At 52.0% G+C, this 285244-nt stretch overlaps 1 protein-coding gene across 1 annotated transcript; it reads left to right on the forward strand.

Annotated features, from left to right (window-relative positions):
* The first annotated feature begins 4094 nt into the window (after window positions 1-4094).
* On the forward strand, window positions 4095-166145 carry LOC129538678 (uncharacterized). The gene is made up of 7 exons (XM_088829443.1): window positions 4095-4185; window positions 5189-5197; window positions 5676-6185; window positions 109227-109479; window positions 139906-140005; window positions 140702-140769; window positions 160042-166145. The coding sequence occupies exons 1-5, from the start codon at window positions 4095-4097 to the stop codon at window positions 139967-139969; spliced, it is 927 nt and encodes a 308-aa protein (XP_088685569.1). The 3' UTR covers window positions 139970-140005; window positions 140702-140769; window positions 160042-166145.
* Window positions 166146-285244: the final 119099 nt, after the last annotated feature.

The following is a 285244-nucleotide window of genomic DNA, read 5'->3' on the forward strand; positions in this document are numbered from 1 at the left end:
TGGCCACCTGATGTGAAGAGCCGACTAATTTGAAAAAACCTTGATGCTGGGAAAGATTGAGGGCAAGAGGAGAAGGGGACGACAGAGGATGAGATGGCTAGATGGCATCACCGACTCAATGGATATGAGTTTGGGTAAACTCCGGGAGTTGGTGATGGCCAGGGATGTCTGGCGTGCTGCGGTTCATGTGGTTGCAAAGAGTTGAACTCGACTGAGCGACTGAACTGGACTGAGCGACTTTCACTTTCAGTCTGCTAACTGGTCAGGCAGTGACTCAGAAATGCTGGTTTGAGTGATACATGTCCTCTGCGGTTTCTGTCTCCAGAGTCAGTCAAAAGGAGACCAGGGCGCTGTTTTGCAGGTGTGGGTGTGAGTCTAGGATTTCCCTCCCTCCCTCCCTCATCCTGGAAGGATGGGTGGGTTTCTGGAACTGTCACGGGTTAAGGGACTGATGGATGCCCTCTGCAGAAGTAGAGGGGACCTGGGCTGCGGATTTGGTTCTGAGACAGAGATCCAGGGCAGGATTTCCCAAGCTCCGTGACCTTGGGGCTGGAGCAATCTGTGTCCTGGGGGCTGTCTTGGGTGTTGGAGTGTGTTTAGACAAATCCTGGCTTCTCACCACTAAATGCCGGTACCAACTCCACCCTCCACTGTGACAATCAAAACTGTCTCTCGACATTGCCTGGTGTCCCCAGTGGGAGGGAACGGGGGTCACCTCTGGAAAGGAACCACTGGTATGGATATTTTTAAATCGGGGTTAGGCCAGCCGTCGCCCCGCCTCTGATCCCTCAGGCTTCTCCATCTGTCCACTTACTGACTACCTGTTCAATGGGAGCTGTGATGACTGGGGACCAGACCATTTGCTGTGGGAGCCAGGAGGCAGGTAAAACTCACACTCGGTCTCATAGCATCTCTCCTCCACCAGCAAAGGGAGCGGCAGATGATCGTTTCCTGAAGCAGGCCACACCTGGGTGGGTGGGGGCCTGGGCGCTGGAGAGACGGGGCGTTCCTGCCTGGCCTCTCAAAGTCCTCTTTCTCTGCGAATGGCCAGCTGAGAGCCGAGTCCACTCTGCAGGCGAGGACGTGCCGGCCGCATAAACGCCCGTCCTTCCTCCAAGGGGAGCGATCCCTCCTCTGTCCTTCTGCAACTCGCGATTTGTTTCCTCCTCCTCCTCCGTGAGTCCCCATGCCCGGCCATTGCCCGCCCCTCCCGCCCACCCCCGGGCTGGGTACACCTGACTTATTTATTTATTTATGGCTCAGTGTTTGAGCCGAGGGTTAGTTCGGGTCTGTTGAGCTAGCTGCTTTTCCTGCCTGGGAGCCCGGTAATGAGTAACCATAGCGTGCTACAGGCAGCTGTCTGGGACAAACCCAGAGCTCCTCAGGAGCCGCATAAGGCCGCGTTTGTTCTGCCCCTTCTCAATAGCTCCTTGTGCAGAAGGCAGGGTGATGGGCAGGCGGGCGGGAGCCAGAGAGAGTGGCAGAAAGAGACAGGCACTGAATTCATGGCGCTTTGGACAGTTCCTCTCCTCTCATCGCCTCCCCCTGCCCCCCACCTGCACCCACTGCCGTGGACTTCAGACCCTCGGGCTCTTCTCCCTGACCCCGTGGACCTGGGGACAGGCTCCCCCAAACCTTGTGGGGTGCTTTTGGGTGGGCTGTGGATGACATGGAGCCCAAGGACTGCTGTTTCACATGGGCGGGGGGTTCAGGTGTGCCCTGGGTCTCCCTGACTGTGCAGATGAACACAGTACCTCTTGTCTCTATTTCGCTTCATGATCCAATAAATCTCCAGCTATCTCTTCCTGACCTTGTATGCCTGGCTGCGCTACAAAGCTGTTTGGAGAATGCTTTCATAAAGCAACCCCAAGTCTGTCATGGGGTTAGTCATCGGCTCCCCCACCAACGTGGGGCTCGTTAGGGCTACAGCTGATTTGCCTCATTAAATAGAGAGACAGGCCCAGAAATGGATTGCCCACTTGGCCTTTGGAAAATCTCCCAAGTGATAGGCACATCCGTTCATTCTGTACACGGGTATTAAACACCTACATCAAACCAGCTGCTTAGCTGGCGACCACAGACGTGAACAGGGTGTGATCTTCTGCCTTGAGTGTACAATATAGAAGGAAAGAGGAAAGAGCCCCTGTCCTGAGATTATGGTTGTATGAGTTAGAACGGGCCAGATGCCCCAAGAGAGGTGGTGGTTCTTTAGTTGCTAAGTCGTGTCCGACTCCTTGGCGACCCCATGGGCTGTAGCCCACCAGGCTCCTCTGTCCATGGGATTCTCCAGGCAAGGACACTGGAGTGGGTAGCCATGCCCTCCTCCAGGGGATCTTTGCAACCCAGGGATTGAACCCACGTCTCCTGCATTGGCAGGCGGATTCTTTACCACTGAGCCACCAGGGAAGCCCCTCCTAAGAGAGGAACAAGCAAAATATCTCAGAGGGTGGAGAAGGGAAAGCTCAGAATCTTTGGGGAACACGAGGAAAGGCTGGGCTTCAGGAAGTAAGGGTGGAGGGTGGTCCCTCCTCCGGGCAAAGGAAGAGTTTTAACAGAGAAATCGAGATGGGCCAGCACGGGGCGCATGTGGGGATCAGGGAGGGGCTGGGTTGCGTAAGTCGTGGGCAGATGAATCAAGAGCCGAGGTATGTTTTAGATGAATCAGGCTACGCTGTGTCCGATGCATTTGAAGGCGACTATGTTAGCCGTGTTGAAACCAGTTAGAAGAAGATGCCAGTGGTCCAACAGAGGAAAATGAGAAGCGGTAGGACAGGTGAGACAGGTAGGACATGTAGAGCTTAGCAGCCAGTGGAGAGAGCAGAGGGGAGTGGCCTCGGGGTGACAGAACTGGGGAGATGGACCGAGTCAGAAGGTCCAGGGACAGCTGAGGAGCAGGAGTGTGGTTTGGATGCTCCGAGTTGGAGAGTCTGTAACCGAAAGTGGGGGCCAGCTGCTCGCTGCTCAAAGCCATTTAAGAGGCCAGGTTGGTAGAAAGGAAAGTTTGCTTTATTTTGGATGCTGGCTGCTGGGTTGGGCAGGCGGAAGCCTGTCCAAAGGCTGGTCCTCCCCACTGATGATCAGAGGACAGGAGCTTTTATAGGCTGGAGGTGGGGGGCAGTGTGGGGCGGTGTGGGGGGTACAGGCAGAAACAGCACAGTGAACTCAGACAGTCATCTTGAAATTGACCATCCGTGGTCTGACAAGCTCCCTGACCAGGGATTGAACTCTCAACCCCTGCAGTAGAAGGCAAAGTCTTAACCACTGGCCTACCAGGGAAGTCCCTGCACTGGTTTTCAAAGTCCTCTTGCTAAATAAGGAGGGATTGGAAAAATTTTCCCCACGTTTGATATGGAGTGAACAGGTCCAGAAAGGTTGAGTCCCTTCTCCAAGATCATACAGCGGAGTCGGTACCGGAGTGGGCTAGGCATTCAGACTTCAGCCTGGAGCAGTCAACATGACTGTCTTAATCAGAGACGTGTCCTTCTGGGTGACTGAGGCAAACCCCAACATAACTCAGGAGTTTAGACAGTGAAGACACGAACTTCTTCACCTAGAAAGATGTCTAGTGGTAAGACAGGCTCTGGGACCAGTGGGCTCAGTGGAGGATCGTGATGTCACTGGGGACCCCTGTTCTTTCATTTCAGCTCTTCCAGCACCAGCGATGCCTTCATCCTGAGGCTAGTCACTGGCTTGGCTGCAAATGACTGCTACTGGCAGTCAAGGCTGCGTGCTTCCCTCTGCACAAAGGAAAAGAGAAAAAAAAAAAACTCATCCAAGAGTGGAATATGTCTATACCCTAGGTGGTTCAGTGGGAAAGAATCCACTGCCAATGCAGGAGACGTGGGTTCTGTCCCTGGGTTGGGAAGATCCCCTGGAGAAGGAAATGACAACCCACTCCAGTATTCTTGCCCGGAGAATCCCATGGACAGAGGAGCCTGGTGGGCTACAGTCCATGGGGTCGCAGAGAGTCAGACACAGCATGTACCTCCTCCTTCCTGGGGGGTGTGTAGGAGGAGTGGGTGAGGCCGAGACGTTTTCCCAGCACAGTTTAATCAATCTCCCACTCATCTAACTTTCTCCCTGGAGTAGAAGACATGACCGAAGGGAGAAGGGAGGGCATCTCAGGTGAAGATCTGGACCAGAGCTTTGAGATGGTTTGCAACCCAAACTTCTTGCGAAATCAGGGTAGGGCTTCCTGCTAATCCTCAGAATAGCCCAGGGCCAGTCCCAAGCTCTGATTTCCCCACACACACTTGCTGGGATTCCTTTGAGCAATGCCGAATTTGACTTTGTGAGTTCTTCGAAAAAGAGAAAGGCATGTTCTTAGATGGGTCCCAAGCCTTCTGTCACCTTGGGCTGTCGCACCTGGGTGGCTGGGGCTTTCTGAGGCCACTGCATTCTCGGGGGAACATGTGGGTTCCGGGTCAAGCAGCTTCTTGTCCTCATGGGAGATGAGCCAGCAGCTGCATCTTGCCTGGAGTGATGCTGTCTCGCCCCTGTGCTGACGTCCTCAAGCAGAAGAGCGTAGCTATGCTGCTTTCCTTCCTGGTCATCTCCCTCGCATGTGCCTTTTTCCTACATCTCAGCCTTTGCCTTAGTCACTTCTACATCATCCTCTATTTTTTATTTCCTTTTTTCTTAAAAAAAAAAAAAATCTTTTGGCTGTGCCCCCATGGCATGTGGGATTTCGTTTCCCAGACCAGGGATCGAACCCATGGCCCCTGCATTGGAAGAACAGAGTCTTAACCACTGGACCACCAGGGAAGTGTCTTTTTGTTTAGCTGTTTCCTAACCATTTATTCCAGAATCAGGTCAGACACACGCCCTCTGGACCCCGTGGCTGTGGCCCCCAGACTGGCTAGGTGCTTGTGGTCCATGGGTGTATGCTTAGTCACTCAGTCGTGTCCGACTCTCTGTGGCCCCATGGACTGTAGCCCACCAGGCTCCTTTATCCATGGGATTTTCCAGGCAGGAATACTGGAGTGGGTTGCCATTTCCTGCTCAAGGGGATCTTCCCGACCTAGGGATCCAACCCGAGTCTCCTGCACCTCCTGCATTGGCAGGAGGATTCTTTACCACAGTGCCACCTGGGAAGCCCTACCCATGGTCCATGCCATCTCTTTAACATCCCTGCAGTTATCAGGATAGCTCTGGCCTCCGCTGCCTGACTCTTGCTTTCCTCCCCCAGTGTACGCAAGTATTGAGTGAAGGAGAGGCGACTGCAGAAATCGAAGCCTGAATGACAACGGGCAGTGGCAGCTCCAGAATTTTAATCTAGGAGGGCCTCAGGGTGGCAAGTGGTTTATCACTTAAGGTTAGGGATGGGGAGATAAGTCCACCCTGTAGGGTCACCTCCCTCTGCAGCCCTAAGAAAGGGAAAGCCTCTCAGTCGTGTCCGACTCTCTGCGACCCCATGAATCACAGCACGGCAGGCCTCCCCGTCCATCGCCAACCCCCGGAGTTCACTCAAACTCACGTCCACTGAGTCGGTGATGCCATCCAGCCATCTCACCCTCTGTCGTCCCCGTCTCCTCTCGCCCTCAATCTTTCCCAGCATCTGGGGCTGTTAGACCGGACTCCATCTCCCGGGAAGCAGTTCGGCCCCGCCCGCCCCCTTCGCGCGCCCCGCCCCGGCCAGGCCGCTATATAAGGGCCGGTGGCCGGGCCGCGGGTAGAGCGCGCGGCGGCGCGGGCGCGGGGCTGCGGCTCCGGGCGCCTCGACTCGGCAGCGGGCGGCGGTGTCTCGGCGCTTCCTGCCCGCGTCGCTCGTGCCGGCCTGGCGCCCGCCCCAGCCGCCCGGGCCCCGCGCACCTGTAGACCCGAGACCCAGAGTGCCTCTGCCCCTGCTCTTCCGGGCTGGGCAGAGCGGCTCCAGGCAGGGGTTCCTGGGCTCGCGCTGGGGATACGCAGCGGAGAAAGGCGAGCCGCTGCGTCCGGACTGGGTGCTCTCCGGGCGCAGGGCGGCGGGCTGCGATCGTCGCGGTCGGCGGGGCGCGATCTCCGCGGGTCCCGGCGCCGCGGCGGGGACGGCCGGCGCTTCGGCCTTGGACGGAAACGGGAACGGGGCCTCCGGACTCTGTACTGTGGATTACTTGCTGCGTCTCGGCCGGGCTTGATGACCCACGACCTCGTCTCCATCCGTGGATTGGTGCGTGCTACCCAACAGTCGGGTCGCTTCCCTGGAGGTGAGTCTCCCCGCGATTCGGGGAGGAGGGGATATAATATGACCCCCTGCGCCGCTTTATGAAGGTCTTGCGCTTCTGGGTTGAGATTTTTGTTCTTCTTGTAATTGACATCTTCTCGGAGGCCGTTTTAGCCTTCGTCTGCCTCCAGGCGGAGCGGATTCCCGGTGGTCATCGCCCTTCCAACGCCGCCTGGCCGCCGGCCGCCCCGCCGGACAGGGTCCCTGTCGGGGGTGAGGTCCGCGTCCTCGGGGTCCCCGCCCGACCCCCTGGCACTCACTCCCTTCTCAGCACGTCGCGCTCGGAGCCGTTACCTCGGTGAGCTCGCGACGTCTGCTCGCCGGCGACCCAGAGTGCGATGGAGGGGCAGCGCTTGGCTCCCCTCTCCCCGTGGTGGGTGGGGAATGTCTCCGGTCCCCACTCCTGGTCGCCGATGAGCGGCTTTACTGCAAGGACCGCGCCACCCATCAGGGGGTTCACTGAATGGGTGCGAGGTGTCAGGAATTCCCTCCAATGCTCCAACCGCTCCCCCCCATCAGCCAGATTGTTAGTGGAAGAGGTTTCCTCGCCAGCCTCAGGAGGGGGGCTTCCTCTTGAGTCCTGAACTGAAAGCAAACTGCTGCTGCATCCACACCTCCTCTTTCTCCTCCTCCTTTTGTGCCGGCGCCTCGGAGCAGCGCCCTGCCTTGTCACCAAGTAGGCTCCCAGTACTTGTTTGTTGAGTGAATGGCTGAGCCAGGCTGCCTTGATGTACGGATTAACCCAGGGCCTCCTTTCACTTTTCCTTTGGCACTTGGCCTCAACTCCCATGACTTGCCCTCTGAAGATAGTTTCCTGGGGATGCTTTCCCAGGAGGGAAATTTCCTCCCCTCCCTCCCCCAGCCCTGTCTGCACTCTGTTTGTGATGGCCCATTTCCTGTCCAGCGGTGCCCCCTGCATAGAACGCGTCTGGAAGCTGTCACGGGTCTCCCTTGGGCGCCAGGGCCTCCCGTGAGCACGTGCTTGGGAAGGTGGGAGAACCAGGCACCGCTGGCAGAAAAAAGATGGTGTGTTGGTTCTGCTCCTCTCCCAGGAGCCAGTGTTCTGGCCACACCCGGGTCCCTGGCACTGCCTGCCTGGTGCAGGGTGTACCCTGTGGTCCTGCCCACCCTTTCTGGGAGAGGAGCTGTTGAAATTGTCCCACTGAGGGCCTGGAAGCCCACCTCTGCATCCCCATCTGATTTTTAAAAGTAATCTGTTGTCCCTTCTGTGTCTTTTATAGAAAACTACACACACACAAAATTGCAAAATACAGGAAACACCCAGTCCCCACAGTAATGCTGGCAATTTGACATATTTCCTCACTGCTGAAACCCCTGCAATGTATACAACGTTGGTTCCTGCTCTATCCCCCACCTCGCTTTTTTTTTTAAAACATTTCCCCACATAATGACTGTATTCGCTGCAGACACTGAATCATAGTTTGCGTGACAATTCTCCCATTGTTGGACACGGAGGTATTTCCAAATTTTTACCCTTTGAAGTCATGCATTGGTGAGTGTCTTTTGTACATAAGGATTTGTCCACATTTTGAATTATTTCCTTTGGAAAATTCTCAGAAGTCACCCTTTGCTCTAAATCAGTCATGCCTAAAATAAAAGGAGTGCCCTTCTTGGTGGACCTTTACCAGGTGGACTTGGAGGAAGACTGCGGCGCTTTGGGAGCCAGGATACAGTAGGAGGCCAGACAGTGCTCACTGAGTGAACGCACTGTTTCGTTGCCTTTTGTTTTTCCTGAAGCAAAGAATTGATCAATATTGGCCGTGAGAGTGCAATGGCACCCCACTCCAGTACTCTTGCCTAGAAAATCCCACGGATGGAGGAGCTTGGTAGGCTGCAGTCTGTGGGGTCGCTAAGGGTCGGACACGACTGAGCGACTTCACTTTCACTTTTCACTTTCACACATTGGAGAAGGAAATGGCAGCCCACTCCAGTGTTCTTGCCTGGAGAATCCCAGGGATGGGGGAGCCTGGTGGGCTTCCGTCTACGGGGTCACACAGAGTCGGACACGACTGAAGAGACTTAGCAGCAGCAGGCCGTGAGAGTAACTTAAAATTTGCCTTCAGGGCTGGGATTGAAATTATTTTAGCAATGCCGGAGATTAAGATTTACGAGGAAATCTGGATTTAAAATGCTGTCCTTTTTCTAATTATTACTAACTGTTTAAAAAACTCGTTTATTTATCTCTGGCTGTGCTGGGTCTTCGTTGCTGGGCAGGCTTTTCTCTGGTTGCTGTGAGTGGGGCTGCCCTCTAGTTATGGTGCCCGGGGTTCTCACGGCGGTGGCTTCTCTTGCTGTGGAGCACAGGCTGTGCACGTGTGGGCTCTGTAGTTCAGGCTCAATAGTTGTGGCGCGTGGACTTAGTTTCTCCAAGGCGCGTAGGATCCTCCTGGGATCAGGGATCGAACCCGTGTCCCCTGCCTTGGCAGGCGGATTCTTCATCATTGAGCCGCCAGGGAAGCCCTGTTATCAACTTTTGATTTTGATAGAAGTCTAGATTTTGGGGAAAGTTGCAAAAATAATACACGGAGTTCCCTTATACCCTTCACCCAGCTTCCTTGTGTGTTAACATCTTATAGATCCACAGTGAGATGATCAGCGCGGGGATTAATAGTAATAGAATACCATCTTTAGGCCTCATTCACATTTTCCCAGTTGTCCCACTGATGTCTTTTTTTCTGGTCCATGATCCATTTCAGGATTCTGAATGGCAGAAAGTGCTGTCATGTAAAAACGTGAACACTGAGAGTGATTCAGCAGACTGTCTTCTTTAAAAACCACTTACTTGAGGCATGATTGACATACAAAAAGCCATACATGTTTCATGTCTGCAACTTGGTGAGTTTGGTCATAAAAAAACACTGTGAAACTGACACCACACTCCATGCCATAAACATCCCCATCACCTCCAAAATTTTCTTCCACTATCTTAGTTACTATTTTATCATTTTTTGACAGCAAAAGCAGTTAACAGAAGAGCTACCCTCTTAGCAAATTTTCAAATGTCCAGTGCCCACATACTCAATCACTCAGTCGTGTCTGACTCTATGCGACCCCATGGACTGTAGCCCACCAGGCTCCTCCGTCCGTGGGATTTTTCAGGCAGGGATACTGGAGTGGGTTGCCATTTCCTCCTCCAGGGGATCTTCCTGGCCCAGGGGTTGAACCTGCATTGCAGGTGGATTCTTTACCACTGAGCCATCAGGGAGGCCCTCAAGTATCCAGTACAGGATCATTGACCACAGGTGCTGTGCTTCACGGGCTAAAGCTTGTGCCTCTCAGCAGACCGTCTTTATTCTGGAGGTTTAAAATTGAGAAGTCTGTTCCATCTTCTCCCGCAGGTTATCTCCCCACCTCCTCCCTACTTATGGCCGGCAGGGCAGATGAGCCCCTTCAGGGTGTAGAGGGGAGAGGGCCCTTGATCACGAGCGGGCAGAGCATCTCCATATACCCTCTCCTTCCTCTGCGGACCTTCCCTGGGAGTGAGTGGTTTCAGTAGAAGTTGGGTTACAGCCTGATCTGTCCTGACCTGCCTTGGGGGGTGGGGAGGAGGTGGAGGATGTCATCTGGGTTGCGTGAGAGCCCACCGCCAAGCCCAGAACCCCACATCGTCCGGGGAGTCCGGCGTGCACCGCCTAGGGGGTGACTCACACTGCCTGAGCAGCAGGTGTGTCTGCCGTTAAGTGTGCAAACCAACCCAGTGAGGCAGAGTCTCCCGGTGATCCGAGCAGGTCTAAAGGAACGGGCTTCCGCTCCTTCCTCGGGGTGGATTGAGGGTTTCGTTCAGCCGTCTTGGGCCGGGGAGGGGTCCCGCTCTTCTTTCGGGGTGAGCAGAGCCAGCCTGGAGGGGTGTTTGGAAGCGACCGCTGTGAATGGAAGCTGGCCCAGCGTCTTTGCATAAGAGAGCCCTTGTGTGGAGTTGAGGAGCCCCATGAAAGAGTTCCTTCTCCCTGCATCAGAGACCGCCGCAGCCCAGGGCTTCCCCCGACAATGCACACGCAAACCCGAGCTGTTCTCTGCAGCCGTGGCTGGTTGCCTGCATGTAGAGTTGAGGTGATGTTTGCTTGTGATGAGGAAGTTTTGAGGTTACTTAACTCTCAACCAGACACGTTTCTGTCGTCCAGATGGAGTTTCTCGGTTACTGTCAGGGTCGCCTAGACTTGATTTTTCTTATGCTCCCAGCCTTCCTATTATAGCTTGTAAATGGAAAGATGGTCGGTCATCCCCTCTCCACCCCCCGACCCCGCCCGCCCCAGTGCCCTGGCACAGACGTTTTCTCTCACCAGCCAGCTCCAGTGAGGATCATAACAGGAAGTCTCGGTGGGAGAGGGCTTCGGGATGCTGGAGCTAAACAGTCCTGGAATAGCCCTCCGTCTACACCGGCCTTCTTCCTCTGCTCCGTGACTCCGCGAGGGCCCTCCCTGCCAGCTCTTCCCAGACCAGCTGCTCCCAGGGATCGTCCCCCTGGCCTGCACCCAGTGGTTTGCATAAAAAATGAATTGCTTGGTGAATTTAATTAAAAAAAGAAAAAAGACTATTCTTAGCAACCATCCCACCCTCCCCCACCTTTACAGGTTCTGTTTTGCTATGTGGGGGGCGGGGACTGCGCTCAGAGAGGTGCGTTTTTAACAAGCTCCCTGGCCCTAGATGGACACTGGAAGGAACACGGAGTTGGTTGACTTCTTGGCCAGCTGCAGCCAAAACTGAGCCTTTTCCCTCTCAAGGGCACCCAGCCGCAAGGCTTCTCTGTCTTTCTCCTCTTTCAGGAAGTCTCCCCGACTTACCTCCACCTGGTGTGGCGCCCACATGTACTTAAGTGGTTTTGCTGGCACAGGTTGTGACCTGGCAGTCTTGAAATCGGGTGCCCTTCGTACGTGGTTAAGGCAGAAGGGGCTCCATTTGGGTGAAGGATAAAGAACTGCAGTTCTGGGCTTCAGGAGTAAGATCTTCAGCCTCTCCTCTGCGGTTCGTGAGATTCCCCAGGAGCCGGGAAGATGACCCTGAAAAGGCAGCCCTGTGGGATGTTTGTTTGTGAGCCTCGGTGGGCTCTGCTGCTGCTCTTCCTGAGCGCCATCCTAGGTGGTGTCGGCCCTCGACACGGAACTGGTTGGGGTCCCCACGTCTAGTCAGCCCCCACGCCATCACAGGACAGTTGCACTCGGGTCCTGTGACAGGAGGGGGTGGTCCTGGGTGAATTTCTTCTTCTTTGAACTATGCCATTGGCGAAAGACGGTCTGTTGCAAACCCCCGGCCTCCCTTACTCTACAGACTCAGTTTGGGCCTGGGAAAACATCTATACACAACCAATCTTGGGTGATCACGTGCTGTGCGAAGGGCCTGGAGGAAGTCTGTAAGCTCCAGGAATGCTGAAGTGGCAAGTTCCTGTCAAAGAACCCTTTTTGTGACGTGAATCATCACCTCCTCCCGTATTTGGTGTGTTCGTACAGGTTTCTGCACAGAAGGCCTGAAACCAGGTGCCTTCTGGAGTTGGTTAAAACAGACGCGGCCGTGTTCGGGCGAATGACTAAGGGACTGCAGTTCTGGGTCTCCTCAGGTCCGGGAGGAAAGTGCCTCGATAGGGTCTGATTTTAATGGTTCAGACCCACTATATGTGCTCATATATATATCAATGTGCTCAGTTGTGTCCAGTTCGTTGCCAACCTTTGGACTCTAGCCTGCCAGGCTCCTCTGTACATGGGGTTTTACAGGAATACTGGAGTGAGGGACCATTTCCTCTTCCAGGGGATCTTCCTGACCCAGGGATGGAACCCGCATCTCCTGCCTCTCCTGCGTTGTAGGAGGATTCTTTGCTTGAGGAGCCTTTGGGGGCTTATAGGGTCTGATTTTAATGGTTTTCAGACCTACTGGCTTCGCCTAAAACACAGGCTGTTACTTGCACTGGAGTTTTTCAAGTGCTTTTGTGTCACTGCCCTGTGGGGTGCCATCCTCAGCTTGGTGACGTGTCACCCCCCTTTTCCAGAAGAAGATATTAAAGCACAAACGAGGTAGATGCCCACCCGGGAGAACCAGCCCCTAACTCCAGTGACGAGGGAGTATTCTGGAAGTGGTCGGGGGAGATGGAGAGAGGATTCATGACTTGAGGGAACTTTGGGGTGAATCCTCCCTGTCCACGTGTCCCACATGATCAAATTTTATATATGAAGTTTATCATATGTAGGTTTTTTTGAAAAAAGCAATGACTTTTTCATGGATCTCATTTCTGTATAGTCATGTAACCTAGAAGAGCCCTTTTGAGGCTGGCGGTCAGCTGTCAGGTTTATGTGGCGACTCCAGTGGAGCGGGGTCAGTACCTGGGTCCAGCTGAACCCCTCTGGTCTGGAGGTTTCTCCCTGGGGCTGTGAGCGGGCCCTGAAAGCTCTGTCTGATCCTGTTTGTCATCAGACGTCCCAAATCACGTGTGTCCGGCCTCAATGTAGGGTTGGGGTGGGGTCACTGGTGCTGAGAGGCGTCACTGGCCCCCGGGGCCCCCGTGTGTCTGCCCCCCGGGTTTGGGCCCCTTTGTCTCTCCTGACCTCTGCACTTTACCCTGTGTGCTGGGTGGAAAGCGACCTTGTGTCTCTGGAGCCACCATGAACGTGATTCTTTTTCATTTTTCTTTTTTTCATTGCGATTTAAGAATAATTTTTTTTTTTACATTAAGCAGCAAGAAACAAAGCTGTTATTACTGTGGCTGGGGTGACAGAGCAGGGTTGTCCCAAGCCCGGGAGGAGGCTTTCTTTTCTTTGAGGGGAGGTGCCTTCCTGTGTGTGTGCTTAGTCAGTCGTGTCCGACTCTGTGTGACCCCATGGACTGCAGCCCACCAGGCTCCTCTGTCCATGGGATTCTCCAGGCAAGAATACCGGAGTGCATCGCTATTCCCTCCTCCAGGGGATCTTCCCGACCCAGGGATCCAACCCAGGTCTCCTGCATTGCAAGTGAATTCTTTATCTATCGTCTGAGCCCCCAGGGAAGCCCCTTTGTGTGACCCCCGCCCGTGACCCTTGCCTATGACCTTGCGTCAGACGTCTGCCCACGGTCAGTCAGAGGGAGTTTCTCTGAGTTGAAGGGAGCCCGTGGCCACTGGCAAGCCAGTTGGGAAACGTAGAGGTTTGGGCATTTTAATTGAATTTCCTAAGTGGGCCCCAGGAGTGCGGTTAACCAGGGAGCTGAGCCGGCCCCGGCTTCGCGTTCCGCCCCGGCCACTGGGCTTTTCCGCCTTTCCTGGAACCGCTTTACTCATCACTTCCCGCTGCTCTCTTTCATCCTGGCCCCCACCCCGACCCCCTGCCCTGTATGTGAACCTGAATCCTTTCCTCTTTTCCAGATGTTTGTCTCTGCCCCGTCGCCCTGGGCATCTGTCTGTCGGGTGCTGACTTGGGGACGCTGCTGGTGTGGCTGGACTCACTGGCCAAACTGCCCATTGGATGTCACCTGTTCCCTCTCCCCTCCACAGCCCCCTGTAAGGATGCGAAAAGTTCGCGCCACCGGCCAGCGCTGGCTCCCAGGGCTGGGATGTTTGTTGGGAAGAGAGAGAAGCCAGCCTCAGGCAGATGGGAGCAGGTGGTCTGCAGCCCGTTTCCCTTGGTCCTGACAGCCCTGGATGCGGACACTCCGTCTCTGACATCTGGGCCTTGGAGAGTTGAAGGAGCATCCTTACGGCCCTAGAGTTTTACGGGATGAAGCCCTGGTTCTGAGACGGGTTATGGCACGTGCCCAGCGCTGGGGCCCCACCCCGCCCCACCGCCAGCGCCTGCGTGGTTTGCACACGCAGCTGAGCGTCTCTGCGTTCAGCCCCTCATCTGGGCTTGTAGCCCAGTCACGAAGCCCTGTCCGACTCTGCGACCGCGTGGGCTGCAGCACGCCAGGCTTCCCTGTCCCACTGTCTCCAGAGCTTGTTCCCGTTCACGTCCACTGAGTCGATGATGCCATCCAACCACCTCATCCTCTGTCGCCCCTTCTCCTCTTGCTGTCCATCCTTCAATCTTGCCCAGCACCAGGGTCGTTTGCAACGAGTCAGCTCTTTGCATCAGGTGGACAAAGTGTTGGAGCTTCAGCTTCAGCATCAGTCCTTCCAGTGAGTATCCAGGGTTGATCTCCTTTAGGATGGACTGTTTTGACCTCCTTGCTGTCCAAGGGACTCTCAAGAGTCTTCTATAACATCGCAGTTCAAAAGCTTCAGTTCTTCAGAGTTCAGCCTTCTTTATGGTCCAACTAGAAAGGAGCAGGTGTCTTTTAATTTCCTCATCTATAAAAGCAGGGTATTTTTATGTGGGTTGATTTTGGTTGCCAGTTGGAGAGAAACCAGCTCTAACTGGCTGAAACCATGGAGTTTGAGGGTGTCCACCTAACTGAGAAGTCTGGGTGTTGTGCTTTTGGGGATCTTCTTGGCTTTGTGTTTTACTCCAGTTCTTTCCATTTGTCATGGAAGTGGGAAGAACAGAAGCCTGGGCAGGCCCCCTGCCTCTACGGACCCAGAGGAAGAAGGAAGATGCCTTTGTCTCAGCATCCCCGAGGGACAGCCCTGGAAGTGTGCTCAGCCCTGGACCCGCCCCCGTGGCCGGGAAGGGGAGCACACCGATTGCATCCTGTGCTCATCTGCCCCACACCTGTGTCTGTGGGTGGAGGCCCTTCCCTCCCCAGAGCCATGGAGACTCTGCAAGGTGGGAGGGTGCAGAGAGATAGCCCCGGATGTTTACTGTGGACGGCTGGGCTCCTGGATGACGCAGCAGAGCAGTTTGTGGCCGGGGCAAGGAATTGGTCCTCTTCACCTTGGGATATGTAGGAGCTGGGAGAGTGCAGGGCTGACTGATCGTGGAGACTGATACAGGAATGAACCTCTGCAGTTCTCTCCTCTGAATTGCTGAACCCGAGAGTCTGTTTTTTCATGGGACATCATCTCACTCCATCGGGGAGCCAGGAAGTCCAGCCTTACCGTGTCCACCTCTTGTTCCTGGAACAGCAGCCCGGTGCATGGAATGGCACCTCTCCCTGAGATTTCTTCAGAGCGGAGACAAACTTCTTTCCTAGCTCTGAGCATCTCTTGAGCAGTGGTGGCAGAGAGGTCTCTTGATATGAGAAGCTCCGCGATGGGAGCCGCAGACTTCTTGCTGGGCTCTTGTGTTTGGCAGCTCAGGGAGGAGATGGAGCTCCCCGTTTTAACCAAATGAGGGGCTCACCCTGGGGCAGCTGCCCAAGTGAGTCAACTTAGATGGTTCCACTTAGATGGTCTCTGGTCCGACGTGTGTCGCAACTTCTGGGGACTGCTTGCAAGAGACATAGCTGTGCGTTCCAGGCTGTTGGGCTCAAGGGGTGTGTGTGTGTGTGTGTGTGTGTGCGCGCGCGCACGTGTGTGTGTGTGCACGTGTGTGTGTGCGCGTGTGCGCGTGCACGTGCACATGTGTGTGTACACGCGTGTGTGCACGCGTGTGTGCGCAGTGTGCACGTGTGTGCGCGCGCACGCGTGTGTGCACATGTGTGCGTGTGCGTGCACACGCGTGTGCGTGTTGTGTGTGCGCGCACGTGTGTGTGTGTACACGTGTATGTGTGTGCACACGTGTGCACACTTGTGTGCGCTCATGCACTCAGTCGTGTCTGACTCTTTGCATCCCCCTGGACTCTAACCCACCAGGCTTTTCTGTCCATGGGGTTATCCCAGGCAAGAATACTGGAGTGGACTGCCATTTCCTTCTCTGGGGATCTTGCCAACCCAAGGATCGAACCCATGTCTCTTGTGCCTCCTGCATTGGCTGGCAGATTCTTTACTGCGGAGCCACCAGGGAAGCCCAAGGTGGGGGACCCCATTTTCCTTATACAGGTAGCCATTGTTTGAGGAGCTGTGACTCATGCTCACCGGTTGTAGAGCTCTTAAAGGAAACCCTGCCGCCCTGACAGGTGCTGTCCTCATTCTCTGTGGGTAGAAAAGCTCATTGTCATGGTGATAGATGGTTTCTTCTCAGCTGGGACATGGGCGGGCCTTTTTAGGGAGCGTGGAGAAGTGCAGGGCGGGGGTTGTGGAGAAGGCGATCCATGTCCCAGGAAGCTGCTAGCCACCGCATGCAGTGTTGCCCCATTATATAGATGAGGAAACTGAAGCTTCCAGGACTTGTTACTTGTCTGAAGTCACCTTGCTGGCCAGCGGCAGAGCCAGAAGCGGTCTGCTTCCAGGCTGGCACGTGACTGTCCAGCCTGTAGTTGTAAGCGTGGCTTCCTGCCTCTTCTGGGAAATGCTTTGTCGTCGTTCAGCCACTGAGTTGTGTCTGACTCTTTGAGGCCCCATGGACTGCAGCACTCCAGGCTCCCCTGTCCTTCACTATCTCCCGGAGTTTGCTCAAGTCTAAAACAATGCTTCCTTCTTCTCCTGTTGGAGGTGAGGCCAGAATCCTTTCAGGAGCAGAAAAATAGACTTTGCTCTGCTCTGCAGAGACGACAGTGAACTCAGCGTGAAGAAGGTTAACACCAGCAGTTCATTGAGAGGTGCATCTACTGGACTTTCCCTGATGAAGAATTCTCAGGAGCTGCTCCCCACATTCTAGCTCGTTTCCCCAGTTCTAATCCAGCTGCTTTGCTGTCCTCACACTCCTCCCTACAGATGTAACCTCAGGTTTGGAGAGCTGCAAGTCACTGCACACCCCAATGGCCAGCATGGATCAGGATTCAGATGCAGGTCTGAATTTTCAGACCGACACGTTTTCCCACAGGATGGTCCTGACTCTGTTTGCTTAAGAGGTGCGCCTCTCCAGACCAGGCATGAGCACCATGCCCCTCGTTGCTGAAATCCCGTGGAGGATGCTGAGCCCAGCGCTTACCGACTTGGGCTGCCGTCATGTCTTCCATCTCCCACAGTCGTGAGCATGTAGAATGGGGATGGTGGGGCGGGCCTGGCGTCCTCGATGAAGACGGCTTGGAAGGGTAGGTGCACGTGTTTGAGTGGGACAGGAAAGTGGACTGGAGCATCGTCAAGGCATTCGATGGAAATGTTGTGTTGAGGACGCTGACTTTTATTGGCTGGGCAGAGCTGTGTGCGCTTTACTCCATGAGCGCAAAGCTTCGATGAGTTTTCAGAGCAGACCCACGGCTGGTCATGCCCTTCTGATGTTATACTTGGAAACGGAGGTGAGCTCCCCGATGTGGTGGGCTTCCTGGGTGGCTTTAGTGGTAAAGAATCTGCCTACCAATATAGGAGATGTAAGAGACTCGGATTCAATCCTTGGGTCGGGAAGATCCGCTGGAAAAGGTCATGGCAACCCACTCCAGTCTTCTTGCCTGGAGAATCCTATGGACAGAGGAGCCTGGCGGGCTGCAGTCCTTGGAGTCGCAAGAGTCACACGACTGAATGCCCACGCAATGCTGTGCCATTGTCCCCGTCAAATGTGATGAGGGCCAGGTGGACACTGCCTTGTCTAAGCCGCGTTCCGTCAGCCGCCGTGTACTCTGTCCTTCGCGCAAAGAACCTTTTAACTGATGCGGTTGGGAGGGTTCAGGAATCCAGTATTCTTGTCCAGTAATTGCCAGATTAGACTTGAGTAAACTCACCCACAGGCTGCTGACTCTCTGCTTTTGCAGTGTTGCCTTTTTCATCCAATCCTTCCCTTCCCTGAACTTCTGCAGCACTGACAACCTGTAACATATATTGTTGTTGCTGAGTCGTGTCGACTCTTTCATGACCCCGTGGACTGTAGCCCACCAGACTCCTCTGTTCATGGGATGTTTCAGACAGGAATATTGGAGGTTGCCATTTCCTTCTCCAGGGGATCCTCCCAACCCGGGGATCGAACCTGAGTCTCCTGCGTTGGCAGGCGGGTTCTTTACCGCTGAGCCACCGGGGAAGCCCCACAACACTGTGTCCTGCCTGCTGAGTGTTTGTTGCTTCACGTGTGTGGATCTTTTTTCTTCAGTGACATCACAAGTGTGTGCTGTCTGACCTCAGAGCACCTGGCCTGGTGCCGGCTCCAGTGCAGACCGTGTGAGCTCAGTGACCTGACTGGCCCGAGGCTCACGCAGCTCTGCCAGCTCACTGCTCTGCGTCTGTGGGTGTGGGTCATGGACCCCGTCTAGGGGACCCCGACACCGTGTCTGTGGGTCCATGGGCCCCGTCTAGGGGACCCCGACACCGTGTCTGTGGGTCCATGGACCATCTAGGGGACCCCAACACCATGTCTGTGGGTCCATGGTCCGTCTAGGGGACCCCGACACCGTGTCTGTGGGTCCATGGACCGTCTAGGGGACCCTGACACCGTGTCTGTGGGTCCATGAGCCCCGTCTAGGGGACCCCGACACCGTGTCTGTGGGTCCATGGACCGTCTAGGGGACCCCGACACCGTGTCTGTGGGTCCATGGACCGTCTAGGGGACCCCGACACCGTGTCTGTGGGTCCATGGACTGTCTAGGGGACCCCGACACCGTGTCTGTGGGTCCATGGACAGTCTAGGGGACCCTGACACCGTGTCTGTCGGTCCATGGACAGTCTAGGGGACCCCGACACCGTGTCTGTGGGTCCATGGACCGTCTAGGGGACCCCGACACCGTGTCTGTGTCTGTGGGTCCATGGACCGTCTAGGGGACCCCGACACCATGTCTGTGGGTCCATGGACCGTCTAGGGGACCCCGACACCGTGTCTGTGGGTCCATGGACCGTCTAGGGGACCCCGACACCGTGTCTGTGGGTCCATGGTCCGTCTAGGGGACCCCGACACCGTGTCTGTGGGTCCATGGACCGTCTAGGGGACCCTGACACCGTGTCTGTGGGTCCATGAGCCCCGTCTAGGGGACCCCGACACCGTGTCTGTGGGTCCATGGACCGTCTAGGGGACCCCGACACCGTGTCTGTGGGTCCATGGACCGTCTAGGGGGCCCCGACACCGTGTCTGTGGGTCCATGGACAGTCTAGGGGACCCCGACACCGTGTCTGTGGGTCCATGGACAGTCTAGGGGACCCCGACACCGTGTCTGTGGGTCCATGGACCGTCTAGGGGACCCCGACACCGTGTCTGTGTCTGTGGGTCCATGGACCATCTAGGGGACCCCGACACCGTGTCTGTGGGTCCATGGACAGTCTAGGGGACCCCGACATCGTGTCTGTGGGTCCATGGACCATCTAGGGGACCCCGACACCGTGTCTGTGGGTGTGGGTCCATGGGCCCTGTCTAGGGGACCCCGACACCGTGTCTGTGGGTCCATGGACCATCTAGGGGACCCCGACACCGTGTCTGTGGGTACATGGACCATCTAGGGGACCCCGACACCGTGTCTGTGGGTCCATGGACCGTCTAGGGGACCCCGACACCGTGTCTGTGGGTCCATGGACCGTCTAGGGGACCCCAGCACGCTATGTTGGAGAAACCGCTGCAGGCATCCGGCTCTCAGAAGGTGTGTCTGGTCTTCGCTTGGTGTGGCCCTGAGCACTTCACTCCCGCTTTGAGCCACACGACAGTTGCTCGGCTGAGAGCCCTGGGTTTTGCCCATCTCTGTCTCTTAATTTGCCTATAGTTTGGGGACAGCTTGTGTCACATCTGGGTCCTCAGTTTCCTGCCTTCAAACCTTAGACGCAGACCAAGTGACTCCTTGATTAATTTCAGCCCAGAGGATGTTTCCGTCTGTTTCCCTCGCTGTTGTGGGCGGATGGCCCGAGCAAGGCAGGCAAGAAGAGACCCCCGGTCCTTGCCAGCGGTCACAGCACCCCAGCTCGTGTGCAGCTTCGCTTGTTGGAGAAGCCCTCGGTTCAGCTTAAACGAAATCAGAACATACAACAGGCGTGTGGGGCCGTCTTCTGAAACATCCTTGGTGATAGTTTGAGATGTCCTCGGACGTCTGTCAGGGTGACCTTGTACCAAAATCAACACCTCGAAGCGTAAACGGGGGCGTTCCCTGGTGGTGCAGGGGTTTAAGTTCTGTGCTTCCACTGCAGGGGGCGAGGGTTCAGGCCCTGGTTGGGGAACTAAGATCCTGCATGTGGCACGGCCAAAAAATAAAAATAAAAAAAGAACAGTAAAATATTCTTTTCAAAAAAGCAAGCGACCCGCCTCACCCTGTGGATGGAGAGATTTTTGTTTCTCTGAGGGCCTTCGGGCACCCTTGCCGCCCACTTTCCGGAGTAAATGTTTGAACTCAGTCTGCCTTCCAAGGACTGATGATGGAACACTCGCCCTTCACGTAGGAAAAAACAAGACGCGCTTCTTTTCTGCCGGCTGGTGGGCTCACATCCTGGCTGTGGGAGGCTCCCAGACAGGCAGCCGGCAAAGCAAACAGGTTCGAGCAGAAGTCTGCTCGTGGGGCCCATGCTCTGCTGGGCTGTGCCCGGTTCTCAGGCTGAGATGTCTTCCTACAACCTGGATTGTTCTGGAGACTGAGACGTCCTCCCCACGCCCCCTCCCCTTCCCGCCCTGACCTCCCTCCCTTCCTCTTAAGAAAAAAAAAAAATCCTTCCCTCTTTCAGCATCCGTGTCTTTAAGAATTCTCTCCATTGTCGCCCGGGACAGAGACCCTTCTGTGAGAGTCTGTTGAAGGCCTGTCCTCAGTGACACCCCGCCCCCCGTATTAAAAGACCATTGGAACAAGTTCCCCATTCTCCTCTGGAGAGGGTCCCCCTGTCCCGGGCCAAGCCACTCTTAAGGGAGCGTTTATCCTGGGACACTCGGTTTACAAAAGCCCGCTGGAGTGTCAGATAAGCTCACTCAGACCCGTGAGGGGAGGAGGACAAAACTCCCTTTATTTCCAGCCCCCGCGGGGAGACAGCAGAGACCTCGTGCTGGAGATGGGGGGCGCTTCTGAGGAGCCTGGGAGGGGGCTTGGGCAGGGCTGGTGCTGGAGGGTTAAGGATTGGCATCTTATTTTAATTTTGGGGGGAATCTCGGCGTGGGGGGCTCTAACTCCGCTGAAATCACCTCGCGTCTCCTCTCTAAATCGTGGAGATGCTCTTTGGCAAGTCTGTCTTGATCTGCCAGGGAGAAATTGGTGGTTTCTTTCGCTTACCTACTTGGATTAAAAAGAAAAACATCTCACCCACGCGGGGGGCCAGGCCCCATCTGCGTGTGTTTGTTTAGAAGGTGCCCGATACCAGGGACTCTGGGTAGCAGACGTCTGGGGTTCATTTAGCCACCTGGCTGTGTGCCTGCGTGCGTGTGCATGCTCGCCCCAGCTAGGAGTGTGTTGGGTGTGGGTGTGGGTGTTTGCACTCGGTCGGTGTGAATCCCGTCTGGGGGTATGTCGGGGGGTAGGCACCCCCTGCTTCTGCAGGGGGCTGTAGCTGCAACTGTCTGGTGCATGCCTGCTCGGTGGCTAAGTCGTGTCCGACTCTTTGCGACCCCGTGGACTGAAGCCCTCCAGGCCCCTCTGTCCTGGGAACTCTCCAGGCCAGAATCCTGGAGCGGGTTGTCATTTGCTTCTCCAGGGGATCTTCCCGATTGAACTTGGGTCTCCTGCATGGCCAGGCAGATTCTTTAGCACGGAACCACCAGGGAAGCCCTACCCTCTGGGGTAGCCTTTTTGCAGTACGTGGTTCTGAGGTTTGCACTCGGTCCTGTAACCGAGACGTTTCCTCGGCGGGCTTCCGCACTGGAGTGTCCTTTGTGGACCCGCACGTGTGTGGGTATCTCAGCCCTCACCGCGTCCTCCAGACCCGCACGCTCGGCTCAGAGAAGGAAAGCTCCTCCTCCAGTGGTGCCCAGAGGGGCCTGCAGGCGCTTCGGCCCCGCTGTGTCTGCTCCAAGCTGAAGGCCGGGTGGAGGGTGCAGGGCGGGAGGAGGGCAGCTGTGGGGTGGGCAGGGGCCGAGGTCCCCGCGGAGCGGAGGCCGCCCCCGGCCCTTGCCTCCCTGCACGGGCCGTGCTTGTGGTCTCGTCTGCTCCCTCCCCGGTGGGGCTGGGACCTGCCCCAGGTGCCGGGGAGTGAAACTGAGTGTCACCGTCTGCCCTGTGTCCCTGGCACCATGTGCCCTGGGGCGGGGGTCTCAGCACCCATGGGCACCAGTTCCAGGGGTCAAGAGGCAGACAGGCCAGAGCAGGTGCCCTCGGTCGGAGTTGGGAGGGAGGCACCCGGGTGCGGTGGCAAACAAGCGGACTGGGGAGTCTCGCGGGAGCTGTGGCCGAGGAAGAGCCTTGCAGAGGGGAACCCCGACCCAGCTCTCGGCCCCGAATCTGGGACCCCTCCTCCTCTTGGGGCAGAGCGAAGGGCCCTGGGGATGGACTTGTGTGCATGAGTCGGGAGCGCCAGGCGGGCTCCTGAAGCCCCCAGGGGCCCGTGCTCCACCCTGCAGCCCACCCTTCCTCCCATCTGGGAGTGGACGGCCCGGAGGAGGAGGGCAGGGCTCTGGGGGTGGCAGGAAGGCCCCCCAGCTGAGCCTGAGGGCGCCCAGCGGCAGGAGGCACCTGGGTCTCTGTGCAGAGCCCACTGGCCTGTCCACCCTGCTGAGGGTGGTCAGAGCCAGTGAGGCTCATCAAGGTGCCCATCTCCTGAGTGGTCGATTTCTCCCGATGGGCGGTTGGTGAACTGGCCCACCGAGCGTGGGGTCAGGGCTCCAGGCAGTTGGCTGCAGAGGTATGGGGGGTCTGCTGTCTCCTTTTGCTTTCTTTTGCCCCCGATGAAGGCTAGGGGCTTCCCAGGTAGCTCAGCGGTAAAGAATCTGCCTGCAACTCAAGAGGATGCAGGAGAGAACTGGTTCCATCCCTGGGCTGGGAAGATGCCCTGGAGGAGGGTATGGCAACCCACTCCAGTATTCTTGCCTGGAGAGTCCCATGGACAGAGGAGCCTGGCGGCTACAGTCCACGGGACTGCGGAGAGTCAGACGTGACTGAAGTGACTGAGCACGCATGCACAAAGGCTGGCGGCTCAAGGGACGGTTTTGTAGACTCTGGAGCAGTCCGTGTGTGCGTCTGTGTGTGGGCAGGGTGACGCGTGTCTTACCCGTATCCTCGGGCAAACCCCACCTTCAAACAGCCAAGTCCTCCTGGCTGATGGTCCCCTGTCGTCGGACCCCAGCAGCCCCTCTGATGGCACCTGACCGACCCCATCCCCTGGACCAGCGGGGAGGAAAGTCAGTCTGCACTGGTTAATCCTTCCTGCCCCTTTGATCATCAGCTCTGCCTTCCCATGGATGAAAGGTGTGTTCTGGGAAGCCCACTGAGCAGTCTTCCGCTTCTCTGCCCGCCGCCTTCCCTTCGATTCCAGGCCTGAATGGGAGGAAGGGAGGAAAGGCCTGGTTCACAGATGCTGCCGTGTCTGTCTGGACTGAATCCTCACCTGGTACTGCGCGGAGGGGCGGCCCTGCTACACAAGCCTGTCTCTCTCTCTGCCCGACATAAGCCTCCTGTTCCGTGGCTGGGGGAGGGCGGCCCTTAGCACAAGGGAGACTTCAGACAGGACGGGGCGAGCCAGGCGGGCGAGCGGGGTTGTGGCGGGAGGTGGGCAGCGTTGTCATTTATTAGGTCTGCCGAGACAATGTGGGGCTTGTCTCCAGGGTACGGAGATGCCTGCAGAGGGCGGCCAGGATGGGAGCCAGCAGAAGGAAAACAAGCACAGGTCTTCTGAAAGTGTGGGGACCCCAGGGCAGGGAAGAAAGGACCTTTGTTTGGGGAGGTCAGGGCCCGCGAGGGCGGGGGCGCAGGGAGAGGGCATGTCAGGGGGACTCAGGTGCGGAGAGGAGCGAGGCCTTGGTCTCCGGAGCCTGATGGGGCTCGAGGAGAAGGGGACCCTCGCTCGGTGCAGGCGTCTGGGTGGCTTGTCCCGATGCCCTGCCTTCGGGGGTGGATTTGGGGGGACCACTTCCTTATCAGCCCTGCCCCCTGAGAAGAGTCCTGGGCTTCGGGCGGGAGGGTGGAGGGAGGGCTTTGCCTTGATGTGGGGGTGCCCGGGGCGCTGCAGTTTCATCTGCTGCTCAGGCTGGCTGGAGAAGCCCCCAGGAGATGGGTGAGGCCCTGCGGGATGTTGTGGGGGGTCCTCTGACCTCACAGTGCAGACGGAGACCTCGGTCTCTGCAGGCAGTGGGGAGACCCCCAAGCCACCTGCCCTGAGCACCTCCCTGCTCCCCACGACTTCATCTCTCCACTGACACCTCTGCTGCCCCCGTGGACGTGTGTCCCCAAACCTGGTGGCTCGCCTCGGCTCCTAACCAGCGGTCATTTGCTTTTTAACCCAGCCGGGCCTATGGGTGGTTTCCCACCGCCCTCTCTCTTTGGCAGAAGGGATGGCCCCATGGTCCGGGGAGAATGAATTTGCCTGTTTCCTGTGATGAGCATGTTGGGGGGCCCCCACAGGGCGTGGCTGGCCCAGGAGAAAGGAGGCCCCTGTCCCTCTTGTGGGGGTGCTGGTTCCCTGGCCGCAGCCTGGACCACCCGTGAGAAGCCCGTGCGGGGTGAACCTGGACTGCCGGCCGCCGGCCTGTGGGAGCGAGGTGGGGATCCCGTGGCTGGTTTTGGATTCGGCTCTGGGCCGCCCAGGGGCCTGCTGCAGCTCCCGCCATGCTGCCGGGAGAGAGACGCATGGTCTGAGATGGGAATCCTGCGCGGTCGAGTCTGACCTCGGCTACCGCTGAGTTAATGATAAGCATTCACGGTACAGACACATGCACGCAGGCGTGTGTACACACACACACACGCAGGCATGTTTGACACACTGATACATGAAGGCGTGTTTGGACACACGTAGGCATGTTCACACACATGTAACACATGCAGGTGTGTTTGGACACACATGTAGGCACGCTCACACACATACATGTAGGCATGTTGGACGCACATGTGTGTAGGTATGTTCAGACACACACACACGTAGGTATGTATACACACATGTAGGTGTGTTCTCACAAACGTATGCATGTTTGGACACATGTATGTAGGCATGTTCAGACATACACAAATACACGTAGGCATGTTCACACACATGTAGGCGTGTTCACACACACATGTGCATGTTTGGACACACATGTATGCAGCCATGTTCAGACACATACACACATGTATGCAGGCGTGTTTGGACACACACAGATAACACGTGTGCATTCATGCCTGCGGTGACTGTCCCTGTCTTACAGATGAGGACCCTGAGGCCCAGAGAGGACACGTGACTTATGACACTCACGAAGCTGGGAAGGGGTGCAGCTGAGACAGGAGCCGGGAGGGACCAGTCTCTCCCCGAAGGGAACGACCGTGAGCTGTTGGGGGTCAGGGCCTCCTTCCTGGTGCGTCAGGAGCCCAGGGCCGAGAGGTGCTGCCCAGCCTGGCTTTGTGTCTGTGCTGAGGGGTCAGGGGTTTCTGGGGAGGAAGGGAGGCTCTTGGAGGCCAGGTTCTGCCAGGCGGGTCCTTCCATGGCTCGTCCACGACCTGGCTTCGCTCCCTCTGACTTGCGGGTTCCCCTAATGCTCACTGAGCCCCTGCTGTGTGCCCAGCCCCGCGGCCTTCTTCACACGAGCTCTCTCGTTCCCCCTGCCACGAGCCTCTGAAGGGACCGCTGATGGACTTGAGTGTCCGCCCAGCATCGCAGCTGGGAGGAGGCGCAGCTGGGATTGAGCCCGACCTCCGGGCGGGAAGGACGGCCCTTCCTCTGCCCTCCTGCTTCGGGGTGTTCCTGCCAGCCACAGCTCCTCTGAGCATCCCCCTCCAGACCACCCCAACCCTCTACCCTTGGGCTCTTCAGCACTGACTTCTTAGATCCTGGTTATGAGGTTTTGTCCTCAGCTACGCTGAGTTACTTTTAAGTGTCTCAAAAGGTGGTAAACAAGAAAACAGCCTTTTTTTCTATTGCTTTTGTTTCCCTGGAAGCACCCACCTTAGTGCCAGGCGCACTGCATAGATCTCTTTGTTGTTTTTGTTTAGTCGTTAAGTTGTGTCTGACTCTTTGGGACCACATGGACTGTAGCCCGCCAGGCTCCTCTGTCCATAGGTTTTCCCAGGCAAGAATACTGGACTTGGTTGCCATTCCCGTCTCCAGGAGATCTGCCCGACCCAGGGAGTGAACCCCTGTCTCTCATGCCTCCTGCATTGGCTACTACCAGGGAGTACTTGTTAAATTAAAAGAGAAAATGCCAGAAGTGGCATTGGAGAGTCTATGAGCTATGCCTTCTGGCGACGTTACACATAGGAGTGAATATTATTAGCATCATTTTACAAGTGAGAAAACCAGGGCTTGGAGAAGTTGGGGAGTGTGCCCGGGACCAAAGAGCTGGGAATGGACTCAGCCATTTGGACCTTGAAGCCCAGAGTCCACCCAGCTGACCATCAGCTGGGACTGTGTCCCTGAGGTTAGGGGACAAGGGACATCCTTGGTAAGGTTCACTCATGCCAGGTGACAGCTTGGAGACTGATGGTCAGTTCTTTTCCCTCTGGCCTGTCTGCCTCTGTGAAGTGAAGTGTTAGTCGCTCAGCCATGCCTGACCCTTTGCGACCCCATGGACTGCAGCCCACCGGGCTTCTCTGTCCATGGGATTTTCTAGTTAAGGATACTGGAGTGGGTTGCCATTTTCTTCTCCAGGGGATCTTCCCGACCCAGGGATAGAACTGGGTTTCCTGTAGGCAGATTCTTTACCTGACTGAGCTACGAGGGAAGCCTGCCTCACCACCAGCTTTTTATTTGTAAGCTAGCTTTATGGAGATTTGCTTTACATATCTAAAAACCCATCTGTTAAACGTACAACCCAGTGACTTTGAGTTATACGATCATCGCCACAACCCAGGTTTAGAACATTTCCATCAGCCTCCAAAGGTTTCCTCAATGCCTGTTTCCTGCCTTGGCAGGCGAGTTGTTTACCACTAGCGGCATCTGGGGAGCCCTGCTTCTTCTCGAACCCCCCAGTCAAAGTGCTGAATCAGAATTCTACTCCACGGGCCCTGGGTATGCGACAGAGGAGTGGATGTTAGGGCAGAAGCCAGAGAGAACGGGTGTTCGTGTGGTTTGTACGTGTCTCTGATTTTGCACGTCCTGAGGCTTAGAAACGCCATTGCCCACTTCTCCTCTATCCCCCCACAGGGCAAACAGATGGGGAAACAGTGGAAACAGTGGCAGGCTTTATTATTTGGGTTCCAGAATCACTGCAGACGGTGACTGCAGCCTTGAAATTAAAAGACACTTACTCCTTGGAAGGAAAGTTATGACCAACCTAGATAGCATATTAAAAAGCAGAGATATTACTTTGCCAACAAAGGTCCGTCTAGTCAAAGCTATGGTTTTTCCAGTGGTCATGTATGGATGTGAGAGTTGGACTATAAAGAAAGCTGAGCACCAAAGAATTGATACTTTTGAACTGTGGTGTTGGAGAAGACTCTTGAGAGTCCCTTGGACTGCAAGGAGATCCAACCAGTCCATTCTAAAGGAGATCAGTCCTGGGTGTTCATTGGAAGGACTGCTGCTGAAGCTGAAGCTCCAATATTTGGCCACCTGATGTGAAGAACTGACTCATTGGAAAAGACCCTGGTGCTGGGAAAGATTGAGGGCAGGAGGAGAGGGGACGACAGAGGATGAGATGGTTGGATGGCATCACCGACTTGATGGACATGAGTTTGAGCCAGCTCCGGCAGATGGTGATGGACAGGGAGGCCTGGCGTGCTGCAGTCCATGGGGTCACAAAGAGTCGGACACGACTGAGCGACTGAACAACAGCCTCTGTTTTAAGACCCACACCCCTTACTGAGATGAGCGCTTGCCAGTGAGCTTTGATAACATTGCAGAGGTTTCTGCTTTCCCTTCTGAGTGCTCTCCCTATAAAAACGAGTGTTGTTTGGCCATAGAAAGAATGGAGTACTTACTGGGAGAGGCTCCACCGATGGATGAGCCCTGAGAGCGTCTCAGTGGCGGCTGGAAGCAGAAGGATGACACACTGTGTGATTCCACTCCCGTGCAGCACCCAGGATGGGCAGGTGGGCGGAGGCAGAGGGGAGATTAATGGTTGCCTGGGCGTGGGGAGGCAGGGGCCGGGTAGTGACTGCTTAGCGGGTGGGGTTTCCTTTTGGATGAAAGCAGTCTGGAAACCGAGGAGGCGTGATGCGATGCTCAGAGTGTGTTCGGTGCCTCTGAATGGGACACTTGGAAATGCTTCAGGTGGTGCAGTTTTCTGTTAGGTGAACATTCAAATAGGGAGGGGAAGGGAGCAAATGGACTGGAGTGGGGTTTGTCTCGGGGGAGGGGTCGGCTCCGAGCTTCACCTCCTTGGCTTCCTGTGCCCTCCGAGTCCGCCAGTGTCCCCTTGCATCTGGCATTCGTTCGTCCCCTGTCCCTGGGGTTGGATGGGGACCTTGGACAAGTGGACCTCACTTGCGAAGAGCCTCCTGGAGACAGGGCGCTGCGGGGAGCAGCATGGAGCCCACGGTTCTGACACGGGGGTCGCCTCCTGCCCCGCCATCCACCCTCCGCCGAGCAGGCAGCGTTCCTGGGCAGGACGGGTCTTCCTTCCGTCCCCTTCCAAGGTGCCCCTTCCCAGGAGGCTTCGTCTACCTTGCATGAGCCCCAGGCACTTTCCCTTTGTGACTGTCCTCTTAAAAAACAAACCAGATTTTACAACCCTGATGCTGGGAATGACTGAAGGCAGGAGAAGAGGGCAGCAGAGGATGCGATGGCTGGACGGCATCACCGACTCGATGGACATGAGCTTGAGTGAACTCCGGGAGTTGGTGATGGACAGGGGGGCCTGGCGTGCTGCAGTCCACGGGGTTGCAGAGTCGGACATGACCGAGGGACTGAACTGCAGCCATAGATGCTGGTATAAATACAAATGTATTACATATTAGAACATCTTCTCCAGCCTAAAAGTGTATGTTCCTTTTTCTTCTGTGTTTAAGAGCAATGACAGCACTTTGAGGGGCCTGTAAGAATACCGCAGGCCCTGGCCCTGGTTACCACAGGTGAGCCCCTCCCTCTGAGATGAAGGTCCCAGAGAGGGGCTCCGGGTCCCCCAGAAGCTCAGCACTGAGACTTCCTCCTTCCACTCTCGATGTGGATGCCGATGTGGGTGGTAGCTGGCAAAAGGGCACACTCCCCTCTGCTCTGATCTCCCGGCCTGTGGAGCCTTATTTCAGAAATCTGATGGGTGAAATTGGATGGAGTTCTCTGCCCAAAGCAATGCTTCTTGATAGATCCCTGGTGCCCAGCATTTTGATTCATGCGTGGTGGGGACACAGGGCTGAGAGGGGCTTGCTGCCTCCCAGGAGTGACTGTCAGTATGGACTGGCTTAGGCTGTGGATGTAGCAAAGATCTCCAGGCAGCGTATACCCTGAGGACCACTGCTGTAGACCAGGCAGGAATTCACAGGAATTCACAGCCTCTCCTGGCTACAGTAAGGAGGCATTCACAAAGGCGAGATGCATCGTTTGGGGCTTACGTGGGTTTCAACAGATTCATCCTTCTTGATGGAAAGGTAGATGTTGAAAAATTGAAGGATAATTGCTTTACAAAATATTGTTATTTTCTGTCAAACCTCAACATGAATCAGCCATCAGTTCAGTTCAGTCGCTCAGTCGTGTCCGACTCTCCACAACCCCATGAATCACAGCACGCCAGGCCTCCCTGTCCATCACCAACTCCCGGAGTTCACTCAAACTCATGTCCACAGAGTCGGTGATGCCATCCAGCCATCTCATTCTCCGTCGTCCCCTTCTCCTCCCGCCCCCAACCTTTCCCAGCATCAGAGTCTTTTCCAGTGAGTCAACTCGTCGCATGAGGTGGCCAAAGTATTGCAGTTTCAGCTTTAGCATCAGTCCCTCCAATGAACATCCAGGATTGATCTCCTCTAGAATGGACTGGTTGGATCTCCTTGCAGTATAAGGGACTCTCAGGAGTCTTCTCCAACACCACAGTTCAAAAGCACCGATTCTTCGGCGCTCAGCCTTCTTCCCAGTCCTGGTATATATATATCCTCTCCCTTTCAAATTGTTTTTGACATGAAATATTTATTGTTGTTATTTAGTCTCCAAGTCTTGTCCGACTCTTTTTGCAACCCCTTACCGCAAGGAGATCCAAGCAGTCCATTCTAAGGGAGATCAATCCTGGGTGTTCATTGGAAGGACTGATGCTAAAGCTGAAACTGCAATACTTTGGCCACCTCATGCGACGAGTTGACTCACTGGAAAAGACTCTGATGCTGGGAAAGGTTGGGGGCGGGAGGAGAAGGGGACAACCGAGAATGAGATGGCTGGATGGTATCACCGACTCTGTGGACATGGGTTTGAGTGAACTCAGGGAGTTGGTGATGGATAGGGAGGCCTGGCGTGCTGTGATTCATGGGGTCGCGGAGAGTTGGACACGACTGAGCGACTGAACTGAAGGCTGTAGCATGCTGAGCTTCTATGTCCTCTACTATCTCCTGGAGTTTGCCCAAACTCATGTCCATTGAGTGGGTGATGCCATCTAACCATCTCATCCTCTGCCACCCCTTTCTGCTTTGGCCTTCAATCTTCCCCAACATCAGGGTCTTTTGCGATGAAATATTTATTAGTGGATGACAAAGGGGAACAAGTCTAGAAAAATGGAGCCAGAGTATTAAAATTTAATCGACGTTTTTGATTCTAATGTGAAATAAGTACAAAAAAGTGGGTGGCTGCCCCCGCAGTGCCCTTTTGCAGGGCAGTCCTGGCCTGTTGGTCTGGCCATCAGCGGTGTCTGGGGAGTCGGGCTGGGTGGGAAGGCGGCCACCTGAGAAGCCACTGTGGTCCCCGTTGGGGCTGGAGCACTGCTGGGGTGTCTTCTGGGCTCTGTGGAGGGTCCTCGTGTCTCTCTTGTGTTTTCCGAGTCTCTCTGGGGCCCGACATTGCTGGCTAGTGGATGAGGGAGGGCTGGGGTGGGGGTGGCGACAGGCAGGTCTGTCTTGCCCTGTGTGTCTCTGGGGGCCTGCCTTACTGTTAAAGAGCAATGATGCAGCGGAAGATGTAATAACACAGCAGGAGCTACGAGGGTTGCTGAGCTGAGGGGAGGCACGGGGCAGATAAAGGGGCTGCAGACTCCTGAGCGGCGACTTCTCCCCCAGTGTGGGTGGCGTTGGGCGAAGCTCCTGGGGACCCACCCTGAGCTCTGTCTGCAGCCATCACCCAGGTTTGCTGAGGGCAGGACTCCTGAGAACAGGCTCATGTTTGCCTTTGGGGCGGTGCTGTGGGTAAGTGCAAACTGCCCGGGCTGAGTTAGACTTCCCCGAGCTGGGCCACCAGCCAGCCCAGACTCCAGGTCTCCGAAAGTCGCTTTGCACGTTTGGAACTCGCTTTGTTCATCTGCAGGGTGGGTCGTCGGAGCTGCTGTACAGGGTGTGGCTTTGTGATGGGCGGCCTGCAGGCGGGCGTCCGTGGGGAGGACGCGTTCTGCACAGTGAGTGACGTGCTGTGCGTCACATCGCTCAGGTGTCAGCGGTGTCACCTTTTTTCAAACCCTCATAGCACACAGAGAAGCTTCACCCAAATGCAGACCTAGTGGCCCGGGTTTGCAGCTCTCCTTCCCCCAAGGCTTCCCTGGTGGCTAGTGGTAAAGAACCCATCTGCCAAGGCAGGAGACCTAAGAGACCCAGGTTCAATCCCTGGGTCGGGAAGATCCCCTGGAGGAGGAAATGGCTACCCACTCCAGTATTCTTGCCTGGAGGATCCCATGGACAGAGGAGCCTGGTGGGCTACCGTCTGTGGGGTCGCAGGAGTCAGACACGACTGAGCTACTAACATTTCACTTTCTCATGCCCCGACTCCTACTTCCTGACTGCCCCGGGGGTTTGGAGGTGTGAGGCCGAAGAAGGTTAGCGTCCGGTAGCTCAGACGGTTTTGGGGTCTGAAGAGGGTCTTTTTTTTACTTCTCTCTTTCCACCCTTGGAGCCTGCCCCAGGCCAGTGCTGGGCCAGCCAGACTTGTGGGCTGTGGTGCCCTCTGGTGTTCAGGTAACATTATTGCAGGGGCTTTTTCAAATTCACCAATTTCAAGATGAGGCTAAAAAACCCCACAAAATCCAGCCTACCTTTCCACCCCATTTGGACAGTGCTTTAAAAAAAGTCACTTGCCTTTGCAAAATGCTAAACATATTTAAACCTGGCTTTGTCACCAAAAGGATTTAAGGCAGCTTATTTAAAATTTTGTTTTTATAAATTAAAAAAAGGTAGGTATAATAAAGGTAGAAAAAAAGATGAAGCCAGGATGAAATATATTTTAAGGTAAAATGTGTAGTCCCAACAGGGATATGGTCTAGAGCTTTCTAGATCAGTTCCATTAGATCCTGTTATCTATATACTGTCACCAGGAGAGATTCCCTGGGGAATCTGGAACCCCCGGGGCTTCCCCGAGTGGCTCAGATGGTAAAGAAACTGCCTGTGGTGCAGGAGACCTGGGTTCTATCCCTGCCTCGGGAAGATCCCCTGGAGAAGGGAATGGCAACCCACTCCAGTTTTCTTGCCTGGAGAATCCCGTGGACAGGGGAGACCAGCAGGCTACAGTCCAGGGGGCCTAATGGAGCCAGACACGGTTAAGCATGTCCGCACGCAATTGACATACATACTGACATTGTCTTAAGGGCTGGAGGGCTGAGGGGTGGGGCGGACATACCCCCTCCAGGGGGAGAAGCAACAAGAGAAATGGCAGACGTTTATTAAGCGCTGATTTCAGTGACTTTCACCTGTTAATCTGTGTCGCCATCACAGTCAATCTCGCGGGCTTGGTCGTGAGCCCGTCTCCAGGGTTAGACCAGGAAGGCGCAGCTCAGCGCTAACCTGGGTGCCTGAGGTCACACATACAGTGAGCGATGGAGCTGGTTGGCGCGAGGGTGCGAGTCAAGTCCAGGCAGGTGGGTTCTGGAGCTCTCGAGGTCTCTGCTCCACGGTGGTGACTGTTAGCGTGGTTGTAAGAGTCCTGCTAACCTTGACTCTGCAGAGTGAATCTAAGTCCACTCCAGCTGTGTGTGTGTGTGTGTGTGTGTGTGTGTGTGTGTGCCACTATACAAGTAGCTCAGGGCTTCCCTGGTGGCTCAGACGGTAAAGAATCTGCCTGCAATGCAGGAGACCCGTGTTCTATCCCTGGGTCGGGAAGGTCCCCTGGAGAAGGGAATGGTAACCCACTCCAGTACCCTTGCCGGGGAAATCCCACAGACAGAAGAGCCTGGTACCTACCGCCCACGGGGTCACAAAGAGTCAGACACGGCGAGCAGCTGACACGCACACACAGCTGTCTACCAGCTTCTTCCAAGGAAGAAGTAAATCAGTCTTTGGTTATTTCTGCAGCTGGATCTCCAAAATTACACCAGTGGGTGAGGACACCCCTCCTCTCTGCCCTTGTGCAAATCTTGGCCAAGACAAAAGCCCTGAATGGCTTTCAACAAACGCTGGTCCTGGGAATCTTAGGCAGAGGAAGCTCTGAGCTGCAGGTGGTCCTTGGCAGGCAGCTGTCCTAGACATCGCTGGGGTCGGTCGCCACCTAGTGGTTCCTCTCTGTATCAGCTCCGAAAAGAGCCTCTCATTCCAGCATCCCGGACTGAAAGGCATATCTGACTGAGGACCCCCCGGCCGAGCCCCCAGGGCTCTGATCGGATGAGCTGGTGGTCTTCCGTGGGCCCAGTCTGGGAAGGGCCAGTGGGACTTGTGGAAGAGAACCCGTGCTTTGGGTTAGGATCAGTTGCACACCTGGGTGCTGTGTGACTGTGTCAGGTTGCTTAAACGTCCCCCATCGCTAGTTGCCCATGTGAAGGGAGGCTGGTGCTCCGGGTGGGTTGGGAGTTAGAAGTAATCAAGCCCCGGCACCCAAGGGCTTCCCTTGTGGCTCAGCTGGTAAAGAATCTGCCTGCAGTGCGGGAGACTGGGGTTCGATCCCTGGGATGGGAAGATCTGCTGGAGAAGGGAAAGGCTACCCGCTCCAGTATTCTGGCCTGGAGAATCCCATGGACTATACAGTCCATGGGGTCACAAAGAGTCAGACACGACTAAGCGACCTTCACTTTGCTCTCACCTTAAGCCCTGGCATGCAGGACTCCCTCTCATGAGGGATCGTGGACTGAAACTGTGCACAGCTTCCTGACGTCATCCTGTTGTATTGTTCCCAGGGGTGGGTGATGGTCTGGACCAGTTATCCACCTGCTGTATCAAGTACACTTTCCAAAACAAGCTCTTTATTTTGGGATCGTTCTGGATTTACCAAGCAGTTGCAGAGTTTCAGTACAGAGGGTTCCTGCCCAGCCTTTGCCTGAGTTCTCCCACTGTTAACTCTCCGTAGCCCTGTTGTCAAAACTCAGAGGTTACCATGGTTGCAATGCTGTGTATTGAACCACACGCTTTATTTGCGTGTCACTAGGCTTTTCACTAATGACTGCTTCCTGTTGGGGATCCAATCGGAAGCCCACATTCCATTTAGTCTTGTCTGGTCTTGACGATCTTGGAGAGTACTGGTTATGTGTTTTGAAGAATGCCCTTCACTTTGGCTTTGTCTGATGTTTTCTCATAATCACCTGGGGTTTGGGGAAGAATACCACAGGGGTGAAGCCGTCTTGTGGTGTCCTAATAGGGGCATGTGATATCAGCATGACGTTGACCTTGATTGCTTGGATAACGTGGTGGCTGCTGGGTCTCTCCACTGTAAATTTCTGCTCTTCCCGTCCGTCCCTCTGTTCCTTGGAAGAGTCACCAGGTACAGCCCATGCTTAGCAGGAGGGGATCAAGCTCATTTCCGAGTTTGCTGTTACAGTTCAGTTGATAAGTTGTGTCCGATTCTTTGCGACCCCATGGACGGCAGCACGCCAGGCTGTCTCCCAGAGTTTGCTCAAGTTCACGTCCATTGAGCCGGTGATGCCGTCCCACCACCTCATCCTCTGCCACCCGCTTCTCCTGTCCTCAATCTTTCCCAGCTTCAAGGTCTTTTCCAGTGAGTCGGCTCTTCATATCAGGTGGCCACTTTTCCAGGGGGGAGGTCCCTACATGCAATGTTTGGAATTCTTCTATAAGGAACTTGTGTTTCTTCTCTCCCATGAATTTATCTGTTCAGCCCCTTGTTTATATCAGCGTGGGCTCATGGGTCCCTGTGAAAACCCATTTTCCTTGTCCTGATCATGGAACCGTTCCTTTCCAAGCTTGGAGGGATTGTCTGGGTGTGGCTTGGGGTCTGAGTGCCTAGTCCTCGATCATTTCTTTTAGCTTTAGGTTTTTTAAATGTTTTTTCTTCTTTATTGTAGTGAGAGTCACACAATAGGAACACACTGTTGTAGCCATGTTTAACTGTACACTTAGTTCCACCAAGTACGTTCCCATCGTGGTGGGACCCTCACCATCACCTGTCTCCCAGATTTTTCATCTTCCTAAACTGCAGCTGGGTCCCCTTTAAACACTCAGTCCCCACTGCCCTGCCCTCTGCCACCCCCGGCACCCTCCAGGTGCCTTCTGACTCATGAACCTGACTGCTCAGTTCTAGGTGTTTTTTTTTAAGCCCACGGTAACATGCAGGTCCAATTACTCGCTTGGATTAGGACTTGGGGGCTCTGTTGGTGGCAGGCCCTGGCGATGCCCCTTTGCGGTGGCTGGGGACTTCGGCTGCCTCTTCGGGACAAGCAGTGGGCTCAGCGGCCTCCCGGCCGTCCTGCCTGGAAACCCTGGCCCTGCTCTTACTGCGGTGCCTTTGGGAGGGTCAGGGCTCCCGTCCTGTCCGAATCCTGCACAAGGGCAGAGGTGGGTATGGGAGAGCGTGTCTGTCTCTGCGGCCACCGAAGCTCCTGCTGTTACTCAACCCTGAGGGAGACTCCCACCCCAGCTTCCTATGGGACACGGAGTTAACTTGTTTGACCTTCACGGGAAGTCATTTTTTTTATTTGTTTCAACTTTTTGAGGAGCTGCTTCCTGGGACCCTTTACGGACCACTTGCACAGAGGTGTAACCCTTCCCTGCACACACACACACCCTTTGTGTTTTTCTGTGGCTAAGACTTCCCTGTGCTGTGCTCGGTCCCTGAGTCCTGTCTGACTATTTGCGACCCCATGGACTGTAGCCCACCAGGCTTCTCTGTCTGTGGATTCTCCAGGCAAGAAGCCTGGAAGTCGGTTGCCATGTCCTCCTCCAGGGGATCTTTCCAGCCCAGGGATCGAACTCACATCTCCCGAGTCTCCTGCTTGGCTGGCGGGTGGATTCCTTACCCTGAACCACGAGGGGAGCCCATGCCAGTCTTGACCAACAGGGTGTTCTGGGTGCCTGCGTTCCCGGAATGTGGCACAGCCAGCCTGGACATTGCATGCTCACCTTCTGTTTGTTTTAAAATAAGAACAATTCTGGCCTGCCATGTAATAAAATGTGTTTGGGGCAGGATGTCCTCACTGAGTGACCTTGGGCAAAATATATGAGTCATTGGTGGAACGGGAAGAATCACACCTGTGTCTTCAGGAGGAATTAATGAAAGCTCGGGATTATAGCGCTGCAGGCTAAAACAGCTTATGTTACCTTATCACAGCCTCACCGATAAAGGCAATTAGAATAGAGAGGACATCGGATTAACCTCCAGGAACCATTTAATTCCCCTCCAGAGGGCTGTGCTCGGCCTGGGGAGGCAGAGATGAATAAGAACGGACTCCTCTGTCTCAGGCCAGCTCAGAAAGTTCAATGGATTCTTGGGTCCGACCGGTGCGGGTTGAGATTTGGCTCTGTTAGGAAAGCGGAGGGCAGAGAGCTGGGCGGGAGGGACCGTCCAGCCTTGCAGACCAGGGTGAACGTGCTGTTCTGAGAAGTCCGCATCCAGGGAGCTCTCAGGGTTCAGGGGTTTGTGCGATCAGAGGCCCCCCCCCACCCCCAGGACTCAGCGATCATACTCACTGATACAGGACTGATTCCATTGGAGGGAGAAAAAGCAAAATCAGGAAGGGGAAAAGGCACGGGGGGCGGTGGGGTCTGGAGGAAGCTGGGCACACGCTTCCAGGAGTCCTTTTCTCTGGGGGGAAGGGTCACCAGAACATGCTGCCCCCTCCACAGCAGCCAGGAGCCACACGTGGCCTGGGGGCAGGTCCTCTGCGGCTCGTGTGAACCCACTTAGAGGCGCTCTCAGTGGAGCGTGTGGGACGTCCCTGGGGGCTCAGATGGTAAAGAATCCACCTGCAATGCAGGCGACCTGGGTTTGATCCCTGGGTTGGGAAGATGCCCTGGAGAAGGGCATGGCAACCCACTCCAGTATCCTTGCCTGGGAAACCCCATGGACAGAGGAGCCTGGCGGGCTGCAGTCCATGGGGTTGTGAAGAGTCGGACACGACTGAGCGACTGTTGCTTCCACTTTGCAAGTGGAACATGCACACTGGAGTCAGAGGCTTAGTGTGGAGAAAGCCACAGAACAGTTGGCGAATAACTTCCTTCTTTTCTTCTTGGCCACCCTGGGGCTCCGCTGCCATGCGGGGCTCTGTCTGTCTGTGGGGACAGGGCTGCTCCCATCGTGGGAGCTTCCCCTGTGGCCGAGCTCGGGCTCCAGTAGCTGTGCTGCATGGGCTTCCTTGCTGCTCAGCTTGTGGGATCTTCCTGGGATTGAACTCACGTCCCCTGCATTGGCAGGCAGATTCTTAACCACTGAGTGACCAGGGAAGTCCACTCATGAATAATATTTTTAAAATATTGATTTTTATGTTGGAACAATGATATTTGAGATATGTTGGATTAAATAAACATGATTAAAATGAATTTCAGCTATTTCTTTTTAGTTCTTCAATGTGATTTGAATGTGCTCAGTCGTGTCCGACTCTTTGGGACCCCATGGACTGTACCCCGTCAGGTTCCTCTGTCCATGGCATGTCTCAGGCAAGAATACTGGAGTGAGTTGCCATTTCTTTCTCCAGGGGATCTTCCCTACCCATGTCTCCTGAAGCTCCTGCATTGCAGGCAGAGTCTTTACTGCTGAGCCACCGGGGAAGCCCCACCAGAATATTTAAGATCACGTAGGAGCTGATGCTTTCCTTCTCTTGGTCAGCACTGTCTTGTGCTGGGCACTGTTCTAAGCCTTTTCACCCCCTCCCCACCCCCTCTAAGGGACGTCCCATCCTTATCCCATGATACAGACAAGAAGACGGAAGCCTGGAGACATGATGTAAGGTCACCCGGCTGTGGTGACAGGATGCATAGAACTGGATTTGTGCCCGGGGTGTCGGTGTCCAGTTCCAACACCCACCCTCCTGCCCAGTGCACTCTGTTGTCATTTAAGATGTTGGTGCCCTCAAAGCAATCACCACACAGCCTCTGAAATGAGAAAAGATACTACCATTGTAGGGTCTGAATAGTGCCGTGATCCAGATATATACAGGAGGCGTAGAGAATGGGTTCTGAACTTTGAAGGAATCTCGGCAGGCTTCCAAGAGGAGGTGACATTTGAATGGGGCTCTGAAGGTGGTGGGTAGAGAACAGGGTGGGCATTCCAAGTGGTGGGCTCCAATATGCACAGGCACAGCGGGGAGAGGAAAAGCAGATGCTTTGGGATGCCTGAGAAGACCTTTAGGGGAGAAGCCTTCAGGGAGTTCAGGGGGAGACACGCAAACACATGCCCGACAGGAGCCTGAGGATCCTGGGCTTTGTGGCTGGGCTGAACTTCGTACTGGCGGAAAAAGACATTCCCAGGATTTTAAGTAGAGAAATAGCAGCATTGGTGGGAGACGGTTTGAGGGTGCTCAGCGTTCTGGGAGGAGGCTGGGCTGAGGGCAGTGGGGAGACCGGTCAGGGGCCCGAGGGCGAGATCACAAGCAGGAGAGGAGGGTGTGCACTGAGGGGGGTGCCAGGTGTGGGTCCACAGAGACTGCTGGCACGGCGGAGGGTGGATTCAAGATGGACCCTGGGTGTCTCATCCATGGTGCCATCCAGAAACTGGCAGAAAAAAGGGAGGGGGTGGGCTTGTGGGTGGTGGGGAGAGCACTTTTACACTTGTTAGTTTGTTTTGGGGTATAGTGGATTAACAATGCTGTGACAGTTTCAGGTGGACAGCGAAGGGACTCAGCCACACACATGCACATATCCATTCTCCCCCAAATTTCCCCTCCCATCCAGGCTACCACATAACATGGAGCAGTGTTCCCTGTGCTGTACAGGAGGTGCTTGTTGGTTATCCATTTAAAATCTGGCAGTGTGTACACGTTGACCCCAAACTCCCTAACCATCCCTCCCCCATCGAATCCTTTCCCTACGCTCAGCAACCGTAAGTTTGCTCTCAGTCTGGGAGTCTGTTTGCGTTTTGGAAATAAGTTTATTTGTATCATTTCTTTTTAGATTCTGCACATTTGGGATGTCATGCGCTATTTCTCCTTGTCTGTCTGACTTTCTGTCTGAGTTCCTTCGCTCAGTGTGGCAGCCTCTAGGTCCATCCGAGTTGCTGCACACGGCATTATTCCATTCTTTTTAGCAGCTGAGTAATATTCACTGTATACATGTACCACCTCTTTATCCATCCCTCTGTCATTGAACATTTTCACTGGGGAGGAGTACTTTTAGACAAGATGAGTTTCTGGGAGGGCCCTCTGGGTGAGGTGATTCTGTTAAGTGCTGGAAATAGTCGTCTAGTGCTCAGGCCACAGAGATGGTCAGCGCAGGGCTGACCATGGCTCTCAGTGATTAGGGAGCCCAGGGACGTAGCATCCTACTAAGCACACTGCGTATATTATCTCATTTAACCTTCTGAGTCACTGTGGTGTATAATCCTAATGATGTAGAAGAGTGTCGAAGAACTGATGCTTTTGAACTGTGGTGTTGGAGAAGGCTTTTGAGAGTCCCTTGAACTGCAAGGAGATCCAACCAGTCCATCCTAAAGGAGATCAACCCTGAATATTCCCTGGAAGGACTGATGCTGAAGGTGAAACTCCAGTATTTTGGTCATCTGATGCGAGCAGCTGACTCATTGGAAAAGTCCCTGATGTTGGGAAAGGTTGAAGGCAAGAGGGGAAAGGGGTGACAGAGGATGAGACGGTTGGATGGTACCATCGGCTCAATGGACATGAGTTTGAGCAAGCTCCGAGAGATAGTGAAGGACAGGGGGGCCTGGTGTGCTGCAGGCCACGGGGTCGCAGAGTGTCTGACACTACTGAGATCAAAGGAGGCAGTGAGCCCAGGGAGGGTCACTCAGGCTGGCGGTCACGTGGCTCTTAACCAGGGGTCAGGCTGAGACCTCAGGCTCCCTTGTCTCGGGGTGTACCCTCATTCCTCTGCCCGCGCTCACCAGGACATTTTGGAAACAGGACACAGAAGTTCCAGCAACGAGGAACAGAGAGAGGGTGGCTGGAGGGCAGGGGGGAAGCCGGGAGACTGTAGCTCCAGGTTTCCAGGAGGAGGAGCGTCAGAGCTACGGAGGACTCTGTCCTTAGCACTGGAGGTGTCATAGGGTGACGTTTTTACTCGCTAGGTCGTGTCTGACTCTTTGCGACCCCATGGACTGTAGCCCACCAGGCTCCTCTGTCCTTGGAATTTCCCAATCAAGAATACTGGAGTCGGTTGCCATTTCCTCCTCCAGGGGATCCTCCCAACCCAGGGAACGAACCCAAGTCTCCTGCATTGGCAGGCGGGTTCCTTACCACTGAGCCACCCGGCAAGCCCCCTGTCATTGGGTGACCTTGAGCCAAAGCAGTTTTGAGGATGCTGGGCATGGATGGCAGTTGCAGAGGCTGGAGCAGTGGCCTGGAGGAGCGGATGCAGCGATTCAGGAAACCCAGCTGCAGGGGAGGCGGGGGAGCAGAGTTGGATCTACCCCAGAGGTAACAAAGCGCCAGCCCCTCACCTACATGGACCCTCCACGCCCTGTACCGGACTGTGTATTTAAACCCTCACGTGTATTTATAACCTCATTGTTTTTCTTAAAGAAGCTGCCCCTCCCTTCAGAAAAATGTCCAAGCTTCAGATCCAACAAAACCTGGATCCATCCTTAGGAGGGGGAGCTGAGTTGAAAGATGGAATTGAGGAGGCAGTCAGCCCAGGAGCCAGCTCCAGGCTCTGAAATCCAGGCCTGGCTTTGCCACTTGCCAGCTGCAGACCTGGGCAAGTTGTTTAACCTCTGGGCACTTCCCTTTCCTTTTCTGTAAAACTGAAATCATAAAAGTGCCCATCCTCTAAGGTGGTTGAAAAGATTCAGGGAGATGCTGTGTACTAAGTGATTTGCTCAATGCCTTTGCTCTGGTTTCCTGTTATATAATATTCTTATTAATATGTATATTCCTGCTGGTGTTCTAAGAAGTTTTTTTTTTTTTTGTTCTGTTTTCCTATGGAATTCTCCAGGCAAGAGTACTGGAGTGGGTAGCTATTCCCTTCTCCAGGGGGTTTTCCTGACCCAGGGACTGAACCCCGGTCTCCTGCATTGGCAGGTGGATTCTTTACCACTGCTCCACCAGGGAGGCTCATATAATACTCTTATTAACATGTATATTCCCGCTGGTGTTCTCAGGAATTGTTTTCTCCCGGGTCAGGTTCCTTCCGTGGTCTACGATGGAGACCACGTGTTCTTCACTTAGTGACCCCATAATCCCAACATTTGTCTCTTTTTATTATTGCCAGTTCTAATTTTTATTGTGGGCAACAATAAAAAGGCAAAAAACAAAAACAAAGCCTCTAAAATCTACTGACTGGAGAGCTTGGTGATGGACCAGGAGTGAGAGGTTCATGAAGGGGCCACAGGTGGGTTTCGCTCTCAGTAAAAGAGTTTTCAGCTAGATGTCTCAGTTGAAGTCATAAAAGGACCCAGCAATCCCATTACTTTGGCTTCCCTGGTGGCTCAGATGGTAGAGAAACTGCCTACAGTGCGGGAGACTGGGGTTCAATCCCTGGGTCGGAAGATCCTCTGGCAAAGAGAATGGCTACCCACTCCAGTATTCTTGCCTGGAGAATCCCCTGGACAGAGGAGCCTGGTGGGCTACAGCCCATGGGGTCGCAAAGGGCCAGACACGACTGAGCGACTAACACTTCAATCCTACTATTGGGCATATACTCTGAAAAAACCATAATTCAAGAAGTGCCCACCCATGGTCACTGCAGCACTGTTTACAATAGCCAGGGCGTGGAAACAACCTAGATGTCCATCGACAGATAAAGGGATAAAGAAGACATCACACACACACACACACACACACACAATGGAACAGCACCAGCAACTACACACACACACACACACCACACCACACACACACACACACCACACCACACACACACACCACACCACACACACACACACACACAATGGAACAGCACCAGCAACTACACACACACACACCACACCACACCACACACACACACACCACACCACACCACACACACACACACACACACAATGGAACAGCACCAGCAACTACACACACACACACACACACCACACCACACCACACACACACACACACACAAAATGGAACAGCACCAGCAACTACACACACACACACACACACACAATGGAACAGCACCAGCAACTACACACACACACCCCACTCCACACACACACACACCACACCACACCACACCACACACACACACACACACAATGGAATAGCACCAGCAACTACACAGATACACACACACACCACACCACACATACACACACACACACACAATGGAACAGCACCAGCAACTACACACACACACACACCCACACCCACACCCACAATGGAACAGCACCAGCAACTACACACACATACACACACCACACCACACACACACACACTACACCACACACACACACACACACACACACAATGGAACAGCACCAGCAACTACATACACACACACACACACACACACACACACCACACACCACACCACAGACACACACACACACACAAATGGAACAGCACCAGTAACTACACACACACACACACAATGGAACAGCACCAGCAACTACACACACACACACACACACACCACACCACACACACACACACCACACCACACACACACACACACAATGGAACAGCACCAGCAACTACACACACACCACACCACACACACACACACACACAATGGAACAGCACCAGCAACTACACACACACACACACACACCACACCACACACACCACACCACACACAATGGAACAGCACCAGCAACTACACACACACACACACACACACACACAATGGAACAGCACCAGCAACTACACACACACACACACACCACACCACACACACACACACACACACAATGGAACAGCACCAGCAACTACACACACACACACACCATACCACACACACACACACCCCACACCACACACACCACACCACACACAATGGAACAGCACCAGCAACTACACACACACACACACACCACACCACACACACACACACACACACACACAATGGAACAGCACCAGCAACTACACACACACACACACCATACCACACACACACACACCCCACACCACACACACCACACCACACACACCACACCACACACAATGGAACAGCACCAGCAACTACACACACACACACACACACAAATGGAACAGCACCAGCAACTACACACACACACACAATGGAACAGCACCAGCAACTACAAGGAACGAAATCTGGTCATCCCAACATTTGTTTCTTCGGATGGGATCCTGTCCCGGGAGGCTCCTGGAGTTGAGGGCTGTTTTAGAAGTAGTTCTAGGTCTTTAGACCATGCAGGGCTGAGGGCCGTGCCCGAAGCCTGGGATCACTGGTGCCAGAGGCCCCACTCCAGGCCTGAGGCTGAATTCCTGATGCAAAACCCCCGGATGGACGGTGTGCCCGGCAGTCCTGCTGCCCATCAGACCTGCCCTTCCCTCGGGCCCCTTCCCTCGGGCCCCTTTCCCCCGGCTCCTCTCCTTTTGGAGAGCAGACCTTTGTCACGTGGAGAAGGTGGTCTGGTCCCCGAAGGCAAGAGCAGCTCCGAGCATCCCTGGGCGGCCGGCTCCAGGCCGGACCCGGGCTGTCCTCGCCGGGACAGCTGGTGTCCGTCTGCGGGCTCCTGCCTCGGGCCCGGGAGCGACAGCCTGGCGGGCTCAGGCCGGGCGCTAGACCCTCCCGGGACCGCGGGAGGCGCGGAGCCCGGGACCGCTCCCCGCGGCGCGGCGCGGCGCGGCTGTGCCCCGAGCGGCCGCGCGATGGCGCTGTGGCTCCGCCGGCGGCCGCGGCCTCCCGCCGCCCTGCCCGGGAAGCGGCGCCCGGCGGCCGGCGGCCGGCGGCCCGCGGCCCGGGGCGGGGCAGCGCCGCTCCCTCCGCGGCGGCCCGCTTCCCGGGCGCACAAAGCCGCCCCACGGGCCGCCCCCGGCGGAGGGGGCTGCGTCTTGGGCATTGTTTCCCCCTGCGTGGCCGGCCTCACAGAGCACCCTTGCTGCTCCTGACTTGATTCTTCTTAAAACATTTCTTTTTCTCAGCTGTTTATTTGCCTGCGCCGTGTTTGTGCGGCCTCACCAATAGCTGTTCACCAGGTCGGTTACCCCCGAGCCCGGGGGGCATCCTGGAGCCGTGCAGTTCCATTCCATCTTTACTCCGATTTGCTTTTGGGAATTGAAGGGAGAAATGGCAGGGCTGATCTCTTTCCTCTTTTCAAGCTTCTAACCTCGCTCCAAAAAAATCTCTCTTGGGGCTTGTTCTAAGGGAGAAAGGTGTTTGAACACCGAGTTCAAGCGAGCTGGCGGCAGTGGAATGTGGGAGAAGAAAAAGAAAAAAGGAGGCTTTTCAAAGATGAACTTTTTTATCCGACTCCAAACCTGCCGCGGTGCGCTTTTATAAAATGCTGAGAAGCACAAAGAAGGAAATAAAAAGCAGTCATGATTTTCCACTTAGAAATGACTTGTATATTTTTGATATTTGGTTTCAAGATTTACTGTTGTTCACTGCACAGGTCTGCCCCCCCGCCTCAGCCCCACTCCCCACATAGGATCTGTTTATTCACTCGAGTGGATGTAGCTGAGCTTTTTAATTTAATACACAGTATATGTATTTGCTTAGCCAGCCGGCTTCTGAACCAGTCGCACTGAAGAGGGTCCACTTCTGAACTTCTGCATGCAGAAGGCTGTCAGCTAGGCTTCTGTGGCACACTCTCGTGGAGGCCGTGATTCAGACATTTGGAGGAGGGTGAGGGGCTTGGACTTTCCAGGAGGGCAGGATTGTGTAGACGTGGCTCCTTGCAAAGACCTGGGTGGCCTGGTTTCCGTTCTCACAGGGAGCACCCCTTTTCAGATCAGTAGTTCTGGGGAGGCACACAGAGTGGGGTATTGAAGCCTCTGAGCGCTGAGCTCCCTCCTGGCACCTCCGGGCCTCTGAACGTAGGTGGGAGGCTTCCCAGGCTGCCTGGGGGCTGGGGGCTGAGAGGCGGGGTTCAGGGGTCACAGAATCAGGCCCCTGTCCCCTTGGAGGACCCTGGGATGAATGTGGAGGGAGAGGTGGTGGTCAGGCTGCTCCTCCCAGGCCCGCTCCCCTCCCCTCCGGGGCGGATGCAGGGGGGCAGCCAGAGCTGAGGTCTTCTGGCAGCTCCAGGGAGGCCAGGTCCCGGCGCAGGACTCAGCAAGCAGGCGCCCACCTGGAGTGGCAGGGGGCAGGGGCAGAAAGAGGAAGGGGCGCTGCCCTCCCTTCTCCATGAGGGCAGCGGGATACCTCCCCAAGAGAAGGCAAGCGGTCTTTTCTTTTTCTTTTCTTTAAAAAGTTTCCCTGCAGCTGCAGTCTCCTGCCATGCTCCTTGGCGGCCTCCTAGAGGCACGAGGGGTCCCGTGGTTTCTCAGGACTCTGGAAAGAAGCCACAGCGGGACAGGGACAAAGGGAGCAGAGGCCTGATGGGCCAGGGAAAGTGGCCCTGGGGCAGGGCATTGGGGACGGCCCTCCGCGGGCACGTTGAGCAGCCCCCAGGCCGGTCTGTGTTCCTGAGCGCATCGCAGCGGCTTCGGTTTGCTCAGCCCTGGATGGAGTGAACACCCAGCCGTCCATCGGAGGGTGGAGGCAAAGCAAGTTGAGGGAGCCGATGGTCGTGTCATCAAAGCTGGTGGTTATTCCTCGCTCCCCATGAGCCAGACACGGTGCTGAGTGCTCTGTGGAGGTGGTCACCGCTCATCTGTTGCAGACCCCAGAGCTGGTGCTGTCGTGGTCCCCGTGCTGCGGAGTGAGGCCGGGAGAGGCTGTGGTCCCTGCCCGAGGTCATCGGATGTCAGGCACTGCAGCCGGAGCCGGGACCCGGAGCTCGGCTCTGACCCGCTTCACTGGATGGTCGGCACCCACCCGGCCCCCGGAGCACCCTTTCCCCCTCACACCCCCACCCCGTGAGCCGGTCAGATGGCAGCTCCTCCTGCCCCTTGCCTCGAGCTTTGCGATCTCTTCCTCTAGAAGTCATGGGATCCATTCCCCGCTTTAGAGAGTGCACAGTAAACAACCCTGCTGTTTCGAATACAGGGACAGCGTGGTCTGTAACTGTCGTGCTCAACGTGGTCATTAGATATGAACGATGAAGGTCTCGTCATGGCTCCTTTCCGCTCACGGAGAACATGCCTCCAAGGATGTGTGTGTCGCGTGCACGCACGTGTCATGCGCGTGTGTTGCGTGCATGTGTCATGTATATGTGTGCAGTGCATGTCGTGTGCACATGTATGTCACGTGCGTGCGTGTAGTGTGCATGCGTGTGCCATGTCCAGTGTGTCACGTCCACACGTGTCACGTCCACACGTGTGTGTCATGTGTGCACTTGGATGCGTGTGAGAATCTCACCCCTGGAGGTGGAAGGAACACCGGTGTTAGAAGCTGTGGCCCAGGGCAGGGCGAGAGGTCCGCGTGACTTCTGGGGCTCCCCAGGCCAGGGAACTCCTCCCCATCTCCTTGCTCTGTGACTCTGAAGATTCCTTTAAAGAAGATCAAGTCCTTTCATCAGACACTCGGGGCGAGGCCGACAAGGCCATGCCTGGCGTGACCCTTGGGTGTGGACGAGCTTCGGTTAGAGCCGGATCAGTCAGCAAGGGCTCAGCGTCCTCTTCAGGCCATTTCCGCTGTGAGGCTGAGGGTGGTGGTGAAGGCTTGCTGTCTGATGGATGGACTCAGCAGAAGCTTCACTGAGAGCAGGATCAGTCAGCAAGGGCTCAGCCGTCCTCTTCAGACCATTTCCCCTGTGAGGCTGAGGGTGCCATCTGATGGGTGACGGGGGGAAGGTGGACTCCATGGACGAGGGGACCCGGCTCTGCCTTTTGTCTGCAGCTCCCAGAGGCCTCACAGGTTGCTGAGGTGCGTTGTCAAGGGTTCATCCTGCTGACAGGCAGGGCACTGTGTTCCAAACAGAGCTATTTGCATCAGGCCTGTGCTGAGAACCCCGGAAACAGAGAAAGACTGCCCTCGGGGAGCTTGTAGTCAAACGCTCAGGGCAGGACTGTAATGTGAATACTAGAAAGCTCGGTTTACTGACCACATTCCGTGCCCAGATGGAGGTGTTTTGCAGAGGTTGTCTTGATACCTTCCTAGTTCCGGAAGGTAGGTATTACTTACGTTTTATGAATGAAGAAGCATGTTTAGGGAAAGGAAGCAACTTGCCTTCGGTCACACAGCTTGCTGGGGGCAGAGTGGAGAATCTGACCCTCATTGTCTGCCTAGCTACCTGCCGAGTGAGGTTGGCTGGGGGCCTGGGGTGTCCCGCACACACATAGGGCTCCGAGGAGCTAGATGACTGCCTTGCTCTCTCCTCTGGAGAACCTGCTCCAGGTCAGGCTCCCCAGTGGCTGACCTGGCTCCCTGTGGCTGCCTGGGTGGATGGGCCGGGGGCAGGGGTGGTGGATCGCCCTCGGGGCAGAGAGGACAGAAGTGCCTATGCTCAGCTTCCGAGATCCAATCTCCTGTCTGGTGGTTGTCCAAGAAGCAGCTGGACCACTGCACACTGCGGTTGGACCCCTCTGGGGTTCCTGCCTCCCCACGAGGGTCTCCAGGAAACATCTCCAGCAAAGACATCGTAGACACAACCTGCTGACTGCGTGGTGACAGCCATGGGCACACACCCGAAGGCCTCTGTCTCTGGACACAGCGGGTGCGGAGCACTCGCTGTCCTGGGTTTGAATGTCCACTGCCCTCCTCCCACCCCCGTGTCTCGGTTCCAGAGGTGGTTTCCTGTGGGCAGTAGGTGGTTCTCCCACTTGAGATGCAGTTGAAGAAGCTGTTCTCCTTGGATTGATGGAGGAGAAGCAGGCTGACCTGCTGGGCTTACAGCCTAAACATTAGATGAGTAAAGTGAGGCCAGACCCCCCCACCGCTTCCTGAAAGCCTTCAAGACACTTTCTGGGACTTCCCTGATGGCCTGTGGTTAAGACTCCGAGCTCCCAATGCAGGGGGGCCTGGGTTCAATCCGCGATAAGGGAACTAGTCCCCACACACCGCAGCTGATACCAGGTGCAGCCAAAAAAAGGTATAAGAAAATACTCTCTGAAAATTCTTAGTGAGAGAGAGCAGAAAGCAAAGCAGTTGTTTGCTTGGACCAAATGGACAGTGGAGAAATTTGCTTAAGTCAACTGCAGGATGGACACCCTCTGCACAGACTGTCCTAGGGTGGAGGTGTGTCTTCCTCTGGTAAACACCTGTGCCTGGAAGGAGTCTTGATATGTGCTTTTTTTTTTTAATGAAATCGTCTTATCTTGGTCGATCTTCATGGGAGAAATGTATTCGTGTGTTGCTCTATTCTACAAATATTTGTCCAGCTTGTGCTGTTGGCCTGGCTCTGTATGACCTGCTGAGGAGACAAAGGTCCATTTAGATGAGTGCCCTTCAGGACGGCGCTCAGGTGATGGAGAGACAAGGCTTGGGAACAAGTGATGACAGTGATCACGTGGTCAACGGCTGGAGAAAATCTGGACTTCTAGGAAAACGATGCTTGGGGTAGAGGGAAGACCTCCCCAGGGACAGTGTCTCCTGACGGTGAAGAGGTGCTCAGAGGATGCCTCAGGGAGGAGATGGGACTGGAAGGGCGTCTCAGGCAGAGGGAACAGCATGTACGGAAGCACAGAGGCTTGATGGAGTTTCTCTAAGGAAAGGTAATGTTGTTGTTCAGTTGCTAACTCGTGTCCGACTGTTTGTGACCCTGTAGACTGTAGCCCGCCAGGCTCCTCCGTCCATGAAATTCTCCAGGCAAGAATACTGGAGTGGGTTGCTGTTGCCTTCTCCAAGGAAGGAATGGTAATACTGGGAGGCAAAGGTCTTGAGGAAGAGAATGTGAGATGGTTCATGTCAAATGCATAGCTCTAGGGACATTGCTGGTGGTTCAGTGGTTAAGACTCTAGTCTTCCAATGCAGGGGACACAGGTTTGATCCCTGGTCAGGGAACTAAGATCCCACATGCCGCCCAGTGTGGCCAAAACACACAAAATGTTTTTTTAATTATTAACAAAGTATACATAGCTCCATGCCAGGAAATAGTCTTCGAAGAAGCATTGCTGCTGCTGCTGCTGCTGCTGCTAAGTCACTTCAGTCGTGTCCGACTCTGTGTGACCCCATAGACGGAAGCCCACCAGGCTCCCCCGTCCCTGGGATTCTCCAGGCAAGAACACTGGAGTGGGTTGCCATTTCCTTCTCCAATGTGTGAAAGTGGAAAGTGAAAAGTGAAAGTGAAGTCGCGCAGTCGTGTCCGACCCTTAGCGACCCCACGGACTGCAGCCCACCAGGCTCCTCCATCCATGGGATTTTCTAGGCAAGAGTACTGGAGTGGCTTGCCATTGCCTTCTCCGTCGAAGAAGCATTAGCTCTTGTTATCTTTCTAATCAGATAACTAAGGTCACTCCCCTTTGCCTCTTTGTCAGAGTTTTCTCTGCTTTCCCTTGTATCCTTACTGTGTTTCTTCATAATGGGATGAGAAACTTTAGGATGGATAAGTTGCCAAAAGAAAACGTGACATAACTATTTCTCTTTCTGGAACATTCAATATTATTTTCAACGTATCCTTATCATATGTTGCTTTGAACTGGTCTGATATGTTTCAGGAGTGATTAGAATTTACCATGGGTTGAATCGATGGCTGGAATTTGAGTTTTGGAGATGTGGAATTATGATGAATAACCAGCGTGACTGATGGTAGAAGTGAGTGTGTTTTTCAAATTGCTTTTTCACACTTTCTCTGTTTTTATGTACTCTGTGTGTGTGTGTGTGTGCGCACGCTCAGTTGCTCAGTTATGTCCGAGTCTTTGGACATAACTATAGCAACCCATGGACTATAGCCCAACAGGCTCCTCTGTCCATGGAATTTTCCAGGCAAGAATACTGGAGTGTGCCGTTTCCTACTCCAGGGGATATTCCTGACCCAGGGATTGAAACCGCACCTCTTGTGTCTCCTGCACTGGTGGATTCTTTAGCACTTTGCCACCCGGGAAGCCCTATGTACCCTGAGTTTAGGCTGAAAACCCCTCGGAGGGTATTCAGCTATGTATCTTGGCGTTGCGGGGAGGCTTTATTGGTAGGGTGCTGAGGGTGGGGGAAAGCCGAGAGTGAAGGGGGAGACTGAGGAGAGGGTACACACCCACAACGCAGAAGACATCCTCTTCCGTGAAATGCTTTTCGAGTTTTAATGTCCAAGCTCTTCTGGGAGATTATAGACACAGGCGTGAACTGATACGTCTAGGAGGTCTAGGGGTTTGGTCTTGGCAGCCCAGAAGTTTCTTAGAAGTCACCTTCATTGACCCCATCCCACCATGAGATGACACGCTGCAGACTATCGATACTCAGTTTGGGGTTCCCACTGACTCTCATCCCAAACCCAGGCACAACCTACTAAAGATGTTTGTCTCAGGCTTCTCCTCCCTGTTAAACTGTGGGTCCAGCACAAGTCATTCCAGCCAGAGAACATTGTCCATTTCTTCCAGTTGGCTTCTGTGCGCTCAGCACAAATGTTCTCACCATTTGGGGTAACTGCTGGGCTGCTACCTGCAACATTATCGCAGGCTGTGTTCTTGTATCATGGTCTGCAGAGAGCTCCAGTGGGAAGCTTTTTCATCGGGAGAGGACTTCTGATTCTTTTGTCAGATGTGCTTGGGAGTGGGGAGAAGGGACAGCCCAGGGAGCTGATGTCCTGGATAATCATCAAAATGAGGAAAGAAATGTGCAGAGAGTTACAGAAAGCCTCACATCAGTGGCCGGGTTCTTGTCTTTTTTCTGTGAAATTTCCGCAGTTGGGGTGGTTATATTTTAAAGTTACAAGAAATTGGGACTTCCCTGGTGGCCCGGTGCTAAGGACTCCACGCTTCCAGTGCAGGGGGCACGGATTCGATCCTTAGTTGGGGAACTAAGATTCCCACGTGGCATGTGGCACGGCCAAAGGATAAAAAAATAACTAATTAAAAAGATAAAGGGCAAGGAATAATCTACCCCGGGCTCTCTCCTGTCCACCCGTCCACCCAACTCCTGGTTCACCGCAGCTGATGGGTCGCATTGTAGGAGTATCTCCTCTGTCCTTCATGCCCACCTCCATGAGATTATCTGAACGCGTTTCAGGACCTCTGAGTGGGTAAAGGGTCTCTGAGTGGACTGTGTAACAAGCAGCCAGTTCCCGAGTCTCAGAGGGAGGAGAGACGAAGGGAGATGGTTTCACGCTGTCTGAGACAGACTGCAGTGGGGAGCAGTTTTGGAGACCAGACGTTCTTTCTCCGTTTTCCAAATTCTTAGATTAATGAAGAACAAAGGGACTTCCCTGGCGGTCCAGGGGTTAAGATTCTGCCTCCCAGGGCGCGGGGTTCAGGTTCTATCCCTGGTCAGGAGCTAAGATCCCACATACCCACGGCCAAAAAACCACAGCATAAAGCAGAAGCAATGTTGTGACAAATTCAATAGACTTTAAAAAATGGTCCACATCCAAAAAAAAAAAAAAAGAACAAAGGGAGAGAACTTGCTGAAATTCCTACTCTGCTCTCGTTGGGGTGGTTGTGAGAGTTGATTAAAGTGACGATGTTTATTTTTTGGGTTGTTTCTGGCATCAAACGTGTGACGATTAATAGATTTTCGGCTTCCAGAAGCAGCAAACGGAATTATCTTTAACTGCGCTGTGCTTATGTACAAATGAGTGTTGCTTTTTCTGGTGTGTGTGTGTGTGTGTGTACCTGGGCCCATGCTTCCTGGCTGGCATATGTATTTATGCACAAATATGGGCAGGACTATAAATAAAAGCCACAAATGAATGCCTTAGAGGGACGCATGAGGGCCGCCCTTTCTGCTTGCTGCCGTCAGCGAGGCAGGCGCCTCTGCTTAGCCAGCGGAGTCGGGAAAAGCAGCTGCGAGAGGGACTGGCGGAGGCTGCTGGGGCTCTGTGGGCTGCTGTTGGCCCAATGGGTGCATTTTCCTGATGCTGACTTTAAAGATGAACCCTGATTTTGAGGCTCTAAGGCCATGGAGTATGGCCTCAAAGATAGACTCTGGTAATCCTCCACTCTTGTCTGTGTCTAAGACCACGTGAAGACTTCCGGGAAGGTAGCCTGGGAGGGACCCCTTGTGAGCAGAAACAGTAAGGAACGGAGGGGTCTAGGCCTTGGGGATCCAGTGGTTACAACTCTGTGCTTCCAACGCAGGGGGCACGGGTTCGGCCCCTGATCTGGCAGCTAACATCACACATGCTGTGGGGTGCCGCTTGGAGAATTCCATGGACAGAGGAGCCCGGCGGGCTGCAGTCCACGGGGTTAGCAAGAAGTCAGACACAACTGAGCGACCAACACTTTCACTTTTCCTTTTTCACGGGCACGTATATGTAACTGACTCACTTTGCTATACACCTGAAACTAACACAACATTGTAAATCGACTAGACTACAATAAAAGTTAATTCAAAGCAAAAAGAGTAAATCAACTCTACTCCAATAAAGTTTTTCTTAATTTAGCATAGAAAAAATTAAAAAAAAGCAAATCTTAAATGCACAGCTCAGTGAGTATTTCTGTATACCTCCATGTAGCCACCATTCGAGTCAAGAAATAGAATATTTCCAGCCTTCTGGAAGGTGCCGTCTTGTCACCTCTCAGCCAGTAATGCGCCCCCCCCCCCACCTCAGCCATTCTATGGTTAATCGTACTGTTAAGGTGGCAAAAGGCACGGTTTACATACAGTCTCCCAGCTGAATGTCCCACAGACAAACCCATCCAACAAAGAAAGAAAGGAATATTTTCCTGTGGAGATGTGGCTAGGTTTGGTTGGAGTTAAAAATGAAGCTCGGTGGATCCTAAAACCTTTTTGTGGCTGAAATATTTAGACACTGTATTTTAAGAAAACTTTTTACTCATTTGTAGACTTTTATCTGGCCAGGTTTCCATCCTGAGGGTTTTCCTTTCTACTTATCTGACAAACCATAAATTTTCTTTCCTTTACGGGCAAAACCAACCCTCGAGCACATTTATGGCCCAAGTTTTAAGAGCCGGCGGCCCTTTCTAGCTTGTATCTCTGGTTAAACATGTCTTCTTTTTCTTGGAGCGGTTTTGCAGAAAGGAGCTGAAGATAATGAATTCCTCTAGAGAGAGCTGCTGCCCGCCCAGTGTGAGGGAGGGTGGGGGAAAGCCCCCTCCGCCAGCGGTGGCCGGCCGGTCACGCTCTGGGAGTCTTCCTCCTGGTTCCGCCAGGGTCTGTCTTTATCTAACCTCAGTTGCTTTTTCCTTCTTGGCTTTTGACTCATTCTCCTCTGCTTCCTTGGAAGAATGTCAGATTTTTGGACTTCGGACAATTCATGTGTAGCAATCCACGTTGATTTTTGTGAGTCTGTTTCTAGAACTGAAACCTGCTTTCCAACGAGCTGCCCAGCAACTGGTTAATTAGTTGACTTTAGCTTCCCCTGGAGGACAAGGTCGCAAAGTGTCGGGGGGGTTGGTGGGCAGACTTTATGCCCTTCGTGTTGGCTCCAGTCTTGTGTTGGGGGCATTAGCAATGGGGGCTTGGGCCCTGTGACTTGGAAAAGAAATCTACTGAAGGAATTTCCTTCCTGCTTCTTGTCCTGTTGGGGAGAAGGTGGGTGAACACTCTGGTTACCCCTTGAGCACAGAGCTGTTGTTCCCATTATGAGGAGCTGACTTGTTGGAGAAGACCCTGATGCTGGGAACGATTGAGGGCAGGAGGAGAAGGGGATGGGTGGATGGTGTCATCAATTCAGTGGGCGTGAGTGAACAAACTGGGAGACAGTGAAGGACAGGGAAGCCCGGCGCGCTATGATCCATGGGGTCGCAAAGAGTCAGACACGACTGAGCGACTGAACAATAGAGTAGATCTCATTTGGAGCATAGAATTGTTGTCGTTGAAGTATAGCTGATTTACAATCGTGTTGCTTTCAGGCACACAGTAAAATGATTCCATTACATACCCACACACACGCACACACTCTTTGTTTTCAGTTCTTTTCCATTATAGTTTATTACAAAATATTGCATATAGTTCCATGTGCTATGCAGTAAACCTTTTTGCTTATCTATTTTATATGCGTGGTTTTGTGCATCTGTTAATCCCATAATCCCAGTTTAATTCTTTCCCAACCCCTGAGCATAGAGCTTTTAATGCTGGTGATTGTGGACCCAGAATCCTCCTAATTTCGCGTGTCTTGCACACCTACTGTGTTCTGGCCCAGACAGCAGGTGTACTGCCAGGGCATTTCCCGGTGCGGTTTCAGTGTTTCTGGTTTCCAGCACTGCTTGCACAGGGAGCTTTGAGGTGTGGTCTGATCCTTCCCTCTTTTGGAAAGCCACTTCTTGTCGATTTCCAGAAATGTGATTAGGAGTGTTTTCCTGGGTGTAATGGCCACACACGGTGACGCGGTTTAGGCACCAGATGCTGGCAAGGCTGATGGGACGTGGGATCACTTCCTGGTCCCTTCGGTTAGGATCATCTGCAGGCTTTGGATGGGACATGGGAGATGTATTTTTGGAGAGATATAAGGCTCTAAATCACTTTGGTGACAAAGTCTAGTCAAAGCTATGGTTTTTCCAATAGTCATGTACAGATGTGAGAGTTGGACCATAAGGAAAACTGAGCGCTAAAGAATTGGTGCTTTCGAACTGTAGTGTTTGGAGAAGACTCTTGAAAGTCCCTTGGACTGCAAGGAGATCCAGTCAGTCAACCCTAAAGGAAATCAACCCTGAATATTCGTTGGAAAGACTGTTGCTGAAGCTGAAGCTCCAATACCTTGGCCACCTGATGTGAAGAGCCAACTCGTTGGAAAAGACCCTGATGCTGGGAAAGATTGAAGGCAGGAGGAGAAGGGGAGGGTAGAGGATGAGATGGTTGGATGGCATCGTGGACTCAGGGGCCATGAATGTGAGTAACTCCAGGAGATGGTGAAGGACAGAGGGGCGTGGCACACTGCAGCCTGTGGGGTCGCACAGAGTCAGACATGACCTAGTGACTGAACAGCAGTCGTGTCCGACTCTGGCTCCAAAACACCGTTTCCAGAAATCGAGTATACCACGGCGGGTGAGTGAGCTGGGTGCTGGCCCCAGCTTTCCTGTTACTCATGCGGAGACTCGGGTCGGGGGGCGGGTCTTCATCACCTCTTTGCTCAGTTTTCTTTTCTGTCACATGTGGAGTATGAGCCCACCCTCCTTATTTCACAGAGGTCTTTACGAAGAAAGACGGTGCAAGGCCCAGAATCTTGTAAAAGGTACTTCCCAGGGGTTTGAGTGAGGCTCCTGGCCCCTCTGAGTCCTGTGGTCTCTGTAACAGAGTGTGTGCCCCGCTCCTTACACCCATTCATCCGTCTCGTTGCCCTTGTTCAGTTGCTGAGTCACGTCCGACTCTCCACAACCCCATGGACCGCCGCTCACCAGGCTCCCCTCTCCTCCACTGCCTCCCTTGCGCCTGTTCCTAGGTCTCCAGGACACGCCTTGGGACCCGATTCAAGAGAGTGTTTAATACACGATCCTGAAGACTTTTACAAGCCTTTCTGGGTAACATGTACTTCATTGTACTTTTCAGAAATGAAAAAAAAAAAAAAATGAAGGAAACGTCATTTAGCAGACTCATAGTCACCAGGGCTGACAGATGTCATTCAGAATTTTATTATTTAAAACCACAATGATTTTCCAAATAACCTAAAAATATATAATCCAACCTCAAAATAGTGTCCTGTAACAGAGGCCTGGGAACCCTGAAGGAAATGAAGTCAGCGTCTTGGCACCCCTTATGTGCTGGTTCAGTGACTGTGAGAACTTCTACTTTCTCTGAGAAATGCAGGCACCTGGAACTCTATCAGGTTGCTGAGTGTGTCTGCCCAGGTCTCAGCGAGTGGGTGCTGGCTTGGGTGTCTTCCTCTGGTACCTAAGCCAGGGTGACACCTCTTTTATTCACCATAAGGAACTTTGTCCCCATTCTTTATAAAATTTTGCTGTTCAGCCGCTCCATCCTGTCTGACTCTGCAACCCCATGGACTGCAGCACGCCAGGCGCTCCCGGAGTTTGCTGAAACTTGTGTCCGTTTAGTTTGCTCAAACCCACGTCCATTGAGATGCCATCTGACTGGCTCATCCTCTGTCGCCCCCTTCTCCGTTTGCCCTCGATCTTTCCCAGCATCAGGGTCTTTTCCAGTAACTCTGTTTAATTTATTTTTGACCGTGTGGGGTCTTCATTGCTGCGGGCTCTTCTCTGGCTGCAGTGAACAGGGCTCCTCCCCAACTGCGGTGCATGGGCGTCTCATTGCGATGGCATCTCTTGTTGCAGAGTCCGGGCTGTAGGGCCCGTGGGCTTCAGTAGCTGTGGCTCCCTGGCTCTGGAGCGCAGGCTCAGGGGTTGTGGGGCGCATGGGCTTAGCTGCTCCAAGGCGTAAGGGATCTTCTCGGACCAGTGTCTCCTGCAGCGGCAGGTGGACTCTTCACTGCTAAGCCACCGGGGTCGCCCATCTTCGCCCCATTCTTGGGGAGCATGGCTGGGGATAGAACGGCCTTCATGCCTTTTGAAAAATCAAGCACCTTCCAGTCTGTCAGCTGTTTGGCTGTATTCAGAAGATCCCATCCTGAATCTGGGCAGGTGGGTGGGAGAGACAGTTGTCAAAGGAAACTGGAATGTCTTGAGCACCTACCATCACCCAGGCAGTGTGCTCCCCTCAACCCTCATGTTGTTTACTTATTCTTACTCATTATTTAAGTATATATTCAACAGTATTGATTTAAACTTTTTAAAAAAACTTTCATTGATGTGCAGTTGATTTACAATTTTTTTTTTCCCTCACTGCACCACACGGCTTGTAGGATCTTAGTTCCCCAACCAGGGATCGGATCCATACCCCCTTGGAAGCATGGAATCTTAACCACAGGACTGCCAGGGAAATCTCGATAGCGTTGATATTTATACCAATTATGTGAATGCATAATTAATCATAAGTTATCCATTTGTTGGGCTTCCCTGGGGTCTTAGACAGTAAAGAATCTGCCTGCGAAGGCAGGAGACACAGGTTCAATCCCTGGGTTGGGAAGATCCCCTAGAGAAGAAAATGACTACCCACTCCAGTATTCTTGCCTGGGAAATCCCATGGGCAGAAGAGCCTGGTGGGCTACAGTCCACAGAGTCACAAAGAGTCGGACACGACTTATAGACTAAAACAATAACTGCCACCACCCATGGGTTAAACCACCTTGTGAGAATTATGGTCCAGTTTTACAGATGAGGAAGTGGAGGCCTGGACATGTTCAGAAACCCACCCTGATGTTACAGGTAGGAGATGGCAGAACCCATGTTTGAGTCTAGGTGGAACGATTCGGATTTTGGTGATGGTGCGAATCTCTTTGCTGTCTCTATATCCTGAACCAGGAGCCCTGGGACCACGGGTGGGACCGACAAGGCCGTCTTTCTAGGACTAGAGGAGTCGCAGAACTGGCGTGCCTTGACATGCGGGGCGGGGTGGTGTGTGTGGCAGTTTCCCCTTGTCTGTGCCCCAGCCTTTCCAAGAAGCCGTCCCCAGGTGTCAGCTCCCGCACCACGTCCGTCCTGCTGGAGGCTCTCTCTCCGGGTCGGTCTCCAGGAAGCATCTCCGGGCGGCTTCCGAGCTGGGGGAGAGGCTGGCCGCTGGGCCAGCCTCTGACTGGCTGTTGTTTGGTTTTCTCTGACTGGATCTTTGTTTCCGTGAAGCTCTCAGCTGCCCAGGCTCTTGCGCCCGGCTTGATCAGGGCCACATGCGGCGCTAGCCTGGTTAAGTCAACACCGTTGGAATATTACCTGTCTGTTAACCTGTCAGGATTGCTTTACGGTCCCCTTTTATCTCCCCCCCGCCACGGAATTTCCCCTGGAGTTTTCTGCCTGCCTTCCTGCATCCTGCAAAGCTGCCCCCACCCCCCGAGTCGTCAAATATTGTCAGAGTTCCGCCACTTGCTGCCGCCTTATTTGCGCAGCGCAGATAAACCGGTGTTGAGTCTGTGCTGTGGATCAAGGATGCTGGGCTCCCGGCCCCGAGAGTCGTGGCAACGCCTGCTGGGTGGGGGGCGGTCTGCGGTGTCTTGGGGCTGCCTGAGCCGGGGGGCGCTGCCCGAGCCTGCAGTGGGCTGGGGAGGGGGCTCCCCGGCTGCAGCTCAGCCGGCCAGCGCTCTGGCTCGGCGGCCTGGCTGCCTTCCCTGCCTCTTCCTTCCCTCCCTGCCCGCTCCACCCTCTCTCTAAACACCGACTTCATAAACTGGAGGGTCTTAGGGGAACGTCCAGTTCTAAACCTCGGAGAGCCTCGGGCCTGGCTCCGTGCTTTTGGTCTCACGCTTGATGAAATGAGTTCAGCAGTTCTTTAGGGATTCACCCTTTTTGCCCCCCATAATGATGACAGAAGGCTTATAACATCAAACGCACCCTTGTGTTCATTTTAAAGTGTATAGGTCAGTGGCCTTAAGGATGTTCACGAAGTCGTGCGGCCTTCACCACTGTCCGTCCCAGAAGCTGCCTTCACCACCATCCATTCCAGAAGCTTCCAGAAGGACCGTGGAAAGAAGCCACGCACCCGTTAGCAGTTACGCCCCCTCCCTCCCTGCCTCCTTCGTGGACCCTGGCAACCTTGAATCTACTTTCTTTCTCTCTGGATTTGCCAGGTCTGGATACTGTGTGTAAATAGTCACACGTTACGTGGCCCTTTGCATCTGGCTTCTCGTACTTAGCATGATGGACACAAGATTCCAGAATTCACTCTTGTTCTTGCTAAGGGTGAGGACCTCTGCAGACAACAGGGCAGCTGCTGGGGGCGTCTGGGGTAGGCTCAACCTGGTCCTCGAGTCTTAACCTGAGCCTCCGATCTCCCCGTCAGTGGCTTGCTGCTACGGAGGCTTCCCGCTGCCTCCTAGGGGAGGTCGTTTCGATGTTCATGGACACCATCGGGCCTCCCTACCTGCCAGGCTGGGCAGGGGCTGTGGGAGCTTCAGGGTCTGGAGCTGCTGGGATCTGGGGTGACTGTGTGGGGAGGAGGCCCTCCTGGGCAGCCCTCCACCCACCGTGATCCTGCCAAGTGCTGCGGCCCTTCCATCCTCTGGGTCGGAAATGGGACAAGTCCTGGAGCCGATTCCTCGTCAGCCACCCGGGCTCCGCACACTGTGCAGCAGAGCCCTCACTTTGGATCAGAGAGTCCGTGTACTGTAAGGGCTGTGGGCTTCGAGTCAGCTTGCCCTTTAAATCTTCTCTCTGCCCTCACCTCGCTGCAAGCTCTTGGTTTTTCTTCCCGCAGAACAGGGATGACAGGGGTCCTTACTTGGGGACTGTAAGAGGATTGGATGTGCTGGTAACTGTAAATCACTGTGTTGGGTCTGGCATTTAGCATGTGGACAGTAATGGGTCATTGTTAATAAGATCTAGGATTAAAAAAAAAAATCAGTGCATTCTCCCTTCCACATCAACTTGGCGCCCTTCTAGAAAGTGCGCAGGGCTTTTACTGTATCATTTAATTAGATGCGTTTGCTGGCTTTCAGTTTGAAAAGCTCCAAACTCAGATCATGGTTTGTTCTGTGACGAGGAGAAAACCTCACTTCTCTCTTAGTCAGACACCAGACAGAGTGACCCCCGTTCCTGCTTTTTGTTTGTTTGTTTCGCTGTCATTTTGGGGGTTTCTGACCTTCTGAGGCTGTTCTTCGCTCATTCCTGTTTCCATTCCAGTAGGCTGACCCTGGGGGCGTTGGGGACACAGTGCTCATTAATCTCGAGTGACACGTGTGGGGTCTGGAGAGCATGAAAGAGTTAATATGCATCCTGAGGGCCCAGGCCTCTTGGCTTAGAGGGGACGTGGCTTCGTTTTATTTGCAGCAGGTTTAGGGGAATTCGGCGAAGTTTCCTGAACACCTACTATGTGAGTGTGCGAAGTAGGCTGTGAGGGGCTGGTGGGCCTCTGATGCTGGGTTCCGTTTAGGGCTGGGTGGGTGGTACGAGGGGTGCGAAGACCATTGCAGAGGGCAACCACAAGGGCCTGCTCTGCAGCATTCAGTGTCCTGGGAAAAGACGGAATGGAAGAGAGTACGGCAAAAAGCGTGTCTCTGTGCATAACTGAGTCACGCGGCCGTGCGGCGCGGGTTGTGTTTGTCACTCAGTCGTGTCCTTCTCTTTGTGACCCCAAGGACTGTAGCCCACCAGGCTCCTCTGTCCATGGACTACTCCAGGCAAGAGTACCGGAGTGGATATCCATTCCTTTCTCCGGGGGATCTTCCCAACCCAGGGACTGAACCCAGGCCTCTCGCATCACAGGTGGATTCTTTACTCTCTGAGGCACCAGAATGGGTACAGCATCGTAAGTCAACTCTTCTCCAATACACAAATAAATGAACAGAGAAAGAAGGAGAATGTACCTATAGACAGGTACAGCTGAGGCATTTTGCTGTAGAGCAGAGATGAACACAGCATTATAAATCAACTATCCCTGAGTAAAATGTGCTTTTAAACAAGGGAGGTGTGGGCAACTCCCCACACAGAGCCGGGTTCCCTACCTTGGCAGGTGTTCCATAAGCGTCTCAGGGGAGCTGGGCAGACACAGGTCACACCTTCCATGTACAGGCTCCTTGGACGGTGGTGTCCATTGCTTTGCTTGGCCCTTGGAACTCAACTCACTTTTGTTTCTTGTATGATGGAGCTTTTACTTTGAAATAAAAAAAAAGACCCCACTTCAGTGGAGCAAAACAGATGCTTGTTTCCTTCTGTTTCTCCCCTCTAATAGTGTGTGTGTATTCTTTCTTTAGGGATGATGAACCTGTAGATATTTTTCTAAAGTCAGGTTTGAAAGTGAAAGTGGGCTTCCCTGGTGGCTCAGACCTTGAGGAATCCACCTACTGATGCTGGAGACCCGACTTTGATCACTGGGTTGGGAAGACCCCCTGGAGGAGGGAACGGCAGCCTGTTGCAGTATTCTTACCAGGTCCTGGTTGACATACAGGAAAACCCACCCTTTTTTTGTGTTGAGTGGATTTTTATCTTCAATGTAAGGCCCCCTTCCTGAACTCTCCCCAAGATTTTAGACTCTATCTGCCTGCAGACTTGAGTGCCCGGGGAGGTACACCTCATATACTTACCCCTTGAGGTGACATCATATCAGACATAATTAGAACATGGTCCTGGGCGGGGGATGGATAAAACAAGGGAAGGAATTTTTTTTTTTCTTTTAAGGGAACCGAGTAATAGTTGCTAAGTCTTTGCCCAAATGTCTTAAGGAGGATGCTAAGGAGAGGTGGTCTGTCTGTCGGCAGGAAGGGCTCAGGCAGCCTTGTCCTGGCTCTCTGAGGCTGGCCGGGTTGGGAGTGGGTACCCGGAAGACCCGAAGCCACGTGCAGTCGGGATCCAGACGGGGAGGGTGGGCCTGTGGAGCATTGCGGGTGAGCTGGGTGACCTTGTCTTTTGCCTGCAAGAGACTGAAACTCCTTTCCTTCTCCAGCCCTGAAAGGCGTCCCCGGGGCCCTGGGCTCTGGGCAGAACTCTGCCTCTGCTCCCCTCTTGTGCCTGAGCCCCCACTCGTTGTGATGCGGTGGGTGTGAGCGAGTGGTCCCGGCGCCTTCCAGTTTGCTGGCTCGGGGATGCCGTTCCAGGGGATTTTGTGTCATGTTGCTTGGAAACGAGTGGAAATAGGCCAGTTGCGAACTGCGCGGGGCTCCCGGGCTTCCTGGGGCCAGTGGATGGGAACGAGGCTTCCTGGTTCCCTGGCTGTGCCTCTGTTCCCACCAAGGAGGGACGGAGCAGAGTTTTCTGCTCTCAGATAAGCTGCCTTCAAGGAACGAAAGGAGAGAGGAGGAGGCAGGAACCCCCTCTGTCTTCTCCGGCCCAGGCTTGATTCCCCCTGGGGGGCAGGCAGGCCTGCCCTTCACGCCCTTGGGAGGATGCAGCCTCCTTTCTGCATGCACCTTGGTGAGGATGGTGGTATAGCTGGGCTGACGCGTACCTTGGTGGCAGCTGCTGGTTGGGGGAACCAACAGGCTGGTCAGACAGAAGGGAGGGAGCTTCGGGAGGCCCCAGGGAGCAACTTTTTCTCCTCCCAGCAGCTTGCGGGCTCAGAGCCACATCCTGGCTGAGCCATAGAGCCTCTAGCTTCTCTGGGGCCAAGGCTGAGTCACCATGAATCCCCCACAGCGCTGGCAGCAGCTGCTTAAAGAGACCCCGGACTGAAATCAAAGGCGGGGTTCTCCCCCTTTATGGATCACAGCCTTGTTATGAAGCGGGAGGAGTCCACCCACTCCGATGGTGGAGGACAGAGGAGCCTGGTGGGCTGCAGTTTGTGGGGTTGCAGAGAGTCGGACATGACTGGGCCACCAGAGGAGGCTCTCCCTGGAATCGGGCTTGATCAGGGTGTGCAAAGAGTCAGAGTCTATGGGAAGAGCCCAGGCCTGTCTGCCGGGGAAGAGAGGAGGCCGGCCTCTGCCTGTGGGTTTGCTAAGGGAGGGAGTCCTCAGGGAGAACCCTGTGGGCGTAAGCCCGATCCCTTTATCCTCCTGATAAAACAGGTTATTACTTAGAGCCATCATTCAATGAAGTCCCTAAAAATGCAGTTTCACACTTAAGCGTCCGAGGAGATGGACCCATTGTACAGATGAGGAAGGGATGCTTTGGGGCTTCCCAGGTGGCTCAGTGGTAAAGCATCCGCCTGCCAGTGCAGGAGACACAGGCAGTGCGGGTTTGATCCCTGGGTCCGGACGATCCTCTGGAGTAGGGCATGGCAACCCACTCCAGTATCCTTGCCTGGAGAATCCCATGGACAGAGGAGCCTGGAGGACTCCAGTCCATGGGGTCGCAAAGAGTCGGACATGACTGAGGGACCGAGCACAGAACATAAACTTAGAAGGATGAACTGAACCCAAGTCAAGAGTCGATTAACAGCTGTCCCTTCACCTTTCATCTCTACCCTTGCAGGCCAAGTTCATGTGTTAGTGAGGCTGGTCTCAACCCCCCCAGGGGCTCTTTTCCACTTGCAGCAGCAGATTCATTCCTCTGTCTGTTTGGTGAATGTTGGTCTCGTCCAGTGGGGAGGTGGGTGGTTTCTATCCACATTCTGTCTCCAAAACCTGGCACAGAACAGGCTCTTTAATTGTTAAATGTGTGAATGGACAGATAATCCCAGGACTCCTGTGTCTGCCTTTCAGCCATCTGGTCGACCCCAGCCTCCTGCCCCTGTTGGGTGCATGTGGAATAAGGACCTCTGAACATGGGTGGCCGGGTCCAACTCCCTCCCGGAGACTGGCAGAGAGCTCAGCTGTGCCCTGCACAGCCCCCAGCCAGCCCACGCCATCTGTCTGCTGCAGCCTGAAGCCGTGGGTGGCGGGTGCAGTGACGCTGTGGTTCCCCTTCCCCTTGCCTACCTCTTGCTGCCCATCTCTAGGTGGGCACAGTAGGGAGCACTGGCAGAGGAACCCAGGGGCTAAACCAGCCCTATTCTGGGAGCCTGGAGCGGGTAGGGACAAACTAGTCCCAAACCAAGTTCAAAGGGACTGAAGTGCTCCGAGTTCTTACAGGCATTTGCTTACAGTGCAAGTAAAGATGTCTGCAGCATCCACCCGGCCTCTTTGTTGTTCAGTTGCTAAGTCTTGACCCCACGGACTGCAGCACGCCACGCTTCCCTGTCCTTCACTCTCTCCCGGGGTTTGCCCAGACTCACATCCACTGAGTTGGTGATGCCATCCAACCATCTCATCTTCTGCTGCCCCCTTCTCCTCCTGCCTTCAGTCTTTCCCAGCATCAGGGGCTTTTCCGATAAATCAGCTCTTCACCTCAGGTGGCCAAAGTATTAGAGCTTCAGCATGAGTCCTTCCAGTGAATATTCAGGGTTGATTTCCTTTAGGATGGACTGGTTTGAAGTCCACCCAGCCTTGGCTGGAATCAGAACCCCTGAGAAAAGAGAGTCACATCGTTTGTTTATCCTGTGACATGGCCCAGGGAGGTGTCTGGATCCAGGCTCCCCGAGTTTGCGTCCTGGCTAACGCGTGGGTGACCCAGCCTCTAGAGGGTCTTACAGGAAGTTCTCTGTTTTCCCTGGCTCCCTTTGCCCTCAGAGGTGGAGTTTGTCACCACTGTAAGAGGTGTGCCCTTCTGCACAGTGCTGTAACACTGTGGTTATTCCTACATGTCAGGCTTCATTTGCTGCAAGTTTTATTTGAGCCCAGCAGCCTGTTTTATTTGGGCTTCCCTGGTGGCTCAGATGTTAAAGAACCTGACTGCCAATGCAGGAGACCCGGGTTCAATGCCTGAGTTGGGAATATCCCCTGGAGAAGAGAATATCCCCTGGCAACTCACTCCAGTATTCTTGTCTGGGAAATCCATGGGGTTGCAAAGAATCAGATACAGCTGAGTGACTTACACACGCACACACACAACCTGTTTTGCTCACAGGACGGTCTGTCCGTAGTTCCTCTCTGTTGAAGTGTGTGCTTACCGAATACACATAAGTATTCATAACGAAAACAGATGTGACACTGAGGGAATATGGCTGAAAGCTCGGGCTTTGGTCAAGCTTCATGGACATGTGGTCACTTTTACAGATTCCACTTCACAATCTAACACATGCTGACACCCTCACATGATTCGAATCCTAAGATCTGGTCTTATATAGTGGCTCAAGTTGTAATTTAAGCTTGATAGGTCAAATTACCTACATGTCAGAGATGTCTAGGGTTTCCCTAGTGGCTCAGAGGATAAAGAATCTGCTTGCAATGCAGGAGACCTGGGTTTGATTCCTGGGGCAGGAAGATTCCATGGAGAAGGAAATGGCAACCCATTCCAGTATTCTTGCCTGGAAAACTGCATGGACAGAGGAACCTGGCAGGCTACAGGGGATCGCAAAGAGTTGGATTGAGAGACTAATACTTTCACTTTCAGAGATCTCTGATTTGGTTTACAAAGACTCTATTAGCAGAAATGGGCTGCTTCACCCTGGAAGATGCAGGGTGGAACAATGGTGCTTTGCTTTTTAATATTTCCTTAATTAAAAAAGAATTTTTGGCGGCACCTTGTAGAATGTGAGATCTAAGTTCCTTGACCTGGGATTGAACCTGCGCCCCCTGAATTGGAAGGCAGAGTCTTAACCACTGGACCACCAGGGAAGTCCCAGTGCTTTGCTTTCTAAGGCTTTGTTTTCTGTGCAGTAACTCCTTCTTGAATGACTACAGTACTTCATTAATAAACAGGAGAAAGTGGCTCCTCAGTTTTAAGGCCTGGTTTTGTCTGTTTTCCTCCCTTGGACTCGTATTCTCTATGCTGTCCCCTGGCTGAAGTCTTCTCCTCCATCACGGCCAGGGGACCACTTGGGAGGGAGGGGACAGGAATGTCCTCTGGGCAGACCCTGTATCCTGTAACCAGTTAGACTTTTCTCTTCCCTGGGCAGAACTTCCTGGGGTTTCTGGGTGGAATTCAGAGGTGGAGTAGGTTCTCCGAGCCACTGGAGCAAACCACAGAGTCCCCAGGGAGATAAAAAGTCCAGGATTCTGGGCATTGTTCTCCTGGGAATGGACCTGGCACCCGTGGCCTCAGAGACTTGATCACTCCTGACCTGAAGGCGTGGCCTTCACCAGAATGACAATATTGCAAATATCAGGGTGAAGGAAACTTCTCACAGGGCAGCTCTTTCTCCTCCCAGAATATTCTCAACTTCCTGTTGTTTTTTAATCAGTTGCCTTTAGAGAAGAGACTCTTACTTTAAAGCAGCATTTCCCCGCTAAGAGGTGGTGCTGTGTATTAATTCAAGCTGAGTTTGGCATGGAAGAGTGTTCTGACCAGTAGCTTGTTTTTCCTTTTGCTTTGCTTTTCTCTTTGCAACCCAGGATGGCACTTAAGAATTCCCCAGCATGGGGTAGGTCTCATTTCTCTAAATCTAGCCTGCCTCCCTTTTCTTCCCCCAACTCCAGTCATCTCAAATATAGAGCATTTTCCTGCACACAGGGACAGAGTATTTAGGATTGAAGAATGGAGTCTCCAAATAAAATATAGGCGTCTTTTGGAAGAGTGACCATGCCGTGGTTGTCATGCTGGGCAGGTTCCTGGTTCAAGCTCACTCTGAGCCATTTCTAGACAGGCAAGCAGTTTTGTAGTCTCTCCCCCTCCCCCTGTTCCTTTCAGCACCAGAATTAAAAAAAAAAAAAAAAAAAAAGAGGCATGTAACTTTGCTGACTATCGAATCCTTTTGTCCTTCCTGGCATGCGCGTTACTGCCCAAGCCTGCTTGGAGCTTGCCCTTCCGGGAGGCTCAGGAAACACTCCAGAGAGTCGCGAAGGAAATTGAACTCGGTGGCAGGAGTTGCCGCTGGACCCTGAAAGTCATTCCACGATTGAAACGCTGAAGCCTGAAGCTCTCGCTGTGTGTCAGGCCCGAAGAGTAGGGCCAGCGGGAATGGGAGAAAATGAAGGTCTGATTTGGGGGTGCCTCTTGAAGAGGATCGGAGAAGGCAATGGCAAGCCACTCCAGTACTATTGCCTAGAAAATCCCATGGATGGAGGAGCCTTGTGGGCTGCAGTCCGTGGGGTCGCTAAGGGTCGGACACGACTGAGCGACTTCACTTTCACTTTTCATTTTCACATATTGGAGAAGGAAATGGCAGCCCACTCCAGTGTTCTTGCTGGGAGAATCCCAGGGACGGGGGAGCCTGGTGGGCTTCCGTCTATGGGGTCACACAGAATCGGACACGACTGAAGTGACTTAGCAGCAGCAGCAGCTTGAAGAGGATCAGTCTGGTTTTGAGATTGGGGGTGGTTGTCTTGGAAGTCCAGTAACTCTTCTCTGTCGTCTCTCTAGAGTAGCAGTCCCCATTTTTTGGCACCAGGCACCTGTTTCGTGGAAGACAGTTTTTCCATGGGCTGCGCGGGGGGGTGGTTTGAGGATTCAAGTGCATTGCATTTATTGTGCACTTTATGTCTTATTAGGTTATTATACATCATAATAGTATGATTAATACATTATATTTGTTATTATTACATCACTCCACCTCAGATCATTAGGCATTAGATCCCAGAGGTGGGGGACCCCTGCTCTAGAGTATGGAGGGGTTGGTTTACCCAGTCTTTTCTGGTCCCAAGTGACTCTAGGGTAACATTATTCATCTGTTGGGGGAGGCCAGTGGGCTCAGGCTCTCAGGAGAGAATGGTCCAACGAGTGAAGACGCTTAACCTGCTCACGGTGCGCTTCCAGAGTGTCTCCTGACGCTGTCTCAGATAGGTGCACACAGCAATGACGTCTGTCCATCTGACACTTAAGGAAATGCCCTTTGAATGGAGCGTCTCACCCGTGGACCCCACCCAGGGCTAGGGAGCTGTTTTGAAATTGCTGTCGGAGACTTCTGTTGATAAAGAAATATTGTATGTTCACGATGTAGGGTTGAGTGAAAAGATTTGTTTAAAAACTATGCCAGTGTACTCCAAGGTGGTACCCCAGACTGGGTCCTGGAACCAAAAAAAAAAGACGTGGGCCCGAAAGCTAGGGTGATCCAGATAAAATCTGTGTTTAACAGAAAGGCACTGATGTTAATTTCTTAATTTGACAAATAGCCATAGTTATGTAAAATGTTCATACCATTTTATCCTTCATGGGTCAAGAACAGACAGGAACTCTCTATGACCTCTGCAGATTTTCTGTTTATCTAAAAATATTCCAAAATAAAAAAGTTTTTTTTTTTTAAAGCATATGAAAACACTTAAAATTTTTGGAAGGATTTTTAGCGAAAGATTAACAGATTACCTCTGAGTGCTGTGATTATAAGTGATCTTAGTTTTCCAGTCTACAATGAGAGTTATTTTGGGTTAAAAAAAATCGATAAAGTTCACTCCCTCTGGTGAAGGAGATCAGCATACAAATACAATTTGTTGTTATCATTGTTCTTATCCCACGGCCTATCTCCCTCACCTCTTTTTTATTTGATTGAGTTTTATTTTTGGCTGTGCTGGGTCTTTGCTGCCGTCTGGCTGTTCTCTAGTTGCAGCGGGCGCGGCTTCCTCTGGGGTTGTGGTGTGGGGGCTTCTCTGGCGGCAGAGCGGGGGCTTCCATGGCTTGGTGCCCTGGCGTAGTTGCTCTGTACAAGTGGGATCTTCCTGGACCAGGGATCGAACCCGTGTCTCCTGTATTGGCAGGCGGATCCTTTATCCCGAGCCATTGGGGAAGCTCTCTCTGTTAGATTTCTAGATATTTTCGGGTTTAAGTTCTCCCTTCTGGGTGCAGCCAGGCAGGGAAGATCACCTATGATGACAAAGCATAGGATGAGGTCTCTTTGGAATCAGAGAAACTTGTGTTTGAATTTGTCTGTTACCAGCTGTGTGGTCTTGGTGAATTACTTGCTTTGTCTGTGGATCATTTTTTAAAACATCTGTACAATGGGTTTAATGACCCAGATCTCACAAGTCCAGTTTTAAGAGCTAATTGAAATAATACCGTGTGACTCGCAGTGGATGCCTTGGTGGTCTCGGCCCCTAAGAGAATCTTCTGTTTGATGTTTCTTCCCCCGAACACACCTTTTCTGAAAACCTGCACATTAAGCATTACCACTTCTGCGATAGAGGAGGGTGTGAATTGTATTTATTTGTTAGTTCACTTAATAAGAATTTATGGGCTGTTACTCAAACATCGGGTGTTTGAGAATCATGATTTTGCTGTTCCCGTTTCATTCCCACCATCCTGCGCTCTGTGCCTGGATAATCTTTGCGGCTTGCGTTTGTATATGTTGTGTCTAAATTAGGCTGGTTGGAAAAAATCCTTCGTAGGTGTGATTTTTTTTTTTTCCTCTCCCTCTCAGCCCAGATTCCCTCATAAAGGTGCATTGACTTCCAATGTCCTTGTCCCACCTTACCTCTAAGTGCTAATCTCTGCCGGTCCCTGGGGAGGGAGGCGTGGCCATCGTCCCTGGTGGTGACTGATTAAAGGTGCTTCTGTAAACTCGCCTGTCCAGGCAGAGTGACCCCAGGATTCTCAACTCAGAGTTGGAGCCTGCGGCTCTCCTGCAAAGAATCGAGTGGTCTGCCCTTCTGGAAACCAGACCACTTACAGTCTGAGCCCAGCTGGGCCACCGCTGACCTCTCTGGAAAGGTCGCTAGAGCCTGTCCGAGCTCCCCCTCCTTCATAATAGCGTAGGGGCCGCCGGATTTCCTGGGTCTGATGTTCTCTGATTCCGGAACATTTGGCAAGAAAAGACACCATCCTCACTCACCCTCCGGAACACAAAACAAAAAACGCCAACATCAGAGGCTCAGAGGCTTTGAACATACCATTCAAGAAGATGTTTATTTAATATTGGCTAAAAATGTACTACTTTACCTTTGAAAAAAAAATTAAATGACTTGGAGGACTTCAAAGCCTTTCCTCTCCCCTCTGCTTTCCAGGAGGAGAAATATTTTTTAAAGTTGTTTGAATCTTAAAGAGGAGGGCCCCAGAAGCCCTTGGGATGGAGATCCATGAGTCAGTCAATTATTTTTCAGAAGGTGGTTTTATGCACAGCTTGAAACGGAGACCCTTCCCCTGTCCCATGTCGTTCCGCACTTCCTTTCCTATTCTTAATTTCTCACTTCAACCCTGTACACGTGCTGAGAAACTTAATCCGTTTGTTTCTGACTCATTTATCATTTACACTTAACTCATCAAAATGCTTTTTAGGGAGAGTATTTCGAGTCCAGGAGGTGCTGAATCTGAGGACCAGGAAATTGTGTCTTGTGCAGAGAAACTGACCGCAGGCCCAGGCTGCTCTGACTTTGCTCTTGAGCCAGACCCCAGAGTGAATCTCTGTGTCCAGTGACTTTGAACCCAACCTGAGGGCCTCTCGTGCTTTGCCTTCTTCTTGGCTCTCTCCAGCCTCCTAACTCTGCACACCATGGGTTTGTGTGAATAGCTTTGAAAACTCACCACATCAGTGTTCTTTTCATATGAAGCTGTTGGAGATGCATTTCATCCCCCTCCCAAATTTTATTATGGAAAGCTACAAATATGTGTAAAAATTGAAAGAATTATACACCGAGCACCCACAGATACCCACTGCATCGATTCCATTATTGACTTGCTGCTGCTGCTGCTAAGTCACTTCAGTCGTGTCCGACTCTGTGTGACCCCATAGACGGCAGCCCACCAGGCTCCCCCGTCCCTGGGATTCTCCAGGCAAGAACACTGGAGTGGGTTGCCGTTTCCCTCTCCAATGTGTGAAAGTGAAAAGTGAAAGTGAAGTCGCTCAGTCTAGATTTGCATTATTATAGATCCAGCTTAATTTCCAGGTGTCTCCTGTCTCATTTTGTTTGGTGCTTTCAAAGGAAGTGACATGCACGCGTACACTCTCCTCCAAATACTGCAGTGTGCATCGTTGCTATTGTTCAGTCGCTAAGTTGTGTCTGACTCCCACTGTCTGCAGCACTCCAGGCTTCCCTGTCCTTCACTGTCTCCCGGAGCTCGCTCAGACTCATGTCCATTGAGTCAATGATGCCATCCAACCATCTCACCCTCTATCACCCCATTCTCCTTCTGCCCTCAATCTTTCCCAGCATCAGGGTCTTTTCCAGTGATTTGGCTCTTCACATCAGGTGGCCAAATTATTGGAGTTTCAGTTTCAGCATCAGTCCATCCAGTGAATATTTAGGACTAACTTCCTTTAGGATGGACTGGTTGGATCTCCTTGCAGTCCAAGGGACTCTTAAGAATCTTCTCCAGCACCACACTTCAAAAGCATCAGTTCTTTGGCTCTCAGCCTTCTTTATGGTCCAACTCTCACAGAGTTGCCTTTTCCCTCTTGCAAGTTTTTTAATCCATTTATTCAAAAACAGTGTCTAAGGATCTGTTGTTCCACAGTTCTTAGTGGGAGGCTGAGGGCAGTTTGGGAGTAGAAAAGACGTGGTTCCTGCCTTGGGGTGCTCTGTCTGTTCAGGAAAGATGAATAAAAGCAGCTAGACTTGCAGGCAGAAGGAGGTTGGTGCTGGGAGAGATTTGAGGGAAGGAAGTGCACACTGTCACTTGTCACTTGCATGACCCGGCCTTGACCCAAAGCCTCCATGTGTTCATCTGTGCAGTGGGGTTGTGACGGGTCCACCTTGCAAGGCGGTTGTGCGGACTTGAACGCCTGCCCAGAAGGTCCTGAGCCTCATGCCTGTGCAGAGTGCTCACTCGAGAAGGGAGAGCCTGTAGAATCATTGTGTTTGCAGGTCTGTTCAGTCTGGGACTCCAAAGCCATTAAACTCCACTGGGTAAGTTGGGTCTCTCCCAGCAAAGGTATACATTCCTTAAAAGCTGGGATCATCTTGCCCAGTTTTTCTGGGCCCCACCCTGAGGGTACTGCAGACCCAATGGATGCTCCTTAATAGTGGAAATTCAGGTGTAAGGGCTTAAAAAAAAAAAAAATTGAAAAGGAAACATAAACCCCACCATGGGTGTGGCGTTGGCTCTGCCCGAAGACCTGGATAATCTCAGACAGGCTCTTCAAACCAGCGTTTTAAAATCTCAGCGGATGCTTGGTAAGGATTTGAGGATCCTCTTGGACTGTGCTTCCTGCCCAGCCCCAGTCAACTGGGACTCCCCCTCTGAGTCTGGCCTCTTCTTGGTAATGGCGATTGTAATCAGCGCGAAATGCCTGCAGGGGACGAGCCTGGGGAGGGATGGAGCCCCCGACCCGCTTCTAAGAATGTGCGGAGGGAGATGGTGCGTGGGCACAGTCGGTCCCCGGGCACAGTCGGTCCCCGGCGTTCAGTTCACCGTGGCGTAGCCTCCTAGGGCTCTGGACCTCAGACCACGCTCTGCTGCTGCTTCACCCGCCTCCACGCCAGTCCTGCTGCCTCCTGCCTCCACCGCGCCTAAATTCTAACAGCTGGGCCCCGTGTCAGAGGCAGAGAAGTGTCTGGACTCCGCTCCCGGCCTCCCGCTCCATCGCTGCCTTTTGCTCCAAGATTGAGTAAGAGACCTTGGCGCGGAGCTGGGCAAGACAACTCAATTGTTTGAACTTGCAGAGAGGGGGGAGGTGGGTTCTCGTCTGCCAGTGACTCACGGACCCAGCCCCCCTCCCACCCACCCCCCGCCCCACCCTGCCCTCCGAAGGTTCAAAAACCCCAATACATAACCAGCAACAAAACCACAAGAAAGTGGCCCCCTGGTCTGCACACACGTGTGCCTGGAGTTCAGAGAGCCCTGCAGAGCGCTTGTCTGGAGCGAGGCCCTCCTGCTCACTCTGCTGGGGCCCTGTTGTGTGGCCCCCGCGTCCCGTGTGAGGGGCTTGCTGCTTGGAGGCAGGGTGTGACTCCGCGGGCGAGGGGACTGGGCCACCCCGCTGTAGCCGGGTCGGGGGAACCGGGTCCCCTCCCACCGGCCGTGCCCCCTGCCCACCCGGCCCCCCTGTCCATCCTCTGGGGGTCCCTTCTCGGCGGAGCTTTGAGAACAGCTTCTCCTCTGTTCGGTGGCCTCTGCGGGCGGGAGCTGGAGCCGGGGCAGATCGTGTAACCCGTCCAGGCTTCATTCCTATGCAAGACAGGTAGGCTGCAGGCTGTAACAGGCCGCCAGCCAGGCTCCACCGGGCCTCGGCACCAGTGGAAATTTTAAAAAAAAAGTGAGCAGGAGGAGTGAGCAAGAGAGAGGGATTATTTTGTTTCAACGTGTTTGAAAGCGGGATCTGTGGCCAGTTGGTTTTTTTTTTCCTCCCCCCCCCACCCCCTTATTTACACAGTCTGTTCAGAGACACACCAGGGCGTGTTTGCGTTGGGTGTTTGTTTCGGAGGCTGGCCAAGGATTTCAGCTCTGCGTGTTGGCACTGCCACCTCGGCGGCACCAGGAGGCCCGGTTGGTCACAAGACCTCACGGGGCCTCCTCGCTCTGCGCTTACCCTCTGTTCACCTCCCCCGGCCCCCTTCGCGGGTGCCCGGCAACCTCGGGGCGACAGAAAGCGGGGGTGCCCCCTGGGTGGACTTCATCTTCACAAGGAGGGCTTTCGGAGGAGGCCTGGGTGGGGGTGCCGTGGGCAGGAGAGATGGAGAGAAAGGCCGGGGTACAGACACGGGGATCAGTGCTTTTCTAGAAGGGTCTGGATTCCCTGAGGGCCTCTGATGAAACTTGCAAGGAGTGGCCTAGCTCCAGTTCTGGGGAGGTAAGCGGTGGCCGGAGCCCCCTGGAAATCTGTGTAAGGGATGTTCTCCTGGGGATGATGAGCTGGAATCAGACTTGTCTGGGGAGGTAGGAGCGAGCGCAGAGCCTGCCAGCGCTGCAGTCCAGGCCCTCGCCACGCCAAGTGGGATGCCGCGTCAGCATCCTCTGGGAGCTGGAAGTGCAGACTCAGGCCCCACCCAGACCTGCTGGATGGGAACCTGCATTTGAACCAGATTTCCAGGGGGTTCAGGGGTACCTGAAAGCGGAGCTCTGGGCCCACAGTTCCCCGGGGGAGTTCCCTGGCAGCTTTCTCATGTCTCAGGATGCCCGTCTCTCTGTCTTTCCTGGACACAGGGGTCCTTTGGAGAATGTCGCAGAATGTACATCCCACTCTCAGGGTCCCCTGGCTTTGAAGATGCATAGATTTGCTGGGGGAAGTCTCAGAAGTTTTGCAGGAAATGAAAGTGTTGGTCGCTCAGTCGTGTCTGACTCGTTGCGGTCCCATGGACTGTAGCCTGTCAGGCACCTCTGTCCGTGGAACTCTCCAGGCCAGAATACTGGAGTGGGTAGCCATTCCTTTCTCCAGGGGATCTTCCCGACTGAGAGATCAAACCCGCATCTCCTGCATTGCAGGCAGATTTTTTACCTTTTGAGCCACCAGGGAAGCCCTGCTGCTAAGTCACTTCAGTCGTGTCCGACTCTGTGTGACCCCACAGACGGCAGCCCACCAGGCTCCCCCATCCCTGGGATTCTCCAGGCAAGAACACTGGAGTGGGTTGCCATTTCCTTCTCCAATGCATGAAAGTGAAAAGTGAATGTGAAGTCGCTCAGTTGTATCTGACTCTTAGTGACCCCAACTCTTAGCGACCCCACCAGGCTCCTCCATCCATGGGATTTTCCAAGCAAGAGTACTGGAGTGGGGTGCCACTCAGGCTAAACACTTGGGTTTTGCTTGGGGCTCAGAGGCTTACTAGGGGTGTGACGTTTGCTGCTATATAGCTGCTCTGTGCCTTGGTTTTGCCTTCTCTAAAATGGGAAGAGTGATAGTAATTGCCAGAGAGATTTGTGGTGAAGTTTGTATCATTTAATACTGACTTACATGAGAACAGTGCCTGGAATGCAGAAACCCCTTACGAAATATTGGCTAGCTAATAATTTTGAGTCTTATTTCCTTGGGGTCACTGTTTCCCCAGTCTTCTAGATGAATAATCCCAAACCCAGAGGTGCATCAAAATCACCGAAGTAGCTCTTTTAAAAACACAGTTTCCAGAGCCCCACACTGGACCTACTCAGTCAGTCTCCAGCAGAAAAACCTGGGAATTTGCATTTTGAAAGTTCCAAGGCAGCAAGCCTTTTCTTTGGTGGCCGGGCAGCAACCGCTCTAGAACTGGTTTTCTGTAGCTGAGTAAGGCCAGCCCCAGTAACCCGTGCTGGTTTAAACCTGCCCCTTCTGCGGGGTGCATGCAGTTTGCTCCGGGACCTGCAACTAGTGGAAGGATCTTTCCTCTGCCCCTCAGCTTCCTCACCTATAAAATGAGAGAGCCAGGCTGTGTGGTCCTTGGATCAGCCACGGCAGCATCACTTGGGACTTGCTGGAAATGCAGACTCTCAGACCCCACCCCAGACCTGCTGAATCAGAATCTGCATTTTAACAAGATCCCTGGGAGATCCTTGTTAAAACAACAAAAGCAGCACCTCTCCAGAAAAAGTTGAAAAAATCAAATTTGCAGGAGTCAAATGCCTTCTTTCTTTCAGTCTTTCTTTTTTTTTTTCAAATTGAAATCTTTTTATTTTTGCTATTAAATCTAACGGCAGTTCATAATTTAAAAGATTTCTGTTTCTGTTTGTTTTAATGAATTACCAGTAAATGAGCTTTTAATAACTGTAGCATGAGCCACTCATATTTTTTTTTATTAATGAGAATATAATAAAAATGGAAGAAGAAAATAATTGGGGGAACTTATGATGCTGGGAGGGATTGGGGGTAGGAGGAGACGGGGATGACAGAGAATGAGATGGCTGGATGGCATCACCGACTCGATGGACATGAGTTTGAGTGAACTCTGGGAGTTGGTGATGGACAGGGAGGCCTGGAGTGCTGTGATTCATGGGGTCGCAAAGAGTCGGACACGACTAAGCGACTGAACTGAACTGTTTTCAAATGAATACATTCTACACCATTTTGCAGTCACATGGGATTCAGAAACCATCTTTGAACCATCTCCCTCTCCTCCCAAAATGGTGCTCTAAATAAATGTCCCCTCATGTTGAAAGGAGAGCTGAGTGAAGCGGAAGGTGTTGTGTTGGTGAACACTGAGTTAGTGGCCCTCTGTTATCCATCCATCCTGGGAAGAAGTGGGCTTCAGGAGCCTTGGGAATTACGGTCGGATTCATGGGACCATTGCGTGATGTTGAAGCTTATGAGTTCCTGGGAAGGTTTGCAGGGATCAGTACCCTTTGGACAGGCTTTTCTGGAGTCTGTTAAGATCAGATTGATTGCTCTGCATCCATTTTGTAAATGTGTATCTAGGTGCCAGCTCTGTGCTAAGTTCAGGGACCAGTAAGCTGGGCATCACTTTTGGAGGCAGTGATTTGGTGCTGCCGCTGTTCATATCCAGGTTTCTCGTCACTAAGGAGAGGGTGCCTGCCTGTGCACAGAGCTTTGCATGGACAGGAGGAGCACTGTGGCAAGCTGATGGCCTTGCAAAGGTGTATCGGTTACCAACAGCTGCACAACAAACCACCTCTAAACGTAGTGGCTTAAAACAGCCACTATTTTATTGTTCATGATTCTGGAACCTGGGCTTGGCTTGGCTGGGTGGTTCTTCTGTTGGTCTGGATGATAGTTGCTTGGGGACTTCCATTCAGCTGGAAGCTGGCCTCAGCGGGGTCCCAGGACACTGGGTCTCCTGCTTTTTTTTTTTTCCCCTGATCATTTCAAGGCTTCATTTTCTCCACATGGTCTCTCTACATCATCCCTCTGATAGGGTAGTTCAGTTCAGGTGCTCAGTGGTGTCCGAATCTTTGTGACCTCGTGGACTGCAGAATGCCAGGCTTCCCTGTTCTTCACTATCCCCCAGAATTTGCTCAAACTCATGTCCATCGAGTCGGTGATGCTATCCAGCCATCTCATCCTCTGTCGTCCCCTTCTCCTCCTGCCCTCACTCTTTCACAGCATCAGGGTCTTTTCCAATGAGTCAATTCTTCACATCAGGTGGCCAAAGTATTGGAGCTTTAGCTTCAGCATCAGTCCTTCCAGTGGATATTCTGATAGGTTCACATGACTGCTTACACAGCTGCCCGATCTCCATCAGACTGAAGATTGGAACTAGTGCAGCATTACTCCTGCTCCATTCTGTTGGTTAACGCAAGTCACTGGGCCGGCCTGCATGCGGATGTGGACTAAATAAGGGTGTGGAATCAGAAGGTGAGTTTCAGCGGGGGTCAGCAACCTGACGTTAGCACGAGAGGCTGGGGCTGCTGGCCCCTAGTGCTGGACGATGGGCGGGGTCTCGTCCTGCATGTGGGGAAGACAAGATTGCCTCTGAATGACACCCCGACTCCCCCTCAGCTTTTCCCGTCTTTTCTGTATTTCCAGCTTTGTGACTGAGCTCCTCTTCCTCAGTGTTTTTAGAAGCAGTTCTGCCATCATTTTCTGGTTATCAGAGTAAAGGATGAAGTGAAGTCCAGCCCTCCCCTTGGTTCACGTCCTGACATGGTTTCCTCTCCAGCTGAGCACTAAGAAACGTACTCAGGAAGAACTGGCAGGGTTTGATATCTATTTCTGCTGCTGTTACTTCCTGGAGGAGGTTCCTGGCGGCACTTAGCTGTGCCGGCTTTATTGAGAGGACTTCTAACTGACCCCTCACCCCCTCCCATGCCTGTCCAGACGTTGCTTCTGAAATGACCGCTTTAATCATTCCTTCAGACAACGTGTGGTGGACTCCTCGGTCCTGTAAGATCGGTCAGAGTCCCTGGCTATCAGTGGAGTCCACCCTCAGTCCCGTGTAGGGTGACCCCTTTCTGCTCTGAACTAGAGTCTGTGATCCGTCTGGAAAGGTCTTCTCGCTGACCTCAGCGCCGAGGCTGGTTCTCACGTCTGCTCACTGAACTGCCTTCTTTCCTCCTCTCTCCTGACTGGAATCGGTCCCATCTTCTGAAGCCCCGTTGAAGTCCTCTTCCTTCATGAAGCCTTGTCCGAACACCTCAGTCGCAAAGAGTCCCCCGTGGCATGCGGATCCTGGAGCATGTGTCACCACCTGGCGTGTGGGATCTTAGCTCCCTGACCTGAAGCGGCACTCCCTGCATTGGAAGCGCAGAGTCCCAGCCACTGGACCACCAGGGGAGTTCATTCATCGAATTTACTAGTCACTGGGGGCTACTCATGGCCCGCTTTATTCTATTAATTCTCTCTTTTTTGGGACATTGCAGCTGTTGAAGCAGTGCGTCTGTCATTCAGTTCAGTTGCTCAGTCGTGTCCGACTCTTTGTGACCCCAGGGATTGCAGCACGCCGGGCCTCCCTGTCCATCACCAACTCCTGAAGCTTGCTCAAACTCTTCATGTCCATAGAGTCGGTGATGCCATCCAACCATCTCATCTTCTGTTGTCCCCTTCTCCTCCTGCCTTCAATCTGTCTTTACCAAGATAATAATAGTAGTAATAATAAAGCATGTCCTCTGTTCTCTCCACGCTGAAGTTACTCTAAGATGCTGCCCAAAGGGTGCTCAGGAGTTCCGCAAGGATGCCGTCCACGTAGCATTTAGAACATCTCTGAAATTGAAGGATGGGGAGTTAGGAAGAGGGAGTCTGGAGGCAGCGCTGACTCAGTTCAGCTCCTGGCTCTACTGCTGCTAAAAATAAATAAATAAATAAAATCTCAGCTGAGATTCTGCTGGCGTTTAAGCAGGGGAAGTCGTACGCGATGCAGATACTCAGCAGGGATGACGTCTGCCTCCCCATGCATTGTGACAAACCCGACGTCCCCACATTATGGTTTCCCAATCCCTGACTTAAGAACCTCTGAGACTGTCTGCATGGCGTCCTTGGGCAGTCTGTTTATCCTCCTAAGACTCTCCAGTCAAACCTCGGAGGGCTGCGGTGAGAGGTACGTTAGTTCATGGCGTGTAGCATCCGGTACGGAGCTAATATTTATTGAGCACTCAGGTTGTTAATTTACTGACCAGCCATCATGGTTGCTGGATGACACGTGGCCACCCTGGGACAGGCTCTTCCTCTTGTCTCTCTGGTTGCTCTTTGCCTAGGAGACTTCAGCAGCCTCCTTGCCCTTCTCTTTTCTTGTCTGGGGGTCACACCTGCCCTCCCCTGCCCATGGGGTGTGGCAGGATTACATATCCTTGGTAAGCACTCCTGTCTGTCCGGAGCGGCCGTTGGCTTCTTTGCTCACTGCTCATATGAGACTTTGCAAATTTGCCTTGGGAACTAAAGGACATTGGACAGGTGTTTATTGAGTGTCCACTATGTGCCTGGCCTAACGAGGAACCAGAGGGTGGGTGGTGAAGCCAGGAAAAAGCAAGTGCCGATTTATTTCTACACATGTTTGTTTCTAGGTCATTCCCACCTGTTCACTCTTAGAATTGCTGAATGTATGTGTGTGTGTGTGTCTGTGTGTGCAAGCCGTGTTTTCTGAGGGCAGAGACAGGGAGAGGGTGGTTGTTGTTTAGTCGCCAAGTCATGTCTGACTCTTTGCGACCCCATAGACTGTAGCCCACCAGGCTACATGGGATTCTCAATCCATGGGATTCTTCAGGCAGGAGTACTGGAGTGGGTTGCCATTTCCTTCTCTGGGGGATCTTCCTGACCCAGGGATAGAACCTGGGTCTTATGCACTGGCAGGTGGATTCTTCACCACTGACCCAAGGGAAATGGTAGTTGTGCTTAACAGTTGGAGAACAAGTAGAACAAGAATGGCCATGTGGCCCACTTGCCTCACTGCAGTGGCAGCCAGCCTGGTTTGGTCTGGGGATGAAACCTCCTGGAGATGGGCTGAGTGGGAACTGGGTCTGATTTGCTGAGGCGGGGCTGTCCTCTCCTGGATGCCTTCATGCGTGGATGCATTGCTTTTCAAGCTGTGCTTCATCTTATCCGGTGTGGTTGATGCGAAAGAATTCTCCCAAGTGAAATGAGGGCTGGGGGTGGAGGTAGTGACCGCCAGTAATTACACGACACGTCCTTGCCAGATGTCGAGGAAAGAGCAGAAAGCACTGTTCGCCTTCAGCTGTGAGGCACCAGTCCGAGGTGTTCATGACGTTTAGGGCTTTAAGTTTAATACAGACTCAATCAGGGTGACAGAGAGGGTCACGTGTAAGGAGGAAGTCCCTCCATGCGATGGGAAGGAATTTACTTTTTGTCTCTGCTCCCCAGACCTCACGGTCGGTCCGTTCTTTTCATTCAGGTCAGAGAAGGTCTCTTCTTGGGAGTGACAGTCCTGAGTCCATCTGAGTTGGAGAGGGTCCGCCCGTGGGCCACGGGCCCGGTCTGATCCGTAGGTGCGTTTTGTTGGCTGACAGTGTTCAGTGTCTTTTTGTTTAATTTATTTTTTATTGAAGTATGGTTGACTTACAGTGTTTCATGTGTATAGAAATGTGGCTCAGTTATACCTGTGCATCTGTATATCTGTTCTATTTCATTTTCTTTTCCATTATAGGCTATGACACGTTACTGAATAGAGTTCCCTGTGCTATACAGTAGTACTTGTGGTTTATCTATTTTATATATAGTGATGTGCATCTGTTAATTCCAAACTCTTTTATTTATCCCTCCATCTAACTTTCGTCTCTGCGTTTCCCAGGTGGTACTGGCGGTAAAGAATCCGCCTGCCATTGCAGGAGACGCAAGAGATGGTGGCTCTATCCCTGGGTCGGGAAGATCCCCTGGAGTAGGAAGTGGCAACCCACTCCAGTATTTTTGCCTGGAAAATCCCATGGACAGAAGATCCTGGTGGGCTACAGTCCATGGGGTCACCACGAGTCTGACAGGACTGAGCACAGGCCTGAGCTAAACTGCCTTTCCCCTCTGGCAACCATAGGCTTGTTTTCTACATCTGTGAGTCTTCTTCTTTACAGATTTATATCGGATTTTAGATTCCACCTATAAGTGATGTCATACAGTACTTGTCTTTCTCTGTCTGACTTCCTGTACTTTTGTGATCACCTCTAGGTCCCTCCGCGTTGCTGCAAGTAGCATTCTTTCATTTTTTATGGGTTTCTTAAAGTTAGTTGCCAGTATTATTAGTTGCAATGTCTCATTTAGAAATCCCAGCTTCTCCGGATAAGTCAGGAAATCTGGCAGCAGTGGGCGTTTCTGTCCCAGATGGCAAAAATCAACGAGCTGAGTAATCAGGTCCGCTTGAGCCCGGATAGCGGCTCAGTGTGTTTGACTCTCACGCGTCCTGACCTGGTTCCTGTCATGCCTGGCCCTCTTGGCCTGATTTAAATACCGCTGGCCCCATGGAGTCTCACGCCCAGGATCCCAGTCCACACACCCGCCTTCTCTCGGATGCTGGCAGAGTGGTGACACTGTGAAGGTGTGGGGGCTGGGCTGCCAGTGTCCTGGGATCCGTGGCGAGGGAGGGATGTGTGATTCTCTGCTTCTGGGTCCAAAGGCCGAGAGTTCGTCTTCTTTATCTGTCCATCGATGGACATTTAGGTCACTCCCATGTCTTGGCTGCTGTAAGTGGTGCTTAGCAACCCTTTTGGAAAAGCCCCAGATTAGAAAGCACCCAGATGCCTGTCCACAGTAGGATGAGTAAGTAGCCTGTGGTCAGGGCATCCACTGGAGTACTATACAGCACTCAAAATGAGTGAGCTGCCATTCCACACTGCAATGTAGATGAGTCTCCCCAGCGTTAACGTTCAGTGAGAGGTGAGCAGAGGTGATGCATCGGCCAGAGAAAGACTCTTCACTGTATACTATACACAAAGTTCAAAAACGGGCAGAGCTGCTCTGTGCTCTTAGAAGTCAGGACAGCGGTTGCCCTGGATCGATGGTGATGACCAGAAAGGCTCTGGGGAGAAGCAATGATCTGTATCCTGGGGTGAAGTACTGGTTACACGGATGTGTTTACTTCGTGAAAATTTAGTGAGCTGTGTGCTCTCATGACGTGCATTTTTCTGTTGTATATTTTATCGCCATATGAAGTTAAAATTCATAAAGACAAAAAACACAATACCCCAAACTAAGAGATACAGTGTTATAATTTCCAAGTGCCCACGCCAGGATTTTTCCCAGAATCCTGTATCTCTCAGAGTTCTTGTTTGCAAGCAACAGAAACCACCCCTGGCTAATTTAAGCTGAGAAGAGATTTATTAAAAAGCAGATTGCATTAGCTCAGCATCTCCATGAGGGTGTGGGAGCCAGATTTGGAGGCTCTCAGCCAGGAACGTGTCCCATTTGCTGCCGAACTGGTCCAATGACAACAGTACTTCTAACTGCTGAGCACATCCATCATGGCGACATCCCTGATGCTGGACGCGGGAGGCTGCCCGGAGCCGCTGACCGTCCCTCCTGCCACTGCTGTCACGCCTCTCTGGAGTGGGTTTCTTAGGATGCAGGCTGTTTTGCGTCACTGCCTCAGGCTCAAGGTCAGGCATGGGTGGAACTGATGAGGGCTGCTTGTGTGCTCAGTTATGTAACCCTACGGACTGTAGCCCTCCGGACTCCTCTGTCCACGGGACTTCCCAGGCAAGAATACTGGAGTGGACTGCCGTTTCCTTCTCCACTTCCTGACAGAGGGATCGAACCTGCATCTCCTGTGCCTCCAGCACTGCAGGCAGATTCTTTACAGTCCGAGCCACCTGGGACGCACAGATGACTGTTAAATGAGTGGAATGATAAATGGGTTAATGAGCCACACCCTGGAGAGTCTGGAGATAATAAAGCATGGGGCACTGCAGACAGTCAGTAAATTATAATAACAATAGCTATTGTTGTTTACAGATGAAGAAGACATGCTCTGATCTCAGCCACAAGGTGAAAGTCGTTCAGTTGTGTCCGACACTGTGTGACCCCATGGACTATACAGTCCATGGAATTCTCCAGGCCAGAATACTGGAGTGGGTAGCCTATCCCTTCTCCAGGGGATCTTCCTGACCCACGAATTGAACTAGGGTCTCCTGCATTGCAGGCGGATTCTTTACCAACTGAGCTGTCAGGGAAGCCACAAGGTACTTGGATACTAGATGGGATAGACGGTCCTGATAGACTGGGAGAGCCCTCCCCGACTCTGAGGGTCTCCCTCTCCTGCCTTGATTCTCATCTGAAGATTCATTATACAGTGAGGAAGCCCAGGTCTTAAACACTGTGGTCCTAGCACAGCAGCTCAAATATGTGTTGCAGGATGAATGCATCCGCTGAGCCACACTGGACGGGCCAGACCTCTGATCCCTGCAAAGCACGCCTTTGCAGGAGAGGCCTCTGCAAGCCTCAGCTGACCAGGGGAGCAGGAGACGGCCACTTCTGTCTTTCAGCCTCAGTAAACGCCTTCGCTCGAAGCTGATTTGCACATCCATCATTTAAGATCCCACAGATGGCAACTTCCCAATACCCCTTTGGCTCTCTAGTAACTGTCCTGATTCTTGCGCTTTGGGCAGAGCTGAGAGAGACGCCTGGCCGGCCCGCCATCTGCAGAACCAGCTCTGCCGGCTGGAAGGGTTATCCTGGCAGCTCGCTGATGGGCCTGTGGAGCTCAGGGCCGCAGTATAAACAGGATGGAAGGAAGGCAGGGTGCTTGGGGAAGTACCGCGTGTGGCCATTCTTCCTCTCTCAGTCCCCTCCCTCGGTCATCTCCTGTCCCCTGCCTCACGCCACACCCTGGGCAGCCCGATGGGAGAGGAGCCCCCCGTTTGCCGGGAGAAAACAAATTCCAGGACAGGAAGACGCACCCTGGAAGACAAGGCTTTCCCAGCAGTCATGTCCACCTGAGCCCAGCGGGGAAAGCGCTGGGACTGCAAGAGGTTAAAACTTGCCCCTGTGTTTACTTTTGTTGGCTGCCACGCTGCATAATAACCTGTCAGCACGTCAGGTGCGGATTTATTTGTGTATTAAAAATTGCCTCGAGCGGACGGGCGCAGACGCTCTACAGCACGCTGGAAAATATGCCTCCAGTGCAAAAACAGTCTCTCCAAATATTTCACTCTTTTAATAAGTGCATTTAATTAAAGTCATATAACTTTTTTTATTATATTAAAAAAAAAAGCTCCCTTTGCTTGCTGAAGCTGAACGTAAACTCCAGGGCACAAAGAGAAGGTGTACTTCCCCGGTCCCAATGCTGGAAAACAGAAAAATCAGCACGTGGTGCGTTCTCGTGCGCCTTTTCCATGCTGCTTTGAGGAGGGCGTGACGATGACTTGGGAGCAGAGTTGGGTGACCGTGTGTTCCCGGGGGAGGGACCCAGTCAGCCCTGGGGCAGTTTCCGATCATGTTCTGTTGTGTGTTTAATGTTACCGGTTAAATGTATGACCGTGGCCCTGCACTCACAGCCCCTGTACATCTGAAAAGAGGTGGCTGTGGAATCGCCCTTTAGAGAGAGACATTTCCCGTTTATTTTGAAGATAAGACGCAGTGACCTCTTAAGACCTTACCCTCCGACAGTAGAACCCAGGATGCTATGGGGAGGAGGACAGGGTGGGGTGGGGTGGGGAGGACCGGATCTCAGGGAGACACCCGTGTCCTTTCTATTCTCTGCACTTTCCCCATGCCCATCAGAGCTTCGTCTCCAAATGGGCTGAGACGGAGCTTGGCTCCCAGATGGGGACCGTGGCTTGATGTCAAGCGGCTTTGCATGTGCTGCTGGGTGGGGGAGTGCTCTGGAGGGTGGCGGCCCTGGAGCTGCCCTGTGGGGACCCACCAAGGGCGAGGGGGAGGAAGGGCAGTGTTGTGGGGGGGCGGCAGCAGGGAGGGGCTGGGGGCTGATCTTGGGCTGGGAACCACAGCACCCTGACTTGGCGGCCTGAAGCCCATGAGTTGTGCGGCTCAAGGGAGCGGTGTGGACCTGCCGGAGCCGCTGGAGAGGGGGTGTGGAAAGCCCCAGAAGGGTTCTGTGCGCCTTGGGGCAGATCGGGAAGTGGCCTCAGGGACCGCGATGCTGGCACTGCGGGAAGCAGCTCTGGACGCCCCGGCCGCTTGCATGTCAACAGGGGTGGGTTTACACCTAGTCTCCTGGTGGGTCTCTGAGCAGGAGAGGAGTCTGGGAGTACCTTCTCCTCTGAGCCAGGCCGAGACTCTGCAGCTCCTGAAACCCAGGGTGCCCATTCCAGAAAGTGCAAAACCAACCACCTTGGTCTTGCGCGCTCTAGTTCTCCCCGCTCCGTGGATGCCCACGACCTTCTTTTCATGGTTACAGAATCAAAAATCTCAGAGTTGGTTGCTCAGGGCCACCTAGGAAGAGCCAAGTGACCGAAGACCAGGCAGGTTTGGTTTTTTTGTCCCTAGTGATTCTTTTCTTAGCATCTTCCAGTGATATGGGAGCATCGCTATTTATGCTTATTTTCTCTGTTCATGGAAGGAAACACATCTGAGCTTCAATTCTTAGCCTTCTTTTTGAAGGTGAAACTAAACCGCACCTGGGTTTGCTTTTATGACATTCCCACACTCTCATAACTGTTTGCTTTCTTTCTTTCTCTTTTTTATCCACACCGTGTGGCCTGTGGGATCTTCATTCCCTCGCCAGGGATCGAACCCATGCTCCCTGCATTGGGAGTGTAGAGTCTTAACCACTGGACCACCAAGGAAGTCCCTCTCCCTTAGCATTTTTTTTATAAAGTTTTAATCAAAAAGATCAACAACCACTGTTGTTGTTTTGAGAAGTTGATCATTCTACAGTTTCCCAGAAGAAAATACATTTTGTTTTAGGAATTTTTACTCTAGACCTAAACCAGAGATAGACTCTAAGTATTGTTCTTTGCCTTGAAGAAAACAGTGTTAAATCGAGGAGTCAGTTAAATGCTACACTGGTGTATGAGGTATAAATATATGTATTTTTGTTTTTATACAAAGTAAACAAACCTCCCTAAAACATGATAATTCTAAGCCAACTAATCATTGGCCTTGTGTGAAAAATTCTTCCAGACCATTTGCCTGCTATGTACTAGACGCTGTCTAGAGCGTTACTGTGAAACCCAGGAGGGAAAAGACCTGAAATAATTTTTAAAACATTTGTCTACCAATTCACCTGTTGCTGAATCTGTAAGAACGTTAAATAGAATATGCCCAGTGTAGTCATAGAAAATTGGAAATAGGGGGAAAGCCCAAAGAAGAAAATAAAATCACGGATATTTACCATAATCTTTTACAATCCGTTTTCCCCCTATTTAGCAAAATTGTCAAGTATTCTTCCATAGTGGAGTTTCTTAGTCGCAGACTCTTTCATAGTCTTAGATTGTTTAGCGCTTTTTCACTTTGGCCACGATTATGGTATTGACTGCGATAGCAATGAAAACTGAGAAGTTCTTAGAAGTTATTTATTCAGAAATAATAATAAACCCACGGCATTTTAACCTTTAGTGTTTTTTATGAAATATAGTTGTGTTTTCCAAAACAAAAAGAAGAGTGGCATTTCCCCCCTGTTTTTGTTAAGCTCTCCTTTGTCTGGCTTCATTGAAAGTGTCTGGATTCTCAGATCTGCTTCTGCGTTCAGTCTACAGAGGGATGTATGTTTCTGTAAAGTGTATGAAGAAGATCCAGCTTCATCTGAATATTCTCCTTTCATATTTCACCAAAACTTGACAAGCAGTAGTTTTTAAAATGTTGTTGCTAAGTGCCCATCAGCAGAGGGATGGATGAAGAAGATGTGGTATATGTATCGCGTGCTTGCTCAGTCGCTCAGTCAGGTTCGACTCTTCGTGACCCCGTAGACTGTAGCCCGCCTCTGTCCATGGGATTCTCCAGGCAAGAATACTGGAGTGGGTTGCCATTTCCTTCTCCAGGGGATTTTCCCAACCCAGGGATTGAATCTGAGTCTCCTGCTTGGCAGACAGGTTATCACTGAGTCACCCCGGAAGCCCACAGTGGATATTACTCAGCCATAAATAAGAATGAAATCATTGCATTTGCAGCAACATGGATGGATCCAGAGATGATCATACTAAGTGAAGTAAGTCAGAAAGAGAAAGACAAACATATCATTTATATGTGAAATCTAGAAGAAAGTGGTACAAGGGAACTTACTTACAAAACAGAAACAGACTCATGAAATGTTTGGTAACCAAAGGGGAAAGGTGGGGGAGGGTTAAACTAGGAGTTGGAGGTGAACATATGCACACGACTGTATACAAAACAGATAAACAAGGGCCTACTGTATAGCCTGGGGAACTCTGCTCAACATTCTGTAGTAACCTCCATGGGAGAAGAATCTGAAACAGAATAGGCACGTATGTGTGCGTACCTGAATCACTTTGCTATCTACCTGAAACTAACACAATATTGTCAATCACAAAGAGAAATTGAAGAAGAAGTTGGTTGTGGTATAAGTTTGAAACCGTTTTCGTGAACTTTCAGATTCTGTTACGTTAGGATCGTTCTGTTCTTTTCTCTGTCTCTTGAGGTAGAGCTCCTTTCCCAACATGGTCCTTGGGCCAGGGACGCAATGTGGAGATGGACTGCTTTCAGTGGAAAGCTTATTAGAAGAAAGAGCCACCGTCCTGACTAGTTTTGTGAGCATTCCAACTGAATGCAGACGAAGTGCAAATAATATTTTTGGCTTTCTCTGGAAGGTCAAAGGTTTTTAAAGCTTTAAAATTCTCCTTTACTCCAAGTTTTACTCCTATTAATGCCCCCCCCCCATACACACACATCAAAACTCTGAAGACTTCTATTTATTCATTATCCTGCCTTTAAAAAAAAGCTCTGTGATGTTAGTAGCAGATCTAAAGCCTAGAAAGAGTGCATTTATGCCTTCCAGAGAGACTGGAGCTTTCTGCCTGGCCAGTTACCTGGGTCCTGTTGCTGTCATCTGGGCTGAGCTGGAAATACAGCTACCTATTGACCAAAGGGGCTTCTCTGCTGGCTCAGATGGTAAAGAATCCGCCTGCAATGCAGGAGATGTGGATTTGATCCCTGAGTGGGGAAGATCCCCAAGAGAAGGAAATGGCAACCCACTCCAGTATTCTTGCCTGGAAAATCCCATGGACAGAGGAGTCTGCGGGCTATGGTCCATGGGGTTGCAAAGAGTCGGACATGACTTAGTGACTAAACAGCAACAAATTGACCGAAGAGTTTAATTCTTTACATGGAGGGTTCTTGGGTTCAGAGTTCCTAAAGAGCAGGTCCAGGTGGATTTTCCCTTTGTAACAACAGTGTCATGATGTCCTCAGATGTGTGGGAACATTACAAACAACCATCCACTCCAAGCCCCTGGCTGCCCAGGGGAGCTTCAGTCTGCTGATCAGAGTGACCTCGGGGTGTTGAGTCACCATCTCTTCCTTAAATAATCACTCACTGTGCATCTCAACTCCTGTTTCTTAAAGGAAGTGCTAGAAATGGGAGATGCAAAAAAACTGGTTATTTGCTAAAAATTTAGGGGCATTTTAGACAATGTACTTTAGCCACCAGGAGCCCAGGAATTTCCCTTCAGAGAAAATTCCCATTTTTTCCAAAGACAAATCTTGATGTACTTGAAGCTACTGTTATGTGTGCAAAAGACCTTGGGAACCCAAAGGGAAGGTGTAATAATACATTTTTATTTGTAAAAATGCTGTATTAGAATTAGAAGATAGAATGTTCTAGACTCTCTACTTTTGAAGATAAGGATTATGACTCTATTCATCCAGCCAAATATTTTTGAGAATGTCCTATGTGCTAAATATTCTCCTTATTGGACTTTTAGCAGTAAATAAGCAGAGCCTGCCCCTGCCCTTAAGGAGCGTATATTCAGATGGTAGAGCCAGATGATATTCAAGTACACAAATAAATATATAACGTTGAGGAGCAAAAAGGGATGTGAAAAAAATGGAAGCAGATCCAGAGGCTACAGAGGTACGTGTGAAGGTTGGGTAAGGACTATTTTTGATGGAGTTCTTATGGAAACACTCCAGGAGGTGACGTTTGGGCAGAGTAGATGTCTAATAAAAGTGAATTAGGAAATTCCCTGGTGGTCCATTTGTTAGGACTCTGCTTCCACTGCAGGGGTGCGGGTTTGATCTCTGGTTGGGGAACTGAGATCCTACAAACCAGGCGACATGGCCAAAAAAAAAAAAAAAACGTGAATTAATGAGTTTCCAACTGGAGTCCAGAGTGCTGTAGTTTATGCTCGTGTTAGTTGCTCAGTCACGCCTGATTATTTGCAACCTCATGGACTGCAGCCCGTCAGGCTCTCCTGTCCCTGGAATTCTCCAGGCAGGAATACTGGAATGGGTTGCCATTTCCCTCTCCAGGGGGTCTTCCTGATCTAAGGATTGAACCTGCGTCTCCCGCATTGGCAGGTGGATTCTTTACCTTCTGAGCCACCAGGGAAGCAGTTTATGCTAAAGGAGCCATACTCACGGGCAGTGTTGTTAATGAGAGTGGGATGGAATGTGCGTGTGTTTGTTTCCCTAGGGCTGCTGGAACTGGCCAAGTTGCCACCAAGTGGCCAAAAAAAGCAGGAATTTATTCTCCCACAGCTCTGGAGACCAGAAATCCAAACTCAAGCTGTCAGCACGGCTTCTTCTGAAGGCTCTTGAGAAGCGTCCTTCTTTGCCTCTTCCAGCCTCTGGTGGTTGTGAGCTTTCCTTGGCTTGTGGCAGCATCGAGTCTCTGCCTCCGTCTTCATGTGGCCATCTCCTCTGTGTGTCTGTCTTCTCTTCTGTCTCTTGTAAGGAAACCTGTCATTGGATTTGGTACCTACCAGGGTAATCAGGAGGATGTCATCCTGAGATCCTTATTGGCAACGACCCTTTTGTCAAATAAGGACATATTCAAAGATTCTGAGGGTTGGGTTGTGGACGTATCTTTGGGGGGCCACCATTCAACCCAGTGGGTTCCTAGGTGGCGCTAGTGGTAAAGAACCAAGCACCAATGCAGGATACATGAGATGCGGTTTCGGTCAGGAAGATCCCCTGGAGGAGGACATGGCAATCCACTCCAGTATTCTTGCCTGGAGAATCCCATGGACATAGGAGCCTGGCAGGCTACAGTCCATGGGGTCACAAAGAGTCGGACACAACTGAATCGACTTAGCATGCTGGTGTTCAACCCAGTAAAGTGCGATCTGGGAAAATCACTTCAACAGCAGGTTTTATTTTTATTTATTTATTATGTATTTTATCTTATCTCAGTTTTTGGTTGCACCAACACGGCATGTGGGATCTTAGTTCCTCTGCCAGGGATTGAGCCCACACCTCCGTGAATTGAAAGAGCAGTGTCTTAACCACTGGACCACCAGGGAAGCCCCTGACAGCAGGTTTTCAATCAAAATGGAATGTGGGCCCTGAGCGGAGTTCAGGTGCTCTTTGCCTGCGTCCCTGTGGTTATGAGGCGCCTGCATTTCAGTGGAGATGGGGGAAGCAGCTGTGGGCATCGTGCCGATGCGTGATGCAGGAGTGGCAGGGGTGTCTGGTGCTGAGTTGCTGTACATCAGAGCCACTGTGTGGCCTGGAGCTGTGTACTCAGCTAAGCAATTTCTAGTTAGACCACGCTCCCTGGGCGGGACATCACAGCAGTAAGGCTGCTGGTCTTCGTGGGGGCGCCTCATAGGATATATAGCAGGTTTTCCAGGATTGAGAAATTGAGAATACATAATTTGGCCCAGAGGAGCAGAGTTGAGAAGGGGTTCATGAGGCCAAGAGGTGGGCAGTCGCATTCTATTTGGACGCTTCCCAGGCAAAAGCCCTGGAGAAGGAAATGGCAACCCACTCCAGTGTTCTTCCCTGGAGAATCCCAGGGATGGGGGAGCTTGGTGGGCTGCCGTCTATGGGGTCGCACAGAGTCGGACACGACTGAAGTGACTTAGCAGCAGCAGCAGCAGGCAAAAGCTCAGCAATAGTCATGGTGGCAGGAGACTGGGTAAGCTGCAAAAGTCAGCAGCTTAGGAAGCTGGGACCACAGCCCATGAGGCGCATTGACTCCGTTGAGCAATCTTCTGGGAACATCCTTGGTGGGGCTGCAGGTGCGTCTGGGGCGGCGTGGCATGGAACCCTCCTCCAGAGGGCGGGCACTCCGCTGCTAAGACTTTCCTGCCTAGTCTTTTCTCAGTCGGGTCTTTAGCCAGAAGAAGGCAGGGAGGAGCAAGTCCGTGTGCCCGGAGCCTGCCCAAGTTGGGGATGGTGTTTGCTCAACTCAGTGCAACACCAGCTGTTGCTCCAGGTGCTAAGTTAGACACGCGGTAATTAGCGGGGCTAATTTATTCAATCATGTTTGTACTGTTTCTCTTCTCCCAGTTCTTCTTGCCCCGCTCCTTCAGGTTTTCCTGGACCCACGCCCAGGAGTGTTTGTTGGAAGGTGGTGTTGGGGGAGGATGGAGGTTCGTTGATGCCAGAGATGAGAGCAAGCTGCGGCTTGGTGGTAGTGGTGCGGGAGGCTGGTCTTGTCCATATTCCAGTCAGAGTTTCTCAACGTCAGTGCTGTTGACTTTGGGGGGCCATTTTTGTGGGCACCATCCTATGCATTGTAGGATGGTTGGCGGTGTCTGTTGACCTCTACCCACTAGGTCCCAGTAACATTCTCTAACCCCTGTTCTGAAAACCAAAAATGTCCTCAAGTGTTACCAACTGCCACACCTGCTAGAGTCAGCGGCTCAGTGGTGAGGAGTCCGCCTGCCGAGCAGGAGACACAGTAAAATCCCTGAGTCGGGAAGATCTCTTGGAGAAGGAAATGGCGACCCATTCCAGTATTCGTGGCTGAGGAATCCCATGACAGCCGAGCCTAGTGGACTCCTGTCCATGGGGTTGCAAGGAGTCAGGTGTGACTTAGCAACTGAGCATGAGCACAAGCAGGGTCAAATGGCTTCCTCTTGAGAGCTCCTGGTCTGGCGCACTGATCCCTGCTGCTCTTCGACTTTCTGGAGGAAAATTATCCTTCCAAGGCCATGCTGTAGGTTGGGATGATGAATGCCCTTTCTTAACTGTGTCCCTTCGCTGTCTCTTTGAACGTGCCCTGACAGGGAGGCCTGGCGTGCCGCGGTTCATGGGGTCACAAAGAGTCGGACACGACTGAGCGACTGAACTGAACCGAACTAAACTGACCAACTGACGCCCTCGACAGGAGGACGGCAGAAGGGGCTGCCTTGGAGGCCCAAACCTATCTCCCCAAACACAAGTTCCTCTATGGAAAGATGTACAGTCCTTGTGTTATCCAGGGCAGGGGAGAAAGCAAGCTGTGATGTAAAGAGTGACAACAGGTGGTAGGATGAGTGTCACCAGGAAGCTAAGCAGAACCAGAAAAGCCACTTCTGTGTTGGAGGGGAAAGGCAAGCCTCACCAGCTGCTTGCATGGAATCAATCCAGCATGGCGGCTGGGCCAGGGAGGGGCGCACCCTTGTTGTTTCCGTGTTGGCAGACCCCCTGGGGCCAGCTCTAAAGAGAGGGCTGTGGGTTATGTCAGACTATCTCCTATCCAAGACTCTGAATCATGTTGGGGTGCCCTTACAGATGCCAGCTTTGTTCTTTTAGGAGCAGAAGACACCCTGACTGCTTCTGGCAAGGGAATGGAGACGGATACACTGCTTATTTTTTTGAGGCCATTTGTTTGCGGCTGCACTGGATCTTCTTTGCTGTACACAGGCTTTCTTAAGCTGCAGCGAGCGGGGGCTACTCTGCAGTTGCCGTGGGAGAACTGCGCGGTGCTGTGGTTCCTCTTGTTGTGGTTCCCGGGCTGTAGAGCCTGGGCTTAGTGTCTGTGGCAGACAGACTTAGTGACTCCACAGCCTGTGGGATCTTCCCAGACCAGGGATCAAACCTGTGTCCTCTGCCTTGGCAGGTGGACTCTTAACCACTAGACCACCAGGGAAGTCCTGCACACTCTCTAAGAGGATCCAGATAATCTGAGATAGATCTGCAAAGGAGAGGAGAGGGTAAGAGTGGAAGAAGAGACCAGCAACCCAGAATCGTTAACCTGGAGCAGCACTGTCCCATAGAAGTAAAATCCAAGCCGCAGATGCCATTTTTTTGGAGTATGTTCCAATAAAACTTTATTTACAAAAACAGCCAGCAGACTTGCTGGTCAGTAGAAGACTCTGGGCAGTGATTCAGATCCCCTGACTTCCAGACCAATGACCTTTCCCCTTTGCCACACTGATTTTATTTCCAGGCACTGGCAAGTTTCTAAGTACATAGTAGAAGGGGTTTTTATTATTATTATTTTTTAAAGTCCATTTGGGAAAATAAAAAACTTTAAAAACTGCTCCACAGCCCACATGTAATTTTAAACTTTCTAGTAATTACATTTTTTAAAAAAGAGGAAGCAGATACAATCAGTTTTTACAATATATTTTATATAACTCAATGTAGCCCCAATCTTATTTCAACATGCAATTGATATTAAAAAATCTATTAGTGAGATAGTGAAAACTGAAAGTGTTAGTTGCTCAGTCCTGTCCGACTCTTTGTGATCCCACGGACTGCAGCCCGCCAGGTTCCTTTGTCTATGGGATTCTCCAGGCAAGAGTACTGGAGTGGGTAGGCATTCCCTTCTCCAGGAGATCTTCCCGACCCAGGGATTGAACTTGGGTGTCCCTGCATTGCAGGCAGATTTTTTACCATCTGAGCCACCAGGGAAGCCTCATTAGTGAGATTGCCTACTTTTTTTTTTATGTGAAATCTAGGAAATCTGGCGTTTATTTTACCCTCACAGCACACTTCAATTCGCTTGTCACATTTCCAGTGCTTCTGTGCTGGACAGTGTTGCCCTAGAGAGGAAGTTTAAGTGATTAAATTTGGGGGGAGGGAACTATTCATGGTAGACAGAAATAAAAAAAATGAGCTTAAGGACTTAGGTGGACAGATTTCATCGGCAAATGCCCTTGACTGGCTGTCAGCGCAGCGCTTCCATCTCCCCAGACAGGGCCCGTTTGCAGGAATCCATTGGCTGCTGGGCTCCCCTCCCCTGACCCCTTTGTCGTCCACTCCATTCGCTTTTGTTTCAACCGAATGAGCACACAAAAAAGCGCCCTGCATTCCACTGGGCAGTCTTATTCAAGCGTGGCATGGCTGCGTTTTCTCAATTAATCAGGAGCCTGCCCCCCCACCCCCCGCCCCTTTCTCCTCCAGGATTTTCTCGGCATCTTAATCAGGGTCCTAGCTGGACTCCAGCTTCCAGGAGAATTTCGAGGGCCCAACAGACACTTGCCCAGGTAAATAAAAACCAGCTTGGGCCCCTCTTCCCTCCTCCTTGAGTAAGAGGTATCAGAAGACTTTTCCTTAGAAGAGGCTAAGGGAGAGAGAAGCAGTCCTGCCGGTGAACAATGGAGGGCTGAAAGCAGAACAGGAGAAAGACAGGCTGTGTCCTTTGGGTCAGACGGGGCAGGGAAAGGGAGTCCAAGAGGGAGCGGATGTATGTATGCATGTGGCTGATCCACTTGGTGATACAGTGGAAACAACATTGTAAAGCAGCTGTACTCCAAAAAACAGACACCAAAAAATCAAAGCAAAATTTTTTTAAAAGGTAAGGGATTCCCAGGTGGCGCTAGTGGTAAAGATCACACCTGCCGGTGCAGGAGACATAAGAGACGCAGGTTCAATCCCCGGGTCGGGAAGATCCCCTGGAGGAGGGAATGGCAACCCACTCCAGTATTCTTGCCTGGAGAATCCCATGGACAGAGGAGCCTGAAGGGCTACAGTCCATGGGGTTGCAAAAGAGTCAGACACGACTTAGGCACTGAGCACACCCACGGCACGCATGCAACCTCCTACGAGGCACAGGACAGCCTCCCTCCATAAAGAGTTATCCAGCCTAGCAGATCAGGAGCACCTGATTGAGCACAGGTTGAGAAGCCCTGTGTTGGAGCATGATTCCTTTGAATTTTAGAGACTTTTCGCCTAAAAAGAACCTTCTTTTGACCTACAGAAGGCCCCGGGAGGGGCTGGCTACACCTGTGCATATATATGACTGAATTACTGCCGTGTTGATCCAGTCACACCTGCTAGGGCTTTGTGGGCAGCTAGTTGAGAATAAGACCTGGATCCAGGCGGTGTCTGGGCGGGGGACGAGCCAGGTTGGGATGAGAGCTGAGCGGCCACACAAACTAAATGTCACAACTTTTCTAGTTTTCTAAGAGAGAGAGGGTGCTTCCCTGGTCAAGGTCCCAGTTCTTTCTCTCCAAAGCCTTCTGCTCTATGAGCAAAACCCTAGTCAAGTCCAGCTGGGGATCCATTAGCTGCATCTCTGAAGGTGGAACGATGGACCGGCCTTTCCTGATATTGTAAGTAGGAGGCTTTGCATAGATTAGGCAAAGGTGAACCCCCATCTTTCCCATTGCTCTTAGAAGGGCCAGAGGCAGCCAGAAACATTTGCATGGCAGTCTCTGTAGGGAAAGAGAACAAGGGAAAAAAAAAGAAAAGAATGATCAACCTGCTGGTCTGGCAAAGCCGTGGTGTGAATTGACCTTCAAGTCTCATGTTGGCCGGACTCTTTTTGCCTGACCACCTGGTCTCAATTCTATCTTCCTGTCCACCATCAGTGGAACTATGAGAGTCTCACAGCTCACTTGGGCCTAGAGTCTTCAAAAATATGCATTTCGTTTCCAGCCAATTCTGTCAAGTGGCCCCAGGTGTCTGTCTGTCTACCAGGGTGGATATATCCTAAGTCCAGGTGTGGAAACACAAGGATTCTGTCCCCAGGGACCGTTCTTTCTGAGCATCTGGGGGAGTCTGGGGCCTAAAGACCTTGACTTTGCTCCGGCCCCACCCAGAGAAAGCCCCTCACAGAGGAGCCGTCTGGGTTCCTGGGCCTCTCAGGAGCCTGCGCAGGTTTCTGATGGAGTTATGGGTGATCTGGAGTCCATCAGGCCTGACAGTTCCTGCGCCGTGTTTCTCCTTGCAGAGCTGTGGCGAAGATTAAAAGGCGTTTGGGGCCTGAAGGGAAGAGAGAACACAGAATTCTGGGATGCCGAGGGGAGCAGAATCCTCTCCTGTTGTTGGAAAGAGAAAGGTGACTTTGCAGGATGTGTGCTCGGCTGTTCCTATCCCGGGGTCATCTGAGAGGGCCCTCGAGGTCTTTTCTTTAGTGCTGATATTGCACTGTTATATATGCATGCATTGCTGCTGCTCAGTCGCTCAGTAATGTCCGATGCTTTGTGGCCCCACGGACAGCAGCACGCCAGGTTTCCCTGTCCTTCACCATCTCCCAGAGTTTTCTCAGATTCATGTCCTTTGAGTCAGTGGTGCCATCCAACCATCTCATCCTCTTCCACTCCCTTCTCCTTTTTTTGCCCTCAGTCTTTCCCAGCATCAGGGTCTTTTCCAACAAGTCTGCTCTTTGCATCAGGTGGCCAAAGTATTGGAGCTTCAGCATCAGTCCTTTCCCATGAATATTCGGGTTAATTCTTGGAGGATTGACTGGTGTGTGCATGTGTGTGTCTGTATGTACATATATATTTCATTGTCATTATATATGTTATATGTTACGATATATAATATGTATTGTATGTCTGTATGCTCCTTCACATCAGGCGTTTCTGACTCTTTGCGACCCCATAGACCATAACCCGCCAGGCTCCTCTGCCCATGGGATTCTCCAGGCAAGAATACTGGAGTGGGTTGCCATTTCCTCCAGGGGATATTCCTGACCCAGGGTTTGAATCTGTGTGTTCTGCATTGCAGGTGGATTCTTTATTACTAAGCCATTGGGGAAGCCCCGTAATATATATTATATTACGTATGTTTTTTGTGTACTTCCAAACAACTTTGGTCAGTGTATTTAAGCAGAAATAATTCTAGACCTGGGCTAAGAAGCTCTGTCACTAGCTGGTTGTGTGACCTGGACAAGTCACCTAACCTCCCTGAGCCTCGGTCCTCATTCACCAAGTAGAATCACACTGACCAAGCAGAGCGGCAAGAATCTAAGGAACTAAGGTTAAAGAAGGAGCTTTGTGAAGTATGGCAGTCGGGTGTCTCATTATTTGCACGGAGGGTTTTTCTTCAGCTCTCCCCCAGAGGACATGTTCTCATAGCTCAAGGTAGGAATCTTCACCAGCAGGTATGTAATTTCTAAGACCTTCCTTCACTTCTTAACCTCTGGTCTCCAGGATTCAGAGCCATTGCTTCTTGGAAAAGACCAGTGGGTGGGAGCACGAGAGGGTAGGGATTTGGAGTAATTGTAGGGCTTGTATAATTACTGATTCTGGTCCCCATTAGTCCTAGAGCCGTGTTCAGGGACCATAAATCATTCCTGTGACGCTTCGGCAGACTGACTCCCATCCCCCGCACCGTGGCCAACTCTGTCTGCTACATTTCGATTTTCCACCAAAGGCTGGATTATTCACTTTAATAAGCTTCTTTCCCCAATAAAAGCCAGGTGGAGCCTCGGGGAGCCCACATCTGCCAGGCCAGTGCCTGGAGCCTGAGGCCACTTTGTCTCCTTCTTCTGATTCCTTGAGCCATTGTGTTTGGCCAGTGGCATGTTGCCACCTTGACCTTGACTGTCCCTTGGAAAAGGAGAGGGTGCAAAGGCAGGCCGGAGAGACAGCCGACCAGGAGAGGAAGAGACTAGAGGGAGAGGGTAGCCTGGCAGCCCATTAAAGAGAAATAAATTCTGCAGAGGGGAAGTGAGCGATCCCTCCCCGAGCCCCTGTAAATCATCGTGTTTTATGGGCGGGATACTGAGGGAAGTGGGAGATGGGCTGGCCCTGATAACTGGGGTCATTTCTCCTACTTACGTCTGTCTGAATCTTCGGATCTTCTGTCAGGGAGCAGCCTCCAGCTGGAAACCGCTGGGGCTCCTTGCTTTAATTTATTGGCGTCGTTATTACTCTCAAATCAGAACCGCGGTTACTTAAGGAGAGCATTTTAAGAGTTTTATTAGAAAGGCATGGCTGGTTTGTTTCTACTGTCTGTTCTCCCCAGAACGCCTGAGCTGCTGTGTGGCGATGGCGGATACAAGGATGGGATATTTGTTGTTGTTGTTCAGCTGCCAAGTTGCATCGAACTCTTTGTGATCCCATGGACTATAGCATGACAGGCTTCCTTGTCCTTCACTGTCTCTTGGGGTTTGCCCAAGTTCATGTCCACTAAATCAGTGGTGCCATCCAACCATCTCAGCCTCTGTCGTCCCCTTCTCCCACCTTCAATCTTTCCCAGCATCCTGGTCTTTTCTGATGAGTTGGCTCCTCGCATTAGGTGGCCCAAGTATGGGATAGTTGTAGGTGGTTTGAAATGCCTCACTTTTAGAAGTTGTATTTTATACCAGAAGGCTTCTTTCAGACCCAAACGTTCGTTATAAACTCTGGATCCCAGACCTTGCTTCTCTTTGCCTTGTTAACTGATCTTTCAACCAGAAAGCGGAGAAGGCAATGGCAAGCCACTCCAGTACTCTTGCCTAGAAAATCCCATGGATGGAGGAGCCTGGTGGGCTGCAGTCCATGGGGTCGCTAAGGATCGGACACGACTGAGCGACTTCACTTTCACTTTTCACTTTCACACATTGGAGAAGGAAATGGCAACCCACTCCAGTGTTCTTGCCTGGAGAATCCCAGGGACGGGGGACCCTGGTGGGCTGCCGTCTGTGGGGTCGCAAAGAGTCAGACACGACTGAGCGACTAATGCTTTTACTTTTCACATCACTGCCTCCTGGTAGCTGTGTAATTCTGGGTAAGTGACCGCCCCTCTCTGGGCCTTCTTCTATGCTTGTTTAAGGTGAGCTGGTTGAAGTACGTTCAGTTCAGTTCAGTCGCTCAGTTGCTTCTGACTCTTTGCGACCCCATGGACTGCAGCGCGCCAGGTCTCCCTGTCCATCACCAACTCCCAGAGTTTACTCAAACTCATGGAGTACATTAGTAGTTTAAAAAGTTGTAGTCACTTATCCCTTGGTGTAAATAAAATCTTACATGAAGATCAAATGTACGGAATGGGGGAATGCAGCAGCTGAAGGAAAGCCTGGAAGGGTATGCCTCGGTTTCCCGCTGTTTCAGAAGGCCTCCACGGGCATCCCTCTGGAAACATGAGTCCTCCCTGGTGGGAGCAGATGCGAACCTTGATGCCCCTGGGTGGTCAGTCACCTAGGGCTTATCCCAGCAGCCAGTGCCTAAAAGAAGGAAAAGTATGTCTATACGTCTTCAAACGGCATACGTGCTCCTAACGTGCAAGCAGCTGCCTCATGGGAAGCGTTTCTTCTGGGCCCAGAAGTGTACGACCTGGTGTCTGTCTTCAAGGGGAGGGCAGACGGCAGAACGCGAGGTGGAGTGTGCGAGTGCAGGCCCAGCACCCCGGCCACTTTGGTGGAAGAATGTCCCAGGCAGAGTGTCTGGGGAAGCTGGAGAAAGTTGTCACTCAGGAGGCCTCGAAGGGTCTTTCTCGGCATAGCTGGGGTGAGGGAGGGAAGGTGGTCCTTTCCAGTAGAGGCGTGCAGTGAGCCCCGGGGGGCCAGAGGCAGATCTGGGCAGGACTTCCCAGGACTGGGTGGGGCTGGGGGCTAGAGGAAGGGATGGTGGTGGTGGTTTAGGTGCTAAGTTGTGTCCAACCCCGTGGACTGTAGCCCCTAGGCCCCTCTGTCCATGGGACTCTCCAGGCAAGAATACTGGAGTGGGTTGCCGTTCTCCAGGGGATCTTCCCGATCCAGGAATCAAGCCCGAACCTCTTGCATTGCAGGCAGATTCTTTACTAACTGAACTACAGGGGAAGCCCAAGGGGTGGTGGGTAGGGTCAAAACGAGGGCAGACCCGGGGGTCTGCAGAACTAGGAAGGCTTGTGAGCTGGGGCTTGACTTGACCTTACTCCCCCGCCCCCTGGCCTCTGGTCAGGGAGGGAGAGATGGCAGGTGACCAAGGAGGGGAACGTACACGGTAGGTTCACCAGCAAGGACGGCACAGGGCCTCGGCGGTGGTGGCGGGAAGCGTGTGATGATGCGGGCGACACTGGCGGGGTGGTGGGGGGGGGTGAAGTTGACAACGTGAGTCCCGAGTGCTCCTGGGGTGAGGAGTGGGATGCAGCCAAGGTGCTGTTACAAATAGAAGCCCAAGCCTGAGCTAATAGGCGACTCCTCCCTACTTCCCTGATCCTTTACTTTGCATTTATTGGGAGTCTCCCGCATCCTAAGACCTGGGCGTATGCGTAAGCCAAGAGGCATCACAACAGGAGGAGTTACCTTGAGTTTCTGGAATTGCTTGGGTGTTGCTCCTGGGAGGATGTCTACTTGCCTCCTGCGGGGGTGGGGGGGATTTGAAATGAGGGAGAGAGGCCAGAGGTGCTGCTGTATTTGCTTAAACATTGATTGGCTTCCTTCTCTGCATTGGATAATATCAGACCCTAGGGATAAATGTACGCATGGCTTCTAGTTCCCTTTGGAGCTGAGCGGATGCCTGATGGTGGGAAATAAGCACATGAACCCAGAAAGCAGAGGGGTGGAGCAGATGGTAGAGCCGGGCCTGGGGATTGTCAGCTTCCCTGTGGTGGGGGGAGACTGGGGGTATGCAGCCATACCCAGGAAAGAGGCAGCCCTGGGTGGGCCCAAGTGGGAGCTGCAGGGCAGAGGCGGGTGAGGTGGGGACCCCGAGAACTATGCTGAGTAGAGGCAGATGAGTTGGACTATGAAGAAGGCTGAGCACCGAAGAATTGATACTTTCGAGTTGTGGTGCTGGAGAAGACTCTTGAGAGTCCCTTGGACTGCACGGAGATCCAACCAGTCCATCCTAAAGGAGATCAGTCCTGGGTGTTCATTGGAAGGACTGATGTTGAAGCTGAAGCTCCAGTACTTTGGCCACCTGATGCGAAGAGCTGACTCACTGGAAAAGACTCTGATGCTGGGAAGGATTGAGGGCAGGAGGCGAAGGGGACAGCAGAGGATGAGGTGGTTGGATGGCATCAGCGACTCTTTGGACCTGAGTCTGAGCAAGCTCTGAGAGATAGCGGAGGGCAGAAGAGCCTGCCGTGCTGTAGTTCATGAGGTCACAGAGAGTGGAACATGGCTTAGTGACTGAACAATAGCAACGGAGAGGCAGGTGAGCTGGGGGCGGAGAGGAAGCGAGAGTGCGCGGGGGGTGACGGTCAGGGCTCGTGGTGCGGATGTTGTTCTTCAGTCAGGAAGTCCCGTCTGACTCTCTGTGACCCCGTGGACTGTAGCCCGCCAGGCTCCTCTGTCCATGGGATTCTCCAGGCAAGAATGCTGGAGTGGGTTGCCACTTCCTTCTCCAGGGAATCTTCCGAACTCAGGAATTGAACCCACATCTCTTACGTCTCCTGCATTGGTTGGTGGGTTCTCTACCAGCTGACTCCAGGGATGACTGTTGTTTTGAATTTTGGGAACTCCGGTCTAAACCGTCCCAGCCTGATCTGATCAGAGGCCATCAGCAGTGCTTCATATAGAATCAACACAAGCCAGTGGTGCTTCCGGGGTTCTTAAACTCAGCTGCATCTCGGCTGCTCCCACCCGGCCTCCCCTGACCTGCCCACTCAAACGCTCACACAGGAAAGGAGACGCCAGGTGAGCGCGGTGCTGACGAGGTGCTGTCTGTTTGGTTAGAGGACCTCGGCCGCTGAGACAGGCCCTCCGTGATCCTGATCCTCCCTGCAGGAAAGCGCCTTGGTCTCCTTGCCTTTGCTGGGAGCAGGGTGAGGCAGAGAGGCGGAATTCTGCAGGTGTGGCTGCCGGCCGCGGGTTTTGTGTGTTTTGCCGCCCAGTTCATGGCTAATGACAGGGGAGCGGCAGGTACGAACACGATTCTGCCCTGGGGCTCACACATGTGTGATTGGGCAGGAGACAATGGCAAATGTTCCTGGAATTCCCAAACCGGATGCAAAATTGCTACCAGGATGCAGAGAAAGAGGAGGGAGCTAAGTGTTTTACATAACGAGATGCTCGCCTCCTGCCCGCTCAGCCTCTCGGAGCCCCGGGGCGGGTGGCTCGGGGCCTCCTTCTCCAGAAGCCCCAGGAGAGATCAGGGAACCCGCGTGCATGTCTACTGGGCAGAGCGTGGCTCCAGCAGAGGCTTTCTCTCGCCCTGGTCGGTTTGACATTTGGGATCTGTGGCTTTCCACCGGGCGTGGCAGGACCAGAGGCAGCCAAGGGATGTTCTTCTACCCAGCTGCGCCTTGGTGCCCGGGATGGAAAAGAAATTGGGCAGCGAGCCTAGAAGGAATGTTGAGCAGCCACCCCGCTCTCTTCCCTGCCCGCCTTCCATCTGGGGAGGGGGCAGCGGCAGAAACACCAGGGCTGTTTTTGCATCCAGCCTGGAAGGAGGAGGCCGGCCGTGGGAAGGGCTGGGGCTGAGAGAAAGGCAGAAACAGGGGAGATTTGGGAGACCCGAGTGGCTGGAGATAGAGGCCTCTCATGGGGAGAGGGGGCTTGTGAGTGGGCAGAACTCTGCTTCTTGGGAGCCCGGGGTGGAACCTCAGGGACCAGTGACCGGTTCACCCAGCAGAGCTGAAACTAAGGAGCTAAAGTTCGGTCTCTGCAAGTTGCCCGTCCATGCCTCTTCTTTCTGTGGCCCACTGTAGGAGGTGGCGCTTAACAGGCTGTAAAACGCACATCCTCTCGCCTCTGAGCTGGGCTCTTCTTGGAGTCCCTTCACGCTCTGTTTGACTTGGGAGAATGCTTGAGGAGGAGTTAGTGCAGGAAGGAGACGGGGGTCCCTCCCAGTGGGGGCTGGGATGCGTGGTTCTCCTGAGCTGGTCACATGAAGCTGGGGCAGGACAGGTGACTGCCTTGCATTGCCTCCTCCTCGGTGTACAGTGTTGTCCGAGGGCGCCGAACACGCGTGTCCTCCTGTCTGTCTGCAGCCCCATCTCTTGGGTTCAGATCCTTGCTGGGTGACTTTGGTGTGTCCGGTTTCTTCATAACCCTCCGTCTCCCCATCTACAAACACGGGGATAGCAGGGTTTCCCTGGTGGTTCAGTCGCTAAAGAATCCTCCAGCAATGCAGGAGACCCCGGCTTGATTCCTGGGTCGGGAAGATCCCCTGGAGAAGGGATCAGCTACACACTCCAGTATTCTTGGGCTTCCCTTGTGGCTCAGCTGGTAAAGAATCCACCTGCGGTGTGGAGACCTGGGTTCGACCCAGGGTTGGGAAGACCCCCTGGAGAAGGGAAAGGCTACCCACTCAAGTATTCTGGCCTGGAGAATTCCACGGACTGTATAGTCTGTGGGGTCGCAAAGAGTCGGACATGACTGAGCGACTTTGGCTTTGACTTTGACTGGCCTCGTGTGTTATAATGAGAAGAAGAAGTTTTCTACGTTGAGTTCGTCCATGTAATAAGTGCGCCATAAATGTTAGCCTTACTGTTCTTCTATTTCTTTTCAAAAGAAATAACTCACAGAGGGTTTCCCTTTAAATATTTGATTTTAGACCAGGGGTTGTTAGCAAACTGCAGCCTTGGCCAAGACAATCATTTTCACAACAAAAGTTTTTTTTTTTAAAGTAACATTTTCGGATGAGTGAAAATGATATGAAATTTAAATTTCAGTGTTCATAAATAGAATTCTTTTGCAACTTAGCCATGCCCCTTTGCTGCATATCACCTAAGGCTGACTTCACACTGCCAAGAGACAGTTAGGTCCCTGTGACAAAAACCATACGGCCCACAGAGCTGAGAATATTTACTCTCTGGCCCTTTACAGACAATTTGCCAGTCCCTGTTCTAGATGACTAATTCTGAACTAGGGAGGGCGAGTGTAGGCACCCAGGTCCAAAATTACAGGCTTAAAATGCTGATTGATTGGAATAAAGCCTGCTCACAGTCAGAAAGGACGATAAAGCAGTGCTGTTCTAAAATAAGAGAACAGGAAACAGGGTCTGAGTTTTGCAAATCCTCCACGTGATGTCCATGCCATTTTTTTTCAGAAACAAATACTGAGTTTCAAGTCCCCAGGCTCCAAGTGTTTGCAGAGTTGGTGTGCGCTGAAGTCCCTTCAGGAGAGAATCCCCTGGGTTGGTGAATGGGTCGGTACCAGCTGGGGCGGGTTGGGCACGGGAGGCCCAGCAGCTGTCAGGAGGCCCAGCACTGCTCCATCCCCCGTCCCTCCTCCTTTTTCCAAGCGGACCCCACTTGTGAAAACAGAGCCTTGCTTGGGGAGCTCATTTCATTTCACCTGTCATGTGTATTTGTCTGTTTATATTCTGCCTGGTTCCACCTTGTTATAGAAAGGATTTACGGCGACCAGGACCCTTGAATGTGCAGAATCACAAACCCTAGAAAAAGCAAAACTTAGAGGCTGTGGTGAGCAGAGTAAGCTGAGTGAAGTGTCATTGGTAATTTAAAAGAGTCAACAGAGCAGACGTAGAAACACACTTAGGGTTACCAGAGATGAAAGGGGAGGGAGGGATAAATTAGGGATATAGGATTAGCAGATACACAGCGATGGCACTAGTGTTAAAGAACCCGCCTGCCGATGCAGGAGACACAAGAGACTTGGGTTTGATCCCTGGGTTGCGGAAAACCCCCTGGAGCAGGGTATGGCAACCCACTCCAGTGTTGTTGCCTGGAGAATCCCATGGACAGAGGAACCTGGTGGGCTACAGTCCTTGGGGGTTGCAAAGAGTCAGACAGGACTGAAGTGACTTTGAACGCACGCACTGCTATATATAAAATAAACAGCCAGGATTTACTGTATAGCACAGGGCAACTGTATTCAGTATCTTGTAATAACTATCATGGAAGAGAAATGGAAAATATATTTGGATAACTGAACCAGTTTGCTGTATACCGGAAACTAACACCATATTGCAGATCAACTATACTTAAGTAAAAATAAGGCCCAGTGAAGTAAATCTTTATGTGCTGACCGGGAAGCTTCTTCAAAACATTCTGTTAAGTGACGAGATGCCAAGCAGTATGATAACTTCAATAATTGATCAGACTGGGTATTAGGAATAAATGTGGGGGAAACTCATAAAAATTTAAAAAATAAAAGAGACGATGGTAGAACTGAGCTTAGAATTTTTCAACCAAGGGAGCTTTCTCCCTAGCCTTGTCCGCTCTGCAGGGCCCTCCACCCAAGCTCCCAGCCCCGCTGGTCATAGGCTGTATTGTGTGGTCTGAGGGCCGGGGGTTGGGGGGCTGGGGGCTGGGAGTGAAGGCGGCCAGGGAGCAGCAGCCTCGGCTCCAGGGTCAGCCCCCTGGGATGGGCTTGGAGATGAGCCTGAGGAAAGGACGGAAGCTGCGGACCCACGGGTGGCCTGGCTGGGAGCGTGGGTTATGAATCACCCCAGCCTTTGCTCCTGGCTCTGGGGGAGCGACTCACACGTTCCCAAGGGAGCCGGTTTCTGGGAGACGTGACGTCGTCCCTGGGAGAGGAGTTTCAACCACATTGGCCTCACAGGGACTGGTTCCCATGGGTAACACCCAGCTCCTCGGCCTGAAAAATCCCTGGCTAAGGAGATGGGGCTATGAAGCTTCGTGTGTGTGTGTGTGTGTGTGTGTGTGTGTTTGCATTTTAAAAGACATGCCTCATCCATTGTGGGACCTCATCATTAGCTACTGACGATCCGAGTTCAATCCCTGGCTTGGGAAGATTCCCCTGAAGGAGGGCATGACAGCCCACTCCAGAATCCCATGGACAGAGGCGCCTGGGGTCCATGGGGTTGCAAAGAGTCAGACACGACTGAGTGAACAGCCCTTGTGTCCGTGGAGGCTGGTGAGGGCCCCCATCTCCAGGATCACAAGGAGGACTCGGCTCTGACGGAGAGCCTGCCTGTCTGTAGCCGTCCCAACATTTTTCTCAAAGACTTTCCCTCCACAAAATCCTGCTCCAAACCCATGATTTGGAAGAAGCATTCCCGATTTGACCGTGGTGTCTCCTCATTTGCCCACATGCTTGAATTGTGGTCAGAGGGAGCTGGCAAACTTTAATTGATTTCAGAAAGGGCCGACCAGCCCTAGACAGCTGCTTATTTCTCCCAGCAACAGCCTTGGAGCCCTGGCACCTTCTAGATAAGTCAGTCCATCAGGCCTTCTGCATGGATGCTTCATGAGAGAAGAAGCAGACGTCACAGCAGCTTCTCTTTCCACCACCTTCTGTCTCTCTCTCTTCTGAAACAACATTTCTTTATTTGGCTGACCAAGGTCTTAGTTGCAGCATGTGGGATCTAGTTTCCTGACCAGGAACCAAACCCTGATCCTCAGCATTAGGAGCACGGAGTCTTAGCCATTGGACCACCAGGGAAGTCCCACTCACTGCCTTTTCTCTTACAAACCTGACTCCCAGACAATTAGATAGGAAATAACCCTTCTCTTCACGCTGTTACCGGTCATTGCTGAATTAACTCTGTTTTATACTTACATAAAATCTTTATTTCTGCTCACCTGTGATACCCTCCTGTTGAAAAGCCCGGAGCTTTCCCCAACCTTCCAGGGTAACAAGAACTGGAAACCTTTCAGATAGTGCATCTCTTGAGGATATGTACATACTAAGTTGCTTCAGTTGTGTCCAACTCCTTGTGACACCATGGACTGCAGCCCACCAGGCTCCTCTGTCCCTGGGATTTTCCAGGCAAGAATACTGGAGTGGGTGACCGTTCCCTTCTCCAGGGGATCTTCCCGACCCAGGGGTTGAATCCACATCTCTTATATCCCCTGCTTGACAAGCTGGTTCTTTACCACTTGTGCTGCCTGGAAAGGGAGCCAAGTAGAGGGGGACTTCGGTGCCTGCCTCCTTACCAATTAAATGAAGGGACGGGGACAGTGCTGGGGTCCGCATGAGGGTCAGCTGTGTGGCGTATGAACTGGGGACGGGATTTGGCTAGGGAAGCCAACTCATCCGTGAGGCTTGCTGGCTCACTGGTTTGCAGGACTCACTGGCACACACTGCGTACTTAAACCAAAGCAAAGCTTCCAGGAAGCAATAACTTGACCTTACAACTTCATGTTTAGAAACTCGTTGAGTCCAGCTGCCTCCTGTGCATGTGCTGGAAGCCCACGTGGGCGCCTGTGGTGGTTCATGCTGGCCTGCGCGCGTGGGTGTATTAGTCACTCAGTCGTGTCTGACTCTTTGCGATCTCGTGGACTGTAGCCCACCAGGCTCCTCTGACCATGGAATTCTCTAGCAAGAATACTGGCGTGGGGAGCCATTCCCTTCTGCGGATCTTCCCCACCCAGGGATCGAACCTGGGTCTCCCGCACCGCAGGCGGATTCTTTACTGTCTGAGCCGCCAGGGGAGCCCCCCGCTCCAGCCGAGTTGGTGGGAACTCCCCCTCCCCCGTCTCCTCTTATTCTTGGTGAGCAGGTGTGCCTTGGGGGCCTGCAGTTCCTCAGAAGCCCGAGAGGGTGTTTGTGGCTGGGCTGCTGAGCTCACACCTAGGGGCAGGTGGTGAGTTGTCTGTCTCACCCCCTGGAGGGCAGAGGGGCAGAGAAGGGGGCACCCGGTGGGCACAGCTGTCACGGGAACGACCAGCGCCCACACGCCGGGGTTATCCGTGGCTCGTGGGCCGTTCTCTGAAGCCCGTCTTTATTCCCCGTTGTCTCGGACTTCGCCTTCTGTCTCCTTTCTGCCACGCTCCTGAAAATGAGAGCGTGGTGGAGCCAGCCTCCCCATGGGGGCAGTTTGCAGTACGTCTCGAGTGTGGCAAGCACAGGGCTGGGTTTCCTTTCAGGTCGCGGCTCAGCTGTTTTCTAATTTATCCTGTCTTGGGTACCAGTCCCTGGCCAGGTCTCTCATTTTCCAAGCTTGCTGCTTTCCGAACCACTGTCAGGGATTAAGGCTTTAATACAGGTGGGTTTCTTCCCCCTCCTGTCTCTGTCACCTGGACATTACCATGGCGATAATCCTCCCCTGAAACAAAAATAAAAGGCAGAACCGGTTGGACAGAAAGTGCGGCCACAAACTTCCATTGAGACTGAGCTGTCCAGAGCCTGGGAGCTGCCAGGAGCTCCTTCAGGACAGGTCCCGAGGATCAGGAGGCAGAGGCTGGCCGGCGCCGGGGAAGGGTCAGCCGGCCATCAGACTGTGCTGGAGGGAAGAGCTTCAGCTCGGTTCCTTCGTGGGTTTAGTGGGGTTATGGGGTTACGTTCTTTCTGCAACCGGCAGTCCTGTCTGGCCTCCCCGCTGCCCCAGGGAGAAGCAGAGCCTCCCATCCTCAATGTGTCAGTGGAGATTAGCTGGGGTTTGAATCACAAGGGGTGGGGGAGGCTGGGATTGTGATCCACTCTGCAAAGCCTTGTGGGCTTTGCCACGGTGGAGGTTTGGGGCTTCTTGAGAAGCCCGGGGGTTTAGGAAGGCAGGTTTCACTACGTCAGCACTGAGAAACCGGTTTGGAGTTCGGGAAGCAAGGACCCACAATAGCTAGATGGGTCGAGGCTGATTTAATTTTCTGCAGAAAAAAGCGTGTTTGCTCAGCCTCCCAAAGGGCACTTGGGGTTAGGGTTAGGCTTGGGGGCTGTAGGCTGGGCTCTGGGAGTTGCTTTCCCCTTCTCACTCTGAACATCCTCTGTGGAATGCTCTGAAGGTTTGGCAGATTCTAAGGGAACATGCTGTAGCTCTTGGGGCCTTCTGTGCAGTGGCTCAAAGCAGTGACCTGGGACTGGTACCAAGAAGCTTTTCACTGTCTGGTTTCTCTGGAGATTCTGAAAGAAGGAGGAGGGGTGGAAGGGATCTGGGTAGGGTGGTTTTGCACGCAGCCTCCCTGGGGCGCGGAGGTTGTCTGATAACCTGGCTGACCTTTTAGTCTTCTCCTGCCCTGAAGTATGAGCCACATGCATTGTTGGGTGACATGCAGAGATGGATGAGCCAGCAGCCAGTCATTCACCCCACAGATATTCAGTGGGCGCCTACTAAATGCCACAGGCTAGTTGTGAGCACAGTGGGAAAGAATCTTTGCTCTCCATCACTGGAGGGAAAGCAGATTATACGCAGAGATACAAATAGACCCGGGAGTGATAAATTCGAGGAGAAAAAAGAGAGCCAGCAAGGGATGGCGTGATCGGGTGGCCAGGAGAGGTTTTCTTTGGAGGTAACGTCTGAAGAGAGATCAGGCAGATAGCACTAGTGGTAAAGAATCCACCTCTCAGTGCAGGAGACGGGGAGACGCGGGTTCGATCCCCAGGTCAGGAAGATCCCCTGGAGGAGGAAATGGCAACCCACTCCAGTATTCTTGCCTGGAGAATCCCATGGACAGAGGAGCCTGGCGGGCTACAGTCCATGGGTCACAGAGTCAGACAGGACTGAAGCGACTTAGCAGCAGCAGCAGCAGGTATCTGGGGGAAGAATGTTCTAGGCTAGTGTTCAGCAGACAGTGGCTCTTGGGCCAAAGCTGGCTGCCTCTTATTTTGTGAATAGAGTTTTATTGGGACTCAGCCCCCCCCCCCCATTCATTATGTGTGGTCTACGGTGGCTTCCAACCTCATTGAGTGGTTGTGACCGAGACCCCCAGCCCTCCAAGACTGCATACTGTCTGGTCTTCAACAGAGAAAGTTTGGGAGCTCCTGGCAACCCACTCCATTGTTCTTGCCTGGAGAATCCCAGGACGGCGGAGCCTGGGGGGCTGCTGTCTATGGGGTCGCACAGAGTCGGACACGACTGAAGCGACTTAGCAGCAGCAGCAGTCTAGGCAGGAGCAGAGGACCTGTGCTACTCTTTTTATTATTATTAATTTGTATTGGCGTATGGTTGCTTTACAACGTTGTGTTCAGTTTCTGCTGTGCAGCAAAGTGAATCTGCCATGGATGCATAAGATCCCCTCTTTTTTTTCATTTCCTTCCCATTTAGGTGGGGGCTTCCCTGGTGGCTCAGACAGTAAAGAATCTGCTTGTAATCCAGGAGACCCAGAAAGATCCCCTGCAGAAGGGAACGGCTACCCACTGCAGTATTCTTGCCTGGAGAATTCCACGGACAGAGGAGCCTGGTGGGCTACAGTTCATGGGGTCACAAGAGTCAGACACAGCTCAGTAACTAGAGAGAAGGCACCCACGTCCCATTTAGGTCATCACAGAGCGTGGAGTAGAACTCCCTATGCTACGCAGTAGGTTTTCATTGGTTACCTATTTTATATATGGTATCAGGAGTGTATATATGTCAAACCCAACCTCCCAATTCATGCTTTTCACCCTTGGTGTTCATATCACAGTGTCTCTATTTCTGCTTTGCAAAGAAGATCGTCTGTACCATTTTTCTAGATTCCACAAGTATGTCACACAGCGCTCCTAATCAGTCCATTCTTCTGGTGATGAACACCTGCGTTGTCCCCAACTTTAGTTGCTCAGAGGTAAAGAACCCGCCTGCAAGGCAGGAGACGCGGGTTTGATCCCTAGGTCAGGAAGATCCCCTGGAGGAGGAAATGACAACCCACTCCAGTATTCTTGCCTGGAGAATCCCATGGACAGAGGAGCCTGGTGGGCTACAGTCCATGGGGTCACAAAGAGTCGGACACAACTGAGGAACTAAATAACAACAACATCTGCCACAAAAGACAGCTCTTCAGTTAGCATCTTTCTCGTGTCACTGGGCTTACCCGTGTGAGACTCCAGGAAAGAAGTTATTTTTTGTATTAGGATAAGCAGGGGAGCGTAAAACTGCCGACAGGCAACTTTAATCAGATTATAGAACCTGCTTCATCCCATCCTGCTGTAAGCCTGCCACCAGGGCCGTTGACTCATTTGGGCTTTGTTCGGAGTCTGTAATTGGGCTTCCCTGGTGGCTCCCACAGTTAAGAAACTGCCTGCAATGCAGGAGACCCAGGTTCAATCCCTGGGTTGGGAAGGTCCCCTGGAGAAGGGAATGGCTGAGCACTCCAGTACTCTTCCCTGGGAAATCCCATGGACAGAGGAGCCTGGTGGCTATGGTCCATGCGGTCACAGAGATCGGATGGGACAGCACTCACGCACACTCCTACTTTGGTTTATTGTCTCAGAAGCTGGGGCTCGAGTGCTTTGAGAATGCTCTGTCCTTGGTTCTCTCACCTCCTTTCTGGCGGTGGTCCACAGTAGCCCCTTTTGTAATTTGGACTTTGTTTGAGATGCCCGGTGCTGGGCTTGTGAGATGGAGAAGTTTTTCTGGCAGAGCTGACACCAAGTCTTTGACATGAAGACGCCTTTTTTTTTTTTTTGGTCTGGTGTCTATTTAATTGACAGGTTCAACTCTGCATGAACCAGGAAGTTTGGCCACTTAGCTTCCTTGTGATCTCAGGAGAAGGAGGCAAGGAATGAGCATGCTTGATAGGAGAGAGAGGGGGAAGGAAGAGACCTCTTGGAAAGCCAGTAGTGATGCCGAGGGGACGTGACCACGGCACGTGGTGGGCGCTGGGCTGGAGGTGGTGATGGAGCAAGCTTTCCTCCTGCCCGCTGGGTGGCTGCCAGCGCAGGTTTTCATTATTTCACTTACATAGCACAGCAGCTGCTGAGTTTTGAACATTGAAAGCAGCCCATTAATAAGCCTTTGCTTCATACTCTGGGTGTGAGGGCAGTGACATTTTCTTTAACCTGCAAATTGCCCTGCCCAGTGCCGTGTGGGAGCAAGTTAGTGCTGAAAGGAGTCCCTTTCTGTGGCAGAGGGACTCTGCCCTGGGGGGCATCACGGGAGCTCAGCTGCTCCGTTGGAAGAAAGACCTGGGAGATATCGTGAAGTCCTTCTGGGTCCTCAGAACAGTTTTGAATGCCTCAGCCCGCAGTTCCCAATGACTGCCCCAATCTCCTCCTGGCTGTGGCTTCTGGGCGGTCTTGACAAGCGGGTGTCTGTGGAGTCTGGAGATTTGATAAGCGGGGAGTGACCCCCACCCCCTGGGAAAGCCTGGTAATGGACATGGTTTCTAAGCACTCTTGCCTGTGACTTTCAGAAATGGGTAGAACTTTCGTCCGTCTGTCAGCATGGATGAGGCCCCTGCTGTATTGGAGTCTTTAGGAATGATGCTATTTGGGTCCACAGCCTGCTTGCCCTCAGGCCTTAGACTGTGGTTCTGTTGCTGAAGCAGACGTGGCCCAGAAGGACTGCTGCTCTGTTACCAGTTTTCCCAACCTGGAGCCATTTTAGTCCAACCATTACTATTTAATTGTATTATTATTTTTTTAACTGACCATGTAAAAGCAATGGTTCTCTTTTTTATGTCTTAAATTATGGAAGTATGATAACACATTTATAGGAGACTTGGAAAATGCAGAACAAAGTTACACATAGTTCTACCATGTATTAAAATTATTTTTAAGTAGGTAAATTGAGATTTTTTTACTTGGCGTTTTGGTATCGTATTCTCAAGAATTAATTGAATATACAGAAAAGTAGAAGCATATTCAGTTCAGTTCAGTTCAGTCGCTCAGTCGTGTCCGACTCTTTGCAACCCCATGAATTACGGCACGCCAGGCCTCCCTGTCCATCACCAACTCCCGGAGTTCACTCAAACTCTGTCCATTGAGTCGGTGATGCCATCTAGCCATCTCATTCTCTGTCGTCCCCTTCTCCTCCTGCCCCCAATCCCTCCCAGCATCAGAGTCTTTTCCAGTGAGTCAACTCTTCGCATGAGGTGGCCAAAGTATTGGAGTTTCAGCTTTAGCATCAGTCCTTCCAATGTAAGACAAAAATTTAAACAATTTATACAATTTTCACACCAGTAGGATACAAATTCAATTCAAGTTCCCATAGGTTGTAAACCAGAAGACACTGGAACATATCCAGGGACATAAAACAAGGTTAAAAGCAGTGGTTCACTTAAAAAAAAAAAAATTATGTAAGTATAGTTGATTTACAATATCATGTAAGTTTTAGGTATACAGCACAGCAGTTCAGCTGTATATATGTGTGTGTGTTCAGGTTCTTTCCCCTTATAGGTTATTGCATAATATTGAGTATGGCTCCTTGTTCTATACATAGTAGTGTGCATTTAAGGAGGGCATGGCAGCCCACTGCAGTGTTCTCACCTGGAGAACCCCCATGGACAGAGGAGCCTGACGGCTGCAGTCCACGGGGTCACAAGATGGACACGACGGATCTCAAGCATAGCACTGCACACTGTGTGTATGTTGATCCCAAGCTCCTGATTTATCCCTCTTCCCACTGCCCTTTCCCCTTTGACAATCACTTATAAAATCATTTATAACTTAAAAAAAATAAATAAAAGCAGTGGCTCTCAGTGGAGGAGGGAGTTGTTCCCTGGGGACACTGAGCCCTGTCTGGAGGCATTTCTGTCTGTCCTACTTGCTGGGGGAGGGGCGGGGGCAGACGCTTTTGGCATTGAGCAAGCGGATGAGGCCAAAGGTGCTGCTCAGCATCCTGGGAGGCACGGAACAGGCCCCACCGCAAAGAGCGATCCCACCCGAAATGCCAGGAGGGCTGAGGTTGAGAAAATCTGGCTTAAGCAAACATTATTTTTAAATGAAAGTGAGTGAACCAGGATCCCTTCCCATATATCCAAAGTAAATATAAAAATAATGAGCACGTTGAAATTGAAACCATGTTTATAGATTCCAGGTAGATGCTCTTGTCTGCCAAGCCTCTGGTTCGGAGGTTATCTTTCTCTTTATCACGAAGGGAATGTCACAGACATCTGAAGCAGCCCGGGACGGAGCTCGTCTCCTCGCAGGTAACTGGTACGGTTCAAGGAGATGCAGGGACCTTCCCTGTGCTCCCAGGGTTAACAATGCCCTTTGCAGGAGATGCAGGTTCGATCCCAGGTCAGGGTGCTGAGATCCTACATGCCACAAGGCAACTAAGCTGGGGAGCCGTAACTAGAGAGTCCACGTGCTGCAAGGAAAGATCCCATGCGGCTGTAACTCAGACCTGACCCAGCCGAATGAGTAAATAAATATTTTTTAAAAACAGGAGGGAAAAAAGAGAGAAGGTAGAGGACTTCCCTGGTGGTCCAGTGATTAAGACTCTGAGCTTGCCACCGAGGAAACCAGAATTGAAAGAGACACGTGTACCCCAGTGTTCATCGCAGCACTGTTTACAATAGCCAGGACATGAAAGCAACCTAGATGTCCGTTAGCAAACGAATGGATAGGAAATCTGTGCTACATATACACAATGGAGTATTACTCAGCAATTAAAAAGAATGCATTTGAATCAGGTCTAATGAGGTGGATGAAACTGGAGCCTATTATACAGAGTGAAGTAAGTCAGGAAAAAAACCACCAATACAGTATATTAATGCATATGTATGGAATTTAGAAAGATGGTAACAATGACCCTATATGTGAGACAGCAAAAGAGACACAGATGTAAAGAACAGACTTTTGGACTCTGTGGGAGAAGGCGAGGGTGGGATGATTTGAGAGAATAGCACTGAAACATGTATATTATCATATGTGAAACAGATTGCCAGTCCAGGTTCGATTCGTGATACAGGATGCTCAGGGCTGGTGCACCGGGATGACCCAGAGGGATGGGATGGGGAGGAAGGTGGGAGCGGGGTTCAGGATGGGGACACACGTACACCCATGGCTGATTCATGTCAGTGTATGGCAAAAACCACCACAGTATTGTAAAGTAATTAGCCTCCAATTAAAATAAATAAATTAATTTAAAAAACCCAACTCTGTGCTTGCAGTACTGGGGACTCAGACCCCACATACCCCACAGGGTGGCAAAGGATAATCATACATATATTTTTAATTGCCAGAACTAGACACAAGAAGGCAAAGAGAGTGTCCCCTCCTGCTGTGAGCTCATGTTCTTTTGTGATGTCTGCCCATCACCTCAAACAGACCCGGTACCCCCTTGTTGCCCCGCATCTCAAGCTTAGGGGAGCAGTCTCACGCCCTGTGCATCAATAGAAGCGGCTGAGAGCTACTGTCTGTGAGGATGGGTTTCCTGTAACTCGGGCCTGCAGATGCTGGGAGCTGGTTGTTAGACCCCGATGGAAAGCTTTTTCTCTTTTTCCACAGGTAGTTATACTAATAGCAGCCTCCTTTAGGCTCAGGCCCTTTTCATCTTCAAAGCCCTTTGTACATGTGAGCTAACCTCCCTGCTCCCCAGTAGAGTCAGGAATCCTGAGTCTCACTGGATGGTGCCACCGGGACCAGAGAGATGAAGTGAGTCATGGCATTCCGAGTTAGGTGAGGTTTGGGTTGGGATTCAAGTTGATGGCTGCCGGACTCCTGGACATGGCCTTGCCTGCACCACACCTTTCTCTTGGCCGGCCCCGCCTGGATGTTTGAGCCAAACCTCAAATTCAGGCGGGTCTGGAGAGAGAGAGAGAGGAGAGTGACATTTCTTTTCCCTTCTCCCTGAGGGTTGCTCTTCCAGGGGCTCTCAATGCTTTTCTTAAGAAAAAAAAAAAAGAAAAAGAAAAATTCAGGAATTCCCCTATGGCACGTAATCCCACCAAAACCAGGGAGTCACTTTAAGAAAATATTTTCCTTGCGGACCGTGTCTCCCAGGATATCGGTAGGTGGGGGCCTGGAGCTGAAGCACCCTTTCACAGGCCCTGTTTGAAGGCGTCTGTGGTTGGCAGGACCCACGTGTAAGGGCCGCGGGCCTCTGGCCGCGAGCCGTGACCGCACCAGCGAGGACCACCGGGGTGCAAGCAGGCTGTGGGTGCCTGTGGCCGCCATGGCATTTCCTCTGTGTTCATCCCAGACACTTCTGGACCTGGCCGGGAGGGGAGCCGGGGAGGGGTCAGGGCAAAGGACCAGCAGGACGGGCTTGGGCGCAGAAGCACCAGGGTGACAGCAGCCATCTCATACCATTTCCCCAGGGTTAAAAAAAATAAAAGAGCAAAATCTTCAGGATTCCAGAGACATGGAAGCCTGCCAGTGGGTCCCTGTGGGTCTCTGGGTCCCTTCATTTCGGGGGAGATGCTCCAGTGAGCCCCACATGGGGTCCTGTGACGCTGGCCCTCAAACACCTCCCGCCGCAGGCTCCAATAAATCAAGGCAGAAAGTGTCCTTCAGGTCGGAGCTGGAGGAAGGGGGTGAGAGTGTGTTTGTGTTTATGTTGGTAACGCCACCAGGTGTGGGTTGGACCAACGTTTCGTGGCGTGGAGATCCGCGTGTGTACCTGGCGTAGGGCAGGGGACATTCTGGGTTGCTGTCAGTCTTGTCTGTGGCAGAGCAGACGTGCCCAGCTCCGCCCTGTGTTCATCTGAAGCCTTTGCCTTTTGTCTCGGTCCACTCTGGCTGCTCTAACAAAAGTTTATCACAGACCAGGGGCTTCGATGACAAACATCTCCTTCTGGAGGCTGAGAAGTCCAAGAGCAGAGGGCCAGCATGGTCCGGATCTTGGTTTACAGACAGATGTCTTCTCGTGGTGGACTTAGGGGAAGAGAAAGAGGGGCAAAGGGGGAGAGTGAGGGTGAGGGAGAAGCAAATTCCTGTCCCGAAGGTAGGAAGGCCTTTATTTTACCCTGGGTCTATGGACCAGTTTCTGGTGAGTAATTCTTGTCTCTTTTTATAAGGGCCCCAGTCCCGTTACGGCGCTTCCCAGGTGGCACAGTGGTGAAGAACCCACCTGCCAGTGTAGGCGATGCAAGAGGCACAGGCTCCATCCCTGGGTCAGGAAGATTCCCTGGAGGAGGAAATGGCAGCCCACTCCAGTGTCCTTGCCTGGAAACTTCCATGGATAGGGGAGCCTGGTGGGCTACAGTCCATGGGGTCTCAAAGAGTTGGACATGACTTAGCGCGTGCACACACACAGGCGCACACACACGCACGCACACACACATGCACACACTCCCATCATTAGGGCTCCACCCTCATGAAATAACTACCTCCCAAAGGACCCCACCTCCAAACGCCATCAGCTTGGGGACTGGAGTTTCCACATGTGAGTTTGTGGGGAGGATGCGGTGTTCAGTCCCTAGCACCTATCTCTGATATCAGAGCTGCAGAGCCGCAGGTGTGGATGGGGGAAAGGAGCAGGGCCAGGACCCAAGAGCAGCGTGAACTTGGGTCCCTTGCCGCTTGCCGGGTGTGAAGGGGACCGTGAGAGCAGGCCGGGGGTGGGAAGAGCTGGTGGGGGGAGAGGATGATCCTGGCACGGGGCTCAGCGCTGCCGGAGCTCCCGAGTGGGACACTGGAAACCCGGGAGCAGTTGATCCCCATCCGCTGCCTGGCCGCGGCCACAGCCAGCCCACAAAGGTCGTATCCGGTTGTTGGAACCGTCAGCAGAGGCCTGCTTGTCACCTCGCCCTTTGTTGCTGAAGGATCCAGTTTTCCCGAAAACAGAAGTGTGGCCCCGTGCGGCACGGTGCCCTCCTCGCATTTCAGTCACTTCTGCGGGCTTCCTGTTACCATGGTTTCTCCCCAAGCCAGGTGAATGCTCCTGGGGAGAGAATGGGATGGAGACAGGAGAGAGGGCTCCCACCAGGATGCAGATACCTGTCTCGAGGCCGTCTCCTGGCCTCCACCTCGTCCTTCTCCGTTGGCCGCCGGCTCTTCCTGCCTCCCCCTGCCCCAGGTCTGTGCTCATTCTCCCACGTCCCACGTAACCCCTTCCTTCCCCACATCACAAGTGTAGGGGAGCGTGCTCAGAAGCACAGCCTGTCAGGTTCGTTCACGTGTCATCCTTAGCTCGACCCATTCGGGTCTTTCTCTTGGTCTTAAGGCTAGGTGTGTTTCTTTTGCTTAGTTTTCTTTTTGGCTCTCCTGGGTCTTTGTTGCTGCGAGCTGCTTCCTCTAGTTGTGAGTGGGGCTCTCTTTGTTGCTCTAGGACGCAGGCCCAGTAGTTGTGGCCCACGGGACCAGCTGTCCTGGCCCCGAGATTGAGCCCGTGTCCCCCGCATTGGCGGGTGAACTCTTAGCCGCTGGGCCACCGAGGAATCCCCCGGCTCCTTCTCGACGTTGAAGCTGCAGCCTTCCCCCATCTGTTCCTCCCTAGGCTTTCCTCTCGCCCTAGATTAGTGTCCGCTCCAGAGCTGAGAGCCCAGAGGATCCTTACCGCAGCTGAGAAAATGGACATAAACGACCGCTCCCTCTTTTCTCTCTGATTCTCTCTCTGACCCGCTCTGCGAGCACGGATAAAGCCCTTTCTCAGCCTAATGCTTTTCTCAGGCGTGGCCACGTCATTGCTTCATTGCTTGCACAGAGAGGCTCAGGATTGCTATGAATTCTGTGTCTGGCTTTAACCGCGCACCCATCCTTCCCTCTTGGAATCCCGGCTCCAGCTTTCGTCCGTCTTCTGTGTGGGCACCTCCAAACCACTTCAGATCTGGTTTTCTCTTCGTAGTTTGGACCCCCTGTGTCTGCTCCTGACCGCTGCACGCTGACCACCCACAGACGCCCTCTCACCCTGCCTTCTGTTTGTGGATGAACTTCAGCTCTTGGTCTCTATAAACTCCAACCCACTGCCGTGGTTTTTGACACACCCTTCATGTTAACAAAAGTGACTCCCAAACTTGCATCCTTGACCCTGAGGTTTCTTCACGTGTCAGCTGTTTGTGTCCTTTTTAGTGCCCGCCTCCTCAAGTTCATTACCTGTGAAGGCCAGTGGCCTGTTGGCCCTAAATGTTGCTCTGCAGTGGGTATCCTCATTTCTCATCAGGGTAAAATCACTTGTAAATTTTGGGGTGAAGTTTTAGGGTAAAATCATTATCTCTTTGCCTTTTGGCATTCATTAGCTGCTTACTGTGACTGAATGTTTACCTGAAATGCAGGCTTTTCAAAACCAACTTCTTGGGTGTACACCGCACTCAGCAGTCTTTAAGGGAATGCGTTATGATTGACATGGACACTTGTAAGGGATGCCATCCCCTCCTCCTTGTTTAATGGAGAAGTCCTCATGTTGTGTTTAAAGTTTCCTCGTGATTAGATGCAGGTTATGTTTTCCAGGCTAGAATCCTGGCTTGGTGCCGCGATGTCTTTCTCATTGCGTCGTATCCGGAGGTACCCAGCGTCCGCCTGGTCCCGACTGGTGACGCAAATGTTGCTGGCTCATGTAAGGTATTGTCTGAGTTCTCCCGTGTATGACTACTGTGTTCTTTCTCCCTCGCAACAGGTGAACAGTCTGCTAGGGAGACTTTCAGGTCATGCAAAGATCCTCAATGAAATTCCTACTAGAATTAGCATCTGGTGGTGATTCTTGCCTGAACCTGCCTTTCCCATGATGGTTGCCAGTGACCTTGCCCCTCTAGTGCTTGCTCACATTTATCATTTGGTTCCTGGTGTTCTACTGCTGATTCATGGGGTCGCGGAGAGTCGGACACGACTGAGCGACTGAACTGAACTGAACTGAACTGAACTGTTCTACTGCTGGTGAGAGACCTCCCTCCTCTCCATTTATATGCCTGTCCATTCACTGCAAATAGATGGGGAAACAGTGGAAACAGTGTCAGACTTTATTTTTCTGGGCTCCAAAATCACTGCAGATGGTGATTGCAACCCTGAAATTAAAAGACGCTTACTCCTTGGAAGGAAAGTTATGACCAACCTAGATAGCATATTAAAGACCAGAGACATTACTTTGCCAACAAAGGTCCGTCTAGTCAAGGCTATGGTTTTTCCCGTGGTCATGTATGGATGTGAAAGTTGGACTATAAAGAAAGCTGAGCACCGAAGAACTGATGCTTTTGAACTGTGGTGTTGGAGAAGACTCTTGAGAATCCCTTGGACTGCAAGGAGATCCAACCAGTCCATCCTAAAGGAGATCAGTCCTGGGTGTTCATTGGAAGGACTGATGCTGAATCTGAAACTCCAATACTTTGGTTACCTGATGCGAAGAGCTGACTCATTTGAAAAGACCCTGATGCTGGGAAAGATTGAGGGCAGGAGGAGAAGGGGGATGACAGAGGATGAGATGGTTAGATGGCATCACCGACTCAATGATGGGTTTGGATGGACTCCAGGAGTTGGTGATGGACAGGGAGGCCTGGCGGTCTGTGGTCCATGGGGTCGCAAAGAGTCGGACACGACTGAGAGACTGAACTGAACTGAACTGAATTCACTGAACTTATCAATTCCTGAATTCCTTATTCAGTGGTTTACTACTTCCTTTAGTTATTTTTGGTACCAAAATGTCCATGATTTGCCAGTGGGAGCTCCTTCAAACTGGCTCCTCTGTCCTTACATTAACGCACACTTACTGGATGTTAGGTCCCTCGAGAATATGTTAATACTGTGATCTGCATATAACAGTAACTTAGATGAGCGAGGAGAGAGAGATGCCTTATCTCTTTGGATGTTTGCTTGGGTCCTTTCGTGTTGCTGTCACGTAAGCAGCAGCTTCCTGATTGGGCTTCCCTGATAATTCAGCTGGTAAAGAATCCGCCTGTGATACAGGAGACCCTGGTTTGATTCCTGGGTCTGGAAGATCCGCTGGAGAAGGGATAGATTTCTCACTCTAGTATTCTTGGGCTTCCCTGGTGGCTCACATGATAAAGAATCCGCCTATAATGCGGGAGACCTGGGTTTGATCCCTGGGTTGGGAAGATCCCCTGGAGAAGGGAAAGGCTACCCACTCCAGTATTCTGGCCTGGAAAATTGCATGGACTATACAGTCCGTGGGATCACAAAGAGTCAGACATGACTGAGCGACTTTCACTTTCACTATAAATGTCTAACACATTTGCTCAAGTCGTTTCGTGGTTAAGAACTTTGGCGTGTCACAGCACTGAAAGTTCTGCTGGTTCGCACTGGGGAATCTATAAGTGACACTTGCTGCCGCTGCTGCGTCGCTTCAGTCGTGTCCAGCTCTCTGCGACCCCATAGATGGCAGCCCACCAGGCTCCCCCGTCCCTGCTGGTATTAAGTCCTCCCTTATTTTTGAGTGTCTTTTAGCCAAGCCATGTTACTCACATGTATGTAGAAGGGCTTCGTGGATCAACATCCATTGTTGACATTCACACGAGAAAGATTAAATAAAAACTGCTTAGTGGAGGTGATTTTTTTTTTTACCAGGAATTAAGAATTCAGATGCCTACAGGGTCCAGGAAGTTGACTCAAATGATTATGGCTTGTGCTTTGGCATGGTGTGGATTGCAGTGCACTGGGGAGCCCGTGCCTTAAAGAGACAGCTTTTCAACCCTGACTACCTTTTCCTGTGTAGGAATATAGGTGTGAGGAAGACAGATCTCACTTTTCAAGATCATCCAGAAATCTAGATGTTTATGCAAAACCTAAAAAAACTCCCATCATTACCTCTTATCACCTAATTTTTTTTTAAAGGTTAAAGCACACATCAGTCTAAATAAAGCATCCTTCAGGTCTCTAAGGTCCTCCCGGGTGGCTCAGCAGTAAAGAATAGCCGGCTATGCATGAGACACAGGAGGTGCAGGTTTGATCCCTGGGTCTGGAAGATGTCCTGGAGGAGGAAATGGAAACCCACTCCAGTATTCTTGCCTGGAGAATCTGAGGGACCGAGGAGCCTGGTGGGCTGCAGTCCATGGGGTCAGAAAGAGTCGGACATGGCTGGAGTGACTGAGCATGTACACAGAGTCTGTAAGCTGAGCCAACAAGCTCCATGCCTTCGGCCCCTGATTTCCTTGAAGTTGGCAGCAGAGAATTGATAATAAAGCCTTCATGAGTCTTCCTGAGGATATAATTTGATGGTCCTGTGATTTCTTTTCCAGAGAAAAGTTCTTTAAGGTTCATCTTCCGTTCAGGTCAGCCACTCAGTCATGTCCGACTCTCCGTGACCCCAAGGACTGACGCATACCAGGCCCCCCTGCCCATTACCAACTCCCAGAGCTTGCTCAAACTCATGTCCATCGAGTCAGTGATGCCATCCAACCATCTCATCCTCTGTCGTCCCCTTCTCCTCCCGCCTTCAATCTTTCCCAGCATCAGGGTCTTTTCAAATGAGTCAGTTCTTTGCATCATGTGGCCAAAGTATTGGGACTTCGGCTTCAGCATCAGTCCTTCCAATGAATATTCCGGACTAATTTCCTTTAGGATGGACTGGTTGGATCTCCTTGCAGTCTAAGGGACTCTCAAGAGTCTTCTCCAACACCACAGTTCAAAAGCATCAATTCCTTAGTGCTCAGCTTTCTTTATAGTCCAATTGTCACATCCATACATGACTACTGGAAAAACCATAGCTTTGACTTGATGGACCTTTGTTGGCAAAAAAAAAAAAAAAAGGTTCATCTTAGAGTCCCAGTTAAAAAAGAAAACAAGATATATAAAATCCATTGCTGGAAAACCTGAATGAATTTCTTTTAGTGTATTGGTAATGACCTCTCCCTGAAGATTCAATTCCCAGTGGCTTCCTGAATCCAGTTTTCAGGCACATGTAATTCTGGTACTTTGTGTTTCGAGGTCAGTTACTGGCCTTTACTCTGGAACAAAGAGGGGTTGTAACAACCATTGCCCACCCTGTTAATACACGCTGCAGCCTATCGTCCCCACCTTGCCAAGCCATTTCCAGAGGGGAGCATCTTTAGTAAAATATTTCTACTGAATTGTTACCAAGAAAACCTGTGCCTTATGAATTTTTGTGTTTTATTACTCTGCTAAAACAAAGACACTCCAAAAAGACCTGTGGTCTTCCACTTCACTCAAATGCTGTGCCTCAGGCCCCATCTCCCTTTCTCTCTCTTTTCTTCTAAAGAGAAAGCATAAGAAGTGACAAGTTAGAACACACGGCCTTTTTCAGGTGTGTATGGTATTTTGTGTCCTTGGTCTTACTCTGGTTAGGTTAGCTGGATTTCTGATTTGAAAAACCTTCAGGTGCCGTCCCCCACCCCTTTTTAATTGGAGTGTAATTGCTTTACAATGTTGTGTTAGTCTCTGCTGCACAATCCGGTGAATCAGCCGTAAGGATACATATATCCCCTCTGTCTTGGGTCTCCATACCCCATCCGCCATCCAGGTCATCACAGAGCACTGAGCTGAGCTCCCCCTGCTCGGAGCAGGTTCCCGCTAGCTAGCTATTTCACACACCGTAGTGCATGTATACTCTGGCCACCTGATGCGACGAGCTGACCCATTCGAAAAGACCCTGATGTGGGAAAGACCGGGGGCAGGAGGAGAAGGGGATGGCGGAGTATGAGATGGTTGGATGGCATCCCTGACTCAACGGACATGAGTTTGGGTAAACTCTGGGAGTTGGTGATGGACAGGGGGGCCTGGCGTGCTGCAGTCCATGGGGTCACAAAGAGCTGGACACGACTGAACGGCTGACCTGGCCTGAACTGAGTGTACGTATGTCGATCCTGGTCTCCCAATTCGTCTCACCCTCCCCGTCCTCCCACCACCCCTACCTGTTCTCATGTTCATTCTCCACATCTGTGTCTCTGTTCCCGCCCTGGGGATAGATTCATCTGTACTGTTTTTCTAGATTCCCCATGTATGTGTTAATAGACGATATTTGTTTTTCTCTTTCCGGCTTAACGTCAGTCTGTATCAATCTGGTAGAACCTATTGGTTCCTGGTTGGAACTGACAGACCTGTCAGGTTACGCTTGACCCTTTGCATCTTCTTTGAACACTCCCCTGTCTTCTGTTCTTTCTGGATAGATGGTACTAGGAAAGAAGATCTCATGAAAGGCGTTATTTTTCAGTTTTTTCTCATCTGAAGACTTTCTTCTAACAGGCTTGTGTCCTGGCCCCAGGGAGGGATTCAGTTCTGAATGACTCTGAGTGGGCTTCCCTGGTGGCTCAGACAGTAGAGTCCAGATACAACGCAGGAGACCTGGGTTCAGTGCTTGGGTTGGGCAGATCCCCTGGAGAAGGGAATGGCAACCCACTGCAGTACTCTTGCCTGGAAAAATCCCATGGACAGAGGAGCCTGGAAGGCTACAGTCCATGGGGTCGCAGAGACTCGGACACCACAGATCGACTAACACTTTCCCTTTCACTGAATAGGGGTGCAAATCTCTGCATTCCAACCCTCACCCTAAAATTTCCTAGTTTTCTAAAGTTGGTGTCTCCTCCCTGCTCTGCATAGCGTCCCTACCTTTCAGCTATCCTGGTGTCTCGTTGAAAAGGGCAAACAAGTCTCTTTCAGCCCTGGTATTTTTTTTTGCAGACTCAGCTTCACCGGCACAAACCTGAAACACAGCCGCTCACTCCCTGTGTTTACTTTTATTCCCAGCCACATCTGGAGGCCAAAATTCATAAATTTATCGCCAAGCCTGACAACAGTTTACTGAGTTCGTATGTTAAGGGAAGAGGGAAAGGAAAAAAAAAAACACACACAGTGATCTCCTGACTTGTCTGGTGTAAAACGGATGGAGACCCGATGGGCGGACCGTAAACCCCAGCCGTGTTTATTAGCATCTGCGGCCTGCCTGCAGACGGCGGAGGCGTGAGTCGGCCCTGTTTGTCTTGGAGGTTGAGTCCAGAGCGCGCCACCGTGTGCCCTCCATATATACATACGGCCGGGCGTCATGTTAGCCCTGGCGGAGGCCAAGGCGAAGGAACAAGGGCTGTTCAGAGGAGGGACCACAGATCCGATAGGGCGATGGCGGGAAGGGGCCCTGGCCATGTTTACAGTAGGGGCAGGACGGTGGGTGGGCCGATTCTCGTGACGTACTTGAGGCTTTAAAAAACGGTCATAAATCTGATGTCTGTCAAACAGGGCTGGCATTTTCTTTTCCTTTCACAACCAGGTTCTGTATGACCCCCCCAAAAAAATTTTTTTTTTTTTTTTGTAACAAAAATCCTCTAAACTCCCGTGAAGAATGTCTTTTTCTCCCACTACGCGGGTAGAATGTTTCCAAGAGCACACTGGAGTGTTTCAAGGGGAGGTTGGAGTCTCCCCACCCCACCCCACCCCCTCTCCCTGTCTTTCTCAATCCCTGGGGAAGGGTGTTGCCATTATTATTTTTTTTTTTTGCAGTTTTGCTGAAATGTTGGAGTGGGTACAGCTGCACTGACGTGCAACCCTGTTGGACAGCTTGGCTCTGACCGGAGACCTGCCCGGCTCGCTCTGGGTTGGCCAGGAGCCCCCTACCTGAGCCAGAAGCATCTTTAGGTTTCTGCTCTTGGGGCGTAAGGAGAGCAGGGACCCAGGGAGCTGTTCTGGAGGCCCCAGGATGCCAGGGCCGGGGGGATGGAGGGGAAGGATGTGCTGTTGGTGGCCACAGCCACAGACCCTCTGACTCGAAAGAAACATTCTGGGGATGTCCTTTTAGCAGGCGGTTTGGCTCTGGGGTACCTCACGTCTGAGGTGAGAGCCCGCCAGAGAAAAGGGCACTTTTTGTGGTCAGAGCCCAGGGGCTTGGATGAAACTCTTGGCTGGAGGGCATCTGTGCCTGGGGAGGGCGTGGCCCCCCAAGGAGGAGAAAGCCTCCCCGCTGCCGGCAAGGAGCTTGGGGCTGCCAGCGAGGAGCTCGGGGCTGCCAGGTCGGGGAACATTGAACAACTGTTGGAGAGCTCAGCCTGCCCGCTGAGCCCAGGTGTGCCCCAGCCAGCTGTGTCGCCTTCCGAAGAAAAGCCCGAGGGTCCTAGTATCCCCCGCTGCCTGCCCGGCCAGAGCTTTCTGTCTTCCTGGGAAGCGCCTCTCTCAGGATCGCCGTGCGTTCCTGGGGCACTTGACTGTCTGCTGTTATTTTACGGGGTGTGGGGGCTCTTCCTCCCCTCCACCACCCCCCCCAACCTCCCGCACCCCCGGGTCACCGTGTTCCTTGTCAGCGCTGGGCAGCGTCCCAGCCAAGCTGCCAACGGTCAGAGCTGAAGCGCTCGCTGCTTTTCAAGGCATATTTCCTGGCTCCTGGCCCCGCTTGACTGCTTGGTTATTTGGGCAGGGTTGTTCGAGGGTGTGAAACCAGTCGGGCCAGAGAGGAAAGTTAGCGCTCAGTCCTGTGGGCTGGGGCTTCCCCACGGAGGAGGGCTGTTATAGGGGGCACAGACCTGGCCCCAGCAGGGACCCCTGGAAGAAACCCAGCCACGGACGTGCCAGTACTTTTCCACTGCTGGGCGGGGCGGAGGAGGGGAGAACTTTGAGCCTCGGTGACCGAGCAGCAGAGGGACTTCCCATTCTTGCCTTGGATAGGTTAGCCCCACAGGCGGCAAGCCATCAGGAAGCCTGTATTTATTTATCTGTTAGTTTTAAGCACGTTTCGCTCCTGTGAAAAGTTGAGTGGTCATGCCAGAGACCCTCGTCAGTGCCTTCCCAGAACCCAGCAAGCCAGAGAAGGGCAGGCTCATCCTGCCACCTCGATCCTTCCCAGCACATTGTGAACTCAGCTCAGGGCATGTGCTGCAAGGAAGCACTGCTTTTTCAAGGGCTCTCTGACTTTCTGCCCTCACCTTGAGGTCATTCGTGTCTGTGGTTCGGTGAAAACGAGGCTTCCCCTGGCTTCTGTCCTCAGGGGCGTTGTGTGCTCGCAAGCCTAGTTTTTCTTTATTTTCACCGTTTCAGCATGGCCACTCTCCCCAGCGCGGTCTTGGAGCTGGGGTCCACCCTGGTCACCCTAGAAAGCAGGCAGAGGTAACCGCGGCCTGCCTTCGCTCACGGGGCAAACTTAAGTCCTCCCCTCCAGGTGAACAGCTGAAGATCGTTTCCTGCAAGGCGCCTTCATGTCACTGTCAGCTGCATCCCACTCCCGGAGCATCCTTCTCTTTTCTTCCTAGAAGCTTTATGATTTATCCGTTTATCCAGTGTTTGTGTTTACTTGTGTTCATGCTCTGTGAACCTGCCTGGAATCCAAGCCAGTGGGACAAGCAGAGGCTGGATTGATGTATCACTGATGAAACCCCAGCTTCCAGCAGGTCATCTGACGCCCTTTATGGACCATAAAGAAGGCTGAGTGCCAAAGAACTGATGCTTTTGAACTGTAGTGTGGGAGAAGACTCTTGAGAGTCCCTTGGACTACAAGGAGATCCAACGAGCCCATCCTAAAGGAGATCAGTCCTGAATATTCCTTGGAAGGACTGATGCTGAAGCTGAAACTCCAGTACTTTGGCCATCTGATGCGAAGAACTGACTCATTGGAAAAGACCTTGATGATGGGAAAGATCAAGGGCAGGAGGAGAAGGGGACGACAGAGGATGAGAAGGTTGCAGTCCGTGGGGTTGCAAAGAGTCGGACACAACTGAGTGACTGAACAGCCACAACGCTATGCCCACGCGGTGTCTGAGTTAACACCCCCGGGATGGGAGCTGAGGATGGGTACACGTGACAGCAGACAGGGCTGCCGCCCGGGCTGCTGCTCTCTGGCTTCCCGCATCTCTCTTGGCTCTTGTTTATACTTAGCTCCCTGCAGAGAAGAGGGGAAAAAGGGATTTTCTTTTAGCATTCAAACCTGATTGTTGATCTCTCAGACTTGCAGTTGTGATCAGAGATGCGGAATTATGGTGTATTTATTTTAGATGGGAAAAAAATACCAGCAAGATCATGAGTTTCTTTGCCATTTTTAGCAGAGATGAATCATCGCAGGGGCATTTTTCTTAACCAAAAAGATGGAATTGCAACGTCCTAGCTTCTTAGAAGGTTTCTAAGAGTGTGGGTTCTGACATGACGTTAGCATAAGGTACATCTCCAGTTCCTTATACTCGTGGCAGTGGGGGAGGTGGTCCTGGTCACCGGCAAAGCTGCTTATCTTGTGACTGTGTCAAGTTGGCACTTTCTGCAGAGGGGCTCAAAGGGGTGGAGGGTTTCATCACCCACCACAGCATGCCTTTAGATTGAGAGCCTGTGTCTGGTCATGAATTCTCAGATGCCCACAAGTTGGGAATTTTGGAGACTTCTCCAGGCATCTTTGAATAGCCAGAGCCTTCTGGTTGAAAGTCCCAGTTGATGTGAATGTCTGTGCGAGAGACTCGCAGCATTTTCTCCAGGAAGGAGAGTGAATCCTACAGGCTCTGAGGTCTAGCTGATAACACCTGTGCTGGGACTCCCACGTTCTAAGCCTGACTTTGCCTCCGCCCAGGTCTTCCTTTTTATTCCGAGGCTGAGCCTCCATATTTCACAGCTGGAGACTGGCTGAGGGTAGATAACCAGAGAAGAGAAAACAGTGAGCAGACACCTAATTTTATGCAATTTGCAAAGATGCAATCATGGCAAACATATAAAAATTTATATAAACACAGATGGTGTGGAGGGTTTTGTTTGTTTTTGGGATATTTTTTGTCATCTGTGCCTGTCTATCAGTTCAGTTCAGTTCAGTTCAGTCGCTCAGTCGTGTCCGACTCTCCGCGACCCCATGAATCACCGCACACCAGGCCTCCCTGTCCATCACCAACTCCCGGAGTTCACTCAGACTCATGTCTATAGGTGAACACAAATTCTTCTGCAAGTAAGTCTGTATTTCCTGTCCTGTAAGGAGATTCAGGAATACAAAATACAGTTGACAAGCTAGCAAACTAACTTAAGAGGAGGCATCAGTTTGTGTATTAAAAAGCAGAGACATCACTTTGCTGACAAAGGTCCATCTGGTCAAAGTTATGGTCTTTCCAGGAGTCATGTATGGATCTGAGAGCTGGACCATCAAGAAGGCTGAGCGCTGGGGAAGTGATGCTTTTGAACTGTGGTGTCGGAGAAGACTCTTCAGAGTCATGTACTGCAAGATCCAACCAGTCCATCCTAAAGGAGATCAACCCTGAATATTCATTGGAAGGTCTGATGATAAAGCTGAAACTCCAATACTTTGGCCACCTGATGCAAAGAGCTGACTCATTGGGAAAGACCCTGATGCTGGGGAAGACCGAAGGCAGGAGAACGGGACAACGGAGGATGAGATGGTTGGATGGCATCACTGACTCAATGGACATGAATTTGAGCAAACTCTGGGACCGAGTGAAGGACAGGGAAGCCTGGTGTGTGGCAGTCCATGGGGTGGCAAAGAGTCGAACACAACTTAGTGACCAAACAACAACAGCATCTGCAGCAACCTTATATCCAAGTGAGATCCTCTGTAAAATAGGCTCTAGTTTCATCCACTTCATTAGAACTGACTCAAATGCTTTCCTTTTTATGGCTGAGTAATTGTGTATATGTACTAGTTTCTTTAACCTTCTGTTGGTGAACATTTAGGCTGCTTCCATGTCCTGCTGCTGATGCTGAGTCTCTTCAGTCGTGTCCGACTCTGTGTGATCCCATAGACGGAAGCCCACCAGGCTCCCCAGTCCCTGAGATTCTCCAGGCAAGAACTCTGGAGTGGGTTGCCATTGCCTTCTCCAATGCATGAAAGTGAAAGTGAAGTCTCTCAGTCGTGTCCAACTCTTAGCAACCCCATGGACTGCAGCCCACCAGGCTCCTCTGCCCATGGGATTTTCCAGGCAAGAGGACTGGAGTGGGTTGCCATTGCCTTCTCCAGCTTCCATGCCCTAGGTGTTGTAAATAGTACTGCGATGGACATTGGGGTACACGTGTCTTTTTAAATTCTGATTCCCTTGGGTATATGCCCAGTAGCGAGATTCCCAGATTCCTATTTTTTTCTCGACAGTCCCTTGACCTTATGGTGCAAAATTTTGCCCATTATTCATTGGAAATAACATGGAATGTGATGGTGGCAGAATTGTTCGGCCCCAGATCTTCCTGCATAGAAGGCAGTAGAATAATCTTCGTCCCCATCCTCAGTGGAGGAGGTTTGGGGAAGCGGGATTTCTTAAGGTGGAACCGGAAGGTTTTACATTAATCCCACAGCCTGAAAAGATGAGTGGGGATGGACCTTGCCTTCAAGGGGCATCCACCCTCCTAGGGACAAGCTAATAGTACAGACATAACTGGGAATTTGCAAGAGTGTGAGAGAGCTGTGGAGTCTCTGAACATGCAGGTGGGAGGAGTGGAGTGTATACCAAGTGTTTCTGGAAACCACTGGTGCTGTAGTTTGTACTGACGCCTATGCCTACGTAAATAGAAACTCCACCCACTTCTCCTGAAATGTCTAAGGCAATCGGCGCACCTAATCTCTGCCCCAGTTCTGGGCTTGACCCTTGAGCTCCGTAAGTTGATAAAACTTTGCTTGTTCATGTTCCGGTGTAAGGCATGGCTTGACAGCATGTGTGTGTGTGTGTATGTGTGTGTGTGTGTGTGTCCGGTGTAAGGCATGGCTTGACAGCCTCTGTGTGTGTGTGTGTGCGCACGCGTGCGCACGCCTGTGCCTTGTGTGCACAGTGCAGTTGGGCTGTGTCTTTCTGTATCAGACTCCAAGGCCCCCGGGCAGTCAGTGCGTGCATGTTTGTGTGTTAAGTCGCTTCAGTCGTGCCCGACTCTTTGAGACCCTATAGGCTGTTGCCCACCAGGCTCCTCTGTCCATTGGATTCTCCAGGCAAGGATACTGGAGTGGACTGCCATTGCCTTCTACAGGGATCTTCCCAGCCCAGGGATCGACCCTGCGTCTCTTACGATGTCTCTTGCATTGGCAGGCGGGTTCTTTACCACTAGTGCCACCTGGGAAGCCCCCCAGGTGGTCAGACGTGTGTCTGCTCTGTGCTCCGTTACACACGTGCCCTTGTGTGTGAATCTCTGCCCTCTTAGAGGACTGTTTAGCCCTGTGTCTGGGGGTTTCTGAGTCTTACGGCAGGAGGGCTGGTCTTCTCTCATTTTGTGCTCCATCCCCCCAGCCTTCCTCCTGGGTCATCACATCCATCCACAGCTGGTGGGTGTGGGGCCCAGGTCCCAAGTCCCTGGTCTCCTTGGAAGCCTAGAGAGTGAGATGGAGGTTCATCATCATCTTACCTCTGACCTCCAGGTTTAAGAAACTGTCTAAAATCACACCCCAAACGCAGCCCGGGAGCCGGTCGTGTCAGACCACGCACGGGGCCAGGCTGGGTCCCCACACCACTGGGTCCCGAGAGGGGCCTGTCGCCCTGGGATCTGGAAAGCCAAGTTAATCAACTATCTGATCTGTCCAGCCTCGAGTCTGAGCTTGCAGTTTTGCCATCAGCCAAGCCTGGCAAAGGAGGTGTCATATTATGGGGCTTCAGGAATTCCGTTTGATATTTTAAAATATCTGCACATTCTTCTCCTGGTCTTGGTTAAATAACCTCTCTTCTGTTAGGATTTTGTGATAAACCCGAAGAAACCCGCCCCCGTTGCCCACACATGCCTTCCACAAGGAAAATAATCATCTCTCCTGCTCACAACTTGCCTTTCTTCTGAAATGGCCCATCTCCAGCCCGCCCGCCCCAGCCCCCAGCTGAGTTCTCCCGTGTCCCTAGATATCCCAGGGAGACAGGAAGAGGATTCAGATTGTCCTGATTTTGCTGATGGAAATAATACAGTGGCAGAAACGCAGGGTCGGGGCTGGGCTGCCCCGGGCTCCCACGAGGGCCTCTGGCTTGCTCTTCTGGTTCTGGGCTCAGCCAAGCACCTCCCAGCGGCCTCATTCGAACGTTGCCTCTGCCACGCATTCTCGCCTTCTCTCCTCGGTGATTAATCGATCACCTTTTGCCTGCCTGCTTTGCAGGTGGCTATGAGCTACGCTCCCTTCACTGATGCTCAGAAACGTGTTAAAGACCTCTTGTGCCCCAGATGGTACAGCTAAGAAGTGGCAAAGTTGTAATTCACACCTGGAGAGGCCGAATGTCTTCGTTTCCACTGAGCCAGGTAAACTCTCTGGCAAATGGCACTGCAGCTGTGCTCTGCTCTCCTGCCGGGTGACCCACTTGCCCCAGGGAGGTGGAGCCGTGCTCTGGCCTTGCACACACGGGGCGTGTCATGTATGTAACCTTTGTTGTTGTTGATCTTCCGTCACTAGATCGTGTCTGCCTCTTTGTGACCCCATGACTGCACCAGGCTTCCCTGGTGGCTCAGCTGGCAAAGCGTCTGCCTGCAATGTGGGAGACCTGGGCTTGATCCCGGGGTCGGGAAGATCCCCTGGAGAAGTAAATGGCAGCCCACTCCAGTACTCTTGCCTGGGAAATCCCCGTGGACAGAGGAGCCTGGCGGGCTACAGTCCTTGGGGTCACAGAGAGTCGGACGCGATTGAATTTTTTTGAACTTTCTTTGGACTGTAGAGCTCCAGGCTTCCCTGTCCTTCAGTATCTCTCAGAGTTTGCTCAAACTCAAGTCCGTTGAGTTAGCGATGCTGTCTGACCATCTCATCCTCTGTTGCTTCTTCCTCCTTTTGCCTTCAATCTTTCCCAGCCTCAGGGTCTTTGCCAAAGCCGACTTTTCCAGAGTCAGCTCTTTGCGTCAGGTGGCAAAGTATTAGAACTTCAGCTTCAGCATCAGTCCTTCCAATGAATATTCAGGACTGATTTCCTTTAGGATTGGCTCATTTGATCTCCTTGTCATCCAAGGGATTCTCATATGTTACATGTTACATGTGTTATATGTAACAAATAATACATATATTATAATCTATAATATACACATAGAATATGTAACATATCCGTGTATAATGAGGGATTCCCTCATAGCTCACTTGGCAAAGAATCTGCCTGCAGTGCAGGAGACCAGGGTTCGATTCCTGGGTTGGGAAGATCCCCTGGAGAAGGAAGCAGCAACCCTTTCCAGTACTCTTGCCTAGAAAATCCCATGGACAGAAGAGCCTGGTAGGCTACAGTCCATAGAATCGCAAAAGTCGGACACGACTTAGCAACTGAAACCACGTAATATGTATCACAAAATCTGAGCGTCATTGTTTGCAGTGTCTTATTCTCCCTAGGCTTCTGCTCTGGGAGCGGGGCCCTGTCTCTCCCGTTTGGCATTGTTACCACCTAGTCTAAAAGTACAAGCCCATAGTAGGTGCTTTGTCCGCATCAGCCCGCCCTCGCAGTGTGCAGTGACTTTCGGTAAGGTCTGTGCCCACCTGTGCGTTGTGTTTTCTTGTTACAGGGTTGCAGGGAGGCTTCATGCGAGTTTCTCTTTTTTTTTGTTGTTAAGAAAGCCTCTCCTCTGCAGGAGTGTGTGCTGGCTGCTGTTGGTGTCCAGTGTCCACCAGGTTGGCATGGTCCTGAGGAAGCGCTGGGGGGTGGGGGTGCACCCTGGCTGTCGTCTGCCTGCCCGGGACCCACTGGGGCCCTGGGGAGGGCCCTGCAGTGCTCAGTCCAGCCGTCGAGCGAGAACTCTCTCCCTGACGGGGACGGGCTTCTGTGTGTCACATGGGAGGACGAGCTCCTTCGGTTCCCAGAACGAGCCACGTCCCCAGGGCCTGGCTGGGCCTTGGAAGGACCTCGGGCCTCTCCGAGAAGCAGGGCGCTGGGTGACCCGGCCTCCCGACTCCGGCCAGCCAGGACAGGTCCAGCTCTGCTTGTGCTTAACAAGGGGGCCCTGGATCCACGTTTGTTCGCGAGGAGGGAAGGCAATGAAATGATCACGTGTAGTGACGTTCACTGTGCCCCGGACACTTTCGGAAGTGCTTTACCAACGTTAATTCATTTGCCCTTCCAACAGCCTTGGAGGGCGGTGCTGTTAATATTATTGTACTGACTGCTGACCAATGAGGAAAGTTGCGTGTGACGGAGGTGAGATTCAAACTCGCACAGTCCCAGCTACTGCTGGGAGCTGCTGCTTTAAGAAAGAATTTGGAGACTCATGAAGGGTCTTCCCTGCGGCCCCCTGACGCTCAAGTTTACTGAAAAAGCAACAACGGAAGCTGAAGCTGACGGCTGGGCACTGGGGAGGGGAAGACAGAAAGAAAGCGGAATCTGTCCTTTGGCCACTCCCATCCTGACCAGACCAGACACCAACCCTGGGAGGTGGGGGCTTCTTTGTCCCCCAACCACATAGTTCTTAACTTGGGATTTGTCCGTCAGTACCTGAAAAGTGCACCGGGGAACCAACTCTTTCCCCATTTTTTTTTTTTTTATTAAAACAAACAGCACCGTGAAATGTCAACCTGTCGGTCGTTTGGAAAGTTTGCGGCATGGAAAGGCAATTGCCCAGATGACTTTTTAAAAGTATGAGAATGTGCCTGGTTGAATGTTTTTTAATTAACGCCTCAAGTTAACGTTAATAACTATTCATAGCTCGGCGAGCTGGGTTTGGGGTGGTTGAAGGAAAATTTGGTATCTCTGGCAGAGGTGCAGTGTTGACCTGGCTGGCAAGGGGGCTGTCAGCCGCTTTCGCAAACCTCACGGACCTCGGGGCCCATGTGGGTCCATTTATAGTCAGGGTGTGGGCTTACGGGGCATCACTGGACTTTTCTTGTGAGCCTAAGTGTTGCTGCTGCCGCCCAGGTGGTCTCCGGGACTCAGGTCTCCCCAGATATGCCCACCACCAATCTGGTGAGCAATCCTCTCAGAGGGGATTCTTTAAACATAAAAAAGTGTTGCTTGGGGTCACACCATTTAAACTTACCTCCCTGCTTTTCTGTGATCTCATTTTTCCTTAAAATATCTTTGGAAAAATGTTTTTGAGTTGAGCATTTTGTTTTCCATTCAGACATGGTGAAACTGACACACGGGGGCAAGGCTGGGCGGGCAGGCGGGGGACCCGGGCCTCGCACACCTTTGCGGGTCAGTGCTTAGCAGGCTGGGTGTGCGTGGGGCCACGGCAGCTTCTTAATTCCTGCCTGAGGACGGTGCAGCTCCGTGTCACTGGTGGGTACACGCCGTGTTCGGAAGGTGCCCCTCCAGGCAAAGATGTGATTTTAAAAGAGAAAGCTGGAAATGCTTCCGGTTACTTTTTTTAAAATATATTTTAAATTGGAAGATAGTTGCTTTACAATATTGTGCTGGTTTCTGCTGTATGACCCAGTGAGCCAGCTGTGAGTACACGCCTGTCCCCTGCCTCCTGAGTCTCCCTCCCGCCCCCTCCCACCCCACCCCTCAGGGTCGTCACGGCACCGGGTTGAGCGCCCTGTGCCGTGCAGCAGCTTTCCACCAGCTCTCTGCTTTGCATGTGGTAATGTGTGTATCCCAGAGCTCCTCTCTTTCAGCATACTTTTTCCTTCCACTGCTGTGTCTACAAGTCCATTCTCTATGTCTGCGTCTGTAATCCTGCCCTGCAAGTAGATTCATCAGTACCATTTTTCTAGGTTCTGTATATACGCGTTAATATATGATATTTTCCTTTTTCTGACGTACTTCACTCTGTATAACAGGCTCTATGTTCATCTACCTCGCTTCAGCTGACCCAGGTTTCCTCCTTTTTAATGGCTGAGTAACATTCCACGGCGTGTATGTGCTGCAACTTCTTTATTCATTCATCCACCGATGAGCGTCTAGGTTGCTTCCGTGTCCTGGCTACTGAAAATAGTGCTGCAGTGAACATTGGGGCACATGTGTCTTTTTGAATTACGGTTTTCTCAGGGTATATGTGGGCTTCTCAGGTGCACTAGTGGTAAAGAACCCGCCTGCCAAGGTGGGAGACATAAGAGATGCGGGTTCGATCCCTGGGTTGGGAAGATCCCCTGGAGAAGGGAGTGGCAACAAACACTCCAGTATTCTTGCCTGGAAAATTCCATGGATGGAGGAACCTGGTGGGCTAGAGTCCATGGGGTCGCAGAGAGTCGGACACAACTGAGGGACTCACACACACACACAGGGATACGGGCAGAAGTCCTGTGGCTCAAGTGTGAGTCATTGCTGACACCTGGAAGGTCAGGTGAGACTTGGACTCAATAGAAGGTTTGGGGAGAGGCAGCTCAGGGGAGGTGTTGCGGGTGGGACAGCAAAGATTAGCTAAGATGCCTGCAGATAAGCTAAGTCCTGTGGCAAGGCTGGAGAGAGAAGAGGACCCCCAGGCAGATGGCCTCTGATTCTAGGTCTCCACGATAAAAAGAAGGCAGTGGAAACCACTGCCAGTGGCTGGGCGGAGTCTGAGCTCACTGGCATTTTAGGATGATAAACTGGAGAGTTTTGTAGAGTGGACTGGAAAAAGTCTGAAGTCAAGGCGTTCAGGTAGGGGGTTATCGCAACCGTGGAAGGCAGAGTAACAGGTTGCATTCTGCTTCTCCCCTGGAGCCAGAGGAGCTTGGTACAAATGTTGACTCAACTACTCATAGCCACCTGACCTTGGGCAAATGTTAAATCTTTCTGTACGTCAATTACCTTATCTTTCTTAGAGGAATACTAATATTCCTTCATTCAACCAAAAGGTATGATACCCATATCGTACGTATCATTCAGTGTGTGCTGTTCATACAACGGAGAACAAAACAGACAGGCTCTCTGCACCCCAGGATCTAGTAGCGGAGGCACCACTGAAATGAAATAAACACAGTCGCTTCCGATGGAGTCAGGTGTGCCGCGCAGGACGCCGCTGAGTTGTGCCACTTGGGTGGCCGTGGAATAAGGCCGTCATGGGGAATGTGCTCTTGGAGAACATGCTGTCCGAGCAGCAGAGACTTCGGAAGTTAAGGGAGGTGGTTCCACTAAGGAAACAGGCACAGGTGCAAAGACCCCGAGGCACCAAAGAGCTTGGAGCTTCTCAGCCCAGAAATAGAGCCGGGGATGGTGAACGTGGTGAGAAGGGTTACCAGAGGAGGGAATACCACATGTGAAGGGCAGGGACACAGTTGACCATAGACAACATTATTATTATGGGAACATTTTGGACCGAGGTTGTCATGGCCACGGGGAGGTAACAAAAGACAGACTGTGAACAACCTTAGCAGGAGAACCGACTGGAGACGGAGCGAGTAACTCAGCGTTGGGGCAGGCGGCTCAGACGGTAAAGCCTCCGCCTGAAATGCCGGAGACCTGGGTTCGATCCCCGGGTCAGGAAGATCCCCTGGAGAAGGAAATGGCAATCCACTCCAGTACTCTTGCCTGGAAAACTCCATGGATGGAGGAGCCTGGTAGGCTACAGGCCATGGGGTCGCAAAGAGTCGGACACGACTGAGCGACTTCACTGGTTCAGGGCAGGGCTGCGCATCTGGGTGATGGGGAGAGTTAAGCTGAACTCACTGAAGTGAGCAGCTCCCCAGGGGAGCCTGGCTGAGGGGGATGGAAGAAGTCCCATTCATCCTCGAGAATTTAAGATGGTTTGCCAGTCGGTGACCAGCCTGCCCTGTAGGCAGCTGGCACACCGGGCTTAGGGGAAAAGATTAGGCGCAGGGTTTCAGGGAATCTTTAAGGAGGAAGGGAAAGGGTGGCAAGTCAACTGGCTGGACCTGGGTGCTGACCAGAGTCCACGAGGATCCCAGGCCTCAGGCCCACATCCGCTCCCTCTTGTCCAGGCGTGTGGAGGGAAGCAGGACTCTGGCTTCCAGATCGGCCCCTGCAAGCTGCATCGTGGAGCTGGGGCTCTGTTTGCAGCCTGGGGTTGGGTAGCAGGCTCCGGGCAGTGGTAGGTCCTGAACTGAAACGCGGATGCTGTCAGAGAACCCTCTGTCTGTGACAGCGCAGGTATTCGGAAAATGCCACAGAGCAGGTCTACTGCGCCCTGGGGCTGCAGCCTGTCAGCGAGGCGAGGACTCCTGGTCAGGTACACAGGCCAGGCCAGCGCTGACCATGTCCTTCAGGGAAGTCTCAGGCTGCCTCTCAGATCACCCCAAGGCCCTGGGTGTCCAGGCCTGTCTGACTTCTGGACTCACCCTGGCCGTGCGGGTCCCAAGGGTGCCCTTGTTGAATTGCACCTCGAGCCTCAAACTTTGGATCAGGCTGGCAGCCGCCGACCCCCAATTTCCAATCCATTTTTTATTTCACAGGCCATTCTGCAAATTCCGTCTTGACTTTTTTTTGTTTTTAATGGCATGGATAGTTTCATTTCTGGTTTAAGATGATGACTATCCCTTGCATGTTTATTAGTTTCTAAACATGGCATTTTGCTTCTCTACCAAACAAAGCCTGTTCCTTTTCGACCCACAAACATGAGAACACAAATGACCCATCAACTTACTTACCTCAAGATGACAGCTGGTAACCTTTGCTTTCTTTTTCCAGATTTTTTTTCTTAACCTATGCAATTCTGTATTTTTTTTTTTTTTACAATAGTAGTAACAGCTAGCACTTATTTATTACTACTTACTATAGGCCAGGAAATAGGCTAGGCGGTTGAACACATGGTTTAATTTAGTACCAATGAGCAGCCTGTGAAATGGAGACCAGCACAGTCCTATTTTACGTCCTCAAGTAGAAATAACGTAACGATGGTGCCTAAGAGGCTTACTGGGGCAGCAGGCAGAGAAAGAAGGACTTTCCACCCCCGCAACCCCCGCCCTGCAGCAAGAAAATTAAAAGAAATGAATGAAAGTGAACGTGTGAGTCACTCACTCGTGTCCGACTCTTTTGCGGCCCCGTGGACTGTTCCCGCCAGGCTCCTCTGTCCATGGGATCTCCCAGGCAGGAACACTGGAGCGGGTTGCCATTTCCTCCTCCAGGGGGTCTTCCCAACCCAGGGATCAAACCCGGGTCTCCTGCATTGCAGGTGGATTCTTTACCATCTGAGTCACCAGGGAAGACTAGCAAGAAAATTAAATAAGTAAGGAAACTTTAATCCTAACCTGGAGACAAATCCCAGTAAAGATCTAGGTTAATTTTTCCTGTGGCTCTAACCGTCAAATTCGTGGTATGAATTTGCCAGATCAGATGGTATAACTGTCTTCTCTGGGCCCAGGTGGGGCGGATGCTTGGTACTTACACCCAAGGGGGCTGAGGGTGAGTGGTTGAACCTCAGAGGTGCTGCTCTGCCCTGCTAGGCGGTGTCACTTCCACACGAGGAAGGAAGAAGGTGGCTGCTGGGGCATCTGCCTGATCAGAATCGAGCCCAGTGTACCTGGGATGGAAGCAACCAAGTCGGGGCGAGTCCCTGAGCAGCAGCTGGGGGAGAGTCTTCGGGCTGGGGTGGGGGTCGGGGCGGGGATTCAAGAGAGGGTCTCAGGGAAGCCTGGCAAGTTGGCTGCCTGAAGCCAAACATAGCTGGACTTCTTAGTGTACCAAAAAGTTCCATCTCCTTTGTTGTTTTTGTTCTAAGTCTGTTCGAGAGTAGGGTTCTGATGCTTGCAACAGAGTCAAAACTAGCAAACTGACCCCTCAGTCAGAGAACTTGTTTAAATCTAGGGAAAAAAAAGACTGGCATGTTGGGCAATTGGAAGGAAATAAGTAAATTCAGGGCTGAATTAAGATTCTTGTGATCTTAGGTACTTTTATCTTTGGGGGTTCCTTCCTACCTGTAAAAGTCAATCAAATAATAATGATATTTTATGCCTTCATAAAAGGGTGACTATAACCCAGGCTGGAGTCATTGTTTTGTAGGCATTAATATTATTGTCAAAGCTCCTTCTGATTTTAAAAAGAAATTGCAACCCCCCCAAAAGTGTCATGAGACCTGGACTTGTGCCCAATGGGTGTGTTGGCCTTTGGTAGGTTCCTGGGAACTTCAACCCCCCTTTTTTAAAAACCCAGTGCCAAGACCTTAATCGGGACCCATCAGAATCACTGGGGATGGGACCCAGGTTTCAGTGTGATTTTCCAGCTGCCCGGGGTCGGGGAATGGTGATTCAGTGAGCAGCTGTGTCTGGGGACCCTCAGTCCCCTCCTCATCTCACCGTAGGATTTCAAGAAGACCCCCGCCCCTAGGTTCCCCTTCCCCCCTTCCCCACTGCCTGCTCCTGGCTGGATTGAGATGTCACGGGGGCAGGGTAAGTTTAGATCCACTTGTGTGCTGTTTCTCATCTCCCCTGGCAGGCCAGTTGGATTCATTTCCACTCACCCAGGTTTGAGCTTGATGGGTTTATCAGATGCTTTCCGCGTAACAAGCTGAACATGGGTTGGGCATCGGGGTGACTTTGAATAATTGCAGGGACAGGAACCCATTCTGGACACTGGGGTTGGAGCTGGAGAGGATCTTGCTGTTGTGTGCTGTGCTCAGTGGCTCAGTCGTGTCCGACTCTTTGCGACCCCATGGATGGTAGCCCACCAGGCTCCTCTGTCCATGGGATCCTCCAGGCAAGAGTACTGGAGTGGGTTGCCATTTCCTCCTCCAGGGGGTCTTCCCGACCCAGGGATCGAACCCTCATCTCCTGTAGCTCCTGCATTGGAGGGGAATTCATTACCAGTGAGTCACCTTGGAAGCCCCATCTTGCTGTTTTGCTTGCTTCTTTTCAATGAGTTTTCTGGCATGTGTGAGTTGCAACCCCACTGACCGTAGCCCACCAAGCTCCTCTGTCCATGAGGTTTTCAGGCAGGAATACTGGAGTGGGCTACCGTTTGCAGGGTTACCATTTCCTTCTTCAAGGGATCTTCTGAACCCAAGGATCAAACTCACTTCTCTTGTGTCTCCTGCACTGGCAGGGAGGTTCTTTTCCACTTGCGCCTCCTGGGAAGTTGGTCCTGAGATGAGTTCCTGGGTGTAGAGAGGAAGCCTACCCAACAAGCGTGTGTCGCCAGGGTTAGGGGAGGGGTGCTGGGACACTTAGCGACCCTGATCCGGTGGCTGCAGAGAACTGGCTCAGCCCTTGAACTCGGAAACTCTAGAAACGGGTGAATGATCCAAGCCCCACCATGATGTGTGTGCATCCAGCAAGGAACAAAACGCCACCCAAACAACGCTTTCTCTTGTGAGCAAAGGCTACAGGTTTTCTGTTTCAGACCTGACGGTGCTGTTTCCCCCCGTTTCTTTCTTCGCTCTGTTTTCATCTGCCAGCCTAAGGACCTCCAGTGATTTCTTTGAGCCTAATGATGGGGAAGCTGAGAATGGAGCTATTATTTTTAAACACCTTTTGAAATACTACTCTTCCTGGTTTCTGAAGTAAGTTGAACAGAAGTCGAATTTAAAGATTAAATATCTATCTTTTTTTTTTTTTTTTGCAGCAACAGCAACTACGCTGATAACTGTGCCCATTTGCTCAGGATTTCTGTGGATGGTGCGGAATAGCCTTGCTCTCTAGAAACCCACAAAGGAGTAAAATTGGTAAAAGCATAGCTAATATTTACTGAGTGCACATTAGGGGTTGGGCACAGGGCTAGGTGTCCCTTCTGTGCTATCTCATGCAATGAATCCAAACACGCCATAAGATGGGAACATGTGAAAACTCAGAAATAGCATCATAGGAATCGTTGAGCAAAAGGCTCCCCAACTCAGGACTGTGGCCACAGATGAGTTTTGTAGGCAAGGTCAACTGTGGATTTAAAACCCGGTGCTCTGGGACAGCCTGGAGGGGTGGGATGGGGTGGTTCAAGGTCTGAGGGAGGTTCAAGAGGGAGGGGGCGTATGTGTGCCTGTGGCTGGGTCGTGTTGACGTAGGGCAGAAACCAACACAGGATCGTAAAGCAACGATCCTCCGATTAAGCATAAATTTAAATGAAAAAACAAATGTCGTCTAATTTGAAAACAGTTACTATCATGTCATACCCATTGTGTCGTAGTTTATTCTCGGTCTGGTTTACCATGCTGATAACCTATATTTCTTTGAAGGTTTTCTTCAGTTTGTCACATACACGGTGGATTGAAAATGGATTTCTCCCTCTGTTCTGATTTCACACAGTTTTACTCTTTATTGAGGCCCGAGATACCCCTGTGTCCCTGGGAGACTGAAATTGTGTCTGAAGCTTGAAGTTGAGTGTTGTGGTCCTCTTCCTTGCTGTAAATCTCCCCTTCATTTTCCAGGTGAAATCAGAGGCTTGTGGCTGACCTGAATAGATGCTTCGAACCAAGAAAGCAGGACAAGATGAAAGGTGAGCTGTACCCCAAAATCAAGGTATGGCCACAACCCCGAAGCGCCTCTGGCTTTGGGGGTTCTTCTCCTTCCATGTTATACCTGGTCATCTGGGTATCCCTACATGCCTGGGTACCAGCCCTGAGTGGTGACTGGCAGGCAGGAGCCATCAGAGAAGGTCCCGAGACACAGGCTGATAAATTCTAACAGTCGTCACGATTAATTCAGGCCAGGCTCTGCTCTCACAGTCTACTCTCACGGACCCCCTCTCACTTCTTACAAGCCAAACCGATCAGTCATGCTGTACCCAGCCTGCAGGGAGGAAACTGAGAGCCTGTCGTTTTGCCCAGGCTGCACGGTTACTTAGCAGGGGAGCCAGAATTCAAAGCCAGAGCCAGCACCGGTGCGCTGTGGTCTCTTTCTGTTCCGAGTGACAGTGGATTGTCCCAGTTGCCCGCCTCCCAGGCGGCGCTCGTGGTAAACAACCTGACTGCCAGTGCAGGAGACGTAAGAGACGTGCATTCGATCCCTGGGTCGGGAAGATCCCCTGGAGGAGACCCTGGCAGCCCGCTCCAGGATTCTTGCCTGGAGAATCCCAAGGACAGAGGAGCCTGGCGGACTGTAGTCCATAGGGTCGCAAAGAGTTGGACGCAAGTGAAGTGACTCAGCACGCACGCGCGCTCCAAGACTGAACTGTCACCACCCCCGCCTCTGTGCTCCCCCCACTGTCTCCCCACATGCCCGCCTGTGTGCCTCGCCTTCTCCAAACCCCCCGCCCAGAGGACCCCGTGGCCGTGGTGCTCCCCACCGCTGGCACACCGTCTTGCTTCCAGGCCTTCACCGGGCCGCCCTGCCTCCCCTGCTGGGGCCTGGAGGGCCGGTGAGGGTGCGGCAGGGCGTGTTTGCCGGCACTGGGGGGTCTCGTGTGTCCCACCCCCTTTGTCGCTGCTCATGGTAGGGTCTGCTCAGACGGGGTGCTCAGACCATGGTGTGGATTACCTGGCGGGAGGATGGGCCTAGGAGGGAGAGTCCGTGGCTTACACTGTGCTTTAGCTGCTGTCTGGGCTCGGGTGACTGGCAGGCTGTGTGTGGGCGGTGGGGGCGGGCAGGGTTAATGAGTGACTCCAGGGGATTTCCAGGTGAACTGTGGGCACAGCCTTTGAGAACAGAGCTCTCCGCCTGAGCCAGCCCTCTCCCTTCCCTTCCCTGGGTGACCGCCCCCCGCCGCCCCGCCGGCCTGAATGCAGTTCACTGTATGAGAGGCACAGCCTCTCTGCCCTGTTCTGATGGCAGTGATGCCCTCATTCACTAATTCACTCACTCGTCCGTGCATTAATTCACTAATTCACTCACTCATTCACCGAACAGACCCTTGTTGGGTGTCTGCTGTGTGGTAGGGCAGTTGTAGGCAGAGAACACCACCCTGCTCTCACGAAGCTTGCCTTCCAGTGCGGGGCAGGGGAGGGTCTGTAAGAAGCAGCAGGTGTAATAAATAAGTAGATTGTCTAGTACAGAAGAAGGTGATAGGGACCGTTAAAGAAGAAATAGGGGCCATTCGAGTGTGCTGCTAGGCGGGGAGGGGAGGGCAGGGAGAGGACTCGAATAGGGCGGACGCCTCACTGGAAGCTGACGTCCGAGCACACACCTGGGGGAGCTGAGGCGGGAAGAGCCGTCTGCGGGCAGCAGCTCCGTCAAGGCCAAAGCAGGGGTCGGCCTGGGGTCTGTGGACAGGACTGCCGCTGGGGGCGGGGCTGAGTGCCTGGGGCTGGGGCCAGGCCAGGGGAGCCTGGGGGCGGGCGGGTGGGCATTCCCCCTGAGGGCGCTGGGAGCCACGGCAGGAGCCAGAGAGGAGGCAGGCCGGGAGTCCCCTACCAGGGGCTCAGTCTCAACAGCTGTGCCCGCCTCACTCAGCAGAGGCCCTTGCGTTGGGGTTGGGACTTCACACGGGGGTCAGACCTCCCCATCCCTGCAGAGGGCTGCCCCGGGGATCACTCCGGCCGGCCGCAGACTGGGCAGCAGAGACTAGAAGTGGCAGAGGAGAAGAAAAGGAGACGGAAGCAATCACAGGACTGGGGCTGTCAGTACGCACACTCCTGATAGTGTGGATGAGATAGGTGACTAACGAGAACCTCCCATGGAGCTCGGGGACCTGTGGTCGGTGTTCCCTGGGGACCTGAATGGAAAGGAAACCCAGAAACACGAGCATAGGACGTCTCTGGGGGCACAGCAGGTGTGCGTCCGTCTGCCAGTGCGGGTGAAGAGGCTTCCATCACTGGTCCGGGAACATTCCCCATGGCGCAGAGCAGCTGGGCCCATGGGCCGCAACTACTGAGCCCACATGGCGCAGCTGCTGTTACTCTTTACTTTTGGCTGACCTGGGTCTTCACTGCTGCACGGGCTTTGCTGTAGCTGCCGTGAGCCGGGGCTCCTCTCTAGCTGCCACATGGGGCCCTCTCATCCTGGTGGCTTCTCTTGCTGCAGAGCTTGGGTCTAGGGCTCCCGGACTTCAGTCCTGGAGGACTTCAGTCCTGGAGGGCTTAGTTGCTCCACGGCATGTGGAATCTTCCCAGAACAGGGATTGAACCCATGTCCCTCTTCCTGGGCAGGCAGATTCTTAACTGCTGGACCACCAGGGAAGTCCCTGGAGACACTTTCTCGCCCATCACCTTGGACTCCTTTACTTCCAGACCCAGTGTCCCTGGGAGATGTAGGCAGATGGCCCAGTGGCCGGGTCTGTGGAGCAGTAGTCACAAACAGTAATATTAGAATATCGCCCACTCACATGGATTTAGCAGACTTCCTCTCAGTGAGCCGTCTGCTCACCGCCTCTGAGCCCCGGAGGCTCCTGCGTGAAGTCATCAGGAGGAAGACCTGTTTTTACAGATGAAAAATCTGACACCCCGGGGGGCGGACAGGCTCTTTGCCTGGGTCCATCCATCATGTGTGTGTGTGGCAGGTAGCGGAGAGGTGCGGATGCTAGAATGATGATTCCTGCCGTAACTGTGATTGAGAGGGAAGCCAGGCGCTTGCAAAGAACCAAGCAAGTCCCAGTTCTGAGCGGCCCTGGGGATGACCTCACTCGGGGCGGGGGGGACAGGAGCCATCCAGAGGACGCGGCGACGGAACTTCCCCTTGGGGCCCCAGTCTGAGTCACCGTGGCTCTGGCCCCTGCCTTGGGCCACATTCCCCAGGCCTCCCACTTCACCCCGGGACATTGCAGTCACCGGCCAGGCCTCATGACTCACGCGGTCCCCTGAGCCAGCCGCCAGAGGTGGAGTCTGTCCCTTCCCCTCTGGCCTCAGTCCGCTCTGGGCCAGGGATGCAGCTGTGATGTGCGGGACGTGTGTGTGGCGGGGAAAGCACCTCGCCCTCTTCAGGGGTCAAGCCAAAGCTGCAGCGGCAACCAGTGGATCTCAAGATGCAGTTTGGAAAGTCTGGAGTGCTCCGTGGAGCGCAGACAGCTTGCAGCCCGAGCTCTCGGAGCCCTCGGGGGTGATTCAGCTAACCATACCTGAGAGGTGAGGGGTAAACAAAACTCCCCAACAGGGAGCCCCACTTTGGGGGGCCCCCATCTAGACAAACGAGTTCACCTAGAAGGCCAGCAGTGGGCAGGGTGTCGGGTTTCCCCCCACACACCCAGAGCTGTCTCCTGTCCTTGCCCCTCCTCTGTGCTGCTCATCTTCTCAGGATGGAAATCGCGTCATCTTTCCTCAATCTGTCAGTCTCACACCTGCGGATAGCCCCTGGCCGGGAGACAGCCAGTCGCTCTCCAGTTTGATGTCATCTCTGTTTACCGTCTGTTTTAGAAACCAGGTAGTGGGAGGGACTTTTTGAGAATGAAAAAAAAAAAAAATGTAAATCCCCAAACTATTTCAGTGAGGTTTTTCTTTTCTATTTTTTTTAAACTGTTGTGTTTTATTTTCATATTTTTCCTTTTCCCTCTTTGTCTTTTTAATTACAAAAAAAAAAATTATTTTGTAGGAGAGACCATGCATGAGTGGGGGCAGAAAGATGACCCAGAGATGTATGAGTTTCTTTTCCCCGGGTGAGTGTTATCGGAGGTCTTTCTGGGCGATTCTTCCTAACAGGTTTACTGCAGACCCAGCACAGGAGCCTGCCTCCAGACCGTGGGCTCGGTGGCCAGCGCTGCCCCCACTATGACATAGGGAGTCGGGAGCGTGTCATCACCCACAGGACTCCGTTTCCCTGTTACTCCCCAGAGGGAAGCTGACGTCGCCTCACAGTTTTGCCCTTTGGTTCAGCAGTTCTGGAATTTTCCACTTCTAGTCTGTCTCCAAAGAGGGTCGGGAAGGTCAGAGAGGGCTGTTAAAGGTCAAAGGTGATGCCAGCTCCCCCGTCCTCGGGCCTGGATGCACACCTGTCGGGCCCTCCCTCCGGACTCCTGGTGGGTCTCCGTGGCGACTCGCTGAGCTGTCCTGGGTGTGGGGCGGGGAGCGGGAGGGCTGGAGGCTGGGTACCAGGGACGCTGTCTGCCCTAAACCGTGAGGGTCGGCCGCAGGGGGCCCCGCAGACCCATGCACAGAGACGGCGTGCGTGTTCCTCAGCCGAGGTGGGAGAGCTGGTGCGAAGCTCCGCTGACTCACTCTGCCGGAGACGACAGAGGGGAAGTGAATCACCTCGGCCCTGAGCGAGCACTCCTAAGGCCAGGCCGCCAGCACCTGTCTGGGGCGCGGTTAGCTACTCACGCTGCCAGTCAGGGTGCCATGGGAACCCGCTGTGGGTCGCCTGACTGCTCAGGGCTCCCTGCTTCAGGCTCCTTGCCCGCCTGACCCCGTGTGCTGAAGAGGCTGTGGACTTCTTAGTCCTCAAGCTTCTCCTGAGGGGCCCCTCAGGGTTCAGAGTCCACAGAGGCGGGGTGAGGGGAAACCATGGTTGGGAGATCGGCCTGAATCTGGATCCCCGCGGCTGCCACCTCCGGGGATCTGGTTGCGGGCTTGGTCAGGCCTGCCGGGCATGGCTTCGGGCACTGTGGGCGCCCCACGGAGGGAGACCTCTGCCGCCTCCCAGGGCGCCCCCTGACCCGGGGCTGTGACATCGGGCCCTGCTGCCCTGTGACCCCAGAAGAGGGGTACTGTTCTTGCTGCATTCTGCTCCGGGGCAGCTGACCCCGGAGGAGGCTGCTGGGCACAGCTTAGGGAAACAGAGGGTGCTTCTGGGGAATGTGGGAGTGCCCGAGCGTGTGAGTCCAGTGAGGCAGCGAGGCGTTCAGGTCAGCTCCACTCTCTCCTCTCCTCTGTGCCCAGAAAAGTACACGGTGCACAGCTTCTCCTCCCAGGCTCCCAAGAGTGTGCGTCATGCTCTTAGGGGCAGCACTGCCCGGGCACAAGCCATGCCTGCCTCCCCCCACCGCTCCCAAAGGCAATGCCCTTCCCCTTCCTCCCTCAAGCAGGTGGACAGAGGTTGATGGAATGGGAAGAGGTGGGAACTTCAGTGAGTTGGGCTCCCGGCGTCCAAAAAGGCAGCAGTGCCCAGGCATCCCCTTGCTATCTAGTGCCACTTGTGTAAAGCCCTGGGCTTCCCAGGTGGTGGTGCGGTAAAGAACCCGTCTGCCAGTGCAGTCCACACGGGTTCCATCCCTGGGTCAGGAAGATCCCCTGGAGGAGGAAATGGCAACCCATTCCAGTATTCTTGCCTGGAGAACCCCATGGACAGAGGAGCCTGGCAGGCTGCAGTCCATGGGGTCGCAGAGAGTCGGACACGACTGAGCGACTATAGGGTCACAGAGAGTCGGACGCGACTGAGCGACTAAACAGCCCCAAAGTCCTGGTGGGCAGCATTGGGAGGCTGGGGCCACCGTCGCCCTGGGCTGTTGACCGAACCCCGGGGCTTGTACTCCCTGGGTGGCCCTGAGCGAGTCATGGAGTGGCTCCAGCAGAGTTTCCCCGTCTGGGAAGTGGGGATCGTTACACCTGTCCTGCCTCCTTGACAGGCCAGCTGAGATCACCAAGCACGGGACAGGCTCCAGGGGTGGGTGGTGGGTGGGGTGAGGGCCACCCAGCGTGGGGTTGAGACACTGAGGTGCTTACAGTGATTAGTGGTGAGGCAGGGCCTGAGGCCGGAGCTCCCCTAGGAGGATGACTTTGCAGGCACTCACCTGTGACTTAAGAGCTCCTGGGGCCTCCCACGGCTGATCATCCGTCACTGCCTGGTGGACGCGCTTTGTCTGGGCTCCAGCCACAACAGCCAGCCTGCCCTTGGCTGCTGCAGAAGGCTCCCCTGCCTTCTCTGCCTTTCATGGTGGGCAGGGCAGGAGCGAAAAGGGATCCAGGGCCTTATTGCTTAGGTTTTCCCCGAGGGACCTTCCGACTACACGTTTAGAAAGTCTAGTGGCCCTGAATCCCCTTCTCAGGCCACATAGTCGTTGGGATGCTGATTTTTGGTGCCATATGAGCTGTCCTGGTTTATCAGCAAAGAAGAGAGAGGCACATAGGATTATCAGACTTTGTTCAGTGTCCCAGCGGGTGCTTGGCAAATAGCTGTTGAGTACACAGGTCATCTAATTCTTAGTTTATGTTGCTTTGTAGTGTTTCATGCCTTCACTGAAAGGAGGGCTGTTGAGATTGAAGAGGGCACTCCTGATAGGGCAGTAAGCATCTATTTAGTGCCTTTGCACTACCCAGTTCAGTTCAGTTGCACAGTCGTGTCTGACTCTTTGCAACCCCATGGACCGCAGCACGCCAGGCCTCCCTGTCCATCATCAACTCCCAGAATTCACTCAAACTCATGTCCATTGAGTCGGTGATGCCATCCAACCATCTCATCCTCTGTCGTCCCCTTCTCCTCCCACCTTCAATCTTTCCCAGCATCAGGGTCTTTTCCAATGAGTCAGTTCTTCTCATGAGGTGGCCAAAGTATTGGAGTTTCAGCTTTAGCATCAGTCCTTCCAATGAACACCCGGGATTGATCTCCTTTAGAATGGACTGGTTGGATCTCCTTGCGGTACAAGGGACTCTCAAGAGTCTTCTCCAGCACCACAGTTCAAAAGCATCAATTCTTCGGCGATCAGCTTTCTTCACAGTCCAACTCTCACATCCACACATGACCACTGGAAAAACCATAGCCTTGACTAGATGGACCTTTTTTGACAAAGGAATGTCTCTGCTTTTTAATATGCTATCTAGGTTGGTCATAACTTTCTTTCCAAGGAGCAAGCGTCTTTTAATTTCTTGGCTTCAGTCACCATCTGCAGTGATTTTGGAGCCCCCCAAAATAAAATCTCTCACTGTTTCCCTTGTTTCCACATCTATTTGCCATGAAGTGACGGGACCAGATGCCATGATCTTAGTTTTCTGAATGTTGAGTTTTAAGCCAACTTTTTCACTCTCCTCTTTCACTTTCCTCTAGAGGCTCTTTAGTTCTTCGCTTTATGCCATAAGGGTGTTGTCATCTGCATATCTGAGGTTATTGATGTTTCTCCTGGAAATCTTGATTCTAGCTTGTGCTTCATCCAGCCCAGTGTTTCTCATGATGTACTCTGCACATAAGTTAAATAAGCAGGGTGACAATGTACAGCCTTGATGTACTCCTTTCCTGATCTGGAACCAGTCTGTTGTCCCATGTCCAGTTCTGACTGTTGCTTCCTGACCTGCACGCAGATTCTCTGACTCTGTCTGACCTCTCTCTGCTAAACTGTCTCCAGTTTCTCCATCTTCATTCCTCGAAAGAGATCAAACTATCCTTAACCCTCACACCACCCTACAATCCTGGTAGCAGAACTTTATTTATATCTGTACTAGTTTCCTGGGTCTGCTGTAACAAATTACCGTCAACTTGGTGTGTGTTTGTTCGTTTGTTTTAAATACACACATTTATTCTCTTGCAGTTCTGGAGGCCAGAAGTCTGAAATGAGTCTTAGGGGCTAAAATCTCAGGTTGTTGCCATCAAAGCTGGCTCCTTGAGGAGGCTCCGGGGGCGGGGGGTGGGATGGAGGGTGGGGGGCAGGAGTGGTCCAAGCCTCGCGCAGCTTTTGGAGGCTGTCGGTACACCTGGAGCGGCAGCCACGTCACCCTACCCTTACCTCTGTGGTCCTGTCGTGTCTTCCTGTCTGGAGTTAAATGCTCCTCTGCTCCTCCCTCGTGAGGACACCTGTGATTGCGTTTAGCGCTCACCCGGATAGACCAAGGCCATCTCCCCTTTTTAACATCCTTAGCTTAATCCTGTTTGCAGAGGCTCCTTTGCCACATAAGGTAGCATTTATAGCTTCCAGAGATTACCATATGTCTGTCTTTTGGGGGAGGTGGGCATAAGGTGTGTCATTATTGACATGTTACCATGTCCCTGGGGCTTCCCTGGTGACTCAGATGGTAAAGAATCCACCTGTAGGGCAGGAGACTCAGATTCAGTCCCCGGTTCTGGGAAGATCCCCTGGAGGAGGAAATGGCTACCCACTCCAGTATTCTTGCCTGGAGAATCCCATGGAAACAGGAGCTTGGCGGGCTACATTCCATGGGGTCACAGAGACTCGGACACGACTGAGAGACACAACAACTGCATCCAGGACTGTTATCTTTTTTTAATAAGATTTTTATATGTGGGTCATTTTTAAAGTCTTTATTGAATCTGTCACAGTACCACCACCATTGTTGCTTGATGTTCTGGTTTTCTGGCCACCAGGCGTGTAGAATCGTAGTTCCCCCACCAGGGATCGAACCCGCACCCCCTGCATTGGGAAAGCCAAGGCTTAATTAACCACTGGACCCCCCAGGGCAGTCCCTGCATGACCGTTTTCTTATAATAAATCCCTGTAAGTGGAAGTAAAGGTTGAAAGGGCAAAACTTACCATCGGATGAAATGTTTGGAGCAAAGCATTCAGAGTTAAATGGGTTGAACTGGTGTCTTTTGACTGCTGTCCCTTTAAGAGCCCTTCTGGAGGCGGATCAGATGGGGAAGGGGGCCACTGAGTCGGGGGCTGGGTGGTGCGGCTGTGGATTGAAAGCCCCCGGTACAGGAATCATTTAAAGTTAGCCTCTAGGAAGCTCAGGGCTAATGAGATAATTCCCATTAGGAGAGGAAGGAAGTGAAGGTGGCCTGACATCCCTTCTGTCTCTAATTTATGTGATTCACTGAGACCTCCCCGTCTCCTACCCAGACCGCCCCCCTCCGTCCGGCTCCACTGTCCACCCTTGTTCTGCCAGCCGGGGCTGTGGTTTCTGGCAAGTCCCACAGTGCCAAGGAACCTGGGACGGATGCCTTCCACCCAGACGAGGCGTTCAGGCTCTTTTCTGGGTAGTTAAGCCAGAGGATCTGGGCTTTGCCCGTTTCTTCTCTTTTCCCAGAGCCTCACCCAGCTCCCCTCCACCTCCACCCCTGCCCAGCTGACGGGAATGAGGACTGGTGTCTCTGGGAGCGAAGAGAAGAGAAAAGCTTCCAACAGAACACAGGCCGGCTCCAGGGGCGCTTGGAGGCCAGGCTGCCAAGATCCTGTTTGCTCCCCTCCCCCCGTGCCCCTGTACTTTTAGAGGGAAGAGAGAGAGAAAAAAAAAAAGGGAGAGAGAGAACACGAAAGAGATCCTTCCTGCTTTGCTCCGCTGCCTGCACTCGCGGTCAAAGCTCTCTCTGCAAACATGAAAATCCAGTTTGCGTCTGTAATTAGAAAAGTGTGAAGTAACCGAAGAAGGTTCGGGTTCTTTCAGGTTCCATCAAAACCTGGAAACACATCTGGGTTTTAGGAGAGGGAGACCCCGGCTCATCGCAGGCCTGGTGCCCTCAGACTTGGAGCTGGGGGGACATGCCGCCCCCACCCCCGGCCCAGGAAGGGTCTCTGGTGCGTGGAGGAGGGAGGTGGGCCCTTCCTTGCCCCTGGTTTCAGCCCTTCGTCCTCTCGTCCTCCCCAAGGGAGGCCATGAGGTGGACTGTTCCGAGGCAGGGCCAAGGGCCAGAGCAGGGCTGGCCCTGGGGACAGCCAGCGGCCCTGCTGCACCGTGTGGGTGGCCTGTCCTGTGAGCCTGCGGCCTGACCTCCCGGCCCCTCCTCGAGCCCAGCTGCAGGCTTGGGTGGCAGCCTCGGCCTGCCGTGGCTGTGGGGTGCAGAGACCCCGCTTCCTTATCCCCTCAGCACCCGCATCACACGCCGTGCAGGCTGGGCTGGGGCTGGGGCACACCAGGAAGGGTCTGAGGACAGCCGTGCCACTTGGGTTGGCTCTGCAGGCTGTGGCGTCTCTAACGGGAATGCGACAGAGGCAGACAAACCAGGGGTTTGAGGAAGACAGCACACGTGCGAAAAGCCTGAGAAATGCAGAGGAAAGACGTACAAGCTAAAGGCAGAGGGCGTCTGTACCTTCATCCATCCATGCGTGCGTGCCCAGTCGTGTCCGACTCTCTGTGAGCCCATGGACTGTAGCCCGCCAGGCTCCTCTGTCCATGGGATTTTCCAGGGAGGAATCTTGTAGTGGATTGCCATTTCTTTCTCCAGGGGATCTTCCCGACCCAGGGATTAATCACAGGTCTCCTGTGTCTCCTGCTTTGCAGGAGGATTCTTTACCATTGAGCCATCAAGTGTCTGTACATTTCACGATTAAACAATGGCAACGCTGGGGTCCCCGGTGGCCTCAGCTGGGCTGGGATCAAATGTGCAGCCCCTGGACTGTCCGTGGCCGTGTTCGCGGCGGGGCTCCCCTGGAAACAGCTCTTATCACCCGCTCGTGACCCCTGGCTCGCTTGCCAACTCCCTGCACGTGGAGTCCTCGGGCTTTTAGGGGCAGATGAGGGAACATGGAAAGAGGTAAGGGTTCCTCTCGATGCCAGAAATGACTTTGTTGACTTAAAAAAGGAGAAAAGCAGTGATGGACAATCAAGCTGGCGTTTCAGACGCCTCTCACGTCTGGTCCACACCAGGGGTGTAACCAAGGTACCTGCTTCTTCTTCCAGCCTTGAAAACGTGCTCCCTGGATTCTTTTTTTAAAAATATTTATTTCGCTGCACTGAGTCTCCGTTGCGCCTGCAGAATCTGTAGTTGCCGCGTGTGGGATCTAGTTCCCCAACCAGGGATCGAACCCGGGCCCCCTGCGTTGGGACTGCAGTCTTAGCCACTGGAGCACCAGGGACGTCCCCTAGATTCCTTCACAGAGACAATCCTACAGGGAAATATGGTAAAAAGACAAGCACTACCTTTTGAGCCTCAGTCCTCAGGCCCCTACCGGAGAGGCGGTATGAGCGTAACTCCTGCTTTGCAGGTGGGTTACAGAGCATGGCGGTGACGTGCCTGGGACTCTGAAAGTGAACCTCGATCTGACTCCACATCATTAAGCAAAGCATCTCCAGGGCCATGTGCTTCCTGGACTTCTCCCTGTTGGTGGGATCGAGGCTTTCCCAGGTGGCACTAGTGGTAAAGAACCCGCCTGCCGCCCGGGAGATGTAAGAGATGCAGCGTTCAATCCCCGGGTCGGGAGGCCCCCCTGGAGGAGGGCATGGCACCCCACTCCAGTGTTCTTGCCTGGAGAACCCCGTGGACAGGGTAGCCTAGCGGGCTGCAGTCCACGGAGGGTCGCGAAACAGACACGACTGAATTGACTTAGTGCGCAGGCCTGCCGCTGAGCTGCAAGCGGCTCACTTGGTTCCCTCCTCGGTCCATTCGTGTGCCTTGTCAGGGCTGCACACTGAGCCGGGTGCTGTGCACGGAAAGAAGAACAGCCTGGCCGCACGGTGCAGCTGCCAGGCCCACGTGGAGCCGAGGAAGAGTGGGGAGGCACCCAGGCCACCACACCTTAAGCGCGCGTGCTCTTCCTCTCCAGGCCAACGGGCGGTCCAGAACCAGACTGGCTCAGAGGTCCCTCTGGGTCCTCACGCAGGTGGATTCTGGGCGCTTGAACATCAGGGTAGACAGTAGAGTCCGACCGGGACTTTAGGGGCCAAGTGTGGGTAACTGTCTGTCTAGGAACCGTCAGTCTCTCCCTCTCAAGGAAAGAGTGTAGTGAACACCCTGCTCTCTGGAACACCCCCTCCCTGGTATGATTCATGGAGAGGGTCACCTCCCAAGTAGGTGTTTCTCTGCCCCCAGGCCCCCATCTTGCAGCAGGGCCAGGACACTCCGGGGCCCACTCCCCTCGTCTCCGTTGTTAAATGGGCCACCTGGAAAAGTGAGAGAGCAGAAGGCCCTTGTGATTGGCCGTTAGGCGGCCCCCGAGGGACATACTGGGTGACAGATAAGCAGAGGACAGAGGAGGCTGGGACTGGGGTCCCAGTTATCGTAAAGTCCATCTTTGGGAACAATCCCCTGCGGATAAACAAGAGATCCGGGCCGGCCGGTTCGGAAGGGTCTTTGATCCACCTAGAAGTTAATGCTTTTCCGTGGAGAACCACAGAGCGCCCCACCCAGGGCCACGGAGATAACAGGCGGGCGCAATCACCCACCAGCGGCCTCTTGATAATGCCCGGTTTTATTGAGGTCTGGTTTTCACCCAATGGGAACACATCCGGGGAGCATCAAAGGGACGCCGCGTCACCTTGTGCAAAGAATCCCTCAGGGGTGTGCGTGTGGGGAAGGGTGTGTGCGTGGCTGTGTGTGTACAAGGCTGCCCGTTGGCAGTTGGCTTCCTAGAGATCAGAGGCCACCAGCTCCGCAGGGGCCTTGACAGGTCACGGACGCCATTCCCTTGTTGTTCTGGCCGGTCCGGCTCCTAAGACGTCTCTGCCAGTGTTGACTTAGCAGCTCACGTGGAAGAGCCGCCCCATGTTGTTGGTCCTGGACTCCGTTACAGGGGCTGTCTGAGGAGAATTTTAAGGGAGAGGTGCGGTGGATGTTCACAGAGGACAAAGCTTACTCGTTTGGGAGTCGCAGACTTGCTTCTCTGTTGTCTCTCAGAGGTGCAAGAATCAAACCCCAGTGATGCTGGGCTCACCTGGAAGAGTGAAGGAAATGGGGCATGGGGATGGTGGAAGAACTCATGGGATATAGAAGGTCATGTATTTGCAAGGGTGGATTGATGAACACAGTGGTTGAGTGTGGTCCTGTGGGAAAGGGCGTCTCCCCGCCCACCCCCGGGCAGTGCCTCTTGGCCCTCAGATTTCACCTGGGCAGGCAGGCTGCTGGGCCTCATGAGTGGACCCCTGGAGACAGAGGCAGAGAAATACTACCTTGCAAGCAGAACATCTGGAATCTTCCTAAAGCTTATTTCTCAATGAGTTTGCAAGAGTCGGGACATTAGCACATGAGGTTTACAGGCTGGAGGGAACCCAGAGGTTCTAGTTAAGTTCAGTTCAGTTGCTCTAGTTAAGAGTGAGATGCATTCCGACTCTGTGGGGAAGGGCAGGATGTAGAAAGGGAACATGGAAGCCTTGGAAATGGCCAGGGGGAGCCCCAAAGCCCTAGATTCTTTGCCCGGAAACCTGTTCAATGTCTCTGGGGACAGACCAGGCCCCTGAGCTCCTTTCCTCTTTGATAGCCCTGGTGCAGGGTGACTGGATTTCTCTGCTTTGTTCCAAGCAGGTGCATGAAGCGGACTGGTAGACTCCCAGGGAAGGGAAGGGCGGGAGCTGGGAGGCTCCATCCCCCTGAGCCTTCGCCTCTTAAAGGCCCACGGGGAGTTCGCCTCTCCTGTAGGGCAGCAGTCCTGACTCGTTTTGGCACGAGGGGCCGGTTTCCTGGAAGACAGTCTCTCCACGGACCCAGGTTGGGTGGGTGGATGGTTTGGGGATGATCCGGGCGTATTGCATTTATTGTGCGCTTTATTTCTGTTTTTGTTGCATCAGCTCCACCTCAGCCCATCAGGCATTTGATCTTGCAGGTTGGGGCCCTGCTAAGGGAGCCGGACGCACACCTGTTGCCCATCTTCCCATCCGGGTGGCTGGGCAGGGCGAATGCGGGTGGGGCCTGCTCATCCGGTGGCTGCGAGCCCCTCTCCTGTCCCTCCTCTTCTGTCCTCTCCTCTTTCTCTTCCCTCCTCACCCCCTTCCCAGCCTCTTTTTATTTTTTCCTTCCTCTTCCTCCTCCCCCCTGCTTCCCCCAGTGACATCCTGGACGTCACGATCTGGGCCAAAGGAAATAAGGAAACGCTTGGCTCAGCCTTTCGGCCAGGCAGGCTGGGGATGAAATAATGAAGGAAAAAGATGATCCCAGCAGGAGAGAGAACTTACACGTGACCGCATCCTTCTTTGCAAGAAGTCAGAGCATCAACCTGTTCAGCTCTGTCTCTTGCTCAGCGGCTGTCTTCCCCTTTGACCCTCTCCTCCCTTTCCTTTCCGACCTGAGCAGGGACTGCCAGCCCTTATTATCAGGACAGCTTTTGAGACGTGAAGTCTCTCCTTGCTCAGAGTGCATCCCTGTGGGAGGATTCTGGTTTCGGTGCCTGGGGAGTTTACCAATTGGATGCAGAATGGAGGCTCCCCGTTCCTAAACTGGCCCCACTGCAGGATCACCGTTTTTATGGAGACGATGCTTCTTGTCCAGTGAGTTCATGTTTATAGCGTTGGGTGGGAGCCGGCTCATTTTGTGCTGGCTTCATGAGTGGAGGAGGCTGAGGCTTTGTGTGATTATTCCTGGGAGACACCTTCCTGCAAGGCGTCCACCCTGTTCTGATGGGAAACAAGGTGACACAGCCACCAGGAATTCCACGCCAGCCAGTCAGCCGTCTGGCAGCTGGATGTGTGTTCCCAGGTCTGCCCTGGTGGCCTGGTGGCGGTTTCTGCCTCGGGGCGTCTTGCGTCCTGGCTGTTGTTGGGACTCAGGTGTATTGCTACATTCTTCTTCTCTCCTCTGGGCTCACTGGCCCTTTGCAATGTGCAGCGGTTCTCAGCACCCACCACCCATCGGAATCAGCGGCGCGGCTCTAACTTGCTGCCTCGTCCGGCCCTAAGTGATTCCGGCTTCCCCAGGCTGGGCCGAGCCCCAGGCATGGAAGTTTTGAAAACCTTGGTGCAGCTGAAGTCAAGAAAGGGCCGCACCTCAGGGGCAGTGACTGTCTGTTGGAGGGATTCTGCTAATGCCAGACACACGCCAGTGTCCGAGACGCTTTCAGTGGTCACACTGAGCGGGGCTGCTCCCGGCTTCTCGAGGTTGGAGGCCAGGGGTGTAGTCGAGCATCCTCCAGTGCCTCGGACTTCATCCCAGTGCCAGCCCCCCAACCCCAACCAAGAGCAGCCAGCAACCCTCTTCTCTCGGTCTGTGGGGAAGCAGATGCTGCACGCCCTGACTGACAAGCGCAGGTTCCTGTATGGAGCACGAAGATCATCACGAACGTCGTGGCTTGAAACCACACTCAGTTCTTCTCTTTCTTCGGCCCCTTTCACTGGGTCGAAGTCAAGGTGTCTGCAGGGCCGTTTTCCTTCGGGAAGCTCTCGGGAAGGGTTCCTTTCCCGGCCTTTCTAGCCTCTGGAGACCACCTGCTTCCCTTGCATCCTGCTTCCTGCCTTGAAACACTCCCTCCAGCCTCCTGCTTCTGTCATCACACCTCCTGCTCCTTCTTCTGTGTCACCCCCCCACTCCACTTCCCTACTAGGACACTTGTGAGCATACGTGTCCCCTCTCCCCAGTCATCCAAGACATGTGTCCCCTCTCCCCCAGTCATCCAAGACATGTGTCCCCTCTCCCCCAGTCATCCAAGACAATCTCTGCCTCTCAGGATCCTTGACTTGCTCACACCTGCGCAGTCTCTTTTGCTGTAGAAGGTAACAACATTCACAGGTTACAGGGGCGTTAAGGTGTGTCTTTGGGGGCTGATAGTCAGCATGTCAGGCTTCCCAGGTGGCACGGTGGTAAAGAACCTGTAGGCTGTCAATGCAGGAGAAGCAAGAGGCGTGGGTTGGATCCCTGGGTCTTGAAGATCCCCCGGAGGAGGGCACGGCAACCCACCCCAGCGTTCCTGCCTGGAGAATCCCAAGGACAGAGGAGCCTGGGGGGCTACGGTCCATGGGGTGGCAGAGAGTCAGACACGACTTGGGCTTGCATGCACATGCAAACAGCCTCTAACAGGGGCCCTCTTGCCACTACTGTTCTTCCTTTCCTGGTCCCCAGTTTTTCTCCAGGGCTTGTTCCACCTGTGGACTCTTGACATGCGTTCTACTTCTTTCCTGGGTGTTTTCAAAGAGGCAGGGTCTGAAGGGCAAGGCGTCATGTTGGAGTCCTGTCTAACCAGCTCCTAGTGGTCATAGCAACAGGCAGGGAAACATTGAGTGGGGAAAGATGGGGCGGGGGGGCCCGGGGAGGAGGGGACCTGGTCCTGGAGTTAGCAGCTACCTTAACCTGGAGAGTGATGCTGCGGGAGAGGCAGGGAAGCTGACACAGCGTCTCAACCACCATCAGCTTCCTAACCCCCCCACCCTGCCCCTGAGTCTGGGTTTCTAAGTGATCTTTCAGATCTCCAGGTGCCCGCTAATCTGCTGGCCCAGTGCCTTTCTCTGGGCTAACAGAGGTGTGTCTTTGGCCAAATACAAACGCTCGACCCAGAAGGGTTTGGTGTGGGGCAAGGGTGTGTCCGGCCCTGCTGAGGCTGGTCCTAACCTTATTCTCCTCCCCTGGGTGGAGGCTCTCATTTCCACCCTCCCCCCTCTGCCACCCCTGGCCCCCTTGGCTGGGTCTGTGGGGCTGGGATGAGCCGGGCGGTGAGGGGAGCGGTGGTGTGTTTGGCTTTTTGTTTTGCTTTGCGCATGCCTCCCGACGTTCCCCTCTGTGTTTAATGTCCCAGTGCCAAGTGCATGCGGTTGCCGGGAGACGAGAAGGAAGTCCCCGAGTGATTCACAGGCAGCAGCCAATTCATTTGCTCGCCGTGTGCGTCTCCCTGGGGAAAGGCCTTCTTTCTCCCTGGTCCTCTCCGGTTCAGCTCAGACGGCTGCTGGCGTCTGAGGAGGGGGAACATGGAAACCAGAAAGTTTAGCAGGACTTTGGGGCTGTTGGGGGCGTTTCGGGGTCCCAGGGAGAGTGTCTGGAGGAGAGACTTCTGGTCTCCCTCTTGGCCGTCTGGAGCCCCAGGGTGCCTCTGTGGAGGCTGCTGCGCTGGCTTTTGGGGAGCTGACTCCTGCCTGCAGACTCTCCTTCCGCACTACTCCTGCAGGCAAACGTCTTGAAGCATCTTCTCCCTCCCCAAGGCGCTTATGGTGACGTCCTGCTGTCTCTGACCGTCAGTGCCCTTCTCTCTGGCGTCATCGCAGCCCACACATCCCCACCCGGGGTTTAGCCCAAGCCCCCGGGAAGGAGAGCTCCCTCGCGCCAGGCTGAGCCGCAGCCTCGCAGGCCCGTGGGGGGTGGAGGGGCCTGTTGGCCCCCCTGCAGCCAGCGTCCTCCGTGCACGTCCCTCTGATGCTGAGGTCCTCCCGGCCTCAGGCTCGGTCAGTGCTGCCTCTGCTGTGGCCCACAGGAGTGGAGCGTTCTTGTCGGGTTTCTGTCTGCCTTCTCAGCACCTCAGCCCTTGTGATGCTTGTGAATGAGCAGATTTGCAGGTGATTTCTCATGGGCTGGTGGTGATGGAGCCAGAGACGGGGGGAGCCCAGATTTACCTGCATTCGTGCTGTGTGTGTGCTTAGTTGATCAGTCATGTCCGACTCTGTGCGACTCCACGGACTGCAGCCCGCCAGGCTCTTCTGTCCATGGGGACTCTCCAGGCAAGAACACTGGAGTGGGTTGCCATGCCCTCCTCCGGGGTATCTTCCCGACCCAGGGATTGAACCCGCATCTCCTGCGTTGGCAGATGGACTCTTTACTGCTGAGCCACCTAGGAAGCCCAACACTGCTTCTAAAAGCAGTATTTTAGTTAAGGGGGGGAAAAGGCCTATTTATACTGTTCAAGTTTCCCTGGTGGCTCAGATGGTAAAAAAATCCACCTGCCAATGCAGATCTGGGTTTGGTCCTGGAAAGATCCCTTCCCAACCCAGGGATCTAACCCAGGTCTCCAGTATTACAGGCAGATTCGTTACCAGCTGAGCCACCAGGGAAGCTCATGAATACTGGAGTGGGTAGCCTATCCCTTCTCCACAGGAACTTCCTGACCTAGGAATAGGAAAGGGGTCTCCTGCATTGTAGGTGGATTCTTTACCAGCTGAGCCACCAGGGAGGGTCTCAGCAATTTTAAGATGAGGAAGTGCCCTGAGGGCATTCCGTGGGACTCGGTGTATTTGTGGCTCAGAAACGGGGAGTTAGGTGGGTTAGTGGGAAGCCAGGAAAGCGTAAGTCCAAGTCCATCTTCACGTATTTATAGTCAGCAATGCAGAAGGGAAATATGTTAAATCGTATTTTTCCACTTCCTCCCCTATCTACTCTGGATCATCTCCTAATTAGTTGTTAAGGGTCTCCTGAGAAGCAGGCGACAGAGGATGAGATGGTTGGATGGCATGATGGACTCCACGGACGTGAGTTTGAGAAAACTCTGAGAGAGAGAGAAGGACAGGGAAGCCTGGCATGCTGCAGTCCATGGGGCTACAAAGAGTTGGACACGACTGAGCGACTGAACAGCAACCTGTGAAAGCAGAGGGGTGTTGCAGCTGAAGTGAACATCAGGCTTAAGGGCCGGATGCCTGTCATCCTGTACGGAGAAGCGTGGGCCTCTGTGCCTCAGTTTTTTCATCTGTAAACTGGGTGATCGGATCCTTCCATGCTCCTGACCCCATAGCTTGCAGGCTGAAAAAACAGAACTGTCCACTTCTGAGCTGTATTTGGTTTTTAAAATCAGCTATGGTGTGGTGGTAAGACTTGTGTGAGGGTTCCCAGCAATGATTCAGTGTACAGAATTCCTTGAATAGTATGTGTTAGTCCCTTAGTCATGTCCGACTCTTTGCGACTCCATGGACTGTAGCCTGCCAGGCTCCACTGTCCATGGAATTCTCCAGGCAAGAATACTGGAGTGGGTTGCCATTTCCTTCTCCAGGGGAGCTTCCCAACCCAGGGATCTGACCCGGATCTTCTGCATTGGCAGGTGGATTTTTTACCATCTGAGCCGCCAAGGAAACTTGAACAGTATACATAGGCCTTTTCCCTGCCTTAACTAAAATACTGCTTGAAGGAATCTTGGGCCTTCCAGGTGGCTCAGCAGTAAAGAGTCTGCCTGCCAGTGCAGGAGATGTGATCTCTTTCCCTGGGTTGGGCAGATTCCCCTGGAGAAGGAAATGCAACCCATTCCATTATTCTTGCCTGGGAAATGCCACAGACAGAGAAGCCTGGCGGGCTACAGTCCTTGGGGGTCACAAAGAGCCGGACACAACTGAGCAACTAAAGAACAACAGCAATGTTCTATTCAGTAGCTCGAACATTCTGGATTAAAGGCAGTAAGGTGATGTTCGTTGTTGAAAGCCATCCATTGAAAGGACAGAAGGCCGAGTCTCACTGTGTTGCTGTTTTTTTTTGTCCACAGGCCTGGGAGGCAGGACAGGTGGAGAACCATTCCTCTCACCCACAGTCCTCACCAGGAACCTCAGTGTAACCATGAGGACCCCAAGGAACTAAGATGGGACCTTCTCTTAAGAGGCAAGTGCTCTGGATTGGAATGAGAAGTCTTATTTTGGAGAATGGACTTCCCTGGTGGCTCAGTTGGCAAAGAATCTGCCTGCAACACAGGAGACCTAGGTTCGATCCCTGGGTCAGGAAGATCCCCTGGAGAAGGAAATGGCTGCCCACTGCAGAATTCTTGTCCCATGGACAGAGGAGCTCGGCAGGTTACAGGTCCATGGAGTTGCAAAGCGTTTGATGCAACTGAGTGACTAACACACACACACATTCTGGAGGCTAGAGGAACTTCTGGATTTAAGAAGATGTTTGAGGAGAAAGTAAAGAACCTCGACCTGAGGAACCCTGGAACAGGAGGCCGCCTCCAGCTGAAGGGGATGCTGTGATCCTGCACCTTAGAATCCTTCTGCTGGTGCCTGGTCTTCAGACCGCCCCCGCCAGTCCTTGGAAACCAGAGGATGTTCTCCTGCATTCTCTCCTGCTCTCCACCTCCCACGTCTGCTGAGGCTTTGGACTCAGCTGTTCTGTTTTACCCCATCACTTCTCAGCTGGATATAGAGCGAATACTTCACTACACATAAGTCAACTGATCTTACATTTTGCTCCTTCTGAAAGGGTCGGTGTTTGCACATTGGAGTACAAGCAGCCTCAGAAGAGCATCCCTCCTTGTGTGTGTGGGGTCTGGTCCTGCAGGCTCCAGTGTGATGCAGGTCTGTGCAGAAATCCTTCAGGCTCTGAAGACGCTCGGCCATCGGCGGGGCCCTCGCAGGGAGCTGGATCCTGAAGGCTGGCGTTGCCCACGCTCAGCTCTCTTGGTTCGGGTTGCACGCAGTTGCACGTCTGCAGGAGCAGAACACGGACACGTCTTCTGTTGACACAGATGTGTGATTGGCTCCCAGTGGGGCCGTCAGAGTCCACGTCAGAACACTGTGCTTCATTCCAGACTCTCCAGCGGCCACAGTTGATGGTGTTTCTGGAGGACCCCCTCCTTCCAGTGTGTCCTGACCGTAGATGGGGCCCCACAAAACCCAAGTCCTGTTGATGAAGTGAACCTTTTCTGTTGAGAACAAAACAGCTCATGATGAAACAAAAATAATACAGCCACTGGAAACAATGGAAAATACACTGTGGGATGTGTGTGTGTGCCACACGTTTGTATAGAATAAGAGCCAAGAAGAAAATTTCTGCATCTTAGCTAGAGAGACTAAGAGCTAAAAACCTTTGGGATGGTGTTGTCTGGAGAGTGAAGGAGTTGGCTGGAAGACTTCCTGAAATTCCTTTGACCTCTAGGGTCCCTTAAAATATCAGGGGCCTGTAAATTGGGCCGAAGGGTGTGCTTTCTGTCTGAAGTCTCCTGGATAACCTTCGAGGTCAACGCAGATGCTGTTGACTCGGAACTCCCCTCCCCCAATTCCCTTCCCTTTCCAGACACTGGCTTTCTCTGGGATAAGGCAGCGGAACCTGGTAGCGGTAGTGGGGGAGAGAGGAGGAGGAGGTTGCGCCAGCCCCAGGTTGGGGTGCTCATGACAAGTGAGAACACCTGAAGGCAAATTACAGGTTCTTTCCAGGTGAGTTAAAGCCAGGCTTTCAGGATTGCATGCCATCCTGAAGTTGTTGCTTCTTGTCAGAGGATCAAGGCTTTATCTCTTCTGCTGAAAGACAGGCTTAAGCATCTCGTCTAACCGTGCTCATCTTGTGTGGTGGCCCCGGCGGGGGGTGGGTGGGGGGCGGTGGAGGTCATCACCTACTAGGGTGGAGATGAGCACACAAGCATCTAGAAGCGGCTCTGTCATCGCACACCTGTTGAGATAAAGACCCCGCCTCTGGCACGTGGGTCTTCCCCCTGTCCTGAATCTCTGTGCCTTCACTGCCGTTGAAGGAACACTGGCCAGCTCCTGGGGTGTCATTTTTCTTTCTTTAAAAAGAGGACTCATTTCAGATGTTTCCCTCATTTTTATATCCCACACGCGGTCCCTGGTTCCAGAAGAAGTCCCACTGTGGTGAAAAAGCAGCAGTTTCCTCTTTTTCTTGTCTTCTCATCCATGTCAAATCCCAGATCCCCAGAGCCTGGAGTGGTCTAGAGCATCGCTCTTATCTGGACCTACCCCTGACTAGTGCAGGAATCCCGTTTCCAGCATCGGATGAGGGAAGGGCAGGCCGTGGGGGAGGCAGCCTTTCTGGCAGCTTGAGAGGGACCTGGGAGAGAAGGTTGGATGATGTTCAGCCTTGGGGGGTGGGAGCAGAATTCTAAGGAGTACTTCATGGGTGGCCAAGTGTCCACGTGTGTCAGTTTCCTCATCCGATAGCAAGCCAAAGGCATCGCGTTTCTGGGTCCAGCTGTGTGTCTTACACTGGTTACCAAGCACAGATTGGGGAGACATGGAGACCCGAGTTTCCATCCCAGGACGTCCCGCGTCTTAGCTCCTTCCGTGTAGAATGAGGGAGTCACGTCACACATTCCCCAAAACCCCTTCTAGCCGTGCCGTCCGCAGTGTCACCACGTGGAAGGAAAGAGTTCATGACTTAAAAGGTTTGCTTTTTTTTTTTTCTCTCTCTGGCTCAAGTCCTAGCCTTAATTTCTTTTTCCCTGAAGTTTTTAAAAAGTATCCAGTTTGTCTACCTGTTGATTTGTTTTTGGTTGTGTCTCATGGCATGTGGGAATCTTTGTTCCCCGACCAGGGATTGAACTCTCACCTCTTGCAATGGAAGCTTAGAGTTTTAAACACTGGACCTCCAGGGCAGTCCCCGGGTTAATTTCAGCTTGCTCCAAGATCATGTATAAGTCACTCAAGCCCTTTTCTCCAGGCCTCAGTTTTCCCATCAATAAAATGGGAGAGGTAGGGGGTGGTCTTAATGGTCCTCCAGGTTATCCTCCTGTGTGTCCAGTTCTAAGCCTTGTCTGACGCATCCCATGGCTGACGGGTAGCTCTTGCTTTGCCTTCGGCCACACCGGCCAGACAGGGCTGTCTTAGGAAGTCCATTACCAACGACTCCTTCAAAGCTGTTTGCACTTGTTGTCAGCTGCACCTAGCAAGAGTTTGTCGAAGGAGAAGGCAAATAGACAAACAGACTGACGACAGGCCGGGGGAGGGGACCGCTGTTTGCCCGGGGTGGCTGGGAGGCAGGAAAAGAAACCTGCCTGCCGTCTTGACCAATAAATAAAAACTGGGAGCTGTGCGTGGCTAAAACTGTAGGGGATTTATTAGTTTGCTCAGTGAGAGGCAAATATTAAGTCTTCAGTTGGCCCGTCCTGGGACTTGCCTTTTGGCGTTTGTATGCCGTCCGGCACCGATCACCGTGTACTCCAGGTTATCGGGTTCTGTCGAAGGGTTTTTTAAAAAAGATTTTTTCCGTCTCCTTCTTTCCTTCCTCCTTGCCTGCACCCCCCCCCCACCCCCAGCGCCCACCTTCTCCGATAACTTAGCCCCGGGCTTTGGCGAGGCAGGGAAAACAGGGTGGAAGCCTTGTCGTCCTGGGTGTGAAGCGCCTGTGTTCAGGGCTCCAGCTGCCCCGGGGGTTAACCGTGACCGTGGTGCGGGGGCTGCGAACTCACCAGGTGGTCCTCGGGGGGGTCTCCTCCCTCTTCCGCCCTGAGCGCTTCAAAAGTTAGGTCCCAGGCTGTTGGGCAAAGCTCGTGCCTCTCATTAGAATCAGCATCACCACCACCACTGGAAAAAAGGCGCAGACCTCCTGGTTTCCACGTTTCTTCACAGTGAACACGTGATTTCGGCCTGAAATGCCCAACAGTGAACCGGGCTTGTCACCCTCCATGTGAGACCGGCTGGGACCTGGGGCGCCGCTGAACCTAGACAGCATCTCCTCCAGCAACAAAATTTAAAGAGACTGTGCGGACTCGACAGGACTGTGATGCGCAGTTGGGGCGAGTCTGGACAATAACAGGCGGAAGACTCAGCCCGACTGCCACTTTTGAGGCGCCTGGAGCAAACGCAGGGTCCTGCATGTGCCCCCTGCACGCAGCACCACCCAGGTTTGCCCACCCAGGCCCCCCGCCTGACCCCCGGACCTGCCTCCTGCCCTCACCCCATGGAAGGCCAGCTCCCTCCACTTGGGGAGCAAGCAAGGGGGCCTGTTACTTGTTTTCATTGCCCACTACTGTAGCAGGAGCCCGAATAAAGCTTGCCTGATTTTCTTGTCTGGTCTGTCATCAATTGCTGTTGATCGGGTAAGGCCAAGAACCCGTGGAGATATCCAGTCCCCAGGGGAGGACAGACACCCAGTGTCTCCTGTTTCCAAGAATGAGCCTCAGCGGAACCAAACTAGATGGCCTGTTCTTTCCCCTCTGCTGGAAACATCTTCAGTCTGAAGCGCTGCAGCTCCAGGTACCCAGGTAGAGATCCAGGTGCTCAGGCAGAGATCCAGGTGCCCAGGTAGAGATCCAGGCACTCAGGTAGAGATCCAGGTACCCAGGTATAGATCCAAGTGCTCAGGCAGAGTTCCAGGTGCCCAGGTAGAGATCCATGCACTCAGGTAGAGATCCAGGTACCCAGATCGAGATTCAGGTACTCAGGTAGAGATCCAGATATCCAGATCGAGATCCAGGCACTCAGGTAGAGATCCAGATGCCCAGGTAGAGATCCAGGCACTCAGGTAGAGATCCAGGTGCCCAGGTAGAGATCCAGGCACTCAGGTAGAGATCCAGGTGCCCAGGCAGAGATCCAGGCACTCAGGTAGAGATCCAGGTGCCCAGGTATAGATCCAAGTGCTCAGGCAGAGTTCCAGGTGCCCAGGTAGAGATCCATGCACTCAGGTAGAGATCCAGGTACCCAGATCGAGATCCAGGCACTCAGGTAGAGATCCAGGTGCCCAGGCAGAGATCCAGGCACTCAGGTAGAGATCCAGGTGCCCAGGCAGGGATCCAGGTACCCAGGTAGAGATGCAGGCACTCGGGTCTCCTCGATGGTGGTCCCTGATACCCACCCACTGTGGGGTACAGCATACCAATGCACGTTGCTCCATGTCAGACCTCCAAGACCCTTTTACAGGCCACCCTGCTAACCATCCGTGAAGAAGACTTCGTCCCAGGCCACCCGGATATAGCGGTTCCCCACCACTACTCATGCAGTCAAGAGCTGGGAAATGTTCTGGAATTGCTTAATTAGGAAAGTTCCTTTCACACTCCAGTGGTGATTTCTGATTGAACTCAGCATGAGTTTTAATCCTCTGGCAGTTCTTCCTGGATGAGTCTATGTTGGGCAGCCAGGCTCCTGAAATCCTGTTCATCCTTAAAGGTCGTTTCAAATGCCACCTGCTCTAGGAAGCCTTCCTGGGTTTATTGTTCCCTGTCAATCAGTTGTGACCTCCCACTGTGTCACATTCTCTTACAGCATCTGGCATTGGCTGTTGCTGCTGCTGCTGAGTCGCTCCAGTCGTGTCCAACTCTGTGTGACCCCATAGACGGAAGCCCACAAGGCTCCCCCGTCCCTGGGACTCTCCAGGCAAGAACACTGGAGTGGGGCGCCATTGCCTTCTCCAATGTGTGAAAGCTAAAAGTGAAAGTGAAGTCGCTCAGTCGTGTCCGACCCTTAGCGACCCCACGGACTGCAGCCTACCAGGCTCCTCCATCCATGGGATTTTCTAGGCAAGAGTACTGGAGTGGGGTGCCATTGCCTTCTCCGCTGGCATTGGCTTGAGACCCCAAAAGGAATGAGTTTGAAAGTGTAAGAGGTGACCCATTTTCTGCTTTTATGAGAGAAACAGAGTATCGGGAGAAAAAAAGTTTAAAACAAGTTCAGAATAAGCACAGGAAATGCTATAAAAAAACTGCAATGGTAAGGAAAGGAGGATCAGCGTTTTGGAGTCCCCAGCCAAAGCCAAGGTCATTGGAGACCTGCGGTGCAGAAGGCTCGAGTTGTAGCCTCGTGGCTTTTACCTGGTGGATACACAAGGAAGATGTGGAGTTGATTTTTCCTGCTTGTGATCTGTTGCTGCGTGTACCACTCAACTTGCCTGGTGGTTTTTTGTTTGTTTGACTGCCTATTAATCAATAAAGTGTTTGCTGAACAGCAGAAAAAACGTGCTTGTTCCTTGACTGGTTGGTTTTTCTGCAGAATCTTTTCTTGAAATAGAATATGCCTGCTTTTTGCCAGTTATCTGAGAGCTAGGGTCATTTTTAGGGGCTTCCCAGGTGGCGCTATTGTTAAAGAACCCGCCTGCCAATGCAGGAGACATAAGAGACACAGGTTTGATCCCTGGGTCGGGAAGATCCCCTGGAGGAGGGCATGGCAACCCACTCCAATGTTCTTGCCTGGAGAACTCCATGGACAGAGGAGCCTGGTGGGCTACAGCCCATAGCGTCACAGAGAGTCAGACACAACTAAAGCGACTTAGCATGCATGCAGAGAGATTTTTAAGATGGGAAAGAAAAATTTTAAAGTTTTAAGTTTTAAAATGTAAAAAATTTTTAAGTTTAGATCAGAATTTCTAAAGAATTTCACTGTGTCTAATGGGGAGAGAAATAGAAGAAAAGCACAAGACATATGGGATGTCCTTTGCCTTTAGGATCTTACAGTCTGGTTGGACAAGAACCACACATATAAAACCATCAACCACATTCGCCAAATAAACTCACGGTTAGTACTCCTGGAGAATCTGGGTGGGTGATGCTGCCTGTCTGCTCTCCACCCCATCGTGAATGTTTCCAGCAAGTTGCAAACAGAGAAGTTGGGCAATGGTGACCAGATTCCCTGCTAAAGGGGATAGACTTCCTAGGTCCAAGGGCTTAACGCTGGAGGACAGAAAGCAAAGGAAGAGACATCACTCTAGAGCAAGCAGACCCAAGGAGAGAAGAGACTGCTCCCATTTGCCATCTGATTAACCAGCCTTTCTGTGGGGAGGGGAGCAGAAAGATAGGCAGAAGTTTCGTTTTTGGGAAAGAGACAAACTCAGAGACCACCCCTCTTCTTCACAGAGATGAGTAAAGTTAGAATTTGGACAAAGTGGGTGTCATCTGTGGGCTCCGGTCACCAGGACCAATATCAAACGTTCAAGAGATGATAAGACACTTGGCCGAGCAGAACCAGGCAGTTCAGAAAGTAATGCACGCAGACATGGAGAACAAAACAGGTGGACCCAGGGAGGGAAGGGGGAGCGTGGGGTGAATCGAGAGAGCAGCGCTGACATGAACACTGCCGTGTGTAACATCGGCAGCCAGTGGGAAGCTGCTGTGTAGCCCAGGGAGCTCACCTGGGTGACGACCGTGCCGGGTGGGTGGGAAGGAGGGGAGAACGCATACATGTGGCTGGTGCACTGCTCACTGCGCGTCAGAGACTAACACAACAGAGGGAAGCAATCACACTCCAGCAAAAAGAAAAGAATACAGCCCGGTGTCTCACAGGGCCACAGGGTTTGAAAGCTCCTGGCAACGCTTCTCACGTGACTCTCTCAGCAACTTCGTGAGATGGTATTAAGACCTTGTTGTCATGGGTGATGAGAGTTAGGTGAGGACGATTGAATGACTTGCCCTAAAGCACGTCCCGTAAGGTCCCTGCCCTAAGGACAGGGTCACCGTTTCTCTGTGCAGACTGTATCAGTCACGGCAGGCTGCTGTGACAAAACAACCCCAAATCTCCGTTGCTTTGTCTAAGGCATCGTCCCCATTCCTTCCTCAGGAGGATGTGCGTTGGCGGTTGTGGAAGCAGGATGCTCTTTTCCATGCACATGTTCAGAAACTCAGCTTCCTGCCTTAGGGCACCACCTGAGCTCTAGCAGTGACACTTCCGGGGAGTATCTTAGCCTCATCTTTAAGCAGCTTCATAAGGTTTAGATGAGTTATTACAGGTGTGGCACTTAGAATGACGCCAGGGACACAGCGTTCAATAAACATGGGCTTTTAGCTCTATCCTGGGACCTGTCTGCCATGACTCTGGGCTCATGAGATCTCTGTGTCTGTGTGGGAAAAGACTTCAGATGCATACTCCGCCGCAACGTCTGTGTTTCCCCAACGTGAACAAGGCATCGCTGAATCTCCCCAGCTCTGGCGAGCTCTTGGCTACTTGGTTTGTTTTAAGGGGCTGGAACTGAGTTCCAGCCAAGAACATAGATGATAATCCCTGGGTACTGGCCCTTGGAACAGTGATTCCACTTCCTGGGCACACTCAACACCACGTTGGCTTCGTGTGGCCCGAATACCGGTCAAGCTTTTTCTCCCCAAGGACAAGTTCTCTCCTGAACCTGCTGAGTGCCTCTACAGACCAAGGAAGCTCTGCAGAATGCTCAGTCAGATGGACACATCGGGTTCACGGAGACTTTCTGTTGCCTCCTCCCCCCAGGGAGAGGAAAGGTCTGATCTCACAATCCAGGCAGCCTTCTCTCCATTTTCACACCTAGATTTCAAATCACACCCTTCTCCTCCACTGCCTCCCAACAAGCTCCCCTCTCAGCTCTCCCCCCGGCTGGGCGTGGGTTCTTGTAGCTACGAGAGACCTCCGTTGCCCAAGATTTCTGGCACCAGCTCGTGTGTTCCATCTTCAGCTCCGCTGGCACCCCCGGAGAATGGAAAGGCTGGTCTGTTTACAGGACGCGGGGCCAGGGCAGCATTAAAAACTAAGGAGCAAATAAAATGTTGTAAACACATTTCCTTTCCAGTAAGGAGTGTTCCTTGCCGGGTCCTTCAACAGGAACCATTTTTCTCATGTGTTTGGATTAACGCTCATGCTGAGCAATTACCCTGTCCAGGGAGGGGCTCCCTGTTTCCGTTGGCTATTTATTTTGATTTTGGGCACCTCTCCCCACTCTGAGCATCACACACCTAATAGTAAAGAGACTGGGCTCCGTCTTGAGGCCCAGGGAGCAGCCCCTCCCCAGCCTCCCTCTGCCGTCTCTTCCATCACCCTTTGGGCTCTAGACAAGGCAAAGGCATGGGCGGGGGATAGTCTTGCCCTGGGATGGAAGCCATTCTCCGTGGAGAAGGAGGGAAGGAGGTGAGCAGCGGAGAGAAATGGCTCCACGTAAAAGCTGGAACATGTGCAAAGGGCTGTGTGCGGGTGACTGTCTCTCTGTGAAAGCTCTTCAGCAAGAGCCAACCCCTCCGTGTGAGTTTTCTGTGGGAGCCGAAAGCCATTGATCTCAGGTTTCCTGACTCCAGCAGGTAGCTTATTGTAAAGCAGTTCATCCAGAGGGGAAAAAAACACCTTGTTTCAGCATTTTGAGTTTTTTTTTTTCAGTGCTCTGAACCAGACTTGTAAGAAAGGATATAGAGAAGACTCCTTCCCCCGCCCACCCTGCCAGCTCTGAAATAGATTTCACTGGTGGGGGTGCGGGGGGAAGAACCAAACAACTTCCAACAATGATTAATCTTGTTTACAAATGCATTGTGTTATGAAGGGCCCTTGTTTGCCGATTTTTTTAAAAAGAATTTTTGTTTAGTTTTGGCTGTGCTGGGTCTTTGTGGCCGCACGGGCTTTTCTGCAGTTGCAGTGGGTGGAGGCTACTCTTGAGTTGCAGCGGTGCTCGGGCTTCTCCTCGAGGTGGCTTCTCTTGTTGGAGGCCCCTACTAGGCGTGTCGGCTGCAGGAGCTGCACCTCCCAGACTAGGGCACAGGCTCCATCGTTATGGCGCACGGGCTCAGCTCCTCCGCGGCACGTGGGATCTTTCCGCACCAGGGATCGAACCCGTGTCTACCCCCAAGCCACAGGGAAGCCCCCGATTCACAGATTGTCACCTCCCCTCCCCTTCACCCTTCCCCTCTGCCCCCACCCGTTTCCTTCTGTGTGGGGATGGGGGAGGGGAGACCCACCCCGTGGTGGTCAGGGTGGGTAATCCTCATTTTCAGTTTAAGTTCACTTCACTTCCTAAATTCCTTGCCTTTGCCGGGTTGCCTCCGTGAACTGATGTTCTTGGAGGTGCTGAATTCAGAGGGGCCGTGAAGCAGAGTGGTCAAAGCGGGCTCTGTGCCAGGTGGGGATGAGCCTTGGGTAGACTTTTCCAGAATCGAGCAGGAGGAATGTCTGAATATCCACCCCCAAGCTGGTGCCCAGGTCCCCTCGAGAGCAATGGGAGATTCTCACTTTAAAAAAAGAGAGAAGATTAGTATTCAGCAATCTGACCCGGTGAGAGATTGGGTTCCTTTTTTGTGGACTTTGGTCTGTGGACCTCCGCGGTTCTGGTGGGTCAATTAACCATCCAGCCTCCCTCGGCAAGTTGATGGCGAGCAGTGATGGATCGGGCCTCTGGTCTCCACCTGAAACAGGGTTCCCTAGAGACTACCTACAGGAAGAGGAGGCCCGAGAAGGTGTCTAGGGAACGGGAGGAGGGCTCCAGTGCAGGCAAAGTGCTGCAGAAGCAAAATCCATTCGTGGTAGCGCCGTGCCTGCCGTCAGGGGTGGGTGCGCGCGCTCCGGGGTCAAGAATGCTTTGAATAAGAGGTGCTGGGGGTGGACCAGCCCTCCACGGGCCCGCTGGGCTCTCCAGGGAGGGGAAGACTTCATCCGGGCTGCAGCCCATCCTCAGTTCCGCTCTATTTAGAACATTTTTCTCTTTTTTTTACGGTGGAAAGCAGATTGCAGAGGAGGAAAGCACCCAGCCAGGCAGGGAGGAGTCTGGTTCTGCGCTGGCTTCCAGAATTGGGGGTGGAGGGAGGGAGAGATCAAGGCCGAGACTCAGGGCAGGAGGCACCAGCCACAGCCCGCCCCTGCACCCCCATCTCCTCCTCATCGGCACCCCTCCCCTCCAGCCCGGCAGGTAACCCTTTTCTGGGCAGAGCTTACTGAGACAAGGTCGCAGAGGGAGACCATTTTCACTCTTACAAGGTGAGATATGCACGTGGCCTTTTATTTTATTTTTTTCCCACAATATTTGAATTTATATTATGTCATAGATTGTCCCATGCATTCTAGCCAAAAACCAATCCAAAGGTAGAGAGAAAATCCTTCATGTTGTGCCTTTTATAAGCATAAGCATTAGCTTCCAAGAAGTCCCCCAAAAGATTATTGGTCAGAGTGTCTAAACTATACTTTGAGCAACATCCTAGAATTTTCTGATTGAATTTATTATTTTTTAATTAATTTATTTTAATTGGAGGCTAATTACAATATTGTAGTGGTTTTGCCATACATTGACATGAATCAGCCATGGGTATGCATGTGTTCCCCATCCTGACCCTCCCCATCCCTCAGAGTCATCCCGGTGCACTAGCCCTGAGCACCCTGTCTCATGCTTCGAAACTGGGCACTCGACATTTTAAATCCTGGAGCCCCTTTGACAGAAAGCCCCACTGTGGCAAAGACCTGCTTGGGTGAGGGATGCTGCCTAGTGGACTCCGTCCCCCGCCCCCTGCCGTGGAGCCCAGCAACGCAGGTGGCTCTGCCCACTGGGCTCCAGTTGGCGTCTCCAGCATCCCTTCTCTGCTGGGTTCTTCTGCAGGATGGGCCAGAGTAACTAACCTTCTGGGCCAAGGCAGCTGTGAGATGAATGGCAGCTGTTCCTGGAGAACTTTGAAGCAGCAGTGCTCTGTTCCTGATTGTGCATGCGTGTGTGTGTGTGTGTGTGTGTGTGTGTGTTAGTCGCTTCAGTCCTGTCTGACTCTTTGCGATCCTATGGACCGTAGCCCACCAGGCTCCTCTGTCCATGAGATTCTCCAGACAAGAAGACTGGAGTGGGTTAACGTGCCCATCTCCAGGGGATCTTCCCAACCCGGGGGTTGAACCCACAGTCCAAGTCTCTTAAATCTCCTGCATTGGCAGGTGGATTCTTCACTATGAGCACCACCTGAGAAGCCTTCTGTAAGGATTATCCAGCCCCAAATGTCCGTAGTGTAGAGATTGAGGAGCTTTTTTTTTTTAACCTCCGCTCCCAGATTGAAGGGCTTCCCTGGTAGCTAGCTGGTAAAGAAACCGCTGGCAATGTAGAAGACCTTGGTTTGATTCCTGGGTCAGAAAGATCCCCTGGAGAAGGGAAAGGCTACCCACTCCAGGATTCTGGCCTGGAGAATTCAGTCCATGGGGACTATACAGTCCATGCAGTCACAAAGAGTTGGACGCGACTTAGCGACTTTCTGCCAGGTTGAAACAAATGTGAACCCTCACCTCCCGGCTCCGCATCACTTTATTTATCAAAGGGGAAAAAGAAATCTGTTATTTTTTCCAAGTGCATTTCCCCCTGTATCTTATCAAGAACCACCAAGTTCAGCACACCCTTGATTAGTCACTTCCATTAACAGTGTTTATTTTGGGGTTTGTGTTTATTTTTGAACGTGGTTGCCCTCATCCGCCTCTCTTCCTTATGGTCTAGTGGTGCCGGCCAGCTTTCCAGCACAATCTCGTCTGCCTGGGTCCCCCATCCCTGAACCCACTGGGCCAGCTCCTGAGCGGGGAGTGCAGCCTCTCCGCCTGCCCTCCCTGCTCTGGGAGCCTGGGGCTTCCACTCCTGGAGTTTCTCTTAAAGCCGCAATCGGGCAGTCATCCTCATCCCTCTGATTTCTCGGATACGCTTGAAACTCCTTTTCATTAGCAACTCCGCGGACCAGCCGACCCGTGACAGCACCAAGCCTTTATTCCCCTTCCCGGCCGTCCGCATTCCGTGAAACCAGGGACGCTCAGTGGTTTCCTCCCCTGAGTCAGAGCAGAGAGATTTCTGGCCTGTGGGTCTCTGCTGGGTCTCCGCGCACCTCCCCTCCGCACTGCCGGCGGGGCTCTGGGTTCTATTTAAGTGTTTGTGAGTCATGGAGAGCTGATCCCTGCCCCTCCCAAATGGCAGAGAGATTTCGGGGTTTTTGACTGAGAACCCAGGGCTCCAGGGAGTCTCTGAACAGCTTTGGGGGGCGGGGGGCTTCCTCTGTGACTGAGCAGCCCCCCCATCCCTTGTGCTCCTCCCCAATTCCAGCAACCACCACGCGCCCCAGGAGGTGACCGACAGAGCCCCCTTCAGCCCAAGAAGTCCCTCCCCAATTTGGGAGGATCTCATTGCTAGTGCTGGACCTAAGCGCTGACCCAAAGTTTGCAGAGAAACTAAGGCACAAGGATGCTTCCCGGCAGACAAGCTGCTCAGAAGGCTCAGGTACCGTCCCCCTCCCCCATACTCCTTCCTGGGACGTTTATTTGAATCCCACCAGGGAGGTGGCTACTTTGGGGTATTTATTTGTTTAAACATGGGTGGTTCCTCCAGAGGCGGGTGTCGGGTTTCAAGGTTGGAGAAAGGGTTGCAAACAGAGAGTGGGTGGTCTGGAGGAGAAGCAGGCCAGGGTGGGGGTCCCAGCCTTTCTAGGTTTGTAGGTGGAACTGCTGAGCAGCTGCGGCTGCTTTCCAGCCCCAGTGATCTCCATCTGTAATACCTGGGGAGGGGCGTGTGTTCTGATTCGGACAGCCTTCCTGTAGATTGTTGAAAAGAGTATTTGGAAATCATGACGATTTAGGGGCAGTCCCTCCTGTTAATTTATCCTGAGTGCTTTGATGACTTATCTGAGTGCCTGGGGAGGAGCGGGAGGCTGCAGGCTGAACTGGTTCTAACTACAGAACCACCTCGGGGATTCTGAAAGATTCAAAAGAAGCAGGGCACTCGTGGAACGGCAGGTGTTATGTTGTGTTTTGTGCTCAGTCTCTCAGTTGTGTCCAACTCTTTGTGACCCCATGGACTGCAGCCCACCAGGCTGCTCTGTCCATGGGATTCTCCAGGCAAGAATGCTGGAGTGAGTCGCCATGCCCTCCTCCAGGGGATCTTCCCGACCCAGGGAACGAACCCGCATCTCTTGTGCCTCCTGCATTGCAGGCAGATTCTTTACCCAATGAACCATCAAGGGGAATGGCAGAGCCTCTTGCCTAAAATCTCTTGAGTTGTTGAACGGAATGACCAGCCCTGCCTTGTGTCCCAGGGCCAGCCTCCCTTCCGGATTAAACTGGCAGAAAGATATCTTTGATGAGTTTGGGGGGTTCCTATCAACCCTGAATGACAGAGTTTGGAGTTTAGTATTCGGCAGGAAACAGTCAAAGGAAACAAAACCGAGATGGAAGGAAACCCAGAGGTGCATGAGATCACAGCTCCCTGGTCCATGGCTCTCCAAAACCTGGAAGTGACACAAGATAGCATCTTATCTCCAAGCCTCTTCTACAGCTTCTCCGCTAGGAACTGCAAAGTGCAGAGGAAGCCCACTACCACTCTGCACAAATGCACTGCTGAAAAGAGGCGGGGTTTTGCCAGGAGGGAAAGCACCAGGTGAGGTTTTGGAGACACAGGTATGCCCAGTGAATAACACGGTTATAAACAAGAGATCCAGCAGAGATAACAGAGAGTGACGGGCTTCTGCTGTCCTAACAAGGGGAAGAGGAGTCGGAATTCACAGGGCCACGTGGAATTATGGCTTCCCTGGTGGCTCAGACGGAAAAGAATCTGCTTGCGATGCTGGAGACCCAGGTTCAATTCCTGGATCGGGGAGATCTCCTGGAGAAGGGAATGGCAACCCACTCTAGTGTTCTTGCCTGGAGAATCCCATGGACAGAGAAGCCTGGCGGGCTACGGTCCGTGGGCTTAGGTCAAACACCAGAAATTATCCCTAATACTGCAAGTGATGGCACCTAAAGAGGCTGAAACATCCCTTTTTTTTTTTTTTAACATTTGGAGGGAGAGGAATGCTATTTACCAAGTCTTTCTGAACAGAGAAAAAGACTGTCCCTATAAGAGTCGGACACGACTGAGTGACTTCACTTTCACTTTTCACTTTCATGCATTGGAGAAGGAAATGGCAACCCACTCCAGTGTTCTTGCCTGGAGAATCCCAGGGACGGCGGAGCCTGGTGGGCTTCCGTCTATGGGGTCGCAGAGAGTCGGACACGACTGAAGCGACTTAGCAGCAGCAGCAGCAGCAGCAGAGCCTCATTAAGGAAACCTTGTTCAGAATTAGTGATGTAATGTGCATTCTGAAATAGTTAAGGCTGAAGGGTCCTGAGGTCTGCATTTTACCTTATTGTTGTTTAGTCGCTTCAGTTATGTCCGACTCTTTGCAACCCCATGGACTGTAGCCCACCAGGCTCCTATGTCTATGGGATTCTCCCAGGCAAGAATACTGGAGCAGGCTGCCATTTCCTCCTCCAGGGGATCTTCCTGACCCGAGGATTGAACACAGGTCTCCTGTATTGGCAAGCAGGTTCTTTACCACTGAACCACCGGGGAAGCCCATTTTACCTTGACATGTGTGTAAAAGATAAGGTGGGTTGATGGATGGATAAACGCATAGATATGTGATGAAACACAGTGGAATCCTGACAATCACAGGGTCTAGGTGGGTATGCGGAAGACTTTCAAGTAAAATATTGGGGGAAAGTACCCAACCCTGGGCCACCCATGGTGATTCAGACTCAGTGAGTTGCCGATGCGGTCTAGGAATGTTTTGAGCTTTGCGAGGGATTCTGACAATGAGCCAGGTTTGTTGGGGCCCCCGTGGAAGGGATTGGTTTTCCTCAAACTTGGATGCACACCAGAAGCCCCTAGAGATTCTGTCAAAATGCTGAGTCTGACCTAGCAAGTCTGGGGGTGGGGGCCTAAGCATCTACATTTCTCATGGTCTCCCAGGTGAGACTGATTCTGGCCGTGTATGGACCACACCTGGGCAGGAAAGATGAGCAGACTCACCCAGGATCTTTGCTTCTGAATAGTCTGGTGGGGTTCAGTGTGGGCTTCACTCTGGAGTTGTCTGGGGAGCTTTAACATAAACTGATGCCTGGGTGTGGAGTCTCACGCCCAGAGATTCTGGCTTAATTGGTCTGGGCTGCAGCAGGGGCAGTGAGATTTAAAGGCTCCTTAGATGATTCTAATGTGCAACCGCTGGTTTCATGTCACGAAGGGAATCCATGGAATATTAAATTTCAGGAAATGAACCTTTGCACAGAAGGACGCTGTGATGACACCCATGTGTGCAGAGGCTTTTCCAACCGTGAAAGACTTCGAACCCACCCATCCTCTTTCCATCATAATGAGAATGACTGACAGCCAGCGGTGAGCGTCAGGTGACTTTTGCTGTTCGTGTCATCATCACAGTACCAATGAGGCAGGCATTAATATCCTATTTTATTTTCTTAATTAATTTTTTGAAAGATTTTTTTAATGTAGACTATTTTCAAAATCTTTATTGACTTCGCCACAGCATTGCTTCTGTTTCTTTTTTTTAAATATTTTGGTTTTTTTGACCCCAAGGCATGTGGAATCTTAGCTCCCCAACCAGGGATCGAACCTGCACTCCCCTCATTGGAAAGCAAAGTCTTAACTACTGGAGCCCTAGGGAAGTCCCGGGATCCTGTTTTACAGATGGGGATATTGAGTTTGGTTGAGTTCAGTGACTAGCCCACGGTAGCCCAGCTAATCCAGTAAGTCTTGGGCAGACATATGAACCAGGTCTGCCTGACTTCAAAGGTCATGCTCCTCAACAGTCCTGTCGCTCTGTGGTCTTCGTGATCTGTGCCAAGAAGCTGGTAAGCTGTATCCCATTGGGTGGGCCACATCTGGCCAGCTGCCTGTCTTTATAAATAAAGTTTTATTGGAAGACAGCCCTGCCCCTTCATCTGTGGATTGTCTGCATCGGCTTTTATGCTGTAATGGCGGAGTTCAGCGTTTGCAACAGAGATCCTGAGGCCTACAAAGCCGAAACTGTTTACTCTGCCACCCTTGACAAAGCAGAGTTGAATGACCTTCAATGGATTGATAAGGCAGCTAGCGCAGAGCTGGGGCACGGTCCTGGCTGTGGTCTGAGCAGAAGGACTAGCCCGTGGAGGACGGACTTGAGCTCTCGGTCCCTGTAGCTCCGTTTATCTGCTGATTTTTTAAAACGTCTTTATTTATTTTGGACCGAGCTGGGTCTTTGTTGCTGTGCTCTCTCTGGCTGTGGTGAGGGGGGTTCTTCTCTTCATGACGGGGCACGGGCGTCTTGTGGCAGTGACTTCTCTGTTTTCGAAGCATGGGCTCTAGGGCGCTTGGACTTCAGTAGCTACCGTGTGTCGACTCAGTCGCTGCGACTCGTGGGCTCTCAAGCACAGGCTCTAAGGGTTGTGGTGCCTGGGCTTAGTTATTCTGCAAAATGTGGGATCCTCCTGGGTCAGGGATCGAACCCGTGTCTCCTTCATTGACAGGCGGATTCTTTACCACTGAGCCACCGGGGCAGCCCCCATTACTGACTTTTCACTTCCACGTTCTAACCTGCATTTTACTGCAAGGGTTACAACTTGCTTCCTTGGGGCAGATTTTATTTTGATGCCAAAATTTCTGATCTGCTTTCTTCAGAGCAGGAGGTCTTTCTCCCAAAGCTAGGGCTGTCATGGGGCTCTCTGCAGGCAGAGTGGGGTGAGGGAGGCCGGCTGGCAGCTACCTTCCCCTGTGACACCCTGGGAGGCTTGTGTGGAAAAGCCTGGAGCCCCCTTGCTCCTGAGGGCCAGCGGAGGCTTCAGTCCCATCCTGCCAGCCATCCATCCACCCAGAAGCCCTTTCAAGCAGCGAGGAAGGAAGAGAAAGGAAATGCCAATCAATCCATCAAAACCCCTCCCTCCGGTGGCTTCCAGGCCTGAGCATCCTTGACCCCGGGGGCCCAGGGCCAGGCAAGCAGGGGAAGTGCATTTGGTAATGATTCTAGACTTCCTGTTTGGTTCCTGTCGGGGGCTGAGATATGCATGCTCCTAGCCTATATGTAATCATAAGCATTCTTTCTTTTCTCCCAGGTTTGTTTTTCTCTTTACTATTTTTCTTCCTCTGGTGCTCGTTTGCATTTTTTTCATTGTTCATTGGTGTAAGGAGGGCCTCCTTTGGGAAAATTGGTGGAAAAGGAGAGGTGAGGGGCAGGAAGAGGGCAGGATACCCTGCCTGGATTCCTGGGGCGTTGGCCCTGGTACCGTATACACTGTGTCTGCCCTGGGACAGACACAGTGGGAAAGCTGTACAGAATCTGTTTGGGTATGCAACCGTTTGGTGGTGGTGGTTTAGTTGCTAAGTCATGTCCAACTCTTGCGACCCCATGGATTGTAGCCCGCCAGGCTACTCTGTCCATGGGATTCTCCACTCAAGAATACTAGAGTGGTAGCTAATTCCTTCTCCAGGGGATCTTCCCAACCCAGGGACGGAACCCGGGTCTGCATTGCAGGCAGACACTTTACCAGCTGGGCCACGTGGTAGGCCCCACACAAGCATTTATTAAGTGCACATTGTTGTGCTTGGAATTGGGGCTTCCTCGTTGGCTCAGCCGGTGAAGAACCTGCCTGCCAAGGCAGGAGACACAGGAGACACGGGTTCAATCCCTGGAACAGGAAGAGCCCTTGGAAAAAGAAGTGGTAACCCACTCTAGTATTCCTGCCTCGGAAATCGCAAGGACAGAGGAGCCTGGCGGACTATAGTCCATGAAGTCACATGACTGAGCAACTAAGCCCAGTACGGCTTGCGTGGGGTACTTAGACACACAGAGGAGTCGCCTCTTATCCTGTAAGAGTTCAGAGACGAGGAGAGGGAGGAAAGGGGGAGTTCAGAGTCGTGTGACAGTCACGGTGGCAGAAGGAGGCGGGACTGGGGCTTCCCTGGTGTCCGGTGGGTAAGACTTCAGCTCCAGGGCAGGAGATGCAGGCTTGATCCCCGGTCTGGGAGCTGATATCCCTGTGCCTCGAGGCCAAAAAACATAAAACAGAAACAATACTGTGGCAAATTCAATAACGACTTTAAAAATGGTCCACATCAAGAAAATCTTGAAAAAGAAGTAGGGTGGAGATGGAGCTGTATGGGGGAGCGGTTGTGGATCCTTTAGCTCAACTGTCTCTTCCAAGCAAGACTGAGCCTTAGTCTCAGAGATGGGGGCTCGATGTGCCTCTCACCAAATACCAGTCAGAACTAATAGACCCCAGCGGCACTGCAGGCACCAGCGCTGGATGTTACAGGGCAAGCAGACCATTTGCTGCTCCCCTGTGTACCAGCCTTAGTCCAGAGGCTGGGGGGCTGGAATCCTGGGGACACCGGGGCTCTGGGGACCTCAGAGGTGATCACCCTTCTTTCCATTAAATCAGGACTTTGATCCCTCCGTCAGGGGGAAAAGCGAGTTCTCCCTTTCTAGCGCCTCCTGACGTCCTCCCTGCTGGTGGTCCTGGCCCTGGCCATGGCCTCACCTTGAAGGGGACAGGATGTGTTTCCAGCTGGCCCCTTCTGCTCCGGATCTTGGCCAGACGTGGATGCAGCTCAGGAGCCCGGTTGTGGCCACAGGGCTTCGGGGGCCCCTGAGCACACCAGGTGGATGGAGAGGAGGCAGGGGCTTGGGAGTCCTTGGTGCCACCCGCGGGCCCTGCCCCTGGAGCGCTGGGCCTGGCGCTGCTTCCCGTGGCCCCGGGGGTGGCCGGCAGCCAGGACTGCAGCGTGGCCTGCCCTGCGGGAACCCCCGTCCCTTCTGCAAACCCCTCACAGGGCCGAGCTGCCAGCACTAGTCTGCCGGGCCTCTAGGTTGTCAAGGTGGGCGTGGGCAGGGAGGGGATCGGGACCCCTTTGTCCTCTGCCCCCACCCGCCATGTCCCTTCATTCCCCCCCTTCCCCATTGTTCCAAGAGCTAAGTGGCCAAAAAAAAAAAAAAAAATCGCGGGCAATATGACCTGATATGGGCACTTTCGATTTGTGTGTGAACTCCCCACCTGGAGTCTTTTTGGAGTTGCTAAAACCTGGGCAGTCTCTGAACTCTCTGAACTGAGGGGAGGGCAGAAAAATAAACAGAGCGCGCGTGTGATGAAGCACTAGCGCCAGCTAGGATCGCCCACCCGACTGGAGAGGGCTCCCAGGAGCCTTCTGAACACCCATCTCCCCAGGATCCTGACAGCACTTCTCCAGACAAAGGGCTGGTGGCTGTCAATGCACGGGGAGCCCCGGTACAGGTGTGCTCAGCTTCCCCTAGCAAGAGGGCAGCAGTGCTGTCTGCAAAAGAATCTTCCAGAAGGTGCTGAGGGGTTCGCCCAGAAATAGAAGCCTCTCAGCAAGCAAGCGGACTGCTCATCGCTTTCTAATCCATCTATTTAGGCTCTCTAAATTTTCCATCTACGGAGTCCTCTTCCCCGCCCAACCCTGTAGAGAGAGGAAGAGAAGTCGCTCAGTCATGTCCAACTCTTTGTGACCCCATGGACTGTAGCCTACCAGGCTTATCAGTCCATGGGATTTTCCAGGCAAGACTACTGGAGTGGGTTGCCATTTCCTTCTCCAGGGGATCTTCCTGACCCAGGGATCGAACCTGGGTCTCCTGCCTTGTAGGCAGACGCTTTATCCCTTGAGCCACCAGGGAAGCCCTGGTGAGAGAGGAACCCCGCCTTTCATCATTTTACCGGGTGAGCGTTCCTTTTGAAATATGATAATTGCCTCCCGATGTGTCTCCCTGGACAATGTATATGCATATCTGTACGTATACGTTGGTGTATGCACACATACATACTTCTGTGTTCATATATACAGTGCATAAAGAATTTTAAACTGAGCAAAGACCCAACATGCAAATAATACCAGGGCCCCCAAGACACACACCTTATGCCTGGAGGGGTGAACAGTCCTCCAGTTTGCTGAGGGCTGTCTTGACTTTAAAATGGAAAATTCTGTGCCCCCAGAGGCCCCTGATGTTGCTGCTCAGTCGCTCAGTCATGTCCGACTCTTTGCAATGCCATGGACTGTAGCCTGCCAGGCTCCTCTGTCCATGGGATTCTCCAGGCAAGAATACTGGAGTGGGTGAACATTCCCTTCTCCAGGGGATCTTCCCGACCCAGGGATCGAACTCACGGATTCTTTTCCGCTAAGCCACTTGGGAAGCCCCCCCTCACAGACCCCCCTGAGACTGGGGCAAATTGGGAAGGCTGGTTTAACGGAGCCAGGCATTTGGAGTCCATTATTGCAAATCCTCATGAAGACACCGTCAATTAGATGTTGTTTCTGCAGAGAAGGAAAGGGAGCTGGAGATGCTGAGGGAGTTGCCAAGTTCACGCCCCAAGTCTCTGGCTGAGATCAACGCTGCGCCGTGCGTTTTATGTAGGAGCACCGAGGATGGTGCGGATACAAACATGTGGATGGGAGTGATGGGCAGGTCTCCTTCCTGAGGGAAGGAGAGGCCGGGGACGACTGTGCTCTGAGAGGGGGTCTCCTGCCTGTCACTTTGGCAGCTTGAGAGTTTCTGGCCTGAGTGCCTGATGAGGACCGAGCACTGACCTGGAGCAGGTCACCCTTCAAGATGGAAGGGTACCACCTCCCTGCTCCTGAAACCCCTCCGCCTGGGCCAGTGTTGTTAGTCGTTTCCCTGCAGCGGAGTCCACCCGGGGAGCATCAGAGAAAGGAGGCCAGAGAGGATAAGGATTTGCTGACTCTATCCCCATCTCCCCGTCTCCCCACCTCCCCACCTCCCCACCTCCCCGTCTCCCTGTCTCCCCGTCTCCCCACCTCCCCGTCACCCCGTCACCCCGTCTCCCCGTCTCCCCAATTCCCCGTCACCCCGTCACCCGCCCCGTCTCCCGTCTCCCCGTCTCCCACCACCCCGTCTCCCCCGTCCCCCACCTCCCCGTCTCCCCGTCTCCCGTCACCCCTCCGTCTCCCCACCTCCCCGTCACCCCCGTCTCCCCGTCACCCCGTCTCCCCGTCTCCCCACCTCCCCGTCACCCCACCTCCCCGTCTCCCCGTCACCCCGTCTCCCCGTCTCCCCGTCACCCCGTCTCCCCACCACCCCGTCACCCCGTCTCCCCGTCTCCCCGTCTCCCCACCTCCCCGTCACACCGTCTCCCCGTCTCCCCGTCTCCCCACCTCCCCGTCACCCCGTCTCCCCGTCTCCCCGTCTCCCCACCTCCCCGTCTCCCCGTCACCCCGTCTCCCCGTCACCCGTCTCCCCACCTCCCGTCTCCCCGTCTCCCCACCTCCCCGTCTCCCCGTCACCCCGTCTCCCCGTCTCCCCACCTCCCCGTCTCCCCGTCACCCCGTCTCCCCACCTCCCCGTCTCCCCGTCTCCCCACCTCCCCGTCTCCCCGTCACCCCGTCTCCCCACCTCCCCGTCACCCCGTCTCCCCACCTCCCCGTCTCCCCACCTCCCCGTCACCCCGTCTCCCCGTCTCCCCGTCACCCCGTCACCCCGTCTCCCCGTCTCCCCGTCACCCCGTCACCCCGTCTCCCCGTCTCCCCGTCACCCCGTCTCCCCGTCTCCCCGTCACCCCGTCACCCCGTCTCCCCGTCTCCCCGTCACCCCGTCTCCCCACCTCCCCGTCACCCCGTCTCCCCGTCTCCCCGTCTCCCCGTCACCCCGTCTCCCCGTCACCCCGTCACCCCGTCTCCCCGTCACCCCGTCTCCCCGTCTCCCCGTCTCCCCGTCACCCCGTCTCCCCGTCTCCCCGTCACCCCGTCACCCCGTCTCCCCGTCACCCCGTCTCCCCGTCTCCCCGTCTCCCCGTCACCCCGTCTCCCCGTCACCCCGTCACCCCGTCTCCCCGTCACCCCGTCTCCCCGTCTCCCCGTCTCCCCGTCACCCCGTCTCCCCGTCTCCCCGTCACCCCGTCTCCCCGTCTCCCCGTCTCCCCGTCACCCCGTCTCCGCATCTCCCCGTCTCCCCGTCTCCCCGTCACCCCGTCTCCCCGTCACCCCGTCTCCCCACTTCCCCGTCACCCCCGTCTCCCCACTTCCCCGTCACCCCGTCTCCCCGTCTCCCCGTCTCCCCGTCACCCCGTCTCCCCGTCTCCCCGTCACCCCGTCTCCCCACCACCCCGTCACCCCGTCTCCCCGTCTCCCCACCACCCCGTCACCCCGTCTCCCCGTCTCCCCACCACCCCGTCTCCCCGTCTCCCCGTCTCCCCGTCACCCCGTCACCCCGTCTCCCCGTCTCCCCGTCACCCCGTCTCCCCGTCTCCCCGTCTCCCCGTCTCCCCGCCACCCCGTCTCCCCGTCTCCCCGTCTCCCCGCCACCCCGTCACCCCGTCTCCCCGTCTCCCCACCACCCCGTCACCCCGTCTCCCCGTCTCCCCACCACCCCGTCTCCCCGTCTCCCCGTCTCCCCGTCACCCCGTCACCCCGTCTCCCCGTCTCCCCGTCACCCCGTCTCCCCGTCTCCCCGTCTCCCCGTCTCCCCGCCACCCCGTCTCCCCGTCTCCCCGTCTCCCCGTCACCCCGTCTCCCCGTCTCCCCGTCACCCCGTCTCCCCACCACCCCGTCACCCCGTCTCCCCGTCTCCCCACCACCCCGTCACCCCGTCTCCCCGTCTCCCCACCACCCCGTCTCCCCGTCTCCCCGTCTCCCCGTCTCCCCGTCTCCCCGTCACCCCGTCTCCCCGTCTCCCCGTCACCCCGTCTCCCCGTCACCCCGTCACCCCGTCACCCCGTCTCCCCGTCTCCCCGTCTCCCCGTCACCCCGTCTCCCCGTCTCCCCGTCTCCCCGTCTCCCCGTCACCCCCGTCTCCCCGTCTTCCCCGTCACCCCGTCACCCCGTCACCCCGTCTCCCCGTCTCCCCGTCTCCCCGTCACCCCGTCTCCCCACCACCCCGTCTCCCCACCTCCCCGTCACCCCGTCTCCCCACCACCCCGTCTCCCCACCTCCCCGTCTCCCCGTCTCCCCACCACCCCGTCTCCCCACCACCCCGTCTCCCCACCTCCCCGTCTCCCCGTCTCCCCGTCACCCCGTCTCCCCACCACCCCGTCTCCCCACCACCCCGTCTCCCCGTCTCCCCACCACCCCGTCACCCTGTCTCCCCGTCTCCCCGTCTCCCCGTCACCCCGTCTCCCCGTCTCCCCACCTCCCCGTCTCCCCGTCACCCGCTCCCGTCTCCCCGTCTCCCCGTCCCTCCCCACCACCCCTCACCCCCGTTCTCCCCGTCACCCCGTCTCCCCAGCTCCCCGTCTCCCCTCACCCGTCTCCCCACCACCCCGTCTCCCCACCTCCCCGTCTCCCTGTCTCCCCGTCTCCCATCTCCCCAGCCCAGCCTTCCTCTTCTCTCCCCCAGAGGTGTCCAGGCAGCCTCTGCTTCCTGTGAGCCCCCCCAGGAGACCAGCGGGGAGCTAATCGCTGCTCTCCAGGCCCTGCGGCTCTGCCCGACGAGGCTCCCCTCCTGTCAGGACCACGATCCTCCGCGGGGACCTGGCGGTGGCCCGGCCCGATCCCCTCTCCCTGGTCCCCGCGGGCCCGTCCGGGACACCCCCGCCCGCCCGTCGCCCCGGTGCCTCCGCGGAGGTTTCAGGTTGGAGAACCGGGGTCGGCGGGCTTTCCACGGACTGCTGATCGCCGGCCTGGAGCTGATAGGGACCCCGGCCACCTCCTTCCGCCACCCACGGGGCCCTGAGAGCCGGGGGCAACTCTTGGGAGTTTCCTGATTTCCAGAGAAATCAGACTGAGGCCCGGGGCGTGGACTTCCTGGAGATCGTGGTCCAGGAGATAAGCGGTGGCTGCAGAGAAAAGGAAAGGCCGCGGCAGTCAGCCTGGGGATAATTTCCGGGGGCTGGGGCATCGCATTCAGAGGCGAAGCGTAGACCCGGCCCGCGCAGCCGGGTAGGGCTCCCCAGCACCCGCTGCCCCAGCCCTGTCTCTCCCGGCATCTCCTTCCCATTGAAATAATCACAGGGTAGGGCCGGCGGGCTGCGTTGCCATGGCAACCGCTCTAATTTCTTTTAATCCCAGTGTTCCTTCCTAAAGGGACCTCCCCCAGCCCCCACTCCCCCCCACACACCGCAACGTGTTTTAATTGTAATAACTCCTGGGTTTTCGGGAGGTAATGACCGTGTGTGGGGGAGCCAGCCTTGGCGGGGCTCCATGCACAGCGCTGCCCGCCCGGCGGCGCCAGGCGGCCCTCCGCCTCCCAGCAGGGGGCCTGAAGGAGCCCAGGGCAGGCTTGGGCAGGGTCTGCCAAGGGGGTCTGTGACCTCGGCGCTAATGAACGTGAGCCAGGGAGCCTTGGCCCTGCCGGGTTGTGTCCTGAGGACGTTCTCCGGCAAGGCCTCCCCTCACCCCACACCTGCACACTCTGATCACACCCGGAAGGGAATCCACGGACCATGTCTCCATCCTGGGCCCAGCCGGCCACGCTGATTCTGGGATGTGACTCTGAATGTGTGTTCAAAACCATTGTGGCCTCATTATGGGGCGGTCCAAGTCTTGGGGAAACCAGAACTCTCATGTCTCCAGCTGCCTCGCAGGGGGAAGGCCCACGCTGTCCACACTTTGAATAGCAGGAGTCCAGGACACCCCTGTCCAACAGAACTGAAGAGATGGAAATGCCCTGTATTTACACTGCCCGAGATATTAATGAACCATTATCCACAGGAGGCCATGGAGCAGTTGAAAGGCGGCTATGTGACTGAGGAAGGGAATTTTAAATTTTATCTAAAGTTCCTTGGATTCAATTTAAACCACCCGGTGGAGGCTGGGGGACATGAGATGAGATCAGAGTCTGCAGAGTGTTCTGCTGGTCATTGAGAGCCCAGACCCCGGGGCAGCCTCCCGGTCCTCCCGCAGCCAGAGTCTTCCCATCCGAAGCCAGGTGCATGGTCCAGATCTATGCGTTTACCTTCAGGATGGGACACAGCAGCCCAGGAAACTCTCCTGAGCCTGATTTCTGCAGGCTTCCCTGTTCTCTGGAATGACTGCTCATCCCGTGTGGGGACTGTCACCTTTGTCTTCTCCAGGCTGTGTTCCTTGCTCAAGATGGACTGCTGGATGGAAAATGAGCAGAATATCTGACGGGAGGGCTTGGAAATAAGAATCTGAGTTCTGCCCAAAGCCTAAGACATCTATCTGCACACGCCCAGCTTCTCTGGGAAGCCAGTTATGTATCGGCACAACGCTGAGGTGCCTGGGGCCACTGTGTACTCTCAGATGCTGTCCTACGACTGGTCCCTCCATTCTAATCACAGGGAAGACAGTTTAGGAGGTTACACAACACTGCTGTAGCAGTCCTTAGACAACTTGCCTTCTTCCAAAACCCTCCTGGGCCAAGCTTTCCCGTTCGCACGCTGAAATATTAGATGTTCAGCTGGGAGTCCAACAGCAAAGTATTTCTGAAATTGTGCGTGTGTGTGTCTTTCTTTTTTTTTTTTTCTTCTAATTTAATGTGCCAGACAAGCCTCCCGGTAATTAAAACCAGAAACAAGGACCAGACTTAGACAGAGATTTGAAGGCTGTAAAATTCTAGGACAGGTTTATGTAAAGCAATTAAAAAGGGAGTTAAAAATTGTTAAAAAATTAAACACTAATTACTTTTTTTTCTCCTCTCATTTCTGCTGAGCTGTTTTGGCCATGGAGCTCGAAGAAAGATATAAAAAGGAGAAAGTTTTGCCTCGTTGCTGTAAATCATGTTCCGCAAATGCGCCTCTGCAGTTTGCAGCCGAACCCATCTGCTGTCAATTAACCTAAATCATGCCTTTTCAATTAAACTGGCTTAGGGAAGTCTGGTAGCAAAACGGGTGTGTGTGTGTGTGTGTGTGTGTGTGTGTGGCCAGTGTGGTGGTTGTGGAGGATGGGAGAAAGGTGATGTCTGATTTCAGACTGCGAGGTGGAAATATCTTTTAAAAGGTGTGATCCTGTTTTAGTGTTTTCCATATAAAATGAGGTATTATTTGCAGTGCTGTGGGGGGTGTCGTGAGCGGGGGAGGTGGAAGGGAGGGCGTGAGCCTTGAGCATTGGAAATAAATCAATTCTTACAAGCCCCAGAGCCAAGGCCAGGCAGACTAGAGGTGAGCAGGGTGCTTAGACAGCTCGGGGCTAGAGAACTCGGGGGGCACGGCGTCTGAGGCAGGAGCAGGAAAACCGTGGGCCCTTGGGGTGCCCAGAGGGAGGCTTCCTCGGAGGGTGTGCATGCATGCTCACTTGCTCAGTCATGTCCGACTATTTGCGACCCCATGGACTGCAGCCCACCAGGCTCCTCTGTCCATGGGATTCTCCAGGCAAGAATACTGGAGTGGGTTGCCATTTCCTCCTCCAGGGGATCTTCCCGACCCAGGGATCAAACCTGAATCTCCTGTGTGGGCAGGCAGATTCTTTACCACTCAGCCACCTGGGAAGCTTGTCGTTGGCGTGACAGTCAAACACTGGACGGGGTGGTCACAGCAGCGCAGTCTGGCAGAAGCCTGTGAAGAAAGAGGAAGGGGAAGAAGCTCTTGTCTTTCAGAACAAAGTGGACTTCCACCACCTGAGAAGGTCTGGGCATGGTCCTGGCGGTGGGTGAAGGAGGGTCAAGTCTCCAAGGACCTTAGGAAGGAATCTGTGTCTGAGTTTCTGTTCCTTTTAGGGTCCCCCAGGCCCGGTGGCTCTGTCTTGAGTCCTGAGGGGAAGGTTGAGTAGGGCTGTGGCTCCTGAAGTCGAGGCCCCTGTGCGTGGGGCTCCCCGTGGGCTGATGAGCCCACCCTTAATCTCCTAACTGGTTGTTCTTCAGTCACTGAGTCGGGTCCAACTCCCTGCGACCCCAGGGACTGCAGCTCGCCAGGCATCCCCGTCCTTCACCGTCTCCCGTGTTTGCTCAGACTCGTATTTATTGGGTCAGTGATGCCGTCCAAACTTCTCATCCTGTCACCCTCTCCTCCGCCCCTCACCCTTTCCCAGCATCGGGATGATACCCAAACCTCCCAGCTCCCGGCCCCTCCCCACATTTGTATCAGGTGGGGCTGTACCCAGGAGACTACATGACATTCAGGGTGATAGTCTAGGGACACTCACTTCTGGCATCACGTGGACTCCTCTCTCTTGAAGGAGAAAAACACATTCGCCTTGACTCAACTGGGATGAGGAATCTCCATGCTTTCTTCCTGCCCTGTTCCCAGTGGGAGGGGTGGAGGTGAAGTGTGTGGTCTGCTGATGAGTGTTTATTTTCAGTCACCCAGCCCTCCCCTCCTGCTCCACTCAGCTCCCTCTCCGGGACTGCCCTGAGCAGTCAGCAACCTGCCGGAAAGCCTGCTTCTTGGCTGAGGCTTAGACAGGGGATGTGATGAAGGAAGGTCTGATGACAGGAGCCGGGTCTCTGCGATTTGGGTTGACACTGATATTAACAACAATAATAACAGCTACAATTTATTGAACACTTAAAACGTGAAAGATTTCCCCTCGTCCTCACGGTGAAGCTCCAAGGGTGGACCCTCCGTGGTTCTATCCTGCAAATGAAGAAATTAAGCCACAGAGAAGTTAAGACACTTAGCTGAAGTTGCACAGCTTGTAAGTGCAGAGCCAGGGTTTGAACTTGGGATGCGTGCTCTTGACCCTGCACCACCCTGCCTCTCAGAGGGAGGTGGCCTCAGGGGGTTTCCCTGCTGTCTGCTTCTGTGCTCCTGGGTTGGGGCTTAGGGGAGGGTATCTGGAAGCCACCAGACAGATCAGTGCATTGATGGCCTCAGGTGTGAAGGATGGAGTTTGACTTTGGGTTATGGCTCAAGTGGTAAAGGATCTGCCTGCAATGTAGGAGACTCAGGAGACGCGGGTTGGATCCCTGGCTGGGGAAGATCCCCTGGAGGAGGAAATGGCAACCCACTCCAGTATTCTTGCTGGATAATCCCCATGGACAGAGGAGCCTGGCGGGCTACAGTCCATGGGGTCACAAAGAGTTGGACACGACTGAAATGACTTAGCATATGTCTGCGAAAGGAGTCAAGGCCGAACTCCCCAGAAGGGTGACATTTCACACTCGCAGAGTGCCCGGCGTGGAGAAGACGCTCCCTAAACCCTGGGCTCTTGGCCTTCCTTCCTGGTGGCCTGAATCCATGAGGCTTGACCTGGTTTCTTCCCGGCTCTTGGCCTGTGATTTCCGGCAGGACACAGTTTCAGGACTCTTTCCAAGTGATTCACTGTAAACAAGCCCCGGGTGGGACGCTGTCCGCAGCGCAGGCCAGCACCCCTTGCAGGCTGGACCGGAGTGCCCATCCCGGGGACTCTGGCCACGCTGAGCCTCCCTCCCTCCGGGAAAGGCCACCTCCGGTCCGGTCCCCGAGGGGCCCTGCCCTTTGTGGCAGCCGGAAGGAAAGGTCGAGGCTGACTTCACTCCTGTTCTCCCGTAGCTCCTCGGGGCTGCCTGGCGCCCCCGCGGCCGGGGCTGAGCCAGGAAGGGCGGCTGGCCGGGTTCCAGAGCAGGGCGGCAGGCCGGACCAGGCGGGCTGGCCTCGCTCTGAGCCCCTGTAATCCCGGGGCTGAGGGCAGTGATCCGTGACCAGGGCTTCCAGGGGCCTCCCGAGCCAGGCACCGGCATTCCCACCCACCTCTGAGGGTGGTGGAGAGGTTGCCGCCTGACTTCGCGGGCTGGCAGGACGTGGGAGAGGGAACCCGGGGCCAGGGGTTCCAGGTGGATGACCCCGGGTCCCCTGGGAGGGCCCTCTGGGTTCCGAGCCAACGGTGGGGAAGAGAGCCTGGAGAACAGGATGCTGCCTCCGTCCTGGGCTCCCCCTGCCCACCCCACCCTACACGAGCTTCCCCAGCTTGGCCAAAATGACGGCCTCGTTGAGCCGACTCTGGGACCCCTGTGTCCCGTCCTTCTCCTCCCCCCTGACCTCAGGGCATTTGAAAAGCTTTCCCATCCGAAAGAGGGCCGATGACTTAGATGAGGTACTGTTCTTCCTTGAGAGAAGGGGTGTCAGAGTCAGATGAACCAGGCTCCGACCTCCGCACGCTGTCACTTGAGCTGGTTAAGCGCAAGCAGATTGCTTAGCCTCTGAGCCTCAGTTTCCCCTGGCACACGTAACAGGCAAGGAATAGATTGCTTTAAAATGTCTTTCCTCCTGCCCACAAGCAGTTCTGTGCTTTGCACCCACCCAGCCACCCCCACGTGGTTATCCCAGACCCTCCGGGGTCAGATCCCATCCCATGGGAGCCACGGGAGCCCCGAAACCAGGCTGCGTCCTCTCTTCCTGCGGGAGGAGCAAGGTGGGGCCTGCAGTTAGTCTCAGAACGGGGCAGGCTTCCAGCTTGGAGCTGCTGGTCACTCGTTCCTGGCAGCTGGCTGGGGGGTGGCTCTCGTCCCTGTGCTCAGACACAGCTGAGCTTCTCGTGATTGTAGAGAGAAGCCCGTTGTCTGGAGTAACACGGCCACCCCTGAGGTTCCTGCCGTATGCCATCACTGGAGAAGGCAGCCAAGTCAAATCAGAATCCTCCTCTCCAGGGGTCTGGTGGCTTACCTGTGCACCCTCATCTCCCACCACCACGGGTTCTGAGTAGCCCACTTCTGAAGGTTTATCCTTCGGGCCACCCCACTGCCTTCATGAGGAAGCCGCTCATCAAAACAGCCCCTGCTGCCCAGCTTCCAGGTTCTAGAGAAATCTTGCCAACAACCAGGGAAAAGGGACAGACCACCTATTGACTTGGCGGCGGGGTCCTTGGAGACCCTGGTAGTATTCCCAGGAGATTGTGTATGTGGAAGAGAGTTTCTGCTGGTTGGGCTGGCCCAAAATGACCCAGCAGAGCTCTGATTTGAAACAGAATCTGATCCAGGTTTTATGGTTCTCTACTGTAGTCCGTCTAGTCAAGGCAATGGTTTTTCCCGTGGTCATGTATGGATGTGAGATTTGGACTGTGAAGAAAGCTGATCGCCGAAGAATCGATGTTTTTGAACTGTGGTGTTGGAGAAGACTCTTGAGAGTCCCCTATACTGCAAGGAGATCCAACCAGTCCATTCTAAAGGAGATCAATCCTGGATGTTCATTGGAGGGACTGATGCTAAAGCTGAAACTGCAATACTTTGGCCACCTCATGCGACGAGTTGACTCACTGGAAAAGACTGTGATGCTGGGAAAGGTTGGGGGCGGGAGGAGAAGGGGACGACGGAGAATGAGATGGCTGGATGGCATCACCGACTCTGTGGACATGAGTTTGAGTGTACTCCGGGAGTTGGTGATGGACAGGGAGGCCTGGTGTGCTGTGTAATTCATGGGGTCGCGGAGAGTCGGACACGACTGAGCGACTGAACTGAACTGAACTGAACTGTAGCATATGGATAAGGCAGTGGCACCCCACTCTAGTACTCTTGCCTGGAAAATCCCATGGATGGAGGAGCCTGGTAGGCTGCAGTCCATGGGGTCGCAAAGAGTCGGATATGACTAAGCGACTTCACTTTTACTTTTCACTTTCATGCATTGGAGAAGGAAATGGCAACCCACTCCAGTATTCTTGCCTGGAGAATCCCAGGGACAGCGGAGCCTGGTGGGCTGCCATCTACGGGGTCGCACAGACTGAATCGACTTAGCAGCAGCAGCAGCAGCAGCACTGTAGCATAAGGGTCTTCCCTGGTGGCTCAGATGGTAAAGAATCCACCTACCAATGAAGAAAACGTGGATTCGATCCCTGGGTCAGGAGGCTCCCCTGGAGAAAGAAATGGCAACCCACTCCAGGATTCTTGTCTGGAAAATCCCATGGCCAGGGGAACCTAGTGGGCTACTGTCCATGGGGTCACAAAGATTCGGACATGACTTAGTAACTAAACAGCAACAACTCCAGCATCACCTCCTCCAGGGAGCCTTTCCTGAATTACATATGTTTAAACAAATTTTCCCCTGGGTCTCAACTGTATCCTAGGTGAGTAACCCAGGCCTTGGCTCTCCAGAGGAGCTCAACAAATACCCCTGTGTGTGTGCACGCATGCACATACTAAGTTGTTTCCAACATGTTCAACTCTTTTGTGATGCCATAGACTGTAGCCCACAAGGCTCCTCTGTCCATGGGATTCTCCAGAGTACTGGAGTGGGTTGCCATACCCTCCACTCAAGAATACTGGAGAGGCTTCCCATGCCCTCCTCCAGGAAATCTTCCCAACCCAGGGATTGAAGCTGCATTTCTTACATCTCCTGCATTGGTAGGTGGGTTCTTTACCACTAGCGCCACCTGGGAAACCCAACAAATGCCTGTAGAGTGATAAATGGGAGAGGTCAGGGGGCGAGGTCACCGTGATGGACAGGACAGGGGTTTCAGAGATGAACCAGGTACCGAGGTTGTCCCCAAGAAGCTCACCTCCTTCCTAGTGGGCAGAGCCGCGTGCTGGGCTGCCTGGGTGTCGGTATCTGGGAAACTTCTTACCTGTGCGGGAAGCCTCACAGGTGGGCAGAGCACGCAGCAGTCTTGCTCTAAGAGACACTGCCAAGAGCAGCTGATGTAGCAGCAGAAACCACGTGGCAGGCCAGATGCCCAGTTTCGAAAGCGTGGAGAGAATGGGTTTAGTCTACCCGGAAGGCAGCTGCACTCACAGGCCCAGCAGGACAGGAGCGTGGTGGGTGGGAGTGGGACAGGCGGACAGGCCGTGTGGGGAGACCACCCCTTCCAGGAAGGCCGGCCTCCTCCTCCCAAGGGCCAAAAAGAGATGCCTAGTTTCAGCTACCGGGTCTTAGACGCACAAACACTGTTTTGGAATCAAAAGCTGGGGTAATTTGAGGCCCCTGGCCAGTAGGCCTGAGTCTCCAGGTTTTGTTTCTGCTTCTGTGTTTTCTGTATCCTGTCCTGGACAATTGGCTCTCTCTCTTAGGCTCAGAGCACGGGCGGTAGCCATTGACCGTAGCCCCCAAAACACGACACTTGGGTCGAGGGGCCCGGCCTCGCTGGGTGGCTTTGGGGGAGTGGCTTCAGTGATCTGAACCTCACCTGTCGACTGCAGTGGAAGCATTCTGCCTCGCAGCTTCCCGCGCTGGCACGGCAGCTATATCAGAGGATAGACGTTCACAAGTATCTTCCAAAGAAAACACTCTGAAGAGGGCCAGGCACTCCTGCTGTTTGTTCTGAGCGGCGGTTGGCCAGGCTCATGGGAGCTCAGCCCTGACACCACCCTGCCCCCACCTCCCCCGCCATCACCTCTACCTGGGGTCTCTGGAACCTTCTCTAAATCAAGAAGTTGGTTTTGCCGGTTTGTCTTGGCTCCTGGTGGAGACAAAAGCCTCGTGAGAGGCAGAGTCTCCTGGCAGCCTGACCAATGCCTCGGACATCTGGCCTGGATGCTGCCTCCAGGAAGTTGGGGCTCTTGGGACCGGTGACATGGCATGTGATTTCTCTGCAAAAAAATGGGTGTATGTGGAGTTTGGCAAGCTTTCTGTGCCTTCAACCCTCCCGGCTCCCGCCCTGGAAAAAGCCTGGTCCATGTGCCCAGGCGCAAAGTGGTCCCTTTGACCGGGGCCAGGTTACTGCTGAACGAGTTGACTTAGCTCATTTCCCAGACTGTTCTGCACTTGCCCCCATTATCCTGAAATATCACTTAATCCAACTGCACTCTCTCCCCAGGGCCCTCTGACTTAGCCCAAATCCTTAATTTTGCAGTACTTTAACTCCTTAATTTAGACTATTTGATAAAGAAATATCATTTTATACATTCGACTTGATGGTGCCCTATAAGCCAAGATATTGAAGAAGTGGATGAGTGAATGAATGTTTAAATGAGTAATGACAACTGGCTTACGCTTCGTCGGGGACTGCGGGGCACGAGCCCGGACATGAAGTGCAGCGCAGCAATGGGCTTATTATGAGGCGAGACTCGCACATCCGCTGCCGGGGTCAGCTCTCAGCAGTCCCCAGGCTTTCTTGCTTTTGGAGACTCCACCCTGCATCTTATCAAGAGAATTAAAATGCACCCACACATTACATTACATACAATTTTATGGGAATAAAAAGAATGAGGAGAGCTTTTTGATTGTTTTAACTTAGAGATTTCAGAGAATATGATTCATTCTTGTGATTTAAACTTTATTGTATTCATTAATAACTATTTGAGAATTGAGTTAACTCACCATTGGCCAGTTAACAACGTGATTTTGTAGACACTTAACTATAAACATTTGGAAAAGATAAGTTTTGTAGTTTTTTATATTCTGAAGCCAGTGTTTCTTTTTTTTCTTGCTTCTTTCTTTCAGATGTTTTCATGGCCCCATGAAAAGCCTGTAGGCTTTAGTCACTGTGCCTGTCCTTGTTAAGTCGCTAAGTCGTGTCCAACCCTGCGACCCCACGAACTGCAGCACGCCAGGCTCCCTTGTCCTCCACGATCCCCCGGAATTTGCTCAGATTCACGTCCAGCGCATCTGTGATGCTCTCTAACCATCTCATCCTCTGCCGCCTGCTTTTCCTTTGGCCTCAATCTTTGCCAGCATCAGGGTCTTTTCCAATGAGTTGGCTCTTCACATCAGGTAGCCAAAGTGTTGGAGCTTCAGCATCAGTCCTTCCAATGAATATTCAGGGTTGATTTCCTTTAGGATTGACTGGTTTGTTCTCCTTGCAGTCCAAGGAACTCTCAAGAGTTTTCTTCACAGTACCACAATTTGAAAGCATCAATTCTTCTGTGCTCAGCCTTCTTTATTGCTTTAAAAAAGGGAAGTCTTGTCGGAGTCAGAGCTTAAGTTTGATTCCTGGCTAAGTGTCACTCTCTGTGTGATCGATCCAAGCTTCACTAGCTCCGTCTGTTAATGGGGTTAATTTACTCTCAATGTTTCATATGATGGTTTTGACAAGATGAACTAAGATAATAAATGGAAGCACATAACCCAGTGCCTGACTCCTACAAAGGAAGCTGCGTAATTAAATACGAGCGTTAAAACAAATCAACAAAAGATACATCATTCTAGAGTTTAAAAAACAAACAAAAAAACCCTAGGGCTTCCCTTGCCATCCAGGGGTTAGGACTCCATGCTTCCATTGCAGGGGGCTTGGGTTCAATCCCTGGTCAGGGAACCTAGACCCCACATACTGTGCATAGCTCAGCTTCCCACCCCCAAATTAATTTGGATAAACTTCTCCTATTCTCCAGTAAGATCTTGAAAATGGATTTTTTTTTTAAAGTAATTATCAGGGATTTCATTCATTAAGAATTCAGAATAGTTGCATCATGTTTTAGATTTACTTTTAAACTTTCGGTCTAGTTGAGGAAATGAGTTTTTCAAGCCCTTGGAAACAGCTGCTTGGAAACAATTAGTGTGTTAATTAGGGAGGGTTCTTATCAGATTCCTTAGAACCTCTTCTTGGCTCTTCCTTTTCTGGACCATGGGCTCTAGCTGGAAATAATACCAGCATTCCTGTCTCAGTTGACTTCCCGTAACGGAAGGTTTTCTCATTCAGACCAGCCTTCCTCCCTGAGTCTGATCTTGGGAGGTGGCCCTTGATGGGCAGGGTTGTGGGAGAACCCCCCGGAACCCTCCTCCAAGCGTGTGATGAGCGCTGTTGTGACATGAGTTACACATGAATGTCTGCAGGTGGTTTGCTCAGCACAGAGCTGGCAGCCACAGTTCTCGTCTGTTTAATTGGACGGGCAGAGGTGCGCTGAGGGATGGGATGCTGCAGGCTGGAAAGTATGCAGGCATTTTGGAGGCTGTACTCACAGTCACTTAGTCCACGTTAGCTGGACTGGTTTCTGTTTCAAGGCCACGTGCCTTGGTTGTCTCTTGGTATCCAAGGTGGACACGATATTCCTGACAATGTAGGAAGCCCGGGGATTCAGGACACCTAACTTCCAGCTTGAATTCTCTTTATAATAAGTTCACTACGACTGTGAATTAGCTAGGGTTTATAGCGTATTGAAGTCAATAAGAATGACATATGGGGGGAAATTAGATACTTTCCAAGAGCAAGCTCTAAATAAATGAGGTTTCATCTGACTTCACTGTTTGGTTAAAAGAGTAAACGTGAGCTGGGTAATGGTCTTGTTCAGCTGATTCCCAGATGGTTCAACAACCACACCCCAAGTACCTATTGGGTCGTTTCAAACTGTAGTCGTGCTTGGTCTCCATCCTCGTCTAAATTTCTATCAGTGACCTGACCAAAGGCCAGGAAAGTCCTGCAATAACACTAGGAGTGAAGCCGATATGGTGGACGCCCTGATACTCTCCAAAGACCCAAATCCTCAGCCAAACCCAACAAGATGGAAGACTTTCAACTGTTGCTGTTCAATTTCATGTGGTTTCAAAATTCAGAAGCACAAGCACCAGATTAGAGAGCCCTCCGTTGGCAGCCGTTCACTTGAAAGAGATCTGGGGGTTTCAGTCGACCACAAGCCTAATTTGATCCAACAGTGTGTCTGTTGCTAAAAATGTTAAAAATCCTGGTAGCCTGCCTTCAAGGACATGTGGTGTCCAGACCCACGAAGGTGAGGCTACAGGGTCTCTTGGCTGAGCAGGCCATGCCCAGAGGAGTGTGTTTAATCCTGAGCATCACATTCAAGGAGAAACAGAGTGATTACTGGGCACATGCAATGGGGGCAGAGTTGAAGACATTGACCTGGAATATGGTAGAGACCACTCTTGCTGTTCTTTAGTTGCTCAGTCGTGTCCAACTCTTTGCGACCCCAGGGACTGTAGCCCACCAGGCTCCTAGGTCCATGGGGTTTCCCAGGCAAGAATACTGGAGAGGGTTGCCATGCCCTCCTTCGGGGGATCTTCCTGACCCAGGGATCGAATCTGTGTCTCTTCCAGCTCCTGCACTGGCAGGTGTGTTCTTTATCATTAGGCCAACCTGGGAAACCCTTCACTTCCTTAGGTATCACTTTTCTCGCCTGCCATATGGGGCTGACCGTCTCTGCTGTGTCATCCAAAGAGCAGAGGATGTTAAGTGGGACTATGGTAAACTCTCCTGTGGGTCACGAAGTCTCTAGTTACTTTAGCTACAAAGGGACCTCCTAACTGCTTCACTTGGACTTGAGCTGTTTCAGGAGGCAAGAGGCCCCTGGGAACCAGAAGTGATAAGCAGGAGGCCATGGACGCAGGGAAAATGGTTCTTACAAGAGCACAGACAGACTCAGACAGGCTCCAGGGTCCTGTCCAGCCTGAGTGCTCTGCTTGGGGCGTGTTTTCCAGGCACCAGCTATCAGAGGGGCTGCAGCCACCAGGCAGGTTCCAGCCTGCTTCAACAATGCCCCGCTGCCCTGGGGTTCTTGGCCTTTCCCAGGCTTCACCTGAAAGCAGGGCCCTGCTGCCTGCACCCCCGGACCAGCAGGGCGGGCGGGCGGGCGGGGGATGTGGGGCAAGAAGCAGGCGCAGGCGCCTGGGTGTCTCACGTAATAACTCAGGGCTGCCTACAGCCCGGAGAGGTGTTTCACGCGCCTCAAAGGCAGATAATGGAGCATTCTTCCAAAATGAGAGAATGCGCCTGTTCTCGACTCCTGCCCCCCACCTTTCCCAATGAAATAATTAAACTGGGATTTCTAGAGGGCCCTAGCGGATTCTGCGGGGAGCCGGGGAGGGGGGCTGAGTGGTGAGGGGAGGAGAGCGGCCGGCCTGGGAAGGGGTTCGGCTGTGAGACGGGGCGAGCAGGCCCATGGAGAAGGGCGTCGGGGTCTCCGAGGGCACCGGGGAGGGGCCGCTGATTTCTCAGCAGCCCCGATGACATATGACTTCGCACGTCTCCGGGTCTCCAGGGCTGCAGCCGGCTGTGTACATTCAACATGTGTTTGGCATTATCGGTGTTTTTGTAATAATAACTGTGGTCTTGAAAGGGACCAGAATTAATTAAAACACAGCGCTCTGCCGCACTCCACATCATTATTACCATAGGAATGCTTGCCTGCAAAGGACCTCCCTTGGGAGGGTCATCTCACCCATCCCCCCCAACTCCCACTGGGTCTGTACCCATCTCCCCCACAACCCTGGTTGGCCCTCCCAGCCAGACTTAAGAGATGGCCGGCAAGTGGATCGGGGGCGGGACCTGCAATTCCTTCCTGGTACTTGAATTACGATAAGTAGGACAGTGCAATTGGAGAAGGAAATGGCAACCCACTCCAGTGTTCTTGCCTGGAGAATCCCAGGGACGGGGGAGCCTGGTGGGCTTCCGTCTATGGGGTCACACAGAGTTGGATACGACTGAAGTGACTTAGCAGTAGCAGTAGTAGGACAGTGCAAGCATTCGGGGGTTGTGCTTACAGAGTCACATGACCCCGAGGAAGCCCTCTTTGGCTGTGCCCATCCTTCAGCTGGAAGCTCTCATCTCAAGGCACCTGCCTAAAAGCACCTCTCGGTTCAGAGAGGCACGGTTCGGCTCCAGGTTAGGGCAGCTTCCTCCATGTCCCCTTGGGGTGTTGGCGTGTGGGGCTGGACTATTCTCTGCGATGGGGGCCACCCTGCGTGTTGTCAGATGTTTAGCAGCATTTCTGGCCTCCACTGGCTGGCTGCTGGGAGCATGACAAATGTGTCCCGACACCATCACGTGTCACCCAGGAAGGAGGCAGAAGCGCTTCCAGCTTTACTGGCTCTAATTTCGGGACCCCGATGGGGAACGTGGTGAGGTGACCTCTTCCAGACTGACACTGCGAATTCCTTAACAGGATCTTGTCTGAGGCTCATTCTGCAACCACTGAAAGAAGGAACCAGCTGGGGCATCAGACAGTTCAGAAGATCTGGGGTGGGGTCCAGGGATTTGCCTTCCTAAGGTTCCCAGGTAAATCTGAAGCTGCTGCTCTGGGAATGAGCCCTGGAGAACCCCGCTTGGAGGCCAGCGTCCTCACTCGCCACACTATGAGCATCTGGGATCAGATTACCCTGTGTGTGTGTGTGTTGGGGGGATCCTTTGCTGCAATGCTAGCACCTGGACATACCTCTCCTATGCACTGCAGCATGGTGGGCAGCATCCCCGGCTTCTAGCAGCCATGAAATTAAAAGACGCTTACTCCTTGGATGGAAAGCTGTGATAAACCTCAACAGCGTATTATAAAACAGAGACATCACTTTGCTGATGAACGTCTGTATTAGTCAAAGCTATGGTTTTTCTAGTAGCTACATATGGATGTGAGAGTTGGACCATCAAAAAGGCTGAGCACTGAAGAATTGATGCTTTCCAACTGTGGTGCTGGAGAAGACTCTTGAGAGTCCCTTGGACAGCAAGGAGATCAAACCAGTCCATCCTAAAAGAATCAACCCTGACTATTCATTGCTGAAGTTGAAGCTCACTTTGGCCACATGATACCAAGAGCCCACTCATTGGAAAAAACCCTGATGCTGGGAAAGATTGGCAAAAGTAGAAGGGGACAGCAGAAGATGAGATGGTTAGATAGCATTGCTGACTCAATGGACAAGGATTTGAGCAAACTCTGGCAGATAGTGGAGGACAGAAGAGCCTGCGTGCTGCGGTCCGTGGGGTTGCAAAGAGTTGGACATGACATAGCAGCTAAATAACAACGGCGGGCTCCTACCCACTAGAGGCCAGTCCTGCTCCCCCAAAACTGTAAATCCCAAAATACCCCAGACAGGGCCAGAGGCAAAACTGCCTCTAGCTGAGAACCACTGGTTTGAGGGAAGGCTGTCTGGAGCCCCAGATGTCCAGGTTGGGGGGCCCTTCCACGTCTCGGGAAATCCCACCCCGCCCCACCATCCCCACCCGGCTCCAGGGAAGCCACCCTCATTCAGGGAGGAGTGATGTACCAGTGTGTCACCCTGACATCTGAGGAGGGGAGTGAGTGACTTGCCATGAATAACATCCTGAGGTTTCGGAGTGATTCACTTCTGAAAACAAATTCGAGAGGATACTCGCAGGGCGACACAGCTCCCACTCTCTTGCCTCCCTGTAGGGTTTTCTGAGTGGCCGGAACTGGCCTTTCTCCGCCCCCCGCCCCAGCCCAGCTCATTTTGGGCACAGCCCAGACTGGGGAGGCAGCTCTTGCTAATACCTCCCAAGTTCTGTTTCAGTTACATTTTATTGCCATGTTTTGTGGCTTCATCGCATCTGGGTTTGCCAAGGGACCACGGCACACACAGGGCTGCCATCCTCTGAGTCAGCTTAGGAGAGGGGCACAGGGTGCCATCGGCCCGTCCCCTCCTGAGACAGGCTCAGCCTGGGGCCCTCTGCTGCAGTGCTTGCACCTGGACACACCTCTCCTCAAGCAGCAAAATATTAACACAAAGAAACTGCTTGGAACTAAAGATAAGTGTGTGCATGCGCAGGTTGTCAAAGTCTGGATCCAAATGGCAAGAGACCAAAACACCCGACTGCCACTTGTGAGGAGCAAAGGCAGGGGGTCGGGAGCAAAAGCAAGCTACCTGCACACAGCACCAGCAAGAGGGCGGCAAACGCCGAAACCCTCTGCAACCCAAACCCTGGACACTCCCCTGCCCTCACCCGTGGAAGGAGCCAGCTCACCCCCGACCTCAGAGGGCGAGTGAGGGAACCCGCTACTTGTTCTCCTTCCCTCCCAATGCGGCAGGCCCCAGATAGCCTTGCCTGAATTTCTTGTCTGGCCTCTGATCTCTTTCGATTGGTTGCGGAGGGGCACGAACGCTCGCGGGTGAGCCGTGGCTCCCCGGTCCTTCACTCGTGGGCTCCCCTCGCTCGCCCCTGCGCCCCAGCCACCGTCCCCCCTTTCTCTCCCTCTGACACACTGCTTCTTCCCACACCGCCTGGCCTCCCTCCCCGACCCCCTGAGCGTGGCTGGCTGCTCCCCGTCTCAACTCTACCTTCACCCCCTCAGAGAAGGAGGCGCACCCGACACGGCGCCCACCTTGCCCTGTGCTGCCGAGTCAACCCCTGTCCTCCTGCCCGGCTCTGTCCACGGCACAGGTCCTGACCTGCAAGTGCCCTGATCTGCACGTCCCTCAAGTAGGAGACTGGTTCTCCAGGAAGCAGAGGCTGCGATGAGACGAACCCCAAGAGAAGGAAGTGGAGGAAGCAGGCTTGGCAGGAGGGATCGTTGGTGTGTGAGGGTCTAAGAAGTCTCTATGGTCCGTGCGAGGTTCCTGAGCAGAGGCTGCCTATTGGAGGAACCCTGGCGGTGACCGCAGTTTGGTCCTTGCCCATTGTCCTGCTCAGCTGTTGACCAGGGCTGCCCCCAGGAAGAGCATGACCTCAGCCTGAAATCTGAAGAGGCCCTTCGAGACTCAAGCGGCTGCGGCTGCCCTCTCCGCCAGGCAGAGAGTCCTTCCTCAAAGGGGGACCTGGGCGGCTCCCCCTTTGAGGAAGTGGGGAGTGTCTCTGGGTTTGCCCTACGGGGTGGGCCACCATGCACTTTCCCCAGGAGCAAGGAGCGCGTAGATCTTCTTGCCGCTGGGCCCCGTTTCCTAACAGAGCGTCACGGGTGCTCAGACAATATCGTGGAAAGACAAGTGTGTGTTTTGGGGAAGGAGGAAGTGAAAGAGTCATGTCTCGCCCTTTGGGACCCCGTGGACTATAGCCCGCCAGGCTCCTCTGTCCACGGGATTCTCCAGGCAAGAACACTGGCTGAGCTGCCATGCCCCTTTCCAGGGCATCTCAACCCAGGGACCGAACCCGGGTTTGATCTAAAGCACCAGGTTCTTTACTGTCTGAACCACCAGGGAATCTAAAATCTCCTTGGGGAAGGAGAGGTGGAGAACTATTGTCCAAAATGTCTCAAACCATTTGTCACCCTGTGGTGCTCCCAAGGTTTTTTGAAAATTTATTTTAGCACTTCAGTCTTGTCCGACTCTTTGCGACCCTGTGAACTGTAGCCCTCCAGACTCATCAGTCCATGGGATTCTCCAGGCAAGAATACTGGAGTAGGTTGCCATGCCCTCCTCCTGGGGATCTTCCTGACCCAGGGATCGAACCCCCATCTCCTGTGTCTCCTGCATTGCAGGCAGATTCTTTACCTGCTGGTCACTGGGGAAGCCCCATTTATTTTATAGTTGTTTTTTTTTTTTTTTAAGTCCACCCCTGTGGCATGTAAGATCTTCGTTCCCTGATCAGGGATTGAACCCACACCCCGTGCGATGGACGCATGGAGTCTTAAGCACTGGCCTGCCAGAGAAGTCTCGCTTCCAAGATTTTAAAAGCTGAAAACATCACCATGGTGGGGTGTCCTGTCACTGCCTCTTGTGGGTTGGCTGGGTGACAACTCTTGAGCCGCTGTGTCAGTTGGAGGGGTGGGGCGGGCAGGTTGATGAGGGGAAAACAGCAGCCCAGGGGATCTTGGAGGAAAAGGAAAACAGCTACCAGGTGGGCCAAAGGCACATTCCAGGGGGCCGTGGGTGCCTGTCAGACTGGAATGGTTATCGGGTCTGGCAGAGCCCAGCACCCTGGGTGGCCAAACAAACCTCAGATATGGTGTTCCCAGAGCCCGGGTGGGTGGCAGGGAGTGTCCTTTCCTGGTTGAGCCTCCCTCCTGCGGCAGCATTTTCCTCTGCTAGGGATTCGGGCTGGGATGGGCTCGTCCCAGGAGCTGCTGTCCATCTATGGCGCGTCCAGAAGCCCAAGATTCCCAGGGAACTGGCCCCACAGGGCAGCCCCCTGTCTGGAGGCAGCATGCATGCACACGAGGGAATCTTCCTGGGTGGCAGAGATGCCCATGGGGCAGGTGCCTGGAGGCTTTTGGAGGGCACGGTGTGAGATCTGTGTGCTGAGAGGAGAGAGAGGGCAGGGTCTGCCCTGGGGGACGCCTGGCCCCGAGGGTCGGTGTGACTCTCCGTTTACAAGCTCAAGCGTCCCAGAACTCCAGCTCGGTTCTCTTATAACTCCACCAGGGCATCTCAAGGTCCCCCAGCCCTTATGCTTTGAAGTCACATCAAATTTCCGAGGATGGGGCAGGGGGCTTGGGGGCTGGGAGGTGTGGCGTTTCTGTGTCATTTGTCTGCACCAGATTCCCCGGAGACCTCCAACAATACACTGAGAGGTTCCTGGTTATCCATCCACCCTGGTCACTGTGTCTCTGGTTCCCACCCAGAGACCCTCCAGGGCCACACACTTCCAGCTCCTGCTCCGAGACTCCCGGCAGCCCTCCGTACTCGGTTCCCAGGATCCTGCCTCTCTCTCTGCTTGGCGTCTGCTCCCTCGGCTCTCCCAGCACAGGGAAGGCTCTCTTCCAGTGGGGCGCACATACCTGTTGTATTTGCTGTACCTTTCCGAAGCCTCCTTTGAAACTCAAGAACAAGAGATGACTACTTGCTGAATTTTTGCTGTATTGCCCATTCTCTAATGCAGTGGATTCAACAAAAGTAAAGGTGTTAGTCGCTCAGTCGTGTCTGACTCTTTGCAACCCTCTGGACTGTAGCCAGGCCTTCCTCTGAGGGATCCTCCCGACGCAGGGATCGAACCTGGTCTCCTGCATTGCAAGAAGATTCTTTAACATCTGAGCCACCAGGGAAGCCCATGATCAGTTACTGTTTCTTCCCTAGGAAGTCCATGGATGAAAGGCCCGTTCTCATCACTGCGGTCCTGAATATTTAATACTGAGAATACACAGGACATTCAAACAACACCTGAAAACAAAAATCAAGTCAACGCAGGTGAAGAATTACTCAGACCATTTTACCCATTCTTTCTCAGCTCTAATACCTGGGAAGATGGGTAACTGAGCACCTCATCTTGGCTCAGACCTAACACAGTGTGACTCAATCACCAGCAATGCCCTGCATTGCTGGGGACTTATTTCATACCTGAGAGCCTCTCACCGGTAGGACGTGTTTCCTTTTTCCCTATCAATTTCTTCAGCTGATTGGCTCCGTTCCATGTCTCATTGTTCTGGGTGTCTACCCAGTAGAAGTGTAACACTTTAGAAGGAAATGCACGATAAAACACTTGCCTTGAGTGAACTCACTGTATACTGAAACTGAAAGTCTGCAGGAAAGACTGGGAAGGGACCTCTTTAAAGCCGTTGTGGTCACAGTTACAGCTTCTTCGGAACTTAGAGCTGGGCTGTGCGTCCTTCTGAAGTTGGACGATGTCTCAGCTTTTGCGCACTCTTGGTTCAGAGTGTTAGTCCGTTAGTCACTCAGTCGTGTCCGGCTCTGCAACCCTGTGGACTGTAGCCCACCAGGCTCCTCTGTCCGTGGGGATTCTCCAGGCAAAAATACAAAGTGGGCTGCCATTTCCTTCTCCAGGGGATCTTCCCGACCCAGGGATCAAACCCAGGTCTCCTGCATTGCAGGCAGATTCTTTACCGTCTGAGCCACCAGGGAAGCCCAAGGTCACTGCCAAGAGCCTTGCATGTTCTGGAGACAAAGGAAATGCTGGAATTTCAAAGGAATGTCTGTCTTTGTGAGAGAGGTGCGCTCAGAACCTTAAGCCCTGGAAGGGCAGGGCCAAACCACAATGGGGTCACTTGTATACAAACCCATCCTCCTGTTTCGATAGTATCCAGGGGTGCAGATTAATGTGCACTGCATATTGCACTCCTTGAACATGTGTCTCTGACTGAGAAATGAGAATTCTTAGCAACCTTCCTTGGAATCGAACTGTCTTTATTTTGACTCAAGAGGGCTGGGAGCTGATCAGGTCGTAGAGGCGAAAGGGGGCATTGAACTAGGTGAAGATCTCCATCGCCTGTTTCTGCCTTTATTGGGTGACCTGCCTCTTGTCTGAAAGTGATGAACCCACTTGTGGATTCAGCAGTCTGGCTTCCACCTCCCGTTGCCGGGCCGCTCCGGTGGGGAGCACGGGCGGGGAGGGCTCAGGGTTGGTCTGCTTCGGCAAAGCTGTTCCACCTTCTCTGTCCTGAGCAGAAGAGGCAGCTGTTGTTTAATCACTAAGCCACACTCTGTTGTGACCCCATGGGCTGTAGCCCACCATGTTCCTCTGTCCATGGGATTTCCCAGGCAAGAATCCTAGAGCAGGTTTTCATTTCCTTCTCCAGAGAAGCTTCTTGACCCAGGGATTCAACTCACGTCTCCTGCACTGTCAGGCAGCTTCTTTACCGCTGAGCCACCTGGGACGCCACGGAAGAGGCAAGAGTTTCCTGGAGATCCACACAGACACGTGGCCTGCCCTGGTTCATCCGTGTGGGCTGTTTCCTTACTGCCAGTGAGCTGAGAGTTGTCCCTAATAGTTACGAACCATAAGAAGGGAATCAAGGCTCAGATGGAAGTCTAGGCTCACAATTATGGAAGTAGTCGTGGAAGTCAGAGCTAGAAGGCACCTCGAACTAATTAAGTCCACGCTTTCATCTGACAGATCAAGAAATTAGGGGGCCCAGACTGGGGTGTGGGCGGTGCCCAATGGCACAGAACCAGTTAGTGATAGAGCAGAAAGTAGAGGAAAGATTAATTGATAATCTTCATCCAGACGGACGTGATTTTGTGGGTCTTCCCTCATTGCAATAGACAACCATGCCTGTGGGTTTCTCCTGTGCGCCCTCCCACGCTTCCCCACTGGAGCCCCAGGACTAGCTGTCCTCACACACACCGACCTGTATTTGTTGTCATTGGTCAGTCTCTCAGTCGTGTCCGACTCTTTGTGACCCATGGACTGCAGAGCGCCAGGCTTCCCCGTCCTTCACCAGCTCCTGGCACTTGCTCAATCTCATGTTCGTTGAGTCAGTGATGCCATCCAACCATCTCATCCTCTGCTGCCCTCTTCTCCTCCCGCCCTCAATCTTTCCCAGCATCGGGTCTTTTCCAGTGAGTCAACTCGTCGCATCAGGTGGCCAAAGTATTGGAGCTTCAGCTTCAGCATCAGTCCGTCCAATGAACTCCCAGGACTGATCTCCCCTTGCAGCCCGAGGGACTCTCAAGTCTTCTCCAACACCACAGTTCAGTGTCTAAACTGCATCAGTAGTCTCTCTGCCCCTCTGGCTCCCAGGTGGCTCTGGACCATGGTGGGTTCTGGTACAAGACGGGCGAGAGGGCAGGGGTGGAGCTGGGGTGGTCTCAGCCCCTCCCCCGCCTGTTCCCCTGTCCCCGCTGGCAGCCGCTGGGCCCCTCAGCACTTCCTGCACCTGCCCGCACCTTGTAAACGGATCCCTTTACTAACTGGCCTTCAGTTACGGAATTTGAGTGTGTCGGTGCATTTCCTGCCAATAACTGAAGGCTAAAGGGAAGAATTTAAATATTGCAACGGCATTCACTGAACCCCGCTTTCACATTCCTTAGGCGTAAGCTAAACTTCAGAGAATCTGGGGAGCAGAGAAGACGGACAAATTAAAGTGGACAAATTAAAAGACGTGGGTGGCAAATCCCCTCCTATCTATTTATGTACTTGTATTTTCTACTTGATATACTTAATTATAGACTATCTCCATCTCTCTATTGCTCATCTATCTACTTTTTGAATTTGCCGATGTCTCTGCCATGGTTTCGGAGCACATCTAGCCCTGAAGGCATTAAGTCAGCTGCGTGTCCTCAAGGACCTGCAGGGGGCAATCGTTGATGGGGGTTGAAGAGCATTCTGTTCAATGTGTTTGCATCTTACTGAGATGCAGAGAGTAAAAATGACCTTCCTGCAGGACCACCACCAACTGATGGTAAAATTAGAACTTGAACCCAGGTCTTCTGATTCTCAGGTCCGTGATCTTTTCACAACACTGTTTTTTTCCTCATTTTAATTCAGTCCAACTCAAGAGGCATTAATGGGCGCCTCCTCACACTAGCCTCCTACTAAGTGGGCTGGTGATTTAGAGGTGAATAGGGTATCTTTCTCCCCTGCCACCAACAAGCTGCCACTTGAGGGTAGACCTTTTTGTTCTCATATAGGATGATGGCAGAGCCTACAAGATGGCTTTAGACCTTCTCGTGGGTGACCTTGTGATGGTAACTTTTCCGTGTTTCTTTGACCAGGCTCTTGGATTGAATCAAACACTATCCTGGATGTTGCTGCAATGTATTTTGTGGATGTGATGAACGCTGACCGTCATCTGACCGTCAGGAAAGCAGATCAGTCTTGACAGTGTGGGTGGGCCCGAATCCCACCAGCTGAGGGCTGTCAGAGCAGAAACGGGTTTCTCAGTCAGCCTCAGGACTGTAGTCTTCACTTGATTTCCAGGCTGCTTGTCTGACCTGTGGGTTTTAGACTTATCAGTTCCTATGGAAATTGCCTGAGCCAATTCCTTAAGATCTGTCTATCACTATGTATCTGTCTCTCCTATTGCTCCTGTTTCTCTGGAGAAACTGACTGATTCGAGGATCTACTCTCTTGCCCGTGTTTAGATTTTAAGAACAGGAGACTGGAAGACTCAGAGGCTGTTGAGGTTGCAGCACAGAAACCCGGGAGGCCAGTCTGGACTGCACTCTGCCTGCTGTTTCCAGCGTCACCTCCCATTCCTGCACTATGCCACATCCAGCCCCCAGGGCTCCTCGCTGGCTCATCCCTGGGTCTTCTCCATGAGCCAAAGATCTCTCCTCTGCTCCTTTCTGGCATCACTGAATTCCATCCTCGTGACCAGTTGTTCTCACCGTTTCACAGTCCCTGTCATCTGCAGGAAAGCCTATCGCCACCATCTGACAGCTCTGACTTCTTCCAGGTCATCCGTCCTGGGAGTCTGCCGAGCTGTTTCGATTGGGTCAGTTGCAGGCCTTCCTCGCGGGTGACAACTTCTCCTAGAAGGTGCTTGTGGCAGGTGAGGTCTGCAGAGGTTGTAGGTGGGAGGAGGAAATGGGGTGGGCATCGGCCATCCTTATTCCCCCACCGACTCTTCAGAACAGACACAGCTGCTTCTCAGGGCAACCAAGTGAGACGGCCAAAAAAAGTGTCTTGGAAGAGATTTGCTGCATTAAAAAAAAAGAAGTCATAAAAGGAAAGCCTCTGAGGCCATGTAGCTTTGGGGTAAGGAAGAGGTGGAGACCTCGGCAGGGCCGGCCGCCGAAGCTTCCTGTTTTCTGGCGAGCGGGAGGCAGAGTGCAAACATCCTTCTTCATTTATGGCCTTTGTTCTTGCTCAGCCAGAGCGCTGTTCAACAGGGTGGCCTTTCAGACGCATGCTCCCCTCCGCATTATCTGCTTCAGATCAAAAGGGAAAATGCATGAGAATGTGCTCCGAAGGCCTGGTTACCGCACACATGCCAGTTATAATCATAATCATAAATGCTCGGGCTGGGACCTCGCGGGGAATCTAGGCTTGTGTCTCTTTGCTGAGATCTGCCTTCTCCCTGGAGGTCAGGCCGGACAACACGTACTGCATGCTAATGTGCCAGGCGCTGCCCTGGGCATGGGGGTGCAGGACTCATTCCCTGGGGAGACCCTGAATGAATCGTTAGAGAAGGGGTGTTTCCATTTCTCCCTGAGAAAACGGTGACCAAAGCATTCATTCATTTAGCCCCTTTGACATCTGCTTTTTTATTTATTTTTTCTAAAGAAAATAAGATGTATTTATTTGGCTGTGTCTTAGTTGCATCATGCAGACTCTTTTCATTGTGACATGTGGGCTCAGGAGTTGAGGCTCAAGGCTCAGTTGCCCTGTGACATGTGGGATCTTAGACCAGGGATTGAACCCGCACGCCCTGCATTGCAAGGTGGATTCTTACCCACTGGACCACCAGGGAAGTCCCAGAATCTGCTTTTCAAATTCTGTTTGACAAGCTCCCTTCGCTCCCCTCTCCTCCAAGATCTAGAACATCCATGACCATTCTCCCCATCTGCCCAAGACAGTTCCAGTTTAAACGGGTCTTTCCAGCATCGTTACTAATAAGAGCTCACATCACTATTTAAGAGTGTTCCAGTCTGAACCATAAGTCCTATGATCTTGTTCATCCATCATCCTCTGGGCAGCCATGAAGAAGTCAAGGACATTTTCTGGGAGTCACTTCACAGCTTGACAAAGAGAAGGGTCCTCAAAAATGCTGATTATTGAACAAATTGGTTTCTTTATCTTGGGAATTTGAGGCAAGGGTCTGGGAACCCACGTTAGGCCTTCCAGTGACCAAATGTGCAGAAAGAGTCGATGTCCAGAGGTGCCTGACACCGTGAAACATGACCCCTGGGTTTCAAACCCTATCGGGGAGACGCTCAATTTAAGTCAAGGTCTCCATGGAAGGAGCTGGTCTTCAGGAATGGCAGAACTGACCAAAAACACCAAGAGCAGCCTCTCAGCCTATTTGTGGCAATATGTTACTGGTACGTCCCGTGGGCTGGATAATTAGGAATATGTGTCATTTGTTTAGAATTTGGCGCATCAGGAAGCATATTTGCATGCGTTCTGACTCAGGGCTCCCAGCAATGGAAAGGTATTGTCATCCTCATTTTTTTTTTTTTAATGACAATGAAACTTTTCCCAAGTTCACAGCTGAGTGGTGACGGGATCCAGGGTCTCCATGAGTCCTCCCTGAGCCCACAGCTCTTCTCAGGTGGCTGTCCTGGAGTTGGGATGGGAAGACTGGCTGAAGCACTCTGAATTCCAGTAATGGGTGCTTTGAGGCTCTCTGCAGGGTGGGCGAGCTCCAAGGAATGAGGTTGGGATCCGGGGATCTCAGTTTATACAGGGACCCATGGATCAGAGGCGCGCCCATGAACTGGGAAGAGGTGACAAAGCTGCTTTCACAAAAGTGCCAGTCAGAGGGGATCAAGCCAACTGACTTCGATTCACAGCTTTCCGGCCCAGAGGAGAGATGGAGGGTGGGACCCCTGTGCGCAGGGGGCAGAGGACGGTCGCCAGTGATGCCAGCGACGCGACGTGATCCGGGCCACGTGAAGCCGGAGTGATTGAACTGTGGGTGACCCCGCAGAGCAGGGAGGCTAATTAGAGCTTGTCTTCCCCCCTGCTTCAGTCACAAGCCCCTCCTGCCCTTCCTCTTGATGGTGCAGCTGATAAGGACGGATTGAATTTATGAAAAGCCATGAAGATGTTTGGATAAGCCTCGGGACCCAGGCAAGCCAGCCAGACGAGTCAGGGCCTGACGGAGGCAGCAGGGTTGTCTGAGAGCTTCCGAGGGAGCAGGCCAGGCGGGGCCAGGAGGAAGGGGGAGCGCTGAACTTGAAAGTGACACCTGAGGGTGTGGCCTCCGGGACTGCACACCCTGGCCGTCCAGGTGGAAACAGGCCTGCTGAGAGCTGGCTCTGGGGGAGGAATCTCAGCTTGCCCTGGGGCCACCCAGCAGCCAGCAGCTCCTGCCACCTGTCTTGTCCCCTGGCCCCAGAGGGAGCTGGTGCAGGCAGAGTAAACCCAGGATAGGGAGCCACCAAGGGCGGAAGGTCGGGCGCCCAGGAAAGAGCACCTCCCTTCCAGAGGTGACATTCAGACCACCCAGTGGGAAGGATAAGGAAGGTGAAAATGTTTGTCCAGCATTTACCACTTGCCAGGTGCTTGGCAACCCACTCTAGGATTCTTGCCTGGGAAATCCCATGGACAGAAGAGCCTGGCGGGCTATAGTCCACGAGGTTGCAAAGAGCCAGACACAACTGAGCCAGTGGGCACACACAGGCACGGTGCAGGGGGCATTATATGTACCACCACATTACCTTTCAGTGTGAGTGGTGTCGTTATTAATCACGCCCATTGCACTGATGTACTTAAGTGAAGCTCAGAAAGGGTATATAACTTGCCTAAGGGCACACAGCTAATACATGATAGATCTGGTTATCAAAACCAAATTGTGAATTAAAAAGAGAATCAAGCAAGGAGAATCTGGAGCCTTAGTCCAAAAGGAGGCGGCTCCACGCAGTCTGGAGTGACATGGTGGGTGGGGGCAGGAGTGTCGGCAAGGCCTGGAGAGTGAGCTCCCTCTTCCATCCCGGGCTGCCTCCGCTCATTCCATGGCTGGGTGGCTTCTTACCTGTCCCCTGGCATTCGTCCCCCTGGTCTTTGGCAGATGGTTACAAGGAGAAGATGCTATCTGCCCACCTGGCTCTCAGCTGCCCACCCTGCGTCCTCAGCTCTGGCTATGGAAGCACCAGCTTCTCGGGTCTTCAGAAGGATATGCCCAACAGCGGACTAAACATGCGCTCTGTCACGGAGGAGCATCCGGGTCCCGCGGCCACCTGGGCTGCTGGTCTGGCCCTCATGTGCCCTGCCTGAGAACCACAGCTACCTCTGTCAGCTCTGTTTCTCCTGGCGGCTGCCCACCCACACCGAGCCTGTGACTCACGGGGAGATGATGGAGGCTGATGACTGGCTTGGGTGTGCAGAATGGGCTGTGTCCCCGAGGCCAGGGGTGGGGCCGGGAGAAACGGAGGCTGGCTGGCAGGAGAGTGGTGTTCTGTGGGATGAATGTGTCACTTGCTTCTAAATTAAGGGAGAACACCGATCCCAGGGTATTCGGGGAGAAGGAAGGGCAGAAGCGGGCAGCCATCCTTGGCAGGGTTTTCCCAACTTGCTTCTGGATTCTGACTTTTTCCTGCCTCCCAGAGACCAGCCTCGAAGATGAAAGATGGGGGAGTAAGGGGAGACCCCTCCTCCCCAAATGGACTCCCACCCCTACACATTTATTTTTAATCACAACAAAGATTGAAGCTGACTTTTAATTTAATTTTATTTTATAAATGGGATATAGCTGACTTACAATGTTGTGTCGGTGTTAGGTAAACAGCAAAGTGAGTCAGTTATACATGAACATGTGTCCACTCTTTTTCAGATTCTTTTCCCATATAGGTCATTACAGAGTGTTTAGTAGGGTTTCCTTTGCTATGTGTTGACCACCTATTTTATAGATAGTGGTAAGTAAGTTGTGACCAACTCTTTCGACCCCATGGAATAAAGCCCACCAAGCTCCTCTGTCCATGGGATTTCCCAGGCAAGAATACTGGAGTTGGTAGCCATTTTCTCCTCCATGGAATCTTCCCCACCCAGGGACTGAACCTGAGTGTCTTGCCTCTCCTGCATTGGCAGGCAGATTCTTTTACCACTGGGCCACCCGGGAAGCCCATGCATACAGCAGCTGTGTGTGTTAATCCCAAACTGCTAACTTATCCCTCCCCATTCTATAGCCTGCTCACCACAGCAGATTCCTAAGTTACATGTGCTGCCTTTGTTTCAACTCTAGATTTTTCCCTCCGTTGGGAATCCCTTGTCAACAAGAAGGCAAAACTGTGATGCTGGGACCTTTCAGTGTGATTTGGTTGGATCCAGTTGGGGCAGGGAGGTATAATAAATACTAAAGCCAGGGTGGAAGAAACGTCCGTGCATTTTGATATAAAATGCCTTCCTTCCTGGTCAAATGCAAAGCACGATGTCTAAGTCAGCCTGGGTCATTTAAATTAACAGCTCAGGCTGGGTTTTGATATTGGTCATGGCGCCCGAGACTCATTTCATTAGTGTCAGTTTAACAGTTGGATACGTGGGCCAGGGGTAATATTAATGATTACTTGTTAGTTAGGTGGACACGGAGCTTTTACACAAAAGGCCAGTGGTGCAGAGCCTTTTCCAAAGGCCAGCTGGGGCAGGTGCCTCTCTGTGTGCGCTGTGCTGGCCAGGGTCCAGGAGACCTGGAGCTCTGAGGTGGACAGCTTCAAGGATGCTCTGAGCCTCACCTGGCCCTCTTCCCAGGGGGCCCTGGAGAGGTGAGCTGTGCCTCTTTGGGACTGAGTCACTGAGAACCCTCTCTGCTGAGGCCGGGGACAGCCCAGCAGCAAGCTCCTCAGGGCCTGGGAGAAACGGAGGCCTCTGCAGCTCGGGATGGCAGAGATGGGAATGCCCACGAGTGATTTACACTGATGTTTATAGAAAGCACACAGGTTTGCTCACTCATAGAATGGAAGGACAGTGTGTGATTCGGGCCCTGGCAGGGCTCTGCAGCAGCTCTTAGGCTGGCGTGGCTGATTGTAATCATTTCCGGAAAGGCTCTGGATCACCTGCAGGGAGGAGGCCAAGGGTGCACGAGAACAGGCCGCCCGTGTAGCCCAAGAGCATGCCGCCTGCCCTGCTCATGCAGCCGAAACCAACTGCTAGGAAGGGTCCCCTCCAGGCCCTCTGGCCCCACGCCTTCTCCTCCCAGACACTCTCCGAAAGCTTCCTAGTTGGGAGGCTGCGGCTGGAACCACGAGTCGCAAGGACACGCAGGTGGCCTTCTGAGAACACTGGAGAAAGGGGATTCTCCCTGGCCCCATCCAGTCAGTCTGTCCAATCAATCTGGCCGGGGGTGCTGTGGACCCTCACATGACTTTTTTTTTTAAGTGGATGTTTATTAACATTCAAACTCTCTTCATACAAAACCATATAAAATAATTAGTCGGACATAGGAATGGGGCTTCCTTGGTAGTTCAGCTAGTAAAGAATCTGCCTGCAATACACGAGACCCTGGTTCCATTCTTGGGTCGGGAGGATCCCCTGGAGAAGTGGTAGGCTACCCACTCCAGGATTCTTGAGCTTTGCTGGTGCCTCAGGTGGTAAAGAATCCACCTGCAATGTGGGAGACCTGGGTTCGATCCCTGGATTGAGAAGATGCCCTGGAGGAGGGCATGGCAACCCACTCCACTATTCTTGCCTGGAGAGTCCCCATGGACAGAGGAGGCTGGTGGGCTATAGTCCACGGGGCCGCACAAAGTTGGACACGACTGGGGGACTAAGCGCATACAAAAGAATCAGATAATGCCATTTGCAGTGGCATGGATGGACCTAAAGATTGTCATAATGAGCAAAGTGAGTTAGAGAAAGATGAATATTGTATGATATTGGTTCTATGTGGAAACTTAAAAAAAGGTGCAAATGAACCTGTTTATGAAAACAGAGAGTCACAGATGTAGAAAACAAGCTCATGGTTACCAAGGGGGAAGGGGTGGAGAGTGATGAGTCGGGAGGTTGGGACTGATGTACACACTCTGCTGCTGCTGCTGCTAAGTCGCTTCAGTCGTGTCCGACTCCGTGCGACCCCACAGGCAGCAGCCCACCAGGCTCCCCCGTCCCCGGGATTCTCCAGGCAAGAACACTGGAGTGGGTTGCCATTTCCTTCTCCAATGTGTGAAAGTGAAAAGGGAAAGTGAAGTCGCTCAGTCGTGTCCGACTAGTAGCAACCCCATGGACTGCAGCCCACCAGGCTCCTCTGTCCCTGCGACTTTCTAGGCAACAGCACTGGAGTGGCTTCCATTGCCGTCTCCGTATACACTCTGCTATATATAAAATAAACAAGGACCTACTGTATGGCACAGGGAGCTGTGTTCATTATCATGCAATAACTTATGATGGCCAAGGATCTGAAAAAGAACATATATATATATATTCTCCCCGGAGCCTAGCACTGAGGCCCAGCTGCCATATATACGTGCATATATATACATACACTCCTGCTAAGTTGCTTCAGTCATGTCCAATTCTTTGCGACCCTCTGCACTATAACCTGACAGGCTCCTCTGTCCCTGGGATTCTCCAGGTAAGAATACAGGAGTGGGTTGCCAATTCCCTCTCCAGGGGCTCTTCCCCACCCAGGGATAGAACCTGGACTATCTAGAGTCAGACACGACTGAGTGACTTAGCACAGCACAGCACAGCAATATAAATGTAATCTGGACCTCTTTGCTGTACACCAGAAACTCACACAACATTGTAAATCAGCTACACCTCAATAAAAAATAAAGAAAACGGTGAACAGGTGATGCTGAAATAGCAGACTTTCCATCTTCAAATGCTACTTGTGTCTCGCAGGCTTGTGACTAAGAACGGCGGTTGGTAGGGTGGAGTCCAAGACCTACTGGTGACTCTGTTGGTCAGTGGGCTGGCCCCTTCCCTCCGCTGAGCCTTGATGTCCACCTCTGTACAGTGGCGACGGGGGTGGTGGGCACGAGGTCTTTGCTTCTACTTCCTCAAAGCTGATATAGGTGAGTCCACATGGGACAAGTCCAGAAAGACTCTGGAAAGACTGTGCTGGAAAACCTGCTCATTTTGCACGGAACCCCTGGACACAGCATCCTGTGGCCTGGTCTCGGGGACACTTTGGGGAAACAGCACTGTTTCCCAGTCCCAAGGGAAAAGTCTGGCAGGAGGGAGCTGGGCATGCTCACCCCTTCCCCGCCCCGCGATGCCGATGCTTCGGTGGGCACGCAAACAAGCCTGCCTCTCCTTACAGCTGCAGCTTGTTGCTTCTCCCCAGAGCCTGGCACCGAGGCCCAGACGCCATCGCATTTTGGGACGGATGCCTCCCTCACCCCCAGTGCCTTCAGCGGCTGGTCCCACCTGGCTGGGCCGCCCTACCAGGAACCAGGCTCCAGGCCTGCATATCTCAGCCCTGGATGTGGCCCCAGGGCCTCGGAGATTCCCTGTAGATGCCCCGCGCGTCCCCAGTGAGCGACTGCCCCTCGTCTCTCTGCTTGGAAAGTTCTCAGGCTGGCTTGGTGGGAGCCAGCCTGCAGACACTTCATTCACAACTTGTTGTTGGTTGGTTTTTCTCTTCCAAGGGAGGCGGGGGTGTGGCTGCAAAATAAATCTTTGGCTTTTTTTTTTCCTTCTCCCCCAAAGAAATCATTGTGTTGTCATGCAGGGAGGGCCCAAGCCGATGACATTTTTATGGGGCTGCCTCGAGTGAAGGCTAGTGTCTGGTAGGGCCATCCAGAGGGTTGCTCTCCAGCCCCCGCCGTGGCCACCCCACCCCCTTTCTCTCACAGCAATACAACTTCAGTTCAATGCTTGTCTAGAATTCTCAGTGGGGCTACCTAGGCTCAAAGGGGGTGGGGGTGGGGGTGACATCACATCCCTGGGTCCCGATTGGCTGCTTCCAGGCTTCAGGAATGATATCATCTCTGCTTCTGCCTGCCCACCCCCTTTCCCTTCCAGGCCCTTCCTGGCTGGGCCAGCTGCCCCCCCTTCCCCGGCACCCCACCCCAGGATACCCCGTTGCCTTGGAGACCACAAGTTTTCAACCTCGTTGTCTGAAGGAATGGTAATTCGTTATATGTCTGACATGGGGGTGAAGGGTGCAGACAGGGAGACCCGGGCTGGACGGTCGCAAGGGGAGGTGGTGGACAACAAAATAATGAACAAAAATATGTTTCACGCATGAGAAGCCATCAAAGATGGTAGCGAGGAAAAAGGTCATTGCAGACGGCGTTTATGAAATTGAAAAACGGAGGCGGAATTTTCAAAAGCAAGCGGCTGCCAAAATATGGCTAAGCATCACCACCCCTCCCCCAGACTGCTCATTAGGAGGGTTTTGAAGAGTGTCACCGGCGGTCTGGGGCAGCTGTGTTATCTTCGGAGGAAGGGCGGTCCCCTCGTCCCCAGGAGGGGGTACACCAGGAGCTCTCCCGCCCACGGGCTCTGCTCAGAGCCAGCAGTTTCTGAAAATGTGGACCAGATAAGGACCCACCCACACCCTTGGTGTTCCTGGGGGCCTCCCAGTCCCTTAGTGTGAATCCCCAGGAGCCTAAGGCAGGAAGGAAGAATCTCTAGATGAGATTGTGTGCTTGTGTGTGTGTATGTGTGTTTGTGTATGTGTATGCATGTGTGCTCTGTGTGTGTGTGCTTGTGTGTATTTGCATATGTGTGTGCTTGTGTGTGTATATGTGTGTTTGTGTATGCATGTGTGCTGTGTGGGTGCTCTGTACGTGTGTGTTTGTGTGGGTCTGTGTACGCTTGTGTGTGTCTGTGTGTGTAGGAGTGTTTCAATTATCCGTAGATTCCGTGTCTATGCTGATGATAGTCACTAGGGACTATTCCAACTCCTGACTCCCTGGGACAGTTTAAGGACAACATGCAGATTCCCTGGGGCTCACCATCTCCTCTGCCTTCTAGACTCTAGTTTTACTCCACGAGTATTTCTTCTCTCTCCACGGGCTGTTAACATGCGGCTATTTGTGGTCTTCCCTTATGCTTGTTCCATGTGTTTTCTTGTTGGAGGAATCCTTTGAGTCGGGAACTCCAGACCTGCATTTTGGAATATTGGTGAGTTTCTTGCTTCTTGCGGTCCTTTCTGTTCACGCCTGACCCCAGTAGCTGGCTCTTCTCGGGCCTTGAAGGTTGCCTCTTAGTCCCTGACAAGTGTCTCTGAATCTACAGTTGTACGGTTACAAGGAAAATAAGCAAATGATGAAAAGAGGTGTTAAAGACATACTGCTGGGCAATAAGGGGAGAGTCTAGAGATTTGTTTCAGGAACAGATTCTTCTAGATGTCCCTGTGTGCTGAGATGGGTTGATGTTTTCCTGTAAGTCTGGAATACACTGACACTTCAATAAAAACTGGCTAATATTGTCTTCTTGTTTATTTGTACAGACTTTTCTGGGCCTACAATGTATTTTAAATATTCTGTAATAACCTATATGGGAAACGAGTCTGAAAAAGAATGGGCACATATATGTGTGTCTGATTCACTTGCTATACACTTGAAACTAACATGACATTGTAAATCAACTATACCCCAATAAAAATTCTTTCAAAAATTTAAAAGTGTATTTCACCCCCCCAGAAATGGGTGAAAATTGTAACTATGAATACACACACACACAGCCGCATAGATATGTGGGTCGCTGAGTGTCTATGTGTGATTGCATTTCCTTATTTCTGTTTCTGAAAAAGTTTCCAAGTGTTCTGCAGTGGGTAGTATAATCAGGGGGAAAAAAGCTATTTAAAAAAATCAGTCATTGGGCAGGATGTTTTAAAGGGCAGATGAATGCAGCTTCCAAGATGAAGTAATTGGATACCTGTCAACTCTGCATAGCAGAGAAACAGGGGCCACGTTTGTCACCAGTGGGGCGGTGACGTGACCCCCCTGGGGTTCTGTGGCTGCTCTTCCTTTCTGCCGTGACCCAGTTTCTCAGGCTCGGAGGGAGTGCAAACTCTCTGAGTATTAGATGAAGGTGATCTTGGACCACCTCTGATCCACCCTCTTTCCATCTAAACCGGACACTTAATGGCTCTTGAAAAGTGAGCACTAATCCAGGATTTACACAAGCTGTCACCTCAGAATCCGCAGGCCCAAAACCCAAGTCATAATTTCCCCAAACTGTTTCCTTCCAACCCGAAAGTTTCTCTGTCTGCCCCCAGAACCACTATTTTTATCCAAGCTAGAAACTTCGCAGTCATTTTTGATTAATCCCTGTACGTCAGTCTCCAAGAGAGTCACGGAGAACAGTTTATTGTTCATGCCAAGTCTGCCGCTGTGTTCATCCTTCCCAACTTCCTGCTGCCCCAGCAGAAGCTGTTTCCTTCAAGAGCTGTTTGAAATGCCACCTCCTCCAGGCAGATTTCCTGAATCACTTCTGTGGTTCCTGATAAACATCTAACTTGAATTCCACCAGGATGAACAGACTAGAGGAACGCCATCCCCCCTGGATCCAGGTCTGAAGGAATAGACTTGGCTTTCCTTCTAGACTGCGTGGCCCAAGAGCGCAAGCCCGGGTGCTTAATAAGGTCAGATTGCATGAGTTCAGCATAATTTATTGATTAAACAAAAGGAAACCACTTCCTCTCCTGACAAACCACACTGGTATTTCACCCTCTTTCCTTTACAGGTATTTTCCCAAACATCTGACCTGAACACCTACTTGTTAATTGAAGCAAACTTTTCTCTCTTACATTTCCATTTAGTATAATTTCTCATGTGTTCCTGTCTTTGAAGATATTGATTAGACTCTGTCTCTATATTTTAATTATTATCATAATAAATAGTCCCAAGTTATTATTATTATTATTTTTAATTTAAAAGGCAAGACAGTCTGTCATGTTGAAGTCTGAATTTTGGAGCCAGACTGCCTAAATCTGGGAATGTAACATGGTGGCCACTAGCCACATCTGACGGTTTATTTACATAGATTTTAAGCATACTTATTTATTTATTTGGCCATGCAGGTCTTAGCTGCTGTGTGCATGGTCTTCAGTCTTCATGGAGGCGAGCAGGATCCTTAGTTGTGGTGTGAGAACCCTTAACTCTGCCTTGGTATATCTAGCTCCCTGATCAGGGGTTGAACCTGGGCCCCTGCAATGGAAGAGCAGAGTTGTAGCCATGGGACCACCAGGGAATTTAAATATATTATGGTTTTAAAAAATGAAAGATCCAATTCCTCCATCATATTGAGGTTTTCAAGTGCTCACATAGCAGTGTGTAGCAAGTGGCCACCTTACTGAAAAGCAGAGATACAGGCCACGTGTGTCATCACGGAAAACCCTGGGGCCGCCTTGGGCCAGACTCTGCCCCTCAGCATTTCCGTGAGCTTAAGCAGGGCAGTTGACTTTGGGGCCAAGCTCCTCCTAATACCTCACTCTTCAAGTTGCTCGAGCTTTAAATGAGTTAATACACATAAGGGACATAAAAGCACATCTAGGTATAACAGCAGGTCACCCGTAGTTGCAGGACCAGGGTATGCCAGGTGGCGCTAGTGGTAAAGAACCCGCCTGCAATGCAGGAGACCAAAGAGATGCAGGTTCGATCCCCAGGTCAGGAAGATCCCCTGGAGGAGGCCATGGCAACCCACTCCAGTATTCTTGCCTGGAGAATCCCCATGGACAGAGGAGCCTGGCGGGCTGCAGTTGATAGGGTCACAGAGTTGAAAAGATTGAAGCGACTTAGCACTCATGCACCCATAGTTAGCCATTATGGTCTACACTGGTCTCGTGTTCCAACTCTTGACTCATCTCCATGACCTAATTTAATCTGTGAGTCCATATCACATTTTTGGTAACAGCATTCTTACTAACTCCTGCCAAGAATTCTCTTTGATGCCCCTTAAAGGAGACAGCATTCTCTGGCCAGAAACAGCTCATAGCAGCCACCTTCTTGCTTATTGACATACAAATTATCAACTATAAACAACCCTGGGAAGGAAGAATCATTTATGTTGACCTTCAAGGACTTTAAGCTGGTCGCCACCTGGCCAGGGAAAGTCTTTTTCCCTCTTGGATCTGGGGCAGCAAGTGTGGAGAAAATCAAATGATGTTTAATCAGGCCAAGCATTCTTCACTGGTGACCTAAGAAGGAGCATGACTAAATGACCATTAGGCGGCATGTTTGTGTGAACTGCAGTAGAGAAGTTCCTCTAAACCTTCTGAAGAGGAAGATAATATATCTAAATAGCTTCCTGTCTCTTTGCTGCCAAGCAGCAGCAGAAGGAAAATAGCTTCTCCAGCAGGGAAATATTTAGCACGTTGGGTGCGCTCTGCTCCACCCTGTTGGGACGAATGAATGGAAAGTGAGCAGGAAAGTGAGGGAGCCTTCTGGGCGCTCCCAGATGCCTGATGTTTGCCATGTTGTTTCAGAGCTGCAGGTCTGGAAGAAAGGGAGGCTGGCTGGAGGGGAAGAAGGCATGAGAGACGGAGATGGGTTGTCTTTGGGGGCTTCTGTTGCTCACGGTGATTAGGGCCTGAACTGATCTCTGCCTGGGTTCTTAGAAGCTCCAGTTCACATCTTAGCAGGAAAGGGAAGAACCAATTTTTTCCTGCTTGCCGGATGACTGCCTCTGAGCCCTTAGGTGTGAGATTCTGGAAGGTCTTTCCATGGCTGTGAAAAACGCATCTGGGAGCTTGACTTTAAGTGGAAACTGCTATTCACTGAAGCCAAACCGCAATACGGAAGCCAGAAAAGCCCCTCTTCCATTTGCTGTGGCTTTAGGGCGTGCAAGGCAGAGCTCTCCTGGAAGTCCCCGACGAGTGCCCCTCCCTGGGGGCTCAGATGGTAAAGAAAGTGTCCGTCGCTTAGTTGGGTCCGACTCTTTGTGACCTGTAGCCCACCGGGCTCCTCTGTCTATGGGATTGTCCAGGCCAGGTAGGTTCTTTACCACTGCTGCCACCTGGTTGTCTAGATGGTACAGAATCTGCCTGCAATGCGGGAGACCCAGGTTCGATCCCTGGGTCAGGAAGATCCCCTGGAGAAGGGAATGGCAATCCACTCCAGTATATTCTTGCCTGGAGGATCACATGGATAGAGGAGCCTGGCGGGCTACAGTCCATGGGGTCGCAGAGTCAGACATCACTCAGCGAGTGAGCACGCATGCACACCTGCCAAGGAAGCCTCAGTTTGACTTTTTTTCTGCCACTCCAACTCCCACTCGTGTTTGCAGGCAGTCAGAGGTCAGAGGAAGCCCAGGCCTGGCTGCGTCCTGGGGATCAGCTCCTGCTGATCAACCCAGCGGCCTGGGCCCAGCTCTGTTGGAGACGCCAAGTGTGAGATTTGGACCTCTCCCGCAGCCCCTCTCCCCGGCAGCCTTTCTTCTTTTCTGACTGCAGGACACACTTAGTCTCATCAGCAGCTCTTGTTGGGATCTAGCCCTGAGGTCAGCGAACTTTTTCTTAAAGGGCCAGACGTGACACCTCCCGGTTTTGAGGGTCAAGAGCAAAAGGAGGATCTTATGTAGGTCATTCTATAACCATTTAAAATCTAACTAAACATTAAACGAAAACAACGCCCTACCTAGCTTGCTGTTGTTCGGTCTCTAAGTCATGTCCTACCCTGCGGTCTCATGGACTGCAGCATGCCAGGCCCCTCTGTCCTCCGCTGTCTCTTGGAGTTTGTTCAAATTCATGTCTGTTGAGTCGGTGATGCCATCCAACTATCTCATCCTCTGTTGCCCCCTTCTCCTCCTGCCTTCAGGCTTCCCCAGCATCGGGGTCTTTTCCAGCTCTTCACATCAGGTGGTCAAAGTATTGGAGCTTCAGCTTCAGCATCAGCGAATATTCAGGGTTGATTTACTTTAGGATGGACTGGTTGGATCTCCTTGCAGTTCAAGGGACTCTCAAGAGTCTTCTCCAACACCATAGTTCAAAAGCATCAATTCACGCAGGTAGTAGGCTGAAATTGCCCTCTGGGCTGTAGTTTGCTGACCCCTGATGCAGTCTGCAAACTGTGATGAATAATTGCCGTTTCCTGCCTGACGAATACTTACAGAGAAGGGATGGTGCGCCTGACAGCATCCTGGATGGTTGGGCACCACTGTCAAGCAAACAAAAGAAAGTCAAACACAGACTGTGGTACTTCCCTGGTAGTCTAGTGGTTCAGACTTCACCTTCCAATGCAGGGGATGTGAGTTTGATTCCTGGCCGAGGAACTAAGATCCCACATGCCTCTTGGCCAAAAATACCAGAATGTAAAAAAAACAACAGAAGCATTATTGTAACAAATTCAATAAAGACTAAAAATGGTCCACATCAAAAAACAAACAAACAAACAAACAAGCCCAAAGCCAGACTGTGTCCTTAGGGGTTCACTTTCCAGTGGGGATGATAGATTTATAAAAAGATCATTGGAAGACAAGATCCTGGGTAAGTGCAGAGGAGCAGACGTTCACAGAGACAGTTGCAAATGGCATTCAGACCAGCTATGGGATGTCTGGTGTGTGTGTGTGTGTGTGAGCACACACGTGCAAGGGAGAGAGAGCGTGCCATATGTGACCATTTCAGCTTCAATTAATGAAATGCCAATTCGTTGTCCATTTCAACCAATTAAAATTACGTGCAGTTAAACAACAAAATTAATTGATAATTAAAATTAAAAAATACAAATTCCATTGCTCACTTGCACTAGCCGCAGTTCCAAGACAATGAAGGGCCACCTGCAGCTCGTGGCCGCCGTATTGCAGAGGGAGGGAGGGAGAGGAAAGGCAGGGGCAAGAGGGGAGAGGAGAAACACTTCCGGTGCAGAGGACGGCCAGGCTGAGTCTGTAGGACCTTCTGGGTTGGACAGGAGTCACTGAAGCTGAGGCAAGGGAGCAGAGGGAGCAGGGCGAGGGGCAGCGTGCGCCAGGCCGTGGAGGCAGGAAAGAGCACGGCTTCCCAGTGCCGCAAGCCAAGCCACGCAGAGCAGTCGCAGAGTGGGCTGCGCCATCTGGACTCCTGGTGGAGGGGGTCACCAAGGGGCCCACCCATGTGCCAGGGACTTGGGGTCCGTGACCAAACATGACCTTGAGGTGTCCTCGTGTGTGTGTCCATCATTACAGAAGAGTTTAGTGATGTCCAAGGCCACAGAGAGAGCAGATGGGCCTCCATTCAAACGGAAGCAGGTGTGTTCATGACCCCAAAGCATCCTCTGTTTGCCACTAATGCCATGGAGCCACCCAGACGCCATGGCTGTCCCTCCAGTGGGTCTGCCGGGCCTATGTCAGGACCTGTGGCGCCCCAAGCCCCGAGCCACATGGGGCCATTTCAAGCTGCAGTGAATAACATCCAGTAACATTTAACTTGCTACTCGCCTCTTTCACCTTCACAAAGAGGCTCTTTAGAATATTCACGGGAAGGACTGATGCTGAAGCTGAAGCTCCAATACTTTGGCCACCTGATGCGAAGACCTGACTCACTGGAAAAGACCCTGATACTGGGAAGAATAGAAGGCAGGAGGAGAAGGCGGTGACAGAGGATGAGATGGTTGGATGGCATCGCCGACTTAATGGACATGGATTTGAGCAAGCTCCGGGAGACTGTGAAGGACAGGGAGGCTTGGTGTGCTGCAGTCCATGGGATGGCAAAGAGTCAGACATGACTGAGTGACTGAACAACAGCAGCAGCAACATTTAACTTCCAGCTGCCCGGTGTCACAAGCACCATTTCAAGGGCCCAAAGTCTCCACATGATCTACGGCAAACCACGTTGGATGGCACAGACGGAGAACAACCCCTTCGTTGCAGAAAATCCTACCGGGCCAGACTGACCTAGAGGACGTGATCTCTGTTCCTGGCCTGGCTTGGGAAAGCATTTAGACCCGAAAAAAAAAGAAAAGAGAAAGAAAGAAAACCCAGCTCTTCTTTACAAACAGGCCGTCCCTTGCAATGTGGGAATGTCAGGGCCTCTCGGTGAAGTGAGCAAGAGAGAAGAGAAACAAGATGCAGCCGAGGTGGGGACGCTGTGTTTTCTCTGATATTACTAAGCAACCGTGTCCTAAAATCCCCACAGCCAGCGACAGAACTTTGTTTACCAGGAAGAAAGCACTTGAAAAGGAGAATATTTGGCGGAAATGCGCTTTGGGATTAGCAGGTTTTTTTTCCTTCTCTTTCTTTTTTTTTTCTTTTAATGCTGTTTTGTTTCTCTTCTGGGTTGTTCAAGGTACTGACCTAGCACTCTGCTCTTTGCCAAGAAACTCTTTCCCTGCCTAATTAGCCTGCGGTATTGTTCGGGGGTTCTGGGAAGGGTGGGGAGGGGGCGAGGCGGCGGGAGGGAGGCAGGAGCTGCAGGGAGCCAGCGGGGAGGCAGGGAGGCCTGGCTGGTCATTAGATGCCAAGGTCTTGAAAATCCCTCTGTAATTAATTTTCTCCTGCATTAATTAGAGAAATGTTGGAACGGTCGGGAGAGGGAGGGATTTGTTGCCCCTGGGCTTCTTTTCAGGGTGACTTAAGGGAAAGATGGTAATCTGTTGGAGAGTTGGCCGTGTCCGGGGTTTTCAGGAGACTGTTGCCTGTGGGAGGAGAAACCAATTTAAATCAGAGGCTATGGGAGTCTCGGGCTTGGTGTTAACTTGGGCTGGAGGATGGGACACACCTCTTCAGAAGCCGGGAGCCTGTGTGTGGACGCACTCCCACGTCACTGCTTCTCAAACATTCGCCCAGGGATTCTGAATGCTCGCAAACTCAGCAGAAGTCTCCAGAAAGAACTTCATTGCCCCTCTCGCTCCCTCACCCCCAGCCCCACAACTGGTCCCACTCGAGCATAGAGCTTTAGGTGGCTTCTTGTTGTCCCTCAGCCGCTCAGTCTCACCCAACTCTTTTGTGACTCCATGGACTGTAGCCCACCAGGCTCCTCCGTCCAGGGGATGCTATAGGCAAGAACACTGGAGTGGGCTGCCATGCCCTCCTCCAGTTGATCTTCCCAACCCAGGGATTGAACCTGAGTCTCCTGCATTGGCAGGCAGGTCCTTTGCCACTGAGCCACCTGGGAAGCCCTTCCCTGGCTTGCAGCCCCTCAAATGATTCATTTTTGGCCTGAACATAAGACATGGGGCTGGGGTAGGTGGGAGGGCCAAGAGGCAGGGGATATATGCCACTGTGCCCCCTTCACGTTGTCGTACAGCAGAAACTAACACAACATTGTAAAACAATCATACTCCAATAAAAAAATATATATTATATAAAAAGGGAGGGGCTGTAAGTATATGTATCCCATTTGCTGTACAGCAGAAACTAACAACATTGTAAAGCAACTATACTCCCATGAAAATTAAGCTAAAAACAAACATAAAAGGAAAACGGTCATTTCCCCTGTGCTTTTTCTCTATGCTTAAACATCAAACGCCACGGCTCTTGCTAGGCGTGTTTCTAGCCCCGCGGAAGAGAGGGCCTTGAGAAGGTTCTCATAACAGCTCCTGGAGTCTCGCGGTCCACAGCTCTGCTATTCCGAGTCCCGATGTGTTGAAAATGACATTTGGAGGCAGGAGGCCAGTGCACTCCTAAAATGGGACGCCAGCTCTCTGGTTTTGTGGGCGGCTTTTATGGAAATTTGAACAGAGCCCAGCTTCTTCTAGACTCTGGTCCCGTATGGATTTTATTAATTCAACCAATGGCTTAATAGCTCTGTTGGAGCTTGTGGGCCACATCCAGCAAGGAGTAAGCCTGTGTCTTCAGACGCTTCCCTGAGGCCAACACCTTTGGTTAATAATTCGACGGCCATCCCCCAAATAGGGAGGCCAGTGAGTTTCAGTCTGCTACTATTTTCAAAGTGGTCGGGTTGGTGAATCAAAGGTCAAGATTTAGGTTCTGGGCTCCAGTGAAGGAGCTTGCCTTGTGGGTGTTAGTCGCTCAGTGATGTCTGACCCTTTGTGGCCCCATGGATTGTAGCCCGTCAGGCTTCTTTGTCTATGGAATTCTCCAGGCAAGAGTACTGGAGTGGGTAGCTCTTCCCTTCTCTGGGGGAATCTTTCTGACCCAAGGATCAAACCTGCATCTCCTGCATTGGCAGGCAGATTCTTTATCATCTGAGCCACCAGGGAACTCTCCCCCCTCAAAAACAAAAAAACAAAAACCTGATTGCTAAATAAAAGTGGTAGGTCTCTGGTAGAGAGAAGTGTTATGGGTTGAATGTGCCAACGAATGGACTAGAAGTTGGCGGCCTGACAGGAGGGTTGTTGGGCCCGTTGGTCTGTGACTCAGCTCTATGTGCTGGATCTAAGCAACGGGACCCCACCACCCAAACCTTCCATGTGCAACCATTATTGCCCACTGTATGCACTGCTTCCTTAGACCTTTCAGACTGTGAGTTTTTGCTAACACGAAACCTCTGAGAGCACCCTCCCAGCACCGTTCCGCGGCCATCACCCACATCTTCCAGCTGTGGGACGTGTCCTTGCCCCATTCTCCTCTAGCCGCGTGACTCATCGCTCTTGAGGGAGGGACCGGAGGACCAGAGCAGCAAGAGGCGTGAGCAGAGTGTGCGGGGTCACGGGGCGGTTCTTGGCAGGACATGGGCTTGGGAGTTCAGGCGGTCAGAGCCGGATGGAATCTCCCGGAAGCTGTCGGCACCCCTGGGAGGCGGCTGTGCCCTCTCTCTGCCCTGGCCCATCCCTGCGCCTTCTTCACAGCAGCTGTTTCAACTCTCCTCCCCGCTCAGGCCTCCAAGTCCACCCCCATCATTCGTAGAAGATGACCTCACCTCCCGCTCTGCTGCGAGGACCAAGCCACTGGCCTACACTGACTCCAAGTGGCCTGGGAGCCTGGCTGTGCCACCAGGAATCGTGTGTGTGTGTGTGCATGCACGCTCTGTCGTGTCCTATTCTTTGTGACCCTGTGGACTGTAGCCCGCCAGGCTCCTCCATCCGTGGGATTCTCCAGGCAAGAACACTGGAGTGGGTTGTCGTTTCCTTCTCCAGGGGATCTTCCCGACTGAAGGGCAGAGCCTATGTCTCTTGCATCTCCTGCATTGGCAGGTGGGTTCTTTATCACTAATGCCACCCGGGAGGACCTGAGTTTAAATCTGAACTCTGCCACTTTTATGGTGGGTGGGGGTCCATTTACCAAACCCCTTTGTTACCTCCTGTGTAAAATGGGGTTGTCTCTGGAGTTAGGGAATTTCCATGTAGACAAAAAAGTAATGAAAATGACTAACCACGGGGAATAATGCCGCCAGCACAGCTATTCCTACCACGACCACCAACACCAGCAGGGTCATTCCCTCTGTCATCTCATCGTCCACCCACATCAAGAGCTTCTGTGGTCCAGCCCCACTTCCTTCCAGCCTCCGCAAAGGTGGACAGCCCTGCTTCTTGTCTATGGCTGGCCCCTCCACTCACGTGCAGGCCATCTGCTCCCGTCTGATTCCAGATGATCACCTCTGGGCTCTCCCAACTCCTTTCTCTCCAGCATCTTCTTGTTGGTATTCGCACGTGTTCAGGTTCCACTTAACTCCCCCACGTCCTTCCTTCTCTGGACTCGGCCCTCAAACCACAGTCTTTTCATGCACGGAACTGTCCCAAGACTCATCGGCGCTTCCTGACCCCGCTTTCTGACTCCCCCTCCCTCCCAGCCCACTGCAATCTGTCTTCTGCCCCCACTACTCTGCAGAAGTCTTCCTAATTGCCCTCCCCCGTGCTACTCAGTCCTTCTGAAGCATCTGGCTCTGTTGGTCCAAAGGTTCATCCTCCACCCCCTTCTCCCCAGGCATTCCTGAGTCTGCTCGTGCCCCAGTTCACGTCTTTTGCTCCTGAGTCACGATCTTTAGTCCCCGTGGCCTCGTGTGCCCTCAGGGCCGTCAGCTCTGCTCTGCTCTCCCCCTGGGTGGTCTCACACATGCCCTCCGCAGCCAGGATTTTCCCTGGAGTCTGCCACGTCCACATCTCCACCTCTGACCTCTCCTCAGCCCCAGATTCTCATACTCGGCCCCTGTTCTTCCTTTACGCCACCCATTTAGCATTTCTAGTACTCAGGTATCAGTCATTCTATATGTCTTCTTTTTTTTTAGAAAAATATTGCTTCTTTATTTAATATGTGTTTTCTTTTAAATGGAGTATAATTACTTTACCATGTTGCTAGCTCCTGCTGTACAACAAAGTGAGTCAGCCACATGGACACATATACTCCCTCCCTCCTGGAGCTCCCTCACACCCCCATCCCACCCCCTAGGTCATCTCAGAGCACCGAGCTGAGCCCCCTCTATACAGCGGCCCCCCACGAGCTATTTACCTGCATGTGGCAGTGTACATATGTCAGTCTAGTCCCCCAGTGGACCCCACTCTCCTTCCCCTCCCCATCAGTTTGCCACGTCTGCCTCTCTAGTCCTGCCCCGGAACTAGGTTCATCCTTATCCCTTTTCTGGATTCCACATATACGCGTTAATATATGATATTTGTTCTTCTCTTTTGGCTTACTTCACTCGTATGATGGACTCTAGATCCATCCACATCTCTGCAGATGACCCGGTCCCGACCCTTGTGTGGCTGAGTAACCCCGTCATGTGCGCCACGTCTTTTTCATGCATTCCTCCATCTACCAACACGTGGGTCGCTTCTGCGTCCTGGCTATTGTAGTCGAGACTGCCCTGTATCACCTCACACCGGTCAGAACGGCCGTCACCAAAAACTCTACAAACAGTAAACGCTGAGAGAGTCTGGAGAAAAGGGAACCTTCATGCATTGTTGATGGGAGTGTACATTGCAATTACCACTCTGGGTAACAGTACGGAAGCTCTTAGAAAGCTAAAAATAGAGCTACCGTATGATCCAAAAACCCCACGTCTAGGGATCTATCTGGAGAATACCGTTCAGTTCAGTTCAGTTCAGTTCAGTCGCTCAGTCGTGTCCAACTCTCCGCGACCCCATAAATCACAGCACGCCAGGCCTCCCTGTCCATCACCAAATCCCGGAGTTCACTCTAACTCATGTCCACAGAGTCGGTGATGCCATCCAGCCATCTCACTCTCGGTCGTCCCCTTCTCCTCCCGCCCCCAACCTTTCCCAGCATTAGAGTCTTTTCCAGTGAGTCAACTCGTCGCATGAGGTGGCCAAAGTATTGCAGATTCAGCTTTAGCATCAGTCCTTCCAATGAACACCCAGCATTGATCTCCCTTAGAATGGACTGGTTGGATCTCCTGGCGGTACAAGGGACTCTCAAGAGTCTTCTCCAACACCACAGTTCAAATGCATCAATTCTTTGGCGATCAGCTTTCTTCACAGTCCAACTCTCACATCCATACATGACCACGGGAAAAACCATAGCCTTGACTAGACGAACCTTTGTTGGCAAAGTAATGTCTCTGCTCTTCAATATATTATCAAGGTTGGTCATAACTTTCCTTCCAAGGAGTAAGCGTTTTTAATTTCATGCCTGCAATCAGCATCTGCAGTGATTTTGGAGCCCCAAAAATTAAAGTCTGACACTGTTTCCACTGTTTTTCCATCTATTTCCCATGAAGTGATGGGACCAGATGCCATGATCTTTGTTTTCTGAATGTTGAGCTTCAAGCCAACCTTTTCACTCTCCTCTTTCACTTTCAACAAGAGGCTTTTGAGCTCCTCTTCACTTTCTGCCATAAGGGTAGTGTCATCTGCATATCTGAGATTATTGATATTTCTCCCGGCAATCTTGATTCCAGCTTGTGCTTCTTCCAGCCCAGCGTTCCCCATGATGTACTCTGCATATAAGTTAAATAAGCAAGGTGACAATATACAGCCTTGACGCACTCCTTTTCCTATTTGGAACCAGTCTGTTGTTCCATGTCCAGTTCTGACTGTTGCTTACTGACCTGCATACAGGTTTCTCAAGAGGCAGGTCAGGTGGTCTGGGATTCCCATCTCTTTCAGAATGTTCCACAGTTTATTGTGATCCACACAGTCAAAGGCTTTGGCATAGTCAATGAAGCAGAAATAGATGTTTTTCTGGAACTCTCTTGCTTTCTCCATGATCCAGTGGATGTTGGCAATTTGATCTCTGGTGCCTCTGCCTTTTCTAAAACCTGCTTGAACACATGGGAGTTCACGGTTCACATATTGCTGAAGCCTGGCTTGGAGAAGTTTCAGCATGACTTTACTAGCGTGTGAGATGAGTGCAATTGTGCGGTAGTTTGAGCATTCTTTGGCATTCCCTTTTTTTGGGATTGGAATGAAGACTGATCTTTTCCAGTCCTGTGGCCACTGCTGAGTTTTCCAAATTTGCTGGCATATTGAGTGCAGCACTTTCACAGCATCATCTTTCAAGATTTGAAAAAGCTCAACTGGAATTCCATCACCTCCACTAGCTTTGTTCGTAGTGATGCTTTCTAAGGCCCACTTGACTTCACATCCCAAGATGTCTGGCTCTAGGTCAGTGATCACGTTATCGTGACTGTCTTGGTCGCATGCCTTCTTATCTCTCATGCCTTCTCTGCTCTATCAAACCATGTGTCTTACTGAATCTGCCTTCAAAGTGGATCTTTGATCCGTTTCTTTCTATCCATTCCCACAAGCTCTGTGTCTTCGGAAGTTCTTATTACCTACTCAGATACTCGGAGTGGTGGCTTTTGAACTGGTCTGTCTGGGTCTAGCCTTTTTTGTTCCACTTTCTGTCTCCCACTGAAAGCAAAATGACAGAAACTTGGGGTGGCCATGTAACTCAGTGTCCAAACGGGAGCACTCTGGGGCGTGAGAATGAGCTCCAGGAATAATTACAGGATGGGGCTGTCCCAGGCAGACTGAGACGCAGGTTCATGCTGTGAAAATGACTTTCTGATGATGTCACTTCCCAGTTTCAGAATCTCGGGGCTGCCGATGGTAATCACAGGTCCCCTTCTCAGTGCAGGGGATTGCGGGTCACCATGAGCCAGCCTCCTTGGTATTTTAGTCTCGACTTTGCTCTGGGCTCTTAGGCACCTGAGTGTTGAGCCATCGTGACACTCCATCGTTTCCCGAGGAGTTCTGTCCTTCCCCATCTGTCACCTAAGCTCTAACGGTTCTCCTGCCCAGACACCTCTCCTGCACCACCATCCTGTCCATAAGGCTCAAATGCCACATCCTCCCGGAAGCCCTCACTAATGCTAGTGGTTAGAATGAATTTCTCCCTCTTCTCTGTTCCGACAGCACGTCATGTGATCATTCACAGATGCCCGAGGCTGCAGTCATCTGTGTCCGTAACCTGCAAACTGGGCGCCTGGTGGGGGGCGGGACCAGAAAACCACACCCTTCCCTGCATCCACGGAGCAGGTAGCACCTTTTCTTGTCTAAAGAGTGGAGAGGGAACGAGCTGTCCTGAGCACCTGTGCTGTGCCAGGCGTTCCCATGTGGCCCCTTGTTCTGACTTTACACCTCCGCTGATGGATACAATTACGGCTCCCACCCCCACCCTTTCTTTTCAGAGAGCCGGGAGTGGGGAGGAATGCTGACTGCTCCTGGTGAGGATCTGTGCGTATACAGGTGAGCGATGGAGGGCTCCAGTCCCAAGAGAGCAGGGGACTCTTCAAAGCTTCCTATCACCCTTCTGCCTTTACGTACGGGTGCCCAGCTCAGGGTCAGATCGGTCTCTCTGTAAAGCTGAGCCCATTAAACAACATCCCTTTGCCGCCCATTGAGCATTGCCTGGGACACAGCAAACTCAGTGAATCTTCTGTCCCTCTCACTCTTGTAGCCACATGGAGGGTAAAGGAATGGAATCGCAAACTCGTTTCCGGTTCCGTCAAGTCCCCAGCCCGTTTCCTGCCATCGCTAGGATTTCTCACCTTCTTTACGCCCCGCCCTAACCTCTGCCTGTTTTTCAGGCGCTTAGTCAACCCCGTGGACTGCGGCACACCGGCCTTCCCTGTGCTTCACTATCTCCCGGAGTTTGCTCAGACTCAAGCCCGCTGGGTCGGGGATGCCACCCAGCCATCTCATGCTCTGTCGCCCCTTTCTCCTTAAAGTGAATGGTGCAGAAAGACCAGCGTGGGAGGGGACCAAACGATGCAGAAGAGGGGTCGCCCGTCCGCCGTGGATAAACAGGCCCCTGAAGTGTGCCCCCCTAGCTGAATGCTTCTGAATAAAAGTTTCAGGACCAATTGATCGGCTAATGTGGGATGGGGATGCAGAAGCACTTTCCCTGGTCCTTCCAGGTGGCTCAGCTCTAAGGAATCCTCCTGCAGTGCAGGAGCTGCAGGAGATCTCCTGGAGGAGGAAATAGCAGCCCACTCCAGTATTTTGGCCTGGGAAATCCCATGGACAAAAAAGCCTGGCAGGCTGCAGTCCATCGGGTTGGACAAGACTGAAGCGACTTAGCACGTATACACCCTTCTAGAAGTCTCCCCAACCATGTTTGCTTGAAACTATAGATTTTTGGGGTCTGGTAGAAAATTAGGCCATCTTGTCTGTGGGTCATCACAGTAAGGCCAAGAGCTGAAATGGACACCTGCTTAATTTATAAATAAAGATTTATTGGAACACAGGCAGGCTCACTCATTGTCCTATGGTCTATGGCTGCTTTTGCTGTGCAAGAGCAGGCGTGAGTGTGTGCAGAGGCTGTATGGCTAATGGAATGTCATGTACTCACTATCTGGCCCTTTTAAGAAAAACTCTGCCGCCCTTGACAGTTTATTTAGATTCCAGACAGTATGCCACGGCAGGCTGGGATCACGCTGAACTCCTTAGCAAACAAGTATGAGGCCATGAGCGTTCTTATCCAGATTCTTTTGATTGTAAAATTATGAAGAAGAAAATAAAAGGCACCCATAATTCTATCACCTTCTAATAAGAACTGTTAATATTTTGCTGTGTTTGCGTCTGGTCTTTTTCTATTTACATATAAAAATATAAGTATATGTAATTATGTCATTAAAAACTACTGGTTTTAGTTTTTTCATCCGGGTGTGTGTGCCCGCGTTTCCCATTTTACGGTGACCACTTTGTATGTTCTCTAGTGGTCCCCGTGAACATGACCTTGCATAAATTTTTAATAGGTGTCTCAGCATCACTGATCTTCTAGGTATTTTCTAGTTATTCACAAATCAAAATATCGTGCCCTGGAGCAAATTCCATTGAGCAGAAAGCTTTGTCTGGGTCTTGATGATTTCCTTGAGATAGATTCCCAGAAGTGGAATTGCTGGGTTAAAGGGTAAGGACAATTTTCAGGGTCTTGATAACATATTGCCAAATTGCTTTCCAGAAAGATTGTACCAATTTATGCTCCCACCAGCAAAGTACGAAATTGCCCCCTTACCCTTCTCTCACCAGCATTGAGTACTATCATTAAAAAGAGTTACCAAATTGATAGGCAAAAATTGCATTTTGTTGTTTTGATTTGGATTCCTTTGATTACTGGTGAGGTTAAACATTTTTTTCATATGTTAAACACTTCTTCATATGTTTATGGCCAAGGGGAATCTTAATAATGGTCTTCAAGTGTGCAAAGGGGTTATTTAGTAGATTGGGACCAGCTGTTCTAGAGAAGAAATGAGAAATGTTGAAACTTCAGCAGGAAAGCACTCGGTTGAAGGTCTTTAGATAGAGAATGATCCTAAACATGGTCAGAGGCTGCTCGGAGCCCCTTTCCTGAAGGTGCAAGGAGAGCAGGGCGGCCAAGGAGACACAGACATGAAGAACAGACGCAGGGGACTCATTGGGGGAAGGCTAGGGTGGCGCCAACGGAGAGAGGAGCGTGGAAAAATATACATCGCCATGTGTAAAACGAAGAGCCAGTGGGGATTTGCTGTGTGATGCGGGGAGCTCAAACCCAGTGCTCCCTGATAAACTAGAGGGGCGGGATGGGGAGGAAGGTGGCAGGGAGGTTCGAGAGGGAGGGGACTTCTGTATATCTGTGGCTGATTCGTGTTGGTATATGGCAGAAACTAACACAATATTGTAAAGCAATTATATTCCAATGAAAAATTTTTTAAAAAATTTAAGAAGGAAAATGGAGACAAGCTGTTGGGTGCTTATAAGCGCTGAAAACACTGCTGATGTTGGCAGATGTTTGCATTTAGATGTTCACAAAAGGTCTGTGAGAACACGGGGCTTAGATGTAATTTAGTATTAACTTTCCCAAGTAGGATTGAAACCCTCACCCTAAAATCCTGACTTCACAACCACCCCGCTACACTGCCTCTAAGAGAACACAGTCAATGAGTTTTTCTGGCTTAAAGGGTCTTGCAAATTCTGCCTGAGCAAAACGAAGGCAGGGTAGGCCTCAGCTCCTGGAATCCCTCAGTAAGACCTATTTTCTCTAGAACAAACCAGGCACAGTTTGCTATCAAGAACCCATTCTCTACTCTGAAGCTAGTGCTTTTTAATTCTTGCTGAATGCATGAGCTTGCATCGACGGGCTTGTTTCCTTTTCCCCTCATTTTGGCCTTCCGTCTCCACCCTGCTCGGGAGCAACCGCAAATATCAACGGCATGCCTCTCTCCAAATCGTCCTTCTCAGCAGCACGTTGGCCAGGTAAGGCGAGGCTTTCTCCCGCAGCGTCCTCCCCACCGTGGGGGGACGGCCAGGGTCATGGAAACCCTCCCCGCACTCTCACTCCTCGCCCAGATCTCTCCACCGCTCGGTCAATGGGAGCTTTGTCTCCGCAGAGAACAAACCTGAAACCCGTGGGCCACAGCCATTGTTGTCTGCTGGCTCCTGAGCCATTTGGATTCTGACTCTGTTAGAGATCTTGTAATTTAAACTCCAACCTGCTTATTAGAAATTCAAGGAAATCATCCAATAATATTTAAAAGCTAAGGAGAAGCAGGCAGAGCCTTCTGTCCCCCACCTCTCCTCCTGTACCAGTCTCACACCTTCCTGCATCTTTAGAGCTGAGTTCCAAGCTCTGTACTGGGGATGTGCGCCTCTTAAAGAATACAAGGAGTTGCTCAGGTGAGCAGTCTCCAGGGTTAGGAGGAGGAGATGGCTGGAGCTTTCTGTTTGTGAGGACGAAGCCAAGGCATCCACTCTGGTTCTCCTGTCCCCTCAGGTTTTCAGCCGAGATTTCAGCAGTCGCATCTTTTAGGTGTTTGATGTTCTTGATCCTGAATTGTCACACACACAGATTGCTCTCACAAGCGTTGCTGTAAAAACCACGATCTTTCATCCTCCCCACTGTTCCATTTTCTGCCCTGTCTCTTTGGAGTGCTGGCCCCTGTGAAGTCCTGGGCGTGTGGGTCCAGAGCTGGCGGATGAGAGCAATGATGCTTCGTTCATTTCCCTTTGAGTGTAGCAATTCAAATACTGTCACTCCCGTGATGGGCTTGATTTTGCCCTTGTCACCTCTGAGCAGAGGCATCTGTGCTGTCTTGCACAAGGAAAGCTAGCTCTGCTATTATGGAAGATCCAGAAGGTTTGATGAAACCAGTCAGTCCTAAAGGAAGTCAACCCTGAATGTTCAAAATAGGAAGGAGTGATGCTGAAGCTGAAGCCCCAGCATTCTGGCCACCTGACGGCAAGAGCTGACTCACTGGAAGAGACTCTCGTGTTGGGGAAGATTGAAGGCAAAAGAGAAGGAGGCAGCAGAGGAAGAGATGGTTAGATAGCATCGACCACTCAATGGATATGAGCTTGAGCAAACTCTGGGAGAGACTGTAGGATAGGAAAGCCTGGCGTGCTGCAGTCCTCGGGGTCACCAAGAGTCGGACCCGACTCTGAACAATAGCAAGACGGCTCCAGCAGGGTCTGAATCCCCTCCACCCACAGGAGGACAGAGGATGCCATCCCACTTCTTTTCCTGTAGGTGATGAAACCGAAGGGGACTGTAGGTGTGTCTTTCTTCTCCTGCTAACCTCTGCAGGTTGAGCAGAGGCTTTATCTCCTGATATGATTTCCTTGCAGACCAGGGGGACTCTTAGTCTGAGAGTCTCTAAATAAGCCTAGGCTCTTTAATAGTAACATTTTTTCTGGAAAAATGGGCTTCTCTGTTCTGGGATGTGGCAGCAGGATTGTTTGGATTCAGGGAAATGGTTGCTTCCACGAAAGAACGCAGTTACATTACCAGGTGGAGGTTTTCAGTCGAGCCACACAGTTAAACGGTGAGGGACAGTTATTGTCATTATTAGTCCTCTGACATGTATTATCTCAGAAACCACAAGGCACGGCTGAGTTGACAGGAATGTAGGTGCAGAGAAAAGGCACAGTCTATGACCCCAGCGTCAGGTTCAGTGTGGAGATGTTCCGACCGCTGTTTTACGGTCAGGGCAGAGGTGCTGGGCACGTCTTTCCTTCATTCACAATAGAAGGCTGATTCTTAATACAGTGCAGTTATTTATCAAATGTTTGTCTGCAGACATCTTAGTACTGAGCACTGCCAAAAACACAACAGAGAAAACATGACAAACAGAGAAATTCTTATAAAGCTAAACGTAGTCTGACCCTGCATGCCTGCTAAGTTGCTTCAGTTCTGACTGACTCTATGCGATGCTATGGATCGTAGCCGGCCAGGCGCCTCTGTCCATGCGATTAACCAGGCAAGAATACTGCAGTGGGTTGCCGTGCCCTCCTCCAGGAGATCTTTCTGACCCAGGAATCAAACCTGGCTCTTCTACCTCAGCCTGCTTTAGCAGGTGGGTTTTTTACCACTAGCACCAGCTGGGAAGCCCCCACCTTACCCTGTAACCCAGCCTGGATATTGACCAAACTGATGTGAAATCTGCCCTGCACACAAATGTTTATGGCAGCTTTAGTTAGATCCCCTCAAACTGAAAGCAAATTTGATGTCCTTCATAGGCGAATGGATCAGGAAAATTTGATGCTACACACAGTGGGAAATTGCATGGCTGTGCGTATGCTCAGTCATGTCTTATTCTCTGTGACCCCGTGGACTGTGGGCCGCCAAGCTTCTCTGTCCATAGGCTTTCCCAGGCAAGAGTACTGGAGTGGGTTGCCATTTCCCTCTCTCGGGGATCTTCCTGACCCAGGGATTAATCCCAAGTTTCCTGCATCGGCAGGCAGGTGCTTTAGCACTGAGCCACCTGGGAAGCCCCAGAATGGAACACTATCCTGTGACAAAAGGGGAATGGACTAGCAAGCTACACAAAGACGCGAATGAATCCTAAATACTGTTTGCTGAGCAAAAAGAATTATTCTGGAAAATGAAAACTGTGTGATCCCATTTTATGATATTCTGGAAAAGGCCAAATCATGGATGGCACAGAAGAATCAGAGGCTCTTCTCAGAAAGAGAGGAGAGTTGAATGTGTGAAGCCCAGGGAACGTCTAAGGATGATGAAAGAATTGTGTCTGATGTGTGGTGGTGTAGAGATGTGCCCAAAACATAGAACTTTACAGTACAAAGGCAAACCTCCACATAGGCAGTTTTTAAAAAGCTGTTTAGGAAATTGGGGGAATCCCAGGATGGAATGCAGGATGTGACCAAAGAATCTAACTGAATTACAAATGTATGAAACAACGTCCTGGAAGGGCCTGGGAGGAAAAGGTGTGCCCCTGAGTAACTTTGGAAGCGAGTCTCTGAGATGAAAGCAGTGGGAAAGTATACATAATTGCACTCCGTTTCCCATGGGTGGATGGGTTAGCGGTCCGGATACTTGGATACTCGGACACTGGAAGTGAGCAGTTAAGTATATGGATGGGGGTGCGGGGGTGGGAGAGACTGTGTTCTCACTGTTGGAAGGACATTTACAGAGAAGCAATAGAGCCATCCACGGGATGGTGGATTCGAGCTGGAAAGAGCGTGAACTCATGTTTAGCTTAATCTGGATATGAATGGCTACATATAGGAGCATTTATAAATGTCTGCGTGTGCACATATCAGGGACTAGCACATGTGTATAGATTTCCTTGTCTGTCAGCTGAGCCGGCTTAGAAGGATGCGCCCCTGTCCAACGTGCACACCTGATGCCCCCATATCTGTGTCTCATACTGCTGCTGCTGCTAAGTCACTTCAGTCGTGTCCGACTCTGTGTGACCCCATAGACGGAAGCCCACCAGGCTCCCCCGTCCCTGGGATTCTCCAGGCAAGAACACTGGAGTGGGTTGCCATTTCCTTCTCCAATGTGTGAAAGTGAAAAGTGAAAGTGAAGTTGCTCAGTCGTGTCTGACCCTTAGTGACCCCACGGACTGCAGCCTACCAGGCTCCTCCATCCATGGGATTTTCTAGGCAAGAGTACTGGAGTGGCTTGCCATTGCCTTCTCCGAGTGTCTCATACTATCCTCCAGTAAAAAGAACCAGGGCTCCTTGCAGAAAGGGCTGGCTTTAGGACCAAGGCATGGAATACTCAGGGTGATCTTGGAGCACAGAAAATAAGAAAATAATACAAACAAGTAAAAGAAAAACCGGGCTTCCCTGGTGGCTCGGATGATGAAAGCATCCGCCTGCAATGCTGGAGACTGGAATACGATCCCTGGGTCGGGAAGATCCGCTGGAGAAGAGCATGGCAACTCACTCCAGTATTCTTGCCTGGAGAATCCCATGGACAGAGGAGACTGGTGGGCTACAGTCCATAGGGTCACAAAGAGAAGGACACGACTGAGCCACTGAACAACAAAAAAAGAAAAGTCAAAATTAAAAGATACATACATAACCATGGGGTCAGCGTGGGGAGCATGGGAACCTAATGAAGGAGCTCTCCAAGGCCAAAGCTGAAACAATGTGGCAAAACGTAAATAATGTGGAACTGGATTATACATGTAAGGTAAATATTCAGTAGTCCATACTGATGTAAGTGAGTGAATAGTTTGTGAAATGTAGGAGGATGACAATCCTCAGTGAGGAAGAATTTCAAATAATTTATGTAGCTATTTTGCCCTTAAAGGGATGGGACTTAGTGATTTCTCTCCAAAGAGCACAGTAAGGAAAGGAGGGGAAAGAGACGAAGCCGTGGGGATGCCTGAGGACATGACCTCAGCCAGGCGTCAAGGACAGCATCTGCCATGAGGGACGCGGGGGGCGGAGCTCGGGCTCTAGACAGGCTGCGGTGGGAGAGGCACTTTGCCTGTGTGGTCTTCTTCCTCTCTCTTTTTTCTTTTTTTGATGTGCACCTTTGTTTCTTAAGTCTTTATTGAATTTGTTTCTGTTTTATTATAATATTGTTTCTGTGTTGTTTTGTTTTTTCGGTCCAGAGGCATGTGGGATCTTAGGTCCCCAACAAGGGACCGAACCTGGACTCCTTGCATTGGAAGGCAGAGGCTTAACCACTGGACCAGCAAAGTCCCCTGCCTCTGTGGTCTTCTTTCCCCAAACTCGTAAGCCAAGTACAATCATGACGAAACATCAGACACGTCAAAACTGAGGGATATTCTTTGACGCTCCTGACCAGCACCCTTCAAAACCATCAAAGTCGTGAGAAGCAGCGCAAGTCTGAGAGCCGTCACAGCTAAGAAGAGCATAAGGAGACACGCACACCATATGTAATGTGGTGTCCTGACTGGGACCCTGGAACAGAAAAGGGACAGAGGAAATTGGAGAGATTTAGGGCTTTTCTTTAATAACAAGGGCTTCCCAGGTGGCTCAGTGGGTAAAGAATCTGCCTGCATTGCACGAGATGCAGGTTTGATTGCTGCATTGGGAAGATCCCCTGCAGGCAGGCATGGCAACCCACTCCAGTGTTCTTGCCTGGGGAAGCCCATGGACAGAGGAGCCTGGCGGGCAGCAGTCCCATTTAATAACAAGGTCTCAGTGTTGGTTCATAAATTGTGATAAACGTACCACAGGGGTGTAAGAAACTCCCAAGAGGGGAAACTGGAGTGGGGTGTGTGGGAAATCGTGGTGCCAAATGTCACAACTTTTCTGCAAATTGAAAATTCTTTAAAAATGAAGTCATTAAAAGAGACCAGAGAAGATTCTCGCCCTAGAGATGAAAGTCAAGATCAAGGACGTTGATATGAAGTCATAATAAAATACCAAGAACAGATATGATATTGAAAGGTCTGAATAAAAAAAGTAATGAAATGAATACCACATATTTTATCTCCAAGTAAATACATCAGCTCATGTAAGCTCCATGAAAACACCACCTCCTCCGTTGGTTTAGCTGCTGTGTTCCCGGCAGGTGATGGGGATGGGGATCCTGGGGGTGGTGAAGGAGTTGCCACGTTAAATATAATTCCATATTTTCTCAGCCGTCTATCACAAGTGTCATAAAGCAATGGAAGCCCTTCTTTCCTCTTCTCTAAAATGGGGCGGGGGGACAGGAGCATCCGTCACTGTGAGGATAAAATGGGATGATCCACGTGGAGCCTCTGTATGTTACCTAAGACAAGGTGAGCAGTGAAAATCCGGGTGGGGGCGGGTGTGTCCAGAGGCCCGGATGCAGAATGTGAGCTGAATCCAGTATCCTTCAAAACCACACAGTGGGTGCTCCATGCACATCCTCCACGGGGCGTCAGGGAGGGCTTGGGCCCAGGGAAACCTGTAAATTCCCAGAGACCTGTCACGGGGTAGAAGCTGTTACTGATGTTGGTGTGAGCTCCCTGGGGCTGTCACCACATACCACCCACCGGGGGCTTAAACCAGTGGTTCCAGCCTTTTGGCACTAAGGACTTGCTTCATGGAAGACAGTTTTTCCATGGACCTGGGGAGAGGGGATGGTTCGGGATGATTCAAGCTCCTTACATTCACTGGACCCTTGGTTTGTTATTATGACATCCGCTCCGCCCAAGACCATCAGGCATTAGATCCCAGAGGTGGGGGACCCCTGGTTTAAACAGCAGAAAGCTACTGTCTCAGAGATCCAGAGGCTGGAAACCCGAAACGGAGATGCCCACAGGGTTGTCTCCTGCCGAGGCCAGCAGATCAGAACTCACCGCCCTTCTCTGCCAACCCAGCTCCTCGGGCTGAGACACTCACTGAAGGTCCACAGGGAACGCCAGCACTGCCCAGCCTCAAATCTGGCCCCTCTGTGGCCAGGCACAGAGACCCAAGCAAAACAGCATTGCTGGCTGTCACTGTGGAAAGGGGACCCTTCCAGGAGAGAAACCTCGAGTGCAGAAACCAGAACTGCGCATATCTCTACTCACGGCCACATTTGAACCTCACGCAGGGAACTCTGGCTTTTGGTTCGAGGCTGGTCCCACCAACAGCTTTGCCTTTGAGTTATGTGCCTGCCACGTGCAGTGGGAGCATGCAAATAGTTTTGCATTGAGTGTTTGCATTTGGTTAAGTCTCTTCTTGGTCCAGATTAGTTTCCTTTTGCTCTCCTGGCTTGACTCTAACCCCTATCACTTCCTGCTTTTGGACGCCTTGGCTGTGGTACCTCCTGGCTTCTGAATGACTGCTGTTATCTCATGCAAATAAGCAAGAGAGGGCTGGGGGAGGGGTAACCTGGTGACAGATGGTGACATCTCGGCACACTTCCCCTTCTCTGGTATCTGGGCTCAGCAGTTGGTATACAGATAGTGTGTTAGTTGCTCAGTGGTGTCCAACTCTAGGACCCCCTGGACTGTAGCCTGCCAGGCCCCTCTGTTCATGGGATTCTCTAGGCAAGAATAGTAGAGGCTGCCATTTCCTCCTCCAGGAAATCTTCCTGAACCAGGGATCAAACCCAGGTCTCCTGCCTTGCAGGCAGATTCTTTACCATCTGAGCCACCAGGGAAGCCCACCATGCAGATTAAACATAAAAAAATAAATACCCAGGTCCTGTCTATGAAGCTCTGGTTCCTGCTCCCATTTCCACTGCACCGTCTTGACTTTTTTTTCTCTTTTGCCTTATTGCTAAAGCACTTGCATATGAGTTTTCTGAAAATCTGCAGCCAATATTTCAGAAAATCACCATATTGTATGTTTCCATGATTTGGAACAGTTGTCTGAGATTTCATTGTATGTCACTGTAAACGTCTCTTTTCCAGGGAAAAGCATCTCCAGTTCTTGCAATAAATGTCATCCAGGATGTGAGATTTGATGCTTAAAACTGCATAGAGGAATCTTTCCAGGAAAGGGTGATGCTTCAAGTGGAATATCCCTATGGTAGACTGGGAGTGGTTTGGTTAGATGATGCTAGATTCTGATTTTATAATAGCATTTATTTATTCACTTATTCAATAAATATCTATTGCATGCTTATTATATGCTAGGCATGGAACATTTCGCAGGGAACAAAAGAAACCTGAGATCTGCTTCTAGTGAGGGAGGTGGATAATGAATGAATTTGTACTATTCAAGGCTTACATGGTCCGTGCCATGGCAGAAAACTAAAGCAGGGAAGAGTAGGTGGGGAAACCTCAGGGCCGTTTCAGGCAGAATGGCCAGAGGAGCCTCCCTGGAGGGTCACAGGAGAGCAAACTGAAAGAAATATGGGAGCAAGCCATTGACATGTCTGCAGGAAGAACCTTCCAGACAGAGGGAACAGAAAATGCTGGGTCTCTGAAACAGAAACATACTTAGCATGTTCAAGAAACGTCAAGAAGGCCAGTGTAGCTGGCGTAGGGTAAATGAGGCAAAAGCAAGATGATGTGTTCAGAAAAATCGGTGGCGGTCGGATGATAGAAGGCCTTAACAGTCCAAAAAAGGAGGTTGATTGTTATTGTCATTTAAAAATATACCTTTTATCTGTTATCCTTATGGACTCTGAATTTCTAGAATGACGATAACATGGCTTCTTTGTTTTTGCATTTTGGGTATTTAGCATCATCTGATGGAGAAGGAAATGGCAACCCACTGCCTGGAGAATCCCAGGGACGGGGGAGCCTGGTGGGCTTCCGTCTATGGGGTCACACAGAGTCGGGCACGACTGAAGTGACTTAGCAGCAGCAGCAGCATCTGAGGACAGAGTGGGTCCTTGGAATATTATATATTGAGTGACCTCTTCTGTTTCATTGCTTCTTAGCAATACTTTTGAACTGTGGTGCTAGAGAAGACTCTTGAGAGTCCCTTGGACAGTAAGGAGATCAAACCAGTCCATCCTAAAGGAGATCAGTCCCGGGTGTTCACTGGAAGGACTGATGCTGAAGCTGAAGCTCCAATACTTTGACCCCCTGATGTGAAGAGCCGACTCATTGGAAAAGACCTCGATGCTGGGACAGAGCGTGAGGTGGTTGGATGGCATCTCCGACTCGATGGGCATGGGTTTGAGCTAGCTCTGGGAGGCGGTGGAGGACAGGGCAGACTTCCACGGGGCTGCAGGAATTCAGACCCAACCGTAACTGGACAATGACCACAAAGTGGGGACGATTTCTCTCCTCCGTCTGCCTCCTGTCGGCCTGTGAGCTCTGAGGGGGGGCGCGGCGGCTGCTAACACAAGAGTCCAGGAAGGCTTAGCGTGCAGACTGTGCAGCAGAATCCCGCATCACAGATGCCGCCCTTTCACTATCCTTTCCTTAGAACTCCAGCAATAAAGGCAAACAGCTTCCTCAGTATCCTCAACATGCTCTGTTGCTCTGGGTGTGTGTCTGGGGACTCCGGGGAGGGAGTGTGGTTGATTCAAAGGGGAATTATAACAGTCCCATTTTGCATAGGTCAAAAGGTTTTAAAGGACCCTTACCAACTCATTGGATCCCAACTGCTAGTGTGTGTTTGTGTGTGCTGTAAGGAGATGTTGTTGTTCAGTTCCTGAGTCGTGTCCAACTCTTTGCGACCCCATGGACTGCTGCACGCCAGGCTTCCCTGTCCTTCACCATCTCCCGGAGCTTGCTCAAACTCATGTCCATCGAGTCGGTGATGCCATCCAACCATCTCACCCTCTGTCATCCCCTTCTCCTGCCTTCAATCTTTCCCAGCATCAGGGTCTTTCCCAATGAGTTGGCTCTTTGCAGCAGGTGGTCAAAGTATTGGAATTTCAACATCAGTCCTTCCAATGAGTATTCAGGGTTGATTTCCTTCAGGATTGACTGGTTTGATCTCCTTGCAGCCCAAGGGACTATGAAGAGTTGGACCATGAAGACAGAGCACCAGAGAATTGATGCTTTCAAGTTGCAGCAAGGGGGTGAGCGGAATTGAAATACAGGAACGAAACTTGCACGAATGCTTACTGTGAAAGAACCACCCCCTTCCCAGGGTGACGACTGAGAAACCAGTCAGCATGAAGGGTTTTGCTTCTTGATTACTTGAAGGCCCTCTGAGTGCCGTGTGGATGGAGCGTGGAGATGACCATTTCCCTGGTGGGGCAGGGTGGAGATGGAGGCACAGGCCACAGATGGTGGATGTCTCTCCTGAGTGACTCTGAGAGCCAGCGAGTCTCAGCCTCTGACCAGAAACCTAGATTTATGTCTCGCTGGCTACAAGGGAGAGCTGTTTCAAAATCTTCTTCCTCTGTTACAAAACTCCCCCTGGGAGAGTGGTTGGCCAGAGCTGCCACGATCTCGGTTTCTCTGTCTTTCATGCATCTAGGGTTACATGTGGAAAATGAGGCTGTGGGCTCTGGAGGGGTGGGCTTGGGGTCCCGGCCGCTACCCCTGTAGCTGAGAGCTGGCTGCCTCTGGGAACCCAACGCTCTTCTGCTGGTGCCGGAAGCTCCCGCCTCCCTGTAGAGCATGCAGATAAATATTCATCTCAGCAGAGAAGCCAGCAAAAAAAAACAGACCTCTGGCAGAAGTGTAGGGTTTTGTTTGTTTGTTTGTTTTTAGGTTTTTATTTTATTTTTGTTTTGTGTTGCATAACTTCCTTGATAGAATCTCAATTTTTTTAACCACAAAATAACTATATTGGAGTCCCAGGAAGCCAGAGAATCTTGGCTTGAAGCAGCCTCACCATCCCCTAGAGGGGTTATTGCCATCGCCTGCATGCTTTTTGAGTTATACCCAATCTTCATGTCCCTGTGCTAGGGTGATGTCTGGCACTGTTTACTCTTCTTTGATAGCTTGTATTATCATCAGAAGATATTATATGCTTACTTGCTTTTTTTTGGTGGGGGGACTGTTTACCTCCCTATCCCTATTTAGAGCACATTTTCCATGAAGACAGAGATTACAACTCTTTTTCAATGTTTTATTTCTAGTACCTACAATAGGACCTGTCTAGAGCAAGTTCTTATCACGTATTTTGTGAAAGGATGAACAAATGAACATTAACTAATATCCGGGCCGAGGGCCAGTTTCGGCCCCTGGGCTGTAGTTCACTAATCCCTATTTGAGACTACCCTAGCCTTCTAAAGCATGGAATCAAAATTTCCTGTTGTTGTAGGTTAGTCACTAAGTCATGTCCAACTGTTTTGTGATTCCCATGGACTGTAGCCCTTCAGGTTCCCCTGTACATGGAATTTTGCAGGCTAGAATACCTGTGTGTGTGGTACCGTTTCCTTCTCCAGGGAATATTCCCGACCTAGAGATCGAACCCATGTGTCCTGCATTGGCAGATGGATTCTTTAGAACTGAATCACCACGGTGGCCCCCAAATCTCCTGCAGGATGTTTTAAAACGTTAATTTCCTCCTCCCCCAGCAGGTCTTTTCCTAAATCCAGGAGAGCGCCCAGGAATCTGTTCTTTTCCCCAAGTATCCCAGAATGGGGGGCTATTCTGATGTTGGGAACCAGAGAGCCACACATTTAGGAACACCCAACAGTCACCTGGCTCATCCACCGAGACCCTAAGCCTTCCCCAGGGGCTCCAGTTTCAGAGATTTGCCAGACCGTTTGGTCCCTTTCATCTTCCTCTCTCAGCCCTTTCTGTCTGCTCTCTCTCCTTTCCCGCCACACCATGTGGCATGTGAGATCTTAGTCCCCCATCAGGGATCGAACCTGTGCCCCCTGCAGTGGAAGCGTGGAGTCTTAACCACTGGACCCCCCGGGACGTCTGGCCCTCTGTATTCTCTTATCGTCTCTTTAAATCCTTCTCTGACTTCGGTTACTAACACACACCAGCTTGCGGGGAGTTGCTGGCAGGCCTTTTGGCCGAGAAGATGGGGAGGGGGACGAAGCGGCCGGCAGGGCCTTCTGGGTGCCCTGGGGATGGCGGGGGCCTGCCTCTCCCGGCGACTATTTGGGGAGCAACCTGCGCAGCTTCCGGGGCCAGCTACCCACAGGTGGGGCTCCGGCTCCTGCGAAGCCCACGCTCTGCGCCTGCGTGCTTGCGGGCATCCGGGCTTGTTTTCACAGGTGAGGCTCAGGGAGGCTCTTCCAGCTTTCTGCATCACGACGAGATGCTTATCTCCTCGTTCGTCTCCCGGCTCCAGGGTGATGGCCATGCAGAGGACCATCTTAATTAATAACATCTCGCTTCTTCTTGATTAAATTTGAAGTCGACTTGAGCGAGAGGGCTTGGGGAGCTCGGCGGGCTGTGGGCCAGGGGTCTGAGCCATCGCTGCAGAACGGCGGCACCTCCCAGGGCCTGATCCCTGGGACACGTGTGCGGATTACAGAGAAATCCCTCTGCTCGAGGCTGGGCTCACTCTTCAGCCTTGAGTGCGGGGTTTCCAAAGTCCCCGCTGGTCAAGGGTGGAGGGCCTGGTCTCGCTTGCTGAAGATGTGGAGCTCGGGGTTGCGTGGGGCCGTGGGAATCAGCTCGCCCTGGGCCTTGAGCTGTGATGCCCTGGGTCCTCACGTCCTGAGGCACAATCCCCCATGGCCCCGGTGGACGGTGTCCCCCCAATCTTTACTAGAGGATTTCCCCCTAAAGCGACTCACAGTACGGATTTATCCAGAATAGAATGTTTGGGGCTTGAAGGGAGAGTACGGAGTACCGAGGTGGGGACGGCCCCTGATTCTCATGGTGAGCTGTGTTCAGTTGCTCAGCCATGTCCAGCTCCCCGAGACTCCATGGACTGTAGCCTGGCAGGCTCCTCTGTCCATGGGATTCTCCAGGCAAGAATACTGGAGTGGGTTGCCATGTCCTCCTCCAGGGGAATCTAACCGACCCAGGGATCGAACCCTCACCCCCTACATCTCCTGTATTGGCAGGCAGACTCTCCACCACTGAGCTACCCGAGAAGCCTGAATTTTCATTCCTTATACCTACTTTTTTAATCGAAAATACGCATCATACTTTCCTTGCATACTGAAACGTTTCCCTTTTGATCCTTAACCATAGAACCTTAATATCTGGGGCTTTTATGGAGAAGTGTGCAAGGAAGGAGGCTGACCCAGATCACGGCCACGGACGTGCGGCTCAGTTGGGGCACGTTTTTGTGTTTGTTTGTTTTGGGCTGCGCTGGGTCGTGTTTACTGTGCGAGGGTTTTCTCCCCTTGCGGGGTGTGGGGGCTTCTCACTGCAGTGACTTGTTGCAGAGCACAGGCTCTGAAGTGTGGGCGTCAGCTGTTGTGGCTCACAGGCTGTGGGATCTTCCCGGACCAGGGAAGAAACCTGTGTCTCCTGTATTGGCAGGTGGACTCTCAATCACTGGATCATCATCAGGGGCATGCTTTTTAATATCTCCAAATACATGGCACAACATAGATGCAAGGGAGCAGTTGTTATCTGTACATGCAGAGGGCTGCGGGAGGCACACATATGCACAGGGTGGGTAGCGCCCAGCCTTCCTTACGCAGGCACATGTTTTACATATGTTGTCTAATCATTACAATAACACGGACAGTCACCACGATCTCCCTGAAGAGGAGGAAACTGAGGCACAGCTTAAGTCATCCGCTCGAGGCTGTGCAGGTGGTAGGTGACGCAACAGGTAGCAGAGCCCAGATTGGCTTGATGCTGTGGGAACTCAGAGTGTATTAAAGGTGACAGGACTCTTACCCTTGTCGACACTGGGAAATATCTTCAAGGCGCACCAAGAGCAAAAGCATCATTGCGCGCTAGGCTCAGAGGAGTTTCAACCTGGCAGCAAGTTATCAGGGTGACCGAGGGCTTTGGGAGATGGAGTTAGCGGACTAACCTTCAAATTCTGCAGAGTCGCGTTATACAGGGGTGGGGGCCAGCCTGCCCACCTTCCCCGAAGGGCACACGCAGCTGGAAAAAGAGGCATCTCCAAATGCCACAGTGAAATGAATGTGGTGGAAGGGCTTCCCTGGTGGCTCAGACTGTAAAGAATCCGCCTGCCACGCAGCCACTGAGTCTGTGGTATTTTTCACAACAGCCCTAACAAACTAAAGTAACATGCACCCTAGCGTGAATCTGGTTTCAGCAATTCTGGGAGCATTTGTGATTTCAAAGAGCAGGAAAAAGTCAAAGATGCAGTATTTTAGAGGACAGCAGGCAAAAGCACTCTGAAATGGGGGGTGGCGGTGTTAGGGGGAGAGCACAGGTTTCTGCAGCCCCCATGCCTGTACGCTCAGTCTTTCCCCTCCTGAGAGGGGAGCGTCTTAGCTCCATGCGCCTAATCTTCACCTGTTGTCTGTGGTCCTTTATGAGTCTTTTCCCGTCAATCTTCAATTATAACCTGAGGCTACAGCGGTCCGGTGGGCAGACTTCTTCCCAGAGGCTTCTTCCTGCTCCTGCTCCAGGTACCAGGCAGGCAGTTTTATTGAAGGTTAGCATCCATGATGATCATGTGGAGAAGTGAAAATGCAGATTCCCTGGCCTTTGGTGTTGTGGTTTAGTCTCTCAGTGATGTCCGACTCTTTTGTGGCCTCCTGGACTGTATGTAGCCCATCAGGCTCCTCTGTCTGTGGGATCCTCTAGTAAGAATACTGGAGAGTGGGTTGCCCTGCCCTCCCCCAGGGGATCTTCTCGACCCAGGCATTGAACCCACGTCTCCTGCATTGGCAGGTAGATTCTTTACCGCTGAGCCACCTGGGAAGCCTGGCTTGACCCTTAGAGGTTCTGAGTTAGAGGGCCAGAGGTAGGGTTTAAAAATCTGCTTTTCAAACGAGAATGCCAGAGGCGTGTGGAAGCGTGTGCACTGCAGTTTGAGAGCACTCTCCTAGAACCAGAGGCCTCTTGCTCTTTTCCTTGAATTTCCACAAAATTCAATAGGAAGCAGAAAATCGTGAGAGCTGGAAATAGCAAACAGTGGGGAGAAAACAATTCTTTTGGTGAAATTAGCAGCTCAGTTCACTGTTGGTTGGATTGAATTGGATTCCGGTTACCGTACTTTTTTTTTTTTTAAGACTTTTTTCTGAGTAATTTGAGGTTCGTAGCAAAACTGAGAGGAAGGTCCAGAGATTTCCCAAAGACCCCTTGCACCCCTGCAGACGCACAGCCTCCTGCGGCGTCCGCATCTCCCGCCAGAGTGGCACATTTGTTAAAACTGATGGACCGACACGGCTGCATCGCCATCACCTGTGTCGTCGTTCGCAGCGGGGTTTGATCTTGGTAGCGTACGCCGTATGCGTTTGGACAAATGTATAATGACGTGTATCTGCCACTGCAGTGTCATGCAGGACAATTTCAGTTCAGTTCAGTTCAGTTCCGTCGCTCAGTCATGTCCGACTCTTTGCGACCCCATGGACTGCAGCACGCCAGGCTTCCCTGTCCATCACCAACTCCCGGAGCTTGCTCAAACTCATGTCCATCGAGTCGGTGATGCCATCCAGCCGTCTCATCCTCGGCCGTCCCCTCCTCCTGCCTTCAGTCTTTCCCTGCCCTAAAAATCCTCCGTGCTCTGCCTATCCACCCTTCCCCACCCCCTAACCCCTGGCAACCCCTGATCCTTTACTGTTTCTAGCTGTGCCTTTTCCAGAATGCCATCTAGTTAGAATCCTACAATGTGTAGCCTTTTCAGATTGGTTTCTTTCAATTAGTAACGCGCGTTCCTCCATATCTTTTTCATGGCTTGATACTTTATTTCCATTGAGCACAGAATAATATTCTATTGCCTACATGGATCACAGATTGTTTTCCTATTGCTTGTTTTTAAAGACTTTGAGGTGGAAGGTACCATGTTTACATCAGCTCTGGGCTCCATTTTCCTTTCAATAAAAAGTAGAAGATTCACAGGTCTCATGGTATTTGATTGAAAAACTTTCCATCACACTTGGATTTCCTGGGATTAACCACAGGTGTTGAGTCTCACCTGGAACAAGGCAACAGGCAGGTAGATGAGAAGCTCATGGTAGTCACCTGTGTCCATCCTACGACTGACAGATGAAGTGGTGGAGCTCTGCTCTGAGGGGAGTGTCCCCACTCTGGAGCTGGTCTTTGGACTCATGTGCCAGCGTTTCTGTGTTTGGCTTGGGGACCAAACAAAGTCTTGCCAGACAACTTAAGGAGCTGTGGGTCTTGGACAAACCCCATGCCCTCTCTGAGCCTTGGTTTGCTTATCCACAAATCAGTGGTTTCCAAGACCTCCTCTGACTCCGACGTGACACAGTGTGGCCACATCAAAGCCTGCTTATCGCCGTAGTCTCCTTATCCCCATCCAGGCTGCCTCTGCCCTTTTGCCAGCCCCTCACGGAGACTGGCATGAGACACAGGGTAACCCCACTCGGTGCTTATCGGCAGACGGCTCCTTGGTTCTCAGGCTTGCCCGCTCTGCATCTGGCACACTTCTGAAATATCTGAATGGGCTGGAAGGAAGGCAACTGGAGACAGTCCCCCTGCCCCACCCGACCCCGCGCCGTGGGGATGCCCCCTCCTCTTCCTGCGTCTCCATCCAGCTGCTGATGCTCAGGGCCCCTGACACCGGGGCTAACTTCCCGCCCACTTGTGACTCATACCTTTCATCATGTCTCAGAAGAGAGGCGCCTGTCACCTCCTTCTCCCTGAGGTTAGAAGGGCCTTGGGCAGAATCTGAACTGGAACCCAGTGGAGCCGGCACCAGGAATCACCCTCGAGCAATTCATGAAGCTGGGCGGTGTGCTTCCAGCTGAGTCCCGGGCGTGCTGGGGTGCAGGAGGTTTCCTGCTTCTCAGCCCCATTCCTCCCTTCCTGCTTGAAGCCTTCCAAAGAAGAAGGAAGACTCTCTCGCTTCTTTCGCCTCTGTCCTCTCTGAGACGTGACTCTGCAGGACGCAGAGGGTTCTTTGCTTCAGAGGGAAGAAGTCTGTGTTTTTCGCTGGCAATGGGCAGGCTCGGCGCTGGCCTTGAAATGCAGACCACCGGCGTCTTGCCTCCCTCCACAGGGGCTGACCCTTTTCCTGTGAGGCTTCCGGAGAGGGTCTTCGCTCAAAACCCAACCAGAGCCCTTGCCAATGTGCTTGGGGGAGGAAAGCTTACTTGACATCAGCTTTCCAGTGCATTCCTGTAATTACAGCTCAATGCTAAAGCGCTACATGGTTATTATTATGAAGCCAGGGTGTTTGCTGCCAAGGCGATAGGAAACACACCAACACAAGGTTTAGGGAAATCAGGGTTTTTACTGGATTTGAGACTAAGGAGGGATGGCGAGAACAAAAGATAGAGATCTGTAGCCATGTATGCAAAGGCACGGATGTGTAGGACCTGAAATGGAGGAAAGAGAAAGGCTTAGACTGGTGGCGGACAGAGCAGAGACTTGGAGTGTACAAATACAGGTTCAGGTACCCGTTTTCAAGGGCTCTGGGATATACAGGCAGCCCCAGTGTTGGGATGTCTACTTCCGCAAACTGACTGAGCTCCGTGTGTTTATACGGTTCACCAGGAGCTGGTCACGTCCCAAGAACGCTGCATGTTTCTGCTCATTCAGTTCAGTTTCTGTTGAGTTTTGTCATTTCCAGATTCACGGAATTTTCACCCGAAGACTTCTGGTGAAATCTGGGGTCACTCCTCCCCCAAAGGCGCTCTTGGCCTGGGGTCAGATCATTCTAGATTCCAGCCCACACTTTTCTTGTTAGCGCCTGCATCTCTGCCTGGCGTTCCCAATCCTGGGAATGTTGAACCCAGGACAAGAGCTGGCTCCCAGGAATGGGAGAGGGGGACAGCGTGGGGAATGGAGAAGGGGGCGTAGGAAGGATGGAGAAAGGACCGGGAGCTGAAAACAAGCTCGGAGGGAAGCTGAGGCCAAACCAGTTGAGGTTGTTTTTCCTAAGATGGACCATCCGAGCAGCAAGGGGGAGACGTGTTCTAACCGGTGAGATGCCTGGAGTTTCTGTTTCCGCTGCTCCTCCACTTAGCTTCTTGTGAGCGGGTTCATCTCATGGTGGGGAGCAAGCAGGCGCAGATGAGCTAATGCTCCCAGGAACTCGGGAGGAGGGCTCGCCTCTCCTGCCAGGGCAGCGTCCGGATCTTTGGAGGACTGGTTTTGAGGAAGGACCGGAGTCAGGCTTGATGCAACATAAGCAGGCAACAAACACACTGGCTCTGCTCGGACGCTGTGACGCCTCTCTGTCCATCCCTGAGATCTTCTCTCTCCTTCCTTCCCCGCTTGACACCGTTCATGCGATTGTGATGCTGGCTGGAGGGAGCAGATGGTGACGGTCCAGGCATGCTGAGATTCTTCCCAGGAGCCCTTTGTTGCCGTAGTCAAAGCAATGCTTGAGTGAGGGGTTAGGGTTGGGGATCCCTGGGCTGGGTGGAAAGGGTGAGGTCAAAGCAGAGGATGCCTGTTAACAAGGGTCGGAGGTCAAATACTGGGAGGTGGTGACCGGAGAGCCAGAGGTAGGACACTTAGGAAAGGTTTGGGACCCCATAATGATGGAGATGGTGCCTTGTTCAGGACGAAGCCAAGGATGCCTGGGGCAGCCGTGGGGGAAAGCTCACGGAAGCCGGGGTTCCCTTCATGGTTGCATCTGGGGATGGGTGAAGGGGTCAGAGGGCAGGTGGGCAAGTTCTCGTCTCCCTTGTTTCCTTATAAAGGGAGGCAGAGGGCTAAATGATGCAGCACATGTGAAGTTTCCGATACAGTGCCTGATACACTACCAATATTCAATACATTAGCTTTCAGTGTTACGTTTCGTTAATAAACAACTGTTACTAATAAAAACTAGCTGGCTAGTAGGCTCAGGTGTGCAAAATAATAGGTAGGTTCTCATTAGTTATCTCTTTTTTCTACACAGTGTCAGTACACAATATCAATAGTGTATGTCTAGGTGCTTTCTTCGGAGAAGGCAATGGCACCCCACTCCAGTACTCTTGCCTGGAAAATCCCATGGATGGAGGAGCCTGCTAGGCTGCAGTCCATGGGGTTGCGAAGAGTCAGACACCACTGAGCAACTTCACTTTCACTTTTCACTTTGGTGCATTGGAGAAGGAAATGGCAGCCCACTCCAGTGTTCTTGCCTGGAGAATCCCAGGGATGGGGGAACCTGGTGGGCTGCCGTCTATGGGGTCGCACAGAGTCGGACACGACTGAAGCAACTTAGCAGCAGCAGCAGCAGGTGCTTTCTTAAGACAGAAAACACTTGAGTAGGTTAGCAGACTACGATGCAAAGTCAGTAGAGAGAGAAATAAAGACTGCAGGAAACCTTGAGGGAGGTTATGGAAGAAATGAGCATGAAGTTACGGATTCACCTGGGATGCTAGGGAAGGTCTGGTTTGTATTCGAGATACGAGGAAGGAGGTAGCGGTCCAGGTAAGTTAGGTTCCGAGTGAGGAAGTTTATAGCTGATTGTTTCTTTTTTTTTCAATGAAATAAGAAGCAGGGTCATTGTTATTGGGAAAGATGGCAGCAGGGGCTGAAATGTTGACAGCGTTGCTAGGAGAATGAGGGATGGGACTGATGAGAAAATTCTAGGTGAATTGCTGAGCACCATGAAGGGCTCAGCCAGGATGGGCGCTCGGGTTTGTTCTCCTGCCCACGTGCGGGGTCTGTGAGCAGTTCTCGGGCCTCGCCCAGCTGTCAGGAAGTGGGAGCAAAGTAGCCCTTTGGTTAGCCTGGTCCATGAGTGGAGTTGGAAGTGGAAAGACAGGCAGCGTTGCTTTTGTTACTGGCAGAGAGTGTCCATAGCCAAATGGGCTTAACGGGGAAGCAAATGACAGCAGGAGGGAGGTGACAAACTGGGCGAACAGGGAGGTGCCCCAGCTTTGGAGAACGCGATGAGGTGAGAGATTGGGCAGAGAGGACAGAACTGGAAAGATAGGGCGCCGTGCCAGAGGCCTCCGGCTTTAGAACGTCAGACAGACGGGGGCCGCTCTGGGTCATGGCAAGTCCAGGATACGGCCGGAAGAGCGGGTTGGGTGGTGAAGAGCAAAGACAGTGAAAAGACACTGAAACGAGCTCCAGGAACCAGGGAGCTCTAGTGTCCACTGGACAAGGACCCCTGTGGGATGGCTGAAGGGTTTGTCCGAGAAAGACCTATAGGGCATGCAAGTGAGGGACCCAAGAACTCAAAGAAACCAACCTCATCTTAGCGAAGATAACACCCCGACTCTGAAGTCAGGATTCTTGATAACATGGTCTCCTGGGCAAGCAGGGAGGGTCCCCATTCTGTTCTGTCTCCTTGCCCGCTTCTGCCCGGCCAGTGGCCGGGGAACCAATGCTGGTTTTTAACAGCAAAGGGGCACAGCTGGCTATTTCCAGTGTACAGAGAAGTGGAAACTTCGACCAGAGCATCAAGGCCTTGCCCAAAATGACGCCCCCGTGGTGCTGACCTCAGTCTGTCACTTCATCTCTCCCGTCCTCCCCACTTGGCTCCCACTTTTGCGTTTAACCTATTGCAGCGAAGCTGGGTCAGTGTGGGCCTCCTGCTCACACGCCCTCCGGAGATTTGGCATTTAGATTTGATACAGGGACCTAGAGGGAAATTTTCCACCTTGGCAGAGGGGTATAAAAATCAGGAGGGAGTGTTTTTCCTGCACAGCAACAGGAGGAATCAAATTATGACTTCTTCTTCTTTTTCCCTCCAACTCTCGTGTTATTTATGTAGATATAACGGTTCTGTAAAAATACCTTTTGCTCAGAAAAAGCCATCTCTTAACCCAAAGCATCCCCAATCACTATATTTTTAATTTTAGTAGTAGATATGCTTAGATCTTTTCCCACTTCCACTTAAAAAAAAGTGATCTATCAATGCATATATGTCCCACCTTCCTAGGTGTGACCCATTGGAAAAGACCCTGATGCTGGGAGAGATTGAGGGCAGGAGGAGAAGGGGGCAATGGAACATGAGGTGGTTGGATGGCATCACCGACTCAATGGACAAGAATTCAAGCAAACTCCAGGAGATGGTGAAGGACAGGGAAGACTGGTGTGCAGCAGTCTATGGGGTCACAAAAAGTCGGATACAACTTAGTGATTAAACAACAACAAAATTAAGAATTAGTTTAAAACAAGAAAAAGGATCAGGTCCTGAGATCCCTGGATTTCATCTTGGCGTTACCATTAGCTGTGTGGCCTCAGGTTAATCTTCGAAACTTTCTGAATCCCAGTTTCTTTATGTGAAAATAAAAGGAAATCATAGCTCCTTTATTCAGTTGTCAGGAAGGTTAGGTTTGATTGCACGCAGCCAGGTAACTGAAATGTAGAAACACATCAGTTAAGGGAAGATCCTTGATTCCCATCCACGCAGATGTCCATCCACCCATCTTCTGCTCTCAGGACATGTGCTTCTGAGATGTTGAACTAGTTCAGACATACTTCCCGAAGCTGTGGATCAGCTTTTTCCCTGGGTACAAATTCATCTGGAATGGATTTCATGACCAGGACCCATCCTCTGAAAACACTGATTAGTTCAGATGCCCATGTGGGTGAATGGAAGTTTTGGATAGGTTTTCTGTAGAGCATAGTCCATCACGTCACTAGAAAACCATTTGGTTAAGAGCTTGACAAGAAGATCCTCTTTCCTGAAAGTAGGGCAGGGGTAGTGGTGGCCAGGAGCCTCAGATATGAAGAAAGAACCAGGACTAGAACTTACTTCAAGTACTCACCGTGTTCTAGGCACTGTGCTAGCTGCTCGGGTGTTTAATAACATTCCTTTAAGGAATTGGAAAAGTGGGAATCCTGGAGAAAAGGAATTTTAGATATTCCAGCTTTTAAACTATCTTTGAGTTTTAAAATATGAGTACAGATTGGTTTGTTCAAGTTGTTTTCTGCAAACAGAATTGAAAGGAACAGGGATCACTGTAGGTGGTCATGACCCAGGGCCATCTCTGGACCAACAATAGACTGTAAGTCTGAAGAAGTCAGGGATCTCCAACTGTTTGGTTCACCCTTGTACAGTGCTTAGCAGATGATCGATGATCAATACAGGATTTGATGTCCAGAACTGAAGCAGCCATTTGGTGACCATGAGAAGAAGGGAAGAAACTTTCAAGGGAGGTGACTCAGAGCCCTCACACATCTGAACTGCCAAATTAACCCAACTTGTGGCCATTTGTCTTCATCCCTCTTGCCTTATGCATAAATGTCTTCAGTTCAAAGTCATCTTTCCCCTATGGTTGTTTTTCTAAACACATGGCCAGAGAGATCCTAACTGACCCAGTCTCTAAATTTGAGCTTGGATAGGTCACCATCTCAGCTGGGTGATCACAACCATGCTCTTGATGGAGCAACACTTCATGAGAATAATGGCAGCCACCTGTTTCTCAAGGCTGTGCTGTGAAATCTGCTGGGGCCCCTGGGCTGATCTCTCCCACTTTGAAACTCTCTCATTGACATGAGAGTCATATTCTCTGCAGTGCGGGTGGCAGAGAACGAGCCTGGCAGTTTTGTGTTTGGTTTGTCAGGGTGCCACGTGGCGCTGGGTGCCAGGGCCATGTTATGTGATCTGAGCCATCTAGCTGACCTGCCTGTTGCTACGGCTCATGAGTGAGGAGCATAGCTGAAATTCTTCCCCTCTTGGAGAATTCTATGCAGAAAGACACCTGCCCAGTCCTCTGGGCATTTCCTCGTTCCTTTCTCTGCTGGATCTGATCTCTGAAACCTAAGCTGAGCTCGAGGTTGGGGTAGGGGGTGGTGGGCAGGAGAGCATCAGTGTGTTCTGAGGTTTTATTAGCCAATCATCAGACAAGACCGTGAATTTCCATAAGCATTCAGGTCAGAGTTGGGGGAGCATTTGTGACTTTGGTGTGAGTGCATCTGTGTTGCTTGGATATCAAGAAGTTCAGTTTTGGGTCTTCGCTAGTGGTCCAGTAGCTAAGACTCTGAGTTTCCAATGCAGGGGGCCTGGTTTCCACCCCTGCTCAGGTCACTAGACCCTGAAGGCTGTAATGACGATCAAAGACCCTGTGTTCCGCACCTAAGACCCAGCATGGCCAAATAAGTGAGTACATAAAAATAAATACTTAAAAAAGAAGTTCAATTTCAATTCCTCAGACGTGTCATCCTCATATGGGGCTGGTTGTCTGGGAAGAACGATTTCTTTGCAGTAACCACTGAATCTCCTCTAAGTCAATTCAGTTGTATCCGACTCTTTGCAGCCCCATGGACTGTAGCCCACCAGGCTCCTCTGTCCATGGGATTCTCCAGGCAAGATACTGGAGTGGGTTGCCGTACCCTCCTCCAGGGGATATTCCCAACCCAGGGGTTGAACCTGGGTCTCCTGCATTGGCAGGTGGATTCTTTACCGGTGTACCAGCTGGGAAGCCCTCCCTATCCTATAGCTACTCCTTTTCCCCTGTGGAGTGAATAAATATTTTTGTGTGAGAAGGCACTTTGAGGCCCAGCAGCTATTCTGTTTCCCGCCACACTTTGGAGTCATTTGTTGAGGTCAGGTTGGACTCGTGGGTTCTCCTTTTTACTAGTCATGAGCTATTCTGTCTTTAGGCTTCCTGGTGGCGCCTGGGTTGGGGAGAGTCTCTGGGGGAGGGCAGGGCAAGCCACTCCAGTCTTCTTGCTGGAGAACCCCAAGGACAGAGGAGCCTGATGGGCTACAGCCCATGGGGTCACAAAGAGTGGGACACGACTGAAGTGATGCAGCATGCACGCATGGAGACGGTAAAAAGTCAGTGGTCACCAGGGACAGAGGCACCTGGCGGGCTACAGTCTGTAGGGCTGCAAAGAGTCAGACACAACTGAATCAGCTTAGCACTGCGCAGCTCATTCCCTCTTTAATTTTTGTCCCTCAAATGATCTCAGATTTGGCAAGTGGGACCTCCTTCAAGCTGACTTGCGGCCCTTTTGAGATGTCTTCTTTATGTTTTGAGTACTTTCTTTCTTTGTGGCAGAACAGAGTGGTCCACACTCGCCTCCTACGTTCCCTACCCAGCCCTGAAATTGGTGATTCCTTGAAGGATCCTGAGTCCCTTTATCGGAAAATAACGTGCGGGTCTGGGAATGTCCTCATCACTTCGAGGGTGTTGCTACTCCTGGACCGTCTCAGTGGAAGATGTGTGCACACACGTACGTGGAAGAGTTTGCCACACTCATGAGCGTATGTACCTAAGTTTACAGCCCCCTTCACTTCTGCACGCGTCTGTGTCTAGCGAGAACCACACGTTTCATCGCCTCCACTTCCGGTCCAGCGCCACCGGGTGGTTCTTGCTTTCTCCCGTCTGCAGCTGTAGGTCTTTTCCCAACAGGGAGAAGTTTGGCTTCTGCTGCCTTGATGACAGTCACCCATTTGATCAATCCCTTCACGTATAACCCAGATCTTATCTCGACTGCCACCCTTCCTCCCCTCACGCTTCTTGATCTTGCTTGAGCTCCAAGGCCCCCATGATGAGTTTCTCCTCTTGTATTAGTTCAGTCGATCAGTTGTGTTCAATTCTTTGTGACCCCATGGACTGCAGCACGCCAGGCCTCCCTGTCCATCACCAACTCCCGGAGTTCACTCAAACTCATGTCCATCGAGTCGGTGATGTCATCCAACCGTCTCATTCTCTGCCGTCCCCTTCTCCTCCTGGCTTCAATCTTTCCCAGCATCAGGGTCATTTCCAATGAGCTGGTTCTTGGCATCAGGTGGCCAAAGTATTGGAGTTTCACCTTCAGCATCAGCCCTTCCAATGAATATTCAGGGTTGATTTCCTTTAGCATGGACTGGTTGGATCTCCTTGCAGTCCAAGGGACTCTCAAGAGTCTTCTCCAACATCACAGTTCAAAAGTATCAATTCTTCAGCCTTCAGCTTTCTTTATAGTCCAACTCTCACATCCATACATGACTGCTGGAAAAACCATAGCCTTAACTAGATGGACCTTTGTTGGTAAATGGTAAAGTAATGTCTCTGCTTTTTAACATGCTGCCTAGGTTGGTCATAGCTTTTCTTCCAAGGAGCAAGTGTCTTTTAAATTCATGGCTGCAATTTCATGGTGACTATCATCTGCAGTGATTTTGGAGCCCCCAAAATAAAGTCTGTCACTGTTTCCCTTGTTTCCCCATCTATTTGCCATGAAGTGATGGGACCGGATGCCATGATCTTAGTTTTCTGAATGTTGAGCTTTAAGCCATTTTTTTCACTCTCCTCTTTCACTTTCATCAAGAGGCTCTTTAGTTCTTCTTTGCTTTCTGCCATAAGGGTGGTGTCATCTGCATATCTGAGGTTATTGATATTTCTCCCAGCAGTCTTGATTCCAGCTTGTGCTTCTTCCAGCCCAGCATTCCTCATGATGTACTCTGCATAGAAGTTAAATAAGCAGGGTGACAATATACAGCCTTGACATACTCCTTTCCCTATTTGGAACCAGTCTGTTCCATGTCCAGTTCTAACTGTTGCTTCTTGACCTGCATACAGATTTCTCAAGAGGCAGATCAGGTGGTCTGGTATTCCCATCTCTTTAAGAATTTTCCAGAGTTTGTTGTCCACACAGTCAAAGGCTTTGGCATAGTCAATAAAGCAGTAGATGTTTTTCTGGAACTCTCTTGCTTTTTTGATGGTCCAGCAGATGTTGGCAATTTGATCTCTGGTTCCTCTGCCTTTTCTAAATCCAGATTGAACATCTGAAGTTCACAGTTCATGTACTGTTGAAGCCTGGCTTGGAGAATTTTGAGCATTACTTTGCTAGTGTGTGAGATGAGTGCAATTGTGTGGTAGTTTGAGCATTCTTTGGCATTGCCTTTCTTTGGGATTGGAATGAAGACTGACCTTTTCCAGTCCTGTGGCCACTGCTGAGTTTTCCAAATTTGTGGGCATATTGAGTGCAGCACTTTCACAGCATCATCTTTTAGGATTTGAAATAGCTCAACTGGAATTCCATCACCTCCACTAGTTTTGTTTGTAGTGATGCTTCCTAAGGCCCACTTGACTTCACATTCCAGGATGTCTGGCTCTAAGTGAGGGATCACACCATCCTGGTTATCTGGGTCATGAAGATCTTTTTTGTACAGTTCTTCTGTGTGTTCTCTCCACCTCTTCTTAATATCTTCTGCTTCTGTTAGGTCCATACCATTTCTGTCCTTTATTGTGCCCATCTTTGCATGAAATGTTCCCTTGGAATCTCTAATTTTCTTGAAGAGGTCTCTAGTCTTTCCCGTTCTGTTGTTTTCCTCTATTTCTTTGCATTGATCACTGAGGAAGACTTTCTTATCTTTCCTTGCTGTTCTTTGGAACTCTGCATTCAGATGCTTATATCTTTCCTTTTCTCCTTTGCTTTTAGCTTCTCTTTTTTCTCAGCTATTTGTAAGACCTTGTCAGACAGCCATTTTGCCTTTCTTTTTCTTGGGGATGGTCTTGATCGCTGCCTCCCGTACAATGTCACGATGTCCTCCTGTATAGACACCCTCAACCTCTCTCAGGCCCTGGGTCATCACGGCTAACCCCTGTCCTCTTAGTGTGGACAGCTCCCCCAACGGCTTGTGACCTGCTGCAATTCAGGATGAGAAGTGAAAGAAGGAAAGGAAAACATCGGGAAAGTCGTAACCAGTGTTGGCAGTGGCGATTTCAGTGCTCAGCGTGGATCAACCTCTGTCAGCAGTATGATCTATTCAATCTGTCTCAGGAGGGTTTTCTGTGTGGGTGTGGCTACATCCCACTAAGATCACAAGTGTCTTCTCTCTCTCTCTCCTCTCTGCTTCTCTGCCTTGATGACACTGTGAATGCTCAGGGGCCGTGATCCAAACTTCCCAGCTCTGGGACTTCAGAGCCTCCTTCGGTGACACGAAGGGCACACACCTCCCAGGGAGCAGTGCTTTCTGCCCGCCCCTGCTTGAACTTCCCGCTCCCTTGCCACCACTCTTGCAGGCTGAGTGCCCAGCTGTTCACCCATCCCTCCCCCAGCAGAGGCCCCTCCAGCTGCTGTGACAAAATGCCTGGAAGTCATGGGACACAGGATCAGTGATGGGGGAGCCAAGGCCATTCCCGTCCCCGGCTGGCTGGCTGGTCTCATGCCATGAGGTCACACGTCCTTTATACTCCCTGGGGCCAGCCTCATCCTGCTGAGGTCTGGCAGGAGTGGGGTCCCCTGTTCAGCACACTGAGGATGGGCCCTCTCCTGATGCTGGTGGATTTGGGATTAGCCTTTGTGAGCCAAGGCCATGTGACCCTGCCACCACTGCTGTTTCTGCTTTGTGACAGCACAGGTCACAGTGGCCCCCGTTGCTCTGAGACACTCCCTTCATCCCTCTTCCCTGCATCCAGGTTGTGGCTTCTGCTCCTGTCTGGGATATTTAGGGGAGGGGACAGAGAGGTACACACTCAGGCTGATGAGCAGGCAGGGGGGCCACAGAAGAGGAGCCAGTGCTGAACAAAACCCAGTTCTCTCTTTCACAGCCCACATGGGCACAGAGGGCAGCTTTGCACACCAAGGCTGGGCTTTCTGTGCCTCCCCAGGCCCTGTTGGGCTGGAACGTGACCTGGAAGATGGGGAGAGTTAGCTCTCTTCTCTGAGGCATGGGACGGAAGAACATGACTCCTTGGGGACTTCTAAAGGCCAGAGCCAGAGCCCTGGAAGATATGCTGCAAAGAAGCACAGCATGGTGACGTTCCCACCTCCACTCACCATCCCATCCCTTCTGGGCTCTGAGATTCTGGAATGATGTGAATCCTTCCCCAGAGAACACAGTGGCATGGTCATAACTTGTTAAGTACTGTAATTAAAATACTTCTCTTATTAACTTTGTGATAACACTTTTCCCCCCCTCCCTACTCCTCCAAATTACATGTTAGCGTTTTGTTAATTAAATTTCCAGTTCCAACAGAACTGCTTGCTGCTTCTGTGAGTTGTACAGGGGGCCGTCTTCCTGGTGGGTGGGAGGGTGGACCAGCAGGTCGGACAGGTTTCCATCTTTCTGACTGGAAGGCTGCGAGGAGGAAACAGGAGACAGCATCAAGAATCGATGCCTAAAAAAGGTGCAAAGAAAAATAAGGTGCGCTCAGTTCAGTCCCTTGGACCGCAAGATCCAACCAGTCCATCCTAAAGGAAATCAGTCCTGAGTGTTCTCTGGAAGGACTGATGCTGAAGCTGAAGCTCCAATACTTTGGCCACCTGATAAGAAGGGCTGACTCATTAGAAAAGACCCGATACTAGGAATGATTGAGGGCAGGAGAAAGGGACAACAGAAGACAAGATGGTTGGATGGCATCACCGACTCGATGGACATGAGTTTGAGTAAGCTCCAGGAGATGGGGAAGGACAGGGAAGCCTGGCGTGCTGCAGTCCATGGGGTCGCAAAGAGTCGGACACAATTGAGCGACTGAACAACAGTTACGTTGGAATTTCAGACGTACGATACGATCAATAATTGTTTTAGTGTGAGTATATCCCAAACATTGCATGGGACATATTTATGCCTAAAATTCATTTGTTATTTCCATGGATTTCAAACTTGGTGGGCCGCCCTGCACTTACTCTGGCCATCTTACACCTACGTTGGCTCCTGGCTCCAGAGATGGGAGGTCATCTCTTCTTTCAATGCATCTTGACTCTTTAACTACTGAATTCACAATGGAGGTTGTTTTTATTGTTTTGGTCAGTTCCTTAATGCATACACTAAAAATCTTACACTGATGTGTTGTGTGAATACTCTTTTGATGTCTATCAACAATCCATTGATCTAGTAATCATTTAAAGAGTGTCTAAGATGCACCAGGTGCTGTGTGAGGCGCTAGACACAAGAGTCAACAAGACACGGGCTTTGACCTCAAGGAGTTCACTGCTCAGAGCAGGGGTCCTTGGTTCAGTCCAGTTCACTCGCTCAGTCGTGTCCGACTCTCCGCGACCCCATGAATCACAGCATGCCAGGCTTCCCTGTCCATCACCAACTCCCGGAATTCACTCAAACTCACGTCCCTCGAGTCGGTGATACCATCCAGCCATCTCATTCTCAGTCGTCCCCTTCTCCTCCCGCCCCAAATCCCTCCCAGCATCAGAGTCTTTTCCAGTGAGTCAACTCGTCGCATGAGGTGGCCAAACTTTGCAGTTTCAGCTTTAGCATCAGTCCTTCCAATGAACACCCAGGACTGATCTCCTTTAGAATGGACTGGTTGGATCTCCTTGCAGTCCAAGGGACTCTCAAGAGTCTTCTCCAGCACCACAGTTCAAAAGCATCAATTCTTCGGCGATCAGCTTTCTTCACAGGCCAACTCTCACATCCATACATGACCCCTGGAAAAACCAGAGCCTTGACTAGATGGCCCTTGGTTGGCAAAGTAATGTCTCTGCTTTTTAATATGCTATCTAGGTTGGTCATAACTTTCCTTCCAAGGAGTAAGCATCTTTTAATTTCATGGCTGCAATCAGCATCCACAGTGATTTTGGAGCCCAAAATAACAAAGTCTGACACTATTTCCACTGCTTCCCCATCTATTTCCCATGAAGTGATGGGACCAGATGCCATGATCTTAGTTTTCTGAATGTTGAGCTTCAAGCCAACTTTTTCACTCTCTTCTTTCACTTTCATCAAGAGGCTTTTGAGTTCCTCTTCACTTTCTGCCATAAGGGAGGTGTCATCTGCATACCTGAGGGAATTGATATTTCTCCTGGCAATCTTGATTCCAGCTGGTTCTTATTCTAGTCCAGCGTTCCTCATGATGTACTCTGCATATATAAGTTAAATAAGCAGGGTGACAATATACAACCTTGACGTACTCCTTTTCCTATTTGGAACCAGTCTGTTGTTCTATGTCCACTTCTAACTGTTACTTCCTGACCTGCATACAGGTTTCTCAAGAGGCGGGTCAGGTGGTCTGGTATTCCCATCTTTTTCAGAATTTTCCACAGTTTATTGTGATCCACACAATCAAAGGCTTTGGCATAGTCAGTGAAGCAGAAATAGATGTTTCAGTTCAGTTCAGTTCACTCGCTCAGTCGTGTCCGACTCTTTGCGACCCCATGAATCACAGCATGCCAGGCCTCCCTGTCCATCACCAACTCCCGGAGTTCACTAAAACTCATGTCCATCGAGTCGGTGATGCCATCCAGCCATCTCATTCTCTGTCGTCCCTGTCTCCTCCTACCCCCAATCCCTCCCAGCATCAGACTCTTTTCCAGTGAGTCAGCTCGTCGCATGAAGTGGCCAAAGTATTTCAGTTTCAGCTTTAGCATAAGTCCTTCCAATGAACACCCAGGACTGATCTCCTTTAGAATGGACTGGTTGGATCTCCTTGCAGTCCAAGGGACTCTCAAGAGTCTTCTCCAGCACCACAGTTCAAAAGCATCAATTCTTCAGGTGATCAGCTGTCTTCACAGTCCAACTCTCACATCCATACATGACCATGGGAAAAACCATAGCCTTGACTAGACGGACCTTGGTTGGCAAAGTAATGTCTCTGCTTTTTAATATGCTATCTAGGCTGGTCATAACTTTCCTTCCAAGGAGTAAGCGTCTTTTAATTTCATGGCTGCAATCAGCATCCACAGTAATTTTGGAGCCCAAAAAAATAAAGTCTGACACTGTTTCCACTGTTTCCCCATCTATTTCCCATGAAGTGATGGGACCAGATGCCATGATCTTAGTTTTCTGAATGTTGAGCTTCAAGCCAACATTTTCACTCTCCTCTTTCACTTTCATCAAGAGGCCTTTGAGTTCCTCTTCACTTTCTGCCATAAGGGTGGTATCATCTGCATATCTGAGGTTATTGATATTTCTCCCGGCAATCTCGATTCCAGCTTGTGCTCCTTCCAGCCCAGTGTTCCTCATTGATGTTTAGGCATGGCCAAATCCAGCCAGCCATCTTGTTTTGTAAATAAAACTTTATTGGAACACAGACATACCACCATCTCATATTATAAATAAAACTTTATTGGAACACAGATATACTGCTATCTTGTATTATAAATAAAACTTTATTGGAACACAGCCACAGCACCATCTTGTTTGCGAATAAAACTTTTCTGGAACACAGACTCACCCAATCACTTACTATTGTTTCTGTTGCTTTCACCTACAGTGGCTCACTGAGTGGTGGTAACTGACTACGTTCCAAAGTAAAATATTTACTTTCAACTTTTACAAGGAAAAGTATGCTGACTCTTGACCTAGAGGAAGAGCTAGTCAACGATGCATTAAGCAAGATGTAAGTCGAGTGCATGGGGATCGCAATGCAGGGAGGCCCAATCCGACTTTGTACCAGTTGCGGGGAGCCGCTGTGAGAGCTGGGCTTTAAAGGGGATGTGGAAGGGGTGGGGTGAAGGTGGGAAAAGATTGCCTCTTGAGAGTCTCAGGATGCCAAGCATTGAGAGGGTTTTTACTGATGTAACCCGCTGTAGGGACCTGTCACCCCAAATAAACCGCATGTAGGCTCCCAGAGGGCGGGGGGCATGTCTTCTAGAGCAGTGGTTCCCAAAGGGGAGGAGGTTTCCCTCTGAGGGACATTTGGCCATGTCCAGAGACAATTTTGGTTGTCACAACTTTGGGGGGAGTTGCTACCGGCAACTAGTGGGTAAAAACTAAGGATGGAGCTAACCATCATATAAGGCATGGGCTAGGCCCCAAGACAAAGACATGTGTCCCCCAAACATCAACAGTGCTACTGCTGAGAACCCTTCCCCTGCACCCCTGTGTCCAACACGGGGCTTGGAAATAAAGGGATACTTGGTAAAGTTGGTCGAACTGAAAAAAAAAAAATGAATGGATGTGTTTCGGCAACGGTGAGCATTTCGGTGTTATCAGTGGGAAGGCTGTAAGACGGCAGGTGGAGCAAGAATGGAATGTTGGATCGGGGTTGCAGCAGGCAAGAGCTGACACAAAGGGGTTTTAATTTATTCTAAAGGCAGGGCGAGTACCAGGGAGGCTGCTTGGCCCAGGACAGGGGCACGATGGGGAAGACTCCTCGCAGAGTTATACTGCCGGCACGCGGGGAAGAGATTGGCCCAGGAAGACCTGCCGGGTGGCCTCAGCTGCGGCGGCACCAGTGGGAAGAGGGAGGGGGAAGCGGTTTCGAGCAAGGCCAGAAGGTAGACGCAGCGGGATTTGGGTGCATGAAGCAAGACAGAGGGTCATGAAGACACTTGTTTGAGCAATTACAACAGCGTCTGAGGTCAAGGCTGCGGGAGGGTAGACCAAGTGCACGCATAGGTGGTGGGGTGGGGATGGTTGGATTAGCTCATTTCAGGGTGATTCTATAAAACAGCTTTAAAAAGCACTACATTCTAGATGCCAACGCCAATCTCATTAAAAAAAAAATTCATCCGTTACCACTATTTATTTCTTCTTTGGTCTGGCAACAGGATAAGCCCAGAGAAGGGGGCAGAAGTAGAAATGCAAGTCGCTCAGTTGTCTGACTCTCTGCGACCCCGCGGACTATACAGTCCATGGAATTCTCCAGGCCAGAATGCTGGAGTGGGTAGCCTTTCCCTGCTCCAAAGGGTCTTCCCAACCCTGGGATCAAACCCAGGTCTCCCACATTGCAGGCGGATTCTTCACCAGCTGAGCCACAAGGGAAACCCAAGAATACCGGAGTGGGTAGCCTATCCGTTCTCCAGGGGATCTTCCCGACCCAGGAATTGAACTGGGCTCTTCTGCTTGTAGGCAGATTCTTTACCAACTGAGCTATCAGGGGAGCCCAGAAGTAGAAGTTGGTTTAAATCAATACATATTTATGTGCTGAGCACCAAAGTCACTTTTCACTGTGGATTCTGGACAAGTGACAGCTGCATCCATCTTAGCCTTGAGGCCTAAATAAGACATCTCATGGTGCCCTGGTAATGGCAAGCCCCCGGGGGTCTAGGTGTGTTCTGTGCTCAGCCCCAGGGAGCTCCTGAAGCCGGAGTTGAATCCGGTCCTCTCCTTGACTTTTAAGAGGACCCAGCACAGGATGCAGAGCATTGCAGATACCTCAGCGCCCTGCGGAGCCACACCGAGCAAGGAGGCTCCCCTCTAAGCCTGTAGGCTCCTCGCTGTCTGACCCCAACCATCTTCCCTCAATTCAAATTACAAGTAGGATTGGAAGCCAAGAGCCAGCCAAATGCATCATGGTTCCTGCTAAGGAGATAAACCAAGCTGCCAGTCAGCAGGGCTTGGCTACAAAAGCCCACGAAGCTGCAAGCTTATCCCAAGAAGGTGATTTGGGGTGTTTGTTTCTACATGCAGCCTCTCTCCCTGCAGATGCTACATGCTTCTTTAAGTGCTTTTGTATGCACTGATGAGCGCTGTTGTTGGCGATGTCTTCTGGGAAGCTGTAAGTTGCATGCAACTGGCTAATCTCACTGGCTTCACGTAAGATAAAGACACCACCGTTGGTTTGGTCTTCGGTTAAGTTTCAGTTCAGTTCAGTCGCTCAGTCGTGTCCGACTCATTCTCTCCTGGAGCCGCAGAAGGCACCGCTTAGTCGAGATGGTACTTTTATTTATTTATCTATTTATTAAAACTTTTTGTTTTGATTTGGGGTGTGTGTGTGCACGCTTAGTCACTCAGTCATGTCCGACTCTTTGCTACCCCATGGATTGTAGCCCAGCAGGTTCTTCCGTCCATGGGATTCTCCAGGCAAGAACACTGGAGTGTGTTGCACGCTCTTCTCCAGGGGATCTTCTTGACCCACAGATTGAACCCAGGTCAGCTGCACTGTAGGCAGATTTCTTACCATCTGAGGTGCGTATGGCCGATTAATAAACAAAGTTGCGATAGTTTCAGGTGGACAGTGAAGGGACCCAGTCGTGCACACACATCTACCCATTCTCCCCCAAACTCCGCTCCCATCCAGGCTGCCGCGTAACACTGAGCGGAGTTCCCTGTGCTGGACAGCAGGTCCTTATCCACTGTAAATACGGCAGTGTGTCCATGTTCACCCCCAGCTCCCTATGCTCCCTTCCCTGTGTCCGTCCCCTGTGTCTGTGAGTCTCTTCTGTTTTGCAAGTTCATTTGTATCCTGTGTTTGAGACTCCACATATAAAGGGTGTCGTGTATATATAGTTTATACAATATTTCTCCTTCTTTCTCTGACTTTCTGCACCCAGTATGACAGTCTTTAGGTGGGATGCTACTTTTGTAAATGAATAGCCTTGGTGCAGAATGGCACTGCGAGGCAGGATGGGTAAGGGTCACCTGCTCGTCTACTCCCAGCTGCGTGGACAGCTGCCCTCCTCATCCCTGTCTGGCCTCCGCCCTCGGCACACGCTCGGGGCGGCAGCTGCTTGATGTTCCTGTGACGGGCATGGGGGTGACTTGTGGAGGGAAACTCTGGCACTTCTCAGCAGAGGAGGCTATGTCTGGGGTCCTGGGAGCAGCTGGGCTCTGGGTTGTGAGCTGCGCACTTAGTGATGCAGGAGTTCTCGCTGTTGACTATTTTGTAGATGTGAGTGGACACTGAAATCCAGAAGGCTTGGAAAGCGTTGCCTATTCCCTGTATCAGTTGCAAAGCATTGTATCATAGGCTGGATAAACAACAAGTTCCTACTGGAGAGCACAGGGAACTATATGCAATAACCTGTGATAAACCATACTGGAAAAGAGTATGAAAAATGGTATATGCATATATATATATGTATGTATAACTGAATCACTTTACTGTACAATAGAAATTAACACAACCTAATCAACTATACGTCAATAAATATTTTTAAAATAAACATTCTTTACAAAAAGAAGAAAACTTGTGATTATAGAGGAATTATGAAGCAATCCTTGAACCTTCATTTTTTCAGACAAAGTATAATTACAGGGCTTCATTTCCCAGAAGATTTAGATGGACATCAAGGGCTCAATTCAGAATACATTTTGCCATACTCTTTTTTTTCTTCATGAATTATATCTTTCCTATGTTTTCTGAAACACAGAATATAAAAACACAATCTCTTTCTCATATTTATTTAAAAATCCTATTATACCATTTTGAAGTGAAATATGGATAGGCTTTTTATTCATATCAACTGTTGTAAAATATATTTTTGCTACTACATGAAGTCATAAAATAGGGTAATAAAAAATAAAGGGGCTTCCTTGGTGGCTCAGCAGTCAAGAATCCACCTGCCAGTACAGGAGACTTGGGTTCAATCCCTGGGTCGGGAAGATCGCCTGGAGAAGGAAATGACAACCCACTCCAGTATTCTCGCCTGGGAAATCCTACGGACAGAGGAGTCTGGCAGGCCACAGTCCATGGGGTCACAAAGAGTTGGCCATGACTTAGCGACTAAACAACAGCAATGAAAGATGAAAGAAAACTCATAAAATGAAAGAGTTTCCCGTTCTCTCTCCTGTGGTCGCTTGTTGATTCGTCTGTGTTCTGTATGTTCCTTGTTAATTCGTCCATATTCTGTGTCTTGCATTCACTCACTGATTCATCAAACATCTGTTGTCCTTCCCTGTGTGGGGGGCAGGCTCCGTGCTTCCTCCATGGAGTATGTTGGCTTCTTGGGCGATCCTGGGTGAGGTCACTGTCATTTCTGTAGCAAAGCTCTGGATGAGAGTCAGGAGACCAAATCTGCCTTGTCCAGCTGACCGTGAGCCAGTCTCTTCCATCCGAAGAAGGTACGTTTCTCCCCCGAGTTTCTTGGCATCTCCGATGCCCTCTTTCTGTTCTAATGGTGGGGAGGCCGGATTCGTGCGTCTGGACAAACCTAGCCTTCCTGTCTCCCCCTCAAAGGCAAGGAACAGACGAAAGGGGGGTGAGGGACACGAGAGAAAAGCAGACAAAACGCAGAAAGCTCGTGGCTTCCTGCAGGGAGCTGAGCCACCAGGTTTGAACTTGCACGCTGCAGTGCCCGCGTGCTCCCTGGCCACTACGCGACGGCGCAGTCCGGACGGGTGTTCTCTGTCAAGTCAGCGACTGTGGCTCAGAGCGAAGACAGACTCACATACACATCGCCTTGGCAACGTTTGGGTAAACCCGCTCAGAGGCCCGAGGATACGGGACAGCTTCCTTTTTTCTTTCCTCTCTTAACACTAGCCTAAGGTAAAGAGCAGTTGAGCTGGATTAACTCCCTCCTTTTGAAATAGATTTCTTACCTACGGATATATTTGGCTCTGAAATTGCCAGTGAAACTTCATCTAAGACGTCAGCCCAAGGCATTCTGGGGTCTTTGACTTTTACAGATAACTAGAGGGTGGAGTTGATGACTTGGTTGGATCCCGGATACCTAAGTGGTCTTTTGTCTATGTAGCCAGCATCTGAGCCATTGCCTACCTAGGGCCCCAAGGTCCCACACCACCAGGACGCTGGAACGTCAAAATGGGCTTCTTCCAGAGCGGCCCAGAGCTGATGCAGGAAGCAATCTCACTCCCCCATCCCCTCCAGAGGTTGACACTAGAAACTCCAAGAACTTATTTATAAAGCATCAAGTCTCTTGGACTCCCCTGGCTGTTTTATTTCCTTGCTTTTCTGACTTGGACCTTGAGGCTTCATGCTTGAAGCATCAGGCTTACCTGGGAGCCAAAAAATTGGTCCAGTAAATACAGAGATAAGGGTTTTCTAGGTGGCTTAGTCGTAAAGAATCTTCCTGCCGACGTGGGAGATGCAAGAGACACAGGTTCGATCCCTGTGTCGGGAAGATCCCCTGGAGAAGGAAACAGCAACTTGCTCTAATATTCTTGCCTGGAAAAGCCCATGGACAGAGGAGCCTGGCGGGTTACAGTCCAAGGGGTCAAAAAGAGCTGGACACGAGCAAGTCAGTGAACATGCATATATACACACAAATACAGCTTAGGGCTTTGTGGAGCTCAGCTTCTAAAGATGGGTGGGCAGTCTCTACGCAACATGAGAATCTTATTTTCCCAATTCCCTGAGCACTACAGTTTCCATGTGGTGAGGGGTCCACAGCTGCGGTTGGAACTGGTGGGGCAAGGGCTTCACTCTGCACTTCCTCCTAATGTATGGGCAATAGAATCCAAACTCTTTCACTGATTGGGATAATTATAGGACATTCTTTTCCAAAAATAAAACATCTGAACAATTACAACCTCTGTGGATATAAGCCTTACCTTACCAGACAGGTACCTAGACATCCTAGTATGTAGATGTGGAACACTTCCAGTGGGATGTTTTTAAAGACATTCAAGGAGCTCATGGGAGGAAATCCTTGGTGATTCCTCTGTAAAGTTCATTGCTTCTTTTCATCTTTCTGTTACCCAGATTTTTCTGCCTTGGGTTAACTTAGAATAGTGTCCTATAGCTTAGAACAGGCATCCCAGGCCAGTGGTAAAGAATCTGCCTGCAAATGTAGGAGATGAAGGAGATGAAGTTCAATCCCGGAGTCAGGAAGATCTCCTGGAGGAGGAATGGAAACCCACTCCAGTATTCTTGCCCGTGAAATCCCATGGACAGAGGAACCTGGTGGACTACAGTTCACAGAGTTACAGAGTTGAACATGACTGAGCAACTGAACACGCACAGCTTAGACAAGCAAAAACGGGCTTAGTCAGGGTACAATTCAGAACTCAAAGGTCTTTGGCACCTCCATACCTCTCCTTTTGAGATCTGCTTAGCATTTTGGGGATGTGTGGACATCCTTTGTTTTGGACTCTAAAGTTACTTACGTCATATTTCTTCTTTATGAATCAAATGCCCTTGTCAGAATTTTTTTTTTCCTGTGTTTTAGAGGCACAGAGCACAGTACACTCAAAGCTATGGTTTTCCCAGTGGTCATGCTTGGATGTGAGAGCTGGACTGTAAAGAAGGCTGAGAGCCAAAGAATTGATGCTTTTGTACTGTGGTGTTGGAGAAGACTCTTAAGAGACCCTTGGACTGCAAGGAGATCAAACCAGTCAATTCTAAAGGAAATCAATCCTGAATATTCATTAGACTGAGGTGGGAAGCTGAATTACCAATACTTTGGCCACCTGATGCAAAGAGCCAACTCATTAGAAGAGACCCTCTTGAGAAATCTGTATGTAGGTCAGGAAGCAACAGTTAGAACTGGACATGGAACAATAGACTGGTTCCAAATAGGAAAAGGAGTACGTCAAGGCTATATATTGTCACCCTGCTTATTTAACTTATATGGAGAGTACATCATGAGAAACAATGGGCTGGAGGAAGCACAAGCTGGAATCAAGATTGCCGGGAGAAAAATCAATAACCTCAGATATGCAGATGATACCACCCTTATGGCAGAAAGTGAAGAACTAAAGAGCCTCTTGATGAAAGTGAAAGAGGAGAACGAAAAAGTTGGCTTGAAGCTCAACATTCAGAAAACTAAGATCATGGCATCTGGTCCCATCACTTCATGGCAAATAGATGCTGAAACAGTGGAAACAGAGACTTTATTTTGGGGGGCTTCAAAATCACTGCAGATAGTGACTGCAGCCATGAAATTAAAAGACGCTTACTCCTTGAAAGGAAAATTATGACCAACCTAGACAGCATATTAAAAAGCAGGAACATTAGTTTGCCAACAAAGGTCCACTAGTCAAGGCTCTGGTTTTTCCAGTGGTCATGTATGGATGTGAGAGTTGGCCTGTGAAGAAAGCTGATCGCCTGAAGAATTGATGCTTTTGAACTGTGGTGTTGGAGAAGACTCTTGAGGGTCCCTTGGACTGCAATGAGATCCAACCAGTCCATCCTAAAGGAGATCAGACCTGAGTGTTCTTTGGAAAGACTGATGTTGAAGCTGAAACTCCAATATTTTGGCCACCTGATGCGAAGAACTGACTCATCTGAAAAGACCCTGATGCTGGGAAAGATTGAGGGTAGGAGGAGAAGGGGATGACAGAGGATGAGATGGTTGGATGGCATCACCGACTCAATGGAGGTGAGTCTGAGTAAACTCTGGGAGTTGGTGATGGACAGGGAGGCCTGGCGTGCTGCAGTGCATGGGGTCGCAAAGAGCTGGACACGACTGAGTGACTGAACTGAACTGAACTGAGCTGATGTTGGAAAAGATTGAAGACAGGACAGGAAGGGGAAGTCAGAGGACAAGATTGTTGAATGGCATCACCGACTCAATGGACTTGAGTTTGAGCAAGCTCTGAGAGGTGGTGAAGGACAGGGAGGCCTGGCGTGCTGTATCCCGGGGGTTGCAAAGAGGCAGACACGACTGAGAGCCCAAACAACAACAACAAATTGCACAGAGACTCCTGGGAGCCCAGGATTTCCTATAACCACCTTTAACGCATGTTGACCCCCACTTGTTTGAGACCTTCAGTCGTGTCATTTTTTTGGCCATCTCTGATAACAACCCCCCTTTGACCACTCAGTGTTTAGTCGGCAGCTTCCCAGGAAGAAGTGACTGAGGCCAACGGTGGGAGACCTCGAGGAGACCGGGGAGAGAGGACACGAACCCTCTGCAGTCTGGAGCGTGTCTTCCGTCTCCAGGTCTGAGTCCATGTGGAACCTCCAGGGCCCTCCTGGCTTGAAGAACGAGTGGCATCTCTCCCTGGCCTTTCCTGGGCTCCGATCAGTTTTCACAGAACTCTGATCTTGGCAGTGCAGACTTGGAAGCCAAAAGGAGACTCTTTATACTTTGATCCTTAAAGAAACTGGAACAAATCTCATTGTTTATTTTTTTTAAAAAAAGGCAAGGGTGAGTTTCCCTGGAGAGTGGGGAGGATTGTGCTGGGAAAGAAGGCACATGGTCCAAGCAAAGGCTGCTGAGAAAAGTCTTCCAGCTGGATGGGGTTCCTACATTTCTCCGGGCAAAGGGGAGATCTACTCACAGATAAAAATCAGCTCATCACCCTCTGGGCAGCAGCTGGGCAGGAAGCCAGGTTGGGAAGAACAATGATTTCCTCGCTTTTAAATTTGATTATTAGTTCAGAGTTATTGGAAGCCTGTGATGCGTTTAGCTCAGGAGCCAACACGCAGGAGGAGGAGGCAGCCTAGTGGGATTCATGCTTGCCTCTTCACTTTTTCCATTTTTCATCAACTGAGTCAGCATCTCACTAGTTCAGAGACACTGAGCCAAATCTCATTCGATCGCCATAGAGTCACCAAAATGGTACCTCCCCTCGTTCTCCTCCCAGCCCCTAGGTCAAATCAGTCTGCTCCTTGCCCTCACGCCCACCCCACCTCTTTGCGCATCTGTGTCAAAGAGATGAAATGTCTATTTCACTTAAAATGACTCTAGGGTGGATGGTTTTCCATTATTGCCTGGAAACAAACCATCCCGGTGATTACCATGGCATTTTAACTTGAAAGAGAAGAGAAAAGGTTTGGGATGGTGGACATTCTCTTTTCCTATTTGCTTTTAATATTTGTTGAGCGCTACTGTCCGTTGGACTCAATGTGTTATGCATTATCTAGCTCACTCCTGGAGCCTCCTTACGAGACAGGCCCCGTGTTATTGGCTCCATTTGACCAATGTGGAAAGAGGCCGGGAAAACTGCAGGGGCTCCCTGAGCCAGGAACTTCCCATTCATCTTCTCACATCCCCGGTGAACCACTCTGCGTCCTGCCTCCTGTGATTCTGAACTTCGCTCAGAGCCTGATGTTCTAACATATCAAAAGCCGATGGACACGTGTTTGTAATCTGTCACATCAAGCATCTTGAAGTTGAAAGCATCCATTTAAGGATGCATGCTTTTGTTTTATTTTTGATTCTGAGACCAAACTAGAGTTCTCTTATCTTCACTTTGGAAAAGACCATTGGAAAACCAAGTCGTCTTGGGATAATCTCAGCACAGTGCACCCAGGGGTGGAGCAGCTGGTCGGCTTGTTGAACAAGCTATCTGAAGGTGGGATAATCTCACCCAGTGGATCCAAGATGGCACACATGTTGGTGACCCTCCGGGAGATTACTAGTCCTTATTCCCTGCGGTTGGCTCTCATGAGGAATTGCTTCACCCCCCCCACCCCCTCTGTTTGCCCATTACAGAAGCTCAGGATGAAACAATCTGGATATGAGTAAGTGCCATAGGAGTTTGCAAATGAAGCCAAGATTTTTGCAATTGGTTGCTGTTTTTTTCTTTGGGGCTAACAGTGGATTGTGGTTTATGGCCAGGTGCAGAGCAGTTTACAGACTGTTAGTGGAAGGAGAAGCCAGAATAGAGGGAGCCGATGGTAAATACTGTATCCTCCAGGGCTAGGAACCCCAACCTCTGGGATCTAACGCCTGATCATCTGAGGGGGAGCTGATGTAATGATAATAGAAATAAAGTGCATGATCAATGTGATCATCCCCAAACCATCCCCCCACCTGCGGTCCATGGAAAAATTGTCTCCCATGGAACCAGTCCTTGGGGTCCAAAAAGTTGGGGGCATTTCATGGATGGCTCATGGATATCCCTGAGAAAGCTGAAGTAGAATATTTAAGTCAAGTTTCCATATAAATTACTCTGGATCTAGAAGAGATTTATCATCAGGAGATGAGTCAGTCACATTGCTAGGTCCTGAGTTAGCACTGGGTATTGTTAAAGCTGAAGCTCTAATATTTTGGCTACCTGATGCGAAGAGCTGACTCATTGGAAAAGACCCCGATGCTGGGAAAGATTGAGGGCAAAAGGAGAAGGGGGTGGTAGAGGATGAGATGGTTAGATAGTATCACCGACTCAGTGAACATGAATTTGAGCACTTCTGGGAGGTAGCAGAAGACAGAGGGGCTTGGAGGGCTGCAGACCAAGGGAATGCAGAGTCAGGCACGACTTAGTGACAGAACAACAGCAACGACACTATTCAGTGGGATTTTGACAGAGGAACAAGTCAGACAGAAGGGGCGGGGATGATTTCTTGTTTTCCAAAGGAGTAATAGATAATCATGACCTGGCAGGAGTTGTGGTGCCCATAGGGTTGATTCTAGGAGACCATTTCTGAAATAGTCCTTTGAAGCAAAAAGTTGCATGCATCACTGGGATGAACTCAGGAGTCTAAGTGAGGCAGACCCTCAGGTTGGTGACTGCACCCCGGCATGTCTGGAAGGTCCTTTGTTGGGCTGACAGTGTCTGACAAAGGCACCCGTGATTCATCAGCTGTTGAGCATCACTCTCGAAGCCTCCCCACCTCCCACTCTGCATCCTTTCGAGGCCCTCATCAAGGGGACCAAAGACACGGATGTGTACAGCAGATGATCTGGCCTGGGATGCAGATTGCACCATAGTGCAAAGAAGTCACTCAAAGGGTGACCAAGTCTGGCTTCCTCAGCACCGTGTCCCCGCGTCTGAGAGACCCATTATGGAAGGAATGGTCCAGGGACCCAGGGGGCGCAGAGCTGCTCACCGCTTACTAGAGTCATTCACGAGAGTGTAGGTTTACTTCCAGAAGGTCCAGGAAGTTGGTTCAAATCCCTTCCCGCACTTGTTGAGAGCCAGGTCCTAGAAAATGCGGGTGCACGTGTGTGAGAAGATACCAGGCATTTGCGCAGTTTTCTGTGCATTTTCATTCTCCTTCCACAGATGCTTTTCTTGGATTTTATTTATTTTTGGCTGTGCTGGGTCTTTGTTGCTGAGAAGGCTTTTCTCTGCTGCGGAGCTCGGGTGTCTCCCTGCAGTGGCTCCTCTTGCTGCGGAGCACAGGCTTCAGGCGCACAGGCGTCAGTATTTGCGGCCTGTGGGCTCAGTGGTTGCAGCTCCCGGGCTCCAGAGCACAGGCTCAATAGTTGTGGAGCAAGGGCTTAGTCGCTCTAAGGCACGTGAGATCTTCTCGGACTAGGAATCGAACTTGTGTCTCCTGCATTGGCAGGTGGACTCTTAGCCACTGAGCCACCAGGCAAGTCCTTCATGGATGCTTTGATGCCCAGAGTGTCGTTGAGTTGGTCACTACAATAAGCTATTGCAATTATTAAGGGAATAAATGAGAGCACTAAGGGAGCGAAGGACAGTGCTTATAAAAGCAATTGAGGGACTTTCCTTGCAGTCCATTGGCTGGGATTCCGCTTTCCAGTGCTGAAGTGTGCGGGGCGGGGAGTCGGGGGGTATGTGGGTTCGGTCCCTGGCTGGGGAGTCAAGATCTCACAAGCCTCACAGCCAAAAACAAAAAAAAACAAAAAAACCCCAAACAGAAAACAGAAGCAATATTATAACAAATCCAATAAAGACTTTTAAAAATGATCCACATCAAAAAAAAAAAAACCTTAAAAAAAACAAAAGCAATTGAATCATTTCTCCTCACTCTTTCAGAACACAGTTTAAGGTCAGGGCCCAGAGAAGACATTTTCTGGGAAATTGGTAATGCTTGGAATATTGCTGGGAAAAGGAAAAGTTTAACAGCTATCATTTTGACAGTGTGATATGTACCAGGCATTGTACTAAGAGTTCGGCTTTGTTTGTTTATAAATGCATTTATATCTTGCAAAAATCAGAAAAAGAATGGCTTCTCCCATCAAGAAGTACTTTTTCCAGCCCTTGAAACTGGGTGTGGCTTTGGACTCGGGTTAATGTTCTGGTTTGTTTTTTAATTGGATAATGTTCCGGTTTGTTTTTTAATTGGAGTACAGTTGCTTTGCAATGCTGTGTTAGTGTCTACTGCACAGGAAAGTGGATCAACTACCGAACTTTTATCGCCTTTATTGTATTTCTTTTCTGTTTAGGTCACCACAGAGCACTGCTGTGTCTGTTCGCATTTGTTGTCTTTAACATTTAATATGCCCTATCTCATTTCATTGTTACCACTCTGAGGTTGGTAGAATTACCCCCATTTTACAGATAAGGAAGTTGAGGATCCATGAGAAAATTTATTTCCTCCTGATTTGCATTTCTAGTAAGTAACAGCGTTCAGATGGGAAGGCAAGGCTGTCCTCAGGCCTTAGGACTTTGGTGGATTATTTAAACCTCAGCCTTGGATGCCTGGCGTCTGTGGTCTGTTAATCCGACTTGTGGGCACGGTGTGGATGCTGCAGTAACATCCCACTGCACCGATAACCTCGCCACCCAAGGCATCTCTCTCCCCACTTGATCCCTTCTCACCCTGTCCCCCCTCTCCTGAGGTTTCTTTCTCGCCAGCTTCCTCTTCTCGTTGTGAAATGGTTTTGTCTCTGTTGCTGCCTGTCCCAGCCCTTAGGCAAGAGGCGCTGAAGTCAGTTCCCTAGGTTTGCCCTGACCTGTCTGTCGCATCTCACACCGCACCGGGGAGGCTGCTCCTCTCGGCTTTATTAATCACTTCAATTTGGCATTGTGTGTGTTTTATGGTCTTTACTTCCGCCCTCACTCTGCCCCCGTTCAATTATGTTTACCTTTGAAAGCAACACTGGAAGGGAAAAATCTCTGCCTTCTGCCAGATGTTAAAACAGAAAAGCACTCCTTAGACACACACATTTGCACATTTCTGCCTCCAGTTTTTATTTGAGATTTTTTTTTTTTGATGTGGACCATTTTGAAAGTCTTTATTGAATTTGTTACAATATTCCTTCTGTTTTATGTTCTGGTTTTTTGGCCCCAAGGCATGTGGGATCTTAACTCCCTGACAGGGGGATTGAACTTGCACCCCCTGCCTGCACTGGGAGGCGAAGTCTTAACCACTGGACCGCCAGGGAAGTCCCTTCCTCTTTAACATACACGGATAAGTAGGAGAGAGAGCAAAGACCAGCTCCTTGTTTTTAACAATGAGCAGAAGGCATGTTGTCCTGGGGCACGCGTGCTCATGCATGCTAGGTTGCTCAGTTGTGTCCAACTCTTTGCGAACGCACGGACTGCAGCCCACCAGGCTCCTCTGTCCCTGGGATTTTCCTGGCAAGAATGCTGGAGTGGGTTGCCATTTCCTCGTCGACCCAGGGACCAAACCCATGTCTCCTGCATCTCCTGCATTGGCGGGGGGATTCTTCACCCTGAGCCACCTGGAAAGCCCTTATCTTGGGGTAAGAGGTCCCTAAATCAATGCATCTCACACTTGAATGCACATAGAAACTACCGGGGCTCACAGAAGATACTGATTCTGATTCACTAGGTCTTGAGTCTGAGATTCTGCATTTCATGCCAGGAAGTTGAGAGATGATGCTTTACCTAAGGATCCAAACTTTCCCTGCCCTCTTCCTTCCACGCCTCCGTCTCTGGCCCTGAGGTTTCTCGCTCTCCATCTTTCAAGGAGCGCCCTTGCCTCAGGAGCTCTTCTGGGCTTCCCCGTCATGCAGGATCTCCCACGAATGCTGTGCCCATCTCAGTGGGATCACCTTTAATGGCCAAGAGCCTTTTATGGTTTAGGCTGGAGTCTCCCCACTAAGCCCTTCCCAGGATAACAGTTAGTTGTCCCTGGCTGGTAGACAAAAGAAGTGCATTTTGCTGGAGCCAGTTTTCCCCAAAACGTTAAAGGCCCCTTTATCTCTGGGTAATTAAAGCTCTGACTGATGAATGCATAATTACGCATAAGCCGGACTCAAATGATCACCTTGGTCTTTCATCTCTGAGCTTACTTCACGCAGAGAGGTAACCGTCCTGGGCGTGCTTTAGAGAATAGCTATTTGGAGGTGTCTGAGTTGGGTGGAGCCCTTCCAGGGACTGGCCGGCCCCACGATGACTGCGATCTGTGAAGGTCAGAGTTGTGTCTGTCTCCATGGAGTTGTGGCTTTGGTGGCTGTAGGGGCCTTGGGGAAAGTGTAACACTGCTCAGGATTTGCCAGACTGTTCGGAGGTTCAAACTCTGGCCCGTGGATCTAGCCCCGTTCTGCTTGTGGATGAAAGGGCAGTTGGGGCTCTGCTGTCTCTGGCACCTGGGTCCCTGACCACCCCCCCAACCCCCTCCCTGCTTGAGAACAGGCTCATCCTTCGTCTGGCCGCCCTTGGCCCTAGTCAGGCCGGTATCACTGCCAGCCTGTGATTGTCTCACCTGGATCTGGGTCAGTGCTGACTTCTCACCTCCTGGGAAGATGTTTATGGAAGCAGGGGGAGTGCAGGGTAGGTTTCTAGGTCTCAGAACACCTGAACCAAAAGAGACCCATTGAGTGAGGGTGGAATTCCTGGGTTTCAGACGCCAAATGAGCTCAACCCACCCCCCACCGTGAGTCTGCAGCAGGTGCGTGCTCAGTCACCAAGTATGCCTGACTCTTTGGGACCCCGTGGACTGTAGCCCGCCAGGCTCCTCCGTCCATGGAATTTCCCAGACAAGAATCCTGGAGTGGGGTGCCATTTCCTCCTCTGGGGATCGAGCCCGCATCTCTCGCGTTGGCAGGGGGATTCTTCGCCACTAGGGCACCTGGGAAGCCTCTGCAACAGGTGACGACACATTCCAGTGTTCTGAGTCCCAGCTTTCTCAGCTGTGAGACGGACCGCGAGGCACCGATTGCAAGGGATGGATTCGGTGAAAGGAGGTCTGCTCCGGCTTCGCACATGGTGTGGCTGTGCTTTGGTATTCCTATACCTTTGCCCAGTGAAGAGATAGACAGTGCAGCACAGGGAAGGGCTGCCCAGGTGGCACGAGTGATAAAGGAGGTCTGCTCCGGCTTCGCACATGGTGTGGCTGTGCTTTGGTATTCCTATACCTTTGCCCAGTGAAGAGATAGACAGTGCAGCACAGGGAAGGGCTGCCCAGGTGGCACGAGTGATAAAGAACCGGCCCTCCGGCGCCGGAGACCCGGGTTCGATCCCTGGGTCAGAAAGCCCCCTGGAGGAGACCATGGCAACCCACTCGTTTTCCTGCCTGGAGAATGCCGTGGACAGAGGGACCTGGTGGGCTTCAGTCCTTGGAAGCACAAAGAGTCAGAAATTACTAAGCGACTGAACGACAACAAATGCTTTTGTGTGCTCCGTGGCTGCTGCGGGCCAACAGGAATTGTTGGGGTCACCGCTGTGAGCGTTCCTTGGCTCAGAGGTTAAAGCGTCTGCCTCCAAAGCGGGAGACCCGGGTTTGATCCCTGGGCTGGGAAGATCCCTGGAGAAGGGAATGGCAACCCACTCCAGTACTCCTGCCCGGAGAATCCCACGGATGGAGGAGCCTGGTGGGCTATAGTCCATGGGGCCGCAAAGAGTCAGACACGACTGAGCACCTTCACTCACTTTCCTCCCTAACAGATCCTCAAAAGCTGTTGAACCCCATGGGACAGGTGCCGTGGACTGCTTCTTTAAATGGTCGGTATGGGGGTTACAGCAAACTCTCGTCTGATCTCCACAAGTGCAGGGTCTCATGTGGGGGCCAATTAGCTGGGTCTAAACATACATGATAAAATAAAGGAAATCATCCAAAGGCATTCACGGGTAAGTAGACCTTTGATGGGTAACTGCTACCTGCCACTGGCGCTGTGTATTTTTCACAGACGTTAATTTATCCTCTACTTTCACTGGCCTACTTTCGAGGCTTGGAGAGGCAACCCCTCCCAGTTTGTATTGCAGTTAACTCACCCATACAGGGATCCCGCTCCCAATAAAGAGCTTTGACACCACTGTTCTTTTAAGCCTGATGTCTTGGCTATTTTTTTCTTTTTTCAATTCATAGACAAGTTTCTCAACTGTGCCTCCCTTCCCGTATAAGGCATTCATCCTTCAATTCCCCTGAAGCGAGGCCTCCACTCCCAGCTCTGCTGACCATCACGGAAAGATCAATAACACCTCTTCGTTGTCCCATTCAATCGTCTCTTCTCCTTGGGTCATCTCTTTCTTTCCTACATTCCATTGTTGACGGAAGCGTTTTCCATCGACTCTAAGACGGTGTTTCCAGTTCATCTCCTCCCTCTTGCTTCACCCCTTCTCTCTCTGCTGCCTTTTTCCATCCTCATACTTAGGATTTCGGTCTGATTTCTGTTTCACATTCCTTGAAGAACTCATCTGCGGTCACAGTTTCAGCTCTATCTTTTATGCCAACCGTTGTCTAAACCTGCGTCTTCAGACTTTTCCTCTAATGAGCCCCAGGCATGGACACCCCAGCTGAAGCCCTCGAGATGTCTTGGCGGGACCTCCACAAGCCCGGGGTACACGACTCTCCTTTCACTTTCTGGTCTCTGCTTTCGCCGAGGTGCCACAGGCCCTCCCAGCCGCCCCCACCAAGGAGACATCCGTTACCTTTGACCACCCCATAGTCTGACCCTCAGGATCAGCTTTGTACCCTGGACCCACAGCCCCGGCTCCTGAGCACACAGCCCATCCCTCTGCGAGGCCCTGAACACCTCACATCTGGCTTACTGGCACGAATTCCCAGATGCTTTAAATTCTTTCATCCATTCTCCAGACTGGGGCACTCTCTGCCACCCAGCCAAAGTATTTCTTCTTCTGGAAATGCCAACTTTATTATATTTGTCTGCCTGGAAAGCCTACAAAACCAGTGACACAAGCCCTGACTTGACTTGAGAAGTTCTCCGTGATCTCTAGTTCTTTCCACACTGCTCCGCCACTGATCACCCACAGAAACACTTGGCTCTAGTCGAATTAGACTGCGTTCTAATTAGGATCAAGTTCCACTGCCAGTAACAGGATAGCCCCAAATAACAGAGATATCGACTACTCAGAGGCTTGCTTCTCTCTTATTTCAAAGACCCGGTCTGGGCAGCCCAGGACAGGAATGGTGTTCTTCACCCTGGTGCCCGGAGACCAGCCTGCTTCTGTCCTGCTGCTTCCTTGTGTGACCTCCAGTGCCAAGGTCACCCTAGATAACGATTAGCCATTTCACATCCAAGTCTCCAACCCGCAGTCCAGCCAGAAAAGGAGGAAGGCGCAAAGGATACAGGTTTTTCCTCTGAGGACATTATTTGAAAATTGGACGGGTAGTTTCCACTTGAATCTCATGGGCCACAGTTAAGTTATGTGACCATATGCAGGCGCAAAGGAGACTGGGAAATGTGTATTTACCGTTGGGAGGGGGGCAGGTTCTAGTTCGTGCCAGGCTAAGATTCAGGGTTTTCATATGAAAGCAAGAAGTAGGAATAGCCAGTCATCCTTGCTGTTGTTCAGTCATTCAATCGTGTCCAACTGTTTGCAGCCCCATGGACTGCAGGACACCAGGCTTCCCTGTCCTTCACTATCTCCCAGAATTTGCTCAAACTCATGTCCATTGAGTCAGTGATGCCATCCAACCATCCACCCATCTGTCTCCTTCTCCTCCTGCCTTCAATCTTTCCCAGCATCAGGGTCTTTTCCAATAAGTTGACTCTTCGAATCAGGTGGCCAAAGTATTGGAGCTTCAGTTTCAGCATCCGTCCTTCCAATGAGTATTCAATTGAGTGGTTTGATCTCATTGCTGTCCAAGGGACTCTCAAGAGTCTTCTCCCAGCCTCACAGTTCAAAACCTTCAATTCTTCAACACTCAACCTTCTTTACGGTTCCCTCATGTCTGTACATGACTACTGGCAAACCATAGCTTTGACTATATGGACCTTTGCAAAGTGATGTCTCTGCTTTTCAATATGCTGTCTAGGTTTGTCACAGCCATGCTGTGCAGGGTTACCTCAGACCGATTGGTCCTAGTGAAGACTTCTGACAAAAAGCAGTCTACTGGAGGAGTAAATGGAAACCATTCCAGTGTTCTTGCCAAGAGAACCCTACGAACAGCATGAAAAGGCAAAGAGAAGCTGTGATCCTTGCTACAGCCAACCTTTTCTTTTCCTCACAAGCCATGATCTTTTTGTCACCATGCTGATGCAAAATGGTCTTGCCTGGTATACTCTCTGACTTACCTGAATCCTGCTCCTCAGAAAATGGGCACTGACTCGGATTTGCTCACATTCCAGTTTTCTCACTGATCCGATGGAGAGTTTGAGCAAGCTCTGTGAGACGGTGAAGGACAGGGAAGCCTGGCATGCTGCAGTCCATGGGGTCGCAAAGAGTCAGACACCACTGAGCAACTGAGCAACATCAGCTTTCTCACCCTCACTTGCCATGAGACCTCGAATAATGTCTCTGAGCCTCAGTTTTCCCCTCTGTCGAATGGGGTGGCAAAGCTAATGTGGATGATGACGATGGTTATTATTATTATGAGGATCACACAGGCAGTTTTCACAGAGCACTAGCAGAGAGCCTGGCACAGCCTATGCACTTGAGAAGGAAATCTCATCAAAAATCATGAGTTTTACGATTTACCTCAAAAGGCTCAACCCAGGTCCTGTTTCCTTCACAGATAGCTCCCTCTGCATTTCAGATTAGGACAACTGTTCTCTGCATCAAACTCTTCCAATAAAACAGATATTGTTTGAGACACTGATGTGAAAATGAATATGACATCTTCATCTTATTTTTTTTAATTTCGAGCCTTCAGAGAAGTTGAAAGAATAATGCTTCGACGTTCTTGAATTGTTCCCTTACATGATGGTTTCTCCGTGTACCCATGCCCAATTTTTTCTCAATCAGATGAAATATCTCTTGAAGGCAACCACCATGTGCTAAACAGGATGTTGCCTTGGTTTTTGATCTTTGCTTTTTGAAAGAGTCTGCTGAGCCCCTCCAATGCCGCTTAATAAAAATGCACATTTCACTTTGCCCTGTCTCCTGTCTGTGATGATTTCAGTGTGTCAGAACAGCTGAAGGCAGCAAGAAGGGCCCAGGATATGATTTGTGAGACTTGTCAGAATTGTTTCTTATTATTTTAAGATGAATTCTCCTGTCAGGAGAGTCCTGCTGTCACTTCTCCTTTGCACACATCGTAACTCCCAGGAGTATTCTCTTTCAAAAAATTGGAGGTTTCTTTTTAAAAGTAGTTTGTTTGTTCTGGCCATACGGCATGGCATGTGGAATCTCAGTTCCCTGACCAGGGATGGAACCCACGCCCCCTGCAATGGAAGCACAGAGTTCTAACCACCGGATCTCCAGGGACGTCCCTCCCAGAAGAATTCTTTTCTAAAAGTATATTTATTTAGCTCTTTATTTGGCCGCATCAGATCTTAGTGGCAGCACTCAGGGTCTTTCTTAGTTGTGGCATGTGGGATCTAGTTTCCTGAACAGGGATTGAACCCAGGCCCCCTGCACTGGGAGCCTGGAGTCTTAGCCACTGGCCCACCAGGGAAGTCCCCCAGAAGTATTCTGAAAGCAAACAAGCAGTTGAAACGCACAGTTGCGAAGCGAGTGAATGAACGTGTGGCTCTGGAGATCTAACGTATGACGACAGGGAAGGGACTCAGGTGGTCAGTGCCAGAGCACAGCCTCGGCCCTGCTTGAATCGGGCTGTAAACTGCATCCTGTAAAGAGGGAGCTCACCTGGAGTCAACAAATGGTCCTCAGGATTTCTTGAGCATCTCCCCGTCTGTCTATAGGGAAGTCTAACCAATTTTGACGTCAATCTTGCCTCCTAAGAGAATTATATTACTAAGCTATAACATGTATTCTGAGCCTCTGGGGCAGCTTGATGGGTTAGAATTCACTGTCTTTCCTTCTTGGACACTGCAGGGGGTTAAGATGGCCTCCCAAAGGCAGTCAGAGAGATTTAATCTCCTTCAGCTCCTTCTCCCTTGGCGTGGCTGTTGTCCCATCTATTTTGTAGAAGGTAGGAAGGACAATCTTAGTGGCAAAATCACTCCCCTAGTGCATCTTTGTAAATATGAAATGATAAAGCTTTATGTAGCATATTGGATCACCAAGGTCCTTCACTTCATGCAAAACTTGCAAGGTAGGTAATGCTATTCCACTTAAAAAATGAGCTCACCAAGAGCCAACGAGGGTTACACCAGATCACACAGCTCCCAAGGAGTAAAGGCAAGATTTGAATCCGATTTCTTTAAGCCTCCCAAACTTTTTTTTTTTTAAATTCCACTATGGAAACCTCTCCATGAAAATTTCATTAATCAAGAACATCTTCCAGAAAATATAAAAATCTGCAGACTTGCCGTCGTAGGTCTGCCAGCAGGAAGTGAACATGCAGTCATGTAATTTCTTCAGTAATACTCAATATTATTGAAGAAATTGCAATATCTTCAATATCTAGTTGTTTTCTCATCCCATTTTTCTCTCATCCACGACAACTTCAAGAAAATAAACTAATGTCAAGGAAAGTCATGTTGCTTGTTCTTTGTCCAAACTCTGAAATTAAGACTTGAGAATTAACAGTCTGTTTTCTTTTAGTTTTAAATAGTTATTTCTACTTGGTGAAATGACTTCTCAGAAACTCTCTGCTTGGGATGCTCATTGCAGTTAGGGTGCAGCCTGCCTAAGAGAAAGCAAATTCTCACTGAGTCAGAGGCCTTTGCACTCTCTTCTCTCTGTGTCTGGCACATATGATACATATTTTATAGCCAGTAATGTGCACGCACACCTGTGACACACACACGCGTCATAAACGGAACAGATAAAGTGCATTATTATCCCCCGTCTAGGTCACCAAATAACGTGCCGGCGGAACAAAGGCTCCCGGCAGAAAGAAAGATCGCAGAGCTGTTGGGTTTGTCTCGCTCCCCGCTGCGCCTTGCGCTCCACCCGCCCCCC

Source organism: Moschus berezovskii, chromosome 20 (assembly GCF_049115385.1).
Source record: "Moschus berezovskii isolate FMDL1 chromosome 20, NW_MosBer_1.0, whole genome shotgun sequence".
NCBI lineage: Eukaryota > Metazoa > Chordata > Mammalia > Artiodactyla > Moschidae > Moschus > Moschus berezovskii.

Coding starts and splice junctions, on each gene's coding strand:
- LOC129538678 (XM_088829443.1), top strand. CDS start 4,095: ATGACCGAAGGGAGAAGGGAGGGCATCTCAGGTGAAGATCTGGACCAG. Junction 6,186..109,226: donor GTCGGGTCGCTTCCCTGGAG/GTGAGTCTCCCC, acceptor CTTCCCATTTAG/GTGGGGGCTTCCCTGGTGGC. Junction 109,480..139,905: donor AGAACTCCCTATGCTACGCA/GTAGGTTTTCAT, acceptor TTTTTTTTGCAG/CAACAGCAACTACGCTGATA.